The following is a 288,358-nucleotide window of genomic DNA, read 5'->3' as shown; positions in this document are numbered from 1 at the left end:
GAGCAAAAGGATGACAGTGTCAGAAAGTGTCTTAGTCGCTTTGAGATTGCTGTCTTGCTGGTTTGTTATGAAAACCAATAAATGTGGGACCTTTATTCAACTATTTGTTCTTACCTCTTTTTCCATTGTGAACATGTTTGGGAATAGATGTCACATGGAAGGCACACTGTCATGGATGTACCCAGGTTTGTGTGTCATTTGTAGCACACTAATTTTAATTTTATTCCTTTATCTTTCAGCTAAGAATGTATACATTATAAGCAAACAGGTAAAAGTGATCTTGTTCCAGAAATAACCACTTTATTTATTTATTTATGTATTTATTTATTTTCTTTTTCTTTTTTTTGAGATGGAGTCTCGCTCTGTCATCCAGGCTGAAGTGCAATGGTGCAATCTCAGCTCATTGCAACCTCCACTTCCCGGGTCCAAGCCATTCTCCTGCCTCAGCCTCCCAAGTAGTTGGGATTACAGGCGTGCAACACCATGCACAGCTAATTTTTGTTAGCAGAGATGGGGTTTCACCATGTTGGCCAGGCTGGTCTTGAACTCTTGACCTCAAGTGATCCACCTGCCTCAGCTTCCCAAAGTGCTGGGATTACAGGCACGACCCACCGTGCCTGGCCACTTTATTTTTAAAATATAAAATCTTTAATAACTTAACTGTTATCATAGATCACTTTTCAGAACTCTCACAACCAACTAAAACACCTAGGTCAAAGACAACCATGATAAGTTACTTCTGAAATTTTGTATGCCAGTTTGCTGTGTAATACAGAGTAGTTTCTATGTATATACCTAAGTAGCTGGGGGAGTAGGAGTTGCAATCAATTTGGCGAATAATTCTTGAGAATCTCTAATGTTCTAGGCACTTTGATCTTGATCACTTATCATAAACTCTCTGAGAGCAGTATCCTTGTTGATTCTGTCACCTTTTCTTTCTCCAGCTTTTCCTCCTCCTTCTGACAGCCATTTCTGTCTAATATATACTATGTGTTCTACAAATAAGTGCATAAATTATGGGTGCTTTGATGCTAAAGAAAACAAATGATGTAGAATCTTTCTTCAAGTACTATTGTAAATGAAGAAGAAGAAGAAAACATATACAATTAAAATGGTGATGTTTGTAATTTCTTCATGTGTGAGTGTTTTATTTTCTCCCTGCCCTACACTAGCGTTATTCAATTCCTGTGTCATCTAAAAAGAGATATATTTTCCAAGGAAGTTCTAAATTTTGGAAGATGCAGAATCAGGAGTGTCTGAATAGTGGAGCAAAAACCAGATAAATAAGAGGCTAATTCAATCTAAAAAAAGTAAAGCAAGAAATGCCATGGGTACTGGGTAAATGGGAGAATTTAGGAAGCTTTAGCTGTGAATTATTTTAGAGCAGCTGAAGGAAGATATGAGAAAGAATTAGGAAAAGGCAAAAGAACTTTTTGAGAAGTGTTCTTGTGGGTTATAAACTGCAAAGCACTTACAAATGTCAAGATGTGAATACAAATTAAAATTGTATTTTAAATATTTGGATTGCTGGTCTGTCGTTTGAACATACTTTGTGTGTGGAGTGAGTCATGTGGCGCCTCAGCTTTTAGACAGGCTACATTATTATTTTAAAGAGATAAAGCAATTAGTTTCAATGCAGGTGGCAAGGTATTTTGGGGGCCAGAGTAAAATTCTAATGAGACATTGAGAAAAGCTTTAAAAAGAAGGTAATATTTTAATGGGTCTTTGAAAGCTGTGTAAAGTCCTCCTTGGGAGAGGGAATGAGACATTCCATGATGAAGATAATGTCTGCGGAAATACCAAGTTGTTATAGGAAAGCATAAAATCTGTGTATTGGAACATAAGTTTTATGACTCCGTGTGGTGGGAAATGAAGATGAAAAGATTTTTTATAACTACTGCTATTTATTGAATGCTTAGTAAATGCCAGGCATTGTACAATTATCTTAATTGTTGCAACAAAGTTTAACTGCATTCATCATTATAGCCAAGGATGAATAATAAAAGAAGATCGCGAAAAGAATCCTAGTCAAAATTGTTACTTAAAGGATAAGCAGAGAAATAGAAGACTAAAATATGAATGATCATGGGTAGTAGAGACTCAACAGAAATCAGGGTTCCAAAGCAGAGGAGAAATATTTCTAAAAAGTAGGTGTAGGCAACAATGCCAAACTTCAGTACTTTGAGGACTGAGAAGAGAGAGTAAGAGCTAACCTTTAGGAGGCCATTGTTGACATTTTGGGAGAGCATCTTCAGTCAAATATTGGAAATAGAAATGACAGTACAGGAGGCTTCAGTGAATGTATGATGAGGAGGTAGAACCAGTAGAGAACCAGCTGCTCTTGAGGATTAATAGCCCTTTAAAGAAGGAAATGGGAGACTGACTCAAGTTGTCAACAACAGCTGAGAATCTAACAAATGAAGAGGGAGGAAAAATAAAGACAGAAGGATTGATCTATGAGAGATAAAAGATCACTGATGCAGGCAAGTCTGTGGGAGGGGATGGGCTCTAAAGCCAGGTGAAAGAGTTGGGCTTGGTAGGGAGGGAGACTGCACCAAGGCAGAGCTGGAGGGAGGTCTTAAATGTAGATGTGATTCTAAATTGATTTCTTGTTTTTACTGTTTTGCACCACGTCTCCCTATATTTCTGTAGGGGTAAGCAGCCAAATCAAATAACTAGATTATTGTAATAATTCCAGTGCAGCCCTGTAGGATCCTGAGTTTGCTCCCAGTCTTTGGCCAGAATCAATAGTTCCAGCCAGGACTTCTTTATGAAGTAGCTGTAGCTTCCCTGACTATAGGAAGTTGCTAGGGTAATGTAGAAATATGACTTGTGCATCAGGTTAGCTACGTTTATGTCTAGAAGCCAAGCATGGACAAAACAGGACATAGTATGAAACACCAGCTATGCAGGGCCTTACGTGTGCCTTAGCCCCCACCCCTGACCCACTCTCTGAGCAAATAGTGGATCCCTTAATTATAACACCAATCACTTCAAATAAGAAGTTTAATCATTCAGCCATCCCATAATATTCCCAGTGTGTGCGGTTGCTTAGAAGCACAGAATTCTGTCCAAGTGCATTCACCCTATAGTCAGCAATCGCTACATACAATTAATGCTGGACTCCATTTTTGGCATGATACAGTTAATTTTTTTTTGTAGGGGACAGTTTTTCCTTACTTAATTGAAATCTACTCTTCAGGCAAGGAAAAGAACTCACTAATTTTCAAAACATAAGAACAGATGCTGTGTTAGGGCTGGCTTCATGAATTGGAAACGAAACATAAATTACATGGTGTTATTTGAGTGCCTCGCCAAGCAGTAAACTGTCTTCTCTCACTTATCTGCTGTCTAGTACCTCAAACACTGGCATTAGAAAAAACAAAAAATGAGGTGGGTGGTGGTGCCGAAGGAGTCCTAATCGGTTAACCCTATAGAGAAATTCCTTTAAATATAGTATTTCTCAAGATATTCCACTTTATTCAATCAGACCCTCAAAAGCTCCAAGGAAAGAAAGACCCACCCCCCATTTCATAGATGAATAAACTGAAGTTTAGAGGTTTAGTGACAAACCTATTTGAGGAAGTGGCTAAAACAGAAGGACAAGCCAGGTCTTTGCAGTTCTCAAAGCTTCTTATTCAACCCCTCACTTAATGGAGAAATGAATTTGCCTAAGAGGCAGGACAAAATGTTCATTGGAACATAGGCTTTATAGGCAGGTTTGAAGCCTGGTATCTCTGCTTCACATTAAGAGTTACCATTTTTTGAGCACTTAAAATGTGTCAGGCACCATGCTGTTTGCTTGACAACTGCTCTCACTTATCTATCATACACAGAGCTGCAGGGTTGACAGTATTATCCACTTTTTAATAAATACAAAACTGTTACTCAAAATGATTAATTCACTGGAGATGGGCCAGCTAATGGGTGATGGAGTCAGGATTTGAACCCTAGTCTGCCTGGTTTACTCCATTCTGCTTTGCTGGAGTTTGTAGCTAACATGCCATGTGACTGTAAGAAATTCACTTTAGCTTCAGCCTCTTTATCTTTTGAATGGATATTTTAGCACATACCTTGTAGTATGTTTTGACAATTAAATCAGCGTACAAAGGAAGCATCTACTATAATATCTTTAGCTGCTTCAACAGCAGTCATGGGCCTATTTGTCGCTCTAAGTTGCTCGGTTAGTTACCGTTGGAGCTGGAGCTACACGCTAGGTTTTCTGATTTCCAATTTTCCTTACGTTGCTGTGCAATGCTGAGAGAAGAGTCTTGTGAGGCAGACAAAGAAACACAAGGAGGAGGAAGAGCAAACAGGACAGAGTAAAAGGGAGAGTTGGCAGTGACAGTCATAAATGTAATGATGGGCACATGGCTAATCAAGAAGGGACCCTTGGGGCGGATTCAGTCATGTGTGCAGGGGAATGGCTATGAAGCAGAAATAGCCCCAGTGGGAAGGCAGGCATTGATGGATGTGAAAGCAAGCAGAGCCATCCTTTGGCTTAATTTCCCATTTATTTGACTTGAGGTAAACTAGAAGAAAAGATCCATTTAAAATGGATTTCAAATTATGAAATTAAAGAAGCTGCAAATTGCAGGTATAGAAATTACAGATGATCTGACCACATCCAACTACAGAAAGGATCAAATAAATATGATTAAAAGATAATTGGAGTTTAAAATGGATATAGTCATTGTAAGAAAGGACCAGGCTGTTTTGAATGAGTTCACTCATCCATTTCCTGTTCATTAAGTACTACTCAGCCCCAGCCAAATGGGAGGCACCGTGATAGCAGTGAGCCATACAGAACTGAATAAAGAATGGCCCTTTCCTCAAAGAGTTCAGTTTGTGGGAGTGAAACATATGGACACAAGTAGTTATGATATGGCATGAAAAGTCCTATTAAAGAGCCTTGTAAAAGAGCATTGTTGGAGAACAGAATAGGAACATTTAATGTAGCCTTGAAGAGCGGTTTAGGAAACACTTCACTCGTGAGTTAAAATGATCATTTTCTTGAAGGATCAGTAGCAGTTATTCTAATGGAAAAGAGGGGGAAGTTTCTTCCAGAAATAAGAAATAAATACAAAGACACAGAAACATCCTGTGCTCAAGGATACGCAGGATGTTATGGCTGCGGTGTTGGCTCCATGAGGAGAAGTGGTAGAAGGTGACACTGAGAGCAGATGTTAGGAGTTTGGAATTCTACCTGTGCATGATGGGACAGAGCAGCAGAAGCAGGTAGACTTAGGTCTCTGCATTTATCTAGGTGAGAGGAGAAGCCCTGAAAGAAGGAAGCAGAATGAAGAGAAAGGCCAGAGAATAATGTCTTTAGCCTCTTCAACACTGTTTTTTTTCTTTAAGGTCCCATGTAACTTGCTATTTAATTTACTTAAATAAATGTTCCTATGTACTGTAACTAGTTATTTCTAAGTATGTACCCAAATAAAAGAATTATTTTTTTAGATCACTGGGCAGCAGCTTCCTTCATTAGTCGACTTCTTTGTCCAGTCTTCCTCTGCTGTCTTCTCCCTGGCCCACTGTCCTCCTCTCAGCTCCTTCAACAACTCTAGGCCCTTACCTCTTCCCCAGCCCAGTCCCTGACTCCAAAATAGGGGGAAGGATAAGCACGGAGCTGGTGGGAGAGATCCTCTGAAATGGGTGAATATTTCTGTTGGGAAAAACGTAGACTAAACCAAGGCCAGGCCCCATGGGTTGGTGGAACATTGAATCATAGTTTTGGTAATATGGCTCCACTTTGCAGAGCAGAGTTACAGTTGGGAGGCAGCAGTCCTGACAAATCTATGTAGGAAGTCAATTCAGCTCAAAGGTTCTGAAGCTCATTCAGGTCTACATTAAGAGGCAACAACGCCAACAGCTCCTGATTTAGAAGGTGCTAAGTAGAGGGAAGCATGAGAGCCAGGAGCAACTAATTACATATACATATACATATGTATGTGTATGTATAGATATAAAATGATAATGTATGTTTAACGTTTAAATGTTAGTAATTTACTTTTTTGTATTGTAACATTTAGAAATATTTTACTTGCAATAAAATGCACTATTTCGTTTAGTTGCTTATCCAGAACTCAATATTAAATAAATCACCTTAGAAGATAAAACACCAGTATTACTATAGATATCTTAATATTAGATATAGAAATACAATGGCAGTTGCTTTCCTCTGGTATTATAATCACTAAATGAAACAGCTTTCCTATTTGAGGAATTGCCGTATGTTATGGAGAATGGTAGATATTCCAGAAGAGTAGGGTAGACCCAACTTCTAAAAAGCGGGTAAAAAAATTTAAAAACTATAGATTGACAATTCCTAGCCTTATTTTGGAATGAGAAAAATACAGGAAAATCTAAACAAAACTAATTTCATTTCCTTTTTGGAGATGCTTTGAAATTCTATAGACCAAAAGAATGCTGTGGATTTAGATATTTTCATTTCAGTAGAATGACATTTGAAATTTCTTCATACAACTAACAAAGGGATGATAGTTCCATTAGGTGGCATTTAGACCTGACTGACCCATCTGTCACTTAGAGCAACAGACAGCAAGCTTTTGCTATACATTTCCAGAAAGCAAATAGTGTTGGTTTTATGGCCCATGGTCACTGATGCAACTACTCAAGTCTACCACTGTAGCAGAAAAGCAGCCACAGATAGACATAAATGAATGAACATTCCTGGGTTTCCAATAAAACCTGCTTTACAAAAACAAATGGCAGGTCACATTTTGCCTGCAGCTTTCAGTTTACCTCCATGGCTTAGAGTGTAAAATAACTGGTTGAGATCAACCTGGACTAATGTTTTCAGTGACATGTTGTAGGGTCCCAACTGTGACTGTTTTGTTCAAAATATTATCTACAATGTTGATGAGATGGAAGGCAAGTTTATCATATTTGTGAGCAATAAGCACTGATAAGAAACAGTTAAACTTTTAGAAGACAAATTTCAAAATGGTTTTGAGGGACAAGTAGTGAGCAAAAATAAGAAAGAGAAAATTTAGTAGGGCTAAATGTCAAGTTGTACACTCAAATTAAAAAAGAGCCCTAGATGTATGGGGGGGGGGGGCTTTGCCTGACAATAATTCATGTGAAAAAAATCTCTGTGTCACTTACCAAACTGTTTATAGTCAGCCAGTGATGTGAGGTGGTTACTAGAATGCTGAGGATACCTTTGGCCGCATTAACAGAGCACAGTGTCCAAGGCAAGGGCAGTTGTGATCACATTGGGTTTGGCATGGACCAGAGTCCCCTGGTGGGCTGTAATCAGTGTTAGGTATCATGCCTTATTAAGTATTTTGCCATGTAAGACAAATACCCATTCGTTTGGAGAAAGATATAAAAATCCAAGATGTTTATTCCTAGAACTGATGTATATACTTCATAAATATGTGTTTAGTGGAGAAGATATTTAATTTTTTTGAATTGTTGAAAGCTGTCATTTGGGGAGTTGTAAAAAATTTCTGCCTTTTTTAGAAGAGATGGGGATGGGGTTGTTCCAGGAGGAAATATATTGAAAACCATTTTTAGTCATATATGACCTAATTTTAGTTTGGGAAGCTCTAAATTGGTGAATTAATTCAAATGAAGATATTTTTGACTGAGATCTTAAGGGTATCGTTTAGGAAGGTGAACTTGGATATAGTAGAAGAACCCTGGCATTAAAGAATTAGCTAATTTTCTCCCAATCTGAACTCAAACCTGAATTTTGACTGCTGTATGCTTGAAAATTACTTTTTTGAAGGGGGAGATATATGTGTGATATATGTGTAGGTGCATATGTATGTTCTTACCTAAGTAAGACTTTGTTTACTAGGGATTGGGAGTTAAGGCTAGAGTAGAAAGACTATATTAATTTGGAAGACAGGCTGTGACTTGAACTTGAACTGGACTTAGTCAGTTAAGTACCACCTGGCCTGTCTCTGTATGTTCTCATGCTACTGGTGATACATAATCCTGGACTATTGTGATATTCTTGTCCTGATTATGTAGCTCAGTTCACATCCTTATGGACTGGAATGGAGTTTCCCCTGAATGGACTGAATGGTCCCTCTGTCAACAATCTTGAGAAAAAAATAGGCAAGCCTTGGTCTGGAGGAAGGAAAGATTCTCTATTCTTCTGGGGTTGAAGAGAGTTTGGGCTAGAGCTGCTCTGGGTGAAGACTTCTACTTCATTTGTTTGGGTTGACCTGGACCTATGAATTATTTGCAGGAAGTTTCCAGGGACTTAGGTTCGGGTTGGCCTGGTGGGCACTAAGGCCCACACGCTTTTATTGGAAGTTGTTAGTTCTCTGTGTTGCTGTCTGTTATCCCCGGGCCTTCTGTAATACCTAGCTGAAACTATAACTTGAGCTCAGCAGGTCTTTGAGAATTAAAAAAGATATATGTGGAAAGTGGCAGTAACCTGAAGAAGTTAGTTATGAGTTGGCAAAAGGTAAGCTATAGGAAGGGAAGAAGCAATCTAAAGTGAGACAATTGCCCAAGATGACACACATCAAAGAGGATAAATTTGTGGAACAAGTGGTACTTCCCTGAAAGTCCCAGAAATATGCAGAAATCACAAGGAATAATTTTCATTAAAAACTGTACTTCAAGTGGTCTTAAATCACTGGAACTTGATCTCTTGCTATTTGAGTACTAAAAGGAAGAATGGGCATCCATTTTGAGTGTGGCAGAGGAAAGTTGTATTTCCCTTTCTCCACTCAGAAATTATTCAATAAAAAACACAAGGAGGATGACATACAATTCTGTCTCTGACAAAACCAGAAAACATCTGAAACACTGACCACATCAAATAGTATCAAAGAGCTATCAAATGCCGTGAAAATCAGGTAGAGCTGGTGGAAGAGAGAATACTATTGGTTACAGTCATAAAGGGCCAGCAAAGCACACTTTTCCAAGGTAAGAGGTACTTTTCTTCTTTTCAGAAATGGGTAGAAGGTACATAACTTGTGGGTGGGAGACTTAGAGAGGTTCCTCTGTGAAGGAGGCAATGCTAAGTGGAGAATCACACAGACAAGCCCTATCAGCTTGAGGCAGTCTGGTCATGGGGCAGGAAACTTGATGGAGAGATGAGACTCTTTCCATAGTGAATATCTCCAGTGCTGCCTGCCTATCTAAGTAGGATGGAAGTAAATGCTGAAGAACCTAACTGTATTACTAGTGAGATATAAAATAGCATAACTGCTTTGGAAAAAGTTTGTCGATGTTAAATAGTAAAACATACAACTATCATTCTGCTCCCAGACATTTACCATAGAGAACTGAAAGTCTATGCCCAATAAAGACTTGGGCGAGGTATACATGGCAGCTTGATTTGTAACAATCTTGAACTGGAAACAGCCCAAATGTCTATCAACAAATAAATGGATAGATGAATTGTGGTATGTCCTTAAAATACTACTCAACAATAAAAGGAAAGATACACCCACCAACATGGCCAAATTTCAAAATATGGTTTCCTGGCATAAGGTATGAGGTGTGGAGGGGTAGGAAGAAGACATTATTAAGCAACAAGAACAAATTTTATGGATTATGAATATGTCTATTATTTAGCTTTTTATGATAGTTTTACGTGTGTGTGTATATATATGTGTGTGTGTGTATATATATACACACATATATATGAAATTATATGTATATGTATCAAATTACATACTTCAAACATTAATAGTTAACTGTATATAAATTATACATCAATAAAACTATTTGAAAATAATAGGGCTGTGATACCTCTGGACTAAATACGGTGACTGATTATAATTCAATTGAGAGCAAGTAATTTGATCTCCTGCGTTGTTTTAGAATAACTAACATTCATCAGAATACCTGTAATAATGAAATTTAAGTTGAATTTCAATGTCATATTTTAAAAATATATTCTCATGCTTCTGAAGGACTTACATGCTATGAGAACTGTTGCCATTTCAGCTTTATTTCTTACTTGGCTGAGGAGAATAAACAGCCTTAAGAGGCAAGAGATGTTTGTTTGGTTTGGTTTGGTTTTGGTTTTTAATGCCCATGCCCATCCTCCATCTCTTTATGCCTAGAACAACAGTGCTTTGATGATAGTGGATGTTTGATAAATGCCTTGACTTCGTGTATAATTAAAGGGCCTAAATAAAGGGTCTTAGTTGCTTATTAAAACATCTGGGAGTGTGAATTAGTTCAACCATAGTGGAAGACAGTGTGGCGATTCTTCAAGGATCTAGAACTAGAAATACCATTTGACCCAGCCATCCCATTACTGGGTATATACCCAAAGGATTATAAATCATTCTACTATAAAGACACATACGCACGTATGTTTATTGTGGCACTATTCACAATAGCAAAGACTTGGAACCAACCCAAATGCCCATCAATGATAGACTGGATAAAGAAAATGTGGCACATATACATCATGGAATATTATGCAGCTATAAAAAAGGATGAGTTCATGTCCTTTGCAGGGACATGGATGAAGCTGGAAACCACCATTCTCAGCAAACTAACACAAGAACAGAAAACCAAACACTGTATGTTCTCACTCATAAGTGGGAGTTGAACAATGAGAACACATGGACACAGGGAAAGGAACATCACACACCAGGGCCTGTCAGAGGGTTGGGGGGTATGGAGAGGGATAGCATTAGGAGAAATACCTAATGTAGATGATGGGTAGATGGGTGCAGCAAACCATCATGGCACATGTATACCTGTGTAACAAACCTGCATGTTCTGCACATGTACCCCAGAACTTAAAGTATTAAAAAAAATCTACTGATGGGGAAAACTCTACTAAGAGTATAACATAATCTTAAAATATAAGATAGAAAACATTCAAAGTAGCAGAATATAGAAGTATTTTCAGCCTTCAGGTAAATATTTTTTCTAGGTAAATTGAACTCTCTGAGTATGAAAACAAAATTTTGTTCTGTTTAGTAAGTTTGATTAAAAGAATGTAGGCATGAGTGGTAAACAGTACAGGTGTTGTTGCTAGTAAGATAAAATGATGCTGGACAAATTGTTTAACCACTGTTGGCTTTGTCATTTGATAATAGCAGTATATTCCTTATAGGGTTGTTGTAAAAATCAATGAAATAATGCATGTGAAGTACTATAGTGGATGCTGTGGTATGACCCGAAATCCCCCTTCCTGTCCAAGGCACTTATTTTTCCAGTTGCCTGAATGTTGACTCCTGAGGGCCCACAGCTGAGGCCCTCTTCAGAAATTGTTCTGGACTAAAGGAAGCTGCCTAACCCAAGGATACACCATCCCCCGAGGAGCTGCCTCTATCCAATGACTAGTCCTTGTAGGGATAATGGGCCTAGCTCTCTTTCCACAATTAGGGCAATGTTCAAGGGCAATCCCAGCTCCAGACCTCCCTTTAGGATTGTAGGATTGGCTGAATGTATGGTGCAATTGCATTGCAGTTGCAATTCCCCTTCTGCCCAATACTGTGGCCCTTACTCAGAGTTGTTCTTGAGAGTAGTCCCTAATAAGTTTCCTGCATGCAAATCTAAGAGTTTAAGCTTCTGTTTTCCAGGAAACCCTACTGCTATGGTTTGAATGATAGTTCCCTCTAAAATTCAGGTTGAAACTTAATCCCCAATGCAACAGTAAGTGTAGCCTGTGGGAGGTGATGAAGTCATGAGGGCTCTGCCCTTGTAAAGGAATTAGAACTCTTATAAAAGGGCTTGAGGTTGAAGGCAATACCCTTCTGCCTTCCATCATGTGAGGACAAGTTGGTTCCCTCTGGAGGACTTGGCAACAAGATGCCATTTTGGAAGCAGAGATTGCAGCCCTTACCAGACACCAATCATGCCAATGCCTTGTTCTTGGACTTCCCAGCCTTCTGAACTATGAGAAATAAATTTCTATTGTTTATAAATTATCCAGTCTGTGGTATTTTGTTATAGCAGCATAAATGGAGTAGACACCTAATTATCACAGTTAGTGCCAGAAGTTGTTATAGAAGGCAGATGCGCTAACTCTGCCAGGATTTTGATTGGTACTGTTTTAAATCAATAGATCAGTTTGGAAGAGAGTTGATATCTTTACATATTGAATTTTCCAATCCATGAGTATGATATATATTTCCATTCATTTCTTTAATGTTTCACCACAAAGTTGTGTGTGTGTATGTGTGTAGTGAATGATAGAAATTTAATTGCACATTTATTCCTGAGTGCTTTATATTTTGGTATTATAAATTGTTATATAGAAATATAACTGTTTTGTACTATATTAACTATGCATCTCACATTGTTAAATTCATTTCTTAATTCTCATAAATTGAATTTTCTTTGACAGAACCCTGCTCTGTCACCCAGGCTGGAGTGCAGTGGTGCAATCTTGGCTCACTGTAAGCTCTGCCTCCCAGGTTCACACCATTCTCCTGCCTCAGCCTCGTGAATAGCTGGGACTACAGGTGCCCACCACACTCCCAGCTAATTTTTTGTATTTTTACTAGAGACGGGGTTTCACTGTGTTAGCCAGCATGGTCTCGATCTCCTGACCTTGTGATCCGCCTGCCTCAGCCTCCCAACATAATTTTTTAAGAGATTGTTTTGGAGTTTTTATGTCACAATCTTGACTGAGATAACAATATTTCTATTTCTTGCTTTCTACTCCTTATAATTTGTGTCTCTTTTCTTACATTATTTCAATCGCAAGGACTCCTATACAACGAAAAAAGGAGTAATATTAATGAACATCTTTGTCCCATTCCTGATTGCAGGAAGAAATCTAATATTTGTCATTAAGTATAATTTCTATAGCTTTAAAATAAATACCTTTTATCATATTAAGGAAGATCATCTATGTGCTTAATTTGTGAAGAGTATTTAACATCAAATGCATTGGGCTTTTATTAAAGGCTTTTTTTTTCTTTTTTGCACCTACTAAGATGACCATATAACTTTGCTCCTTTATTCTGTTAATAGAGTAAATTTCACTGATTGGATTTGTGTAAAATGTTTTTTTTTTCTTTTAATGTTGGGAAGAAGATAGTGGTAAAGCCATCTGGTCCTGACGTTTTCCTTGTTAAGAAATTTTAATTACAGGTTTAACTTTTAAATAGGTAGATAATTATTCAGATTTTCTGTTTTTCCTGTTTTAGTTTTGTTGTTCTTTCTAAGGAATGGGGGCATTTGAATGTTCAAGTTTATTGTCTTAAAGTTGTTTATCCTCTATACCTTTTTAATGTTTTTAGCATATAGATTATAATCCATTTTTTTTTTACTTCTGATAGTGGTAATTTGTGTTTTCTTTTTCTCTCCTCTCAACTGTTCTATCCTTCCCTCCTCTTTCTTTACTTACTTTCCTTCCTCTCTTCTTCCCTCCCTTTTTTCTTTCTTTCCTCACTTTCTTTTCTTTTCTTTTTTCTTTTTTCTTTTTTTTTTGAGACAGAGTTTCACTCTTGTTGCCCAGGCTGGAGTGCAATGGCGTGATCTCAGCTCACTGCAACCTCCACCTCCCGGGTTCAAGCCATTCTCCTGCCTCAGCCTCCCTAATAGCTGGGATTACAGGCATGCACCACCACGACTGGCTAACTTTGCATTTTTAGTAGAGATGGGAGTTTTGCCATGTTGGTCAGGCTGGTCTCGAACTCCTGACTTCAGGTGACCCACCCTCCTCAGCCTCCCAAAGTGTTGGAATTACAGGCGTGAGCCACTGTGCCTAGCTCTTTCCTCACTTTCTTTCTTCTTTCCTTCCTTCTCCTCCTTCTTCTCTTTTTCTGTATCATGCTTGGTAAAGCTTATTAATTTTACTTATCTTTTCAAAGAAATAAATTTGTAAGAATTATCCTTATTATACATTTGATCTCTATTTCATTAAATTCTGCTCCTTATTAACTTCTCCCTACTTTCCTCACATTTAACATACTATTCTTTTCTAGCATCTAGAGATGAATACTTAGACAATTAATTTTAAACTTTTCTTCCGTTTCAATATGTTCATTTAAGGCTGTTAATGTTCCTCTAAATATAGGCTTAGCTGTATGTTACAATTTTTTTATCACAGCTTTACTTTTATTCAGTTCAAAGCATTTAACAATTTTCATTGTGATTTCTTTTTCTACTTATGGTTAATTAGGAGTCTATCACTTATTTTCTAATTATGGACATTCTAATGATATATTTTTTAAAAATACTGATTTCTAGTTTAATACTGTGGTTAAAAAACATGCTCTGTATGAATTCAGTCCTTTCAAATTTGTTTAAAATTTCTGCATGACTCAGTGCATGGTCAGTTTTGGTAAATGTTCTTTCTGTATGTAAAAAGAATGTGTATTCCTCAGTTGTCAAGTGTAATACTGTATATTTGCATATAAAGTCAAATTTGTTAATCACATTGTCATAGTTTGTTTATTGCTAGTAATTTTTGACTGCTTTCTTTTTTGGTTACTGAGAGATGTATGTTGGAATTCTCCAACAATGACTGTGGATTTGTTTATTTCTCCTTTAAATCCATCAGTTTCAGCTTTATATATTTTGAAAACATGTTACTAGACATGCAATAAAAAATTTTATATTTTCCTGTTGAATTGATATGTTTATTGATATTTTATTGATATTGACACTAGTTCTCCTATTATCTTAAAGTCTATTTTGTCTAATATGAATATAGCAATACTGGCCTTCTTTTGGTTAGCATTTGTGTGACATATAGTTTTCCATCACTTTATTTTCAACTTTTCTGTATTCTTGTATTTAAAGTGTTTCTAATAAGCAACGTGTATTTGGATTTTATTTTGCTCAGTCTAATAATCTTTGTCTTTTAGTTGTATTTAGTTTATTTTCATTGTATGTAGTTACGGGGTTTAAAACAACATACTTTTTTCATGTGATATTTCATTACATACATAGAATATCTAATAATGATTAAATCAGAATATATAGGGTATACGTTACCCTGAGCATTTATCATTTCTATGTGTGGGAACATTTTGAGTCCTTCTAGCCTCTTTTGAAATATACGCTATCTTGTTATATTGGCTAATGTTCCATGGCAGGGTCACCCTACTCTGTCATGGAACATTAGAACTTATTCATTCTATCTAACTGTATGTTTTAACTCATTACTCAACCTCTCTTTACCACCCCCACCCCCACCACACAACTCATGCACCCTTTCCAGCCTCTGGTATCTATTATTCTACTCTCTGACTGTATGAAATCCACTTTTTTAGCTCCCTGATATGGATGAGAACATACAATACTTTTCTTTCTGTGACCAGCTAATTTCAGTTAACATAATATCCTCCAGTTTCATATATGTTGCTGAAATCATACATGATTTCGTTATTTTTTATGGCCAAATAGTATCCCATTGTTATATATACCATTTGTCCATTGATAGGCAGTTAGGTTGATTCTGTATCTTTGCGACTGTAAATAGTGCTGCAGTGAACATGGGGTGGGGGGCAGGTATCTCATTGATATATTAATTTATTTTCCTATTGATAAATACCCAGTAGTGGAATTGCTGGATCATACTGTAGTTCTATTTTTAATGTTTTGAGAAATCTTTCTACTATTTTTTACAGTGGCTATAGTCATTTACATTTCTGCCAACAGTGTAGAAATGTTCCCTTTTCTCTTCATCTTCACTAACATCTGTTATTTTTCTTTTTGTATTTACAGTAATAGCTATTCTAACTGGGGTAAGTTGACATCTCATTGTGATTTTGACTTACATTTATCTGGTGATTGGTGATATTGATCACTTTTTTCATATACCTGTTAGTTATTTGTATATCTTATTTTGAGAAATGTCTATTCAGACATTTTAATGGGATATATATCTATATAGCTATCTATAAATATATATCTATATATGTATATCTATCCCATTATATATATTTACTGTTGAATTGTCTGAGTTCCTTGTATATTCTGGATATTAGTCTCTTGTCTAATGAATAATTTGCAAATATTTTATCCTATTCAACAAGTTGTTTCTTCACTCTGTTGTTTGTTTCCTTTGTTGTACAGAAGCTTTTTAGTTTAATATAGTCCCATTTGTCTATTTTTGTTTTTGTTGCCTGTGCTTTTGAGGTCTTGGCCATAAAATCTTTTTCTAGAATAATGTATTTAAGTGTTTCCCCTATGCTTTCTTCTAGCAGTTCTATAGTTTTGGATCTTATGTTTAAGTCTTTAATATATCTTGACTTGACTTTTGTATATGGTGAAAAACAGAGGTTCAACCTCATTCTGCTGCATATGAATATTCAGTTTTCCCAGAAAAATTTATTGATGAGGGTGTCCTTTCCCCAATGTATATTCCTGGCACCATTGTTTGAAATAAGTTGGCTATAAATATGTGGATTTATTTCTGGGTTCTTTATCCTGTTCCATTGGTTTATGTGTCTGTTTTTATATCAATATCTTGCTGTTTTGGTTACTATAAGCTTGTAATATATTTTAGGTCAGATAATGTGTTGCTTCCAACTTTGTTCTTTTTGCTCAGGATTGCTTTGGCTGTTTGGGCTCTTTTTTGATTCCATACAAATTTTAAGTTTTTTTTTTCTGTTTCTCTGAGATGACATTGATATTTTGATAAGAATTGCATTAAATATACAGATTGCTTTAGGCAATATGGTCATTTTAATGATATTAATTTTTCTGATCCATGAGCATGGATGTCTTTCCATTTGTTTATGTCTTCTTCAATTTATTTCATCAGTATTTTATAGTTTTACTTGTAGAGCTCTTTTATTCTCTTGGTTAAATTTATTTCTAGGTATTTTATTTTATTTTTTATTTATACATTTTTTGAGACAGTATCTCACTCTGTTGCCCAGGTTGGAGTGCAGTGGTACGATCTTAGCTCACTGCAACCTCTACCTCCTAGTGATTCTCCTGACTCAGCCTCCCAAGTAGCTGGGACTACAGGTGCTGGCTACCATGCCTGGCTATTTCTTGCATTTGTAGTAGAGACAAGGTTTCATCATGTTGGCTGGGCTGGTCTCAAACTCCAGACCTCAAGTGATCCACCCACCTCAGTCTCTCAAAGTGCTAAGATTACAGGCATAAGCCACCACACCTGGCCTGGTATTTTGATTTTTTCGTAGCCATTATTAATAGATTGTTTTCTTGGTTTATTCTCAGCTAGTTCTTTATTAGTATATAGAAACATTACTGATTTCTGCGTGTTGATTTTGTGTCCTGCAACTTTACTGAATTTATTTATCAGATAGAGTTTTTTGGTGAAGTCTTTAGATGTTTTTTAGGTATAAGATCATATTGTCTGCAAAGTGGAACAATGTGATTTTCTTTTTCCAATTTGAATGCCTTTTATTTCTTTGTCTTTACTGATTGCTCTGGCTAGGACTTCCAGTATTATGTTGACTAGAAGTGGTGAAAATGGGCATCTTTGTCTTGTTCCAGATCATACTGGAAAGATTTTCAGCTTTTTCCCTATTCAGTATGACGTTAGCTGTAAATTTGTCATATATGGCATTTATTATGTAAGAGGTACGTTCCTTCTGTGCTCCGTTTGTTGAGAGTTTTTATCATGAAGGGATGTTGAATTTTATCAATTTTTTTTCTGTGTCTATTGAGAAGATTATATGATTTTTCTCCTTCATTTCATTGATGTGACATAGAACATTCATTGATTTTCATACACTGAATCATCCTTACATCCCTGGGATAAATTCCACTTGATCATGGTGTATTATCTTTTTGATGTGCTGTGGAATTTGGTTTGCTAAAATTTTATTGAGAATTTTTGCATCAATGTTTATCAGTGCTATTTGCCTGTAGTTTTCTTTTGTGTGTGTTTACCTTTTGGAAATGTAATGCTGGCCTCATAGAATGGGTTAAGGAGAATTCCGTCCTCTTAAATTTTTTGTTATAGTTTGAGGAGAATTGGTATTAGTTGTTTATAAGTTTGGTGGAATTCAGCAATGGAGCCACTGGACCTGGGCTTTTCTTTGTTGGGAGACTTTTTGTTACTGATTCAATCTTATTATTGATCTAGTCAGATTTTCTATTTCTTCTTGATTCAATCTTTGTGGGCTGTCCAGGAATTTATCCATTTCCTCTAGGCTTTCTAGTTTGTTAGCATATAGTTGTTCATAATAGTCTCTGATGATCTTTTGTATTTCTGTTGTATTAGTTGTAATGTCTCCTTTTTGGTTTCTGATTTTATTTATTTGATTCTTCTTTCTTTTTTCTTTGTTAGTCTAGCTAGTGATTTATTCATTTTGTTTATCTTTTAAAAAAAAACTTTTTCTTTCATTGATCTTTGGTATCGTTTTGTTAGTCTCTGTTTCATTTAGTTCTGCTCTGATCTTTATTTCTTTCCTTGTACTAATTTTGGGTTTAGTTTGTTCTTGCTTTTCTAGTTCCTTGAGGTGAATCATAGATGGTTTATTTGAATTCTTTCTACTGTTTTGATGTAGGTTTTCATTGCTATAAACTTCCCTCTTAGCACTACTTTTCTTGTATCCCATAGGTTTTGATATGCCGTGTTTCCATTTCCATTTGTTTTAAGATTAAAAAAAATTCTGTCTTAATTTCTTCATTTACCTAATGGTCATTTAGAAGCATGTTGTTTAATTTCCATGTATTTATATAGTTTCCAAACTTCCTCTTGTATTGATTTCTAGTTTTATTCCATTATTGTCTTGGATGCTTTATATGATTTAGATTTTTTTTTTTTTTTTTGAGATGGAGTCTTGCTCTGTTACCGAGGCTGGAGTGTTGAGTGACATGATCTTGGCTCACTGCAAACTCCTCCTCCCAAGCTCAAGCAATTCTCATGCCTCAGCTTCCCAAGTAGCTGAGACTACAGGCATGCACCACCACACCTGGTGAATTTTTGTATTTTTATTAGAGATGGGGTTTCACCATGTTGACCAAGCCAGTCTTGAACTCCTGACATCAGGTGATCCACCCACCTCAATCTCCCAAAATGCTGGGATTACGGGCATGAGCCACATGCCCAGCCATGATTTAGATTTTTTTTTTTTTTTGAGACAAAGTATTGCTCTGTCGCCCAGGATAGAGTGCTGTGGCACGATCTGGGTTCACTGCAACCTCCACCTCCTGGGTTCAAGCAATTCTCCTGCCTCAGCCTCCCAAGTAGCTGGGATTAAAGGCGTGTGCCACCATGCCTGGCTAATTTCTGTATTTTTAGTAGAGATGGGGTTTCACCATGTTGGCCAGGCTGGTCTTGAACTCCTGACCTCAAGTGATCCACCTGCCTTGGCCCCCCAAAATGCTGGGATCACAGGCATGAGCTACTGTGCCTGGCCCATGATTTAGAATTTTAAAAAACTTGTTGAGACTTCTGTGTGACATAACATGGTCTATTCTGGAGAATGTTCCTTGTCCTGATGAGAAGAATATATATTCTGCAGCGGTTGAATGAAATGTTCTGTAAATGTCTGTTAGGTCAATTTAGTCTGAAGTCCAGTTTAAATTTAATGTTTCCTTGTTGATTTTCTGTATAGATGATCCATCTAATGTTGAGAATGGGGTATTGAAGTCTCCCACTATTATTGTATTAAAGTCTATCTCTTACTTTAGATCTAGTAATGTTTGCTTTATATATCTACATGCTTCAGTGTTGAGTGCATACGTATTTAGAATTGCTATTTTTTCTTGCTGAATTGATCCCTTTATCATTACATGGACTTCCTTGTCTTTTTTATTATTTTTGATTTAAAGTCTGTTTTATATGATACAAGTATAGGTACTTTTGCTTTTTCTATTTGCCCATATGTTTATGGTTGCCTTTTTTTCTCCTTTCTTATCTTCTTTTGCTGTTATTCCATTTTCCCATGCTATATTAATTTGTTAGTTGTATATGTATTGACTACTCAACTGGTTGTTATCCTAGAGAATTAAACTTGTATACTTGAATTATTATGTATGTAATAAGTTAATTACTTTTACTTCTGACAACTTTTGTGCTATTTTGTTGTCATTTACATTAAACTTACATATATTTTTAAGCCCCAGGAGAAACTATTATTGCTGTTTGAAACAGTCAATATTTATTTAGATTTATAAACATTTTATCTGTTTCCAGAGATTTTGTTCTTTGTTTTTATTTACCATGTTTCTATTATCACTTTCTTTTGTCTGAAGAACTTCATTTAGGATATATTTTAAAGCACATCTGTTGGCACTGATTTTTTTTTGTTTGCTTACTTAATAATATCTATCTTTAGTCTTCTTTATTTAAGAATATTTTTAGTGACATAGAATTCTGGGTTGGGCTCCCTCTCCCTCTCCCTCTCCCTCTCCCTCTCCCTCTCCCTCTCCCTCTCCCTCTCCCTCTCCCTCTCCCTCTCCCTCTCCCTCTCCCTCTCCCTCTCCCTCTCCCTCTCCCTCTCCCTCTCCCTCTCCCTCTCCCTCTCCCTCTCCCTCTCCCTCTCCCTCTCCCTCTCCCTCTCCCTCTGATGCCGAGCCGAAGCTGGACGGTACTGCTGCCATCTCAGCTCACTGCAACCTCCCTGCCTGATTCTCCTGCCTCAGCCTGCCGAGTGCCTGCGATTGCAGGCGCGCACCGCCCCGCCTGACTGGTTTTCGTATTTTTTTGGTGGAGACGGGGTCTCGCTGTGTTGGCTGGGCTGGTCTCCAGCTCCTAACCGCGAGTGATCAGCCAGCCTCGGCCTCCCGAGGTGCCGGGATTGCAGACAGAGTCTGGTTAACTCAGTGCTCAATGGTGCCCAGGCTGGAGTGCAGTGGCGTGATCTTGGCCCGCTACAACCACCTCCCAGCCGCCTGCCTTGGCCTCCCAAAGTGCCGAGATTGCAGCCTCTGCCCGGCTGCCGCCCCGTCTGGGAAGTGAGGAGCGTCTCTGCCCGGCCGCCATCCCATCTAGGAAACAAGGAGCGCCTCTTCCCAGCCGCCATCACATCTGGGAAGTGAGGAGCCTCTCTGCCCGGCCGCCCATCGTCTGAGATGTGGGGAGCACCTCTGCCCTGCCGCCCAGTCCGGGATGTGAGGAGCGTCTCTGCCCGGCCGCCCCGTCTGAGAAGTGAGGAGACCCTCTGCCTGGCAACCGCCCCGTCTGAGAAGTGAGGAGCCCCTCCGCCCAGCAGCCACCCTGTCTGGGAAGTGAGGAGCGTCTCCGCCCGGCAGCCACCTCGTCCGGGAGGGAGGTGGGGGGGTCAGCCCCCCACCCGGCCAGCCACCCCGTCCGGGAGGGAGGTGGAGGGATCAGCCCCCCGCCCGGCCAGCCACCCTGTCCGGGAGGTGAGGGGCGCCTCTGCCCGGCCACCCCTAATGGGAAGTGAGGAGCCCCTCTGCCCGGCCAGCCGCTCCGTCCGGGAGGGAGGTGGGGGGGTCAGCCCCCCGCCCGGCCAGCCAACCCGTCCAGGAGGGAGGTGGGGGGGCCAGCCCCCCGCCCGGCGAGCCGCCCCGTCCAGAAGGGAGGTGGGGGGGTTAGCCCACCACCCAGCCTGCCGCCCTGTCCAGGAGGGAGGTGGGGGTTCGGCCCCCCGCCTGGCCGGCCACCCGGTCCGAGAGGTGAGGGGCGCCTCTGCCCGGCCGCCCCTACTGGGAAGTGAGGAGCCCCTCTGCCCGGCCAGCCGCTCTGTCCGGGAGGGAGGTGGGGGGGTCAGCCCCCCGCCCGGCCAGCCACCCCATCCGGAAGGGAGGTGGGGGGGTCAACCCCCCGCCTGGCCAGCCGCCCCGTCCGGGAGGTGAGGGGCACCTCTGCCCGGCCGCCCCTACTGGGAAGTGAGGAGCCCCCCCCCGCCCGGCCAGCCGCCCCGTCCGGGAGGGAGGTGGGGGGGTCAGCCCCCCGCCAAGCAAGCCGCCCCGTCCGGGAGGTGAGGGGCGCCTCTGCCCGGCCGCCCCTACTGGGAAGTGAGGAGCCCCTCAGCCCGGCCAGCCGCCCCGTCCGGGAGGGAGGTGGGGGGGTCAGCCCACCGCCCAGCCTGCCACCCTGTCCGGGAGGGAGGTGGGGGGGTCAGCCCCCCGCCCGGCCAGCCAACCCGTCCAGGAGGGAGGTGGGGGGGGGGTCAGTCCCCCGCCCGGCCAGCCGCCCCGTCCGCGGGGGAGGTGGGGGGGCCAGTCCCCCGCCCGGCGAGCCGCCCCGTCCGGAAGGGAGGTGGGGGGGTTAGCCCACCGCCCAGCCTGCCACCCTGTCCGGGAGGGAGGTGGGGGTTCGGCCCCCCGCCTGGCCGGCCACCCGGTCCGAGAGGTGAGGGGCGCCTCTGCCCGGCCGCCCCTACTGGGAAGTGAGGAGCCCCTCTGCCCGGCCAGCCGCTCTGTCCGGGAGGGAGGTGGGGGGGTCAGCCCCCCGCCTGGCCAGCCACCCCGTCCGGAAGGGAGGTGGGGGGGTCAACCCCCCGCCTGGCCAGCCGCCCCGTCTGGGAGGTGAGGGGCACCTCTGCCCGGCCGCCCCTACTGGGAAGTGAGGAGCCCCTCAGCCCGGCCAGCCGCCCCGTCCGGGAGGGAGGTGGGGGGGTCAGCCCACCGCCCAGCCTGCCACCCTGTCCGGGAGGGAGGTGGGGGGTCAGCCCCCCGCCTGGCCAGCCGCCCCGTCCGGGAGGGAGGTGGGGGGGTCAGCCCACTGCCCAGCCTGCCGCCCTGTCCGGGAGGGAGGTGGGGGTTCGGCCCCCCGCCTGACCAGCCGCCCCATCCGGGAGGTGAGGGGCGCCTCTGCCCGGCCGCCCCTACTGGGAAGTGAGGAGCCCCTCTGCCCGGCCAGCCGCCCCGACCAGGAGGGAGGTGGGGGGGGGTCAGCCCCCTGCCCGGCCAGCCACCCCGTCCGGGAGGTGAGGGGCACCTCTGCCCGGCCGCCCCTACTGGGAAGTGAGGAGCCCCTCTGCCCGGCCACCACCCCGGCTTGGAGGTGTACCCAACAGCTCATTGAGAACGGGTCATGATGACAATGGCGGTTTTGTGGAATGGAAAGGGGGGAAAGGTGGGGAAAAGATTGAGAAATCGGATGGTTGCCGTGTCTGTGTAGAAAGAGGTAGACATGGGAGACTTTTCATTTTGTTCTGTACTAAGAAAAAATTCTTCTGCCTTGGGATCCTGTTGATCTGTGACCCTACCCCCAACCCTGTGCTCTCTGAAACATGTGCTGTATCCACTCAGGGTTGAATGGATTAAGGGCGGTGCAAGATGTGCTTTGTTAAACAGATGCTTGAAGGCAGCATGCTCGTTAAGAGCCATCACCACTCCCTAATCTCAAGTACCCAGGGACACAAACACTGCGGAAGGCCGCAGGGTCCTCTGCCTAGGGAAACCAGAGAACTTTGTTCACTTGCTTATCTGCTGACCTTCCCTCCACTATTGTCCTGTAACCCTACCAAATCCCCCTCTGCGAGAAACACCCAAGAATGATCAATAAAAAAAAAATAAATAAATAAAATAAATAAAACAAAAAAAAAAAAAAAAAAAAGAATTCTGGGTTGGTAGTTATTGCCTTTCATCGATATTCCAATCCTGGAATGGGGCAATGAGGAATTAAGTGGTTATTGAAATAATCCAACTGAAAAGAAATGAGGCTCTGAACTGACAATGGAAATGAAAATGAGGGAACAGTTGAGATGAAAGTTGAGAACAGAATCAGTCAGTCTCAGATATGTAGGGTGCATAGATAAGAACATTTGTGCTATCTTTCCTTTATATATTTCTTTCTGTTGTCTCATGGCTTCCCTCATTTGTAAGAAAAAGTTAGCTTTAGGCCTTATGGATGCTCTTATGAAATAAATGTGTCCTTTTTTTTCTGCTGGATCTATCTTTCTTCAGGCCATTATCTCTTTAAATATTGCTTATATCACATTTTTCTCTCCTTATGTTAGATATTTTTACCTTGTCCTCTATATTCCCTACATACTTTTATTTCTGTTTATCTCTCTGTGTTTTCATTTGGATATTTTTTCTCTCTGTGCTTTCAACTGGATATTTTATACTAATCTTTCTTCTAGTTCACTAATAATCCTTTTTGCTTTGTCTCATTGGTGGTTAAACCCATCCCTTAGTTTCTCAGTTTCACTTCTAGATTGCTCATGTATTATTTTTAGGAGTAGATTCATGTCTCTACTTGATTTTCTGTATTTTGTACTGTTCTACTGTAAGGGGACTGAATAACTGTCTATACTTGTGTCACTGTAGCTATTAGTATTATCTGTTTTTTCTTTTTCTATTTGTAATTTGAGCCCATTTCTAATCATGCTTGGTAATTTTGGATTGTATGCTTGAGAGTGTATGTAAAAGATCTTGATAATGTCTTTCTCCTGAGATGTTTTTTTAAGAAGGCAGCTAGAATAAAGGCTAATCATCTTGATCCAATCAGTGATGAAGTGAACTGAGACTGCTTTCCAGATCAATCTCTTTCTGGTTTGTTCTTGTCACTAGTCTGTTGTCTTTCCAGGGTCTTACGTGAAGCCTGAATAGTTTACCATACCCCTCTACCTTTAAAGCCCCTAAACTCATTTTGACTTCCAAGCTCTGTGAGAATGTAAAGTTCTGCTTAGCTTTTACAGATCTTGGCAGCAGCTCTATGCTGACTTTTTCTACTTCTTGCTCCATTCAGCCCATTCCTAATGGGTAAAATCCAAGCTGAACATGACTTTGTTTTCCCCTTGATTTTGGTTCCTCAATTTCTGGTTGGCTTGAGAGTTCTGAATCCAAATTTTTCTAAGTATAATTTTGAAACTGTGAATTTTAAGACTCAAATTGTTTGTTTTTTATGTACCATCCTGGGAATTGGCAAATGTATCAAAGAAAAAAATGGTAGTAAATGTGGGGCTTACCTAAATGTACATCCCTTCCCTCCTGGAGATGAATCCCTCAAGTCCAGGCTACCTTGGTTGTTGTCTGATTCCTTTAAATAGCTGTTTAGTCTTTTGTATTTTATGTATGTTTGACTTTGTATTTTATGTATGTTTTGTATTTTATGTATGTTTCTGTCCATGGCAGAAAGTTTGGTTTCATGCAAGCTACTCCATTATTGATATAAGTGAAAGATCTCTATTTTTTCTTAAAGGTCGGAGGACATAAGAATCATTTGAAGTCCTTGAAAAATAGCTTTCTAGGTTCCACATCTGAACATTCTGATTTATACCTCCATATTTAACAAAGTACTAGATAATTTTGACGTAGTTGGTCCTGTAATGAAATTCTACATCCTTTAGATTCTATAGGTCAAAACCTAAAATTCACCTATTCCATTGTGATAAAATGTTTATGTTTTATTGACAACAATGTTAGTAAGAAGAAAGCTAGCATTATCACAAACTTCTGGATTTCTTTTTGCGTGAAAAGAGTATGTAAAACCAAGGAATAGAAACTCATTAGGAAAGGAAAATGAGGGGAGAGTCTATTTGATGGGGGTGCAAAACTCCCTAGGTATGAAATTAATATATAATCCATTAGTCATAAATTTTCAGTAGCAGTAATTGGTAGCTCCATAGAGGATCCATATTCAGGCTATTGGGATTCATTCTACATAGGCCTGCCTTAAATGTAATTATCATTGAATTGACTCATCTTCTATTGAGACACATTTTTCAGATACATTTTGATATAGAGATCTTGTAAGTTCTTTCCTTATTATGATTTATAAGGTGAGATTGTGTTAAGCTGGAATTATTTTTGTGTGTATGTGTGTTTGGTTTAATTTTGTTTTAGAGTTATTGTAGCTATATCTCTGCTAGGCTGTTCCTATCAACAGCTAATATCTGTAAGTCTCTATTTACTCTTCTGTTTAATGGAAAGGAAAATGCCTAGTGTACACCTCTATTTATATCCTCTTTGAGGGCCTATTGACACAATTCTTACAAAATTGTTTTATAAATAATAAAGCACTAAAATTTTTATTGGTTATTTAAAGAGACAGAGAGATAGTGCAGGCAATGACAAAGAGGGAAGAAAGCTCGAGATTTCCCAGAAGTCATTGGTTGTTCCATATGGCTGAGTTGATGTGAATGTAAAAATAAACTAGTAAAATGAGGTTGGACCAGATAATGGAAGTCTTGATTTTCGGGCCAAATTTGGTCATTTCTTCACTAGGCAATACAAAGCATTGCCTTATGAAGGGAGGGTTGGCATGACAAGAAAAATTATATGACATTAGGTGTAAGATGTCCTGGAATGGGGCAATGAGGAATTAAGTGGTTATTGAAATAATCCAACAAAAATAAATGAGGCTCTGAACTGAGGAAATGGAAATAAGAATGAGGGAACAGTTGAGATGAAAGTTGAGAACAGAATCAGTCTCAGATATGAAGGGTGGATAGATAAGAACATTTGTGCTATCTTTGCTTTTCCTAAGTTTTGATGACAGGGAGAATTAATAGAAATAGGGAACACAGGTATGGCCCCAAATCTCAAACTTAATCTGGCTCAATAATTGCTTTTTTACTATACAGTTACAAAAGAGATTTTCCATGTCCCCAGGCACTTCTTTATCTCAAATTGCCACTACATATGGCATTAATTGTTTAAAAATTATAACTATTAGATATTCAGTAGTGTTTCTGTGTCTCCTACGGATGAGCCAACATTCCAACTTCCAAGTGTTCACTTTTAAATAAAACACATTTACAGAATTTTTCTGACACAAATTGTATTACATGTGTAAGGGCTAAATCTCGAAAAGTTTAACAGATAAAAATCCAGTTATGCACAAGGGATTAACACAGGCAACTCCCGTTAATGTTAATCATCCAACTCCTTGGCCATTAAAGTTTCACCACATTCAGAGAAGAGGTTACATATGAAGAGGAAGTAGACAGGCAAGTGAATCATTTCCGTACAGTCCATTGTATGAGCCATTAAAAATTTTATAAAAGTCATTTGTAAAATGAAGGGTTTTTTTTTTAAAGCATAAATACTAAGGAGCAGCACTTCCTTCTTAAGGCTTGCAAATTTGCTTTGGCTGAGATGACCATCCATCTGTGTTGAGTTTTCAGGACTTGTGCTCTTGGTTATGTCTCCTGTGGTTATTCAATGCCATCCCCATCATCTGGCATTTCTTGCCTTCTCTGCTTTAGAAATAATAGTAACCAGTACTTATTGAATGCCCATTCTATGATAGTTGCATTAGATCACGGATTCTCAAAGTGTGGTCCCTAGACATCAGCGTCATCTGAGAACTTGCTGGAAATGCAAATTCCTGGCCTCTATTCCAGAACTACTGATTCAGAAAGTCGAAGGATGGGGTCCAGCAAGTGGTCTTTAACAAGCGCTGCTGGGGATTCTTAGGAACTGAGAACCACGGTTTTACACTTATCTCCAATCACAATATGTCTGCTGTTAGGAATTACCTTTTCAGATGTCAAAATTAAGGCTGAGAGAGGTAAGTAATTTGCCTAAAGTTGGGCAGCGCTTAGGATCTCAAAAGCAGATCTATAACCTACTTCATTACCTCATCACACCGCTCCTTTGTAGTGTGCATTAACTGAAGACTAAATGCAGGCTTGTGTCACAGAAGAACAAGGCCCACGTCATGACTCCTGATGTTATGTTATGAAGCTGTGGGCAAAGCATTTTGACCCTTTGGCCTGTTTTCATACATGTAAAGTAGGCTTGAGGATCATTTACCACTGTGTGTGTGTGTATGCATATGATAAGCCAACCAACACGCTACTACCCAGGGCTATGAGATAAAATACTAAGCCGTGCCAGGTGACTAGAAAACATTATTTCCAAAAGAAGTCATGCAGATGATAAAATAATATGCATTGATAAATTAATTTGACTTCTCTTTACAATCCCTACCATGTAAATCTCTACTGAATAGCATTAAGAGCTTTCCATGGTCTTAGACTGAGTTGAAACATTTGGCCCTTGTGAATGCACCATGGACAGGTTGAATTTTCAGCTCCTAATTCCCAGCTTGCTCCACTTTCCTCTAGTAGGAATTATGTTTACTTCTCTTTATACAAGATTTCATTAACATAGTTACTCTCAGCTAAATCCTATGCATGCCACTAATCCCACTACTCGTAAGAAACTGGCTTCTAAAGTTAATGTTTATTCATTTTATAAATATTTTTAAAAAACCCATGTTCTCAGTACTATGCACTAGAAGGAATGTAGATGAAACCATCGGACAACATACATTCTCTACTTTATGGCTTTTACCTGGAGTGCGTGTAAATCATATACGCATAATAAATGGTGAAACAAAGCAACAATATAAGAAATCTCATGGAAGAGGATGTTGCTGTTACAGTTGCTGTGAATTCAGGGACCAGAGTGAGATGATTTTGTTAGCATTATCTTGGAAGAATTCATCCTGAGAGTTTGTAACCTAAGGAGAACCCAGAGAAAGGGAGAGGAGAGAAAAGAAGGAAGACATGTTATGCTTAGACAGAGCGTGTTTCTTCCCACCACTTCATCTCCCTCTGTAGTTCTTCTTTAGCCCTACTCTCAGTGAAACATTGAAGTGGCAGTGTGCATCTGTGTGGCCCAGAAATGGATGGCTAGTGCTAATGTACATGTTGGTTATTTTTCTATTCTTTTCTCAGTCTGCTTAGACTGAAATCTGTATTCAGAGGAAAAGAGTTTCACATTTCTCTGAGAGCACTGTTGACTTCTGTAAAATATTAACTTGACTTCATAAGAAAGGAATGATGTGGGTGACAAAAATGCTAATTGGTGAGGAAGGAGTAGAGATAAGATTTCAAGCTGGCATGCATCCTTCCAACCTTGGGAAAACTCTGCAGCTGGGTGGCTCTCTGGGCGCTGTACTCATCTATATGCAGTGACAGTCTGTGTTCCCGACATGAGTGAACTGAAGACCCTAGAGCTTGTGCCAAGAGCTCCTTCTGAAAGCAATTATCAGGATTCACCATATGATTTCAATTCTTTATGGACTATAAAAGAGACTCTTCACCATTTTTTGAAAAGGGATATGAACAGGAATGCTGGTGGCTTATGCATTATTTAGAGCCTGCCATCCTGCCTTGGTCTCACAAAGGAGAATGACAGCGTTGTCAGAGTGGTTTCAATGTATGTGCTGGTGGAAATAGAGATGTTAGATTTTGTAGCTTCTCTGAATTACCTGTAATCTGGTGACCTATAATTAGCTTCTTGAGGTTATTAAATCCTCATTTTTTTCACTTATCACTGAAGAAAGGTGTCTGGTATCTCATTGTATTTAAAAAAATCACATTGTACATATATTTGAGAAAGGTAGTTTCATGATAACAAAATTATTAACTCTGCTCATAGTTTGTCCACAGTCATGCATATAAAAGTTTAAAGGACATTGCATGGATACAGCTGATAGCAGGATTTGACTCACTCTTTTTTCTAATACTGCCGCATAAAGCTATCTTGCTTTGTTTTGAGACACTTCAGTGAAGTACTTAGGAATTTGGATAAGACTGTTACATCAAGACACATTGACAAAAATGCTTGGCAGCAGCCCCATCTTATAATTTAGTGGCTCCTTTACCTCCTTTCCTTTTACCATACATGGATCTCTTATCTGTTTATGTGAGGAAGCTTAGGTTTGAAACCTTTGAGTCAACACTGCCCTTCTATGCTGATCAGTTACTAAGCCCTTTTCCTTCCACTGGCACATGCCTCTGGAAATTGCTCCCACTATATATTAGTCAGCCTTCTCCAGAAAAACAGAACCAATATGATGAATATGTAGGATATAAATATGTGTATATATGGGTATATGCACATACACCATACACACACACACACACACATAGGTACATAAGAAGAGATTTGTTATGGGAATTGGCCTGCATGGTTATGGAGGCTGCAAAGTCCCATGATATGCCATCTGCAAGTTTGAGAACCAGGAAGCCTGGTGATGTAATTCAGTCTGAAGTGGAAGGTGAGGTCTGAAGCTGAAACCCAGGGTTGGTGTATGGATTGGGGATGACAGCTGATATAAGTCCCAGAGTCCAAAAGCCTGAAAATCAAGAGCTCCAGTGTCTGAGAGCAGGAGAAAATGGATGTCTCAGCTCAAGAAGAGAGAGAAAATTTGTGCTTCCTCTAGATATGGTTTGGATCTGTGCCCCTCTCAAATCTCATGTAAAATTGTAATCCCCAGTGTTGGTGGTGGGGCCCGGTGGCAGGTGATTGGATCATGGGGGTGGAGTTCTCATGAATGGCTTAGCACCATCCCTTTGGTGCTATTCAAATGATAGAGTTCTCATGAGATCTGGTTGTTTAAAAGTGTGTGGCACCTCCCTCCCCAACTTCTTTCTGCTCCAGCCGTGTAAGACGAGCCTGCTTCCCCTTTGCCGTCTGCCATGATGGTAAGTTTCCTGAGGCCTCCTCAGCCATGCTTCCTGTAAAGCCTGTGGAACTGTGAGCCAATTTAAACCTCTTTTCTTTATAAATTACCCAGTCTCAGGCATTTCTTTATAGCAATGTGAGAACACACTAATACACTCTGTCTTTTTGTATTATTCAGGATCTCAAAGGATTGGGTGATGCCCATTTTCATTGATGAGGATTATCTTCTTCAGTAAGTGTAAAGACTCAAATTCTGGTATCTCCTGAAGACACCCTCACAGATACACCCAGAAATAATGTTTTATCAGCTATCTGAGCATTCCTTCACCCAGTCAAGTTAACACATAAAATGAATCATCACACACTTCAATTCTTCCCCCTCGATCCTCTAATCTAGTCTCTTCTTATCTCAGTTGCTCTTGATTCCTGTGGTCTTTCTCCTTTCTCCAACACAATGCATAGGCCTTGCATTACTAGACTCATCTCTGAACGCTTCTTCCATCACATCACTACCAAACTTAAATTACTTCTAGTTGATACCCAAATAAAGTACAAACTCCTCTGTGTAATAATTAGGGTTATCCTGCAAAGTGTAGCCATATTGATTACTTCTTCCTGGTTACACCCTATGCTGTAGGCAGCCTTGGCTATAGCTGTCTCCTTCTCTTTTATTGATAGATATTTAAGGGGTATAAGTGCAGTTATGTTACATGGATATATTGCACAGTGGTGAAGTCTGGGCTTTTAGTGTAACCATCACCTGAATAGTGTACATTGTATCCATTAAATACTTTTTCATTCCTCATACCCTTCCCACTCTCCCACGCTTCCAAGTCTTCAAAGTCTATTGTTCCACATTATATGTCCCTGTGTACACATTATTTAGCTCCCACCTATAAGTGAGAATATGCAATATTTGACTTTCTGTTTCTGTTTTTTTTTAACATAAGTTAATGGCCTCCAGTTCCATCCATGTTGATTCAAAAGACATGGCTTTATTTTTTTATGGCTGAGTAGTACTCCATTTTATATGTATACACACACACATATGACATTTTCTTTCTCCAGTCGTCTGCTGATGGACACTTAGGCTGATTCCATATCTTTGCAGCTGTGAATAGTGCTGTGATAAACATATGAGTGCAGGTTTCTTTTTTATACAGTAGATTCTTTTCCTTTGGGTAGATGCCCTGTACTGGGATTGCTGGATTGAATGGCAGTTTTATTTTTAGTTCTTTGGGAAATCTCCATACAGTTTTTGATAGAGGTTGTACTAATTTCCATGCCTACCAACAGTGCATCAGTGTTCCCTTTTCTCTGCATCCTTACCAACATTCGTTATTTTTAGAATTTTTAACAATAGCCATTCTGAATAGTGTAAGATGGTATCCCATTGTGGTTTTAATTTGGATTTCTCTGATGATTAGTGATGTTAAGCATTGTTTTCATATGCTTATTAACCATTTGATGTTTTCTTTTGCTTATGTCCTTTGCCTACTTTTTGATGGGGCTATTTGTTTTTTTCTTGTTGAGTTGTTTGAGTTCCTTGTAAATTCTGGATATTAGTCCTTGGTCAGATGGAGAATTTGCAAATATTTTCTCTCATTCTAAAAGTTGTCTGTTTACTCTGTTGACTGTCTCTTGCTGTGTAGAAGATTTATGGTTTAATAAAGTCCCAATTGTCTATTTTTGGTTTTGCTGCATTTGCTTTTGTGGTCTTAGTTATGGATTCTTTCCCTAGGCTAATGTCCAGAAAAATTTTTTCTAGGTTTTCTTCTAGTATTTTTATAGTTTCAGGTCTTAAAGTTAAGTCTTTAATACGTCCTGAGTTAATATTTTTATATGGAAAAAGATAGTGCCACAGTTTCATTCTTCTGCATATAGCAATTCAATTTTCCCAGCACCTTTTAATGAATAGGGTATTCCTTTCCAAGTGTTTGCTTTTGTCAGCTTTGTCAAAGATCCATTGTCTATATGTATGTTGCTTTATTTCTGTGTTCTCTATTCTGTTCCATTAATCTATGTGTCTACTTTCATGCCAGTATTATGCTGTTTTGGTTACTATAGCCTTGTAGTATAATTTGAAGTCAGCAATGTGATGTCTCAAGCTATATAAATGTTTCTTATTCACATGTCTTTATTTTAGTAACTTCAAAGTTTTAAATTTGAATTTACATCTCCCGAAGTTAAGAGACAGTTGTTGCCTTAATAACTTAGGGTTCAAATCATAACCATTCCTTAAAAATCCGTAACATCTATAACTAGGCGACCTCTGCAATAAAAACTGTTCTATTGCTCATTATTATATATTCTTTCCTTTGAAACTCTATGCATAAATTATCCTTTGCATAAAAAATACCTCAAATGTAGTGGCTTGAAATAACACACATATATTATCTTATGTTTTATGTAGGCCAGGAATTCAGGGACAGCTTAACTGAGTCCTCTTATTAGGGTTTCATAAGTCTGAAATTAAGGTATCAGTCAGGATGAATTGGGTTCTTATCTGAAGGCTTAACTGAGAATGGATCTACTTCCAAGCTTCCTCAGGTTGTTGGTAAAATTCATTTTCTTAAAGCTGTAAGATTCATGGCAGCTCACTTCTTCAAAGCCAGCAGTGGAGCAGGAGAGATTTCAGTATGATGGGCTGTATAATCTGATGTAATACTGTATATGTAATCAATCCCCTCTGCCATGTTCCATTGGTTAGAAGCAGGTCACAGATCTTACCAACAGTCAAGGAGAAGAAATCACACAAGGGCATCAACACATTAAGAATCATGCGGACCTCCTAAGAATCTGTCTGCCACACTGTATATTTTCTTCTTCTCTTCAGTATTTTTTATGTGTCTCTTACCTTTTAATAACCTGATTTTCTGTTTATTAGATGTTTTAACTACCTAGGTTCAATGATAGCCTGTTTGTGCCTTATTGTGCCTGCACTGTTTGGTGCAAAGTATATGTGGGTTAAATAATATATAACTTGAATCGGTCACTGGATGCTATATTTTTCTGTAGAGTCTATGTTTTTCTGTGTTTAACAGATTATAAACTTTTAAAAGGCAAGAGCAATGTTTGTAACTTATTTTACATATTACCTAATTAGGAAAAAATCAACATTTAATATTATATTATTATCACTTATTAAATAAACATTTTAGAGCCTGAAAGCATTAAACATTTAAATTTGTAGTATGAATATAATCCTGCCATCAAAATTATGTAAGTATTATACCCTGTGAGGTACATTACATGAAAGATGCCTTGATGTCTTTGGTTTTCCAGGAATCTCATGCCATTGATATTAGGGCACCATGTTTTTCTTAATTCTCTTTTCTTAACTTTGCCTGAAACATCAGCTGTTGTGGAAAGATGGCAAACATCTTAATCAGGGTAACTAAATAAGAGACGTATTTCCGGGCCAAGGTAGAGTGATGGGCCCTGGTAGAAAGGTATGAGGGGAGAGAGTCTAGGAAGAAAGAGTAAGAAAGTAAAATAATCCCGCCATTGGTAACAGGATTTGCCAAAGGGTTTCCATAGGACTTATTTTTTAAAATATATCTTAAAGATGTTATAATGAATTAAAAATTCTATTGTCTAAGGAATTTAAGTGACATTAAACAGATTTCCTTCAAAAGGTACCTTTCAAACTCTTAATATGCTAATGAGCATTGTTTGCATCCAAGAGGAAAATTTTAACAACTAATTTCAACTTTTATTTTAGATTCAGGAGGTACATGTGCAGGTTTGTATATATTGTGTGATGCTGAAGTTTGGGGTACAATTGATCCTGTCACCCAGGTAGTGAGCACAGTACTCAATAGTGAGTTTTTCAACACCTGTCCTCTCCATTACTATTACTGTAGGAACAGAAAACCAAATACCAAATATTCTCACTAATGACTGTGAGCTAAACATTGGGTACTCATGGACATAAACGTAGCAACAATAGAAACTAGGGGCTACTAAAGCCTTCCCCACTCTAGTAGCCCCTAGTTTCTATTGTTGCTATCTTTATGTCCACGAATACCCAACGTTTAGCTCACGCTCTTAAGTGAGAATATTTGGTATTTGGTTTTCTGTTCCTGCAGTAATTTACTTAGGATAATGGCCTCCAGCTGCATCTGTGTTGCTGCAAAGGACATCATTTTGTTCTTTTTTTAAATCACTGCATAGTATTCCATGGTGTATATATGCCACATTTTCTGTATCCAATCACTGTTGATGGGTCTAGGTTGATTCTATGACTTTGCTATTGTGAATAATGCTGTAATGAACATATGAGTGCGTGTGTCTTTTTGGTAGAAAAATTTATTTTCTTTTGGATATATACCCAGTAATTGGATTGCTTTTTCAAATGGTAGTTCTCTTTTAAGTTCTTTGAGGAATCTCCAACTTCTTTCCACATCAGCTGCACTAATTTACATTCCCACCAAGAGTGTATAAGTATTCCCTTTTCCCTGCAGCCTCACCAGCATCTGTCTTTTTATGTTTTTTCTTTTTTATTTATTTATTTTTTAATAATAGCCATTTTGACTGGTGTGAGATGGTATCTCAATGTGGTTTTGATTTAGATTTCTGTGATAATTAGGGATGTTAAACATTTTTTCATACACATGTTAACCATTAAATGCCTTCTTTTGAGAAGTCTCTGTTCATGTCTTTTGCACACTTTTTAATGGGATTGTTTTTTGCTTGTTGAATTGTTTAAGTTCCTTGTAGACTCTGCACATTAGACCTTTGTTAGACGCATAGTTTGTGAATATGTTCTCCCATTCTGTAGATTGTCTGTTTGTTGATAGTGTCTTTTGCTGTGCAGAGTTTCACTGGCGATTAGAATTTGACATGAAATTTGGGTGGGGACACAGATCCAAATCATATCACTAAGAATTCCAGTATTATGTTGAATAAGAGCGATGAGAGTGGGCATTCATGTCTTGTTTCAGTTCTCAGGGGGAATGGTTCTAGCTTTTACCTGTTCAGAATGATGTTGGCTGTAGGTTTGTCATAGACATCTCTTATTATTTTGAGGCATGTTCCTTCAATGCCTAGTTTGTTGAGGGTTTTTATCATGAAAGAGTATTGGATTTTTTAGTAAGATTTTTCTGCCTGTATTGAGATAATGATATGGTTTTTGTTTTTAATTCTGTTTATGTGATAAATCACATTCATTGATTTGCATGTGTTGAGCCAAACTTGCATCCCAGGAATGAAGCCTACTTGATCATGGTGAATTAACTTTCTCATGTGCTGCTGGATTCAGTTTGCTAGCATTTTTTTAAAAGACGTTTATGTCTATGTTCATCAGGGATATTTGTCTGTAATTTTCTTTTTTCATTGTGTCTTTGCTAGGTTTTGGTGTGAGGGCAATGCTGGCTTCGTAGAATGAATTAGGGAGGAATCCCTCCTTCTCAATTTTTTTGGAATAGTTTCAGAACTAATACAAGCTCTTATTCATACATCTTGTAGAATTTGGCTGTGATTCCATCGGGTCTGGGGCTTTTTATGGTTGGTAGGTTTTTGATTACTGATTCAATTTTGGAATTCGATATTGGTCTGTTCAGGATTTGAATTTCTTCCTGATTCAATCTTGGGAGATTTTTTCCAGAAATTTATACATTTCCTCTAGATTTTCCAGTTTGATTGCATGGAGTTGTTTGTAATAGTCTCTGAGTCATTACATGTGACATGGGTCTCTTAAAGACAGCAGACAGATGGGTCTTATCTTTTTATCCAACTTGCCACTTTGTGCCTTTTACAGGGGGGCACTGAGGCAGTTTACATTCAAGGTCAATATTGATATGTGATGTGTTGATCGTATTGTGAGGTTACTTGGTTGCTTTGTAGTTTCTATTGTGGGTTCCTTTAGAGGATCTGTGGACTATGTACTTAAGTGTGTTTTTTTGGTATTAGGTATCATTCTCTCATTTCCATATTGAGAACTCCCTTAACAATCTCCAAGAGGAAGATTTAACATGTAACTTCTCTGAAATCAGTTTTTGCTGGAAATGTGTATGTGTGTGTGTGTGTGTGTGTGTGTGTGAGAAAAAGAATTGGGAGATTTCCTGAGTGGTTAAAAAAACAAGTTAAGTTGAAAGGAAAAAAACCAAAAGGACGTTTAAATCCTCCATTGACTCCTACATTGTTTCAGAGGACAACATTTAGATCATAGTTGTGTGGATTTGGGTGGGAGAAGTGACACCTGGGTGCAAAAGGAAGGAAAAGAAACACTTTCAAGCATCTATGTTTCCATCTTGAATTTAGTTAGCTTGAATGCAGCTTTTTCATTAGTCAGCAAATCTACGATGGAAAGGTCCATGGTCAATGTAGCAATTTTATCAAGTTTCTACTAAGTCATTTGAACAAGTAGTGAAATTATCAAAATCATACAGTTTTTTAAACTAATAACGGAATAGTTAATATCCACATGTACCCATATGGGGTTAGAAGCTAAATATGCTACCTGAAATTTTAAGCTAAATTTAATTGTTCTGTGTCTTGTCATTTTAATGTTGAATTCCTGTCAATCTGTTTACTGAAAAGGATATAAGGCTTTCCTATAATAGTCTAAGGTTTGTTTTACTAGGTTTAAGGATTGATATTTTATAAACTTAAGATTGATTGTTAAAAAAAGAAACCCAAACAACTGCATTTTCTAGAATGTTTACTCTAGTGAATTGTGTTTGCTGTCTTAGAGGAGTAAGCTGTGCTTGTCATAGGAGGCTGAATCTGCTCAGCCACCTTCTGAAAATTGACTTGCTGAATATAATTTTACTTATCTAGTTAGAACTACGCAACTGATGGATAAGATCTGAAAATTCTTTTAATGTTTGAATGTTACTTAAAAGCATTCCTCTAAGCATAAATCTTTATAAGTAAATATTAATGTGTTTTTAATGGGATAACTTTAAAAAACTAAACAAAACAAAAAACCATTTTCTCAAAGATGATACTGAAGTTCTAAATTTAAGTAAAGGAGATAATGGTGATACCCTTAACAGATAGTAAAATAAAGCAGGAGTATTTGGTATGGAGGAAATTTACCAGTAACCAATGTGTAACAGTGTCAAAGAGAATCTGAAAGGTTTCCTTAGAAAAAATATTTAAATAAAATAAAGCAAGGCAGGCAAATTTTGTCAAATATACATAGAGTTTTCTATTAGTGCTCTCCAGAGAAACAGAACACCATAGGAAATATATGTATGTGTATTTATATGTGTGTGTGTGTATATATATATATATAAAATAAGGAATTGGCTCAAGTGATTATGGAGGCTGAGAAGTCCCATGATCTGCCATTTGCAAGCTGGAGACCCAGGAAAGCCAGTAGTGTAATTTGAAGGCCTGAGCGAACTGTTGGTGTAGATTACAGTTCTAGTCTTAAGGTTCTACCATTCCTGACAACCAGGTATGGTAAGCACAGTAGCAGATTGATATTCAGCGTATGCAGTAAGGCAGAGGGAGAGGGAATCCAACTTTCCTCTGCTTTTTTGTTTTTATGCAGGCCTTCACGCTAAGGAGGGCCATCCGCTTTATTCAGCCCACCAATGCAAATGCTAATATCTTCCAGAAACACCTTCGCAGACATACCCAGAGATAATGTTTAATCAGATATTGAGGCATCCCATGGCCCAGTCAAATTGACATATAAAGTGAACTAAAAAAGGGTTCTTAGAAAAGTCTTTAAGTGGGCAGTCTGGAAGGGATTGTGGAAGGGCTCATTGAGTGAACGGGCTCAATTTTAACATTTTAACAGTTCTTTTAACAAGAACTGAAGAAAAAAATGAATGAAATTCCTAAGTGTGTGTAATGTCAAAGTTTTAAGATGTATCTCTTCTGATGTGGTGACTTATAAAAAATTATTTGGAGACCTGAATTACTGGAACTCAAAATGCTAACATTCCATACATTTGAAAACCTCTATTTCATAGTCCTTTTTTTTTGACAAATGAATGAGTGAATGAAGAGATTTGGAGGTGGGTATGGGCAGCATGCAGTATTGAATTGTGAAATTTAAAAATGTTTGCAAAAGTGCAAGCTGCACAATATCTTACTTTGTAGGTGAGATTTAGGTAGCAATTGATCATATCTGATTCTGTAACTAATAGTGTATGAGATTATTCTATATACTGAAATTTAAAAAAATTAGGCTTATAAGTTCCTCTCTTTTTTCTCATCTACTTTTCCTCTTTTGCTTGCTATTCTTTTAGTTATTTATTTCTGTCAGTACTGAATTCAGTGCCAGTATTAATTAAATCCCAACTTTGACTACTTTGTACCAAGACAGATGACAGATACAAAGGTAAAGAGGGCATGGCCCTCGGCTCAAGCTCAGTATAACTCCAAATGGAGTTTGATAACTCCAAATGGAGTTTGATAATTCCAATGGAAACATGGATGAGAGTTTGGAGCAGTACAGTGTACAGAAAAATATTCCTTCTCTGGAGTAAACTGTCAGAGGCATTCAAACTGGAGCAATTCCATCCTGAACAAGGGCTGGGTAAAATAAGGCTAATACCTACTGGGTTGCATTCTCAGGAGGTCAGACATTCTTAGTCACAGGATGAGATAGGTGGTTGGCAGGACTGGTATAACAAGATACAGATCATAAATACCCTGCTAATAAAACAGGATGCAGTATAGAAGCTGGTCAAAATCTACCACATTCAAGATGGCAATGGAAGTAACTTCTGGTTGTCGTCACTACTCATTATAAGCTAATTGTAATGTACTAGCATTTTGTTGGAAGATAATGTTAGCAAAGTAGGTAGTGAATACAAGTTGTGTTCTTTCATCTTAATCTTTAATTAGATAGATTGTGGAACAGAGAAGTAACAAGTTTAAACTATGTTTAATAGAATGGCGCCTCTGCCTCACTTTTCTATAATTATTCTTATAAACTGATGCCAAATCTAGACTTTGGCTGTGAGGATGGATAAGAAGACAATGGATGCCTGAGGAATTGATGGTTGACTTGATAGAGTTCAGGAAATGGAACTCAGGTATGACTGAAGGCGCTAGCCCGAGTGAGTGGCTCCGTTAATAATGGCGCAGACTGAAGGAGAAAGGAAGGTGGGTTTAGGAAGCAGAGACAGGATACTCAGTTTTAGAAATTGATTTTAGAATAAAAGGAGATAATTCCCTTGATGATTACCAATAAGCAGATGGCATTTCTGGTTTGGATTTTCAGAGAAGGCTTAAAGCTAGAATTGGAGAGGTAGAAATCATTAGTTCAGATATGCTGGTTGAAGCCAGTATGGGGAAGATCAACAGTGTTTATAAAGAGAAAGGACATCAAAGTACAAACTTTCTTGCTGAATAAAATCACACTCAAACAGCCTAGGTTTTGTCACCAAGTTAATGCCTTTTTGGTTAGCTTCTTTCTCTGGGGTGCTCTTTTGTCCCTAAAGCTTGGGAGTGCTGTCTTTTCTTTTAGGTTTCCATCTAGAGGCCATTAAGTCCCTATATTGGCCCTAGGATCTTCTATTAATCCATCTATCCATCTAGATACCCAGCTCACAGGTAGTTACTAAATAATAGATAATAAAGATACATAGATGAATAGGGCATAGTCCCTGTTCTCATGGGATTTAGTCTTATGGCAAGGAAAGACATACAAATTGTTAATTGAAATGTGATAAATGTCACGATAAATGTGTGTGGGGGCTATTGAGGAAAAGGAGCAAATCACAGAGTCTGTAGGGGAGGTATGAATGGGAAAGCTCTTTTGTAGAACATGAGGCCTGGTATAAGTCATAAAGAAGGTATAAGAGTTAATTCAGAAAGTATCACAGCAAGGTAAGGTACATTGTAGAGGATTTCCTAGGAAGAGATAAGCATGAAGAAGAGTAGAAAATTGAGATGCATAGTGTCATCTCATACACAATTTGTACGTAATTCTCCCCATTTGTCCCAGGAATGTTTTCATGGCTATTTTCTTTTCTAAAGCAAGGACCCAATTTGATTTTATATATTACATTTTTTTGTGCTTTTTCATAACTTTTCATCTGGAGCAATTCTTTCACTTGCTTTGTTGTTTTAATGGTCTTAATTTTTTGAGTAATTTAAAACTTGTAGAATTTTCAGAATTTTTTGATGGTTTCTTCATGATGTCCTTTAATTTGTTCCTCTAGCTCTATATTGACTACTAATAAACTGGATGGTAGCTCATTAAGTCTAGAAGCTTGATGAGGTTCAGGTTAAAAATTATGACACTTCATAGTTGATGTAGAATACTTCATATTGTAACACATCAGGAGGGATATAGTATCAAATTGTCTCTCTATTCATGATGTGAAATTCTGTCACTCAGTTAAGGGGCTGAACATTAGGCCATTCCATTGTAAAGCCGGTATTTTCTTTCAGCAATCGTTAAGCAATCTGTGGAGCGATACATGTTAGGAGGCCATTCTTCATAGGACTCTTCTCTTTCTGCACATTATGCAAGCAGAGGATTGATTGTTTTCACTCTGGGCTGTCTTTTCAAAGATATTTGTATAGCAAACTGCATTGGAAGATTGAGACAATATCCCCTTCTGGAACAAAAGGCAGATTTATTTCCTGTCCAAGATAAGAAAGATAATATCTCCTTCCAAGGCAAAAGTTGAGTAGGTTTGCTAGGAGCCCCTTTTTCCTAGCCCAAGAATCAAACCCACTGTGTGTATAGCATGCACCTGGATTAATCTGAACACTATGGGGAACAAAGGAAAATAAATGCAAACAGTAAGCTAATGTTTCCTGCTGTGCTGAATAATAGTTATTTCACTCTGACCTAGGAGTTTTGTGTCTTTTCCAGTACCCGTTAAATTGGCAGGTTAACAGCCTGCAAGCAGCGTAATATGTCATATACTTCACAGTTCTTGACTGCAGTTATACTCACTGTCAGTTTTTTTGTATGATGAAATTCTAAAATTATTCCTTCTGCATTTTTAGTTGACATTCATTCTTCCATAAAGAGGAGCCTCTTGTTTTCCTCTCTTTTAAAATTTTCTTTTTTATGTCACTGTAGGCTCCCTGATTTTTATTTACTCAAAATACATAAAATAAATAAAAAGGTTTCCTCAAAAAGCCTTGGTTCCTTGAATGGGAATTAGTATTTAGAAATTAAGATCTAAGCTCTAGGTATTTCTAGGCCTTGTTATTTATGACATTAGAAAATATAATCTTAAAAATTATGAATTTATGTTGATGTTTCCATTTTAAGTTTAATTTTAATGTTACAGGGTTTTCCTCCTAAAATCTTTTATTTTATGTTTGCTTGCATCTTTGTCTCTTTTTTTGATTATTTATTTATTTTTATTTTTTAACTTTTAAATTCAGGGGTACATGTGCAGGTTTGTTACATAGGGAAACTCGTGTCGTGAGGGGTAGTTGTATAGATTATTTCATGACTCACGTATTAAACCTAGTACCGTTTAGTTATTTTTCCTGATCCTCTCCCTCCTCCTACCCTCCACCCTCCAATACCCAGTGAATGTTATTCCCTTCTATGAGTCCATGTGTTCTCATCATTTAGCTCCCACTTATAAGTGAGAACATGTGGTGTTTAGTTTTCTGTTCCTGCATTAGTGTGCTAAGGATAATGGCCTCCAGCTTCAACCATGTCCCTGCAAAGGACATAATCTCATTTTTCTTTATGGCTGCATAGTATTCTATGGTATATATGTACCACATTTTCTTTATCCAGTCTATCATTGATTGGCATTTCAGTTGATTTCATGCCTTTTCTATTGTGAATAGTGCTGCAATAAACATATGTGTGCATGTGTCTTTATAACAGAATGATTTCTATTCCTTTGGGTATATAACCAGTAATGAGATTGCTGGCTTGAATGATATTTCTGTCTTTAGGTCTTTGAGGAATTGCCACACTGTCTTCCACAATGGCTGAACTAATTTATGCTGCCACCAACAGTGTATAAGCATTTCTTTTTCTCCATAACCTTGCCAGCATGTGCTATTTTTTGACTTTTTATTAATAGCCATTTGGCTGGTGTTAAATGGTATCTTGTGTTTTTCATTTGTATTTCTCCAGTGATCAGTAATGTTGAGTGTTTTTTTCCTATGATTGTTGGCTGCATGTATGTCTTCTTTTGAAAACTGTCTGTTCATGTCCTTTGCCCACTTTTTTATGGGGTTGTTTTTTCTTGTAAATTTTTAAGTGTTTCTTATAGATGCTGGATATTAGACCTTTTCAGATGTATAAGTTGCAAAAATTTTCTCCCATCTGTAGGTTGTCTGTTTACTCTGTTGATAGTTTCTTTTGCTGTGCAGAAGCTCTTCAGTTTAATTAGATCCCATTTGACAATTTTTGCTTTTGTTGCAATTACTTTTGGCATCCTTGTCATGAAATCTTTGACTATGCCTATGTCCTGAATGGTATTGCCTAGACTTTCTTCTAGGGTTTTTATAGTTTTGGGTTTTACATTTAAGTCTTTAATCCACCTTGAGTTAATTTTTGTATACAGTGTAAGGAAGAGTTCCAATTTCAATCTTCTGCATATGGCTTGCCAGTTATCCCAGCACCATTTATTCAATAGAGAATTCTTTCCCCATTGCTTGTCTTTTTCAGGTTTGTTGAAGATCAGATGGTTGTTGTAGGTGTGTGGTCTTACTTCTGGGTTCTCTATTCTGTTCCATTGGTCTATGTGTCTGTTTTTGCACCAGTACCATGCTGTTTTGGTTACTATAGTCCTGTAGTATAATTTGAAGTCAGGTAGTGTGATGCTGCCAGCATTGTTCTTTTTGCTTAGGATTGTCTTGGCTATTCAGGCTCTTTTTGGTTCCATGTGAATGTTAAAATAGTTCTCTCTAGTTCTGAGTAGAAGGTCAATGATAGCATGTTAGAAACAGCACTGAATCTATAAATTGCTTTGAGCAGTATGGCCATTTTAACAATATTGATTCTCCTATCCATGAGCATGGAATGTTTTTCCATTTGTTTGTGTCATCTGTGATTTATTTGAGCAGTGGTTTGTAGTTCTCCTTGAAGAGGTCCTTCACTTCCCTTGTTAGCTGTATTCCTAAGTATCTTATTCGTTTTTGTAGCAATTGCGAATGGGAGTTCATGATTTGGCTCTCTGCTTGCTAGTCATTGGTGTATAGGAATGCTAGTGATTACTGCACATTGATTTTGTATCCTGAGACTTTGCTGAAGTTGTTTATCAGTTTAAGAAGCTTTTGGGCTGAGACTGTGGGGTTTTCTAGATATAGGATCATATAGTCTGCAAATGGATAGTTTGACTTCATCTTTTCTTATTTGGCTGTGCTTTATTTGTTTCTCTTGCTTAATTGCTCTGGCCAGAACTTCCAATACTATGTTGAATAGGAGCGGTGAAAGAGGGCATCCTTGTCTTGTGTAAGTTTTCAAGTGGAATGCTTCCAGCTTTTGCCCATTCAGTATGATGTTGGCTGTGAGTTTGTCATATGTGGCTCTTATTATTTTGGGGTATGTTCCTTCAATACCTAGTTTATTGAATTTTTAACATGAGTGGATGTTGAATTTTATTAAAAGCTTTTTCTGCACCATGTGATTTTTGTCTTTAGTTCTGTTTATGTAATAAATCAGATTTATTGATTTGCGTATGTTGAACCAACCTTGCATTCTTACACTTTCAGTCTTAATAAACTTTTCTTCAGTCATGAATTATAAGTTCTCTTAAGTATCTTTTTGAGTCTCAGGATGCCTCATTCTGGACCTCTTGACAGCTCCACAGGCTGACCATTCTAGCCTATAAATGTGCAGGTCTTACCTTCTAAGATCTCACCCAAGATGTTTTCCTTGTAGCAACGTGGTTGACAGGCTAAGAAAAGCTTCATTCAACTAATTTCAATTGTGAATCAAGGCTTCTAAACTTAACTGCACTGAATCTACCATTTACCCTTTCATTCCTAAAATATCAAAACAAGCTCCTGATTGGTTTGCTTGTTTCCAGTCTTGTCTCTGTAGACATAATCTATTTTTAATAACAGTGATTTAATTGTCCTGTTGTATTTATACAAATCAGAGACAGGGTTGATTTTTAGATGGTACAATTATTTTATTCACTACTAAGAAAGAAGTTTAGCCATTAAAATAATGACCCAATTTTTAGCACTTAAATTTCTGTTTTCTATGAAAATATCTTTTAAATTTAATGAGACATAGGGTTACATCATGTATCACTATAGATTCATAAGATTAAAGAAATAGGCAAGGTTTCTGGTCTGACATGTAAACAGTTTGGAAGTTGTTATTCTTACAAGAAAAAGCTGAACAGGCTGGGCACAGTGGCTCATGCCTGTAATCCCAGCACTTTGGGAGGCCAAAGTGGGTGGGTCACCTGAGGTTAGGAGTTCAAGACCAGCCTGACCAACATGGTGAACCCCCATCTCTACTAAATACAAAAAATTGGCCAGGCATGGTGGTGCATGCCTGTAATCCCAGCTACTTGGGAGGCTGAGGCAGGAAAATCACTTGAACACAGGAAGTTGAGCAATCTTGGCAGTAAGCCAAGATTGTGTCATTGCACTCCAGCCTGGGCAACAGAGTGAGACTCTGTCTTGAAAAAAAAGAAAAGAAAAGCTCAACAAACTGAAAATCAACAACTTTTTTAAAATCCCGCATAAAATTATTGACATAGGACAAACTGCCACCCTAACAACTAGAGAGATTGGCAGATACAGAGATCAGAGAGCTTACTGGGAGCAGAAGCCATATCTGGAGACTTAAATTTAAACACTTAAAAGGTAATTGAATAATTGCTGACGTCTGAAAGATTAAAAACCCCTGGGAGCCAGGTTTTGGAGGGCAATACCCATGTTTTTATGAGTTTTACCTCCAGGAGCGTCATCAAGCTCTCAGGGTCAAGGTCAGAGGAAAATTACCTCATGCTTCTGATACCAAGAAGGGAAGAGTAACTATTTTGAAATATACCTAGAGTGTTCTGTACCCTCAAAGGAAACTATTTTATCAGCTTCTAACCAATGCGATTTTTACCAGAGCTTAACAAACCCATGAGGGAAAGTAAATACCCAACTCCTGCACCCTCTAGCCTTCTTTTCTCATGTAAGGGAGAAAAAAGCTAGAAAGTATTTGTAAAGATCATAGTCTAGGGACATAGTCTCACTAAACCACTAAGACATGGTAATAAGATTGTAGAGTACTTCCTTCCCTCCACCCACACCATATTAATAGGGTTCCTGTATAACGCGAGTTACAGCTGAGATCAATTTCAGAGCACAAACTCTATTTAAGAAGGAGTCTCTAGAGAAGCCCAAAGACAACAAGGAAGAGAGAAACAAGGACACTAGAGTAAATGTTAGCTTCTAATACCTATAGGTACAGCGAATAGTAAACACAGTCTAATTCCTATCCAGATAAACGTAAAACCTCACTCTAAAAGGCCATATGCCTCAGTTCCTTCAATCTGATACAATGTCTGGCTGTTAAAAAAATTACAAGGTAATTTATAGATTCAATTCCATCCTCATCAAGCTACCAATGACTTTCTTCACAGAATTGGAAAAAACTACTTTAAAGTTCATATGGAACCAAAAAAGAGCCCACATCACCAAGTCAATCCTAAGCCAAAAGAATAAAGCTGGAGGCATCACGCTACCTGACTTCAAACTATACTACAAGTCTACAGTAACCAAAACAGCATGGTACTGGTACCAAAACAGAGATATAGATCAGTGGAACAGAACAGAACCCTCAGAAATAACACCACATATCTACAACTGTCTGATCTTTGACAAACCTGAGAAAAATAAGCAACGGGGAAAGGATTCCCTGTTTAATAAATGGTGCTGGGAAAACTGGCTAGCCATATGTAGAAAGCTGAAACTGGATCCCTTCCTTACACCTTATACAAAAATTAATTCAAGATGGATTAAAGACTTAAACGTTAGACCTAAAACCATAAAAACCCTAGAAGAAAACCTAGGCATTACCATTCAGGACATAGGCATGGGCAAGGACTTCATGTCTAAAACACCAAAAGCAATGGCAACAAAAGCCAAAATTGACAAATGGGATCTAATTAAACTAAAGAGCTTCTGCACAGCAAAAGAAATTACCATCAGAGTGAATAGGCAACCTACAAAATGGGAGAAAATTTTTGCAACCTACTCATCTGACAAAGGGCTAATATCCAGAATCTACAATGAACTCAAACAATTTTGCAAGAAAAAAACAAACAACCCCATCAAAAAGTGGGTGAAGGAAATGAACAGACACTTCTCAAAAGAAGACATTTATGCAGCCAAAAAACACATGAAAAAATGCTCATCATCACTGGCCATCAGAGAAATGCATATCAAAACCACAATGAGATACCATCTCACACCAGTTAGAATGGCAATCATTAAAAAGTCAGGAAACAACAGGTGCTGGAGAGGATGTGGAGAAATAGGAACACTTTTACACTGTTGGTGGGACTGTAAACTAGTTCAACCATCATGGAAGTCAGTGTGGTGATTCCTCAGGGATCTAGAACTAGAAATACCATTTGACCCAGCCATCCCATTACTGGGTATATACCCAAAGGACTATAAATCATGCTGCTATAAAGACACATGCATACGTATGTTTATTGCGGCACTATTCACAATAGCAAAGACTTGGAACCAAGCCAAATGTCCAACAATGATAGACTGGATTAAGAAAATGTGGCACATATACACCATAGAATACTATGCAGCCATAAAAAATGATGAGTTCATGTCCTTTGTAGGGACATGGATGAAGTTGGAAATCATCATTCTCAGTAAACTATCGCAAGGACAAAAAACCAAACACTGCATGTTCTCACTCACTGGTGGGAATTGAACAATGAGAACACATGGACACAGGAAGGGGAACATCACACTCTGGGGACAGTTGTGGGGTGGGGGGAGGGGGGAGGGATAGCATTAGGAGATATACCTAATGCTAAATGATGAGTTAATGGGTGCAGCACACCAGCATGGCACATGTATACGTATGTAACTAACCTGCACATTGTGCACATGTACCCTAAAACTTAAAGTATAATTAAAAAAAACTTTAAAAAATTAAAAAAAATTACAAGATATACTAAAAGGCAAAAACAAAGCAAAACAAAAAACAACAAAGAAAACACAGTCCAAACAGACAAACCAAACAACAGAACCCAATTTAGATATGGTGGAGATTTTGGAATTATACTGGGAGATCAAAATGGAAAATATGGACAACATGTGAGGACAGATGGGTAACGTAAGCTGAGAAATGGAAACTCTAAGAAATAATCCAAAAGAAAATGCTAGCAATAAACAACACTGTAACAGAAATGAAGAATGCCTTTAATGGGCTCATGAGTAGACTGGATATTTCTATGGAAAAAGAATCAGTGAGCTTGAAAATATGCTCATAGAAATTTTCAGAACTGAAATGCAATGAGAAAAAAATAAGGAAAATGATGGAAGGGAATATTCAAGAAGTGTGAGAGAACTACAAGAGGTGTAACATATAAGTAATGGCATTACCAGAGGAGAAGGAAGAAAGGGAAAGAAGAAGAAATATTTGAAATAGTAATGACTGAGAATTTTCCAAACTTAATGACAGACAGTAAACCAAAGATCCATGAAATTCAAGCTCATGAAGCTCAAATCATGAACATCAAGCAGCATAAATACAAATAAACTATATTTAGGTATATAATATTCAAACTGAGGAAAATCTAGGATATTAGGCATATCATATTCAAACTGAAGAAAATCTGATAAAAGGCAGAAGAGAAAACATCTTACCTAGAAAGGAACAAGGATAAAAATTTTATCAGACTTCTCTTCAGAAACCATTTAAGCAAGAAAAGAGTAGAGTGAAATATTTAAAGTGTTGAAAGGAAATAAGACAACCTAGAATTCTGACTTCAGCAAAGGTAAAGGTAAAATAAAGATTTTCTCAAACCAAAATTGGGGAAATTTTTCCTAACAGACGTGCCTTACAAGATATATTAGTATTTTAGGGAAAGGAAAATAACATAGGTCAGAATATTTTATCTGCATAAAGAAAGAGTGTCAGAAAAGGAATAAATTAAAGTGAAATAGAATCTTGTATTTTTTTAAATCGATCTAACTGATAACATTTGTTTAAAACAATAACAACAATATATAGGGTGACTATAGCTTATGGATAAGTGAAATGAATGACACCAATGTTCTAAGGGATGTGAGGGAGAATTGGGAATACTTTATTATAAGATACTCTTACTACCCATGAAGCAATATAGTGGTATTTGAAAATAGACTTCGATTGTGCAAATTACTTTATAATTTGTGTAATATCAATTATCTATTGTTTTAAAAAAGGCAAAATAAAGTATTTCTAAACCTTCTTCATATTCAAGGCCAAGTCTCCTGATCAGTTTTCAATTCAGTCTCTGATATACACAGTATCGTCCTTCCAGTTATCAATAACATGGTGATGCAATGTATCTTAAAGAAAGTCGTAGAACTAAAACCAAATGGTGTTGGCATTTAACCTGGCTTTGGAATTACTATATGTAGTTAATCTACTTTGGACTCTTCATTTAGGAATTTTGGAATGCTGCTAAACTTGTCTGATGCACCACCTTCTAACTCCTTCCCACATCCATTTGGTTCTTAGGTATAAAATGAGTGGCGCTCTTATTGTGTCCAGCTTTTGCTTCTATACTGCTGAAACCTATTCTATAAGTTTTAATCCATGCATTATTAATATTTGCACATACAGAGGCAATGATGACTGCTTGACCCTCACATGATACCAATAATTGTAAGATACATTCCAATTTTAGAAATATTAAAATTTAGAAAGAAGTGTTCATTGTAGAATTGATGAAACAAAGTAAATTATTTGGATGACTCCTGTGCTTAAACCTCCTGTATTAATCTGTTTTCATGCTGCTGATAAAAAGATACCAAAGACTGGGCAATTTACAAAAGAAAGAGGTTTAATGGATTTACAGTTCCACGTGACTGGGGAAGCCTCACAATCATGGTGGAAGGCAAGGAGGAGCAAGTAACATCTTACATGGATGACAGCAGGCAAAGAGAGAGCTTCTGCAGGGAAACCCCTCCTTATAAAACCATTAGATCTCTTGAGACTTATTTACTATCATGAGAACAGCATGGGAAAGACCTGCCGCCGCTATTCAATTACCCCCAACTTCTCCCTCCCACAATACCTGGGAATTCAAGATGAGATTTCAGTGGGGACACAGCCAAACCATATCATTCTGCTCCTGTCCTCTCCCAAATCTCGTGTCCTCATATTTCAAAACCAATCATACCTTCCCACAGTCCCCCAAAGTCTTAAATCATTTGGGCATTAATTCACCCTAAGTCTACAGTCCGAAGTCTCATCTGAGACAAGGCAAATCCCTTCCACCTTTGAGCCTGTAAAATCAAAAGTAAGTTAGTTACTTCCTAGATACAATGAGGGTACAGGCATTGGGTAAATACAGCCATTCCAAAGGGGAGACATTGGCCAAAACAAAGGGGCTACAGGCCCCATATGAGTCCAAAATCCAGTGGGGCAATCAAATCTTAAAGCTCCAAAGTAATCTCTTTTGACTGCATGTCACATCCAGGTCACACAGATGCAAAAAGTGGATTCCTATGGTCTTGGGCACCTCCATCCCTGTGGCTTTGCAGGGTACAGCCTCACTCCTAGCTGCTTTCATAGGGTGGCATTGAGTGTCTTCAGCTTTTCCAGGTGCACAGTGCAAGCTGTTCATGGGTCTACAATTCTGGGGTCTGGGGGATGGTGGCCCTTTTTTGCAGCTCCACTAGGCAGCACCCCAGTGGGGACTCTGTGTGGGGGGCTCCAACCCCACATTTCTCTTCTGCACTGCCCTAGCAGAGGTTCTCCATGAGTGCCCCACCCCTACAACAAACTTCTGCCTGGACATCTGGGTATTTGCATACATCCTCTGAAACCTAGGCAGAGGTTCCCAAACCTCAATTCTCAACACCATGTGGGAGCTGCCAAAGTTTGGGGCTTGCACCTCTGAAGCCACACCCTGAGCTGTACCTTGGCCCATTTTAGTCATGGCTGGAGTGGCTGGGACAAAGGGTACCAAGTCCCTAGGCTGCATACAGCAGAGGGACCCTGGGCCTGGTCCACAAAACCATCTTTTCCTCCTAGACCTCCAGGACTGTAATGGGAGGGGCTGCTGTGAGGACCTCTGACATGCCCTGAAGACATTTTGTTCCTTGTCTTGGTGATTAACATTCAGCTTCTCATTACTTATGCAAATTTCTGCAGCCAGTTTGAATTTCTCCTCAGAAAATGGGATTTTATTTTCTATTGCATTGTCAGGCTGCAAATTTTGCAAACCTTATGCTGTCTTTTAAAACTTTCCCTTTTAAAACTGAATGCCTTTAACAGCAACCAATTCACCTCTTGACTGCTTTACTGCTTAGAAATTTCTTCTGCAAGATACCCTAAATCATCTCTCTCAAGGTCAAAGTTCCACAAATCTCTAGGGTAGGGGCAAAATGCCACCAGTCTCTTTGCTAAAACATAACAAGAGTTACTTTGCTCCATTTCCCAACAAGTTCTTCATCTCCATCTGAGACCACCTCAGCCTGGATTTAATTGTCCATCTCATTACCAGCATTTTGGTCGAAGCCATTCAACAAGTCTCTAGGGAGTTCCAAACTTTCCCACATTTTTCTTTCTTCTTCTGAGCCCTCCAAACTGTTCCAACCTCTGCCTGTTACCCAGTTCCAAAGTTGTTTCCATATTTTTGGATATATTTTCAGCAGTGCCCCACTCTACTGGTACCAATTTACTCTATTAGTCTGTTTTCAGGCTGCTGATAAAGACATACCTAAGACTGGGCAATTTACAAAAGAAAGAGGTTTAATGGACTTATAGTTCCATGTGGCTGGGGAGGCCTCACAATCATGGTAGAAGGCTAGGAGGAGCAAGTCACATCTTACGTGGATGGCAGCAGGCAAAGAGAGAGAGAACTTGTGAAGAGAAACTCCCATTTTAAAAACCATCAGATCTCATGAAATTTATTTACTATCATGAGAACAGAATGGGAAAGACCTGCCCCCATGATTCAGTTATCTCTCACTGGGTCCCTCCAACAACAGATGGAAATTCAAGATAAGATTTCCGTGGGGACACAGCCAAACCAAATCACCTCCCCAGTTGATTGTGTGCTGAGCACTGTGATTTCCCAGTCTGATCTTCTATAAAGGAAGGCTTTGCTGCCCAGCTCCTGGAAGTGCTCAGAGGACAGTCTGCTGCTGTCCGTCCATCTGGGGACTTCACAGTTGCAAAGAGACCCCATGTGCCAAGATAATTCCCCTTTCAGAGTGGCCCACATCCACTGACTGATGGAGGTAGGAGTATAAAGGCCTAGCTATATCTGCTCAGCATGTGGCCACTCTTACTGGCTGTGTTAGCTCCCTGTGGGGTTGGCTGAAGATGTTGGATCTTGCAGTCCAACTTCTCAGCCCAATTTTGCCTCCCTTGCTGCTTCCCACAGGTATTAATCCCAAAGACATCCCCTAATAATCCTCTTATATACTGAACTTTATCTTGGAATCTGCTTCCTGGAAAATTCAAAATATTACAGCTTTCTATGGCACTTGGAAAAAAGTCAAAACTTTGCTGGGTGCAGTGGCTCACACCTGGAGTCCCAACACTTTGGGAGGCCGAGGCTAGTGGATCACTTATGGCCAGGAGGTTGAGACCAGCCTGGCCAACATGGCAAATACCTGTCTCTACTAAAAATACAAAAATTAGCTGGGGTGATGGGACATGCCTGTAGTCCCAGCTACTTGGGAAGCTGAGGCATGAGAATCACTTGAATCCGGGAGGTGGAGGTTGTAGCACACTGAATTGCAGCCTGGGTGACAAAGTAAGACTCTGTCTCAAAACAAAACAAACAAAAACAACAAAAACTCAGCAAAACTCTTTCCATAGAACATACAGTTTTCCCCCTACTTCTTAGCTTCATCTCCTGCCACTATCTCCCTGAATTCCCAGGTTCTAGACATACTCACTGATATGAACTCAATTGTGTCACCCTCGAAATTTAAATGTAGAAGCCCTAACCTTTAATGTGATGGTACTTGGAGATGCGGCCATTGGGAAGGATTAGGTTTGGATGAAGTTACCAGGGTGGAGTGCTCATGATGGGATTAGTGCCCTTAGAAGAAGAGACACCAGAAAGCTTACTTCCTCTCTTTCTCTCTGTCAAGTGAGTACACAGCAAGAAGGCAACCATGAGCAAGCCAAGAAGAGAGCCCTCAAGGGGGAACCAAAAGGCTGGCTGGTACCTTGATCTTGGGGTTTCCAGCCTCCAGAATGGTGAGAAATAAATTCCTGTTATTTAAACCATACCGTTTTCTGGTATTTTGTTACAGCATTCTAAGCTAACATAACACCTGCTTTCTACTTTTTGAAAATGTCAAGCTCATTCTCTCTTCTCCCCTGTTCTTTGCTATGTGTTATTCTTTCGGTTTAAGCACCTCTTAAGTAGTGCTTGTTTAGCAAGATCTCTGACCACCACATTCAAATTAGCACCACTCTCTTATTCTCTTCATAACATTTATAGCACTTATATTAAATCGACCAAATTTCCATATTTGAGTATGAATTAATTTGTCACTTATGGGACTGCTTCCCTTACCTCCCTACATAAGAATGTCAGTTCCATGAAGGCATGCCATAGCAGCTTAACAAATATTTGTTGAATGAATGAATGAATCATGATTTAGAAAGATGAATACATATATGCTACCACCACCCCACTTAGTTCTATGTGATCTGAGAGATCTGAGAAGACTGTTGCTTTAAGCCATGATTCTGTCAGATCTGTCTTGGCTTAGAAGAAGGTATGTACAAGACCTAATCATTAGCTATTTTATTTCTGTCATTGTTGTGAAGTGCTTGCCCAGTTAAGGTTTAAACACCAATTAGAAGATGCTGCAACAGCCATATTGTGAATTTCTCAGGGCAGTCTGAAAATTAACCCAGTATTTGGGATGGCAGATGTCACTCAAACTGGGTTGTTTATTTAAAGGGCCCTCCTGAAGAAAGCAGTCTGGCCTGAATATCTTTCAGTGTGGATTGGAACGAGTCCTGGCCCTTCTCCTTCTGGTGGTTACTGTTCTGAAAGACATCCAATTGCAGCACTCTACAAATAGTTTAGTGAAAAATGCCGAGAGCATCTCTTTATCTTTATCTTGTGTTCTTGCTAAACTGACTGAGTTCAATATCAGCTTCTGGAAAGCATTCTAATAATCTCCAAAGTGTTTAAGAAGCATTACTCACATTATCACAGAAACATGTCTTGCTCCAGAAATGTATTTACTGTTCTTTTTAGAAACACAGATGCATTGTAGGTAAATAATACAAAACAGTTACTTTCTTGCCAAGGGAAAATGCCGTTTTTGTATTTATCTATTTAAGAAGCAAATGAAATCACTCATGCTGGAGGAAGATGTACGATAGATGAAGATCTTAGACTTGCTCACTTCTTAATCTCTATATTTATTCATAACTGTATTTTCAAGTTTATCTTTTTTTGGTTTAACTGTGGAAGTCCTATCTTCTTTTAAGTCAGCCTGGTTTTAACAAACAAAAATATATTATCTTAACTCTTCCATGGTTAGGAGTCATGGCTTCTGTTAATTGACCATCTGGCCGCAAGCTGGGAAAAAGATAAGCTTGTGTAAATCTTGGAATGAGGAATTTAATCTCAGCATTTAGAGATTATCTATTACTTTATAAAGTTTTAACTTGTTTGAAATATCAAATTGTGAATGATTACCCTTTGATGAGAGAGAATTTGAATGAATCAACAGTGACAGCAAAGAGCATGCCTCTTCTTTCTTTCTTCCCTCTATTTCATGATATAACAGCCATACCATTTACAATTAGATGGTCATTTTCAAAACGGCAATGTTTTTTTTTAGTTTGCTTTCTTGAGACGTAGTCTCTGTCACTAAGGTTGGAGTGTGGTGGTTTGATCATGACGCACTGCAGCCTTGAACTCCTGGGCTCAAGTTGTCCTCCCGCCTCAGCCTTCCTACTAGCTGGTACTACAGGCTGGCACCACCATGCCTGGCTAATTTTTTTTGTGTGTATATATATATATATATATATAGCAGATATGGGGTTTCATCATGTTTCCCAGGCCAGTCTTGGACTCCTGAGCTTAAGCAATCCTCTTGATTCGGCCTCCCAAAGTGCTGGTATTACAGGCGTAAGTCACTGCACGTGGCCTAGAATGGCAATGTTTTAAGTATACTGACTCACTCTTGTTGCACCTCAACTACACGTGCATGATTTAATGTCTCCCCTGCGGTTGAAGCAATTTAACCTTCAAGTTATTGATGGAAATCTATAAAATACTTAACATGAGCCAAGTGCGTGGCCCATGGTATGTACTCAAGAAATGAATATTGAATGAATTTGTCCTACTTCTTCAATTCTGTTTCCAATATTGAAATTGCATGTAAATTCCACTGAGACTCACTGCTCCGGAGGTTAGGGTGGGGAGAGGCATTTTCAATCTGGATCTTCCCAGTATATTTGCCAAAGAGCTCTAAGTGAAGTCAAAGCAGCAGGCTAAGGTAGAAACCCTTGATATTGTTATTGGATTCATCTTGGATATAAAAGGAGGGGAAAGTAGTTTAATATGGGAGTTCTGCTGATTCTCACAGGAGCTTTTCTCTTCTGTGCGTAGTCCTAGAATCTGTGGAGACCCAGGTGTTTGAGCTGGTTTGAAATGGGTGTGCAGATTTCTGAGCCCGAGGCATTTCTTGTTCTGCTCTGTAGTTTCACAGAGAAAATCCAAGAATGAATCAGTGGGAGGTTTTGAGGTTGATGGAAGCTACATTTTAGGCTCAGCTGTATGAGAGTAGGGAACAGTAAGAATTGCTGGCCCACTGATGTGGTGTTGAATCTGCGTGGCATATGTTATCTGACATCACAATCCTGGAACACTCTTAATGGCTGCCAGAAAAATATAAAATCTAATGGAAAAGTAACCCACTGAACCAGAATGAATCAGCTGTTCATTCCTCCTCTATTGGAATTTATCTTAAAAATGGAAATTAAGCCTGAATTCATATAATTTAGAAACTCAAAGCAAGAAATAGAAAAGCTCTTAAAGGATCATTAATCTGTCCCTCTTGCATATCTAGTTAGTTACATAGATTTTATGAAAGAATTTGGAATATAGATGAATCTTTAACTTACAGTTTTTCTTTTTTGAAGAGATCTATTGTTCTCATCTAAGTGGTTCAATGTTTCATTGACACTCATTAATCTCTGTTACATCCTGTGAGTTAGGTAAGTGGAAAATATTTTTCTTCCACTTGTACAACACAAAGTCCTATGATGAACTCCTCTATGAATTTCCACATTCACCCTCTGGGCTTGGAAGCTAAGTATCCACTAGCTGTGCACTCCACCTCCCTCTTCTTCTCTCTACCTGAATCATGGACAGTTCACTTTTTATGAAAAACTGGTTTTGGCATGGGGTCATGATTAACATATTTGCATGATTATTGCTGGCACAGAGCATGACGGTTAGACATGTGCACTGCATTCACCTCTTGCAAAAGCTGGAATAATGTAAATGACATATAATCATAAGACTGATATGAAGATTAAGTGGGATTTATAGAAAACATCAAAGTTCCTGGCACATGCTAAGTGTTTCATATAAATGTTCAACAGAAATGCCAATACTAATGGTCTAGAGCTGGCTGTGCTTTCTAAAGATGTTAATTGGGTTTTTAAGTTTTAAGTATTTTTAAAATTATAATGTCTTAGTTCAGGCTGCTATAACCCAATACCATGGAGTGAGTGGCTTCAGCAACAGAAATTTATTTTTCAAGGTTCTGGAGGCTGGGAGGTCTAAGATCAAGGTGCCAGAAGATCTGGTGTCCTGGTGTGCAGATGGCTGATTCCTTGTATCCTTACAGAATAGAGAGCAGAGAGCTGGAGCAAGCTCTCGAGTATCTTTTTCTAGGGGCATTAGTCCCATTCATGAGAGCTTTACCCTCATGACCTGTGTACCCACTAAGGGCCCCACCTCCAAATTACCATTACATTGAAGATTGGGATTTCAATGTATATATTTTGAAGGGACATATTCAGTTCATGTGAAAAGAAGAAATTTCTTCATTTGAATATAATACATAGAAAGGACATTGCAACAATATGAATAGTTTTTTTTTTTTTTTTTTGAGATGGAGTCTCACTCTGTTGCCCAGGCTGGAATGCAGTGGTGCAATCTTGACTCACTGCAACCTCCACCTCCCAGGTTCAAGTGATTCTCCTGCCTCAGCCTCCTGAGTAGCTGGGACTACAGGCATGTACCACCACGCCCGGCTAATTTTTGTATTCTTAGTAGAGATGGGGTTTCACCATATTGGCAAAGCTGGTCTGGAACACCTGACCTCGTGATCCGCCCACCTCAGCCTCCCAAAGTGCTGGGATTACAAGTGTGAGCCACCGTGCCTGGCCATCTCTTTTCTCAATATTATATTGTATTATTTGTCTATTGTCTTTCACAATTTCACATGATCAGTGACTTCCCAAAAATTTCAATTGAAAGGAGTGTGTAGTGAACTTGAGAGTATAGGACAATGAGATATGTAACTGCCTATGTTCCATTGCTACTTTGAGCAGAATCCTCTGGAAACACTATGGAGTGATGGAGAAAGCACCATCTGGGGAGTCAGATGACCTGCTCTCTATCCCAGCTCATCAGGGAGTCTCTGAGACAAACACTTACCAGGTTAGAATTTGAAGCTCTTTATCTGTAAAGTAGAAAAAATGGTAATACTTGCTGTATAAACCTCATGAGGTTGCTGTAATGTCCCAATGAGATAATATATGGGAAAGTACTCTGTAAACTCTAACCATTTTAAAAGTAAAAGCATCACTGTGGGTGGAGACTCATAAGTAGATTCTTCCCAAAAAAGATAGTCAAAAGGTAGCAGTTGTTTTAGAGAATCTTCCACATATGATGACATTATTCACTACTGTCATTTGAAATTTTATGAAACAACAAGTTATTAGTTTCTTGATACATTAAGCAATTTTAATCTGTTTTCACTTTATGGGATCCCAACTTTAGTGACCTTTTTAACAAGAAACTTCTATCATATTACGGGAAAAAGTGAGAAATAGAGTTCATAGACTTAAAAAATTGTCATTTTAGCTAACTCTGAATGCAGATGTACAGGAGACATTGCAGTTTAAGTTTCCCAATACCTAGCATTAGAGAGTAAAAATTTAGACCAAATTCCTAGACAGTATGTCAATAATGAATAAAGCTTGATTCCTTTTTTTTTTTTTTTTGAGACAGAATCTCACTCTGTTACCCAGACTGGAGTGCAGTGGCACGATCTTGGCTCATTGCAACCTCCACCTCCCGGGTTCAAGCGATTCTCCTGCCTCAGCCTCCCAAGTAGCTGGGACTACAGGCACATGCCACCACATCCAGCTATTTTCTACTAAAAATATAAAGCTTGATTCTTAACTGAATAATGTATAACAGTGTTAGAACACACAGATGACTATGTTAGGATTAATAAATGATGTTGAATTATCAGACTGCAAAACAAATTGCTGTGATTTTTGGAGACACAAATGTCATTAGCTTGTACATGTTAGAAATAATGTACATATATATATCATGCTTTCATTCAACAAACATTTTTCTGATCACGTTCTATATGGCAGGCACTGCGTAAGTCCTAGGGATACAAAGGAATACATAGTACCGTCCCTCTATTTTGGTGGTTTTAACCAAGGTAAATCGTGGTGTATTTTTAAAAAATCGTATACACTTCTAGGATTCAGATTCAGTAGCCCTGCAGTGCGAACTGGGAAAGTAGAGTAAGAAACACATTACTCATAATAGAAACAGCTTCCCTGAAGTTTTGATGTGTCACTCTGGTTAATAATCACCAATCACCACCACTAATAGGTGTGGAGAGACACAGCGTGGTAAAAACAATTTCTGAGATGTGGAAAGGATATTAGGGAATCCCAAGTAGGGACATTTCATGTGTCCTCAGAAGGAGCTCAGTAGGGACGGATTCTGGGAAAGGTGACTCCTAACCTTTCCAAATATTTTTTCTAATCACAAACCTAATGCAGTAAACCAATGAAGAACACAAGAATCAAAAATCATCCGTTATTTACAGTTTTGATATTCTTAAATTTTGCTATTACGTATATAGAGTGAATTTTCTTTTCTTAACTATTCCATTTTTAATTGTATAGATTTTTGAATTTAAGGTCTTTAATCACTCTGTCATTCAGGGAAATATGTCATAATTACCTTCAAGTATTTCTCTCATCTATTTCTTTGTTATTTCTGGGATTTCTATTATGTATATGTTGGCATCAACATATTGTTTATAGATTCTGGAATTTATTCATTTATTGCATTATGTTTTCAGCTATCGTATTCAGTCTAAGACGGGATAAGAGATGAATATTCAATATTCAGTATTTCTACTTGGCTTTTCTTTTCGGCTTTGAGTTCCTGTTTCATATGACCACTAACCTGTTCTATTAGTTTGAGAATTTAATTCTTATTCTTATGCTTACATTATGTAATAAAGCTCTTCTTTATAGTAAATGCACTTGGTATTAGTTATACATTGCTACAAACAAATTAATGACAAATTATCTTAAAATTTAGTGGGTTTAAGAAACAGTAATTTTTTTTTCCTTTTCATGATTTCTGTGGGTCAGGAATTCAGACACTGTACAGGGAGATAACTTGTCTCTACTCCACCTTGTTGGAGACCCCAGCTGGAAGGCTTGAAGCTTGGGGACTAAAATCATGTGAATTGCATTCACTTGCATTTCTGGTGGTTGGTACAGGTGTTACCTGGAGGCCTAGCTGGGGCTGTTTACAAGAATCCACATGTGACCTCTCTATGTGGCTTCAGATTCCTCACAACACGGTGAGACTCCATGGATGGGCGTATGGTGTGATTTGTTGAGGGAAAGAGAGAGAACGAGAGAGAGAGAAAGAGAGAGAGAGAGAAGGAACGAACCCGGCAGAATTGTATTCCTTTCTTTCTTTCTTTTTTTTTTTTTTCAAAGAAACAGGCTATTGCTATGCTATGTTGCCCAGGCTGGTCTGGAACTCCTGTCCTCAACTGATCCTCCCATTATGCCCCCAACCTCCGCCTATGTAGTTGGGATTGTAGTCTATAGACCTGTACCTGTGTTCTTGTCTTGACCTAGCCTTGCAAGTCACATAGCCTCACTTTTGTTCTACTCCATTGTTTGATGTAGGCAGGAGTCTGCCCAAATTCAAGAAGAAAGAACATAGACCACATGTCTTGGTGGGAGGGATGTCAATTACATTGTAAGATGAGCATATGGGAATGCATAAATATATAGGTGTGTGCATCTTTGTAAAACACAATTGTTCACATATTCCTTATTGTCTAGCTATTTTTGCCTATGAGCTCAGCTTCCCCTGAGGCTATAACTATACTTTCTGTAATATGTAAGGAGGTGTGGTGAACCTAAGTGCTAGCTTGTACGTCTTTTGGTGAGTTTAAGGAAAAAAAAAAAAACAGAGATGCGCTCTTTCTTTTTGTACAGGTGGAAGTTTCCAGAAGATTATTCTTTTGTTTTCCTGTAAGAGATTCTCATAGATTAGTACTTTGGATTCAAGGTTTCTCCTTTCAATACTATTTGCTTCATAATTAAAACATTTTCAGAAGAATTCAACAGTCCAAGCTAGTTCTTTGTCTGTCGGGAACCAGAGGTTACCCATTATCCTTATTTTTCTAAATAGTTTGGAATTTTAGTTTTGTTTTCTTCTTTGCCCTAGGAATTATTTAGTACAGTGTGGTTTTGTTTTCTAAAATTTTTGATTGGATTTCAAAATGTATACTTTAAAAGCTTTTCTTTTTAAAAAAATTTATTAAACTTTAAGTTCTGGGATACATGTGCAGAACGTGCTGATTTGTTACATAGGTATACATGTGCCACGGTAGTTTGCTGCACCCATCAACCTGTCATCTAAGTTTTAAGCCCCACATGCCTTAGGTATTTGTCCTAATACTCTCCCTCCCCTTGTCCCCTACCCCGCAACAGGCCTGTGTGTGTGATGTTCCCTTCCCTGTGTCTATGTATTGTCATTGTTCAACTCCCACTTATGTGTGAGAACATGCAGTGTTTGGTTTTCTGTTCCTGTGTTAGTTTGCTGAGAATGATGGTTTCCAGCTTCATCCATGTCCCTGCAAAGGATATGAACTCATCGTTTATTATGGCTGCATAGTATTCCATGGTGTATATGTGCCACATTATCTTTATCCAGTCTGTCATTGATAGGCATTTGGATTGGTTCCAAGTCTTTGCTATTGTGAATAGTGCTGCAATAAACATACATGTGCATGTGTCTTTATAATAGAATGATTTATAATCCTTTGGATATATACCCAGTAATGGGATTGCTGGGTCAAATACTATTTCTGGTTCTAGATCATTGGGAATGGCCACACTGTCTTCCACAATGGTTGAACTAATTTACACTCCCAACAACAGAGTAAAAGTATGCCTATTTCTCCACATCCTCTCCAGCATCTGTTGTTTTCTGACTTTTTAATGATTGCCATTCTGACTGGCGTAAGATGGTATCTCATTGTGGTTTTGATTTGCATTTCTCTAATGACCAGTGATGATGTGCTTTTTTTCATATGTTTATTTGCCGTGTAAATGTCTTCCTTTGAGAAATATCTGTTCATAATCTTTGCCCACTTTTTGATGGGGTTGTTTGTTTTTTTCTCTTAAATTTTTTTAAGTTTGTTATAGATTCTGGATATTAGCCCTTTGTCAGATGAATAGATTGCAAGAATTTTCTCCCATTCTGTAGGTTGCCTGTTCACTCTGATGATAGTTTCTTTTGCTGTGGAGAAGCTCTTTAGTTTAATTAGATCCCATTTGTCAATTTTGGCTTTTGTTGCAATTGCTTTTGGTGTTTTAGTCATGAAGTCTTTTCCCATGCCTATGTTCTGAATGGTATTGCCTAGGTTTTCTTCTAGGGTTTTTATGGTTTTATGTTTTATGTTTAAGTCTTTAATCTACCTTGAGTTAATTTTTGTATAAGGTGTAAGGAAGCGGTCCAGTTTCAGCTTTCTACATATGGCTAGCCAGTTTTCCCAGCACCATTTGTGAAATAGGGAATCTGTGCTTGTTTTTGTCAGGTTTGTCAAAGATCAGATGGTTGCAGATGTGTGGTGTTATTTCTGAGGCCTCTGTTCTCTTCCATTGGTCTATATCTCTGTTTTGGTACCAGTACCATGCTGTTTTGGTTACTGTAGCCTTGTAGTATAGCATGAAGTCAGGTAGTGTGATGCATCTAGCTTTGTTCTTTCTGCTTAGGATTTTCTTGGCTATATGGGCTCTTTTTTTGGTTCTATGTGAAATTTAAAGTAGTTTTTTCGAGTTCTGTGAAGAAATTCAATGGTAGCTCAATGGGAATAGCATAGAATCTTTTTTTATTCTTTTAGCAATCTACATGTTATTGTATTTTTTATCGTATGACTTTGGTCCCATTGCCATAACTGTTTGGACTAGAGGTGTCTGAAACTAACTCATAAATTTATAGACTGAATACCAATCTATGTGGTGGCATGAAAAATAAAATGAGTTGAGCCAATTTTATCTCTTTTACAAGTATGAACTAAGAAAATCTAAGTAAATAATCCAGATAGCCTTGCAATAGTTGGTTGAAAATTCATAAAGAAGAATCAGAAATCTATCAGTTTTGATGTGGTGCCTTACAGACTAAGTAAAGAGGAAACAGAATGTAAGAGTAAGTAGAGGACACCAGTTGGCAACTAAAGGTCATACTGCACGAGAGAGAACTTGCCATCTGTGTAGAAGGTAGAACAAGTAAGGTTAATAGCGTTGTCTCAGTTACTGATGTCATTACAGTCCAACACCATGAAAATGCTTAATATAAGCATTTATTTTTAATTTATTTACTTTACTTACACATTTGTTCGTTTATTTTCTTGACATAATTTCTTGAGATAAGATTTTGTTACAACTAAAAGAATGTAGTCTGAAGGCTTAATAGAAGTTTTTCTTTATTTTATATGTTTGGTTCTCTTGGGGAGGGTGTGGTGATTAGATACCCATGCTCATTTCTTCTGCTTTTGTGAAGGTTACCTGAGAAGTGGCATGCATGCTTGAAGGGTAGATGGGAGAATATTTAGGCAAGGAAAGTAGTGGTGAGAAAGGCACAAAAGCAAGAAGCAGCAGGATGTGCCTTGGCAATTAAAGCATTTTGGTGTTTTGTGAATATGAATTAAACAAATAGCAGGAAGAAATGAGGTATTCTGCCTCCATGTAAAGCAGAATAATGTTTTGAAGTGGTTTGTGGTTTGTTCTTGCTGATATTCAGAGATACAAATTAGATGCATTTTCCTTCCCCTCTCCATCCAGTTAGCTCATTCCTTTGTTCGTTCCTTCCTCCAACAACTGTGTCACTCTCCACCCATTTCCCCACTCCTATAACTTCTCCATCCCTTCTTTCACTACCTCCTCCCATGCAGCCTACAAACCATCTCATTTACCTCACTTAAAAATCAAGAAAAAGAGAACATTCCTTTCTCTCTATTCTACTACTTCATTTTACACCTTTTGGTCTTCACCAAACACATTGAAAAAAATGGTCTAGACTCACTTTGTCTCTTCTCAATCAACCATTAACCTGCAATCAAGTTTCTGACTCTATGACTTAAAGCACTTGACACATTGTATTATAGTTTATTTTATCCCCTGCTAGACAGTGTGTGCCTTAGAGGCATGGAGGACTGTCTCTCAGCATACGTAGTATCTGGCACAAAATGTGTACTTAAGAAAATCAACAAACATTGTATGATGAAGCCTGATTCATTCTTCACTTAAGCTTACAAAACTAAATTTATATTTCCTTGGCTTAGATGGTGACAGAAATGCAATACACCCTTTTCTAGGGTTATTTTATGTATCTATATTGTACTTTATTTTTCTTAAAATTCAGTAGGGTTGTCTGCCCCTCTGTCTGTCTGTCTGTGTATCTTTCTGTCTGTATATACTTACCTACCTACCTTCCTGTCATGTATCTATCATCTAAAAATGATAGATTATACATCCATGTTTATTTAAACCCTGAATTTTTATCAAGTTTACATAAATTGTCTTAATAATTGTATACTCTGATGATTCTCAACCCAAGGTAATTTGTACTACAGATTCAGGTAGATGGTACTTTCCCATGAAGATAATGTTCCCATTAATGCAGGGATAGAGCACCAGCATCACACAGGCCAAAGTGGCTCAGGAGGTTGGACAGAACATAGTAACCACTTGCTATTCCTGCACAAAGTGTTTGTGTCACATTATTTCATCTCTAAAAAGAAGATACTGCTAATCTTCTTTTAGCAGTTTTAGGGGGCCGGGTGCAGTGTAATCCCAGCAATTTGGGAGGCTGAGGTGGGAGGATTGCTTAAGCCCAGGAGTTCACGACTACACTAGGCAACATAGGAAGACCTCATCTCTACAAAAAATTCTAAAAATTGGGCATTTTGGTGCCTGCCTATAGTCACAGCTACTTGGGAGGCTGAGGCAAGAGGATTGCTTGTGCCCAGGAGGTGAAGGGTGCAGTGAGTTGTGACTATACCACTGCCCTCCGGCCTGGGCAACAAAGTGAGACCCTATCTCAAAAACAAAATCAAAGAGAACGTTGTACGTGGTACCAATAGCAAAATAAATAAAGATGTTCCTTATCTGGAGATATTTTTCTAGTAGGAACACATACATAAGCATATCACCAGAAAAATATACACACAATAATTTGGGGGTTGTGCCCTCCACCAAACAATTGTTGAAGTTATTATGAGATCTTGAGTGAGATGCAGTTTATCTGGAAAGACTCTATTGAAGAGGTCAATTTTAAGTCATGTTAAGTGTTTGCATCTTTATTCAAGAGAAGGAGCGCCTGACGTTGAAGGAGGGAAAGGACTTTAGGATAGAGAGAAAGGTATGTTAGCTCACAATGAAAGTGAGGAAGCTGGTAGACAGTTTTGATGTTGCCAGTTATTATTGGTAAGAAGGAGTTCTCAATCATTTCTTAGCTGAGAAAAAAGTCCTGAAAATGAGTAAACACTGACAGGCAGAAAGTTTGAGTCTTGAAATACAATTACGTATATAAGACTGAAAAGGAAAAGAAATAGGCTGGGCGTGGTGGCTCACACCTGTAATCCCAGCACTTTGGGAGGCTGAGGCAGGTGGATCAAGAGGTCAAGAGATTGAGACCATCCTGGCCAACATGGTGAAACCTTGTCTCTACTAAAAATACAAAAATTAGCTGGGCTTGGTGGTGTGCCCTGTAGTCCCAGCTACTCAGGAGGCTGAGGTGGGAGAATCACTTGAACCCAGGAGGCAGAGGTTGCAGTGAGCCAAGATCGTGCCATTGCACTCCAGCCTGGCAATAGAGCAAGACCCCATTAAGAAAGAAAGAAAGAAAGAGAGAGAGAGAGAGAGAGAGAGAAAGAAAGGAAGGAAGGAAGGAAGGAAGGAACGAAGGAAGGAAGGAAGGAAAGAAGGAAAGAAAGAAAAAAGAAAGAAATAAAGAAAGGAAAGAAAGGTAAGTATGTGACATAGCCCATGACCATGAAGAAGAATAACGATGTAATGAAGTTTTATGTTTATGATCTAATCGTGATGCTCATGGGGACATTGGGCTGGGTCCTGACAAAACCTTTGTATCTGATAACAAAATGAATGGACAAGACATTAAAGTAGAGATGTTATTTAGAAAACCAAATGTGTCATCCTATAAGACAGAAAGAGAGGAGGAGACCAAGAGAGATAGATAATAGTATTTGGGAAATTCTTATTTTAAAAATAATATTGAACAAAATGGGTAACTGAGTTACTTCGGAGAAAGAGAATGGGAGGGAAAAATGAGCATCTTGCAGCAACACCACAGGGACTAGGCTCTTTTCTTTCTAGGAAAGTCAGTAAAAGGCCCCACAGTAAATGGTTTTCTTGAAGTTTGCTGAGGTTTCTTAAAACAGTTGTCTTCAATTCTTTGAGTGATCACACATCTCCATTATTGTAGGATAGCGCTTTAGTGCGTTATTGCTCATCTGGTGAGGTCACATTTCCCTGAATGTTCTTGAGACTTGTGGACATGTGACAATGTCTATACGTTGAAGGATTAGGTATTTATTTGAGTCTTCATGGTTTGTCTTTGTGCCTGTCCTTGTTCAGAGGGCCTCCAGGGATTCTAATCAGACTGATTTGTGTTTCCTGAGGCCAAGATCATTATTGCAGTCATCACAGCACTAGAGGATACCCCTTGCCCAGCCTTGCTGAGAGCCTTGAGAAGGCTCTGGGGTTGATGTGACTTTCTGCTCAGGTGGACTCGAGGAAGATGCAAAGAGGGTACTGGGGCCGTATGGGAACACTGACCAAGGTCCTGAGTCTAGAAGACTGCCCTGGTCGTTCAGACAGGTGTGCTTCCCAGCAGATGTCTGCACAGGCAGATGGGTCCCCAATTGCAGTGAGAGCAGCCAGAGCTGAGATTGGGCTCCCTTGGGATCTGCTGTGGGGTGGAGGCTGGAGAGCCTGTCTCGTAGGCTCAGACAGGCACATGTCTCCTGTCAGTAAATACTTATCTTAGAGGTTTGAGTACAAAGGGAGATGAAGCTCTAGAGCACTTGGTAAATTACACAGAAGTGTAACATATGGCCTCGGTTCTCAAAGTGTCGTCCCCGGACCAGCATGCTCATCAGTGCCCAGGAATTTGTTAAACATGCAAGTTGTCTGGCCCCTCCCCAGACCTACTGAATCAAAAGCTCTGGGGGTGGGTCCCAGCAGTCTGTGTTTTAACAAGGCCTCCATGCAATGGTGAGACATACAAAGTTTGAGCAATATTGACTTAAGATGTAGCGTGTGCTCATTCCTGTTTCAATACATCACTAACTGTGAAAGAGAGTCCCTAGAGATGGAGGTTGCAGGATATTAATATAAGCAATTCTGCAAAGAGAATTCATTTGTGAGAGGTGACTGAGGGGAAACTTTGTGAGAAGAAGCATGAGAGAATGTTTTTGCTAAGAAAATGCCTTCTTTCAAACTTAAGAGTAGGGAAAACATGAAATTATATCAGCGATGGGGTTTTAATGTATTTTGTTATAGTATAATAAAAGAAAACAACTTGTGAATAGTGCTAATAAGAGGATATTTAAAAACTTCTTTCCCCTCCCTTCCTGTAGCAAACATTTTCTCATCAATGTGGGGCAAAAGATTCTTTTTCTATTTGTTTGTTTTGTTTTGTTTGTAGAGATTCTTTTGTAAATTGTAAGAGAGTAGTGTTTTTTGTCCCCAATACAGCTGTTGCCTTCTTAAGGCTTTTCTCAGATTAGAAGATACAATAGTTGATGTGTTGATCCTTGCAAAGGCCATATGTGAATACTGAACACATTTGAGTCTGGAGACTTAATTGAACATCAGTCAGGATTTGCCTTTTCTAAAATGTTAAAGGATCATCAGTTTGTGAGCACAAAAGCCAATATATTCAGGAATAATTTTGGCTGACATATTCCATGTAAGAATCTCAGGGGAGAGAATAAATTACAGCATATTGCAATGGGTTAAAAATAAGTTTATATTGTTTTTTGTGCTATCTGAGATAAAATCAAGGTTGATAAGAAAACAATTCTTTGAGGGTTGATAAGTACCTGGAATTACCTAACTTTAACCCTATTTGTTAAAAGAAATTTTTGTAAAGAATGGGGTTAAAACTGACCTTCAATTCTTTTTTTTTATTTTTTATTTTTTTTAATTTGAGATGGAGTCTGGCTCTGTCAGCCAGGCTGCAGTGCAGTGGTGCAATCTCAGCTCACCGCAGGCTCCGCCTCCCGGGTTCACGCCATTCTCCTGCCTCGCCCTCCTGAGTAGCTGGGACTACAGGCACCCACCACCATGCCCAGCTAATTTTTTTGTATTTTTAGTAGAGACGGGTTTCACCATGTTAGCCAGGATGGTCTCAATCTCATGACCTCGTGATCCGCCCGCCTCAGCCTCCCAAAGTGCTGGGATTACAGGTGTGAACCACTGTGCCTGGCCAAAACTGACTTTCAATCCTTGATGAAAGACTATTACTATGTTTGCATGAGTTTTAAATTTAGATGTAACAACTCACTTGTGTTATTTGGAAAGCTTAGAAGAAATGTTTTTAGTTTGTGAAAGTAAGGTGTATAAAATATATAAAATTCTTCATGCACTTCAATTTCCTTTTTACTATCTGGAAAGCATTTGGAGACTATGCCATATTCTGCATATTCTTGATTACCCATGATGGATATTATTCAGAATTTGGTTTTAAATGATTGCCCCTACTTTACATATACTCCCAGCTGCCACTTTAGTCATCAGAACTATTCAGAAGTGAAAACATTTTAAGAATCATAGACTTTCTGTTGAGGTAGCCTATTGTGTTTTAAGACAGGCATAATCATGATAAAGTTATCTTTTATTGAATAGAAATTCGCCCTTTTGTAGTTCTCAGTCTCTTCCAACTTCACACAGGGGCAATCTGTAATAATTCTCTTCATTCCTTCCTAGAAAACAGGCACAGACACATGACTGCCTCATCCATCCTTTCCCCTTTAAACAATCTTTTTAAAGGCTGATCTTTGAATCGTTCATAAGGACATGGTGTTGGATTTTTTTTCTGCTTTATTTTGGTTAAACTTAAATTGGTGATGATCTTTTGGTAATAAGTGATCTAGAACCAAAACCAATACTCTAGCTGTGTCCTTGTAAAATATGGTAGAACTAGTGACTCTCACAGTTTTTGAAGCTGTTTCTTGATATGGGGAAGGTTGAATCAGGAAATCTTTGGTTGGAGACAAACTATAATAAAGAGTTTCTAATTTTATATGTGCAATGGGAATCATGAGAGGTTTTAGGAGGAAATTATAAAATCAGGTTCATTTGTTAGAAAAGAAACTTTGGTAGCAGTAAAATACCTGTATTACAAAGGGAAAATAACAGTTTTGGACTGAACTTATTCTACTTTTATATTGTTTATAGGTTTGATCAATAGGTAATCAATGTCTTACATCTATGACATATTATATACACATGTTGAGCAGGAACAGGAGCAAGATAGAGTTCTGCATGGTCCACCAAGCTCTCCCTTCCAAGTCACTTAAACCTTCTTAATAGAAGTATATCATTCAGCCACTCACTCTCACCTCATGCATCTTTGCCTTGTACATAGGGCTGCTAATAAAAACAATGACTGATTGCACATCATAAATGATAAAAATGGTAGACACTGTCTACACACTCTATCAATGTTAACTTATTTGCTCCTTTACTCTTTGAGATAGTGTTATTTTCATCATCATTTTAAAATGACAATGTCAGGAGCAGAGAACTTAAGTAAGGTGTTCAACATCTTACAGCTAGTAAGTGGCAGAGCTGCACTGCAGCTCAGAGGTTTGGCTCCAGTGTGTCTGTTCTGAACCTCTTCATTATGCTATTTCAGTAGAGCCAGGACAATGTAGAATAAATGTCATCTAATTTAATCTCATAGAAAGTAACCCCTGCTTCATGGCCTGTTGTCATAAATGTTTATATTACTTGTGAGCAACCTCATTACATGGCAATAGGGACTGAAAGATAGAAATAGCAAGTCTAGAATAGCAACCTGGATAGCTTGCTGCTGTTTTGAGAGTAAATATGTTTCAATTAAGAAACATATTAAAAAGGTAAAGAAAATTCCTCTTTTACAAAAAACAAATTAAAACTGGGATTTAATTTGCTTTTCTTTTTCAGCAAACTTACAGTTGTCTGTTTCTGCAAAGTATATTATTAATAGTGAAACTGTTTTTAAATCCAATTTACATTGTATTTAATATAATTACCACTTCATAGCTAGAGTTTTAAATCCGAAAATATCTGTATTCAGCTTGATGTTTGATTTTAATACTTGTCCATTTATAGTCAATTCTCATTATTTATGGTAGTTATGTTCTATAAAGTTGTCACCAACACTGAATTAGTGAATACTGAAGCTTTGCTCCAAGGGGAAAATAGGGTTAGGTTCCTGTTGGTCTCTGGGTGTGACATTTTTGTCAAGCAATGAACAATGAAACCTTATTTTATGTGCATTTCTGTTTAAAGACACCTTCTTTAATGTATATTGTTGATTCATTAGCATTGAACTCACTGTCAGTAGCACTGTAACTCACACCTGAATGAAGCTTGTCTAACACACATATTTCTTCCATGAGGCACATTATAGCCTTCTTGGGCTCAGGGGTACTAGACAGAACCTTAGCATTAGACTTGAGGGCCATTTTAAACATTAAAATCACAAGCAAAATGCACAAATATGAAAAATATCTACCAGTAAATAGGTCATGAAAAATGATACTTGTTTACAGTATGAGAATTAAAACAAGAAGGCAAAGTTTCACTTTATTGGACTTCAGCTGAAAATGTGCTGCTCATTGGGTAACTCAAGTTTTTGGCCTTGTGTGTATATCCACTAATGACCTTGAAAGAGACATGAGTGTTGATTTTTTGGGTTATAAATAAATTTTAGCAAGCAGGTGAATCCCCAAATACAAAATCTGTGAATTACAAGGACCAACTATATATACTTGCCTTTGTATTTGATAAAACCCAAGAATTGCAAATTTTTTGAGGGTATCACATGAGGATAGACTTCAAGATGACATTGATAACTGACAGGATTAAGAAATCTCTAGTATTTTTCTCAAGGTGATTATTTCTCCAAAGTCGCAATGTTTTTAGATTGTCTTTTAAAGATGAGATCCAGGATTGTTGTTCTAATGGTTAGAACTCTCTTGCTGAGAAAGGTTAATGGTATTAACTGGGTTTGAAGTCTACAATTTTCCATTTCTTTAACTTTCGGGAACAGTGAGGATTACAGGTATTACAATTATATAAACCTTTATAAGAAAGGCTTTAAACATCTCTGTTTAAAGAGCTGTTATAAAAGCAAAATTAGTAAAGCTGCCGAAGACCAAAGACAAATCTTAAAAGTAGGCGAGGGGAAAAAAAGACACATTTCCTAAAAAGCAGCAATAATAAAGCTGATGGCCAGCTTTTCAACAGAAGCTATAAACTCCAGGAGACAGGCTGGGCGCAGTGGCTCACGCCTGTAATCCCAGCACTTTGGGAGGCTGAGGCAGGTGGATCACGAGGTCAGGAGTTTGAAACCAGCCTGACCAACATAGCGAAACCCCGACTCTACTAAAAATACAAAAATTAGCAAGATGTGGTGATGTGCACCTGTAATCCCAGCTACTCAGGAGTCTGAGGCAGGAGAATTGCTTGAACCCGGGAGGCGGAGGTTGCAGTGAGCTGAGATTACGACACTGCACTCCAGCCTGGGTGAGACTCCATCTCAAAAAAAAAAAAAAAAAAAAAGAAAGAAAAAAAAATCCAGAAGACAATGAATTGTCATCTTGAAAGAGCTGAGAGGACAGAACTGCCAACCTGGAATTATAAATGTTGTGAAAATATCCTTTAAAACTGAAGGCTGAAGAAAACCATTTTCAGACAAATAAAATATTAAATAATTTTACACTAGCATGTCTACAGTACAAACAATATTAGCAGGAGTTCTGTAGTCTGAAGAGAAGTGATTCTTGACAGAAAGAAACTGCAGAGAGAAGTAAAGAAATAAAGCAATACAATGCAATGGGAGGATACAGTGAAGGCTCAACCCAATGTCCTAGCTAGGACAATCCTAATAGTCAGTGGTTAATGTCCCACAATTTCAGTTATTCAGCGCTGTTTAACTGTCATCAGCATTACAGTCCACATTTACATTTAGAAAAAACATTTCTCCTTCTTCTAGGGGACAGTCTGGCAAAAGACAAAATGATTCACCTCAGTATCTCAGTCTGTGGCTCCTGTGTTTAGTTTTCTTTGAGTCCAAAGTGTGAGAATTTGTCTTTCATTTGAGCCAAGGGGCTCATCTTGAGGACTCTTCTAAAACAGAGGGAACAACTCCAGTCCACAAATTGTTGTTCAGCTAATAAACAATTAAGGAAGAAATAAAGTAAGGTAGGAATGAAGGAAGGAAGGAGGGAGAAAGAATAGACATAACACAAAGGAAAGCTTTCTGCTGGGCTCCCACCTCAAATTATTTTAATTTTTATTCACTTCTCATTTTAAATATTAGGTAAATATTGTGTGGATTTTTTCCTTTCAAATTCAAGACATATTTACAGAGTCAAAATACCATGAGATCAAACACCTGCAGCCCAGCACTGTAACTATTTTAAATCAAGAGAAGCACAAACCTGGAGAGCAGAGAACCCTGCTTTAAATCTGAGAGATAGCAGACAGCATTCCAACAGGACCACTGGGTGTCATTTTATCTACAGGGAAGTTTCGTCCAAGTGCTGTACGTCATTCTGCTTTAGGAAAAGGGGAAAAATGTACAGAAGCACATGCAAGGATTGTAGCCACAGTAGAATGTCAAGATTTTCCCATTGTCCATGTACGGAAGCCTGACACTTGGATATTATTGCGCGTCTGTGAAGACGGGAGCCACACCTCCTCCCCATGCAGGACACCACCACCCCTTTAGCCAATCCCTTCTCCATTTTCTCTTATTTTAATTTTACTGTCATTGCACTGCCCTCTGGGAATGAGGAAATCCAGGAGGATTCACAGGGATTCTAAGACAGGGAAGGCTTTTTGCTTCTGTCTCAGGGAACTGGTACTTCCTGGCTGATGTCCTCCTGTGAGAGGCAGCAATTGTATTTTCTCCTCCAAGGTCTGGGTGAATGTGGCATTTCAATTTGCTGGTATGACCCCCACCCTGTCCCTGATAAGCGTTGTCACCTGTGCTTGCTGTCCTTCCCAGAACAAATGAGAACATGTAAGGGGGAGACACCAAGGAAGATGTTGGAGGAGAAGGCCAGATTCCTCATTTATTTATATGATATTAAAAAAAATTAAACCTTTGATTGTCTCCACTAATATAACTGCTCTGAAGCCCTGTGCCAGAGCTACTTACAGCCTCTGAGCATGGATGTTGTCTTTGTTGGTCCCTCGATGCCCAGAAAAGACAGAGGAAATTGGTTCACTGCTCCTGAGGCTGCTCTAGCCCTTCCTCTTAGCCGCAGGTGGGGCTGGACTTTTCTCACCTCTCTTGTGACTCCTCAAGTGGTGGGCTCCTGCCTCCTCTCAGGTATCCCATCTGTTTCAGTGCCCTGCCTGTTGCAAGCCTCCTGGCCCATGCTGGCCAGTTCTTCTCTTGTCAGGGAAGTTAGAGAAAGAAGCCACCTTCCTGCCCTCCTGCATGTGGTATGAAGAGAGGTGCCTTACAAGCAAGTGCCTTCATGGTGAGGATAAGCTCACAGGCTCAAGGAAGAAACACAATTGTAAGAACAACAATGGGGAAAAGGCAGGATCCAAGTATTTTGGTGAGTATAAAAGGCTACCTTAAAATAGCTATTCACCTACCCATGCAGAATGGAGTGTAGACACAGAAACCAGAACAAAAACTGTTCACAGGGTGCCCTAGGCAAGGAAGGAAGCAGTTCAACCTGAGAGAAGGTAGGAGAGGGAATCTGGACAAATGATATTGTGAATGCCAAGATTATTGAGTGGACACTCAGCCAGGACTGATAGCTGAAAAGAGATGATTTGGGGACTTACAGAACTACTGTAGAAACAGAATCAGGTGATTGTCCAGAGTGACTTAAAATAAGGAGTCCCTAAGTGAGGACTCAGATGAATAAAGCAGTATTTTAATTACTCTCTTAGAATGGCCTATTTTTATGTAAAAATATGCTATATTTTCCCCCATGCCTCTGGTGAAACAGTTTGTGCTATAATCAGAATATCTAGCCTGAAAATAGTTTGCTATTCATGGCTACGCTATGAGATGGGATGTAGGTATAATGACCATTTGTTATTTTCAGGAAGCCTCAGTTTGTAATATTCTGGCCCTAAAAAAGAAAACTTGTTTATGTAGCATGGTTTTTGATTTGGTACATCAGAATATGTGACCTATATATGGAGCATAAAAGAGAATAATAGTATTTCCAGAATCACAGTCGCAAGAAAGAGCTTCAAGACTCAGTGTGGCACCTGGAAAGCTGAGTCACGATGCTGTTGGTGTGGGCTCACGCCTTGTGTGCACAGTGCACATGGCCATGTCTTGCCTCCAGCAGCAGAAGGCCTCATACTGTGTGGGGGGCACACAGCGGGTTGGGGGGGTGCTCCGCGGAGTAAAGAAAAGGCTCTTACCAGATGGAGAGCAGATTTCAGATGAAGATGACCCAATTAGCCTTGATTCCAGCATGTGCACAGATGCTATGACTGAAATAAAGTAGGAAGTGGCACTGGTGAAATGTTGCATAATGAAAGACATAGGTTTTTATTAAAGAAAAATGTTGAGATTTTAACAGGCTTTTAAAAAGGCTTTTAAGGCTCGCCCCAATGGTGTGAGGCTTTTCCAAAAGGCTTTCCTTATTGATTAAAATGTAGCCTCCAGAATCCTACTCAATGCCCGAGTTCACATCTCAGCTTTATCACTCTGACCTTGGGCACGTTATGCATCCTCACTGCTCTTCAGTTTCTCATGTGTATACTATTGGTGTGATTATACCTAGAAAACAATTGGCACAGTGGCTTGGCACAGAAAAGACTTTCATCTAGTGTTAGTTATAATTACTTATGTATAAAACTAAATATGGAGAAAATTCACTTACTGTCTTCTCTTCCAATTGTTATTAATATGTTGACATCTTATTTTCTTATATATTTATTTGAGAAGGGTGTGATTCGAGATTTTTGTTTCCTTAAAGATACTTTGGTGATAACCAATTTAACTGCTACTGCATAAATGGATCCTTGTGTGTGTAAGTGTGACTGCATGTTCATGATTGTGTAAATGAGTGATGGCTCTGGGTGTGTGTGCATGGTTGGATGAGTGTGTAAATCTGTGAGTGTATGAACCTGTGTGTATATACTGATAGATGTTGTATAAGTTTTCAGTGTGTATATACTGATAGATGTTGTATAAGTGTGTATAAACTGATAGATGTTGTATAAGTTTGCTATAACAAATTACCACAAAGTTGGTGGCTTAAAGCAACAGAAATTTATTCTCTCACAACGCTGGAGGCCGAAGCCTGAGATCAGTGTCACTGGGTTGCAATCAAGGTGTTGGCAGGGCAGCACTCCATGTAGAGGCTCCAGGGGAGAATCTAATCCTTGCTCTTCCAGCTTCTGGGGACTGTGGGCAGTCCTTGAGTTGTGGCCACATCACTCCTGTCTCTGCCTCTGTCTTCACGTGGCCTTGTCTTTTCTGTGTGTATGTGTGAAATCTCTTCCTGTCTCTCTCTTCTGAAGACACTTGACTTGTGATGCCATTTAGGGCCTATCTGGATAATCCGGGATAATTTCCCCCTCATCAGATTATTAGTAATGTTAGCAAAGACCCCTTTTCCAAGTAAGGTAACAGGTACCAGGGGTTAGGACCTGATATCTTTGGGGGGGTTGCATTTTTCAGCCCACTATAGGTGTCTATGTTTATGTGCATATGTGTGTATGGGGGCATATGGATGTGTACATATGTGAGTATGTACAGGTATATGTGTGATTGGTATGTGTGTGTATGCATGTGTGAGTGTATGTAAACATGTGAGTGTAGGTGTATATATGCATATGTGTGATGGGTGTATGTGCATGCATGTGGGCCATGGGTGTGTATATATGCATGTGTGTGTATGCATGTGTATATGCATGTGTGTGTGGGCTATGGATGTGTATATGTACATGTATATACATGCGTGTGTTTCTGCATTATGGGTGTGTGTTGGTATATAAATATGCATATGTGTAAGTATATGCATGTATATATGTATGTGAATGGTTGATGGGTATGTACGTATATGTATATTTTTTATGGAAAGTAGGTTATCTGTCTGACCTTTACCTAAAATATTTTATTACAGTTCTGAAATAATCAGTTGGAAGTATATTGTAATGAACCAGTACTCTCTTAACAGATGGTCAAATAAACACAATGTTTCTACCTTCCCAGAAATCATCTTAAGTACAAAATTGTTATGGTTTATGAGAAGAGAGCAACCCTGTTTAAATGCTAGTAAACAAGCAAGCACATACCTCTCTTACCTCTGTCTGAACCTCAGAAAGAGGACCCAAGTGGGAGTTCAATTTAATGAAAAATGCATTAGGAGCCGTCCTGATGGCAAGGAGGATCTATTACTCATTTTAATCTCAGCCAACCAGGTAGATCGGCACTGGTCCATGAACCCCGGCTATGAAAAAAATGGGAGAAGGCTTAATGAAAGCCAGACAGTGGCCCTAAATGAGAGGTTTCAAGCTTTCTTTTTTTCTGCATTTAAAATCTGTCTGTGGAAATCACATTTGGGTTTTATGAGGACTGGAAGGTGTTATAATCTGCTTTGGAGTTTGGCATAAGGAAGAGACTAGGAAAGAGAGAGCCATGGTTAATTGCACTAGGGCAACTTTTAAAAGGCCTAATATGAATTTATATATGTTATCATATTATACATATGTTTTCAATAATTATTGTAAATATCTATATATGCTATAGAAATAGAAAAGAGAGCCTATTCAATACTGTGCAGGCACTATGTTAGCTACCATGGAGATGACTAAGGTAATGAAGTAATGGTATCCACCTTGGTCAGTTAACAGTCTCTTTCTGGAATATAGATGGAGGCAGGGTGTATGGGAAGAGAAGTACATATAGGGCAATTTGGAGGAGGGACAGAGCCTATGGGAAGGGGATCTAGGCTGCATTCATGGCAGCTGGTACATCATCAGGGCTTCGATACATGACTGAGAAGCCAGTTGATAGAGAGGGAGGATCAGAACTAATTGTACCATAGCAAAGATAGGAAAATGCAGGGCATACTGGAATAACACCTAATCCAATTTTTCTGGAGCATAGGCTACCTGTTGAAAGGATTTCTCCACCTCAGTCATACTGATATTTTGAATTGGATAATTCTTTGATGTAGGAAGCTATTCTGTACATTGTAGGACATTAAGCAGCATCGTGGGCCTCTACCCACTAGATGCCAGAAGCACCCACCTTCCAGCTCCCCAACTGCCCATGTTATAATAGATAAAAATTCTCCAGACATTATCAAATGTCTCCTGAGGGGCAAAATGGGCCCTATTTTAGAACCACTGCTCAAGAACCTTGCTATTCTAGGGACTCATATACTTTTAAAATCTGAGAACTGTTACTCTGAGGAACAGTAGTAGACAGGGCTTGTAATTTTAGTTGGGGTTAGATTATAGAAAGACTTGAACGTTTTGCTACACATTTGAAATGAATTTGGTAGGTAATGAGGCTATATTGAATGTTTTGTTTCCATCACAAATTTATTTCAGAAATACTAGACTGGTCATCTACTATTGCCTACTTAATATTCTTTTCACCTTTCTTACTACCTCAGTCTTAATTGTAGGGGAATGCAAATGATAGCTAAAAACTGTATTTGCTAGTTTTCTTTGTGGGTGAGAGGGCCATGAGACTATATTCTAAACTGAAGTAACTTGAGGGTTTTCTAGGGAAACTCCCTAAGATGAAAGCTCTTTGTCCTCGTTTTCCTTAGATCTTTCTTCTTACTTCCTAGAAATGAACATAATGGTTTGAATTCCAGAAGACATCTTTAAAGTTTAAGGAGACGAGCCCCTGTCTAAATATGGTGGAGAACAAAGTTAGAAGGAACCTGAGCCAAAGAGAAAGAAAAATAAACGCCAATCTTATTTCAGCTACTATTTTTCAGAGGTTTATTATTTACAGCTGAATGCAATTCCTAGCTGGTTAAGATTGTTACTGATGTGATAGATGAATTGGAGAAAAGGCAATTGTGCAGAAACTATTAAAATAGTCTGGGTAGAGCATTCGGAGAACATAAATGGAAATGAAGAGGTATTTAGAATCTGAGTTTGTTTGAAAATGTGGTAATTTTTATATTTGTTCCTGGAAAAATAGTGATACAGTTTATAAACATCAGAAGTCAGGAAGAGGAGTGAGATTGTGATAATGCCATGAGTTTGGTTTGGGGCGCATTAAACATGAGGATTAATTAGACGTAAGCTAGATGTGTATATCCAGCAGGAGAGAAGTTGCCTGTGAAGATACTAGGATATTGGCAGTGGAAGCCGAGCAGGAGTGAGGATTGGCAAAATAAAAGGAGAAGGAGAAAGGGATGATTGTGAGCGTATTGTTGAACTGGAGAGAGAAACCTGGAGAAGAATAAAGGGCTAAGTGTTGTTATGGGATTGCTGCTGAGCAGGTTGCACAGGAGCAATTTTACAATGGTGTTTAAACGTGGAATTCAGAGGACCTGGTGGTATTTTATGAGAAAGCCCACTTACTCCAGGAGCAGTCTCCTCTGTGGTGGCCCTATAAACCAGTGAGATCGAGTGTTTGTTCTCTCTCAGCAGTTAGGTTGACTAATAGAGGCATACTCCATCTTTTATAGACTCTTCCCAGGCTGCCTTGACTCTTCAGACATCTCTGTTAGCTAATGCTGTCATAGAAATTGTTGATCCATGCTGCATATGATATGAACAAAGTTGCTGCCTTCTGGAAAATATTTTCTCCTTTCTCTGCTCAACATCTTGTGCATATGCAAAAGAATTCCATGAAAGTTGATTTATTAAGCAGGCATAAATATAGATCATATGAGGGGTTTTCATGGATGCAAATATAATAAAGCTGTAATATAGGCCTGGTGGAGTTTATGCCTAGGATGAAAATCAAATAGGTGTGATAAGTGCTATGGTATGGTTTACTTCAGCATTCTCTGGTCATAGGAATTAAAGGTTTACAAATACATCTAATGAGAGGGCTCTTTGTAGCATAGTTGAAATCAGATAGTATGATGCCTCCATCTCATGTTCCTTTTGCTCATTATCCTAGGTATTCAAGTTTTTTAAGGTCCTATATGAATTTTAGGATTGTTTTTTCTGATATCTGTGAAAAATGACGTTGAAATTTTGACAGGGATTGCATTGAATCTGTAGATTTCTTTGGGTAGAATGGACATGTTAACAATATTAATTCTTCCAAACCATGACCATAAAATATCATTTCATTTATTTGTGCCTTCTTCAATTTCTTTTATAAATGTTTTATAGTTTTCAGTGCACAGGTCTTTCACCTCCTTGGTTAAATTTATTTTCCCAAGTATTTTTTTTTTGATATGGAGTTTCACTCTGTCGCCCAGGCCGGACTGCAGTGGTGCTATCTTGGCTCACTGCAAGCTCTGCCTCCCGGGTTCATGCCATTCTCCTGCCTCAGCCTCCTGAGTAGCTGGGATTACAGGCGCCCACCACTGCGCAAGGCTAATTTTTTGTATTTTTAGTAGAGACTGGATTTCACCGTGTTAGCCAAGATGGTCTCAATCTCCTGACCTCGTGATCTGCCCACCTTGGCCTCCCCAAGTATTTTTTTGTAGCTATTGTAAATGGAATTTTTCTCTTGATTTGTTTTTAGAAAGTTCATTGGTATTTTAGAAAAACACTGATTGATTTTTGTGTGTTGATTTTGTATCCTGCAACTTTACTGAATTTATCAGTTCTAACAGTCTTTTGGTGGAATCTTTAGGGTTTTCTATATATAAGCTCATGTCATCAGCAAACAAGGACATTTAACTTATACCTTTTCTGTGGGAATGACTCTTGTTTCTGTCTCCTGCCTATTGCTCTGGCTGGGACCTGTAGCACAGTCTTGAATAGGAGTGGTGAGAGTGAGCATTGTTGTCTTGTTCCAGATCTTAGAGGAAAAGCTTTCAACTTTTCCCTGTTGAGTATGATGTTGGCTATGGATTTGTCATATATAGCCTTTATTGTTTGAGGTACATTTATTCTATAACTAATTTGTTGAGCGAGTTTTTAATCATGAAAGTATATTATATTAGGTTGGTGCAAATGTAATTGTTGTTTTTGTCATTTACTTTTAATATTTTGTCAAATACTTTTTCTGCATCTAATAGTATAATCATATAATTTTTGTCCTTCATTGTGTTAATATAGAATATCATGTTTATTGATTTACAAATATTGAACCATCCTTGTGTCCTAGGGGTAAATCCCACTTGATCATGGTGAATGATCCTTTAAATGTATTGTTAAATTCAGTTCGCTAGTATTTTGTTGAGAATTTTTGCATCTATGTTCATTAAGGATATTGGTCCATAGTTTTATTTTTTCGTGACGTTCTTGCCTGGCTTTGGTAATGCTGGCCTGATAAAAAGAGTTTGGAAGTGTTTCACTCTGTTAGATATTTTGGAATTGTTTGTGAAGAATTGGTTAAAACAGCATGGTACTGGCATAAAAATAGACACAGCAACCAATGGGACAGAATAGAAAGCTCAGAAAAGAACCCAAGTATCTACAGTCAATTGATCAAAGGGACAAAGAATATATAATGGAAAAAGGACCGTCTCTTGAATGAATGGTGTTGGGAAAACTCAATATCCATATCCAAAAGAATGAAATTGGACTCTTATCTCACACTACATATGTAAACATCAATTCAAAATGAGTTAAAAACTTCAACATAAGACCTGAAACTGTAAACCTACTAGGAGAAAACAAGGGAAAACCTACACAACATTGGTTTGGACAATGATTTTTTTAGCTTCAACCACAAAAATGTAAGCAACAAAAGCAAAGCTAGACAAATGGGATTACATCAAAATAAAATACTTCTCTACATCAAAGAAAACAACAGAGTGGAGAGACAACCTACCAATTGGGAGAAAATGTTTGCAACTCATACATCCCAATTAGTGTAAGAGACTAATATCTAAACATATACGGAACTCAAACAACTCTATAGAAAGAAAACAACCTGATTAAGAAATGGGCAAGACAGTATCCTAGGTGAATTAACACTGAAATAGAAAACCAAATACTGCATGTTCTCACTTGTAAGTGGGAGCTAAACATTGAGTACACACAGACAAAAATATGGGAAAAATAGACACTGGGGACTCCAAAAGGGGAGAATGAAGGGGATAAGGGTTGAAAAACTACCTATTGGGTACTATTTTCACTACTTGGCCTATGGGACCATTAGAAGCCCAAACCTCAGTGTCATGCAATATACTCATGTAACAAACCTACAAATATACCTCTTGGATCTAAAATAAAAGAAATAAAAAAATAAGAAATGGGAAAGGGACCTAATAGACATTTCTCGAAAGAAGACATACAAATATGAAAAAATATTAAACACTACTAATGATTAGGGAGATACAAATTAAAACCACTATGAGATATCACCTGACGTGTATTAGAATGGTTATCAAAAATACAAAATAAAACAAATGTTGGCTTGGATGTAAGAAAAGACTGTAGTGGGAATGTAAATTAGTACAATCATTATGGAAAACAATATGGAGGTTCCCAAGAAAACTAAAAATAGAATTACTGTATGGCCCAGAAATCCTACTTCTGGGTATTTACCCAAAAGGTTTGAAATCAGTATGTCAAACAGATGTCTGCACTCCCATGTTCATTGCAGCACCATTCACAATAGCCAAGATATAAAAGTAACCTAAGTATCCATAAAGGGATGAATGAATAAAGAAAATGTAGATATACACAATGAAATACTATTCCATCTTTAAAAATGATGGAATTCTGTCATGTGTGACAACATGGATGGAATTGGCAAACATCATACGAAGTGAAAAAAGCCAAACACACAATGACGAACGCCTCGTGTTCTCATTTATATGTGGAATCTAAAACAATGCAATTCACAAAAACAGAGTAGAAAGGTTATTACCAGAGGCTGGGGGTGGGGAGAATGGGGGCATGATGGCCAAAGTGCACAAAGCCTCAGGTTCAAAATAAGTTTGATTTTTACAGTTTTCCTTGTTTGAGATTAATACACAGCATGGTGAATATAATTAACAATTGAGCACTGTACATTTAAATTTCACTAAAAGAATAATTTCAATGTTGGTATAAAAATGTGAAATATTTGAGGTGGGTAATATGTTCATTAGCTTGATTTAACCATTGAAGATTGTAATAAAAATCATAACATATGTACCTCGTACACATATACACCTATAATTTGTCATTTTAGCAAAAAGCTAGGACTCCTCTTTCATTTGTCCAGAATGTGTGGGCTCTGGGGGTCTGTGTGTTTCCACCCTTTTGGGAAACGCTGCCTCAGTCTTCCCTTCTCCCTTGTCCATACAATTTCATTCTCTTTTAGCGTTTCCTTCCTCTACATGTAAACCGTCTCCAGTGTCATCTGTTTTTCTCTTTTCAAAAAAGATGCCCATTATAGCCACTGTTTCTTCCTTTGTTGTATTCACAGTTGCCTATCTGCAATTATGAAATCTGAATGCTCTGAAAACCAGAATTTTTTTTTTCAATAACTGATTTGGCAGCAAAACCTGCCCTAAATTGGTATGAGGTGCTATAGAGTGTTTATTCATCCCTAGAACATTCATTTTATTTTTATTAAAGAAATGTTAATATCTTTGGTTAAGGAGCCCTGCTTTATACCTTATATGAGAAATAGTATTAACACATTTAAAATTTTAAAAATTCTTAATTCTAAAACATATCTGGTCCCAAGAGTTTTGAATGAGGGAACATGGCTCTGTCTGTTCTTGAAGCTCTATCCAATGCAAAGAAGATGAGGAAAGGAGGTTATAATAATTGGGAAAGTGGAGACAGCATGATTATCATTTGCAAAAGATGCCATATGCTAACTGAAAGAGCCATGAGAATCAACTGAAAAGCAAGTAGACGTAAATAAGATACCTGAACCCAAAGTAAACATGCACATCAAAAATCCAGCCTACACTACCTTCTGGGACTAATCTCACAGTTAGAAGAATTTGAGGAGCCCCACTTAGCTTATTAGTTTAAGTGACTAAGATCAAATGGAGATTATGGACAATTTTGGCTTGATTTTGTACTCCAAAATGAGGATCTGGGTTCCTGCCTGTACTTGGGGCCAACTTCCCACTTCACCTTCCAGTTTTTCCTGACTCCCAGGGACTACAGATCTTACCCTGAACAGCAGCTCTACGATGGGGAACCACAGCCTGCTTGGCAAACTTTTTAGTTCAGCCTTCCTGCCTAATCCCTTTTCAAGGTTCTCTGACTTGCTGGGACCCAAGCTTCCACCTGGATGGATTCTGCTCCCTGGTTGTCTCTGCTCTTTTGCTTCCAGTACTTGTTGCCTGCTTGTCTCTAGAATGCTGTCCCTTGTGTCATTACAGCTGCCAACTTTGGTCTTTTTTAGAGATGACATTCAGACAGCTTTGTTGAAATTTTACCTACAGAGTGATTGTGCCGCATGTCACATAAACAACCTCAAAAATCACAGAAACAGAATGGCACAGCTGTGCCTATATGCCCAGAGAAGCCATCGAGTTTTGGTGACATTTTAAATCAGAACAGTGACTAATGATGCAAGTGGGAAATAAACTCTGAATCATACAAAATCATTAATTGTCTCTGCATCAGGCAGAGCTGAAGCAATGGGATCTATTTTGTATGGCACATGTTTGGGCTTCACAGACAAGAAGGGTCACAAAAGGAATCTTTTCAGAGAGGCCAAATTCTATATTCTGAAATAGTCTTCCTTTCCTCCTTCTCTCTCCCCTCCCTCCATGCCTTTCTTCCTTCTCTTCTTCCATTTCTTACTCATGTATCAGTTTTTTCATCTGAAAGTGAGAGATAATAACAGGATCTTCCTTATAGGGTTATTGCCTGTATTAAATAATTTGACAGCACTTTGTATATGTATAAAGTGCTTTGAGTGCCTGGCCCAAAGTAAGCATTTTTAAGGTGCCTACAATTATTATTGATAGTGACTGTATGTCTGGCCCTGTTATAGGATCTAGGGATACAAACATTAAAAACACAGGTCCCTTGGGAGGCCGAGGTGGGTGGATCACGAGGTCAAGAGATCAAGACTATCCTGGCCAACATGGTGAAACACTGTCTCTACTAAAAATACAAAAATTAGCTGGGTGTGGTGGTGAGCACCTGTAGTCCTAGCTACTCGGGAAGCTAAGGCAGGAGAATCGCTTGAACCTGGGAGGCGGAGGTGGCAGTGAGCCGAGATCGCACCACTGCACTCCAGCCTGGCAACAGAGCGTGACTCCATCTCAAAACAAAACAAAACAAAAACAAAACAGGTCTTGCACTTAAGTATCACCAATATACAGGTATTTGCAGGATGTGCTGTTCTGAAGCACTGACTTTGGCATGAGGGGTTGTATTTGAAAGCCAGCTCCATCTCATCTCTTATTAGCTATGTCACCTTGGGCAAGTTACTTAATCTTTCTAAATCTTAGTTTCCTCCAATGAGGATAATAATAATTCATATTTTATAGATTTTTTTGAGAAATACAGGACATAAGGCAAATAAAGTACTTAGAATATTCAACTAAGTAATAAATACTGAATTCCTTTTTCCAGAGGTGCTACTGATTGTGGGTCATAAGATGGTCCTGGACAGGACTTTACATTAGAATCCTTATCCTTACAGATGGATAAGAAGTACATGGGGTTCATTGTACTCCTCTGGATCTGGTACTGGGGAATTTGTCAAGTTGAATACTTTATCCTCAACATGTTGGCTCTGCCAAGACAGCTGAGGGTCTATATGAAAGAGACAGGGGTTCTGGAATAAGAAGACTTGGGTACTTTACCTCTCAAATTCTGTTTTTCCATCTGTAACATGGGTATAATTATGGTCTCTAACTCACACTTATAGTGAAGGTCAGTTGAGATAATCTAGGCCACGAATTGAGTACAACAAACATGCCTGACATATAGTTAGTGTTCTATTAAACTGACAGCTATTATTATTGTTTTTGCTATTTTTGATTCATAGTTAATTTTCTGCTTGGAAAAGAGCTTGCATAGATGGGACTAGTTTTTTTTTTTTTTTGGAAGGTTATCTTAGTTTTTAAAAACGATTGTTTTCTTATTTCAAGAGCAATATATGTTCATCACTGGAAGAAATCTCAGAATATTCTGTTTTGTATTTTCTAATCCTCCATCCCCGAGCAGAGTGGGAGTCATACTGGTTGAGATGGTGCAGGCTGGCTAGACTCCCTTGCCTAGCATATCATTTTTGGTTGACATAAAGTTTCATAAGGAATGATCACCAAGAATCACTTAATTGTTACCCCGTTATTGGTTGTCCCCAAAGCAAGCACAGGCTGGGATTACTAATTTTATTTTTTCTCTCTGGAGAATGTATTGTTTTAAGTTTTAGGGTGAAATTCAGACTCAGTGAGGTAATAAAATAATCATTGAAAATAGATTGATACTGTCTGCCATTGTCTTTATCTCTATAATAGCGTGATTTCACACTAAGCAATGGGTGATGCTGCCAATAACTATCATTAATTAAACACCAGACACTTTCTGTGCATTGTCTCATTCATTCCAAATGACAGCCCTGTGAAGTAGGTATTCAGTTCCTCTGTTAGCCATGAAAAATCTAGACCTGGATTAAATAACTTGCTCAAGATCAAAGAGTTAGGATTTAAACCAAACTCAATGTGCCTTCAGGCTTTTTAAAACTACTGTGCCCCCAAAGTTAGAGTGGATTTAAACAAATAAATGAAGAATTAAAAAGCTTTAAACAACAATCTTTACTGAAGCAAAAAACTTCATAAATATTTCTTGGAACACAAAAGAATAAAAACAAAAAATGCAACATTAAACTACAGCTTAAGCATACTTCTCCCAACCTCCCAGCCTCATCCCAACCTACACACTGAGTCCTGATATTTAAAAATCTAATACAGCCAGCCAGTGGGGTTCATAAAGCTGTGACCTTTATTTAAATTGTCAGGTGGAAGAAGTTTATAATAAACAAACAGGCAAGAGCAACCAAAAATTGCATACAAAGAGCTTTGAAAACATCTGAATACAAATCATTTTCTAAATGTAAATTGCTCTTATCATTGATTGTATAAGAAACACAACCTTAGATCTTCCCTGCATTGCAATAATAATGAAGGAAAGCCCTTATGCTCAAAATGATTAAAACATTTAACACACAAAATGAACACTAGGGAGAAAGTCTTGTCTTCATTATAGTCAGCATTATGCCACACAATAAATATAATCTCCCTTAGGTTTTACCAAACATCCAAGCTCTTTAATTTACATTATTTTATTCATTTGAATTCACTTCAGATTTATGAAAGGAAAAAAATAGATCTCACAGTAAATGAGAAGGTGTAGTTAACAAGATACCTTAATGAATCTTAATAAAATCCATGTGGGAGTGAAGCGAACATCAGCTTACCCTGAAGTCACATCGGTTGGTGGCCAAATATTTTTATGGGGTGTGAGCAAGTGTATTCATCATTAGAAGATAATAATGAAAATTACTGCTTATATATGCCCTTCAGCTTAAGTTATGATCATGCACTATCTCCCAATTTTTGCTTCACATTCAAAGCATTTTATAAAAGGGAGAATAAGCTAGAAAGTAAATGATAGTATTTTCTCTGATGCTTTGCATACAAGCACTCAATGAAGGTAGATGACTGGCTGAAGAGAAGTGAACACTTTTCTTGTTTTTAATCACATTATGCCTTAGATGCTGTGAATATCTTGGCATCTACTTATTTAGCATTTATAGTTTCAACATTCTCAAGTGATACAATGACCATGATATATAGACTCGTTACATTTTGCTGAAAATTGTTTCCTTTTAGTAAAAGTAAAGCGGCCGGCCGCGGTGGCTCACGCCTGTAATCCCAACACTTTGGGAGACCGAGGTGGGTGAATCACCTGAGGTTGGGAGTTCGAGACCAGCTGACCAACATGGAGAAACCCGTTTCTACTAAAAATACAAAATTAGCCAGGTGTGGTGGGGCATGCCTGTAATCCCAGCTACTCGGGAGGCTGAGGCAGGAGAATCGTTTGAATCTGGGAGTCGGAGGTTGTGGTGAGCCGAGATCATGCCATTGCACTCCAGCCTGGGCAACAATAGTGAAACTCTGTCTCAAAAAAAAAAAAAAAAAAAGCATCATTATTTTAGCAAATGTAGCAAAAGGAAGAAAAATTTTGCAGTTCTATCATCAAGAATAATGTGTTCACCAGTGTTTTTATGTGTTGTCAAAAGACAAAATTACAACAAATTTAGTTTTAAATCTAATTGGCTTCTATTTGTGATTCATGAATTGGAGCAAGCTTCATTCTACAAAACTGAATGAGAGATATGACTGGGCAATGGAGAGCCGTGGGTTTTGTAAGGTGGGTTTTGTAAGGTGGAAGCAAGGAAACAGAGCAATAGAAAAAAAGCAAATTGGTTAATGTTAGGTTACTTCAGTTGCTTTTTTTTTTTTTTTTTTGAGGGAGGGTGTTAAAGCAGAGAGGACTTTCTTATTACACTGACCCAGGTAGACTGGAATCTCCTGTTTATCCGGAAAACCTGTGCTGTTTGGGAATCTATCTGCTTTCTTAAAGTTTCAGTTTGATTATGTGGCATTTAGCATGAGTGTTCCATTTTGGTTTGGTCTGATCTGTAGGGGCCTAGTGTAGGAGCTGTGTCCAAAACAATGGCCTCCCATACTTTTGTTTAACAGTGTGTATTTATATAAAAGGATATAAAAAAATTAAAATTTACTAAACAGATGCCTTTTTCTTGTATTTCTTGTATTTTTTTTAATCTCCAGGTCAGGAGTTCTGTCTTCATCATCATTGAGAATCTAGGACCCAGCACAGCAGTGTCTAGAACATACTAAACACAGTGTCTAGAACATAACATGCTTCCTGAATAACTATGTTAAGATCTTTCTGTATCATTGCATATTCCAACACATCTTTTTGATGACTTCATAGTTTTCCATCCCATGGATATATTGTGATTTATTTAGCTAAATTCCTGTTTCTTGCTTAGTAAAGAGGTTACTGATTTTTCACTATTTTAAGTGGGAGTAAACATTCACATAGTGAAATCTTTTCTTAGAAGTCCACTTTGACATCTTTGGAATTGTTGGTGTGAAGAGTAAGCAAAAATATATCATTTTTGATACCTGTTATCAACAAAGTCACCAAATGTATTTAAATATTTTACTTTGGCATCTATAAATATATGAAAATGACTATTTTCCACTTTTCCTAACTGGCAGGTCTTTGAATCTAAGTATGTGGAAAAATCTAAGTAGCGAGTAAGGCTAATTGACCAGCATTTACTCCTTAATGAGGTTTTATTTTTCTCAAGTGTACATTTTATGAAAGGAATCATATCCTCAAATTTGTAAATTGTAAACGCTATTGAAATGATCCTCTTTTGAATGTCAATTTTTAGTGGATACCACTAGTGCCGTTAGATACTAGTGTCATTTAAAGACCACTCTTCAGTTAGTGAAAGCCCAACTCCTTTGTCAGTTCAGGTGAATAAAATTTCAGTAGATGAAGTCATTTCATTGGATTGTGAAGATCAGTAACTCATCCCAAATCTCATTTTAGAAAGTAAATACAGCTGGAGGAATAATATATGTCCTAGAGATGTCAGGTTAGAAAGGATTTAACACCACACGATAAGCCATAAATAACAGCATTTTGAAGAACTACGGCACATTCATTAATGTCAAAGAAGGAATCTGGAAATAGCCATCAACCAACCATTGTGGTGATAGGACAATTTCAGAATTCTTCATTGGCAGAGAAAGAGAAAATTCATGATCAAAAAATGGAAATGAAGAGATTTTTCCAATTATCTTTTGACACTAAGAGAGGATGTAATTTACTCTCTCTCGAATATGACCCTTTAAATGTGTGAAATAAGATTGTTCCTTGTATAGTCCAAGTGTTTCAAAAAGTCCATGAACTCTTTGAAAGTAATTCACTTAAGCTTTCAAGTTGTATATAAAATGGTACTAAACAATTTAATTTTAAGAAGCATGAAAAAGGCAAAGCCACAAAAAATTAATAAAAAGCCTTATGGTAGTGAATTTAAACAGTGACAGAAAAAGAATCTTATGGAACTCAGAAGACCAACCATGATATGTGCTCAGAAGCAGTAAAAATAAAGTCTGAGTATAAAGACCATCATGGATGGTCACAGACTCCTGAAAGTGATGTTCAATTATGACACTTTCCCTAAGGGGGGAATAAACATGACTTTTCAAAATTCTAGATGAAGCAACTTACCATAGAATTATCGATACATAGATATGAACATAAAACAATTCCCTTTTGTGGTGCGTCTCTCAGAGAACAGAGGAAAAGAATAGCAAATGGGGGTTTGTGTGTTTTAACTCAATTGTTATGAAATAGACCTATAGACATAATTCTATGGATTAGAATCTTCATGTACGGTGGTAATTAGAATTTGAGAACAGAATGTGGATTATCTTGCAAGTTTTTAAGGAGCCAGAATATTGCTTTTTCTAGAAAGTTACCTAGATTCCTTTTGTTCTGCCCACCTCCCCTTTATTCTGATTTTATTCACTTTGGAGAATTGGTATATTTATACTTTTTTTTTTCTATCATGTCTGTGAGAAAATTCTACAAATTGTGTTTCCAGGGAGAAGTTTGAAAAGGGATTCCATTTCTCACAAACAGAAAGACAGCTCAAAGGTCTAATGATTCCAGGTTTTATTTATTTATTCATTAATTCAACAGATATTTACTGAGAGCCATGTGCTATATTGTGCACAAATGATGCACGCTTTATATTCATGGAGTTCCCATTTTAGTTGGAAAGCAAAAAGTGAATAAATGAATGCACATAAGACTAAACAAACATAAATATTTATAAATTGTGATAAGTGTTATGAAGAACAAGAACAATAGCCTGAGATTGAGAAGACAATTCTACTATTTATAGGGTGATAGATAACAGTCTGCTTTTTATAGGGTGGCAGGGCAGTCTTCCCCCAGGAAGTGAAATTGAAGGTGAGAGCCAAAGGATGAGCAGCGACTAGTCATCCAAACAATGCCATATGTAGGGGAAAAAGGAGTTTGTACAAAAAGCCATGAGTCAAGCAAGAGCCTGTTGTGTTGGGAACCCTCAAAGAAAACCAGTGTGGATGGGATGATGAGTGGGGAGGAAAAAGGGCTTGAGGGAAGCTGATGAGGCAGTCAAGGCCAGAACATGCAGGATCTGTGAACCACGAGAAAGAAGTTTGAGTTCTACCTGAAGTATAATCCCTTAAAAGATTTAATCAGAAGTGTAAGATGAGCTTGACAAAATTTGATTTATGTTTTAAGAAGATGACTCTGGCTACTAAATATGGAATATAATGAAAAAGCAGAAGAGTAGAAGCATACACATTGTCAAGAGTTGTCGAAATTTTGGCTAGAAGATGATGGTGTTAACAGAGGAGAAGGCAAGAAATTGATTATTTGAGATATAAATTGATGACAGGATCAAAGGTGTGGGTAGTGCATTGTATATAGGAGCGAGGGAGAATGCAGCATTTCTAAGACTTTGGCTTATGCATCAGGATCAATGGTGGCACCATCTTACTGAAATGTAGATGATTGTAAGGACAGATTGCAATTTATGGATTGGATGATAGAACGAGGTTTTTCTAAATTTCTCTGGTGATGGGTCACTTGGGGTACTTGTTAAAAATACCTGGACCCCATTCCAGGCACTCTGAGTCAGGGTCTGTCACTGAGTGGTCTAAGAAGCCCTAGTTTTAAGAAGCATCAGAGAAGACTTTTTATCACCAGTGAAGTTGGGAAAACATTGTATTAGAGAATGGAACCTCCATGGAAGAGGGTTCCTGTGTGACATAGTGCAGAACCAGAGGATGGGGAGAGAGGAGGCTTGATTTCAAGGAAGAGGAGATTGAAGGCCATTGGACTTCCATTGATTAAGAAAAGGACCCTAATAGGCCAGGCGTGGTGGCTCACACCTGTAATCCCAGCACTTTGGGAGACAGAGGCAGGCAGATCACGAGGTCGGGAGTTTGAGACCAGCCTGGCCAATATGGTGAAACCCTGTCTCTAGTAAAAATACAAAAATTAGCTGGGAGTGGTGGCATGCACCTGTAGTCCCAGCTACTCAGGAGGCTGAGGCAGAAGAATTGCTTGAACCTGGGAGGCAGAGGTTGCAGTGAGCTGAGATTGCACCATTGCACTCCAGCATGGGTGACAGAGCAAGACTCTGTCTCAAAAAAAGAAAAAAAAGAAAAAAAAAGAAAAGGACCCTAATCAAAGTACTTAGCACAGTATCTGGCACAGCATGTTGATTAGCGTCAGTGTAGGATAGTTAAAATATTGTATGCTATATTCAGATGTGCAAAAAAAATACCATCTTTATTTTTCATAACTGGTCTAGTGTTCCTTATGGAGGTAGTAATGGAGTAAGGGAGAAAAAGTATTGGTCAAATCCAATACATCGAATCTGATTTGTTTACTTAAATAATGTTGTTAAATATTTCTCTTTCTGTCACTTTTTAAATAAAACCTCATTTTAAAAGGATTTTCTCCTCCGTTTGCATTTTTCCAAGGTAACATCTTACTGGGAGAGAATGGCTTGTAAGACTTCAGGTGGTAGGGAAAGGAGCTATTGTTTTGTAATGTCCTCTGACTTCTCTGGCCTCTGAAGAGATGATCTTTTTCTGGTGTTCACATCTGTGACTGGTGAACTCATTTGTTGCTCTTTAGGCATCAAACCTGAGGCTTCACCACCACTAACTAAGCCCATGTCAGCTCTGAGGCCTGGCTTTGATGCCTCCCATCAGCCTGGGGTTACAGGGTCTTCTTGCCCAGAGAACATCTGGAAAGCTAGTCCTATAAACTCCTTTCCACATTGTTCAAGAGATACGTAGGATGTTTTGCATCCCTTTCTGGATACTTGAGCACCAGTGAAGGCTCTAAGATCCTCCCTTGCCCACCCTTGCCACTTCACCTACGGTCCTCTGCTACAGCCACCCTGGTTGATGTCAATCCATAATGCAGTCTCCTTTCAGAGCCCTGTAAAGTAGAGCAAAAGCTCCTCCTATTTCTGTTTTGTCCCTTAGCCTATCCCATATGCTCTCTCCTTTCACTCAGTCCTTAGCCCAGAGGGAAAGTCAAAACACACACATCTTTTCACCTGTGCCTCCTTCTGACTTTTCTCCTCCGCTCTATGCTTCTCTGGGGGCCAGAAGTATGGACTTTCTTCTTCAGCTGACTTTCTTCAAGAGCTTTTCCACATTATGTCTTCTTTTCTCCAGATGCGGCAGCTACTTTTCTCACTGTTCCCTTCTCCAGGGTAATAGTGAAGAATGGCCAGTAAGGAATGGGATTTATGGCAAAGTAACAAAAACCATATTGTTTTACAATTTGTAATATAGTATTTGAAGACATTGTGAATTTTCTTTGTTGCTTTGGTTTATCCCTGATTTAAATTCCAATGATGTTAGTACAAAATCTCTTAAAATGTATACTTAGTTTCCTGGATCACATAAATGTAGAGTACTAGGGGTGGCTTTCCATTCTATACCTAGTTTTGGTTGGACAGAAACTTAAGAAATACAGTAGTTGTACCAGCTGTAGGGAAAAGAAAAGCAAGGTGACTCTTGTGAAGAAGTGAGAGGGAAGAAATAGGAGCCAGATTAGAAAGAAGTCATGTGAGAGCCTTGGGAAGCAGGGTGCAGGCTCAATTTATGTTTAGATACATACAGTGTTAGGCCTGGAAGAGATGCTAGCAATAGATGAATGCCTTCTTTTGCAGATATGTAAATCAGTGCTCAGTAGTGCGAAGTGATCTGTATGGATTTTAGAGCTAGTGAGAGACAGGCTTGAGACTTAGTCACATCCTTGGAGCAACTGCTTCCTAATCCTGAGCTCCCCATCCTCTGGTTCTGCACTATGTCACACATTATTTTCCAAATATCCCAGCAAGCATCAGAAATTACAACTTTAATACTACCTTCAACTAACCAAAAAGACTAAGATTTGTGAATAAATTGTAATTTGTAATTGATCATCTTTAATCACAGCTCCATCCTAAGGATTGCCTTCGAATAGAAATTCAATTTATTGTATTAATTTAAATCATTGTATTAGTGACATTAGCTGCTCTAGGCAACATTAGCTGCTAAGGTAACATTAGCTGCTATAACAAAAAATTGCCAGAACCACCAATACAGGTGTTAGATGGGTTCCTTCTGTCTTGTACCTCTGCCATCCTGCAGTGGAGAAGTTCCCAAACTTTCTCAGTTCACAGAATGCTTGTTGTCCCCTAGTACTTTTTTTCACAGTGCTCCTAAGCCAAAAGAAATAGCTAACAGCACTGTTGATTAGGTAGTTTGGCTCCCAAACTTAATAAAGATATATGTTCTAACAACTGAGTAGCTTCTTCAGAAAAAAATCATACACATAAATGGAAAGAAAAATATTTTTTGTTATTAATACAATTGTTCAATTATTAAATATATTCTACAGTTGTATTAATTGGAATGTGTATGCCCCTTGAGTACTGCACAACCTCTCAAACCTTGAGATTCTTGGCTTTCTTTAAATGGATTGAGAACCTAAATATAGAATGCAAGGCTGAGTGCATAATGTTTTCAGATTTTAAACACTATTTTACACTTGTGTTGCCACATCTAAATAAAGAGCAATTTTAGAGACTCACTTTTACTAATTCCCTCAGAGCATTCAACTTAGTCATAGTAACAATTATTTTCCTTACATGCTCATATTATTTGTTTACATACTATTTAATTCAATAACATAATTACAATTATGTATAAAACCTGCATAATGAAGTTCAGGAACAAACACAAGTAAGTGTAAACCCACTAGATGAGTAGAAGTCACCAGGAGTGTCGTAGCTTACAAGGGGCAATCATTTAGCAGCTGCAGACATCACTGTGTTTGACAACACAAAAGGTTAATCCACTGAGCTAGGTAAGTAGAGGACTCAGGGCTGCTAGACCTATGCAGATGAAAGAATCAAGGATACCTAAGGCTTTATTCTTGTCTGACCAGTGCTGAACTGGTCAGAAAAGCAGAACATAATTGTGTTGCTTCCAGAGACCCAATGTCTTCTGGGTCCTTTATTGATAGGTAAGGAAATGGAGACTCAGATAAATTATCTTGGCTACAGCCAGTTTGAAATCAGGTTCCTGCTTTTTTTTTTTTTTTTTTTTTTTTTAGACTAAGTCCCACTCTGTCACCCAGGCTGGAGTGCAGTGGCGCCATCTGGGATCACTTCAACCTCTGCCTCCTGAGTGATTCTCCTGCCTCAGCCCCCTGTGTAGCTGGGACTACAGGCGTGCACCACCACACCTGGCTAGTTTTTGTTTTTTAGTGGAGATGGGGGTTCTGCCATGTTGGCCTGGCTGGTCTCGAACTCCTGACCTCAGGTGAGCCGACCAACTTGGCCTCCCAAAGTTCTGGGATTACAGGCATGAGCCACCTCCCCCGACCTGACATTTAGATCAATATTCTTTCTGTTACAGTATACCACAGACCCAGACTAGAGAGATCAATTAGGAATTATTTATTCACAAATCTTAGTCTTTTTGGTTACTCGAAAGTAGTATTAAAATTGTAATGTCTGATGCTCACTGGGATGGTTGGAAAATAATGTGTTCTGGTACTTCTTTAGTATTCAGAACTATGAACCACCTTACCTGGCACTCCAATCAAGCTAAAATTAACTAACTGTGAGGTAATGAGGATATAGATAAACTAGTCCACATATGTAATTATGAAAACAGCTCTTACTATTAAATAGCAAGCATTTTGGTTTGAGCCACATTATAATGGTTTAATTAATGCCTGTTCTATGCAAGCCTTCTCTAGAGATTACAGAAGAAAATAATTAAAGTGTTCTTTTCATTTTTTTTTCAAAAAGAAATGATAGAAAACAGTTTCTTCCTTCATCTTAGTGGAGTCGACAAGAATGGAATTTCTAAAAAGATTTTTTTTCAGCCTACATATTAACTGCCTACATATTAACTATAAAAATTCCAATCTGGAACAACTGCTCCTTTATTTTAAAAACGTCAAGTCAGTAGCCCCCTTGGTTTAAAAATACAAGCACTGTGATTTCCTTTTAGATCTTTATTATATAAAATGTGAGTTTTTGAATTAATTTTTTTGCACAAAACCTTACACAAAATTTTGTTGCACAAAATTAAATTATATTTTTCTTCTTATTTCCTGAGTTGTATGTATATACATACTTATGTTCGGTTACATACACACATGCACACACACACGTGTGTCTCTGTATAATATGTATATATATGTGAGTATGTTCAATGTAATATTTGTGGGAATAATACATATATATAGTGTGTGTTCAATTACACACACATAGACATACATATACACGTGTATATATAATACATGTGTGTATATGAGTGTGTGTAATTGAACATATGCATATATACATATGTATTATACACACACGAATATTAAAACTTAGATACAACAAACCTCTGTTTTAGGGAAGTGAATTTTATATCATTTGAAAATAAATTGTAGGCAGATTATTCAGGATAAATCAACTAAAGAAATGTTTTAGTTAATGTATGTGTAGGTAATATTCAGTAAAGCACACCACTTAATTCAATGGACCAAACGTTCTGGGCTTTTAGACAGTTTTTAATTTTTGGCTATTACAAATCGTGCTGCTATGAATGCGTTTGAACATATCTTTTGGTACACGTATCTACACATTTCTCTTGGTTTTATACTTAGGCATAGATTTGCTAAGTCATAGGCCTTTTACATGTTTACTTTTAGTAGCTACGGCCAAATGGTTTTCCATAGGTGTTATACCAATTTACACTCTACCAGCAGTGAGTTACTGCTGTGTACCCTCACCCACTTAGTCTTCTTTATGTTAGCTACTCTGGTGTGTGTATATTATTTCATCACAGTCTTCATTTGCATTTCTATGATGACTAATGAATGAATGCTTTTATATATGCTTATTAAACATTTGGATATTCTGTTTTGTGAAGTACTCGTTCAAATCTTTCATCCATTCTTCTATTTTCTTGTGTATCTTTGTCCTATTGATTTGTAGAAGCTCCTTATATATTCTCCATATGACTTGCTTGATTTATAGAAGCTCTTTTTATATTCTCCATATGAGTTCTTTGTTAGATATGTTTATTGCAAATATTTTCTTCCTGTCCATGGATAGGCCATTCTTTTTGTATCAACCCTGATGCTGTTAGATTATTCTATGGTCAATCAATTCTAAAAGAAAGGAAAGAACACTGGCTTTCATAACAGTAGCCTTGAGGTAAATGCCTGAACCATTACTGTGTGATTTTGGGCAAGTCTCCTAACCTTGAAGAATCTCTTTGCTCACCTTGTAACATTAATAATACCACTTATAATATGTTGTGAAGATTAAATGAGCTATTTTATGTGACAGAGACTGGCAGAGTGCCTGGCACATATTAGATCTAGATGCTTAATAAATTTTACGGGATGGAAGGGAAGAAAATACTCTTGGTTAATTTCATCTTGGGTATCTGATACTGGCCACAGACTTTTAAAGATTTTCAGTGGCAAGTTTGGTGTTATTGCAGAGCCTCCCTGAGTCCTGACTTATGTGCATTATGTCTTCATTATCCCTTCTTGTAAACTCAAGGGAGTAAAAAAGCCTGAAACCACCAGCCCCTGCTCTGGTTTCCTGAGATGGGGGGTCAGAATATTTGCTTTTTTTCTGTGAAAGTGAAACACACTAGATAATTAGATTTTTAGGAGAGTAAAACACATTGAAAGTAAGAAGATTAAAAAAAAACAAGGAATACATATTTCTAAGAGAAACAATTTAAGTGTGTCCAATTGTAACTAAGTATCTTCCAAATCTTTTTCTTAATGAAAGCTTTCCTTGGGTTCTGATGGATACATTACAGGTTACATATACACCTATATTTCTGCATTTTATGTATATACTTATATGTGTATATATACATATATATACACATTAGGTATATATGTATATACACATATAAGTATGTATATAAAATGGAGAAATATATATATACATTTATATTATCCATATATACATTATATATACATATATACATGTTCTGCTCAAATGTTAATGACTTTTATTTCAGTTATAAAACAAATGAAATTGTGACCTGCTTGGTGAGACATGACTAATCCAGGAGCAGCCAGATGGCAGTGCCAGTCAGTTCTCTTGAGTGATGTGACATCATGATCTCATCCAAACACCTGGGTACAGACTTGTAAAACAATAGGGAAAAACAGCACTTCTGGATTTGAGAGTTTTCTGAACCAGATTAACAAATAGAAGCTTAGTATTAATTTATGCCATTTAAAAATCTACCACTCAGCATTTCTATAGTAGCCGCTGACGTTATTCATTTCTACCCGAGGTAAGGCAGAGGACCCCCACTTTAGTGGTGGCAAACAGAAAAAGTAGAATTGAACAAAATTCAAATTATTGTTGTAATCATCAGATGGTTGTAAATCATCAGAGGAGCTACAGTAATTACTCTCCATATTCTAAAAAGGTAGATTTACTCAGGTGAAAAGATAGAGAATTCTGCCCTTTGCTTTTCTGTACATGTCAACTACGACTGAATATGTGGAGGGATTATTGGAGTTGATATTTCTCTCAAGCTATAAAATGATTTTACAAATCCCCCACTTCCATTCCATTTATAGATCTTTGTTTCCCCCCTCCCTCCCTGAGGAATGCATTTAGGATAAATGGGAAAGTGCTGGGAATAGAACACTTAATTTTACAATCTGTTACTATATAATTAAACTAGTTCCAAGTGGCCTATTGACTTCCAAGGTTTAATGGGTTAGAGTGGTTCATGAAAACTCCAGGGGGACGCCTGTAAAACCTGATTTGGGACCACATCCTGGTTTTTAACAATGTTGTCCTTTGAGGAATTGTCACTGAATACGTCCTATATTTTCAGTGTTCTGCAGTGCAACAAGTACTTTCTGTTGACCAGCAACCAGGCATACTGTTCACAGCCAGTTATTAGAGGTGACTTGTTAGTCAGCCCTGGAAATCCTGTAGCAGAATCCTGTCCCCAACCCTGTCTGCTCCAAGGTTTTGTTGAACATCACTCATGTGCAAGCTTTCTTATGTTTATACTTGATGATATCCTGAATTCTCAAATTTGGATAATACTTACTGGTTTAAAACTGAAAATAATAAAACTTTTTAGGTACTTTAAAATGAAAATTTCTGCACTTTAAATAAATTGGGCAGAATCAAGGGGTTTAGATAAATGTGTAAAGTGTCCAGGACAGATTTTGATAATTATATAATCTGTTTTGAGAATTCTTTAAAGGGGTTGCTTTGTAGAGCAAAAGCCCGGGGAAGTTGCTCTAAGTAGATCTGGAGGTCTTGAGAGATGCAAAGAAACATTGAGACTAATGCACTGGGTTCTTTCAGGGAGCAGAATCTTTGGCCTGGAAGTTGAGAGGAAGAAGAAAAGACAGGTTTTGTGAGTTTCATTGTCAGGCATGAAAGCTGTGGGTGGAAATTCAATGGAGATCTTTTTAATCATCTCAGCAATCAATCTGTGGACCATGAATTAGTAAGATACTGTAATGTTTGTAATTTATTTTGGTTGTGTTTGTCATCTTATGTATTTCCTATGATGATCAGCAGTGAAATCATTGGAATGTAAAGGTCTGGATATGTTAGTTTTGAGGAGGAGTGATGAAAAGAGTTATTTGTTTATTTTTTTTCAGAGCCACTCTTGATGATAGAATTGGTGATGTGACAGCCACCAAAGGAATGTGACACAAAGTAGAAATGAGACCTGAGATGTGGCCTGGACCTTTACCATGGAAATGCCCATAAATTGCATCCCTATTCCTTAAGATTTTATTTAAAGTTATTTTCAGAATGTTGTGAAGTTTCCAATCATACCAAAATCTTCAAAAAAAAAAACCCCCACAGAATTTACATTTTAAAAGCACCATTGTTGTCATGATAATGGTGGCAAGTAATTTTCAAATTTGGGTTATTTTAGAAACAGATTAAAAGAAGACAACTGTAATATAATCCCAATAAACAAAAGCAAATAAAAAGGCTAAATCATGGGACCATCAGTATATAGATTCTACTTATTACTGTGGTATTTATTCCTTATCTTTATGAAGTAGTTCATATTTTTTATTATGCAAGTTTTTGAACAAATACAAAAGTTCAGAAAATAGTATAATGAACAGCATATACTTATCACTCAGGTAATCCGGATTTTTCACACTTGCGTCATCTATCTTTTGTTTGGGACTGAAATATTTTAAAGCACATCTAAGACCTTTTCCTGACTTATCTTTTCATTTTAGTGATCTCCTTGCAAGTAATTGTAGCAGATAATACTATCATCATTTGATAGGAGAAGCTGAGTCCCATACTTTTAACTTGCCTAAGGTCACCCGAGGAGTTAGTAGCAGAGCTATGATCGCCTCTTTCTCAACTCCATTAGACTTGCTGGCATAATTTCACAGTTCCCAGTGCCCCTTGTCCTTGAGAACTGTTCCCTGCGTAAGACTTAGTTTTAGCAGGTCTGTCCTTTTACTGTGTGACAACCCTAACATCCCAACCAAGATGTAATGGATGGACCGTGATGGATACTCAAGCTCTGATGAGCCAGTCAGATTCCTTCCTTTTGGAATTCATTATTGGGGCTGTAAAACAAGTCTGTCTTTCAGGAGGTGTTGAGATACACGCTACTTTGGAAATGATGGGTCAGAGAAACTCTCCCTGAGAGGAGATACCTGAATAAAGTCTGGAAAGAATAAAGGGGGGAACTGATATGGTTTGGATCTGTGTTCCCACCAAATCTCTTGTTAAATTGTAATCCCCAATGCTGGAGATGGGATCTGGTGGGAGGTGACTGGATCATAGGAGAAGATTTCTCATGAATGGTTTAGCTCCGTCCCTCTTCGTACTGTCCTTGTGATAGTGAGTGAGTTCTCATGAGATCTGGTTGTTGGAAAGTGTGCAGCACCTTCCCTGTTCTCTCGCTTCCTCCTGGACCAGCCCGTGAAGTGCTGGCTCCCTCTTTGCCTTTCGCCATGGTTGTAAGTTTTCTGAGGCTTCCCCTAAAGCCGAGCAGATGCTAGCATCATGTTTCATGTACAGCCACAGAACCATGAGCCAATTAAACCTCTTTTCTTTATAAATTACTTAGTCTCAGGTTCTCAGGTATTTCTTTATAGCAGTGTGAGAATGGACTAACACAGAGACCCATGCTGACATCGGGGAAAAAATGGTGATCCAGGCAGAGTGAACAGCAATAGCAAAGGCCTCAAGGTGGGACATGCTTGGATGTTCAAGGAGGAGGTGAGAGTAGGGGATTCAAAGACAAGCATGGCAGGTGATGGTGGCAAACAGACACCAAAAGAAAGATCATAGAAGGCCTTGAGGGCCAAGGTAAGGTCTTTGGAGGTTTGTCTGAATTTGATGGGAGCATTCCGCAAGGTTTGGAGGTTTGGAGCAAATAGGTGATAGAATCCAACTTACAAATTGAAGGGATCCCAAGTAGCCATGTGGAGAATAGACTGTAGGGACCAGAGGGAAGAAATGGGGAGAGTTGTTAGGACATGGCAACAACCCAGGTAAAAGATGATGGTGGCTAGGATGAAAATGATAGTTGTGGAGGTGGTGAGATACAGTTCCTGGAAACTGTCCCTCAAGAGACCTAACTTCCCCAGGGTTCTGTGAGAAGACACAGAAAAATTTCTAAAAATTACTTTTTGGTTTGTTTAACTAGTTTGAGCTGTTTTCTTTGTCTTACAGTAAAAAAAATCTTACCAAAGACTCTGTAGTCTTTGCCATTCCACGGTACTTGATGAATGCTTACTATGTGCATAGTTGACTGTGGCAGGTTGTAGTTCCAAAAGATGGCCAAACAATACTTTCCATCCCACCCAATCTTCTTACAATGTGACCTTGCCATCCCCTATTAACAGCTGGAGTCTATGTCACCTTCCCTTAAGGTGGGACTGCCTGGCTCAATAGAATCTGGTGGAAGTAACACCATCTGACTTTCTGAGACTACATCATAGAAATATCATTTGACCAAGCGATCCGATTACTGGGTATATACCCAAAGGATTATAAATCATGCTACTACAAAGGCACATGCACACATATGTTTATTGTGGCACTATTCACAATAGCAAAGACTGGGAACCAAGCCAAATGTCCATCAATGATAGACTGGATTAAGAAAATGTGGCACATATACACCATGGAATATATGCAGCCATAAAAATGGATGAGTTCATGTCCTTTGTAGTGACATGGTTGAAGCTGGAAGCCAACATTCTGAGCAAACTATCACAAGGACAGAAGATCAAACACTGAATGTTCTCACTCATAGGTGGGAAGTGAACAATGAGAACACTTAGACACAGGGTGGGGAACATCACACACTGGGAACTGCTGTGGGGTGGGGGGAGGGGGGAGGGGGGAGGGATAGCATTAGGAGATATACCTAATGTAAATGACCAGTTAATGGGTGCAGCAAACCAACACGGCACATGTATACATATGTAACAAACCTGCACATTGTGCACATATACCCTAGAACTTAAAGTATAAAATAATAATAATAATAATAATAATAATAATAATTGGACCAAAAAAAAAAAAGCAAGATGGCATTCCTCTGGCTCTCTCAGGAGGCTTGCCCTTGGAATTTGGTCACCATACTATGAGGTGGCTCAGGCCACATGGAAAAGCCACACATAGGTGTTCAGCCCCAGCAGAAGTCCTAGCTGACGTGGATTTTCTGCATGACCTGTTAGTGAGGAAGCCATTGAGATGACTCCAGTATCATCCAGTGTCTGACTGCAACCACATGGGAGAACTTTAGCAAGAACCACCTAGCTAAGCCCAGTCAGCTCCAGAACCATACAAATAAAACAAATAATTGTTTTAAGTCACTAGTGTTGGGTGGTTTGTTACATAGCAATGGATAACTGATTTGGTTACAGTATGTATTGCATTATCTAGGACATCTGATTTAAACCATTATATTTTTCTAATAATAGTGAATAATTCTATGGTACTTATTACATGCCAAACATTGTTTTATGTGCTTTACATGTAATAACTCTTTTAATCCTCACAATGGGCTTATGAATTAGGTACCATGATCATCCCATTTTACATATGAGAAAATTGAGGCGTAAAGAGGCTCAAGGTCAAACACTTTATAAATATTGTGCTAAGTTTCGAACCAGACGGTATGAGCTCCAAAGCCCATATATTTAAACATTACCCTAAGCTGCCTCAGATCCTGATGGACTATTTATCAGGAGCCTTGCCTCAATTCTGTGTCCCTGATAGCCAGTAGTTATGACAGTACTTAGAGAATAGCAGAGATAATATAATCCAGAATAGTTGGTCTAGGAAGTATTTGTATTTGCCATTCTTTGCCTAGAAAAAGCAAACAGCAAAACTAAACATCCAACAGATGAAACAAAGCAAAATAAAACACATTGACCCTCCTAAAATTATTTTGCTCAAAATCAAATAAAAATGTATTTCCTGGGCCACCCAGATAACTTTAAGCATCCTAGTCAAAGCACTTACGTGCAAATACTTAACAGAAGCCATATTTCTTGCTGTGTGTGGCTATTTCACTCTGTCATGGAAACAAGGACTTTATAGAAATTTATGAAAATGGGTCCAAATATGCATTTAGACATGGCTCAAGACAATCGTTTAAGTAGATGAAATTTTTTTTTTTGTTTTTTCCACCATTCCCTTGTTTTGTCTTTCTCTCCTCAGGTAACTCTTAGCCTACTTGATGACTTCCCCTAAATTTAATCCAATAAATACTTATTGAGCTCAGAACTTCTTTACAGGCGGATACGTGATTAACCAACACGATGCACTTCTCTCAGGATGTGACCAGTGGAGGAAGGCTAGGGGCTGGGGGTTTGTGCTTATGATGGGAGAAGCTTCTAAAAACTTCATACAGAATGTGAGAGACAGGACTTACATTTCCAAGCAGGGGCAGGAAGAAGGACATTGCAGGTGTATTGACCAGCATGGGCAAAGGCTATGAGGTATGTTCCTGAAGAGTTTAGGTATCAGTGAGTGGCCCCCAGGCTACAGAGTATTTTCAAGAGAGGAGTAGCAAGGAACAGTTGAGTGGAATCGGAAGAGAAGGGAGTAAACACTTATGGGGTACCTAATCTTAGTATATAAAGTCAGGCACTTGACTATTTCACTTTATCTCCACCCAAATCTGTGAGACATGGGAGAGATGCCTATACCCAAAGAGCTCTAGAAAGTGCCAGAAACTCAACCTCAATGGGTAAATGAACTCCAGAGAGGTATTAGCTGCAGGTTCTTTCATTGTGGAATGGAAGGTTTGGACTTCAGTTAAATTTCTCTATTAGGAGGAGTATTTTTAGAAGTGGAGAGTTGAAAGCTGGCCCTTTTAGGCAGCACATATCACTTTCAGAGTTACAACCTATACAACACAGTCCTGGGATCTCATTTCCAGAGAAATTCAGCCCAGCACTCTCTGGGGTTTGGTCTATGGTGAAAGGCAGGATAGGATGCCTCCTAGTTCTGAATTGGCAAGAAGAGCAGAGTGGCGTCAAAGTCGCCAAAGTGTCACAGTGCTTCACCAGCAGGACTGTTTCCTCACTTGTCATGTGGGACTTATTCCTTATCCTCCTTGCCTCAAAGGATGTTAGTGACAATTAAAAATAACTAGACAGGCCGGGCGCGGTGGCTCACACCTGTAATCCCAGCACTTTGGGAGGCCGAGGTGGGCGGATCACGAGGTCAGGAGATCGAGACCATCCTGGCTAATATGGTGAAACCATGTCTCTATGAAAAATACAAAAAATTAGCCAGGTGTGGTGGTGGGCGCCTGTAGTCACAGCTACTCGGGAGGCTGAGGCAGGAGAATGGCGTGAACCCAGGAGGCAGAGCTTGCAGTGAGCCAAGATCGCGCCACTGCACTCCAGCCTGGGCGACAGAGCGAGACTCCGTCTCAAAATAAAAATAAAAATAAAAATAACTAGACAAACATTTCTGTTACAATGAACTTCGCCTTTTAACCCAGTCAATTCCATTTAATTTTAATACCATTTTAAATTTTCAACTGCTTCTTAGAGGGTTGTGGGTGGGGAGGGAAGGGCTGAATTTTGTTTTTCTTATTTTACCAGGATGATATCAGTAGAAAGAAAACTAAATTTGAAAAGAAAACCAAGTTTGGGATCATGGCTTAACCACTTATTTGCAAACTGAGGGGTCTGGCAGGGGCAACCTCAATCTTTTGAACCTCAGGTACCTACAATTAACTCATCATCTACCTCACTGGGCTATTGTAAAGATTTTCTACCTTAATAAAAAATGCTTTGAAAATTATAAACTACTGATATTTGCTATGATATATAGAGCTGTTTTTGTGCAATTGTATTACCCTAGCTCCCAGTAAATAGTCCAACAGGATCTGAGGAAGTTTATTACCCTAAACTGCCTCAGATCCTGTTGGACTAACTAAACACTGAGAAGCAGTCCATAATCCTAAATCCATTTATTTGTATAATGTCTCCATTTACTGAGTTCCTGGCATTTTGTAGAATACCTATGTACTAACGCTTGGAAGTGTAAGAGTTTAGGGTAATAAACTGCCTCAGATCCTGTTGAACTATTTATCAGGAGCTGCATCACCCATGCATATTTACAAGAGATTTTTGTGTCTAGCTTGACTCATTTAACAGGAACAAGATGTCCATATGCCACAACATAGGCTGGCCCATAAATCACATCCTGCCCTTCTTTGAACAATCCGGTGTGTCTGTCATGTGTCAAGCCTAACAGAACACTGAGAAGCAGTCCATAATCCTAAATCCATTTATTTGTATAATGTCTCCATTTACTGAGTTCCTGGCATTTTGTATAATACTTATGTACTAACGCTTGGAAGTATAAGAGTAGTAGTTGAGATTTTATCACGATTTGAGTATTGAAATCTTATTAAGATATGAAAAAATGCACTTTCTTCCTCTACCAAAAGAGATCTAGATACCAAGGTAAAATATGGCTTCTGTTTTCCACATAAATAAATTTTTGATATGCTTAAATATAGCAGTATTGATAGCTTTGATGATTGTATAGATAATGAAAACTGCGCTAGTTGCCGCAAGTCTATCTTTAGTCAAGATGAAAAAAAAAATTACCATTGAAGAATATAGATGGGAACAAAGACAAACCTTAGTCCTAGTAGACTTGACTTTATATAATCCACAATTTTTCTTACTTTATTTGCAGCTGAAGTTGATCCTGGAAAGAGACTTTTTAGGGAGAGAACATTGTTTCCTTTCCCAGAACATCGTGTCAGGCGGGTAAGCAAGCAGGCACACTTTATTCTTTTTCTCTCTTTACCTGTAACATTGATATAAAGAAGTTCACAGAGTAAATGCTACTTGGGAAAAGTAGCATTTTCATTTTAATACACAGAAATGACTTGTCATCCAAAATTTAAAGTCATGTTACTTCATAGAGTCCAAAGCACAAGAAAATAGTTATTTTATCAACTAATTGCCTGCCGCTGAATTTCATTTAAGCCTGCTCTACTGCTCCCATAACATTTTACAAATCACTGTCTGCACTTCAATAGGCTCCGTGCAATGTGCTAGTAGAATCTATTTCTTTCCATAGGACCTTCCTGTCTTAGAAGTGACATTGATAATTATCTCCCTTTCACATGGGTACCCACCAGCTGAAGTGCCTAGGTGACTTCCTGCCCACTGAGATGATAGAGTTTTGCAATTCACATTGACTCAGGCAGCAGAATCAAATTCCCCACCTCCATCTGGCAGTTCCCTCTTTGGTCTGCTGCAGCCTAACGACAAAATGAGGGCAGCAACGTCATCCTTACCTACCTCTCTCTGAGGGTGAGAATTTCTCCTTGAATGGCTGTGAAGGCAGCAGGGCGTTGCTTCAATTTAGGTGAACATTAATATTAAACAATGGCTCTCTCTGGGAGTAGGTGGCTGCAGATTGAATGCTAAGCTGCTTCAATAAGACTGAAACTGAACAAGAAATAAAAAAGAAACTAAATCTAGAAGAGGGCCGAAGGAAGAAAGCACCAGATTTTTAAAGATTTGCCAAGTGCAGAAGCTTAGCAGGATGAAGAACATTTATTTGTCTGTAAATGATGGTAATTTTCCATTGCTCCTTATCATGCAGTCTTTCAATATATTGAATTCAGGTTAGAAATACGTTTGTGATTTCATTCAGAACCTTAGCATTTTGTATTACAGTGGGAAATACATTATTCACGTTATGATGACTTGGAGGATTTTAGTAGTTGTTGCCCCAATTTTTCACACTGTGTCCACATCTTTTGCAATGTGATTTTGTGGTTCCTCCCGAGAGATGGCTCCCATTTTTCTACCTCCTGAATACAGATTGGCTTTTTAACATACTTTGGCCAAAGAACTTGGTGAAAGTGACCACACACCATTCTGGCTTCGAGCACTTCCTTCTTCTCTTGGAACCTTGCTACAGCTGTGTGAATAGTCTGCCGAGGATTAGACACCATGTGGAAGGGCTTAGTTGTTTCGGCTAAGGCCATTTTAGAAATGCCTATAGCTAGCTGAACAGTGGCTAGCAAAGAGTGATCCACAGCTGACCATAGATGCATAAGCGAGCCCAGGAGACACAATGACCTGAGTGATAATATAAGACTGTTCTTTTAAGATTCTGAGTTTTGGGTAGTTTGTTATGCTATGATAGCTAACTGATGATGCAACCACCAAGAATATAAGGCATAGTATTTATTTTTGTTTTTAAATATTCATTTAAAACTATTTTAGATCTTTAAATGAATAAAACAACAGGATAAAATGAATTAGGATTCACTGGCCCACTTACAACCAAATCACGTGAGTGGCAAACAATGAAGCTTTAGATGCAATCTGAGGTCAGGCTCTTCAGTCTTGTGAATCAGGATGATGCAGCTGGATTTGTTTTTCCTTAAGGGCAATGATGATTCTTTGAAAATTTTTTTTTAGAATTAAAAAAAATTATAGGATATTACAAAAATAGTGCACAGAGGCCATAAACTTCACCCAGCTTCCTCCAATGGTGACATCTCATGTAACTATAGCACAATATCAAAACCAGGAAACTGACATTGATACAATGCTGTTAACTAGACTATAGATCTTATTTGACCTGTTTTTAAATTCACTAATGGTGTGTGTGTTTGTGTCTGTTTGTGTGTGTGTGTGTGTTTGCAGTTCTATGAAATTTGATTCCATGTATACATCCATGGGACCACTAATCAATCAAGATGCAGAACTATTTCATTACCGTGAAGGAAATCTTTTAGGTTGCTCCCTTTCAGTTGCACCACCCCATCTCTGTCCTCTGGAATCCACTAAATCTGTTCTCATTCTTTTTAGTTTTGTAATTTATTTTTAGAATATTATACAAATAGAATAATCCAGCACACGAGCTTTTTGGATTGCTTTGAAGTGCTGTAAGCAGTGGAAGAATGTGGTTGATTTTCATGTTAGTAAGAGCACTACAGCACTCAGATTGCACTAAGAAGACTGTTTTGGAGAAATGGGAGACTTGAGGAAGGGGAACAGGCAATACATCGTTCTAGTAATATCGGTGGAAGATGATGATGGCTTGAGATACAGTGGTGGTGGTGTGGACAGAACCAAGTGTGAATGATACTCAGGAGATTGAATTGACAGGATTTATATCAGTTAATGTAGAGTAAGAGGCAAGGAATGAGAGAAGTTGAAAATTCATGAACTCATCTGATCATTTGTTTAAAAATATTTGAGTGCCTGCTGTTGTACTAAGTGTGGGCAATACAGCATGAACAAGACTGTGACCTCATGGGAGTTTACATTTTCATTGAGAGGCAAATTGCTAAACACACTCACACATACACACATATGCACACATATATAATAAATAGATACCAGTTGCAAAGTAGAGGATTAAAACTGGGTAATGTAAATAAAAACAAATAAATCTTATTGTCATTCATTATGATAGGAAACTCCAGAATGGAAGGTTGAGAAAGGAGAAGAGGATAACTGAGAAACATGCTAGTTGAAGGTATCTTTGCAGGATATCCTGAGGGCAGTTGTATAAATATCTCACCTAATTCCTCAAGATGCCCTCAGATAGCAAATCAAGAGTCCTTAAAATTCTAACTATTGTTCTTTATAGGAGTACACACTAAGAAGAGTTAGAGGAATGAAAGAATAATAAGACAAGTTAACATTCATTGGATGTTCACAGTGTGCCTGGCACTTTTCTAAGCTCTTTACATAGATTAACTCTTTGCCACAATCCTATAAAATTTAATTAATTGATCTCTGCAGCAAACCTATAAAATAGGGAGTTATTATTGCCATTTTCCAGATGAGGAAACTGCTAAGGAATAGAAAGGTAGCTAGTAAAAGAGCACTACAGGCCGTTGCCCTAACCGCTATTCTATACCATCTCTCTTTCAAATGTGTACCCTTACTGGAACTGTGTAAGCACATGTTTTACTCTAATTTTTATCATTCTTGGATTTGTGGTGGTTTTACTTACCAACCTATCTAAAGTAATTATGCTTAATCTCCCAAGTGCTCCCTTTAATAAAAGAGAGTCTGTTCACATCCCATAAAATATTTAATTTCCCATTAGAGAGGATCCTGGTCCCTAAGGCTCTACCAATCTTCACTGGGATAGTTTTACAAATGACTCTTAGTATATATGGGCAAGTTATAAGTTTTCCATCAGGGCCAGGGCTAGGATGAGGTGCCTAGGAAACAAGATTTAAGGATGTGCTCATCTCAGGTGCTCACCCTACACTTGCATGACTCTAAGAGTTTATGTCTCCTTAAATGTTGTGCTTTAAGCACTTAGCTTGTCTCTCCTTAGTCCCTGCCTTGTTTTTCATTCTGTCTTCCTGGTGATTAAACACTTTTGCATGTGCTTTTATATATGGTATCTGAACTTACACTATAACAGCATTTTGCCCTTCTGGTCTGTGGTCCCTGGCTGCTTGAGGGACAGTTCTGTCATCTTTACAATTGTATCTTTAGCACATAGCACACAGTAGATGCTTAATGGCTATTTTCCAAATGAATTAAGTGGAGCCTATTCAGAAACATACTCTAAAAATCTGGATTACATTACATTTTCTGTACCCTTGAGGTGTTCAAATACCAAAAATGGAGAGACATAAATCAACTAGTTACACATTGATGAGCTAAGATCTGTGATAAAGGCATGGGCAGAGGGCTTTTCAAGCAGAGAGGAGGTTGTAAAAAAAACTATGTGAGAGCTGTAGGGTGAGATCTCATATCTTGAGTCAATTCTGACCATCCCATCAACTTCTTCCATGCATACGCAAGTCTGCAGGGCAGCCAGGCTGATTCGTTGAAAGCAATGAGGCAGAGAGTGGAAGAGTAATTTCTGAACATGAATTACCTAATGGAGGAGTTGGGGATGGAGTACAGGAAGGACGAGGAGGAGGAGGAATTTGTCTTCTAAAAATTTAATTTGTCATGCCATCAGGACACCCAAATGGAGTATTCTCTGGAAGCCTTGAAATTCTAGGGGGCTCAAGAGAGAAACAATCAAGGATAAAGCTGTAACTTTGGAAGCTGTAGCAGATCAGCAATATTTGAAGAGTTGGAAAAAAGTGAGATCACCTAGGTACAGAATAGAGTAAGGAGAAATAAGCAGTGAAAAACTGATAGAATGTGTGGTGTCCATTTATAATCATCATGCTTCACAGTAACATCCCGTCTTTCTGTGTACGAACAATTTGTCTACAGAAATGCCAAAGCACCCTTTCAGTTAGAGGTGTCACATTGCATGACAGCTGACACCTTCTTCAATGGGAATGCATTTGGGCTATAACATAAACACCAGAGGGGGTAAGCCCTGAGCATACTGCTCTCAGGGGACACCTTTTTTTTCATTTTGTTTTGTTTTTTAATGAACAAAAGGTGTTCTTTGGTTTTTCAGAAGATAGATTTGTAACCGAACATCTGTTCTTAGGAGACAATGATATTATTCCTGGAAATATTTGTAAAATTCCATATGAACAAGACCGGTGTTTCTTGCATTTTAATTGCCTCTCTCTCTCAAACCCCTGTGATAGCAAAATGTTGTGTTTTATGAGATTTTTCCAGAGTACTAAATCTTGACATAATCAATACTATGTATGTTAACTATCTTCAGGCTGTCTGTAGTAAGTTTGAATTATTAGATTCCTCTGAGGTCTAGACTATTTTTCTTTCAGCTATCAGTTACCATTTATCTATCCATCTATAGTACATAGATATTTTACAGGAATATTTCTAGGTACATAAATAAATTATGTGGCTGGTGGCAAAGATTGGTTGTTATAGCAAGGCTCCAGTGTATTATATTTAACCCAAACTGTAATAAAAAAGAGAGAGAGATTGAGAGAGAGAAGAGGAGAGACTGTGCGCTTCTCAGTCCTTGCTGGTGCCTTCTTGAAATTGCCAGAAAAGACACTCTGTAACGGGACTGTGTTGTCTGTGACACTCTCACATCACAGACACAGCGACTTGGGAAAGCAATGGTATACTGCAGATATAAAGTGTTATTAATTAAACATCCCAATACAGCAGTTCCCAGAAGCTATGATCAACTAGATAGAGCATATTATGTTTTTCTTTTTACAACAGCCTATGAGCATTTATGGAAAAAAATCTTAGATTCATTCTCTTATCCATTCTCCTCAAATCTTCTCCTTCCTCTTCCTCCCTTCCCTGCTTCTTCCTCTCAACTCTACTACTTCTCTCCACAAAGAATTGAGAATAGCTTAGATGAGAACACACATATTAAAAAGGTAATTAAAATAAAGATCAGGGAAATTTTAAATGAAGCTGGAAATTCAATACCAGGGAAAGGAAGAACACACATTCACAGAGTATCAGGGTCAGCCCAGTTCTTACAGTTGAGCCCCAAATTGTCTCTGAATTTTTTAGCAGGTGAAGCAAAATGGAAGACAAGCATGGCTACATAATTCTTCTCTTAAAAAAGAAGTATCACAGTTTCTCAGGGGAAGCAAAGTTATCCTAGTAGAGATTATTTTTTTCTTAGAGTCTCTGATAGGAGTACCAGGCATTTAAAATTTTTATGTAACCTTTGCAACATGACAAACATTATTTTAAACAGGTCGCAGTTGAAGAAATTGTGAACAAACCCATAAAACTGTTTATTCAAAATCATACCAGTACTAAAAGGTGGTGTCAGGATTCAAACCCAGGTTATCTGATTCTTATTCTGGTTCCAGAATGCTGCTGTTTCCATTGCATGCATCCCATCTTCGGAGACATTGTAACCTACCCTGCTTTCTTTAATAGATGCATTCCTAAAAGACTTTTTTTGGTTAAATATATGCATGTATGTAACTATAAAATAGCAAATAGATAGAACCTATATGCCAAATCAAATTGTATTTTTCCATTGACAAGATTCATGATTTCAGGGATTTTTTTCTCATAACTACTATTTAGCTGGAAGCAGCTCCCAACTTTTAACCTTATCTTTGTTAGCATCAGAACAATTTTTCAATTGAAATTCTCCACAGAACCCCATATACAAGAAAAGATTGAAACAGAGCTGCTCTGGAGGAGACTGGGGTGGGCCAGAGGGAGCACTATGCTCTCAGAGACCCCTGGAGAAACTCCATCAACACAGTCTGAAACAAATCCCTTTAGAATTTACAAACAGCTGCCATAGTCACTGCCTCATTTAACTGTTTAATTTGTAGTTTGAAATAATCCTGTTGAGCAGATCAGTTTGGACTTTCCTTCATTTGGAAGTTAAAAAAACTGAGGCTCTAAGTTAGTGACGTTCTGGCCACTGTTCGTCAGCTGGCATCTGTGTTCTTTATTGCTCAGGTTGAGTAATTCTAGAAAACAGGGAGGACAGCAGGCAGTGTGAGAAGTTGATATCAAGGAACGAGTTGCTTCCTAGCAACGTGTCTTAGGAGTCCCATCTGATTGGTCAAGAAGCCCTAAAGCAGAGAGTGGAGGAGCCCAAGTGACTGATGGTGACATATCCTATGTTAACCAAGAGTCAACATTTGTCTTACTGTTCTTAAATCATTTTTCATAACCTCCTTGAACGAGTAAAAAGCCAGGCCAAAGGTACTTTTAAAATTAAATAAGAGGACCAAAGAGATATTGTGGTCATGTAGAAAAGAGCAAAGAAGGACTTAGAAACCCCCTTCATTCTAGAATCGTTGGTAAGAAGGTTATACATTTCTGCTCCTCTGTTTTACCTGGCCTGACTTCTTTTGAAATAAACATTTAAGTCCCTTTCTCTATTTTTCCATTACAGAAAATTCAAATATGTAACAAAGTAGAGAGAATTTATTCTCTCATCACTCAGCTTCAGTAATTACATGCGTGTGATCAATTTTGTTTTATTCATATACTCCTCCCACCCTGGATTATTTTGAAGCAAATCTATGATATCATTTATTTATTCTGTAAATGTATCAATGTAATAGAAGCAGTGTCTTACTTACTCGAAGAGCATCAAGTTCTACTTTCTCAATTGAGAGAGGGGGGTGGCCTAAGGGACGTTTCTGCTGTCACAACCACAGATGGCGATTCTGTAACTGATTGTGAGATTCATGCTTAGGAGTTTGTTTCTGTTCTTTCACATTTGGGAAGAGAGGCTGGAGACTTGTCTGTCTCAGAATAAATAATGCCTGAACATTAATTGTTTGGGAAGTCAGAACTTGGTGACTATGCCTTCAAAATACCTTTGGCTGCTCTTTTATGCTCTCTTGCTACCTCTGATTGAAGTAGCTTAATGCCGTAATGTAAGAGCATTTATTTCCATAATTGAGAGCAGGATCCTCCAAATGGGGTTCATAGACTCTTAGATACTCCAGAGAGGAGCATTAGGAAGTCTATGGACCTCCTGAAATTATGTACAAAATTTTGCATCAATGTGTGATGTATATTTTTCAAGGGTTTGTAGTTTCTGTCTTCTCAAAGGTACCTGTGACTCCCTCAAAATATTAACATTGCTGCACTAATCTTTGCACTTGTGCATGGAGAGGCCCATCTGCTATTGTAGTGGATCACAGTAAACCATGAGTCCATGAGTCTATGAATGCAGATATGATTCATGCCACAAAGAGTATGAAACCAAAGTCCCGTAAATGCCAGAGAAGGGATAGAATTTTCATTTTGATAGAAGGTGCCTTGTAGATATCAGGGAGGGAAGGCATTGCAGCCAGCACTTAAGGAACTATTAGATAAACTGTTAGTTGACAGTCAACCTCATAGGACACAAGTCTTTAATAGGACACTTGATGCCATAGTTAGGTAGTTAATTCTTCCAAGAACTATAGTGTTCACTGGGCTCCAAAGGCAGCTTTTTCTATTTATCTGTTTAAGGGTGAATATGGTGATATGAAACACTGTAAAATGAAGGTTGATGGTGTTGAGATTTTATTCAGAGATATTAAGGTGATTTTAGTTCAAATATTTTATTAAATATATAGATTGCAAAAATGGTCACAGTCCTTTACTGTTCTCTGGCCATAACCTTAATAATGTGACTTTGCAGGCTCTCTCATCAAAAGGTAGAGACCCTGCCATCCCCTTGAATCCGGACTGGCTTTGTGACTTGTTTTGGCCAACAGACACAGTGGAAATAATAGGTTTTCATTTCAATACTAGTTTCAAAGACACTTTGCATACCACACTTTTTGTTATCTCTCTTGGGACCCCTCCTGTCCCATTCTGTTCACCTCTGAGCACACCAGTGCTAGCTTGCTGGAAAATGACAGACTATGTGCTCCAGGACTGCATCAACCCTGCTTTCCTAGCCAAGTTCTCATGTATGAGAAGGAGGTATCAGCAAAACCTCTTACCCTTGCTTTCCCTGCTCCTGCTGAGTGAAGATGCATGGGAGAGGTGAGCTGAGACCTAAAGAACCCAGTCTACATTTCTAACCCACAGAATCATGAACTATGTAAATGGTAATTATTTTAAACTACTCAATTGCAAGAGGAAGGGGAGCTTGTTACATGGCAAAAGCTAACTCATACATTAGGAATCACGTCTTCTCAAAATAGAATCACATTCTCATTATCTGCAGAGATTTCAGTGCCCCTGAATCTCTGACATTTAACTCAATTTTCTGTTTATTTCTATACCTTGTATTCAAGTGCACAAATTACCTTTCTGTTATTATTTTTGAAGGAGAAGTATCACTATTAGCAAAACACACTCTCATTTCCCCATCTGTGCACTAGGAATTTTTATCTGCTGTAAGATGAAAAAAATTTGAATAGGCAGGTATTCTTCCAAATGTATTATTTATGTCAATGAATCGGTTTTGATAAAACAAATGCCCAATTAAATTTTATTTAATAGTGTATTTATTAATTTATTTTGCCAAAGCTTCCCCTCCTTGGGGCAGAATTGCAAAGTCATTTTATTTATGGAAGTGCAATAAATAAAACTAACTACTGTGAATGAAAACATTCATTAATATCGTAAAATATGATCCTAGTATGCATTCATTATTAATAGAAAAACATTGATTATAATGAAAGGAGGATAGTAGAACAAAATACCTTAAGGTCCTCATTCAAATTCCTGTTTTATCTAGGGACTGAGTTCATAGCTTTCATATCATATTCAAAGGTATTTCAGACTCCAAAGAGACTAAGAACCCCTGACTTAGTATAAACCTCCTTCACAGTTTATCAGTAGGTGTTTGAATAAATTTACCTTTTTCTATGTTGTCATAGCTATGCCTTTTTTCTATGTAAAAAAGAAAATTTGGCTCTATATTCCTGTTCTTAGCTGTTAACTAGTTGAGAAGGCACCTCAAATTGCCTTCAGTCACACACAGAAGCTATGATGACTCTCTGAATACAAACAAGATGAAAAGTGACTTGTGAATATTAGCCCTGAAGTCTGAAAGCATCTGGAACATACACAATAGAGAAAAATGGTGATAGAAACAAAGAAGTTCAAATGGCAGTAGTGACAACAACACGTTGAGAGGTAAAGAATGGAGTGTCTCAGCAGGTGGGAGACAAAATTATTCCTCTTTGTGTCTAATCTCAGATAAATGTGGGAAGTGCTTTGCAGGTCTTGCTTCTATCTTTTTCCAATTTTTTTTCTTTGCTTTGTTTTACCTAAACCCTAGTTTGACTCAATTCTTCATTTCCCATCAAGAAAGCTAAAAGCATCATTTTGCTTTTTTTTTGTTCCTGTGTTATTTGGGTCCTCTAGGAAAGAGACACAGAGATGAATTGAGAGGCACACATGGAGTAACAACTGTGAAAGGCAAGACGGGAGGAAGAGCCTCATACCAAGATGCAGATCAGAAAACATTTCAGACATGTCAATGGAAGCTCTATAGTAAAGACTCCCCATTAACGGAATCCTAACTAGGCACAAATAGTCAAACCCTACTACCCTGCCATTCTTCATCATTGACTGGGGGCTGCTTGAGAAGACCATAGCCTTGATTTGAAAGCTGAGACAGACCCTGAATCTGTACTTCTTGCAGCTGAAGGCAAGTTCTTTCTTGAGGGGAGATCTCAGTAACACATCTCCACACTGCCACTGCCATTTTCCATTTACACAACTCAAAAAATGTTAGCCACTTCTACAAGGTCTGAAATAATCCAACAGGTAAATTAACAAGCAATTACTTTGCTTTGACCAAGGGTTATTTAAAATGACAGAAAGAGAGTCTTTCTTTGTGTTTCTTAACTCTGCAATAGGGAGGCTGGAAATGGACATTTTAAAAAAGATACAATATGGCATAATGGAAAAAGAATAGGGTTAGATAAAGTTGTATGTTATGACCCTTCTGGTTCCTACCAATGTCTTAGCAAACTATATCCTAGAGACCTCATTAGGAAATGAAATATTGCTGTAAAAAACACAGTTCCTACAGTGAAGTTTCATAGTTGAATTGAGGTGACTTAAAAGCCATCATTCTCAGCAAACTAACACAGGAACAGAACACCAAACACCGCATGTTCTCACTCATAGGTGGGAGTTGAACAATGAGAACACATGGACACAGGGAGGGGAACATCACACACCGGGGCCTGTCGGGGGGTGGGGGGCAAGGGGAGGGAGAGCATTAGGAGAAATACCTAATGCATGCAGGGCCTAAAACCTAGATGACAGGTTGATGGGTGCAGCAAACTACTATGGCACATGTATACCTATGGAACAAACCTGCACGTTCTGCACATGTCGCCCAGAACTTAAAGTAAAAAAAAAAAAAAAAGGCAGTAGTTACAAAAGGTCCTCTAATCATCATATAACCTGATTGTCCTTGTCAGCACAATCATTGTCATCGTCACCACCATCATCATCAAGTGCTTACCATGTGCTGTATTCCATTCTAAGCCCTTTAAATGCATTATCCCATTTAAACCCCATATAAAAATTCTAAAAAATTAATTTGGTAGCTCAAAAATATTTGTGGAATGAATAAGAAGAAGGAAAGGGAATTGGGCTGAGGGGAGCAGAAGCCTTTCTAGGCAGAGGGAATGAAAGCAGGAAGGCATGGGAACAATGAGAACACTGGTGCTTTCAGGATTCTACCTACCTGTCATTCCTCGTATGAGAAGTATAAATTCCATATTGGGAAAGTGTGCAGAATAGAAAAAAACTGGCAACAATGGGGGAATGAGGCAGATCTTGAAAAACTTTGTGATGTGAGCTATGACATTTACCTTTTGCATTAATAATGATGAAGAACCACTGGAGGAATTGAAGTCTTAGCTTCCTGCCTTTCTTTCTGGGCAAAATTGTATCCCTGCCCAGCTCTCAGGATTTTTATGGTTTAATGTAACAGGATGTCCACACTGAGAGCATTAGGCAATGGTACCATATAGTACATCAAGCCTTCTATAGTGCTGCCGCTTCTACATTGGTAACACCTGTGAGCTTGTCAGAAAAGCGAATTCTCTATCCCTACTCCAGGTTGATTCAATCAGACTTTCTGAGGGTGCGGCTCAGGGATTTGTGTTTAACAGGCTCACCAGGTGATTCTCATAAGTTTGAGACGCTCCACTCAAAACCAGAGCTACTTCAAGTGTGGAGGTCTTCTCTCCGGAGCAGTCAGTCCACTGTTTCTGGCTTGTGAGGAAGGTGTGGACAGAAATTGAGGGTAAGTGTTTAGAATCACTTAAGCCATGAATCAGAGGATTTTATTTTAGCTGACTGTAATACTTAAAATTTGGGTTTGTATTTTGTACATCTTCTTTATTTCATTTTTCTGAATTAGTGTGTTTTACAAAGTAACAATTTGTGATGAATTGGGTGCACACACACATGTACACTCATACAAATCAGTGCTTTATCCCAGAAGTGTGAGAAGCAGTCCTCTATACTTGGCCATTGTCGCTCTTTGGGCTTCAAGTGTGGACACCTTGTTTATAGAGGACATCAAATATTCCAATTTGGGAAGGTAAATGTTAACATATTTTGCACTTTGAATATGCCATTATCATTCCCCAGGGCCTCCTGACTTCCTGCATTGGGGCCACTTGACAAATGAGTCTGTTTTTCCTGGCTGCTGTTGCTAGGAAGCAACTTGCTTGGATACCAGCTTCTCACACTTCCCTCTGACTTCACTGTTTTCCAGATGTGTTCAGACCCAGAGATTAAACAATAGACAAAAGAGACAGAAGGAAAACAATTTACTGCAATGTGTTTTGGTGGTGTTATCATAAACAATTTTTGAATTGGCCTATTGAAACAGAGAAAAAATACAGATAATTCTCATATTGTAAAATTACCAGAAGTATTTAATTTTCATGGAAACAAAATACCCTTTAAAAATATCATTAGAAGGCTGTGATGGTGCTATATAATGCTTCTAAGCTTTCTTTGGGGAGCCCTTGTGTTTTATAGTTTTGAGGGGGAGTTTACAGTACTTTTCTGCTTCTGTTTAATAAAATAGACTATGAGCTGTTCTCAAAAGGAGGAGAATTTTTTCAATAGAACATAAGTACATGAAATTAATGAATCTCTTTTTTATACAAAAAATCCATAAGCATGATCAAAAAATAATTTAATGATGGAAGCTGACTCAAGTTGTTATGGCAACTAGGATCTGAAAGTACCTGGCTGTGTTTTCTTTCCTCTTCCCTCCCCGATCCTTTAAAAAAAAAAAAAAAGTTGTCTTCCATCTGGTTTAATCACAGTGTTAAAATACCAATGTCAAAGAAAAGTATCTAATAAGGATAATTTCACATCTGTTGCAAGGCGAGTGATATTTCATCTTAATAAGAAATAAATACAATAATGCAAAAGTCTTTTAGGAGAAAAGAATATGATTGTACATTATCATAAATAGCTAAAGAGTCCTTTTAATTATCTTAGGCTGTCATTCTTTAACTTGAATTATGGTAGTAGACTCATCTGTTTTCTTTTTCTTTTTTTTTTCACCATAAGAGGAGAACATGGATGGAATCGTGGTTGGAGGGAGTTGGAGGTGGCATTCAGTTATCTTATGCTCCTTACCTAAGTATCCTCTATCAATTGTTGTGTAACAGCTGTTTTCTTTTGGTTTTGTGTTCCAATGCTAAAGAAATAAGGCTGTATTTTTGGAAGTGAAACTTGGAAATTATATGTCTTTAGAAAATAAGAATCTTATAAAAGCTTTCATTTTGCTCTGCTTATTGCAGTTGGTCGCTATTTAATATCACACCATTCTCCTTAGTGCATATGTGAAAGGTGAGATTTTTATGAAATCCACATTGGCAGCCAATCAGTGAGAAGAGCTCAAATCAGAATAGCTCCACTGGAAATCCATCTCCTAAGCTTGGAGAAATATGTAGTAAATAGGGAAGCATTGTTTTTGCTTTCTTTTAAAGCAAGTTATGGATTTTTAGGAATATACTATCACAGGTCCATATGGAGGAGTAAGCCCACTGACCTGATTCCTGCGGCCATGTTGTTCCAATAGTAATCAAATGCAATGTTTTATTTTTATTATTTTTATTTTTTATTATACTTAAGTTCTGGGATACATGTGCAGAACACGCAGGTTTGTTACATAGGTATACATGTGCCATGGTGGTTTGCTGCACCGCTCAACCTGTCATCTACATTAGGTATTTCTCCTAATGCTATCCCTCCCCCAATCTTCCACCCCCTAACAGGCCCCAGTGTGTGGTGTTCCCCTCCCTGTGTCCATCTGTTCTCATTGCTCAACTCCCACTTATGAGTGGGAACATGCGGTGTTTGGTTTTCTGTTACTGTGTTAGTTTGCTGAGAATGATGGTTTTTGGTTTCATCTGTGTTCCTGCAAAGGATGTGAACTCATCCTTTTTTATAGCTGCATAGTATCCCATGGTGTGTATGTGCCACATTTTCTTTATCCAGTCTATCATTGATGGGAATTTGGGTTGGTTCCAAGTCTTTGCTATTGTGAATAGTGCTGCAATAAACATGTGTGCATGTGTCTTTATAGTAGAATGATTTATAATCCTTTGGGTATATACCCGGTAATGGGATGGCTGGGTCAAATGCTATTTCTGGTTCTAGATCCTTGAGGAATCGCCACACTGTCTTCACAATGGTTGAACTAATTTACACTCCCATCAACAGTGTAAAAGTGTTCCTATTTCTCCAGATCCTCTCCAACATCTGTTGTTTCCTTACTTTTTATTGATCGCCATTCTTACTGGCATGAGATGGTATCTCAATGTGGTTTTGATTTGCATTTCTCTTATGACCAGTGATGATGAGCTTTTTTTCATATGTTTCTTGGCCACACAAATGTCTTCTTTTGAGAAGTGTCTGTTCATATCCTTCACCCACTTTTTGATGGGGCTGCTTTTTTTTCTTGTAAATTTGTTTCAGTTCCTTGTAGATTCTGTACATTAGCCCTTTGTCAGATGAATTGATTGCAAAAATTTTCTTCCGTTCTGTAGGTTGCCTGTTCACTCTGATGATAGTTTCTTTTGCTGTGCAGAAGCTCTTTAGTTTAATTAGATCCCATTTGTCAATTTTGGCTTTTGTTGCCGTTGCTTTTGGTGTTTTAGACATGAAGTCCTTGCCCGTGCCTATGTCCTGAATGGTATTGCCTAGGTTTTCTTCTAAGGTTTTTATGGTTTTAGGTCTTACATTTAAATCTTTAATCCATCTTGAGTTAATTTTTGTATAAGGTGTAAGGAAAGGATCCAGTTTCAGTTTTCTGCATATGGCTAGCCAGTTTTCCCAACACCATTTATTAAATAGGGAATCCTTTCCCCATTGCTTGTTTTTGTCAGGTTTGTCAAAGATCAGATGGTAGATGTAGATGTGTGGTGTTATTTATGAGGCCTCTGTTCTGTTCCATTGATCTATATATGTTTTGGTACCAGTATCACGCTGCTTTGGTTACTGTTGCCTTGCAATATAGTTTGAAGTCGGGTAGCATCAGGATGCCTCCAGCTTTGTTCTTTCTGCTTAGTATTGTCTTGGCTATATAGGCTCTTTTTTGATTCCATATGAAATTTAAAGTAGTTTTTTTCTAATTCTGCCAAGAGAGTCAATGGTAGCTTAATGGGAATAGCATTGAATCCATAAATTACTTTGGGCAGTATGGCTATTTTCACCATATTAATTCTTCCTAACCATGAGCTTTGAATGTTTTTCCATTTGTTTGTGTCTTCTCTTATTTCCTTGAGCAGTGATTCATAATCCTCCTTGAAGAGGTCCTTCACATCCCTTGTAAGTTGTATTCCTAGGTATGTTATTCTCTTTGTAGCAATTGTAAATGGGAGTTTACTCATGATTTGGCTCTCTTTGTCTATTGTTGGTGTATTGGAATGCTTGTGATTTTTGGACATTGATTTTGTATCCTGAGACTTTGCTGAAGTTGCTTATCAACTTAAGGAGTTTTTGGGCTGAGACGACAGCGTTTTCTAAATACACAATCATGTCATCTGCAAACAGAGGTAATTTGACTTCCTCTCTTCCTATTTGAATATCCTTTATTTATTTCTCTTGTCTAATTGCCCTGGCCAGAACTTCCAATACTATGTTGAATAGGAGTGGTGAGAGAGGGCATTCTTATCTTCTGCCAGTTTTTAAAGGGAATGCTTCCATCTTTTGCCCATTCAGTATGATATCGGGTGTGGGTTTGTCATAAATAGCTCTTATTATTTTGAGGTATGTTCCATGAATACCTAGTTTATTGAGAGTTTTTAGCATGAAGGGGTGTTGAATTTTATTGAAAGCCTTGCCTTTTGTGCATCTATTGAGATAATCATGTGGTTTTTGTCATTGGTTCTGTTTATGTGAAGTATTACGTTTATCTATTTGAATATGTTGAACCAGCCTTGCATCCCAGGGATGAAGCCGACTTAATCGTGGTGGATAAGCTTTTTAATGTGCCACTGGGTTCGGTTGGCCAGTATTTTGTTGAGGATTTTCACATCGATGTTCATCAGGAATACTGGCCTGAAATTTTCTCTTTTTTTGTTGTGTCTCTGCCAGGTTTTGGTATCAGGATGATGCTGGCTTCATAAAAAGAGTTAGGGAGGAGTCCTTCTACTTCTATTGCTTGGGATAGTTTTAGAAAGAATGGTAACAGCTCCTCTTTGCACCTCTAGTAGAATTTGGCTGTGAATCCATCTGGTCCTGGGCTTTTTTTGGTTGGTTGGCTATTAATTACTGCCTCAATTTCAGAACTTGTTATTGTTCTATTTAGGGATTCACCTTCTTCCTGGTTTAGTCTTGGGAGGGTGTATGTGTCCAGGAATTTATCCATTTCTTACAGATTTTCTAGTTTATTTGTGTAGAGGTGTTTATAGTATTCTCTGATGGTAGTTTGTATTTCTGTGGCATCGGTGGTTATATCCCCGTTATCATTTTTTTGGTGTGTCTAATTGATTCTTCTCTTTTCTTCTTTGTTAGTCTAGTTAGAAGTCTATCTATTTTGTTAATCTTTTCCAAAAAAAACCAGCTCGTGGATTCATTGATTTTTTTAAGGGTTTTTCATGTCTGTCTCCTTCAGTTTTGCTCTGATCTTAGTTATTTCTTGTCTTCTGCTACCTTTTGAATTTGTTTGCTGTTGCTTCTTTAGTTCTTTTAATTGTGATGTTAGGCTGTCCATTTTAGATCTTTCCCACCTTCTCCTGTGGGCATTTAGTGCTATAAATTTCCCTCTACACACTGCTTTAAATGTGTGCCAGATATTCCAGTACATTGTGTCTTTGTTCTCATTGCTTCCAAAGAATTTATTTCTGCTTTAATTTCTTTATTTACCCAGTAGTCATTCAGGAGTAGGTTGTTCAAGTTCCATGTAGTTGCATGGTTTTCAGTGAGTTTCTTAATCCATTTGATTGCAATGTGGTCTGAGAGACTTCTATGATTTCCATTCTTTTGCATTTGCTGAGGACTGAGGAGTGTTTTACTTCCAATTACATGGTGAATTTTAGAATAGGTGCAACGTGGTGCTGAGAAGAATGTATATTCTGTTGATTTGGAGTGGAGAGTTCTGTAGATGTCTATTAGGCTTGCTTGGTCCAGAGCTGAGTTCAAGTCCTGAATATCCTTGTTAATTTTTTGTCCCGTTGATCTGTCTAATACAGACAGGGGGGTGTTAAAGTCTCCCACTATTATTGTTTGGGACTCTAAGTCTCTTTGTAGGTCTCTAAGAACTTGCTTTATGAATCTGGGTGCTCCTTTATTGGGTGCATACACATTTAGGATAGTTACCTCTTCTTGTTGCATTGATCCCTATGTCTTTTTTGATTTTTGTTGGGTTTAAAGTCTGTTTTATCAGAGACTAGGATTGCAGCCCCTGCTTTTTTTTATATATATAAGCGAATGAAAAGCAAAAAAAAAAAAAAAAATCTTCCTCCATACCTTTATCTTGAGCCTATGTGTGTCTTTGGTTGTGAGATGGGTCTCCTGAATACAGCATACCAATGGGTTTTGACTCTTTATCCAATTTACCAGTCTGTGTCTTTTAATTAGGGCATTTAGCCAGTTTACATTTAAGGTTAATATTGTTTTGTGTGTATTTGATCCTGTCATTATGATGCTAGCTGGTTGTTTTGCCTATTAGTTGATTCTGTTTCTTTATAGCGTTGATGGTCTTTACATTTTGGTATGTTTTTGCAGTGCCTGGTACTGGTTTTTCCTTTCCATATTTAGTGCTTCCTTCAGGAGCTCTTGTAAGGCAGGCCTGGTGGTGACAAAATCCCTCAGCATTTGCCTGTGTGTAAAGGATTTTATTTATCCTTCACTTATGAAGCTTAGTTTGGCTGGATATGAAATTCTGGGTTAAAGAAAAGAATTTAAGAATGTTGAATGTTGGGCCACCACTCTCTTCTGGCTTGTAGGGTTTCTGCAGAGAGATCTGCTGTTAGTCTGATGGGCTTCCCTTTGTGGGAAACCCAACCTTTCTCTCTGGCTGCCCTTAACATTTTTTCTTTCATTTCAACATTGGTGAATCTGATGATTATATGTCTTGGGGTTGCTCTTCTCAAGGAATATCTTTGTGGTGTTCTCTGTATTTCCTGAATTTGCATGTTGGGCTGTCTTTCTAGGTTGGGGAAGTTCTCCTGGATAATATCCTGAAGAGTGTTTTCCAACTTGGTTCCATTCTCCCCATCACTTTCAGGTACACCAATCAAATGTAGGCTTGGTCTCTTCACATATTCCCATATTTCTTGGAGGCTTTGTTCATTCCTTTTCAGTCTTTTTTGTCTAACTTGTCTTTACATTTTATTTCATTAATTTGATGTTCAATCTCTGACATCCTTTCTTCCACTTGATTGATTTGGCTGTTGATACTTGTGTATGCCTCACGAAGTTCTTGTGCTGTGTTTTTCAGCTCCATTAGGTCATTTATGTTCCTCTCTAAACTGGTTATTCTAATTAGCAGTTCCTGTAACCTTATATCAAGGTTCTTAGCTTCCATGCTTTGGGTTAGAACATGCTCCTTTAGCTCGGAGGAGTTTGTTATTACCCACCTTCTGAAGCCTACTTCTGTCAATTTATCAAACTCATTCTCTGTCCAGTTTTGTTCCATTGCTGGCGAGGTGTTGTGATCCTTTGGGAAAGAAGAGGCATCCTGGTTTTTGGAATTTTCAACCTTTTTACACTGGTTTTTTCTCATCTTCGTGGATTTGTCTACCTTTGGCCTTTGATGTTGGTGACCTTCAGATAGGGTTTTTGAGTGGTCATTTTGTTGTTGTTGTTGTTGATGTTGATGCTATTGCTTTCTCTGTGTTAGTTTTCCTTTTAACAGTTGGACCCCTCTTCTGCAGGTCTGCTGGAGTTGACTGGAGGTCCACTCCAGAGCCTGTTTGCCTGGGTATCACCAGTGGAGGCTGCAGAAAAGCAAAGATTTCTGCCTGCTGCTTCCTCTGGTAGCTTGGCCCCAGAGGGGAACCTGCCAGATGCCAGCTGGAGCTCTCCTGTATGAGGTATCTGTCAGCCCCTTCTGGGAGTTGTCTTCCCATCAGGAAGCACGGGGGTCAGGGACCCACTTGAGGAGGCAGTCTGTCCCTTAGCAGAGCTCAAGCACTGTGCTGGGAGATCCACTGCTCTCTTCGGAGCTGGCAGGCAGGAATGTTAAGTCTGTTGAAGCTGCACCTGTAGCCACGCCTTCCCCCAGGTGCTCTGTCCCGGAGAGATGGGAGTTTTATCTATAAGCCCCTGACTGGGGCTGCTGCCTTTCTTGCAGAGATACCCTGCCCAGAGAGAAGGAATCTAGAGAGGCAGTCTGGCTACAGTGGCTTTGCCAAGCTGCAGTGGGCTCTGCCTAGTCCAAACTTCTGGGTGACTTTGTTTACACTGCAAGGGGAAAATTGCCTACTCAAGCCTCAGTAATGGTGGACACCCTTTCCCCCACCAAGCTCAAGCATCCTAGGTCAACTTCAGACTGCTGCCCTGGCAGTGAGAATTTCAAGCCAGTGGATCTTAGCTTGCTGGGCTCCATTGTGGTGGGATCCACTGAGCTAGACCACTCAGCTCCCTGGCTTCAGCCCCCTTTCCAGGAGAATGAATGGTTCTGTCTTGCTGGTGTTCCAGGCTCCACTGGAGTAAGAAAAACAAAAACAAAAACAAAAAAACAAAAAACTCCTGCAGCTAGCTCAGTGTCTGCCCAAATGGCCACCCAGCTTTGTGCTTGAAACCCAGGGACCTGGTTGCATAGGCACCCAAGGGAATCTCCTGATCTGTGGGTTGCAAAGACAATGGGAAATGCATAGTATCTGGGCTAGATAGCTCTATCCCTCAGGGCACAGTCCCTCAGGGCTTTTCTTAGCTAGGGGAGGGAGTTCCCTGACCCCTTGTACTTCCTGATGCCCCACCCTGCTTCGGCTTGCCCTCCATGGGCTGCACCCACTGTCTAACCAGTCCCAGTGAGATAAGCTGGGTATCTCAGTTGGAAATGCAGAAATCACCTGCCTTCTGCATCAGTCTCACTGTGAGCTGCCGACCAGAGCTCTTCCTGTTCAGCCATCTTCAAATGCGATGTTTTAGTACCTTCTTTTACATTCTTCATAGAAGAGGTATTAATCCAACTTAAGTATCTAACAGACTGATTTCATATGCCCTCTATTCTGAACAATCTTTTATCTGTAAAGAGGCTAACCTACAGAAAGTGTCTTTGTGGCTATTAGTAGTTACACTTAGCTAGAAGTGTTGAAAAGGACAAAGCAACCCATTTAACACAATAAAATCAGAGGTTGTCTGTGTGCTCCTCTGATCCCTATATGTTACTCTATAAATGACAAAACAGGGCTATTTGTGAATATGATGCTACCGATCTGTGATCAATGTGCCCGTTCATCCTGAGTTACTTTTCTGATATTCCAATAAAAAGAGGTTCATTAAACAAAAAGCTGAATGTACAGAAACCAGGCAGTGAACTAATCTTGAGGGTTTCCTTTAAATATAACCTCCCTAGGTGAAGTTATGAATTAATATTGTTTAACACCAGTAATCAATAAATTACATCAAATAAATAGGTGGGTTGTGGCAGGTTGTATAAGTCAGCTGCTCTAGGTATGCACAACTCTATGCCTGTATTAGTCTGGATTCTCAGCTTCCTCAGAAACAGAAAAATAACAACTGAAACAGAAATCATTCATAAAGTAGTAGTTAATATATTCAGTAGTAGTAAGTTTATAGTAAACCATATAGGTAAACATCCTAAGATTATAAAATGCCAGAAAACAATAAGTTACTTGGACCCTAACTACTAGAATTACTCAAGTTTAACTGTGCATAATTTCCAGGTAGGAAATAATTTCCTCAAAAAAAAAAAGGTAGTTTTTAAACCTACTGTGGCATTCTGTATTAGGAGAAAGATTCTAGATTCTCAAAAGTTTCTTTGACCAAAACCTGATGAATAATTACTATATATAATACTCAAAAAAGCTAGGTAATTTAGGTTTATACTGTGAACAGTGACAAGTCTAGAAATCCAAAGAAACATATCTTTGAAACCAACTCTCAGTAACTTTAGGCTTCTGTGAAACTCCTTATTAAAGGAATTTATCTACATTTGAAGTCCTATTTGTGTGGAAAATAATTATTTCAGATTGTTTATACTAGTAGTAGGTTGACTATTAGCCGAAGAGGTCATGCCTTCTTTCATTGAGATTTTTTTTTTTCTTACCGCATAGGCCAATAAAGAAATTCCTTCTTTCTATAATTCCACGCTGAAGTAAATTTCCAAACCCAGAGAACACTCGGGTAGTTTTGTATGCCTGGGTTCCATAAGATAGTCAATTTCTGAGGAAGCTTAGGATAAAACTCCCCTGTAATGGGGGCAGTATTTCTATGTAACAAATTACCCCAACATTTACCATCTAAAAAAATACATATTTATTAGCATATACTTTTGGGGGTTTGAGAATTCAGGGGCAGCTTAACTGGCTTGGGGCTGCAGTCAAGATGTTAGCTGGAGCTGCTTAAGTCATTTGAGGCTTAACTGGAACTGGGCATTATATCATCATGGTTCACTCACATGGCCAATGACAGGAAAACTGTTCCTCACTGGCTACTGGAAGGAAGCTTAGTTCCCTTCCATATGGACATTTCCATAGGGCTGCTTGAGTATTATCATGACACAATGACGGATTTCTCTTTAGGCAGATGATCCAAGAGCAAGGTAACAAGGAGAAAGCTGTGATGCCTTGTGAGACTCAGTCTTAGAAGCACAGATCATCACATCTGCCATATTTGATTTGTTAGAAGCAAGTTACTAATTACAGCCCACATTCAAGGGAAGTTGAATTAGTTTCCAGTTCTCAAAGACAAGTGTCAATAAATTTTAGGATGTAATTTTAGAATCACAACAAATGATAATTAGCTGGGCTTCTCCAATTCCTGCTCTTAAGAGATTGATCTTGAGATGTAAAGAACAGACAGCAAATCCACAGCATTAAATGCTTATGTAGAAAGAAGAAAAGTTTCAAATCAGTAATCTAAGATCCAACTATGAGAAACTAAAGAGCAGCAAATTAAATCCAGAATAAGACTGAGGGAACAAATACAAATAGTATAGAATAGTATGACTACCTATCACAAATTTGATATGTTGTGCTTTTATTATCATTCAGTTAAAATATTTTCCATTTTTATTTTTTCTTCACTCCATATATTTTTTAGAATAATATGATTTAATTTCTAAATCTTTGCAGGTTTTCTATATTCTATTGCTTTCTACTTTAATATTCCGGTCAAATGACATTTTCTTTTTTTTTTTTAATTTTTTTTAAAATTATACTTTAAGTTTTAGGGTACACATGCACATTGTGCGGGTTAGTTACATATGTATACATGTGCCATGCTGGTGCACTGCACCCACTAACTCGTCATCTAGCGTTAGGTATATCTCCCAATGCTATCCCTCCCCCCTCCCCCCCACGCCACAACAGTCCCCAGAGTGTGATATTCCCCTTCCTGTGTCCATGTGATCTCATTGTTCAATTCCCACCTATGAGTGAGAATATGCAGTGTTTGGTTTTTTGTTCTTGCGATAGTTTACTGAGAATGATGTTGTCCAATTTCATCCATGTCCCTACAAAGGACATGAACTCATCATTTTTTATGGCTGCATAGTATTCCACGGTGTATATGTGCCACATTTTCTTAATCCAGTCTATCATTGTTGGACATTTGGCTTGGTTCCAAGTCTTTGTTATTGCGAATAATGCCGCAATAAACATACGTGTGCATGTGTCTTTATAGCAGCATGATTTATAGTCCTTTGGTTATATACCCAGTAATGGGATGGCTGGGTCAAATGGTATTTCCAGTTCTAGATCCCTGAGGAATCGCCACACTGACTTCCACAATGGTTGAACTAGTTTACAGTCCCACCAACAGTGTAAAAGTGTTCCTATTTCTCCACATCCTCTCCAGCACCTGTTGTTTCCTGACTTTTTAATGATTGCCATTCTAACTGGTGTGAGATGATATCTCACTGTGGTTTTGATTTGCATTTCTCTGATGGCCAGTGATGATGAGAATTTTTTCATATGTTTTTTGGCTGCATAAATGTCTTCTTTTGAGAAGTGTCTGTTCATGTCCTTCGCCCACTTTTTGATGGGGTTGTTTGTTTTTTTCTTGTAAATTTATTTGAGTTCATTGTAGATTCTGGATATTAGCCCTTTGTCAGATGAGTAGGTTGCGAAAATTTTCTCCCATTTTGTAGGTTGCCTGTTCACTCTGATGGTAGTTTCTTTTGCTGTGCAGAAGCTCTTTAGTTTAATTAGATCCCATTTGTCAATTTTGTCTTTTGTTGCCATTGCTTTTGGTGTTTTAGACATGAAGTCCTTGCCCGTGCCTATGTCCTGAATGGTAATGCCTAGGTTTTCTTCTAGGGTTTTTCTGGTTTTAGGTCTAACGTTTAAGTCTTTAATCCATCTTGAATTGATTTTTGTATAAGGTGTAAGGAAGGGATCCAGTTTCAGCTTTCTTCATATGGCTAGCCAGTTTTCCCAGCACCATTTATTAAATAGGGAATCCTTTCCCCATTGCTTGTTTTTCTCAGGTTTGTCAAAGATCAGATAGTTGTAGATATGCGGCATTATTTCTGAGGGCTCTGTTCTGTTCCATTGATCTATATCTCTGTTTTGGTACCAGTACCATGCTGTTTTGGTTACTGTAGCCTTGTAGTATAGTTTGAAGTCAGGTAGTGTGATGCCTCCAGCTTTGTTCTTTTGGCTTAGGATTGACTTGGTGATGCGGGCTCTTTTTTGGTTCCATATGAACTTTAAAGTAGTTTTTTCCAATTCTGTGAAGAAAGGCATTGGTAGCTTGATGGGGATGGCATTGAATCTGTAAATTACCTTGGGCAGTATGGCCATTTTCACGATATTGATTCTTCCTACCCATGAGCATGGAATGTTCTTCCATTTGTTTGTATCCTCTTTTATTTCCTTGAGCAGTGGTTTGTAGTTCTCCTTGAAGAGGTCCTTCACATCCCTTGTAAGTTGGATTCCTAGGTATTTTATTCTCTTTGGAGCAATTGTGAATGGGAGTTCACTCATGATTTGGATCTCTGATTGTCTGTTATTGGTGTATAAGAATGCTTGTGATTTTTGTACATTGATTTTGTATCCTGAGACTTTGCTGAAGTTGCTTATCAGCTTAAGGAGATTTTGGGCTGAGACAATGGGGTTTTCTAGATATACAATCATGTCTTCTGCAAACAGGGACAATTTGACTTCCTCTTTTCCTAATTGAATACCCTTTATTTCCTTCTCCTGCCTAATTGCCCTGGCCAGAACTTCCAACACTATGTTGAATAGGAGTGGTGAGAGAGGGCATCCCTGTCTTGTGCCAGTTTTCAAAGGGAATGCTTCCAGTTTTTGGCCATTCAGTATGATATTGGCTGTGGGTTTGTCATAGATAACTCTTATTATTTTGAAATGCGTCCCATCAATACCTAATTTATTGAGAGTTTTTAGCATGAAGGGTTGTTGAATTTTGTCAAAGGCTTTTTCTGCATCTATTGAGATAATCATGTGGTTTTTGTCTTTGGCTCTGTTTATATGCTGGATTACATTTATTGATTTGCATATATTGAACCAGCCTTGACATTTTCTTTTAATGAATTCAATTCTCTCAAAATTGGTAAAAAATAGTTCAAGACCCACAATATTGTCTATATTGGTGAATGTTTTATGTGTACTTGAAAATAATGTATATTTTGCTGTTTTAGGGTTGAGTGTTCTTTTAAATGTCTATTACAATAATTTGGTTGATTGTGCTATTTATGTTGTCTACAACTCTACTGATTTTCTGCCTACCTTTTCTATCAATTAATGAGAGACGAATGTTAATCTCCAACTATAATGTTAGACTTGTTTCTTTCTCCTTTCCTTTCTATCTTTTTTTGTATTACATATTTTGTAACTGTCTTGTTATGAACAAGCACATTTAAGATAATTAAGTCATCTTTATCCCATTAGTCACTGGAAACATTCTTCATGCTGTAATCTATTTTGTCTGGATTAATATAGCCACTATGACTTTTTAAAAATTACTGTTTGTATGATAATCTATTCTGTCTATTTTGTCTGGATTAATACAGCCACTGTGACTTTTTAAAAATTACTGTTTGTATGATAAGGCTTTTGTACATTCTTTTAATTTCAATCCATATCCTTATGTTTAAGATGATCTCTCAAAGACAGCATATAATTGTGTCATCTTTTATCCAGTGACAATTGAAGAGACTATATCATTTACGTTTAATGTAATTATCAACATGGTTGGCTTGAAATCTACCATTTTTCCAATTCATTTCTATCCTATTGCTCTTTAGTCCGTTGTTGTTTCGCATTTTGAATAAATTGAGTATTTTTTGATTCTAACTTATCTATACTATTGGCTTTTGATCTTAAATCACACATTAAGAAACTCTTCCAAGGTCTATGACATATGTTTTTATTTTATCACAATCTCCTTTAAGTAATGGCAAATCACATCATGTTTAAGTACCTTACAACAATATACTTCAGTTTCCCACCTGAAATCCTTTATCCTATTGTTGCCACGTTTTGCTTCTACATATGCTATAAGTCCCATACTATACTGTAATTAGTCTTGCTTTAAACTGCCAATTATCTTTTTCAGCTCTATTGAGGTAGAATTGAGAAATGAAAATTGTATATCTTCAATGTGAATAATGTAATATATATACCCAGAAGTGGGCTTGCTGGATGATATGGTAATTCTATCTTTAATTTGTGAGTATTCCTTAGAAAAAATGTCTGTTCAGGTCCTTTGCTCATTTTTAATCCAATTTTTAAGACTATTGAGTTGTGTGAGTTCCTTACATATTTTTAATATTAACCTTTTATCATATATAGTTTTTTTTTTCTCCAAATCTGTATGGTACCTTTCCATTTTGTGGTTTGTTCTCTTTACTGTGCAGAAACTTTTAGTTTGCTGTAGTACCACCTGTTTAGTTCTTGCTTTGGTTGCTTGTGCTTTTGTCATATCAAAAGTTTTTTTTTGCCAAGACCAATGCCATAGAGTTTGCTCTCTGTTTTCTTCTAGTAGTTTTACAGTTTTGAGTGTTAAGTTTAAGTTTTTAACACATTTTCAGTTGATATGGGGGAAATGGTGTAAGATAAGAATCACTTTACTTCGTTTTTTCTGGACATTCAGTTTTCTTAATACCATCTGTTGAAGAGATTATGTTTTCCTTACTGCGCATTCTTGGTGCTGTGATTAGAGATTAGTTTTTCATATATGCATGGGTTTATTTCTGTGTTTACTATTCTGCTCCATTGATCTATGCATCTATTTTTATGCCAGTACCATTCGATAGCTTTATATTATACTGATTACTATAGCTTTTTAATATAAATTGAAATCAGAAAGTGGGATGCCTCCAGTTATGGTCTCCTTGCTCAAGATTGCTTTAGATATTTGTGGCCTTTCCTGGTTCTACAGAAATTTTAGAATGGGTTTTTCTATTTCTGTAAAATTGCCATTGGAATTTTATAGAGATTGCATTGAAGTTATTGGTTGCCTTGCATGTTATGGCGAGATTGACAATGATTCTTCTGACCCATGAACATGTGATATCTTTCCATTTACTTGTGTCCCATTCAATTTCTTTCATTAACATTTTATGGTTTTCATTACATAGATCTTTCGCCTCCTTGGGTAGGTTTATTCCTAAGAATTTTATTGTTTTTGATGCTATTGTAGATGCGATTATTTTCTTAATTTATTTTTTGGATAATTAGTTGTTAATGCATAGAAACACTATTGATTTTTTATGTTGATTTTGTATGCTGAAATTTTCTAGAATTTGTTATTGTAAAAATTTTCTGGTAGAGTTTCTACAGATGTATATATATATTTTTTTCATGTAATCTGCAAACAGTTTTACTTTTTCCTTTCCAATTTGGATGCCTTTTATTTCTTGCCAAATTGCTCTGGCTAGGACTTCCTAGAAGTGGTGAATGAGTATCCCTGTCATGTTCCTTACCTTGGAGAAAAAGCTTCTAAGTTTTTGTCATTGAGTATGATATTAACTGTGGGCTTGTGATATGTGGCATATTGTACACATTTGTGACATGTCAATTATCCTTTAAAGAGAATATAAAATAAAGTAAATGTTTTCTTTTTAAATATTTACCCACATTGATGCCATTTCTGGCACTGTTCATTTCTTCATGCTGACACAACTTTTCACCTGCTATCACATTCTCTTTGGTGGGGAAAAAATCTTCCTTAAATATTTTATGTAGTGTAGGGCTCTTTGCCATAAATTTTATTTTATTTTGTTTGTCTTTAAAAGTATTCATTTTGCCTTCAATTTTAAAACACATTTTTCTAGGTACAGTATTTTATATACATATATATACACACATATATATATATACACACGTATATATATATACACACACACACAAACACATGAAATTTTATTGTGGTGAGAACAGCTAACATGAGATCTCCCCTCTTAATAGATGTCTAAGTGTATAATAAATACACTTATAATCAATATTATTGATTATAGTCAATATTATACAGCAGATCTCTAGAACTTTTTAATCTTGCTTGACTGAAATTTTATGCCCATTAAATATTAAACTCCATTATCTCATTTCACTCTTTGATTTTATAAATTCAACTATTTTAATATGTTTAAAGTTTTTGTTGTGAAAATTTCAAGCATAGATTAAAGAATACTATAATGAATGTCCTCATATCCATCACCCACCTTCAACAATTGCCAACTCATGGTCAATCTTGTTTCATTGATATTCCCACTCAGTCTACACCCCACATCCCAAAATACACATATTCTCTGCTAAATACATACACAACACAAGTATCTCTAAAGCATAGGGACTATTTATTTTCTTAAACATAAGCACACCACCATATTCTCACACAAAAAAGAATTAAAAATAATTCTTCATTAAAATATTCCATCAGCATTCCTATGACTGATTGTCTTAATCTTTCTTATGATAAACCTGTTCAAATCAGTATTCAAACAACACAGAGACATTACATGTAGTTGATATCACACTTGTCTCTTTAAGAAAATTTTTGATTTTTATGGGTACATGGTAGATGTAAATATTTATGGGCTACATGAGATATTTTGATACAGGCATACAATATGTACTAATCAAATCAGGGTAACTGGGATATCTGTCACCTCAAGTGTTCATAATTTCTTTGTGTTACAAACATTCCAATTGTACTTTTTCGGTTATTGTAAAATGTACAGCAAACTACTTCTGGCTGCAGTCACCCTGTTGTGCTATCAAATACTAGATCTTATTCATTATATCTAAATATATTTTTATACATGTTAACCTTTCTTCACTACCCTTCCAAACCCCTGGTAACCATCATTCTACTCTTTATCTCCATGAGTACAATTGTTTGAATTTTTAGTTTCCACCATTGAGTGAGAACATGTACAGTTTGTCTTTCTGTGATTGGCTTATTTCACTCAAAGTAATGGCTTCCAGTTCCAACCATGTTGTTGCAAATGACAGGATCTCATTCTTTTTTTATGGCGGAATGGTACTCCATTGTGTATATATACCACACTTTCTTCATCCATTCATCTACTGATGGACACTAAGTTGTTTTCAAATCTTGGCTATTATGAATAGTGCTGCAATAAACATGGAAGTGCATGTATCTCTTCCACGTACAGATTTCCTTTCTTTTGGGTATACACCTAGCGGTGGGATTCCTGAATCATATGGCAGTTCTATTCTCAATTTTTTGAGGAACTTCTATGGTGTTTTCCATAGTGGCTATAATAATTTGCATTCCCATGAACAGTGTATCAAAATTCCCTTTTCTCCACATCCCTCACCAGCATTTGTTATTGCCAGTCTTTGAATAAAAGCTGTTTTAACTGAGGTAAGATGATAGCTCATTGTAGTTTTGATTTTCATTTCTCTGATCAATGATGTTGAGTATCTTCTCATATGCTTGTTTGTCTTTAGAAAAAAATGTCTATTCAGATGTTTTGCCCATTTTAAAAGTCAAGTTATTAGGTTTTTCCTATAGAGTTATTTAAACTCTTTTTATATATTCTGGTTATTAGTCCTTTGTCAGATGGATAGTTTGCAAATATTTTTTCCTGTTCTATGGATTGTCTCTTCACTTTTTTTTTCTTTGCTGTTCAGAAGCTTTTTAACTTGATGTGATTCCATTTGTCCTTTTTGCTTTGGCTACCTGTGCTTTTAGGGTAGTATTAAAAACTCTTTACCCAGACCAATGTCCTGGAGAATTTCCACAATGTTGTTCTTTAGTGGTTTTATAATTTGAGGTATTCGATTTAAGTCTCTAATCCATTTTAATTTGATTTTTGTATGTGATGAGAGACAGGGATCTAGTTTCTTTCTTCTGTATATGGTTATCTAGTTTTGAGAGCACCCTTTGTTGAAGAGACTGTCCTTTCCTCAATGTATGTTCTGGCACCTTTGTCGAAAATGAGTTCACTGTAGATCTACAGATTTATTTCTGGATTCTCTATTCTGTTCCATTGGTCTATGTGTCTGTTTTAATGCCAATACCATGCTTTTTTGGTTACTACAACTCTGTAGTATAATTTGAAGGTATTATGATTCCTCCAGTTTTGTTCTCTTTTCTCAGGATGGCTTTGGATATTCTTGGTCTTTTGTGGTTCCATATAAATTTTAGTATTGCCTTTTCTATTTCTGTGAAGAATATCACTGGGATTTTGAAAGGAATTGCATTGAATCTGTAAATTGCTTTGGGTGGTATGAACATGTTTACAATATTGATTCTTCCATTCAAGGACATGGAACTTCTTTCCATTTTTTGTGTTCTCTTCAATTTCTTGCATCAGTGTTTTAGTTTTCATTGTAGAGATTTTCAGTTCTTTGGTTAAGTTTATTCCTAGGTATTTTATTTTATTTGTAGCTACTGTAAGATTACTTTGTTGATTTCTTTTTCACACTGTTCACTGTTGGCATATAAAAATGCTACTAATTTTTGTATGTTAATTTTTTATCCTTTAACTTTACTGAATTTTTGAAAATATTCTAAAAATTTTTTGGAGGAATCTTTCGTTTTTTCCAAATACAAGATTCTGTAACATACAAACAATGATAATTTAACTTCTTCCTTTCCAATTTGGATGCCTTTTATTTCTTTCTCTTGTCTGATTTCTCTAGCTTAGATTTCCAATACTATGTTTTATAACTGTGATCAAAATGGGCATTTTTGTCTGTTCCAGATGCTAGAAGAAAGGCTTTCAGCTTTCCCCATTTAGTATACTAGCCATGGGTCTATCATATATGGACTTTATTGTGTTTAGGTGTGTTCATTCTATTTCGGTTTTTGAGGGTTCTTCATGATGAAAGAATGTTGAATTTTATCAAATGCTTTTTCAGCATCAAATGAAATGATAATATGGATTTTATCTTTCATTTTGTTGATATGATATATCACATTGATTTTGCATATGTTGAACCATTCTCGTATCCAGGGATAAATCCCACTTGTTGTGATGAATGATCTTTTTCACATATTGTTAAATATGGTTTGCTAGTATTTTGTTGAGGGTTTTTTGCATCAATGTATATCAAGGATATTGGCCTGTAGTTTTATTTTTTTTTTTGACAGTTCTTTTTCTTATATTGGTATCAGGGTAAAACCGAGTTTGGAAGTATTCCTTCCTCTATGTTTGGGAATAGTTTGAATAGGACTGGTATTAATTCTTCTTTAAATGTTTAGTAGAGTTTAGTAGTGAAGCCATTGGGTCACTGACTTTAGTAGAAGACTTTTTATTGCAGATTTGATCTTGTTACTGGGCTATTCACGTTTTGGACTTCTTCATGGTTCAATTTTGGTAGGTTGTAGGTATCTAGGAATTTATAAATTTCTTGTAAACTTTCCAATTTATTGGCCTATAGTTGCTTGTATTAGTCTCTAATGTCCCTTTGAATTCCTGCAGCATCAATTGTAATGTCTCTTGTAATCTGATTTTATTATGGGGTTCTTTCATTTTTTCTTAGTCTGGATAAAGAATTGTCACTTTTGTTTATCTTTTTTTTTTAAAAAAAGCTTTACATTTTGTACTTTTGTATCTTTTTTCATTTCAATTTCATTTCTTTCTGCTCTGATCTTTATTTCTTTTCTTGTACTAATTTTGGGTTTGTTTCTCTTGCTTTCCTAGTTCTTAAAGATGCATTGTTAGGCGGTTTATTTGAAAAATTTTCTATGTTTCATGTACACGTAGGTACCTGTTGCTACAAACTTTCCACTTAACACTGCTTTTTCTGTATCCCTTAGGCTTTGGTATGTTGTGTTTCCATTTTTATTTGTTTCAAGGAATTTTTAAATTTCTTTTTAAATTTCATCATTGACCCACTGGTCATTCAGGATCATATTGTTTAATTTCTATGTGTCTTTATAGTTTCCAAAGTTCTTCTTGGTATTAATTTTTAGTTTTTTTTCTATTGTGGCCAGCCATATACTTGATATGGCTAAAAATCTCTTGAATTTTTAAAGTCATATTTTATGACCTAACATCTGGTCCATTCTTAGAATGATCCATGTGCTGAGAACAACGTGTTTTCTGCAACCATTTGATGAAATGTTCTGTAAATATCTATTAGGTCTATTTCGTCTGTAGTGTAGATTAGGTCAGATGTTTCCATGTTAATACTTCTGTCTGGATAATTTGTTCAATGTTGAAAGTGTGTTGTTAAAATCGCCAACTATTATATTGGAGTCTATCTTTCTCTGTAGTTCTAATATTAGCTTTATATATCTGGGTGCTCTAGTGTTGGGTGCATATATATTTATAATTGCTATATCCTCATGCTACATTGATCCCTTTTTCATTATATAACAGTTTCTTTGTCTCTTTTTATAGTTTTTGTACTAGAACCTACTTTATCTGATAAGTATGGCTACTCTTGCTGTTTCTTGGGTTTCATTTCCATGTAATACCTTTTTCCATTTCTTAATTTTCAGTCTGTGTGTATCTTCATAGGTGAAGAGTGTTTCCTGTAGGCAACAGGTTATTGGGTCTTGTTTTCTTAATCCATTCAGCCACTCTATGCCTTTAGATTGAAAAATTTAGTCCATTTACATTTAATGTTATTGATAAATAAAGACTTATTTCTTCTATATTCTCATTTGTTTTCTGGTTGTTTTTTGGTCTTCCCTCCCTCCCTGCCTCCATTGCCCTCCCCTCCCTGCCTCCGTTGCCCTCCCCTCCCTGCCTCCATTGCCCTCCCCCCCTGCCTCTGTTGCCCTCCCTTTCTTCCTTTCTTCCTTTCTTCCTTCCTTTCTTCTTTGTGAAAGTGATTTTCTGTGGTATGTTTTAATTTCTTTCTTTATATTTTTGTGTATTTATTGTAGGCTTTTTTTATTTGAGATTACCATGAAATTTGCAAATAACATCCTACAACTCATTATCTTAAACTAATGACAACTGCACTCTGATTGCAAAAACAGGCAAAGAGGACCAACAAAAACTCTACAGTTTAACTTCATTCCCCCATTTTTTAGGTTAATCTTTTAGTCTTGCTACTCAAGATACGAATGTTATACACACCATAATTACAGTATTATATTATCTATTTTTGTACTTACTGTTACCACTGAGTTTTATATCATCAAATGATTTTTTTTTTTTTTTGGCGGGGGGAGAGAAAGTCTCACTCTGTTGCCAGGCTGGAGTGCAGTGGTGCAATTTCGGCTTGCTGCAACCTCTGTTTACCAGGTTCAAGTGATTCTCCTGCCTCACCCTCCCGAGTAGCTGGGATTACAGGTGCCCACCACCATGCCCAGCTAATTTTTATATTTTTAGTAGAAACGGGGTTTCACCATGTTGTCCAGGATGGTCTCGATCTCCTGACCTTGTGACCCACCCACCTTGGCCTCCCAAAGTGCTAGGATTACAGGCGTTAGCCACTACACTGGGCCCTATCAAATGATTTCTTATTGCTTATTCATGTCCTTTCTTTCAGACTGAAGAACCCTGCTTAGCATTTCTTATAGGATAGGTCTGGTGTTGACAGAATTCCTCAGCTTTTGTTTGTCTGTGAAAGTCTTCATTTCTCCTTCATGTTCGAAGGAAATTTTCACTGGATATACTATTCTAGGGTAAAAGGCTTTTTCCTTCAGGACTTTAAGTATGTCATGCCATTCTCTCCTGGCCTATAAGTTTTCCTCTGAAAAGTCTTCTGTCAGACTTACTGGTGTTCCATTATATATTATTTGCTTCTTTTATCTTGTTGCTTTTAGGATTCTTTCTTTATCTCTGACCTTTGGGAGTTTAATTATTAAATGCCTTGAGGTAGTCTTCTTTGTGTTAAATCTTCTTGGTGTTCTATAACTTTCTTGTACTTGAATATTGATATCTTTCCCTAGGTTTGGAAAGCTCTCTTATCTTTTTAAGTAAAGTTTCTACCCTGATCTCTCCCTCTCTACCTCCTCATTAAGGCCAGTAACTTAGATTTGCCCTTTTGAAGCTATTTTCTAAGTCTTATAGGCATGATTCATTACTTTTTATTTTTTCAACTACTCTGACTATGCATTTTCAAGTACTCTGTCTTCAAGCTCACTAATTCTTCTGCTTGTTCAACTCTGCTCTTGAGAGACTCTGATTCTTTCTTCAGTTTGTCAATTGAATTTTTCAGCTCCAGAATTCCTGTTTGATGCTTCTCAATTATTTCAATCTCTAGAGATACCTCTATAATGTTTTATATAGTGGCTATACTGTTGGCATTCTTCCCAACAGTGTTCAAGTGTTCTAATATCTCTACATCCTCACCAACACTGATCTTTTCTCTATTTCTCAATGTACTTTAAGTATATCTCTCTACTCTTTTCTTGTTTGTGTAATTTCTGATACATAGTCTGATATTTTATCTTTGTTCCTTCCTGGATTCTTTTAAGATTCTTGTTATCACTGATTTTTTTTCCAGCAATTTGATTATGATGTGTGTTTGTGTGATTTTCTTTAGAAATCTTCTGCTTGATATTCATTGATAGTCTTACCTTTGTGTATTTATGTTTTTTTAATCCAAATTTTGAATTTTTTTGCCATTATTTCTTCAAATACTTTTGCTGACATCTGCTCCCCAAACTTTTAAATTTTCTTTTCTGGGAATCCAGTTTTATTTTTTTTGTTTTTGTTTGTTTTTGTTTTTGTTTTCTGTTTTTTTGTTAGATGGAGTCTTGCTCTGTCACCAGGCTGGAGTGCAGTGGCGTGATCTCTGCTCACTGCAACCTCCACCTCCTGGGTTCAAGCGATTCTCCTGCCTCAGCCTCCTGAGTATCTTGTAGACACTTGATATTGCCCTACAAGCTCACTACATTTCTGTTCATTTTCTTTTATTTGTCTTGGTGTTTTATTTTGTATAATTTTCATTACCATATCATCAAGTCACTGATCATCTCTTCTACATTGTCTAATCTACTGCTAATCCTATCCTGTGTATTTTCTTTTCATTTCACATATTGCATTTCTCATCACTAGAAGTTATATTTAAGCCTTTTTTACATTTTACATTTGTCCTATGCTCATGGTTTTACTCTATATTCTTAAACATATGAAGCATATTTATAATAGCTGTTTTAATTTCATTACCCACTGTTTTTCATTTATCTGTTTCTATCAATTGATATTTATCCTAATCGTAGATCTTATTTTCCTGCTTTTTCTTTTCTTTTCTTTTTCCTTTTTTTCTTTCTTTTTTTTTTTTTTTGAGACAGAATCTCCCTCTGTCACCCAGGCTGGAGTTCAAATGATTCTCCTGCCTCAGCCTCCCAAGTAGCTGGGATTACAAGCATGTGCCACCACACTTAGCTAAATTTTATATTTTTAGTAGAGACGGGGTTTTGCCATATTGGCCAGGCTGGTCTTGAACTCTTGACCTTAAGTGATCCACCTACCTTGGCCTCCCAAAGTGCTGGGATTTCAGGCATGAGCCACTATGCCCAGCCTTTCCCGCTTTTTTTTGAATGCCTAATAATTTTTGATACCAGACTCTTACATTAAGTTCAAGTTTGTTACATTACTTTATACATTGTTGGATTTTTGTTATGGTTTGCAGTTCAGTTGCTTGGATTTAGTTAAATCCTTTTGAAGCCTTTAAGCTTTGTTAAGAAATGTACAATGATGTCTTCAATCTAGTAATAATTTATTCTCTCCACTAAGGCAATATATTTTGATGACTCTACCCATGCCCCATGGATTTTGATGGCTTTCAATTCTGGCTTATTAAGGGCCAAAAATTGTTCAGTCCTGTATGAGCTTCAGAAATTGTGATGCCTGTTCCTTTCCAGTGGTTATTTCTCTGGGCTTAGGAAGCATTCTCTTACACATGGACAGATCAATCTTAAGCCAAAGACTTTACTAGATCCTGCTGCAGATCTTAAGGGCTTTGTATGTGTAGCTGCTGTTTTCTGGTACTCAGGACCACACATCTTAGCCGTCTTGCCATCTAGAAACACTAACATTCTTTCTCTTTAATTCAGCAAAACTATTAGGTTGTTTTACACTCCTCTTCAGTGTACTGTGGTCTGGAACTTGCTCATAGGCAGCAAACTGGAGCAACTGTAGGGTTCACCAATTTATTTCCATCTTCTCAGCAATCACAATCCCGATCTGCCCATTATCCAATATCTGAAAAATATTTTTTTCGTATATTTAGTTTTCTAGCTATTTAAAGTATAATGGTAAACTACCTCATTATTTTATCTTAGCCAGTAGTAGACATTCTATCCTCATTATTTTAACTGTTGCATTTAAAATAACACGTTTATTAATGACATAATTTTAATAATTTGGTTCCAAATGTTAGAGATTCAAGTTGTTTCCAATTTATCAAAACTGTTGTTTTCATAAACATTATTGTACGTAAATCTTTGAATTAGTTATTTTGTTTAGTTAGCTTCCTTAGAAGAGGAATTACTAGATAAAGAAAATTTAAACACTTCTTATATTCTTGATAGATGTGGAGCAAATTGCCTTTTAGAAAGCAAGTGCCAACTTACAGGAATCTCTACTTATACCAATAGCTAACATTTATTGAGCTCTTAATATGTCACTTAATGTTATAAATGTGCTTAAAAATGCTGATTTGTTCAATCTTCACAACAAACTTAGGAGCTAGACACTATTAATAGCACCATTTGAAAGATGAGAAAACCAAGGTACAAGATTTAAAGACTTAAAGATTTTAAGTAATAGCTGATAGATGCTGTGTCCAGAATTCAAACAAAGGCAATGAGGTCCCAGATCCTCCATTCTAACTCCACGTTCTACCTCCTTACAAACATTGTTGTTATTTAAAATCTTTGCAAATTATTCACAAAATGGTATCTCATTCTTTCAATTTGATTACTAGTAAAATTGAAATGTTTTTGGTATTTCTTAGCTTTTTATTTCCTCTCTAATAGGGCAAATATCTGTGTCTTTTGCCCGTCTCATCCCTTTAAGACTAGCTGCCCTAAAGCGGGAAATGTGAGTAAGACGTTATGGAACTATGAAATTCCAGAAATGCACAATGCTAGCACTGTAAAAGTGGTTCAAGATCCTGACCCTAGGGTTACTCTGTAGATGGGGGTGAAATGTCAGGTTTGGTCACTATGGTCGTATCTATAGTAAAGACCTGTCCTAATGGTTTCAACTCTAGGTAGTCTCAATAAGTTTCTGGAGGGGCAAGCAAAGAAGAAGAGAATTAGAGGTTCTCTAGTGTTCTTGGAATTAGTAGCTTAAAAGAGAACTCAAAATAGTATTAAGGGTAGCCAACACTACTCTTCTTTGAATGAGGAAAACATTTAATTTGAAGGATTATTTGGTCAGTAGGTAATCAACGTCATTTTAAAAATAGGTTTTAAGGCTGTATTTATAGTGCTTTTTGGCAATTCTACGCAACTACATTTGGCTTAAAGATAATCTTGACAAAATCAAAATATTTCAAATTCTTTTCAGAATTTTTTTCTCAGTACATATGACACAGGGAAAACAAATATTGTGAATGCTTTTACATTGAAAATGAATGATAAATACATTAATAAATTGTTATATTTCTTTTCTTTTCTTTCTTTTTTTTTTTTTTGAGACAGGGTCTCACTCTGTTGCCCAGGGTGCAGTGCAGTGGCGCAGTCTTGGCTCACTGCAACCTCTACTTCCTGGGTTCAAGCGTGAACTCATGCCTCACCTCCTGAGTAACTGGGATTACAGGTGCGTGCCACCATGCCTGTCTAATTTTTGTACTTTTAGTAGAGACGGGGTTTCACCATGTTGGCCAGGCTGGTTGTGAACTCCTGACCTCAAGTGATCCCCCAACCTCGGCCTTCCAAGTGCTGGAATTACAGGCATGAGCCACCATGTCCAGCCTCATTGTTATATTTCTAAAGCATTTTCATTATTGTATAATAACAAATTTTAATTTCATTGACAAAAGAGACAATCTTTTAGAATATAAATGTACAAAGTCAGTAATTTTATATGTAATATAAATTTAGTATATAATACTAGGAAAACAAGAGAGCCTTTTAAAATTTTTATAGATCTGTATATTCAAGATATCTCACTACTGATGATTAAGGTAGACTGGCTGACCCAAATATGAATGTCATATCAGCAATTTAACGCATCACTTACTGAGAATCTACTTTATGCCAAACAGGAACCTTGCTAGATGTTGAGTGTTCAACAATGAATATGAACATAAATTTCTAGAACCAGAATGCTTGGCTTCATATCCTAACTTTGTGACTGTTAGCTATGTGACCTACAAAAAGTTACTTCTCTGTGCCTCCGTTTCTGTTAGTAAAATAGAGATAACCAATGCTGAGGGGCGCCCCACCCTGGATAGATGTAAACCTATGCCTTCTATGTTTTTTTTTTTTTTAATTCATAAGAAACAAGGGACATTTCCAAGTGGCAATGGTATTAAGGTTATAGCAGTTTTGTGCAATTAATAGGGGGATGCTCTCTTTTCATCTTTCTGGAAGAGTTGTACATGGGGACACATCAGTCAGCATACTTTTTTTTGAGTCTGGCTGGGGCTTTTCTGTAAAATCCTCAAGTCCTGATGCTCACTTTGAGAAAACTTTTACAACTACTGATTCAATGTCTCCTAAGAACACACTACCACTGTAAGGTGTCCTAAAAATCTCTTACTTTGGACATTTACCGAGAAACCTTATTATTTAAAATTATAGACTACCAGCAACTTTACTGTTTAAATTGTTATCAGTAAAAATTCCAGATCTTGCCAGGACAATATAACTACCCCAGAATCAAGATATAAAGCATTTTCTGTAGTCTAAAACTTCTCTTTTGCTCCTTTTGATTAAGCCCTTCTAACACTACCAGTCCTGGTCAGATCAGCTTTCTGTTGCTACAGATTCGTTTTGCCTTTTTAGAATTACAAACAAATGGAATCCAAAAATAAGGACATTTATATATCTTGTTGTGTATATTATCAGCTCATTATTGCTGAGTGGTACTCTTGTATAGCTGTAACACATTTTGTTTACCCATTCATCAGCTAATGAACATTGGGTTGTTGCCAGATTTTGGCTATTATGAATAAAACTTCTATGAACACTAATTGATGTTCACATCTTTTTTTTTAATTATTATTTGAGACTGGGTCTCACTCTGTCACCCAGGTTACAGTGCAATGGCATGATCTCAGTTCACTGCAACCTCTGCCTCCCAGGCTCAAGCGATCCTCCCATCTCAGCCTCCTGAGTAGCTTGGACCACAGGTGTATGCCACCATGCCCTGCTAATTTTTCGTATTTTTGGTAGAGACGCAGTTTCATTATGTTGCTCAGGCTGGTCTCAAACTCCTGAGCTCAAGCAATGCACCTGTCTTGGCCTCCCAAAGTGTTGGGATTACAGGTGTGAGCCACCATGCCTGCCATGTTCACATCTTGGTATGAAAATATGTATTCATTGATCTTGAGTAAATACACAGAAGTAGAATTTTTGAGGTATATGTTAAGTGTGTATTTAACTTTATAATAACTGTTGAACAGTTTTTCAAAAAGCTTGTACCATTTTATACCTTCACAAGCAATGTATGATAATTCTAATTTTTCTACATTTTTTACCAAGAGATGTTTTTTATCTTTCATTTCGATTATAGCCATTCTAACGTACACTGTGAGAGGATCTAATTAAAGAGCTTCTGCACAGCAAAAGAAACTATCATCATAGTGAACAGGCAACCTTCAGAATGGGAGAAAATTTTTCAATCTACCCATCTGACAAAGATCTAATATCCAGAATTTACAAGGAACTTAAACAAATTTACAAGAAAGAAAAAAAAACATCAAAAAGTGGGCAAAGGACATGAACAGACATTTCTTAAAAGAAGACATTTATGCAACCAACAAACATATGAAAAAAGATCAACATCATTGATCATTAGAGAAATTCAAATCAAAACCACAGTGAGATACCATCTCACACCAGTCAGAATGGTGACTATTAAAAAGTCAAGAAACAATAGATGCGGGCGAGGCTGTGGAGAAATAGGAATGCTTTTACACTGTTGGTAGGAATGTAAATTAGTTCAACCATTCTGCATGACTTGTGGCAATTCCTCAAGGATGTAGAACCACAAATACCATTTGACCCAGCAATCCCATTACTAGGTATATACCTGAAGGAATATAAATCATTCTACTATAAAGATACATGCATATGTATGTTTATTACAGTACTACTCACAATAGCAAAGACATGGAATCAACCCAAATGCCCATCAACTATTGACTGGATAAGGAAAAATGTACATATAATCATGGAATACTGTGCAGCCATAAAAAGGAATGAGATCAAGTCCTTTGCAGGGATCTGGATGAAGCTGGAAGACATCATCCTCAGCAAACTAACACAGGAACAGAAAATCAAACACCACATGTTTTCACTCATAAGTGGGAACTGAACAATGAGAACACATGGACACAGAGAGGGGAACAACACACACAGGGGCCTGTAGGTGGGGTGCAGGGAGGGAGAATATCAGGATAAATAGCTAATGCATGTGGGGCTTAATACTTAGGTGATGGGTTGATAGGTGCAGCAAATCACCATGGCACAGGTCTACCTATGTAACAAACCTGCACATTCTGCACATGTATCCCAGAACTTACAATAAAATACAATTAAATATAAATAAGTAAATAAATTGTTGAGCCTTATTTTATGGCCTAATATATTTTCTTTTTTGACTGTACATGTTTATTTTATTTTATTTTTCTATAGGAAAATCTTCTTAGATCAGTTTCAAATGTTAGCATCTTTTTTTATTTCATGAATAATTTATTTAACTATTCATCTACACTTTTAGGTTGATTCTAATATTTAAGTTTGGCCGACAATGTTTCTTTTCTTTCTTTCTTTTTTTGAGACAGAGTCTTGCTCTGTCGCCCAAGCTGGAGTGCAGTGGCACGATCTCGGCTCACTGCAAGCTTCGCCTCCTGGGTTCACGCCATTCTCCTGCCTCAGCCTCTTGAGTAGTTGGGACTACAGGCACCTGCCACCTTGCCTGGCTAAATTTTTTGTATTTTTAGTAGAGACGGGCTTTCACCATGTCAGCAAGGATGGTCTCGATCTCCTGACCTCGTGATCCGCCCGCCTCGGCCTCCCAAAGTGCTGGGATTACAGGCATGAGCCACCACGCCCAGCTATATATATACACACTTTATATAACCAACCTTGTGTGTGTGTATGTGTGTGTGTGTGTGTGTGCATATATGTATATATGTGTGTGTATATATATATGTGTGTGTGTATATATATATAAAGTGTGTGTGTATATATATATGTACATATGTGTATCTATATATATATACATACTTTAAGTTGTATATATATATATACACATACTTTAAGTTCTAGGGTACATATGTACAATGTGCGGGTTTGTTACATAGGTATACATGTGCCATGTTGGTTTGTTGTACCCATCAACCCATCATCTATATTGGGTATTTCTCCTAATGCTATCCCTCCCCCAGCTCCCCACCCCTGACAGGCCTCAGTGTGTGATATTCCTGTGTGCTTCTGTTCTCATTGTTCAACTCCCACCTATAAGTGAGAACATGCAGTGTTTAGTTTTCTGTCCTTGTGATAGTTTGCTTAGAATGGTGATTTCCAGCTTTATCCATGTCCCTGCAAAGGACATGAACTCATCCTTTTTTATGGCTACATAGTATTCCGTGGTATATATGTGCCACATTTTCTTAATCCAGTCTATCATTGATGGACATTTGGGTTGGTTCCAAGTCTTTGCTATTGTGACATTTGGGTTGGTTCCAAGTCTTTGCTATTGTGAACAGCGCCGCAATAAACATACGTTATGTGTGTTTCTTTACAGTAGCATGATTTATAATCCTTTGGGTATATACCCAGTAATGGGGTCACTGGGCCAAATGTCATTTCTAGTTCTAGATCCTTTAGGAATCGCCACACTGTCTTCCACAATGGTTGAAGTAATTACACTACAACCAACAGTGTAAAAGCGTTCCTATTTCTCCACATCCTCTCCGGCATCTGTTGTTTCCTGACTTTTTAATGTTTGCCATTCTAACCGGTGTGAGATGGTATCTCATTGTGGTTTTGATTTGCATTTCTCTGATGACCAGTGATGATGAGCATTTTTTCATATGTTTGTTGGCTGCATAAATATCTTCTTTTGAGAACTGTCTGTTCATATCCTTTGCCCACTTCTTGATGGGGTTGTTTGTTTTTTTCTTGTAAATTTGTTTAAGTTCTTTGTAGATTCTGGATATTAGCCCTTTGTCAAATGGGTAGATTGCAAAAATTTTTTCCCATTCTGTAGGTTGCCTGTTCACTCTGATGATAGTTTCTTTTGCTGTGGGGAAGCTCTTTAGTTTAATTAGTTCCTATTACAAATAGGATCCTATTACCAATTTTGGCTTTTGTTGCCATTGCTTTTGGTGTTTTAGTCATGAAGTCTTTGCCCATGCCTATGTCCTGAATGGTATTGCCTAGGTTTTCTTCAAGGGTTTTTATGGTGTTAGGTCTTACATGTAAGTCTTTAATCCATCTTGAGTTAATTTTTGTATATGGTATAAGGAAGGGATCCAGGTTCAGCTTTCAACATATGACTAGCCAGTTTTCCCAGCACCCTTTGTTAAATAGGGACTCCTTTCCCCATTGCTTGTTTTTGTGAGGTTTGTCAAAGATCAGATGGTTGTAGATGTGTGGTGATATTTCTGAGGCCTCTATTCTGCTCTATTGGTCTATATATCTGTTTTGGTACCAATATCATGCTGTTTTAGTTACTGCAGCCTTGTAGTTTGAAGGCAGGTAGCGTGATGCCTCCAGCTTTGTTCTTTTTGCTTAATATTGTCTTGGCTACATGGGCTCTTTTTTTGGTTCCATATGAACTTTAAAGTAGTTTTTTCCAATTCTGTGAAGAAAGCCAGTGGTAGCTTGCTGGGGATAACATTGAATCTATAAATTACGTTGGGCAGTATGGCCATTGTCACAATATTGATTCTTTCTATCCATGAACATGGAATGTTCTTCCATTTGTGTCCTTTTCTATTTCGTTGAGCAGTGGTTAATAGTTCTCCTTAAAGAGGTCCTTCACATCCCTTTAAGTTGTACTCCTAGGTATTTTATTCTCTTTGCAGTAATTGTGAATGGGAGTTCACTCATGATTTGGCTCTCTGTCTGTTATTGGTGTATAGGAATGCTTGTGATTTTTGCACATTGATTTTGTATCCTGAGACTTTGCCAAATTTGCTTATCAGCTTAAGGAGTTTTTGGGCTGAGACGATGGGGTTTTCTAAATACACAGTCATGTCATCTGCAAACAGACAATTTGACTTCCTCTTTTCCTAAATGAGTACCCTTTATTTATTTCTCCTGCCTGATTGCCCTAGCCAGAACTTCCAACACTATGTTGAATAGGAGTGGTGAGAAAGGGCATCCTTGTTTTGTGCTAGTTTTCAAAGGGAACCCTTCCTGTTTTTGCCCATTCAGTATGATATTGGCTGTGGGTTTGTCATAAATAGCTCTTACTATTTTGAGATACATTTTGAGATTTTATTTAGCATGAAAGGCTGTTGAATTTTGTCGAAGGTCTTTCTGCATCTATTGAGACAATCATGTGGTTTTTGCATTGGTTCTGTTTATTTGGTGGATTACGTTTATTGATTTGCATATGTTGAATCAGCCTTGCATCCCACGGATGAAGCCGACTTGATCATGGTGGATAAGCTTTTTGATGTGCTGCTGGATTTGGTTTGCCAGTATTTTATTGATGATTTTTGCATCGATGCTCATCAGGGATATTGTCCTAAAATTCTCTTTTTTTGTTGTGTCTGTACCAGGCTTTGGTATAAAGATGATGCTGGCTTCGTAAAATGAATTAGGGAGGATTCCTTCTTTTTCTATTTTTTGGAATAGTTTCAGAAGGAATGGAACCAGCTCCTCTTTGTACCTCTGGTATAATTTGGCTGTGAATGTGTCTATTCCTGGTTGGCAGGCTATTAATTATTGCCTCAATTTCAGAACCTGTTATTGGTCTATTCAGAGATTTAACTTCTTCCTGGTTTAGTCCTGGGACAGTGTTTGTGTCCAGGAATTTATCCATTTCTTCTAGATCCTGGGACAGTGTATGTGTCCAGGAATTTATCCATTTCTTCTAGATTTTCTAGTTTATTTGCGTAGAGGTGTTTATAGTATTCTCTGATGGTAGTTTGTATTTCTGTGGAATTGGTGGTGATATCCCCTTTATCATTTTTTATTGCATCTATTTGATTCTTCTCTCTTTTATTCTCTATTAGTCTTGCTGGCAGTCTATCAGTTTTGTTGATCTTTTCAAAAAACCAGCTCCTGGATTCATTGATTTTTTTTTTTTTTGAAGGGTGTTTTGTGTCTCTACCTCCTTCAGTTCTGCTCTGCTCTTAGTTATTTCTTGCCTTCTGCTAGCTTTTTGAATTTGTTTGCTCTTGCCTCTCTATTTCTTTTAATTGTGATGTTAGGGTGTTCTGAGTTCAAGTTTTTGTGTAAACATATGGCTTTAATTATCTTGGGTGTTCCTAAGAGTAGAATTTCTGGGTCATATAGTAACTCTATATTTAACTTTTTGAGAAACTGGCAAGCCATTTTACAAGGTGACTACACAATTTTCTATCCCACCAGAAATGTATGAAGGTTCCAATTTCTCAATATCCTTGCCAACACTTGTTTTCTATTCAAAAATATTGCCAATTTAGAAAGATTTCAGATCTTTCCTGCTTTCTCTTGTGGACATTTAGTGCTACAAATTTCCTCCTACACACTGCTTTAAATGTGTCCCAGAGATTCTGGTATGTTGTGTCTTTGTTCTCATTGGTTTCAAAGAACATCTTTATTTCTGCCTTCCTTTCATTATTTACCCAGTAGTCATTCAGCTGCAGGTTGTTCAGTTTCCATGTAGTTGTGTGGTTTTGAGTGAGTTTATTAATCCTGAGTCCTAATTTGATTGCACTGTGGTCTGAGAGAGAGTTTGTTGTGATTTCTCTTCTTTTACATTTGCTGAGGAGTATTTTACTACTGATTATATAGTCAATTTTAGAATAAGTGCAATGTGGTGCTGAGAAGAATTTATATTCTGTTGATTTGGGATGTAGAGTTCCGTAGATATCTATTAGGTTTGCTTGGTCCAGAGCTGAGTTTAAGTTGTGGATATCCTTGTTAACCTTCTGTCTCATTGATCTAATGTTGACAGGGGGGTGTTAAAGTCTCCCATTATTATTGTGTGGGAGTCTAAGTCTCTTTGTAGGTCTCTAAGGACTTGCTTTATGAATGTGGGTGCTCCTGTATTGGGTGCATATATATTTAGGATAGTTTAGCTCTTCTTGTTGCATTGATTCCTTTACCATTATGTAATGGCCTTCTTTGTCTCTTTTGATCTTTGTTGGTTTAAAGTCTGTTTTATCAGAGACTAAGATTGCAACCCCTGCTTTTTTTTTGCTTTCCATTTGCTTGGTAGATCTTCCTCCATATCTTTTATTTTGAGCTTATGTGCTTCTTTGTACCCTCAGCATTTGCTTGTCTGTAGATATTTGGAGAGTTTCAGGCATTATTTCCTTGACTGTTTTTTTCTGCCGCATTGCCTTCTTCTGTTACTCCCAGTTATACAGATGCTGCTGCTCTCAGTTCTCTGAGGCTGCATGAATTTATTTTATTCTTTTAAAACTTACATTCTTCACATTAAATATCTATTGATTTTTATTGAGTTTCTCTGATTTGTTTCTTCTAGGTCAAAGCTACTGTGGAGTTTTTCTTTTTTCATTTCAGTGAATTTTTCATTTCAGTTACAGATTTCAACTCCAAAAATTTCAATTTTTTAATAATTTCTAAATGCTTATTAATATTCTGTATTTAAATTCTATTTTTCTTTATTTTATACATGGTTTCTCTAGTTCTTTGCACATATAGTCACTTCTTTAAATCTTTGTCTAAAATGTCTAACATACAGGATCTTTCAAAAGTATTATCTATTGCCTGATTATCTTTTCTTCAATATGGATCACACTTTCCTTTTTCTTTGCATGTTTCAAAATTTCTTCCTAAAAATTGGATATTTTATAAAATGTAGTGCAGTCATTTCTGACTTTCACCCTGGAGCTTGTTATTGTTGGTTAGTTTTGTTTGTTTAGTGGATTGTTCTAACTAATTCTATAAAGTCTATTCCCTGCAAAGTATACAACCTCCGATGTCATTTCTCAGGACTTTTTGTTGTTCTTTAAAAAAATTTTAAACTTAGAATTCTAGAAGTTGCTCCTAGGTCAGTATAAGTTAGTCTTCAACCAGTGAGTGATGGGTTAGGGATTGTGTTTAAGCCTTCTGAACCAGTATGACTTCTATTCGTTTCAGGAAGATTTCAAACCTACACTGCTGTTAGCAAGGGATTAACAGTTCTCCAATTGCTTCAGTGTGTGTGTACACAGCCTTCCAAACCACTAGGGATGGGTATGATCTTATTAGGATCTCTTGAGGCTGTCTTTTTTCCTCATGTTCTTGTTAAAATTCTGGCAGTTCTGTTGTTTTGTTTGCTGCTATCCGTATCCAATTGCTTCCCTAATTGTTTAAATTGTTTACCACTATGACCTCATTTTATTTATTTTTTATTTTTTATTTTATTTATTTTTTTAAGGAAGGTTGCCTCCAGACAGGAGTTCCTATACTCTGTTTCCAATTAAGTCAGCTCTCTCAGGCAGTGCTGTGGAGCTGGCATTCCTCAAGTCTGGCTTTCCCCAGAGCAGAAGCTCTGCTCATTGTGCTGGAGCTAAGTGCATGGATGGAATGGGATACAGTCTGCTTCTCCCGGACTGACTCCTTTACCCTAAGTTGGAGCTAGGCAGTATGGTAGTCCCTGTTTTCCTTTAGAAGAGTATGGAACTTCTACCCTATAAGCATGGCAATAGAAGCCTTAAGTCTCTTTGGCCTACAGTTCATGGCTTGCAGTGCCTGACCAGGAAAAAGCCTTCACCCTATGAGTGAGAACTGGGCAGAGAGCTATCTTAGCTGAACCCTTCTGGAGTAGATCATATGGAACATAGATCTTGAAGGAGGTTATAAGGGAGCCTTATCTGCCCCTCCCAGAGTGAAACCATTGCCCTACAGCTGAGAGGTAATGGAGGGAGTAGGGTGAAAAATGCCACCCTCTTCTTGGCCTTGCCTGCCTAAAATAAACCTGCAACACTGACTAAAAGTTGGGAGTGGTGATGACAGCAGTTTCTGGCTCAAGTGCCACAGACTGCCACTGTTCTTACTGAAATTCTGAAGTTGTTTTTTTTTTTTTTTTTTAATAAATGCTTCTCAATTTATTGCCTGTTCTTAGCTCAATTTCCAGAGACATTATTAAATAATTTTATTTTTGGTAATTTGTGCCAGTTTAGTGATTCCTTTATTAGAAGGTCTGCAATCTCACACAGCCAACGTCTCATTTCTCTCTCTCTCTCTGTGTGTGTGTGTGTGTGTGTGTGTGTGTGTGTGTGTGTTTGTATATATATATTTCTGTATAATTCTACCCTTCTGAGTCTATGGCTGGAAATCAGAACTTTCACTTCTCGCCTTCTTTCTTTAACCTTCCTTAGCTCTCCTTACAAACGTAGAAGGGTTACTACAGCCTCTTCTATTAGTGTAGCATTACCCTTATAATAAAGACATAAAGGGAAGTTTCTAGAATTAAAAGCAAACATGTCTTTCAAGATGACTGTCAGGGGCTTACTTTCTAAAAAGAAAGTTCAGTTTGACTATTAAAGATGAGCAGTATTGTTGTTCTAGTCCGGTAAATCACTTTCTCATAAAGCACGGAAATGCTTCTGTTCAACAAATTGGGAATCGCAGGATATCATGATTTAAGTTGAATTAATCACAGGATACTATGATTTAAATTTTAACTATAGCAGAATAATGACGTTGGCTTAGATAAAATAATAGGCAGATTAATTTTAGCTGAGGAGGTGGAAGATGATTTGGAAATGAACTGTGCCAGCAGTGAGTAGATGACTCACTTTGATGCTCCAGATCTATAAAAAGCCCAACTCCTGATTCAGTTGGCTGATCAACAACAGATGAGTGACTCAGGAGGAGTAATCATTAGAGGAAGAATGGTGGGGCAGATTGACTAAAGAAAGGCTGACCCATATCATAACATGACATGTCATCTGCTTTTAAGCCCACTGTGTTAATTAGGGGCACTATTACTTCCCCAGCCACATAAAATTGAAAAGCAAATCACTTAAATGTTCTTATTATATAATATTTGAAGCATATAAGAGCATGTATGTTTGGTAAGAAGCATTCTTATAAAATTAACATGCATGCATCCACCATATTTAATAATAAAAACATTACCATTAGCTTTGCATATACCTTTATGCTACCCCCATGAGTAAATAGATTGCTGAATTTTATTTGTATTTATTTGGCTTTTAGATTTTCTGTTTAATTTTTACAAAAAAGGAAACATTTGCAGCCTTCTATGACTTAATTTTTTATAACTCAAATTACTTTTATAAGCATTATGTTACAGGTAGCTGTAGGTCATTTAAAAATATTGTAATTATTTGTGAAATATAATTCACATACTATAAAATTCACCTGTTTAAAGAACACATTAATTGGTTTTTAGAAAATTCTAAAGGTTGTGCAACCATCATGACTATATAATTTTAGAATATTTTCATCACCACAAAAAGAAACCCATACTCTTTACAGTCACTCCCAATTTCCTCCTTTTCCCAGCTCGTGGCAACTACTTTTTGTTTCCATGTATTTTCCTATTCAAACATTCCATTTTGTTTCTGTATTGTTCTATGAATCAGTACTTAATTTCTTCTTACAGTTGAATAATATTCCATTATATGGATACACCATATTTGTTCATTTATCAGTTGATGGACATTTGAGTTTTTCTACTTTTTGCCTATTATGAGTAATGTTTTTACAAACATTCATGTTCAAGTTTTTGTGTAAACATATGGCTTTAATTATCTTGGGTGTTCCTAAGAGTAGAATTTCTGGGTCATATAGTAACTCTATATATAACTTTTTGAGAAACTGGCAAGCCATTTTACAAGGTGACTGCACAATTTTCTATCCCACCAGAAATGTATGAAAGTTCCAATTTCTCAATATCCTTGCCAACACTTGTTTTCTATTCAAAAATATTGCCAATTTAGAAAATGTGAAGTGGTGTCTTATCGTGGCTTTGATTTGTACTTTTCTAATGTTGAACATCTGTTCATGTGCTTACTGGCTATTCATGTATCTTTGGAGAAATATCTATTCAAATCTTTTGCCCATTTTAAAATTGGGTTATTTATCTTTGTAATGCTGGATTATAAGTGCTCATTATATATGGTGAATGCAAGTTTCTTATCAGATACATTATTTGCAAATATTTTCTCATATTGTGGGCTCTTTTTAAAAATACTTTCTTTACAGTAGCTTTTGGCATATACAAACTTTAAGCTTTGAAGAAGAGTAAGTTACCTATTTTTTCTTTGGTTGTTTCATGTTTTTGATATTACTTCTAGGAAATCATTGCTTAATTCAATGTCAAAAAATTTATGCCTATATCTTTTATGACATTTATAGTTCTAGCTCTTAAATCTGTCTTTGAATCTTTAGGTAAGATAGGGGTCCAAATTCATTAATTTGCCTGTGTGTATCCAGTTGTCACAGCAACTGTGTATCCATTTGTTGAAAAGACCATTCATTGGTTGTTAGAAAGGCAATAAACAACATGCTGGCAAGGCTGTGGAGAAAAGGGAACACTTATACACTGTTGATGGGGCTGTGAATTAGCTCAGCCATTGTGGAAAGTAGTGTGGTGATTCCTCAAATAACTTGAAACAGAACGACTATTCAACCCAGCGATCCCATTGTCGGGTATATACCTAAAAGAATATAAATCACGCCGGGCACGGTGGCTCACGCCTGTAATCCTAGCACTTTGGGAGGCCGAGGCAGGAGGATCACGAGGTCAGGAGATCGAGACCATACTGGCTAAAATGGTGAAACCCTGTCTCTACTAAAAATACAAAAAATTAGCCAGGCGTGGTGGCGGGTGCCTGTAGTCCCAGCTACTCTGGAGGCTGAGGCAGGAGAATGGTGTGAACCCAGGAGGTGGAGCGTGCAGTGAGCCGAGATTGTGCCATTGCACTCCAGCCTGGGGTACAGAGCAAGACTCCGTCTCAAAAAGAAAAAGAAAAAAAAAAGAATATAAATCACTCTACTGTAAAGACATATGCATATGTATGTTTATTGCAGCACTATTTACAATAGCAAAGACATGGAATCAATGTAAATGCCCATCAATGATAAAGTGGATAAAGAAAATGTGGTACACATACACAATGGAATACTATGCAGCCATAAAAAGCAATGAAATCATGTCGTTTGCAGTAACATGGATGGAGCTGAAGACTATTATCTTAAGCAAACTATTAGGTGGTTGCAAAGTAATTGTGGTTTTTGCCATAAAGAAGTAAATGGCAAAAACTGCAATTACTTTTGCACTAACCTATTAAACAGGAACAGAAAACCAAATACTGCATGTTCTCACTTATAATGAGAACACATGTTCAGAAAGAGGGGAACTACAGACACCAAGGCCTACTTGAGGGTGGAAGGTGGGAGGAGAGAGAGGATCAGATGACATATCTATTGGGTACTATGCTTATTACCTGGGTAATGAAATATTCCATACACCAAACCCCTGTGAACATGCAGTTGCCTATATAACAAACTTGTACATGTACCCTTGAACCTAAAATACAAGTTAAAAATAAATAAATCTTAGCTAACAACAACAACAAAAGACCATTCATTTCTTTATTGCATAGCGTAGTGGGTCAAATAGTAACCCCCCCTGCCAAAAAAAAGATGTGTTCATGTCCTAATCCCCAGAATTTGTGAATAATACTTTATTTGAAATCCAAATGCTGTATTTGGAAACTTAAATACCTAATTTGGATCTTTGCATATGCAATTAAATTAGGGTTTTTGAGATGGGATTATCCTAAATTACCCTCATGGGTCCTATATTCGATGACAATTATCTTTAGAAGTGACAGAAGCAAAGTCATAAGCACATAGAGGAGAAGGTGTGATGTGAAGATAGAGGTAGAGATTGGATGGGTTGGGCTGCAAATCAAGAAAGGCAGTAACCACTAGAAACTGTAAGAGTCAAAGAACAAATTCTTGCTCAGATCCTCTAGAGAGGATCTTGATCTTGCCAACACCTTGATTTCAGACATTTGACCTCCAGAACTGAGAAAATAAATTTTTGTTAAGTTACCCCATTTACGGTAATTTGTTACAGCAGCAACAGGAAACTAATATTAAAGGCCTTAGCATGCTTGTCAAAAATGAATTGAGCATAGATGGATAGGTTTACTTCTGGATTCTTAATTCTGTTCCCTTGATAGATAAGTCTATTCTTATGCAAGTCTCACACTGTCTTCATTACTATAGCTTTGTAATAGGCTAAAAAATCAGGCAGTGTGAGTCCTTTAATTTTATTCTCCTTTTTCAAGATTGTTTTGACTATTCTGATTCTCTTGCAATTTCAGAATCAGTCCATCTTTGTAAAAAGGCAGATAACATTTTGATAGGGATATTATGAAATCTGTAGATCAATTTGGGAAATATTGCCATCTTTAAAATATTAACCTTCCAATTCATGAGCACAGTTTTCATTTATTTTGGTCTTGATTTTTTTAAACAATATTTTGTAGTTTTCAGTATGTATGTCTTATGTCTTTCATTAAATTCTTATGTACTTTATTGTTTCTGATGCTATTATAATTGGACTTGTCATCTTAATGTTATTTTTAGATTATTCATTGCTAATATACGGATATACACTGATTTTTATATCCTGCAACCTTACTGAGCATGCTTATTAGCTCTGGTATACTATTAATGTTTTGCAGATTCTTTGAGATTATCTATAAGAGTATATCAAATGAAAATAAATATAGTTTATTTTCTTTCCAATCTGGATGCTTTTCTCTGCCCTACCCCTCCTCCCCAGCATCCTGCCTTTTAGAAATACTTCTGGCCTGATTTCGCCCTGACTAGAACCTCCAGTACCATGTTGAATGGAAGTAATTAGAGTGGAAATTTGTCTTGTTCCTCATTTTAAAGGGAAAGCTTTACCTTTAAGTATGATAATAGCTGTAGTTTATTGTCTGTTTTTTCTTTTAGATTACCTTAATTAGGTTGATAAATTTCCCTTCTATTATTAGTTTGGGTCTTTTTTATCTTTAAATGGTGTTAGATTTTGTCAAATGTTTTTCTGTGCCTATTGAGATACTAATGCAGTTTTTTTCCTCCTTCATTCTATCAATATGGTATACTACATTTATTCTTCTTCTTTTTCTTTCGTATGCTAAATCAATCTAGCGTTCCTTGGATAAATCTCATTTAATCGTGGTGAATAATCCATTGTACATGCTACTAGTTTGGTTTGCTAGTAATTTTGGGGCAGATTTTTGCCTCTGTACTCATTAGTGATATTGGTATGTAGCTTTGGTTTTTTTTTGTGTATGTGTGTGTGTGTGATGTCTTTGGTTTTGATATCTGGCCTCAAAAAACGAATTAGAAAGGTTTCCATTCTCTTCCATATTTTGGAAGTGTTTTTAATGTATTGGTAGTAATTCTTCTTTAAATGTTTGGTAAAATTTACTGATGAAGCCATGTGGACCTGAGCTTTTGTGTTAAAAGTTTTAAAATTACTAATTCAATCTCTTTACTTGTTCTAGGTCTATGTAGGTTTTTCAGTTTCTTCATGAGTCTGTTTCAATAATTTGTCTCTTTCTTGAAATTTGTCTATTATATCTTGGATATCTAATTTGTTGGCATATAATTATCTTATTCTCTTATAATCTTTTTACATTATATTCTATAATGTCACCCTTTTCTCTTTTCTGTTTATATAAAGTAATAGAAGGTAGCCATGTCTTGCTATTTGAACACTGCTTCTCATTCACACCTTCTCCAAAAGGCTTTCAAGTTAAAAATGACTATAAGACAAAGACCACCTCAAAAGTATGCCTATAAGACCCTTTATGAAGGTTTCAGAAAGACTTAAAGGCATGTCTCATAGAAACTCTCAGTTAGACAAAAAGCCTTCCAGAAAATTTTAAGATATTTTCCTACAGCCATTTTGACCCTATCCCAAATCCAAGAGAGCCTGTGTTGAGAGATTTGTGGTGTGGCTTTTATTTAGTACAGTGAAACTTACTAAGATTCACAGGGATCCCACAAAGTTTACATGAGAATTGCATTAGTACTGTGAACTTGAAATAAAAGGAATAGACATATTAAAAAGAAAAAACAAAAACCAACCCATAAGCCCTCAATTCTCTGAGAGTAGAAAGAAAGCTGATAATGTTACACAACAGCCAAAATGTTTTTCTTGTTATGGAAAATAAAAAATAAACAAGAAGTGAGTTCCAAGAACCCGGGAGGTGAATGAAAGAGCCAGAGAGAACGATTTAATATTTCCAAGGTAGGACTGGCCCCTAATCAAGACACTGCCAAATGTGCTTTTCTTTTCCCCCATTTTTAAATGGGAGAGTCCATTGCAATCATTTAGTCTGTTATTCCATTGTGTATTAGTTATTATGGAGGGGAAGTAGAGTTTTTGGTTTGCTTTTGTTTTTAGTTCACAAATCTTCGGGTTGAGAAGAGCCATACTCAGGTATCTTCACTGAAGAGTATCGTCTGTATTTGCACGTGATACGGATGACACTATCTAGACTGTAAGGTCCTGTTTGTCTAAACCAGAGCTGAGGTGAGTTAATTCCTTTTTAGAAGCTCTGAGGCTCCATGTAAGAAGTTCAAGAACCCTGAGATGACCATGCTGGAGAGGCCGGGTGAGATATCTCTGGGTACTTGTTCCTGTTGAGTATAGTCTTCCTACTTTACCTGTGAGGGTGCTAGCTGTGTGATTGAGCCATGGTGGGCCATGCAGCCATTATGAGATATGAGCCAAATTATGAGATACTGCCATGATTGTTAGTTTAAAATTAGTACTAAGTTTTGGGGTAGTTTGTTATACAGCAATAGATGATGGAAACAGAATTCTAAAGATATAATTGTCCAGGTGTAAAATAAAATATATGAAAGGATATTTATTGTAGCGCTGAAACAATCTCAATACCCTTGAATAAAATACCAGTTAAATAAATCATGGTACATATATGCACTGGAAAATATGTGCAGCAGTTTAAAAAGATTGAGGATGCTTGTGTTTCATTAATATAGAAATATCTTCCAGATATATAATGATGAAAACAAAATGCAGAACAGTATGTTGAATATGCGACTATTTGTATAAAAAATGGAGTGCAGGAGTATATGTGTTTGAATGGGCACAAATATCTCTGGAAGAACAGACAAAAGGTAATCATATTGGTTGCCTGCAGGCCTGGGTGGCTTCTGAATAAGAGCATCTATAAAACTTCTGTATATTCTTTTATAGTTTGTCATTTTTGTATCTTGAACAATGAAACTGAGTTATAAAGATGAAATTAACAGATGGGTAGGATTAGAGGAACTTTCGGTATACTAGTCCAGTAGTTATAACGTGACTCCTCACTAGCTTTCTTGACTTCAATCAGGCCTTCGCTTGGTTGCAATTATTTTATTACTTCTCAGTATGAAACTTGATCTTACTGTTTTTCTTTTTAAAACTCTTCAAACCTTTACCTTCCTCTCAAAAACTCCAAATTCCTAACTATGATATTTAAGGTTTGTCTTAATTTGTTCTATATGTCATTCTTCAGCCATGATCTCCCATCACTACCTACTGCCAACATTTTACCTTCTGGCAATAATTAATTATTTGTAGTTCCTTGATAGCTCCATAATCTGTCATATCTTCATACTGTTGTATATTCTGTGCCCACTGCCCCTGGAATTACCTCCTCTTTCTTTCTCCTTTCTCCTATGAACTACATCCTATCCTCTCAAAATAATACTCTGGTATCACTTACTTCACAATCTAGGAATTAGAATGAATCATTTACTCTTTTGCAAATATATAGACTCTTTTTTTGCAATTCTCAGTCCATAAAATATTTATTTTATTTATACACCTCTCTTTACTTTTAGATTAGCATGTCCTTGAAGGAAGAAATAATCTTTCTGTGCTAGTTTCATACTCAGCCCCTGGCATACAAAAAGTTCTCAGAAGCCAATTGCAAATGAAACTAAAAAAATTTGACACATATAATTTGGCACAGTCTTCCATCTTATTCTAGATATTTTGTATTAAGTTTGAAAACCCTATCAGAACTAGTGTCTCCTAATGGTAGTGTTGCGGCCTTTTTACTCCTGTAGTTCGGTGGGCAGGAGAGCTACAGCTCTTTTACTCCTGCCACCTGCAGCTCAGTGAGCTGGAGTGTTACAGCTATTTCACTCCCACAGTTTGAGTTCTGGGTTCTTGTCTCACAACCAAGAAGAATAAGGTATGCAGACACTAGAGAGGGGATAAGGCAGAGTATAATTTATTGAGTGAAAGAAAAGCTCTTGACAGCAAGTGCGGACCCCAGAGTGGCTAGCTGTGTGTGAGGCTGAGTTTGGGGTTTTTATTGGGCTTAGAATGGGGGAGTGCATGCTGATTGGTTTATAGGTAAGCTTGGAAAAGTCACCATTTGATTGGTTCTTTCTGAATGATGCCTTTTAACCAATCAAGAGAGTGGGTAAGACGAGGATGGAAGTTCTCATTCTTGTCCGTGGATTTTATCTAGAACTGGTAGCTAGGTTTTCAGGCTTTAAACTCTCCTTGGCTTGAAGGTCCAGTTTCACTGGAAACCCATCCCTGTCTTCCTAGGAATTTGTCTGTCTCCTGTCTCTATCAGTCGCATTACTACCATCTATATTTATATGTATTTATATACATATTTATGTATGTTTTCATGTATGGGTTCTTAAATATTTATATGTATTTCTTTTTTACTTTTTTTCTCAGATACCACAAATTTCATTTTGACTAAACAGCTTTTCCCAGGCAGATATTTTTTTTTCTTGAGTCAAGATGACAAAGTACCAAAATTGAATGCAGCTTTTTGATAATATAGCTAGAATTCTATACAGTGATAAAAGGAGTTTATAAAAAAAAAAAAAAAGAAATATGATGAAAAAGTGTTTTCTCATTTTACTGTCAGAATAATCAATTAAAAATGCCTGTTTTCTAAGAGTTTACTTGGCAATAAATAAGTCCTGATTTTTTTTCTCCAGAAAGATAATATACGTATCATTTGTTGCTGAGTAACTATGAAACAAGGGAACAGTTTACTTATAGAAAAGATATATCGCACATTTTTATATCATGCTGGGATAAAGAGACTTAGAGGGAAAGTTATTATCCTGAAAATTCCCCTGATAATCACCTTAGAGTTGCATCTGAAAACTTCAAGTGTGGAAAAATTGATGTGCTAAACTTGTTCATATTCTGTTAGTGACAGGTGAATGCCTTTTATAGCTCGTGCTTGCTGTGGCTTCCATTTGGAGGTTGGACTGTTCCTGATAACCAGTTTTGAATAACAATGGAAGCATCAAGCCAGATTGTTCCCGTACTTGGTGGGGAGGGGTTTTGTAGAGGTTCACTTTTCTCTGAGTGTGCTTCACAGCTTGTGAATGTATGATGTGGAGTCTTCCCTATTTTATGTTATTTCACAAGTCATTATACTTTAAGGGTATTTATGTAGCCTCATTTTGCTTTTATGCATTCAATCAATTAGAACCATGATTTCATTTAAATACCTGGATGCCTCATAAATTCAGCTCTGCTAGAACCAAAGCAAAATCTTAGAGAGTGCAATGGTGTTCGTATGGAGCCAATTAACACCTAAATGTGTTTTATTTTTCAGCAAACACTTAGTGGCTATTTGACAAACATATACAGTATATCATTCTAGTACTGTTATCTGACATATGTGGCACATATATATGTATATGGGATGGTGTGTATATGTGAATTACCATGTCATTTCTAATCTAGCTCTTTATTAGTCGATGGTTGGCTCATGTGTGTGTTTATTTTTCTGTTGTACCTCACATCACACTGAGTGCTACTCTAGGTTTTCTGTAATCACTGAGCTCCATGGGGCCCAGGATACTTTCAGATTGACCAAGCCTTCATCTTGGTGCTTCTTTCTATGCCTACTGCCCCCTGGGAAGTCCCTGTGAATGGGCACCCATCTCATCCTCCCAATCTTTGAGGCTTCTGTTTCCTGTGGCATCCACTGAATTATCAATTTCCTTTGATTCCAAGAGGAGATTAGCTAGTCCAATAAAGTGTTTACATGAGACTTTAGAGACACAAGGATACTTAGTGTTAATTTAGACAAAGTGCTGCATTTGGGAGACAAGGGAGGTAAGGCCCAGAAAATGGGAGTAGCGTGCCCAAAGTCAGAGTTCACAGAAGTAACTCACAGCCCAGAAGTAACTCACAGCCTGGGCGACTTTACCCCAGCCTAGTTCTACTTGCAGGAAACCACAATTTACATCTTCTTAGGCTTGATGGAGTTTGTAGATAGGTAGTATTTATATAAACGTGAACTCTCTTCAACAACGACTTGGAGATGGTCAGTCCAGATAGCTGCACATTGTCATCAACTCGCGAGGCCTCTTTTGTCTTTCTGTTATACCACTCTTAACATATTCTCAAAGTCACACAGGATTATAGAAGTGTCACTGTCATTCATTTTACTTATAGTCTCCTAGACCAAGGCTTTAACCCCTAGTGGAAACTCCAAAGGGTGAGAACTTCAGATTCCTATGGCAAACTGGACAGGCCCATGTCAACCTGAAACACACACACACACACATACACACACACACACACACACACTAGAGAAAATTTTCTGTAAATATGTTTTGTTTACTCAGGAATATAAATAAGGATTATAATCCAGACTGCATGAAATGGCAAGGCATTCCGTGAGGGGAAGGCTAAAGGGAAGCTTTTATTCGCAAAAAGAAATTTGCATAAGCTGCTTAGAAACAGAGTTCACTGGCTCTAGAAGTTCAAAGCCAGAATTGTCAGTTCACTGGTGGAGATGTCATTATTCCTGGGCAAGTGTTCTTCCGAGAACATCTTATCTGAATAACTGCAGTCCTGAAGCATGTGTAGTGATAAACCTTATCAAAGGAGGAGATGTGTGATGGACATGAGTTTTTAGGAAGTCCTTGGACACAGTTCTTATCTCAGACATGTAAGCATGAGCCTCCCTTCCTTTGGGCTTTCATAGCTCTGTTTTGTCCAGGTCTGACAAAAAGGATTTCATCCTGGCAACTGTGTCTTTCATACAAGTATTTTAAAAGTAGATTTGGGTGTGTTCCAATCCCTTAAGTTGTAGTAGAGGAGGGTGGTCTTTTACCCTGGAAAAAGCCCCTGCTCTGTGGGGTATCAATATGCCCAACTGCCAATTTACATTTCTCAGTCCTCATTGCAGATGGGAGGAGGTAGGTTGTGAGATGTGTCAGAGAGTCACTTGGTGAGGGTTTTGGGAAAACACTTACACAGCTACACAGCAATATTTCTCTTTTCTCCATTCATTGTGATCCCTCAGTGACAGTTCTGTAATCCTGTATGACTTTGAGAATATGTTAAGAGTGGTATGACAAAGATAAAAGAGGCCTGGAGTGTTGATGACAATGTGGAGCCACCTGGACTGCCCACATTGTAATGAGTAAAAAATAAGCTTGCCTCTTGTTTAAACCCTGTTGTTTCATGTCTTTGCTGCAAGCAGCTGAATGCAGTTTCCGCCTGGCACAGTCACATTTCAGGAGCACATTTGTTTTCTCACTCTTCTCTCCAGCACCCTACCTTGACTCCGGTAGTCCTTTAGAGTGCTCATATCTCTATCATTCAGAAAATATGAAAAGAAAAACAACAAAAAACCCAGAACTAAATCCTTTCCTTATACCACTTCTGATTTTGGAAATCTCCCAATTCCTTACAGCTCTCTAGAGCCACTTTTCTCAAAAAAAAAAAAAATAATATATATATATATATATAGTATACTACTATATACTAAATTCTGTCTGCTTTCCCATCTCCCATTCCTTTTTAAAAATGTGTCCATTTCTTTAGCAATTTAGCTATAAAATAAAGCTTTTATTTTTGAATAGTTAATATATATATCTATTTGGTACAAAATTCAAAAAGTAAAATATAGCCCTGTTCCCATCTGTGTCTCTCCATTCCATTTCCTTCCATGGAGTCAACTAAATTGCTAGTTATTTTTATGTATATATTCTTTCAGAGTTATGTGCCAATGAAAGCATACACATAAGTGTTTTACTTCTTAAAAATATTTTTTCACATGACAGCATACTATACACACTGTTCTATACTTAGGTTTTTCACTTATACATCTTGGAGATTGTTTCAGAGTTGACTCTTGTTTTTTTTAACAACCATAGAGCATTCCATCATCTAAGGGGCCAAAATATGATTATTTAATGAATCTTACATAGATGGGCATTTAGATCATTTCAGATATTTTTATTGCTAGCAACACTATAATACATGTCCCCATGAATATTTTCCTAACACATATAGGTATATCTGTGGAATAAATCCTATAGTGTCCTGGTTTTAGTTTTGGTAATTATTACCTAAATGCCCTGCACAGAGGTTTTACAAGGATATGAAATTAAAGTTTATGTGATTGATATATTTAATTAGCCATTTCTTTAGAAGTTATGGAATGACTTTGTTTTTGAAATAAAAAAATTGTGATATTGTCCCTTCTTCCTCACCACTCCCAACCACTTGATTTTTGTTGATTACATTTCTTTATCATTTATACCTTTAAGTATATTTCTGCCTTCATTATTTGGTTTATAAACTCAATGATATATATTACAACTTGGTTATAAAAGATGAAGTCTGCATACATTATGAACTCCCACTTCCTATCCTTCTTTTTCCAACTTTTAATGGGTTTATTACATTTACAACCTGTCCTATGACCACAACCCTGACACTTATTTTAATCTTAGTCTGATGCTTAAAAAAATCAACACCTATAGCTAGTTCTTTTCCAATAGGTTCTCTTTCTTAAGTAAAATTTTTATTTATTAGTTTTTATCAAGAAGAGCTCCTAGAAACTCTATTTTCAACTACATTTATTCTCAAATGATAGGAAGTTAAAATATTTTGGGGTCTTGTTTTTTGTTGAAAACTCAAGTACTTTTCCACTGTTTTCTGGCATTGAATGTTGCTGTGAAATCTGAGATTGGCCTGCTTGCTTTTTAACTTTCTCTTAAAAAGGTAGCTTGATCTTTTTGTCTGAATGGCTACTTTCTTCTCATTCCAATAGCTTTACTAGGTAGGGTATCTCTTGGTGTACAGCCTTTTGTGTTAATGCCCCTGTGAAAATATGTCCTTTCATGTCTATAGATTCAAGCTTTTTTTTTCTGGCAAGGTTTCTTGAGTTATATCTGTAAATATTTTTATGATCTACCATTTCAATTCTTCTCTTTGGGATACTCATTGTGCATATTTAGATGTCCTTGTATGCTTTTTATGTCTGCTATTTTTTCTACATTAATTTTTAACTATATTTCTTTGTTGTACTTGCTCTTTTTTCCCCTGTACTTTATGATTTTCACTATGTTTTCACAGTATCTATTTTCCTTCTTGGTCTGTTATCAACGTCCCAATTTTTCTGTGATCATAACTGTGAAGGTTTTATTTTTCTCTCTACAAGCTGTTGTATTTCCTTCTGTCACAGCTTCCTTGGGCTTTTATGTCCCCACTTTGAACTACTGCCTTTTACCAGCTCTGTGAACTGGTAATTTTTCAGTGCCTTAGTTCTTTATCTCGGAATGGGGATAGTAATCGTTCTATTTGATAGAGATGTCGTGAGGACCAATGAGTTAACTTATTTAAAGCACTTAAAATAGTGCCTTATACATGGAAAGCACCTTATAAATACTTGCTATTATTATATTTGTGGTTCTACAGAGGCAGCTCATTTAAGAGTTTTTATTTTTTGATTCAGAGAAATCTGGTCCTAGTTTCTATCCACTCATTTTTCTGGTGGGTTTTTTTTTTTTTTGGCGGCGGGGGGGGGGGGGGGCCTACCTTTTGTTTTCCAGTCTAACAGCTGGTTCTTTGAAAACAAACATACCTGTATACGATAAAGTATATACATCACTAAGTGGCCTAATCAAGGAAAAATGTGAGTGAATGTTAAAATGGAATACCACGAAATAGCTAGAGATGTAAAAGAAACTTAAGAGTTGGAAAAGTATACTTTGCAAAACTGCATACAAACACATTTGAAAGAATCTACAGATCAGAGAATTATCTGAAAATATATTTTATCTAAATGACGTCAGAAAGGGAGGAAAAATCCAAATAGATGGATAATCATAGAGGAAATTGATTAAAATCAGGCCTCAAATGATTTCACATGTAAGTATTTTTAAACCTTCAGGGTTTGCTTTTTGTCTGTCTTTTTAATGACATGCAGAAGAAAGAAAAATCTTCATTTTTTCATATTTTAATAGGACCAGTATCACTTTGAAATCTAAACCTGAAAATAACACACACTTTCACTCACACACATATGCATAAACATTTTGGTTACAGCAGCAAGTGTAGGTGCCACCACTATTACAAAACCTTTAAAACTACAGAATGTGCTTAAGTATGGGATTAAAAGAATAAAGCAGCACCAATAATGGGGTTTATCTCAGGAATACAGTAATGCTTTACTATTAGAAGGTATGCTAATACAATTCACCATATTAATAAGATAAAAATCATATCACTTCAATAGTGTCTCCAAAAAGCATTTGATAGAACGACTTCTATTGCCTAAAACTTGTGTGAATATTTTTATATCCCTTCCTGGTATGTGTGTGTGATAGATTTAGTGATAGTTATTTATAACATATATGTATAAATATCTTAAATATATAACATATAAACACGTATATCCATGTGTGTGTCTGTGTGTGTGCGCGCGTGCATGTAGATCAAACAGAAGCCATTATGCTTAATGGCAAACACTTAGGGGATGTCCTAATGCCAAGTAAAGTATGCTTTCATCACTTCTATAACTTTTACTCTCTGGAATTGTGAACTGATACAACTGAACAAGAGGAAAATAAGTAAACATGTTAGAAAGTAAAGTTAAAAGCATCCTATGTAAGTAATGTGTTTTAATAATTGAAGAGCATCAACTGAAAATCTATTAGAAACAAGAAGATAATGGCGCTAGTTACAAACACACCCACACATCCACACAAAAACATATGTACACAAAATTGCAACAAAACACCAAAGAATAAGTTGAACGAGAAATACGTAAGTTTAAATAAAGAACCTTAGCTATCCATTCATTTATTAAATAATTGAAAAATATACCTTATTCTTAGAGAAGATTGAATAGTATATGTTATAAAAAAGGCAATTCTCAATTTTATTTATAAGTTAAATGAGATCTCAGCTAAAAATAACCTCAAGATTAGAAAAACAAACATGAGAAGCTGGGCATGATGTCTCATACCTGTAATCCCAGCACTTTGGGAGGCTGAGGTGGGTGGATCACCTGAGATCAGAAGTTCAAGACCAGCCTGGCCAACATGGTGAAACCCTGTCTCTACTAAAAATACAAAAATTAGCCGGGTTTGGTGGCGCATGCCTGTAATCCCAGCTACTCAGAGGCTGAGGCAGGAGAATAGCTTGAACCCGGGAAGCAGAGGTTGCAGTAGCTCGTGCCACTGTACTCTGCCTGGGCGACAGAGACTCCATTTCAAAACAAAACAAAACACCAAACATGAGAAAATTATATAAATCTTACTTGGAAAAATTAAATATAACAATGGCCATAAAATTGCCCCAAGGAAAATAGTGAGAGACTTACAGAAATAATTAAAATGCTAAATTAATTAAAACTTTTTTTATACTGCAAAAGAAATAGATATGTGAATATGCCAAAATTTGATATTCCAGAGGTAGAACCAAACATGAATCCAATTTATGATAGTATCTTTAATCAACAAGTAACCAGGGATTTCTTCTACTTCTATGTCACCAGTTTACTCTATGCTTGTCCATATTATATTTAACTTTGTTTTTTCCTCTTTTTCCTCTTACTCATTTTGTTATGTTGTGGTCATTGCTTTTCAAAGGAATATTCTAACACTGATTTAAATTCCTTCAGCAAAAGTCTTCATGAATATTTTATTTTATCACATTATTAAAGAATTAATGTTTTCTACTACATAGTAGCTGAAGTAAGTAGGAGAGAGAGACCAGTACTAATTGAAAGCTGGGGAGCCAGCCTTACTTCTGAAAGGTGGGATGACTGGTCAGATAGCTTAAATGCTCCTTGGCTTTGAATGTGACCCTGTCTCTATAACAAAGGTGTACTGTAACCTACGTGTGACAGTTCTTCTAGTAGAGGAGGTTGGGAAGCAGAGCCCCTGGTACAGTGTGAAAACGAAAACCACAGATGTACACAGTTACTTTCACTTCCAGCACTTCAAAGTTGATTATTTGAAGTTTTTCTTCTTGAGAATCATTTCTAGAAATAAGGGAACACTGACTCAGAAAAGTCCGTCTTATTTTTGTTTTGAGGATGATTTGTCATTAAATTAAGCTACTCATATGTGCATACTAAATTTTATATGAAATCTCATAATGCAATTTTATGTTAACTTATTCACTAATTATATAATAAAATTGCTAGAATAATTATCCAACTCATATTTTATTAATGCTTAATTAAAGATATAGCTTAAGTAATTGTGGCACATTACAGTACTAGTGAACCAGAAACTTATAATAAACAATACAATGACAGAAAATTACTAGGTAGAATACTTTAGTTTTATGGATCTTTTAGCTGAATTCATAAATAGATTACATTATTTTTGGATGCCTTTTGGTTCCTTATTAACCCTTCTTTTTTTAGAGGCAGACTTACTCTGTTGCCCAGGCTGGAGTGCAATGGCACGACCTTGGCTCACTGCAACCTCTGCCTCCTGGGATCAAGCTATTCTCCTGCCTTAGCCTCCCAAGTACCTGGGATTACAGGCATCTGCCACCATGCCAGGCTAATTTTTGTATTTTTAATAGAGATGGGGTTTCACCATGTTGGCCAGGCTGGTCTTGAATTTCTGACTTCAGGTGATCCACCCACCTCGGCCTCCCAAAGTGCTGGGATTACAGGTGTGAGCCACTGCACCTGGCCCCTTATTAACCTTTCTAAATAAATTTCTGCCATGGGTATAGTATATTCATAAAAGTGGCTTTCACTGACAGCCTTAAAACAGGTATCCACATGGCCTTTAGGTTTTTTTTAATCCAATTTTTAGATCTTATGTCAATAGTGGTTTAGAAATAAATTGAGAGAAAGATTGACAAAAAGTCATAAATTGAATAACCACCAGGACTTTGGTTTAGTGGCCTCAGGAGGTGTTGTGACTTATTGAATTATAACCTTAAGCAGAATTAAATGGTAGCTTCTTTTGTATTTTCCTGCCAGTCAAAAACACCAGACTGTAGTTCACACTGCAGGCCAGAACACAATGATTGTTTGCAATGTGACTCCATATTTTTAAACATCATCGGTCCCATGCACTGTGTCGTAACAAAGTAAAATATTAAGCTGATTATATAGACAATAGTGATGAAAGTTTATTGTTCTAGGTTTATCCAGGTAGTTGCCTTACTTCTTTATATTTCACTTTGACTTGCATAAGCCAACAGATTCTTTAGGAAAATAAGTGGATCAAATAATAAGCGAAAAGCAAAATCAAATGCGTTAGCTAAAGAATTACAAATTAGACCTGACTCTATAATTTTGCCTAAAGAAAACTATTATGTAGAAAGTTATTGTCACTGATCTGGCATGTCAGAGCCTGCAATAGCTTTCTTCATCTGCAATTCAATATATGAACTTTGGGAAGAACCAAATCTTATTTGTTTAATTCCTCTCTTGAAGTGGGAAGGTTATCGCCCCCTGAAATCTTCTGGGAATGAGGGAGAAATGAATTCATACTAGAAGTAGCTCTCACTGAGCCCTTCAGGGTGTGTTCCACCCGATTCAGTTCCAGTTGGCGAGGCAGAAGGAAAGCATGCAAAGATAGAAAGGAGTTTCCAAATGAAAGTTGTTTAGAAAAGTAAGATACCTATGTCTGACTCTGCAACTCATCATGCCCTGATCATTTACAATATTGATGTTGATTTACATGGGGTGTGACTTATGTGCCTGCAAATGAAAGATGATGCATGGTTTACATTAGTTGACATTGAAAAAGCTGCATATGGCTGGCTCAGGATACATGGTATCATCTTTGTCAGGACTTCTTGGCAACTCTTTCACCTAATTAGCACAACACTTCACAGTTTTATTCACAGCTGTAATGTTCACTGTAAACTTCTTTCATCATCTCTTTATCCCTCCAGCTTTTTTCCCCCAACAAGTTAAGTATGTTTACTGAAATACTTAGGATATGGTAGAAAATGGTACACAGTCAAATATAGCCTTGCCACCCTCAAGAACTGTCCTGAAAGCAGAAGACCAAATACACAAGGGCCAAAGGGAAAAAAAGTTTAACAAAACAGATTCTTCAGAGTTACCTGGACCTTTTTAGACATTTCTGGGAAGAGATGGGTTGACAGGTATATCGAGGTTAACCTAGAGAACTCCTGTATTTCTTGGGTATTTCTAAAATGAGTCCAGTCATCCCAGAGATTCCTAAAGTAATAGACTGAAAAACAGGGCTGCAGATCCTTCTTTGTGTTTTTTTTAAAATGAAACTTTTATTAAGATGATTGTAGATTTACATGAAGTTGTACAAATAATAAATATAGAGAGACCTCCTGTATCCTTTATCTGGTTCTCCCCAGTGGTGACATTTTACAAAACTATGGAACAGCATCACAACTAGGATATTGGACTTGATCCAATCCATGAATCTTATTCAGATTATTTCAGTTTAGCTTGTACTCATTTGTGTGTGCATGTATTGGGGGGTGGTGTATAGTTCTACACAACTTTATCACATGTGCAGGTACATGTATCCATCATCAAAATGTTGAACAGTTGCATTACTGCAAGGATCTCATTACTGCAAGGACCTTCTCCTACCTCCCTCTATGTTCCTTCCCCCAAGTCCTTGCAACCACAATCTGTTTGACCATTTCTAAAATTCTTTTGTTTCAAAAATGTTATAAATGGAATGGAATCATGTCGTATGCGACTTCTGGGGGTTTGGCTTTTTTTTTTTTTTTTTTTTTCTGTCCACTCATTGCAATTCACTGGAGATTCATCTAAGTTGTTGCCTGGCTGCTAACTGTTAGAAGGGTTTCTGATGGAAACTTGTTATGAGTGGCTTGGGTTTGCCTGGTGTTTTCCCTGGGGCTCCTGAGGAGTCGAGGAGAAGAATGGGCCTATCTGGGCTGCCTCCTGTCTCTATGTCGAGGATTGGAAATGCCGAGTCTGGTTGGCCGCCTTCTGTTAGGAGAGGGGAAATAATATGCCTGGCTGCTGAGTTGTTCTTCCAGTCTTGGAGTCCCAAATTAGTGTGTCTTTTTACCATCTTTTAGACATTTTCTTTGATTGCCTTGTGCATTATTTCTAGGGTTTATCGTTGTGCTGAGTTGGGGAGACAGGGCGAAATAGGTCTATGTCAGCTTGTCCAGAGCAGAAGTCCTCATGGTAGCTTGCATATTCCTATTTGTTCATACACCTCTCTGAGCTCCCCATAAACACACATTCTTCTTCTACTTTAAGAGTTAACATATTTGCCCTATGTGTGTTTGCAACTTTTGAAGGAAACTTGGATCCAATCTAGTTTACTCTCAGGCTTGTATTGGAGCTGGAATTCATGGGTTAGGATGTTTTGGGCCGTGAATACACAATAACCAACTAAGATGGACTTAAGCAATGAGGCACGCTGAAGGGGTTACAGGTTTGTTTCAGCTCCAGCTCAGTGTTTCAGAAATTCTCTTGGGTGTTGTTCATGCTGGCAAGATGACTACTGCAGCTTCAAGCATTATATCATCTACAACTTCCGAAATTAGAGAGGTACAGGTCCCTGTTTCTTGCCCTTGAAGGTACATTTTCCTTGAAGCCCTCCAATAGATTCACCCTTTGCCTCATTGGCTAGGGATGCATCACACACAAGCTTGCCGACAGTGGAAATGGAATCACTAATAATTGTTTTGGAGCAATTAACACTCACTCACTCTGTGGCTTGAGAAATATCCCATAAAGCACATGGGCATTTAATTTTTCAACAATATCACATTTATTTGGAAGAAAGTAGGTGGTAGTGGCAGTAGTTAAATCATGCTAGGCTAATCTGTATTAATTGCCTTATTTTAATAAAATAATCATCAAATTGTAGAAATATAAACTGATAGAAATCGGATGGAAATTAGGACCAAGCAGAATAGGATACTGAGATAAATGGATTCAGCTACAGAGTTGAGTCCTTAAGCTACAAAATTCTGTTTCTAAGACAGGAATTTGTTTTAAGCCTGATGGCCAATGTTTCAAATCAAGGCTTCAGTCATAATTGATAACTGAATTAGCAAGGTAGTAGAATAGCCTGGGAAAGTGGAAACAATGGCCCAGTGTTCAAACAAGAAACCATATTTCACCCAAGTCATAGTAGGCCACGGGTCGCTAGGAGAGGTTGCTGATAGACTGCTTCATTTAATATGGATTGTTTTGAAAACCAGGCAGTCTGAGTCACTAGACACAGGACATCAGTAATGCTTATGGGAAGGAAGAAGCAGGGGCTCCCATTGAAAAATCTGGTCAGCAGGCCTACTTGCTATCCTAAACTTAAGTAACTCCGCAATGGAATTTTAATTCTGGAAGATGCACGCCAATTAGAAATATTTCCGGTCTTTATTTTAATTTCGACACTGATACAATTCAATAGCAGAGAACTATTGAAAATGAGTTCATTTAGCAAAGCATTGTTTGATATTATTTAGAAAATAATCCAGGATATGGATATGGTACTGACACTGAGATGGAAAATAAAATTTATTTAATTGGTTGAATTGTTAAACACTTATTAATGTTTGCATTATTCAGAAACTACTATGTGCCAGGGTCTATTCTAGATACTGATGGTACGAGTCTCTATTGCTGAGAGAGCATACATTTGATTGAAATTATACTAATTAGATGCTAGGCTCTAATCTAACCTGAGGATACAAAGATAAACAAGACATATTCTCTAACCAACCATAAGCAGCTTAGTCTAGAAGGTAAAATAGGACAAACTCTGTACCTATCTTGCTTATGATTAAATTTGAAGGAATTAGCAGAGAACCTGGCACATAACTTATGCACAAAACCTTTTTTGCATAAATGAATATGTAAACAACTGCAACATTGTATGGTAATGCTATACTAAAAGTATAAAGGGAATCTTAGGGTAGTGAGGATATATATAAGGTTAATTATGCTCTCGGGAAATGCAGGGCAGGTAAGAGAAAGCCTCAGAGGAAATAGTTTAACTGAACCTTGAAGGATGAGCAGGATTACGCTAAGTGGAGAAACAGAATGAACAAAGATGTGAACGTACATTGAAGTTTTGGGAAATGGGTAGAAATGTACATGTAACAGAACCTAGGGTGGATAGTGAGTGGGTGGAAATGACCTTGGGAAGGTAGAATAGAATCATCTTGGAAGAACTGAACATATCCTTCTAAGGAGTGTATACTTGGTTCTGTAGGTAATGGAAAAACTAAGTATATGAACTTTGTGATTAGGTGTGATTCTTAAGAAGGACCCTCTGGCAGCTTTATGGAGGATGGGTTGGAGACCACCACAAGCCTGAAATTTAAGTCCAAAGGCATGTATAATAATCCAAATTAAAAAAAATGCTGAGAGCCAGGGTTAGAGCACAGGCATTGGGAATAAAAAGGCATTTTAGTGGCACTGAGAGATATTTAGAAATAGAGTTAACTAGACTTAATAACTGATTGGATATTTATGATAAAGGAAATAGGGAATCGATTTTTAATTTGGTTTCTAGTTTGGGAAATTGAGTGGAGAGTATTGTGGTTGGCTTATCAAGGGAAAGTGTTCTTGGGGAGAAAATTGAGATAAGCTCCCTCTCACTGAATATACTATGGCAACAGACAGAACAACTTTAACAGATATAGGACAAACATTAATAGTGTATTAATCCCTGGGATAAATAGTTTTTTTAAACAAACTTTTATTGAAATACAGCATTCAAAAGTCAAAAGGGCACACAGTAAAATGAGCTCAAAGTGGCACTTGTATAAACCATTTGCCAGGTTAAAGAATAAAACGTGATTAATGCCTGCAAATTAATAAATCTATTTTATGACTGTCTAGCAATCTGCATACTTACCAGTTCTCAAACATAAAGGATGCAATCTTCACCAAATAAACCAACAAAAACAACCAAAAAACTGAGTCTATTTATTACCTCATTCTTCTATCAAGGAAATAGCTCAATCTTTTCCTCCTCAATATTTGAGAGTATATTTGACCTGATTTGACTTAAAATTGAGACTCTATCATATACATCATGGGTGGCAAGTCAAAGAAGTAGGTTGTTAATTCCAGAGTAGGTGAATTTGAAATAGTACAAGAAGCCCTGTGACTACTGGTGGGAATGTGTGTTAGACATATTAAGGAGCTGACGACAGAGAGAACAAATGGGGTGCTCAGATAAATTCAATTGTGTTTTTTAAAAACATCGACAGTCATTAGGGCAAAGCTCTAACTTATTAGCATTGATTTTCTGCCTGTTACTCGGGTAATAACTATAGCTAATATTTATTGGCCATTTACTATATGCTGGGAGTGTTCTATGTTCTTTATAGGTATTAAATAATTTAAACCTTACTATTCTTATCAGATGAGGCACCTGAAGCAAAAAGCTGCTGTGTAATTTGCCTGAAGTCACAGCTAGAAAGTTGTGGAGTTGGGCTTTGAATGTGGGCTCTTGGCTACAGAACTACTTCTTGATATTTACTCCAGTAATGCTAGACTAGGACGTAAGCCACAGGATGAGAAGCAGTGTCAATCTATGTAATTAGTGATGAATAATAATGCTCACAAGCAATTGCTAATTCTTATGGCATAAGTAGAAAAGGCTCTGATGGAATAATTTAATCAAGAGGCAGTATAATGGTATATAAATATATGAAGACATTTAACCTCTATCAATTCCTATTTTATATTAATTTATGGAACACATTACAAATTAGATAAGTCCTCTCTCAGAATTCTGACTTTTAGAAGGCTTAGAAATGCAAGCTTATCAGAAAATGATGACAATGTGATGACGGATCTTGTAACGTTGATGGCAGCTTGGAACAGGAAGTGTTGCATCCTGCCTGGAAGTTGGGCAGCTCTCTATAGAGAAAACATCTGAACTACCTCCTGAAGGATAAGCAGATGTATGTGCCAAACAATATAGGGGAAGACTGTCTTTGAATATCAAAGGCATTGGGATCAAAAAGCACGGTTGAGCGAGCGAAAGAAAAGGCTGATGACTGGAAAGGCAGGAAAAAGCCAGTTGAAGTGGGTGTTATAAATCAGGCTAAAATTTGGTTTTAACCTTGTCCAGTAGTAGCTTTCAAGCTTTCCTGACTCTGACTGATGGTAAGAAATTCTAAACAAACTGCAATTAAACAATTGTTTAACCGTAATTAAAATACGTTTCCTGACACAAGACTTTCTCGTTAAGTCTTGCCTTTCATTTTTTCTCTTGTTTTCCTTCCCTTTCCTTTTCTAATTTTCTAGTCTTTTCTAGATTTCATTGAACAAAAAGTCATATTTGAGAGCCACTAAATTGTTTTAATGGCCCGGCAAGAGATAACTTCCTATAGTAAATGAGAATATCTGAAATGACCTATTATATTTACATTTTAGAAAAACCACTTGATTTCAGAGTAAGGATTTGAGCAAGCTGATCCTGGCAGATAGACTTGAGGTAGGGATCCAATTAGGAACTATTCAAAAAAATCTAGGTGAAGGCTTTGATAGAAAAATTGGACTAAAGAAAACTTGCCATTATGATTATGATGGTATGGGAGGAGGGCAGGGAAGCGCTGGGTAGAGAAGGGCAGGGTCCCTGGCAAGGGCTCCACCCTCGGACCTGTGCCCATGAACCTAAGTGAGAATAAGCAGTCCTGTTTTCGTGCCCAAATGTTGCCTTTTCCAAGACCACTCTGGCCCACCATGCCCCCCATCCTGTGCGCATATAAACCTGAGACCTTAGCAGGCACAGACACAAGTGACTGAACATCAAGAGGAACAGAGGACCACATGGACAGACACCAGCAGACACCGGCAGACCAGCGACGGCAGAATGAGGTGGCAGAGAAAGAAGAGGAGGGACGTCCGGATGCTGAGAAGAATTTGGCTGGGGGTGGTCCGAAAAGAGTCTGGCCACTGGGCGCCCCGACTCCATGGGAAGATCACCTTCCCACGCCATCCCCCGCTTCCAGCTCCTCATCCATCCGACTTGCTGAGAGCCACCTCTACCGCTCAATGAAACCTTGCACTCATCCTTTGAGCCCACATGTTGTCTGATTTTTCTGGTATACTGGGCAATAGCTCAGGATACAGAAAGCTGTCACACTGGCCCTCTGCCCTTGCTATAAGGCAGAGGGTCTATTGAGCTATGAACACAAGCCATCTGCAGATGGAAAAGCTGAAAGAACACACTGTAATGCAAGACCACTTAGGCTTCAGGAGTCACAGACACCTACTCTAGATGCTGCCATGGGACCAGAGCCCAAAGGTGCTCCCCAAGGCCTCTGCACCTGCCCATCTGCATGCTCCCCCTAGGAGTTTGAGCAGGGGGGCCGACTGAAGGAGCAAGCCACACCCCTGCCGCACATCCTGCAAGGGGGATAAGGGAACTCACACATTTTAAAGGCAACAAAACCAGTCTCAGATTCAGAGATAGTTTAGATATGAAGTCTGAGAGAAGGAATCCAGAACCAGAGATGGAAAAGTTTGTAATCTATATATTGAAATATTAGAAGTGTGAAAACCTAATAAATCCCTTCTTAGCTTCAGAGAACTCCTTCCTAAAAAAAAAAAAAATGAGCCATTCTTTACATGTCAGATTTTCTTCTTTTGAGGTTCCTGATTAAATGATTTCATTCAAAGGAATGTTCTTTTCTACTTTTATGACCTAATGGCAGGCTTTTAGTTTTTCTTCAAGCACTTAAAAATTTCTATCTAGTAGGTTATGTACAAAATCCCATTAGGGAATTATCCAAAAATAATAAAATGTTTGACCCCTATAAAGTTTTACATGGAAAGAAATTAAAAGAAAAATCTTTGGCTTTAATATACCCTAACATTGAAACAGAAAATCTTCAGATGATTTAGGGAAGAAGTGGTTTTGCTCTTTAATGAGAATATATTGCTACTTAGAAGCAGTTACAATTGGGCTGTTTTGCAGTAGTGTGATGCATCAGATGGGTTAATCCCCACACAATCAGCTTGTGTGGCACTGTTGGACTTTATTAGATTTGTGACTGCACCAAGCCAAGGGGTGGGGGGCAACAGCTCTTAGGAGGAGAATGACAAATAATAGCTTTTTCTTCAGTTTTGTTTCATTCTGTTATCCCTTATGTCATTCCATCTGAACTGCCTTTTTAAAAAATTGAGATAAAATTCCTTCAAGATTAAATTCACAATTTTAATCATGTTAAAGTATACAATTCAATGGGTTTTAGTATATTCATAGTGTTATTTAACCATTGCCAGGGATTCCAGAATATTTTTATCACTCCAAAAAGAAGCTCTTATACCTGTTAAGCAGTCATGCCACATTCCTCCTTCCCTCCAGCTCTGGCAGCCAGTAATCTACTTTCTGTCTGTGTGAATTTGCCTGTTTTGGATATTTTATGTACATTGAATCATATATATATATGTATATATATAATCTTTTTGTTTTGGCTTATTTTACTTAGCATAGTGTTTTCAAGGTTCATCCATATTATAGCATGTATCAATCCTTCATTCCTTTATTTGGCCGAATAATATTCTGTTGTATGGATATGCCACATTTTGTTTATCTATTCATGTGTTGTTGGACACTTGGATTGTTTCTACTCTTTATTATGAGTAACGCTGATGTGAACATTCATGTTTTTGCTTCTCGTGGGTATACACCTAGAAGTGGAACTGCTGGAATCAAATGAAAATTCTGTATTTAACTTTTTGAGGAACCTCCCAAACTCTTTTCCACAAGTATTGCACCATTTTACATTTCCACTAGTAATGTATGAAGTTTTTCAATTTCTCTGTATCTTTGTCAACATTTGTTATTTAAAAATAAATTATAGGCATTGTCTATTAGTCCATTTTCACACTGCCATAAAGAATTGCCCAAGACTGGGTAATTTATAAAGAAAAGAGGTGTAATTGACTCACAGTTCCACATGGCTGAGGAGGCCTCAGGAAACTTACAATCTTAGCAGAAGGTGAAGGGGAAGCAAGGCAAATCTTACAGGGTGGCAGGCAAGCGAGTGAGAAGGGGGAAGTGCCAGATGCTTATCAAATGACCAGATCTTGTGAGAACTCACTATCATGAGAATAGCATGGAGAAACCACCCCCGTGACCCAGTCACCTCCCGTCAGGTCCGTCCCTCAACACGTGGAGATTACAATTCAGATTACATTTCAAGATGAGATTTAGGTGGGGACACAGCCAAACCACATCTCATTGCTTTTTGTAATTTATTATTTTTTAACCCTATATTCACATTTCAGTCTCCTACACCTTAATCTCACTTTTCTCCACTTATGTTGCCATCCATATGAGGTTATTTGTATGAAAACCTACTTTAACCATGCCCTTTATTCATGGGTGGAATCATCACAGTCTTTTCCTAGTATATTTCATATGTCAATAGGAAATAATTGGTATATTAATTATTTATTGCTGCATGACAAGTTACTGCCAAACTTACTGGCTTAAAACTACAAACACTTGTTATCTACAGTGTCTGTGGGTAAAGAACTCATGCACAACTCTAGCTGAGGGTCTCTCTCAGCACGAATCTAGGTGTGGGTCAGGGCTTCAGTCTGTACTTAGGCCTCACTGGGGCAGGATGCTGTCCCGCTCACTTACGTGGTTGTTGCGGATTTCAGTTTCTCACAGTGGTTGGACTGAGGGCCTCAGTCTCTCATTGGTTGTTGCTAGAGGTTCCCTCAGTTTCTTGCCATGTGGCCCTCTCTAGAGGGCAGTTCAGAAGACGATAGCTGCTTCAGAGTGAGTAAGAGAAAGACCAGGCAAGAAGGAAGATACAATCCTTTTGTAATCTAATCTAAACTCAGAAGAATGATAACATCTCATCAATGTTATCCTATTCTATTCAACAGTAAGTTGAATTACTTGGTCCAGTCCATCTTCAAGGGCAGGGGATTACACAAGGGCCTGAATACCAGGATGTGGGGATTATTGAAGGCCGTTTCAGAAGCTGCCTACTAGAATTTTTTAGGGAAAGGGACAAAGACTTTAGGCATCAACACATTCTCTCATATTTTACAAATGTAAGTACTTTGACACAAAATTTTTTAGTGTTTATTTAAATATCGCTATTTCTCCTTTTTTGAGACAGGATCTCTCTGTCAGCCAGGCTGGAGTGCAGTGGCTCACTGGAGACTGGAACTCCTGGGCTCAAGTGATCCTCTTACCTCAGCCTCCCAAGTAGCTGAGACTACAGCCACATGCCACCATGCCTGGCTAATTTTTAAATTTTTGTGGAGATGGGATCTCACTGTGTTGCCCAAGCTGGTCTCAAACTCCTGGGCTCAAGCAATCCTCCAGCCTCAGACTTCCAAAGTGCAAGGATTATAGGTGTGATATCAGCCACTGTGCATGGCTGATATTTCTTAAAAATATATATATTCTCGAGGTTCTGATCACTTGGCAATGCAGAGAAATTCAGCAGAAAAGAAAAAATTTGGAGTGAACCAGGAAACCTGTTTGCTACTTTGAGGCCTAATATTAACAAAAATTCATGATATGCTTATGCAAAACTTGTAAACTCTTTGGACTGAAGTTTTATTATCTGTAAAATCAAAGGGTACTTCCTATCAGGGGCTTTTAAGGTTTTTTGACTGCAACCCACAATAAAAAAAAATCATTTTACACGGGGACCAATCTGCTACATACATATTTGGAACCAGTTCACAGATGATGGAAACAAAAGGTTCAGATAACTGAAACAAAAAATAACAAAAAACGGTACTTAGTTTTACAAAATATAAAACTTTCTGGTATTTTCCTTGACATTCTATTATATTTTATTGACATACTTTATTTTATTTAATTTAAAAAAATGAATTGACCCAGTGAAGTGTTTTCGTTACCTTCTAGTGGATTTCAATCCTCAGTTTGAAAGCACTGTGATTTCTACAGCTGCTTCCAAAACTGTAAGACAACTCTAGGATTATTTGCTGTGTCTGTGAAGGTGATGAAAAGAGAAAGATATACATTTCTCCTTTGCCTTAAGCACCACGTTGGCCAGTTAAGAGTATATTAGCAAGCTGTCTGCCTCTCTGCTATTACCAACATGCGTGCACATTACTTTGGTAAAGAGGTCACGGGTAGCTATTTCAGAAAGCTAATGACTGCATGGCACAAATAGCCCTTGGCTTTGCCTCAGGCTATCAACTCTCTCAAAAGTTCTTAATCCCCCCAAAATGACCTTTTTTTCCTACTCTAGTAGGTTCAAGGGGTTATTGATTCTGTCACATATGTGTTATGCTTTGTTCTCTGGTACATTATATTTATTCCTCAGCCCTGTGGATGCATCACAGTTGATGTGATGGGCAATGCCAAGTTAATCAGGAATATTCACTGAAAAGGAATGTTTCCTAGATGGGGTCATACGTACGTTGCTTCTAAAATTTTTCAACAAATTATTCCTAATGCAAGAGCAGCACAAAATCTGTGACAACTCGCTGAACAAGTCAACTTTCATTGAAGATTTTTGCTTTAGCTTAGATATTCATGCAAATTTTGAACTCTATGATATGTGCTTGTTTTAATAGCTAATCAATGTTTTACATTATTTATGAGTCAAATTACTTTAACTTCTGTCACTTCTCAATCTTAGAATAGAATTTATGTTCCAGGAGGCTGCACCATGATTTTCCTTGGCTGAATGCAAAATACCTAAGGAATTTTGAGAAGCATGAAACATGTTTTTTTTCCATGTAATCCTCATAATCACCCCCATGAAATAGGTTTTATTGTCCAGACTTAGCAGATGAGGATTAAGAATCTCCAGAAAGTTATGTAATTGATAACAGCATTAGAACTTAAAAATAGCTCTGTATCTACAGCTCTTGTTTGCCTTATCATATCATAATGCCTTTAAACCTTCAGGAATTGAAGAATGCAGATCATTCTGAAATATTCACTGCAGATATTTAAAGGATCATATGTATTTCCAATATAAGTACTTTGCATCCTAAGAGAGAAGATACGAAAAGTATGAGAATTAAGACACTTGCTCCTTCAAAGAAGGAACTTTAGTGTACCTAAAGATCGCTGTTTTCTAAAGTAAGGTTCAGGAGAAGTCTAGAAGAGCATTATGAAGATGAAATATCTGAAGTCATAGGATATAAATCATGTTATAGGAACTAGATTGCTGGTAATGAAGATTTGATTCAGATGATGTTATGGCCAGGGACCATGAGTTTCCAGATTTCTTCTTTGTCAATTTTCTCTACCCAAGCTGAGTTTCTCTGATTTGCTCCAAATCTAATTGTAGAACCGGAATGCATAAGAATCCTTATTTTTTAAAAAAAGTAAGATCAGCTTGGTGCGGTGGCTCAGGCCTGTAGTCCCAGCACTTTGGGAGGCCAAGGCAGGCAAATCAACTGAGGTCAGGAATTGGAAACCAGCCTGGCCAACATGGTGAAACCTCTTCTTTACTAAAAATGTAAAAATTAGCCAGGTGAGACTGCACCATTGCACTCCAGCCTGGGCAACAAAGTGAGACACCAACTCAAAAAATAAAAATAAAAATAGGAAAGAGAGAGCACCAAACACCCTCTGACTTCACTTATCTTTTCAACTGCTTGCAGCCCTCTCAGTGATTGCAAGAAGGCGTGGATATACCTGCTACATAAGAAAGAAAGCCGGAAATGAAAGAGCAGAAAGAATAGGTGCATGTGTTTTAAAGCATGTCATACTACTAAACCATTTATTATGAGATGAAATATTGAAATGGATATCAAAGTGGACACTCTCTGTCTGCTTATAACTCTAATTCACATATCTTTATATTATCTAGTATTTTTATTAGCATTGTTTCAGGATTTAGCATTTGTCAACATACTAGATACATTTTCCCCTCTATAGACATTTTATGTCTATAAAGATTTCTTAGCCCGATTTGTATCATCTACAAAATAATTACTGGTCCTAATTTCCTGAAAGCCAAATAATCATTTCCATATATTTTTTGTTCTGGCATTCTCATAAAAAATACGATGCCTTTTTTTTCCCCTGTAAAGGTCACCTTTCATACCACTTTTCAAACACCTCCTCCAAAAGGATGATGATGCAAATATCTCTTCTCATTGTTTCTTCCTCCTCCATTGTCTTCAGCATGTGACTTTTTCGACATGGTAGTAAAATGGCTGCTGCACTGCCAGGCATCCTTGAAACAAACTCAACTGCTGTGTTTTTATCATTTTGTACCTGGGTGGTGGACATGATGCATGAAATAGCAGCCATCTTGCTACTATGAAGACAAAAGCCAAGAACAGAGGAAGATGGAGCAGAAAAAACAAAGAGCCTGGTCCTTGATGACATCTTGGAGCTACTGTACCAGCTGTGACTGCCAACTCAAGACTTTTTTTTGCATAGAACTCTACAGATAGCTAAGATTTTAAGCTTAAAAATTATCCTTGTGTCCTTACATTTCTCTTCATTCTATCTACAAATAACCATTATCCTGACTTAAGATAACCATTCCCTTACTTTATAGCTTTAATACCCACATATTAGCCTTGCTTTTTGTTGTAACTTCATAAATCAGAATTTTGTTTTCTGTGGCTTGCATTGTTTTCTCAACATTATGATTGAAAGATTGAGCCATGTGAACAAATACAGTATTTCATATAAATACAGGATTTGGCTGGAATTTATTTTTTCATGTTGTATGGTATTCCATGTAGCATGTAGCTTTCATTTATTTCCATTTCTATACAACATTTTCTATAGCATGTAGTTGTAGTTCATTTATTTCCATGCTTGTACAGCATTCCATATAGGTGTACTTCATTTGTTTTCATTGCTGTACAGTATTCATGTATTACATAGCTGTCCTTCAGTCGTTTTCAATGCTTTACAGGATTCCATTTGTAAGCATTCAACAGTTCCTTCAATGGACATTTGGTTTGTTGCCACATTGGAGCTATTGTGAATGATGCTGCTAAAAAGGTTTTTGTACGTGTTTACTCGTGTTCTGTGTGCAAGTTTCCCTAGGGTATATACCTTGAAGTAGAATTGTTGGGTCACAGGGATTGTGTGTTTTTTAGTTTACTAGAAAATGCGTAACTGTTTTCCCAAATGGCTGTCTACTTAAACTTCCTTCCATAATATATGAGAAGTCACATTGTTTCACATTATTTTATTCCTTTACTCTTCTATATCTACTTTTTATTTTACAATGAGTGCATGTTTACTAACAGAAAAGATGTTTTCTTAATTTATTTTTTAAAAACTTATCCTTACAGAGAGAATAAACATTGTTATTTAAATATATACATAGAATGAGTTTTTAGTCCTTTGAAAATGATACAGTTGAGCTTATTGATGGTTAAAATAAATTTATGGCTCTTTGCTCCCACCCCAAGTTAACTGATCACTTTGTGTCCCTGATATAATACACATGTGAAGTACAGAATTTTTACCAGGAAGTCCCAGATAAATAACTAGGACAAGGAAAAGGATGTGAATTCCATTATCTGATTTGGGGATAGTAAGAAATTTACTTCTCCCTTTCTTTTCTGTAATAAAACTGCTATGTGGCAACTGTGGAGAATTCTTGAATAGTAAGATAAATGGCTGTGATTTTTATAGAGTGTTGGTATTTAAACAGTAGCATGAACTACCTCAAGGCTTGAGAAAATAAAGGTCTTGTTCTCTCTGGAGAGTACTGTCTCATTTTGGAAAATTATCTATTTCTGAAATGTGCACTGCTTTCCAATGCTCTGGCTGGACTATGAGCTGCAGTGAGGATCCGGGAACCTTTACAGCAGCAAAAACAATTTGTTTCAGACAGGTACAACACAATTAGGAGAAACAATATTTTGCTTTGGAAAATATCTCCTTATGATGTAATCCACATAACAAATACATTGATTTAGATGTCTTTATTTATAATATGAAATACAACTTTCCTTGAAATGTTCCCTTGATGCATTCAAAGTTTTAAAAACTTGTTTGACACACATCTATCCTCTAGATCAGTGGACTATATTTTTTTAAAAACACATATTTTATCAGTTAGATTTTTATAACAAAACCTCAAGTAAATACATATATACACATATATGTACATATGCATATGTATATAAATACATAATTTACTTACATATCCTATTGAACTAATATAATTAAATAGCATAAAATGTACCTGAAATAGAAATTTTAAAACAGAAAAAAGCTGAAAAACATTAGTTTTTAAATTTTAGTTTTTTATTACTACAAGATGCTTTTGTATTCATAAAAATGTGTTAAAACTAGAGTAATATAGTTTGACATTTTTTTTCCCAAACAAAAAAAAAGCTCCCTTGAACACTTCATGATATAGTAACTTAAGGTCTGGTTCTGAGGCTACTTATTTTGATAATAGAGTTTAAGAACAAAAAGTATGTTTTACAAATATACATAGATCTAAATAGTTTTGTCTACTAAATAATAAAACATATTTTTACCTCTTACCCTCATTTTTGCAAAGCATTTGTTAAAAATAGGGTGACAAGTGTCCATTTATTCTAATGTTAAACCCAGTATGTGCTATATTTTAATAATTTAAACTGATATTCATTCTCTATGGAGATTCTATTTGGAATCTGTGAAAACAGGTTAGAGAGGCCTATTTCTGAGTTTTTCAAGTGTTTAAATAAGATTCTCTGAGAGACCTTTTAGTATCATCTTCAACAGCAAAATCTCGGAAATATGGAAATATTTTTAAACATCAATTTTTGAAATATAGCATGAGTCTCCTTTAAATAAAAGGACTTTGTGACTTATTGTTTAAATATCATTTTTACCTTGAAAGTACAGATTAAGTAGATTAACTTTTTTTTTTTTCCTTCCCAAAAACATTTTCCGGGCTGGGTGCGGTGGTTTACACCTGTCGTCTCAGCACTTTGGAATGCCAAGGCAAGAGGATTGCTTGAGCCCAGGAGCTCCAAACCAACCTGGGCAACACAGTAGGACTCTCTCTCTACAAAAAATTTAAAAAATTAGCCAGATATGGTGACATGTGCCTGTAGCCTCAGCTTCTTGGGACGCTGAGGCAGGAGGATTGCTTGAGCCAGGAGGTTGAGGCTGCAGTGAGCCATGATCGCACAGCTGCACTCCAGGCTGGGTGACAGTGAGATCCTGTCTCAAGAAATAATTCTGGGTAATATATATTGCTGATTACTACTTTTCATCAAATTAAAGGTTGGCAAAACTGACACTTTTGCCTTTTGTAAAATAAAAAATACACAAATTATTCTTCGATACCTCTTTTAAATATTTTGCAATGAAATACCCAGTGATTCTGTGTGCTTTAAAAGATGTATATGTTCATTCCCCATGCGATTATATGTTTTAAGTATTTCTCCATGATTAACAATAAATCCCCTTTGGTGGTATAAACCTGGGGAACCCCCTAAAGATAGGGTCCCTCTCTTGCCCAGCTTGAAGGTTCCTCATTTGTACTGTATTACAGGTGATCAGAGTTGTGCAGCAGGTGATCTAATTGGCATCTTGTAGCATTTCGGGCACTTTGCTTCTGGTTTCAATTATTTGCTGCAGTAGCATGCCTCAGAATGAGGCAGCGGATGCATTTCACAAGCTGGAGTATCTCTGAGCTCTGAATGCAGATTCCCGTCTCCATTCCAGTCATAGGCATATATATTCTATGAATGGTTACATTCAGACCAAACAACCATCCTCAGTGGTTCACAAAAAAGTAGTTCTTTGTATATTTCATTATTGAAACAGCATATAGCAAATAGCATAGACTGAAACATAGCATGATCCATAGCTTCATCCAAAAAAACAAATCTCCCACAATGTGTGATTTGTGGCTTGTTTCTTTCCATTTCCAACAATATTTTCTGTCTTCCAGCAGTGTCTGTTGAAAAAGAAATGGTTTTAGATCATCTCTCTATTATTTTTAGCCCATTATTGCAGTCCACTCTACTATCTATTGCAGGAAGGAGACTTTCTTCACTGGTATGTGGAATTTGGTTTTCACGATGAAGTGAAAGAACCTTAAAAGAGACTTCAAACAGTTGCCATAGATTTAATAGAGAAATTTGATAAAATACTGCAGTGACGATAACTATGACTTTTTCCCTTAAAATTGTCATGGTCTGTTTTTATGTCCTGGCTGTTCATTTTTTAATATTTTTATTAATATGATGGCTTTATACTGTCATTACTATTTTAAAGCCAAGAATACACATTGAATGAGATTAACTTATCAAGTGTCAGTATACACACACATATTCCAAATAGTCTTCTTGATTATTTTGACTTATCTGATGGTCATTCCTTCTAAGATGGCAATGTAGTCCAATGGAGATCTCAGATAAGGAGTGGTAGATGTCAGCTCTGTGATTTTATTGTTTACTTGACCATGAGTGATTAGGTTTAGTTGCTATTGGTAGTTCCTTTAATAGAATATTTTAAAGACACCTATTTTGTGCGAGTCGGTTTCCTTTAGTTTCATTAAAATTAAGTGATATAATTATGAATTGATTTAACTGGGCCCAGCAAGCTGCAATCACTTGTAATTATTCAAAGAGGAGATATGATGAAGATACCACTGTTAACTCTGTGTTTTAAAAAAATCTCTACTTTTTCTTTGTTTTGCCTTAACAACTGTGTATCTCTAGTTCATATTTCACTTTCAGCCACTCATTTACCAGGTCTTTACATTATTTTCAGAATCCTGAAGATACTGTACCACTCTCCTAGTGTGTTTTTAAAAACGTAGCCTTTCTTTTCAGGGAATTTAAAGACATAGCCTTTGTAATCTTAGAATTTTTATGGTTGCTTGTACATCTATTTCTCTATTTTTAGGACACTTACCTGATTATATATCAGTTAATGCCTGTCTATTATAGAAAAATTGGAAGACTAAAGTAAAGTATAAAGAAGGAAATTTAAAAGACCCATTATCTAACCACACAGAGAGAAACTGACTTTTTGTCAATGCACACAACAAATGCATATTTGTCACTATATACTGTAATATGTGTATCATATATTTAAATGAGAATCATGTGTATGTACTCTTTTGTAACTGTTTCCCTCTCCTTAAATTATTGTATACATCTAGTGATTTCTGTGGGTTATTCTCTCCAGGAGTCAGTCCCCACTTTCATAATTTTTAAGTGACTGCAGTCTTGTCCACAAGAGTCTAGCTTAATTTTGTGGCTAGACCATAATTTACAGAAAGTCACGCAGAGGATGTGTCATGACAAATTAACTATGGTTTCTTTTTTATTAAACATGAGACAGGAAACATTATAAGGATCTTTGGACATTCTCACAATATGGGGCTACCCACTTATGATTATGAAAGGTCTTGAAACTCAGAAAAATATTTTTAATTTGGATAACTTGGGTGAAATGTGGTTGATATTTTGGGGCAAGCAGGCTGTGTGATTCCTCCTCAGCTTCCTCAACAAAGCTTTGGAGTTATTTTTTGTAGTCATTTCACGAAAAAAGTCTTGGCATGACATTATACAAAGCTCTACATGCCTTAGTAAATGACAAGAACAAGTACTGATCTGAAGGAAAAGTATTTACTGACATGTGTAATGACAAGAAATGAACTAATTGTCATAGTGCTGGAGCAGTTACAGTGATTGATAAATTGATGTCAGGCTGTCCCAAAGATCTGATTTTTAGATTGGAAAATTTACCTTCATTATGCATGCAAAACATATCTCTATTCCCAAACCCAACTCGTTTATAAAAGGACTAGAGACATCTGGTGTGATAAGGAACGGTCTTACTATGGGAATTGAGTTAAATGAGGGTAGAATGAGGAAACAGCAGTTAAAGGAGAATCCTCTCTCTATGACTAACTTTACTTTTTTTTTTAATAATCACTCACTATATAAAACTACATTTTTCTACCAGCAAAATAGAAATCCTAATATTTTTTCCAATTAGAAACATACACAGGAGCTAAAAAAATTACTGACATTAAAATTTCAGGTAAACACAGGGTGCCATTTAATTGCTAATGATATGCCTTATGTTTTGAATATGTAATTTTTGATGGCATGGCATGAAACAACTGTAGTCTCCTCCAGAATGGTAATTTGAGGGCAGAAATAAAGAAGAATAACATGCCTCATTTAACTTATTGGAGAATTTGAGCTACATTACGTTTATATTACCTACATTAGGTTTATATATACCTTATACTTAGTATGCCAAAGAACCGAAAACAATTTACAAAAACCAAATTTTTCTCAATTCTGGTTGACCTGTCCTGTTCTCATACACTGGTCACTTAAAATGGTCTACCCTAGAAAGCTTAGATGTTTGACATTGACAGCTGATGCTAAAGTGTCATAAAACTTACTTTAAGCATCTGTATCCAGGGTCGATTTACTCTAATAAAATATACATATACAATATTTTGTAATATATAATATGTTAATATAAATATATACATTCTCACACCAGTCAGAATGGCTATTAGTAAAAAGTCAAAAAATAACAGATGCCAGCAAGTTTGTAGAGGAAAAGGAACACTTTTACACTGTTGGTGGGGGTTTATTGCAGCACTATTCACAATAGCAAAGACATGGAATCAACCTAAACGCCCACCATTGATAGACTGGATAAAGAAAATGAGGTAAATATACACCATGGAATACTATGAAGCCATAAAAAGAATGAGATCATGTCTTTTGCAGGGACGTGGATGGAGCTGGAGGCCATTATCCTTAGCAAACTAACGCAGGAAAAGAAAACCAAATACTGCATGTTCTCACTTACAAGTGGGAGCTAAATGATGAGAACACATGGACACATGGCAGTTGGAACAACACACACTGGGGTCTGTCAGGGTGGAGGGATGGGAGGACGGAGAGGATCAGGAAGAATAGCTAGTGGATGCCGGGCTTAATACCTGGGCAATGGGATGATCTGTGCAGCAAGCCAACGTGGCACACGTTTACCTGTGGAACAAACCGGCACATTCTGCACATGTACCCCAGAACTTAAAAGTTGGAAATAAAATTACACATGTTATATATTTTAAAAGAATAACATGACATATGTATAAAAAACATATTCAATGACCACTTATAGTAATAACTATCTTTGCCTTATTAACATTGCCAGAAAATGATTGTTAATAAAAACTTGAAATACGAAGATGTCTAAATTTGATAAGGAAGTGAAATTTATTAAGATTATGGAGAAAAGAAATACTGTTAACTTCTCCCCAAAAGGGAATTCTATGTAAAACGTAGCTCTCTCTTCTTCCTTTAATCCGTTTTTAAAACATGGAGTAAGGACGGACATTCCCACTTTCCATGCTACCAAAAATTCCGGACCAGAGTGAGGGTCCATAATGAAATTTACCAAACTAGAAGGGCGTTCACTGAGAGTGACATCTCTAATGTATTTCTGCTGAATTTCTCTGTATAATAACAGTGAACTTTTCATAGCAGTAAAATGTATTCGCTATTGAATTAAGAAGGGATATTCACACAAAGTCACTGCCTTTTCCCTCTCTCTTTCCTAGGCTTCTGTCCACACTGATTCCCTGTCCCTTATTTAAATATTTTACATAAGCAATTACCTTGCAAGAGTAAGTTAAAACATTGCGCATGTTGGAGGGTCCACATGCTTGAAGTACAGATGTGGCAAAGATGGAGAAAATTTCCAGATTTTTTGCATTGAAAGTGTGTATGTGCCTGGAAGGGGTGTTTTAATGAGCAGCTCAAGCCAAATGGATGATTAATAACAGACAGAAGCTGATCTGTTTTCTAAGGGGTGGTCACTGCTAATACTAGGTTTTCGTGCAAGTTTAGGGCAATGGCTAATGGCTTGTAACAATCTGAGAAAGATTGAGCACTGAATCAGGAAAGATTATGCAAATATACCCCTTCTTGATAGCAAAAGCAGGGATATCTGAGCAGAGAGACATATTAAAATTAAGAAATTGGTTAAATGATGTAAAATCCTCCTTATTATTCTTGATTTGATCATAGGGAAGTATCTCCATTCCTTTCTACTGTGTTTGGTGTTGGTTGATTATTTCTGGTGGTTTTCGAAGAACTCTGGAGCCCTGTGTGTTGGTGGGCAAAGACAAAGCAGAAACAACATGTGGAGAAAGACCATGCAAGAAGTATCATAGAAATCAGACTACCAAATTAGGAGTTGGGAGGAAGGAACTTGGGACACAGCAGTAAAAGGAAACTTCTGATTTCTTTTTCTGGAACCCTTGCAGATCCTTCTACTTTTTTTCAGTGTCTCCAACTGCTGACATTTTGGAAACCAAAGCCAAAAGCAATACATCAAATCAGCAGCTCCAGGCAGAAGGCTGTTTCAAACCAAAATTGATGTTTTAATCTTTAATCAAGTAGGAACGGCATGTTGTGAATGTTTCTAGGGAGTAAATTTACTAGTGCTGTAAGATTGGCCCAACCTAGGTATTTTATAGAGATTTGGTTTCATTTTAGTCCCTGGTCAAAACAAAACAGCACTGTATGCAATTTATAAACCAAAATGAAGCATAACGCAGTGTAGACATTCATCATAAGTTCTTTTATTAAAATTCCTAAGGTTTAGTCCAGATCTGTAATCAGATCCTACATGTGGACTATGCCATTACATTGAGGAAGAGAAAGTAAATGGTTTTAGAAACGAAAAACCAAGGAAGGAAAAGGGGAGTGCTATCATTTTCTTTCCATGAAAAACATGTAGTACTGTGGGACTGATTTCAGCTGAAAACTGAGGGAAAGCGTTGCTTGGATGGTTCTGTTCGTCTTCTTGAGTCCTTCAGCTTTCCCACTCATGCAAAGACAGATATTTTCCTAGGTTCCTCTTCTCTCTCCTATATCACCAGAGGTGACCCCTCTGTAGGCATTTTCTAGCAGTTAATGATTGGCTAGTTTAAGGGCCCTGGGTTTTGCCTCTGGCCCTTAACCCGCATCTTGTTAACTGGCAGGATATATTTCCTTTCTGTTATTTACTTTTATATATTGTTAATAGAACAGAAGGTACCTTGGCTGAGGCAGACAACGTTACCCTTTCAGCATCTCATTTGTAAATAACCCTGTTATGAGTAATAGGAAGTGATCCAGCTGGTTGTAAAAAGACACACGTTTAATGGGCAATTGCTGGTGGACTAACGGTTTTGCTGGAAAAAAAAAAAACCAAAAAACAAAAAACATCGCACCTGCAGGACACATTGCTCCAGTTTTGGTTCTGAACATAATGAGCCTGCATTCAGACAGAGATGCACACGCACCTCTCTGGGAGTTATAAACCTTTAAATATACAGGAGGAAAAAATATTAAAACCTATCTAGCTCATTTTTCTCCCGAGAGACAAACATTATTCTGTTGGATCATCATTCTTTCCTCAGGTTCAATAATTTCCAGGTGCAAGGTAGGGCCACTTTTATGTACAATGTATTGCCCCTTTAAATTTTTACACCAGGTCCATACAACTTATGTATGTACTGTGGTAATATGGCCACTGTTGCCTTCTGTGGTCATTAGAGCTCTGCCTTTTCCTGACACTTGAATGGTATCTGATATGGTAGTTCATGGCATTTACTTCATCAAAATTTGGTACCTGTTTAACTTGATGGCCTAGTATTTTATGCTTACGTACTGCAACTGAACAAGCATTTCTGGGGCACTCACCATAGTGCTAGATTTATTCTGTATACATCTAATACCTACTGAAGCCAGGCACCATGTCTACTGCACTATTTTTTCCCCTAGACACAGTGCAGTGCCTGGTGTTCGCTAATATAGCACAGTAGCTAAGGGCCTGTGTTCTATTTCAGCATGGCAGAATCTCTAGCTCAGTAACTTGGGCAAGTTACTTGACCTTTCTGTGCCTCAGTTTCCTCATGTAAATTTTGGAAAATAACAGTGTCGACATCAAGATTGTATTAGTCTCTACTGAAATAACCTATGTTAAGTGCCCAATGAATTTCTTGGCTTATTGTTAGCATCACAAATGTTAAATATATTATCATTTATAGTAGGTGCTTAATGTATTAGGGTCTCTAGAGAAACAGAATCAATAGGATATGTGTGTTGAGAGAGGGAGGGAGAAATATTGATTTTAAATAATTGGTACATGGAATTGTAGAAGCTTGGTGAGTCCAAAATCTGATGGGGTAGGACAGCAGGCTGGAAACTCAGGGAAGAGATGCACTTCAAGTCCAAAGACAGTCTGCTGTCAAAATCCCTTGTTCCTTAGGGGAGATCACTCTTTGTTCTATTAAGATCTTCAGTTGATTGGGTGAAAGCCACTCACATTACGGAGGGTAATCTTCCTTACTCAGATCCACAGTTCTGAAGTCTAGAAGTCCAAAATCAAGATGTCAGTAGGGTTGGTTCCTTTTGAGGCTGTGAGAAGGATCTGCTGTGGGCCTTTCTATTTAGCTTATAGATATTAATATTCTTTTTATGCCTCTTCACATCTTCTTCCTTCTATATGTATCTGTGTCTAAGTTTCCCCTTTTTATGATTATGAAGACACCAGTCACGTTACATCAAGCCCACCCTAACGGCCTCACTTAAATTCGATTACTTCTGTAAAGATCCTATCTCCAAATAAGGTCACATTTTGGGGCACTGGGGTTTAGCATTTCAATATTTGAATTTTGAATGGATGTGATTCAATACATGACAGTTCTGTATTTTCTGTAAAAAAGTTTTTGTGTTAAGGAGAATGGCGTGAACCCGGGAGGTGGATCTTGCAGTGAGCCAAGATTGCGCCACTGTACTACAGCCTGGGCGACAGAGCGAGACTCCATCTCAAAAAAAAAAGAAAAAAAGAGTTTCTGTATTAAAAAATAGTTATTTACTCACAGGTTTTCTCCTATCTGCTTTCAAAGTGATATTATGTGGCTAGAATAAATTGGCATTATACTTGACCCCTAAGAACTCATTTGAATAAATGTACAAAGCAAACAATTCCTTAAAATGTAAAAAAAGTGAAAAAACCTTAAAGTTAATATAATAATATAAAGCAAGTGTATCTGATGGCAATGAATTTTTTAAGCATGAAGGATAATTATGCTTAAAGTTTTAGGTTAGAAAAAGCTACAGTTACCTTTAAAGAAGATTATAGATATGCCGATATTTTAAGTAGGGCTAAGAGGTATAACCACAGTTCTATTTCTAATTCACTCTGCCATTTTGAAATGAAATGATCATCTATAAATCATTTCATATGGGCATGAATTCTATGATTTTTGGTAGACTTTAAAGAGCTTTTATACCTGAGTAGAAGTCACTGATATTAAAGGTTGCCTGGAGTCTCATATTGTGAAATGGGTTTGGAATTAAGCCAAAGAACATCCTGCCCAGACAGGGTGTAACTGCTCAATGTGAAGCAAAGAACAAAAATGAGGGCAGGATGGAGACTGGAAGACTAATCAGTGCTTACATGAGGCAAAAAATGGATTTCATGACCCTGTAGAGATCCCTTAAAAAATCAACTTAGATTCTAAAGAGGTAGTGGCCTTATCACATGCAGTACACAGTTTTATGCTGTGGTTTTACACTGTTTATATGAGTGTGTTGCTTCATTGATTTATAAGACTGTGCTAAGATTATGATGACACTGGGGGAATATCATACATGCCACTCACTTTGATTTAGACCTGTGTTAATGGCCTTTTCAAGAAAATATACTGAATGTTATGGGACTTGGGGGAGTCTTCATCTCGTCCTTTTTGGGGGAGGTTTTCCTATTGGCTCACCTAATTGTCATTCAAGAATGAATTTTCTACTCCTAGTTTTACCCTTACCTTTTTGCCAAAAAAGTTTTTCTTTGTATCTTTAAAGTGTTATTCAATTGTAAAGCCTTAAAATGATAGGCATAAACACCACCTTGGAGCAACATAGAGCTATAACTTATATCTACCTGCAAGTGAGTTCAAGTATTTTTGAAATATAAATACAAATATTTTATATTATATCAAACATAGAGCAGCATCCAAATTCCTGCACATTTCATACTTGTATTTAGTCATCTGCTGGTGCATAATTATACTTCCATGGAGTTCCAGGACTTTCCCAGATCTAACCTTGTCTGGTCCCTTTGTATTCCTTTAATATTTCCCTTTCTCCTCTATGGGATTGATACGCGTTATCTGTAAAAAGGATACTGTAGTGTATAAGTGGTATTGAGACCTTCGGAGATTTCCTCTTTAATGCTATACCTTGTTCCATCTTAGTTTTTCTATTGGTTGACCATTCTATATCTGTGAGGTATACTTTTCTCTTGCTTGAAAGACTGATAAACTGCTTGATTCCTTACTCTGGAACCACGGGCTCTTTTCTCTGAAGCCTAATCTTGCCCTTTTCTCTCAAACAGAGAATCTTTTGGAATCATAGAACAAGAAAGAACCTTGTTTGGTTCAGCCCTAGAGCCTATGACATTTGTGTGCCCCTTGTGATCCAAGTTTCTATCAGGCGTTGCCTGGTACTAAGTTTGGGCAGTCCTGGCCAAACACAGTAAATTACTTTTCCATTTCTCCATAGGAAGAAAAATGGCTCATAAAAACAGACTTCATCATCATCATATATATTAATGTGAAACTGTAAATTCATTATTGCTACAAAGATTTAGATATAGCACATGAAGAGCTGATCAGTAATTTTAATTGGAGCATCCTTGAAGGTTGCATTTGTACCCTCCATGAACTGACTGTACCATTGTACTCAATGAGTGACATTTGATTGTCTACCCAGCATTATCCTCTAGGATCCTTTTAAATGTGAGGGGTAAGCTGGCTTCCTGGGGGCCTAATCCAATCTTGTTTCTTTTGGCTGGCAAATTTTTGGGAAAAAAAGAGAATTTTCAGTGTTTAAAAAACCAAATGAGTGTATAAAAATCTAAATTTTATACTTCTCTTCAGAAACTAATAGCAATAGCAACACTGCGCTGCTATCCCATTATGCTTAATTGGCTGGAGCTGAGCAGAGGCTGAGGTCTTTAAGGACTTGCTGTCCGTGGCTTGTCATGGGTCCACTTAGTCATTTTTGTTTATTTCTTGGCTGCTGTCAATGGAGCATGATATTCCCCAACAGAGGGAATATCTAGCCACTTTTGGTGAAATATGCCCCCTGTCATTAGTTGTAATTGTACTTTTCCATGTCCGAAGACATTCAGCATATTTATATATATATTTTTGTTCCCTTTAGTTAAATCATCTAAATATCAAATAGATTTTAAGTCTTTCTCTGATCTCCTATCATTAGATCTTTTAATATGCTTTCATATTTGCACAATTTCCAGTGTAATATTATTGACAATATCTTAAACTTTGAAAAAAAAAGCTCTAAATCTTTTAGTGAAATATAAATATTAAATTTCTTCTACCTTTTCTTATGCAAGTCTAAAAATCTAAAGTCTGTTTCCAAATAATCCTTCCAATACCTTCAGAATTTCAGATTCTGAACTATAGGGCACTATATATTTCAAGGTTAATAATTATAACTTTAACCCATATTATGTGCCTTTATGCCAAAAGAAAAATTGATTTCCATTTAAATAAAACCTCAAATATTGCAAGATAAAGTGTTTACCTATTATAAATGTGTAGTAGTAATAGCAGTGGAATACCAGGGTAGAGAAAAGTTTGGTCATTGCTAGGTAGTAATTGGAAATATGAAAAGGAATATGACATCTGTACTTCCAATGGCTCCTGTTCAATTTAAGCACTGGATAAATATGGACAAAACACATTCTAACCAGCCTTACCTTTCTTAATTAACTTTCATTAATTGATCATGAAATAACTCTGACCTAAATCAATTTTGATCAAGTCATTTTCAGAAGAAGATGTGCCATATTAGTATTTGTAAACAACAATAATCAGATTTTCTCTTTGCATTTCTAAAGAACACTTTTAAATAGAGGGCTTCAGAAGCAATGGAAATGGGACAGAGAAGCATGGTCTCAAAAGAGATGGCACCCTCCTGGATCACTGTTACAAGAGTGCAGGGGAGCTGGGTAATTGGCAAGGAGCCAGGCACTCCTGGTATCTGACTTTGCTGCCCCTACTCTGCTTTCCTAAACAAATAATTTTATTTCTACTGCTCACTGGAATGAACGAGAATTTCAAACACCAGCATACAGGACCTCTTTCATCCCAGAGGCTTTCTGAGGCAAAGAGCGAGTGCTTCCTGCCAAGGCTGAGGTTTCTCCTCTGATGTTACTCAGTTGCTGAATGAAACTGTTTTGAAATTACTGCAAACAGAGGAGTCAGAAGTGTGAGTGCTAGAAATGTAAGAAGTTGTAGTACTTTTTCTCTGCTCCATGTAGAATACCTACACGCTTGCAAAAGAGAGAACAATAGTGATTTGTTCTCTCTCTATATATATTTCTCTCTCTCTCTCATGTGGGGTGTGTGGGGTATGTGTGTATGTGTAGTTTTTCTTTCCAATACTTATACTTGCCTGATGCTGCTTTAAATGTTTCCCTGCCTGGGAACACTATGGATGGATGACAGTGAAACAAAAAAGCAAGGGCTTTCATTTGATGTACATCATTGTGTTAATTAGGAATCAGGTGGTATGTTTCCTGAAGTAAGCAAAGAGAAAATAGTATTTATGGAAGCTGTCAATGTACAACATGTATACTTCAGCTTTGGCCCTGTGCAAAAAATAGTAGAGATCCTATTTCAAGATGTGTTAGAAAATTAAGCCCTTCTTTGACTAGTAGCTTGTCAAATCTGATGATTTCACGTGTGAAATAAAAAGCAGACTTTCTTTACTGATGAGCTCCCCACCCACCCACCATCACCACATTCTTCCAACTCTGTTTCCCACCTAGTTTAAGGTTCTGGAATTGTCCCTCTTATAGTTATTTTCTATTTCTAATCATAATATAATGGTTACTTCTACAACCTTAGCTTTTGTTTTCTTAATTGGAATAAATAGCAATAAATCCTGTTAAAATTTGTCTTAATAAATACTTTTAACTTAACATTATTTCTGTGTGGAGCTGGCTCAGTACTTAAATAGATAGCTCAAATGTCCAAGAGATAAGGATTAATGTTTTGGTCTCAGTAATTATTATATACACTGTCTGAATTTGTTATGTAATTACTTGATATTGTGCTTCATTTTGACTGTTTAGACTTGGCCTTTGAGCACTTGGCATTTTGCTCACAGAAAGGAATCTACAAACGCATCCCTTGGCTAATAAATGTAATAGTACATGATGGGGTGAATTCCAATTAGACAATCTCACATCTTTAGTACACTAGGGTCAAGAATTTCAAGTAGCAGAATAGTGTGTTTATCTCATTAGCATATGCATCTTTGAAATTGATTATTGCAATAATAACTTTTAAAAATTGGGGTAATTAAAATTTGCAGTATTTCCTTTTTATGTTGGGTAAATGTTATTTTTTAAAATTTTAAGATAGTATACAAATTAATCTTTAGGGTTTTGATTTTCTAAAATATGTGACTTTTTGTAAATAAGCAGTTTTATGGGAAAGGCCAGAGAGTCACAGATGTGATATTGAAGAATGAGAAAAGTTGGTATAAACAACTCTTTACCTCTGAGAATTGTCTTAAGACTATCTTTTTCCTTAAGTGTGCTCATATTCCCCTCCATTTCTCAAAGATCTTTTTTTTTTTCTTTTGCCTTGAGACCTGGAAAACTGGAACAGGAAATTACCTGGCTGAAATGGTTTTTATATAGATTAACCTGTGGTAGAAAGACACATCTTTCTATACATGATCTCTCTACTTATCATCTACCAACAGGTATTTAACAAACATTTATTATATTCAGTGATCTTTGCTGGATGCTATTGAGGAAAACAAAGAAATTCTACATAGCATGTGCCTAGATTCAGGGGTTTACAATTTGATAGAGGGAGGGTAGAAACTTTCTTAGGATGGAGGTTACAGGAATGTTAACTTTGGCCAGACATAATGGCTCACGCCTATAATGCCAGGACTTTAGGAGGCCAAGGCAGACAGATTGCTTGAGCCCAAGAATTCAAGACGACTCTGAGCAATGTGGCAAAACCCCATCTCTACAAAAAAATACAAAAAAAAAAAATTAGCCTAGGGTGGCTAAAGTGGAGGGATCACCTGAGCCCGGGATGCAGAGGCTGCTGTGAGCCATGATCATGCCACTGTGCTCTAGCCTGAACAACGGAGTGAGATTCTGTTTACAAAACAAAACAAGAATGTTAACTTTGAGCAACAAAACAACAGAATTTGATTATAATCTAAAGTATCCATGAGACCATACTTATATAAATAAGTGATTGAATAAATAACTCAATGGGAGGAAAGAAAAAAGTCTCCTGTATAGAAAAACTACTTCCATTTCCAGGAGGTCTTCATTTCTCTCCCTTTGAGTGTAGGCTGAACTTAGTGATTGGATTCTGAAGAATAGAGGATAGAATTGCTAAAATATAAATCTTATAATGAAGATTCCTGGAAGATACCATCTTAACCAAGTGACCAAGGTTTATATTACTAGCGATAAGTCATGTTGATATAATGTGCCCCCTGGTATCTATCTTATGAGAGAACACCTTACCTCTGGGTAAAAGGTATGAAAATTATTCTTTCTATTATTCTCCTGTAATGTGAGAAAACACCAGAGAAACACAAATTGAAGAATATTCTACAAAATACCTGGGCAATACTCTTTTTTTAAGAAAATAGAAATTCTATTTTAACTCTTTGCCTATTACACTTCTACTAGTCAATACTCTTTAAGACTCTCAAGATCATAAAAATCAAGAGGGATGGAGAAACTGTTACAGACTAGAGGGAGCTAAAGAGACATGATAACTCATTGCAACTTGGTGACCTGAGTTGGATCTTAAAACAGAGAAACTATTAATGGAAAAACTACTGAAATCGGAATCTAGTCTGTAATCTAATTAATGGTACTATACTAGTGTTAAATTTTTAGTTGTGACAAACATACCCCTAATTAACATTGTGGGGAAGTGGGAGAAAGTATATATGTACTTTCTGAACTATCTTTGCAACTTTCTCCAGAATAATAAAACATTTTTTAATGCATGTTATTATTGTTCAACTGTGTGTTACTAAGAGCTACTAATATATATTTTTTGAGATGGAGTTTCCCTCTTGGTGCCTAGGCTGGAGTGCAATGGCGCAATCTCCGCTCACTGTAATCTCCGCCTCCTGAGTTCAAGTGATTTTCCTGTCTCAGCCTCCTGAGTAGCTGGGATTACAGGTGCATGCCACCATGCCTAGGTACTTTTTGTATTATTATTATTATTATTATTTTTTTTTTTTTTTAGTAGAGATGGGTTTTCATCATATTGGTCAGGCTGGTCTCGAACTCCTGACCTCAGGTGATTTGCCTGCCGTGGCCTCCCAAAGTGCTGGGATTGCAGGCGTGAGCCACCATGCCCAGCCAAGAGCTATTAATCTTAAGGGAAAGTAAAGTAGGTGAGATGGCTTTTGGGGGAAATTAACTATAGGACAGTCCCCAAAGGATGGGTAGAATTTGAGGCACAGTCACTGCTTCTTTGAAACCATGAGGTTTTGTCCCAGATATTTTTCTTCTAATCTATTGAATAAGGCAGAATTCTCATAAACACTGGCTCAAGTAATTTTAATACCAAAGCAAAGTAAATTCAAGTTAAGTTTAAGAGTGCTGAGATTAGCTAACTCCACCCATGACTTCATTTATCCAGGGTCCCTGAGCATTGTCCAAATTGCAGGACACTTCTTCCCCTTCCTGAGGTTCCACCTTCCAATGTTCCTCTGTTCATTGATTCCAATGTGCTCTCTGCATGAAAATTGTCTGCAATCTTAGTTTGATCTTAGACTGTTCCTTTCACCTTGAGGCTTTTACAGAATGAGGCATCATCCAAAATCAAAACTTTTCATTTACCTTTTTCAGTGTACTCTCTTTATTCCCCACTACTTCAGAAGAAGTTGAAAAGGCAATTAAAAGGGATCAAAACCACTCAGACCCATAAGGATTTTAAGCCATTTATTTCATACTTTAAAAGGAAAAAGTAATTCTCATATAGTGTATTGAAACACAAAACTGTGGGAAAATGATGAAAAGGTAGATACTCTTTCAATTAGTTTAGATTAACCCTAGTACTAATACCTAATAACAGCAGTGAGAAAACATATATAATTTCACTTATGTATGAGATGCAAAGATGCAAAAAAAGTATGTATAAGATGCAAATGTGTGTATAAGATTCAAAGATGCAAAAAAAAGCTATTAGCAAATGTAGGTAGAGGTTTATTGAAAGAACATCATCATAATCATAAATACAGAAAGATTCCTCCTTTTTAATGACTGCACATTTCATAGTATCCATGTACCACAATTTATTTAATCCTCTCTATTGTTGACTATTTGGGGATTCTCTTAATTTTGTTGAATATGGTAATGTAATATTAGACATTTTTGTACATATATCCTAGCGCACATCTTTCTATAGGAGTTATGTTAGGAAGTGGAATTAGTGGCCACAAGGATATCTGAATTATAATATAATATCTACGTGATAAAGAAGTAATCTAGAAAAGAAAGAAAAATGTCTTAATTTGATGGAATATATTAATGAATAAACAAACATACTTAAAGTTATATAAATTATGCAAAAAAACATAAAAACTAAAAATTATATAAAATATGCAAATAGCACTGTGTGTTGTAAATATTCTACTAATAAAAAATTTTTAGCAGGCTGGACTGTAGCAATCTGGACTGTAGCAATCTGGACTGTATTAAAACATGAGTGTGTAGATGGATAAATGCATAGGCAGATGTATATGCACAATTTAAAAAATAGTATTATGCTACTGTTCTACAACTTTTAAATTTTTTATCAATAACATATTAAGCTCCTTCTATATGAGTACATACAGTTCTTTCTCATTCATTTTTAACAGTTGCATACTTCAAAGTGCAAATGCACTACAAGTTATTTAATTCTCTTTCTACTTTGGATGTTTTTGGTTTTCTCCAAATTTTATTTTTATGATAATGTTGCTTTGAACATTTCTGCACATCTATCCTAATTGTTCATATATTTTCAGGATTGAAATCAAGAAATGGAATTTGTAGCCTAAACAGGATGTGCATATTGAATTTTAGTAGATGCTGTCAATCCCCTTTCATAATGAAAGTGTCCATGTATAGTACACTGATAGTTTATAAGAGTACTTGCTGCCTCAAATCATTGTCAGCACTTTTTACTTTATGATAATCTGAAAGGGGAAAATGGCTTCAGGTTGAGAGGCATTTGTATGTCCTTTTCTGTGAAGGATGAACTCTAGGCTAATCCCCATGGTTCCCAGCCCTGGTGTTCACTCCTGTGTAATCTCCTTTCCTCACTTGTGGGGAGGACCTGTGACTTGCTTGTAGTCAGTAAATATTGCAAAGATGAAGTAACACTGAAGATCTATTTATAGTCTCAAATCAGTTGATTTTGAGTTAATCAAATGGGAAGTCATCCTGGGTGGGCCTGACTCAAGAAAAGCCCTTACAAGATGGACTAGGCTTTCCCACAGGTGTGATTCTCCTTTTGGGCTCAGTGGAGTAAGTGGCCATGATGGAGAAGCCCATGAGGAAGGAATTGCAGACAGCCCCCTTTGAACTGCAGGCAGCCTCTTGGACTCAAGCTGCCTAGACAGCAGAAGCAGGGACCATCAGTCCCACAACCATGAGGAATAAATTTTGCCAACAACCCAGATAAGCTTGAAAGTGGGTTCTTCACCAGTCAAGCCTCCTGATGAGAACACATCTAGCTGATGCTTTACTTGCAGCCTTGTGAGATGCTGAGCAGAGGCTCCAGCTAAACTGTGCTCTGCTCTGACCCCTGACCTATAGAAACAGTGACATAATAAAGGTACAATGCTTTAAGTCATTGTTTGATGTAATTTGTTATGCAACAATAGAAACTAGTAAGTCTTCTATGAATTGTTCATATTCACAGACTATCATTTCTTTGGTGGCTATATTTTCTTGATGTTTTTAGAATTCTTAATTAGTGGGCAAAAACATTCTTTGTTTTCTCCCAGTTATTATGGGATTTTTAGCTTGCTTTACAGTGAAATTCATTATTATATTCTACATGTGACCTAAGTTTACAACTTGCTTAAGAACTATTTATTACCTTCAGAGTACAAAAATAAACTTTCATATTTTCTTCTAGTATTTAACCTCCACTTCCCAGGTTCCAGCGATTCTCCTGCCTCAGTCTCCCAAGTAGCTGGGATTACAGGCACACACCACCATGACTGGCTCATTGTTGTATTTTTAATGGAGATGGGGTTTCACCATATTGTCCAGGCTGGTCTGGAACTCCTGACCTCAAGTTATCCACCCACTTCAACCTCCCAAAGTTCTGGGATTACAGGTGTGAGCTACTGTGCCTGGCCTAGTTCTTAAATCTGTTTATTTTGTATATGAGATGAGACAGGGATGCACTTTATTTATCATTCGAACTTAGTTTGATAAGAAAGTATATACCACTTTACATTAGTCCAGCAGTTCCTTAGGTAGTTTATAAATATTAGATTGACTACATAACAATCCTTTGAGATAGGTTTTATTATCTTCATTTTATAGGTGAGGAAATTATGGCACAACAACGTTAAGGGACTTTCCCATGGCTACACACTAGTAAGCAGTGAGCCCAAGGATTTTAGCTCTGGAGTCTGTACCCTTAAACTTTATAAAACTTTATTAGAATAGGTTAAAGAAAATGGGAGGGGAGGAAATGAGGACAAAAGGTTTAGGTAAAATTGTTAGAAGTTTTATGAGAATTAGAAGTGGTGAAATTGCAAGGGGAATGAAGGTGTATCAAAGGAAGGTTTTTTGTTTTGTTTCTTAGAAGGAAAGTATTACGTGTGTATGTTAATGGGAATAGGAATATTCCAATCAAGAGGAAAAAACTCATTATGAAAAAGAGAGAATGGAAAATGAAAAGGAGTGGTATCTTCAAGTGAATGGGCAGGTGGGGAATGTTGGAACCAAGTGCATAAGTGGAGGAGTGGCTTTAATGTAAAAGCACAGGCACTTTATCCATGGTACCTGAGAGACAGTCAGAATATGGATCAAGATGCAGGTTGGTTTTTAGATTGGCATTGGAAGACTTACAAGTTCTTTCCTGATTGCATCTCTTTTCTCATTATAACGAGAAACAATCCTATCAGCTGAGATTAGCAAAGAGAAAGTGGTCTTGAAGTTTTGTGGAGAGGGTTGATGGTATGAAATGGTCATTTAGGATAGTGTGAAAGTAAACCCACTAGGAAAATGCAGTAGGATTATCAGATAGCACTAGCATTCACTTGGAGGTAGAGGTCATGCCTTTAAAAGGAGACTGTTGACTTTGTTTTGATTCTTTCCTGCCTCTTACAGCTATTCAAGGGCAGTCATGAAATAGGCAAAACATAGGATTTCCCCCTAGTTTCACATTTTGCCTGGTGGGAAAAATGCAGGGTAAAGGGACTACTGTGGGTTGAATTGTGTGTCCCAAAAGATGTGTTCAAAACCTAAGCCCTGGTATCTGTGAACACGAAAATTTGGAAATAGGGTCTTTGCAGATGTAATCAAGTTAAGATAAAGTCATGATGGATTAGGATGGGCACCAATCTGATGACTCATAAGAAGAGGAACTTTGGACACAGACACACAGGAAGTATGCCATGTGGAGACAGAAGAAGAGATTAGAATGAGGCATCCACCAGACAAGAAATTAAAAAGATCATCAGCAGCCACTGTAGGGTAGGAAGAGGCAAGAAATGATTTTTCCCCAGAGTGTCCAAAAGGGACCATGGTTCTGCCAACACCATGATTTCAGACTTCTGGACTCAGGAAATTTGAGAGAATAAATTTCTGTTGCTTTTAAGTCACCCAGTTTGTGATAATTTGTTATGGCAGGCCTAGGAAACTAATACAGGGACAAAGCAACTTGAAGGTATATTCAAGGAAGTAACTAAAAGTATGAGCCATAACTCTAAGCTTCTTAATAAGAGTCAGTTGTGGTTGGGGAAGGGTAAGAGATAGAGTAAATGTAGTGGGGTAAATGGACTGAAGATCCAGTCATATCAGAGCATTTGTGGAGCTGGAGTATTAAAGGGGCAGCAGGAAGGATAGGAACTAATGGAAAGAGAATGGAATAACTGAATTCAGTTATGGAAAGGATCCACTCTTCAGGGCTCTTTTCCACTCTTCTCTGAGTTCTGGCAGACTGACTTTCCCAGATGGCATCAGCCAAGCTCACCTGTGACCTCTGGTTTCTAGTTGGTTCAGAAAATGGGGATTATTGGCAGAGAATTGGAAATCATCACTTATCCTATTCTATTGTTTCCTTCCTTCCACACAGGTTATAAAAGTGATCCAATCTTTCTAACGGAAACAAACAAACAAAAAGAAACAGGTAGAAAGGTTAAAAGGAGCTGAGGAAGCAGAGATGAACTAATTTAAATTTTGGGGAGCCTGGTTGAGCAGAGAAGGAGAGAAAAATAAAGCATTATCTAAAACTGCTGAAAGAAGTCTGGTCAACATGGCAAAATCCTGTCTCTACAAAAAAATACAAAAATTAGCTGGGGCTGATGGCAGATGCCTGTAGTCCCAGCTGCTCAGGAGTCTCAGGTGGAAGGATCACTTGAGTCCAGGGAGGTCAAGGCTGGAGTGAGTTGTGATCATGCCATTGCACTCCAGCCTGGGCAACAGAGTGAGACCCTGTCTTAAAAAACAATAAAACATTTAAAAATAGTGTTGAAAGAGGTGTTATATATATTTTGAAATAAAAAATGATTTTATTAGTCCACTTTCATGCTGCTGATAAAGGCATACCCAAGACTGGGCAATTTACAAAAGAGAGAGGTTTAATGGACTTACAGTTCACTAGGCTGGGGAGGTCTCACAATCATGGTGGAAGATAAAAGGCACATCTCACATGGTGGGACACAAGAGAAGAGACCTCACTCAGGGAAACTCCCACTTATAAAGCCATCAGATCTCATGAGATTTATTCACTATCATGAGAACAGCACAGGAAAGACTTGCCCCCATGATTCAGTTACTTCCCACCCAGTCCCTCTCACAACACATGGGGATTCAAGATGAGATTTGGGTGGGGACACAGCCAAGCCATATCAGTGACATATACACATGATACCAAAAGTACTGAAGAACTCACAATGAACAGCCACAATCCCCTGTACTCTTCATCCCACTATGGTTAGGATTCAGGCATTTTCCTTCTCTGAAAACTGCTCTGCCCATGTTCACCAAGGATGCTGCATTCCACTGGACATTTTCCTCCATAACATTTGGTTTGTTGGCCACCTTCTTTTTCTTGGAACTTGGGCTAACTTGGATTCCATGCAACATTTTCCCTAGAGCAGCTCTTAGGCTTCTCACTTCCCTACTCTCCTGTTGCTTTTCAGGCCCCCTTTGTTCCCTCATGTGATAAATATTGCAGATCTCTAGGCTTTGTCTTCACCCTCCTCGCATTCAGCCTGCTCATCCTGCGTGGTCCTATCTGCTCCCTTGGCTTTAAGTGGCACCTAGCTGCCAAGGATGTACAACTCTAGTGAAAATGTCTCTCCTGAGCTCTAGGATCATATGTCTCTATCTGTTGACTAGACTCATGGAAACCCCACAGGAGCATCAAACTCAACAGGTACAAAAACAAACTCATCAGCCTCATTCCTGTTCCAGATATTTTCTGTCCTCTTTATCAATTATTGGTATTAATCAGTTAAAAGTTGTCAATTAAAAACACCACTTTCACCAAATCCCATAACAAAGTGCATCAGTTGGGCACCTCAAGTATCAAAGACACAAAATAATGGCGTTTTAAACAAGGTATAATTTATTGTATATTTAAGGTTGTATTTCCACAAGAAAATGATTTTGTGACTCTAAAATATACAGTTTATTGTCAATGATTTGACTACTTACATACATCAAACCTATCATTTAAATTTAATAAAATTTATGTCAAATACACTTTATATTTAGTTATTTGAAACAAAACTAAGGATTTTATTCCTTTATCTAGAAAAAGGGGCAATTATTCAAATACTAAGTATTGGTTTTGATCTGTTTTCTCCATATTTATAGATCTGGCATTTATTGTAAAATACTGGGGAAAAAGAATGCAAATATATGGATCAGTGGGAAAATCTGATTAAAACCCTCAGTTTTTAAGGTTTCTGTTTATGTGCATTTATAATGATAGATGGTGCCCTTAATGAAGACTACCTCTATTCTTGATTCATCTTGGGTTTTGGGGTCGTAATGAGGAAAAACATGGAGATATATTCCAATTTACAAAAGTCCATCTTTTCCTTTAAGTATGTAAATTATCAATGGAATCCTACATTCCATTTTTTAAAATAAATGGAAAGTTGTTCATGATCATTAACATAAAATATTACATAGTCCTTAGGGCACAGTACAGAAAGCAATCTTAGAGTGCAGGAATTCTAACCTTGGAAGAGACCTGCGAAGTTATATATAGCTTAATAGTCATGAACTGGTGCCGTATAGGCCAAACATGTCTTGTTAATATTGTGTGTGTGGGTGGGGGGAGGGTGCATGCATCCTAAATGCCATCAGCTGGGTGGAGTTTGGGGAAGCATCTCTCTCCAGTGTGCCTCGTACCCTATCCTCTTATTAGTACATTTCTCATCAGCTTCACCTCACCTGCCTGCCTAGGCCGTTGAAGACATCTAAGTTTGTTCCTCCAGCTAGTTCCTCTTACCTTCCAATTAAGCACATCTGCCAGGTGGTGCTCCAGTCTCTGTTTGAACACTCTCAGGCAGGGGGAACAGAGAGCTTATAAAAATTTCAGGCAGCCTTCCTTGTTAGAAAGTTTGCTGAGACTGAGCCGCAACTTGATTCCCAGTAACTTCCACCTAATAGTTGAGCCACAGGGAACAAACTTGACACCTTTTCCACACAACAAAACTTCAGATAATTGATAGGACCTATTGTCTCCCCATTTCATTCTAGGGCTTTTCTTCTCAAGGTTAAACACCCTCAATTTCTTTAATGTCCCTCATTTGGCATTCACCATCTTGATAATCGTCCTTCAAACAAATGTAATACTATTTGTCAATGACCCTTATAAAATGTGTTTCTGAAAGGGAACACAATGATCTACACGTGGTCTGCCCAGCCCGGGGTAGAGAGGGGCTATTAACACCCATGTTCTGGGCATTACACGTCCATTAATGAAATTGAGGGTTGCATTAGCTGTTTTTAAGCAGTTAGTAACAGTGATGAAAATGATGGTTAAAGCATGAAATGCAGCTTGGCTGAGTTCAAAGAAAGTAATGAAGGTGCATACTAACATTGAAGAAGATTCTCCTCTATTTCAAAGGACACAGGGAATTATATAAGCAAAGGTATATGTTTTTTAAAATCTGAGATGAACAAAAGCAATAATGGAAGTATCTGGGTTGAAAATGATTGCTTTTTCTTTTTTTTCTTCTTCCTGTAATGTGGTTATCACATATGTTTTATAATTTAAAAAACTTTAAAATATATTGTCAATATATGCATATCATCACTCAATTCCAGTATATATTTTATCTCCCACATTTTTTTTATACTTTAAGTTTTAGGGTACATGTGTACAACGTGCAGGTTAGTCACATATGTATACATGTGCCATGTTGGTGTGCTGCACCTATTAATTCGTCATTTAATATTAGGTATATCTCCAAATGCTATCCCTCCCCCATTCCCCCACCCCACAACAGGCCCCAGAGTGTGATGTTCCCCTTCCTGTGTCCATGTGTTCTCATTGTTCAATTCCCACCTATGACTGAGAACATGTGGTGTTTGGTTTTTTGTCCTTGTGATAGTTTGCTGAGAATGATGGTTTCCAGCTTCATCCATGTCTGTACAAAGGACATGAACTCATCATTTTGTATGGCTGCGTAATATTCTATGGTGTATATATGCCACATTTTCTTAATCCAGTCTATCATTGATGGACATTTGGGTTGGTTCCAAGTCTTTGCTGTTGTGAATAGTGCCACAATAAATATACGTGTGCATGTGTCTTTATAGCAGCATGTTTTATAATCCTCTGGGTATATACCCAGTAATGGGATTGCTGGGTCAAATGGTATTTCTAGTTCTAGATCCCTGAGGAATCGCCACACTGACTTCCACAATGGTTGAACTAGTTTACAGTCCCACCAACAGTGTAAAAGTGTTCCTATTTCTCCACATCCTCTCCAGCACCTGTTGTTTCCTGACTTTTTAATGATCTCCATTCTGACTGGTGTGAGATAGTATCTCATTGTGGTTTTGATTTGCATTTCTCTGATGGCCAGTGATGATGAGCATTTTTTCATGTGTCTGTTGGCTGCCTAAATGTCTTCTTTTGAGAAGTGTCTGTTCATATCCTTCACCCACTTTTTGATGGGGTTGTTTGTTTTTTTCTTGTAAATTTGTTTGACTTCATTGTAGTTTCTGGATATTAGCCCTTTGTCAGATGAGTAGATTGCAAAAATTTTCTCCCATTGTGTAGGTTGCCTGTTCACTCTGATGGTGGTTTCTTTTGCTGTGCAGAAGCTGTTTAGTTTAATTAGATCCCATTTATCTCCCACATTTCTATATACTTGAATTTTACTTACATAAAAATAATGCTCAAATACACATACATATTTACATTACTATGTCTTCTGTTATCCAAAGTCATCTTTTGAAATTTGTCAAGGGAAACAATTATTTTCATCTCACTTTTGTAAATAAAATAATTTCTTATATGAATTTATTGCTTCATTTTCCCCAGTTGCATCTTTTCCACATTCCCACAGTTGGCCTTTATGATCACAGATCAGAGGTAAGGCCCGTTTTGATTACTAGGCTATTCAGACGGGACAGAAAATATGCAAATATTTTAGCGTCAATACTTTAGTTTAGGACCTGGTAGGTGCTTCCAGGGCAACAGCAGAGTTTTCACATTGTCTCCTTAAAGCCCCTTTCCCCTTCCCCTCACTCACCTTCCGAGGTGAATTTGCTGTATAGCTAACAGAGTGTGAGCTACAGAACCCCACTTACGTGAACCCTTCTAAGGTTCTGAGAGGCAGATTTACCTTTGTATTAATAACTCTTACATTCTTTTGCTTAAATAGGGCCTCAAAGTTACATGAACCATTGATCCCACAACACCTGGTTCTACCCTGCCTATCCTCTTTCCAAAATTTCTTTTGCACACCTGGCAGCTTTTTCATTTATCCCTGTATTGGCTTAATTTTGGGTTGTGGGATTCTGCTGTGGTCCTTGATCCTAAGTTCCAACCCAGCCCTTAACCCAGCACAGCATTTCCCTGCTTCCTTTCAATGACTCAGGATGTGTCTCTCTTCTCTTATTTTTGCCAGTCTTCTTGTCCAGGGAGTTGTTCTCCTGGTCATTGCCATCTGAGGCTTGGATGTTTGGGATGAATAATGCCTGTCTACTAGTCCTCAGTCTAGAATGCTTTCTCACTGTTCTTTGATGCCCAGAAGAGTAACTTTGCTCATTACCTTTCTCGAGCCCTGTGCCTGACTCTTCTGCTATATTTCAGCATCATGTCATATGGTCTAAGTTGTTTTCTGCAATGAGGTTAGCCCTAGCAGGCATTTGAATAAGGTCTGGCCCATTTTTCCCACTCACCTGGGTCACTGTAAAGAGTCTCAAAAGCCTTATACCAAAGAAATGACATATATGTGAGATACATACGTTCCTCCATGTTGAGAATGAAGACGTAGTTTCAATAGAAATGGCTCTAGTGCAATAGAAAAAGGGGAAATGGTGAGATCAAGTGAACGTGAGGCCATTGTCAATTTCTGCTCTTTTCTAAGATTTTAGCATCGACTCTATATTCTTTTCATCTAATTTCTAGCAACATTCCCAGTGACTTCAGTATAATCATGGGTGTCTCTACCAATACTCTGGCTTCCTTAGTTTATAACATCAACTTCAGTGATATTTACTTTCTACTTTGCTTTAGAGTCCCATGTACAGGTACTATTATCATCTTGATCCTTGAAGCAGGAATAAAAGATGCTGTAGTCATCATATACTTCCAATCATGACTAGCATGGTGCTTTAAATACATATTAGGAGCACAATAAATGTTTGCTGATAAAATGAATCAATAAATTTTTGGAAATGTAGCTATAAAATTAAGAATGATGAATGAAGCTGAAGTGAGGTAGTGTCCTGGGAATAATAATGGAAAGTTATGATCAGGAAAACATTTTCTCAAATTATCATTCAAGTTCAAATACTATTCTCCCTTTTGATGTATTCTAAATATGAATAGCATTAATAGAGTTTAAGAATTATAATTTTGCATCTAATTGCAGGGTATATCTGTTTGCATTAATATTATTTAATGTATTTTAAAACTATACAGTATCGCTTAATGATCCAGCAATACCTTGTACCTCATCCCTCAAAAAGATAAGTTTCACAAAGCAATGCAGATCATATCTAAAATTCTATTTTAACAAATAATTGATTAAGGTAATGGTATTTACATTGATAGCTGAAATCTAGTATTCTCCAAAGTTATTTCAATAACATGATACATCATATATGTAATATGATATATATCTAAAAGGCACAGGGCTAAAGCGAGTTATCGTAGTGTTTCTGCGTATTTGAGAATGCAAAATGGCTGAGACTGTCCATCTTGTTTTTGAAGGATGCTAACAAGCTGGTATTATGTCCTGGTCTTCCCTTTGAGAGTTGTGAGTACACACATTATCAGAGATCTGACTGCAGATTTTGCCCATAAAAATAACTCTGATGTGGCTTGAAGCACAACTTTTATGAGACTCTTTGATTTGTTTCCCAAAGGTCAAGTTCAATCCTGATGGCTTGCTGTAGGAATGTTTTAATTTTTATTCAGTAATCCCCACTTCCTCTAACTGCCTTGCACATCCCATCACCCAGCAAATAAAAATCCAAGCAGTAAAGTTGGTTAGCTAGGCATACTCTGTAAAACATGATGATTTATTCTTTCAGTGACCTTAATGATAGTTTTAGTGTAGTAAATTTTTTATTACAGTAAATTATTTATTGCAGGAGAGGTATGTAAGTCAACAAGGAATGTGGAAATAATAGTGGAGAAATTTATGTTGTTTTTCTGAAGAGTCTTGTTTCCACCCCTCACCCCTTTTGTGCTTCTAATAAAAACCTTCCATTATGCAAAGTAAATGCTCAAAATAACATGGGATAGTTTTTGTTTGTAAAGAGGGGACACTACACACACTGTATCCAGAGGGGTTTCCAACAGGGGCTCCTTGCATTCTTTCCACTTGTTCTGGAGCCAATTAACTCACTAGCTGACTGCCAGAGACCCTTTTCAATTGTGACTGTCCAGCAAGCATTAGAGTTCTAACATTTCCCAGGCTATTAATATTCTTACAAGAGATATAAAGGCCTTCAATGCTTTATCAAGAACATGTCTAACCTAGGGACAGTGGGGCAGAGGACCAGGAAGATCAAATATCCCCTCCTTATACTCCTTGTCTTATCATTAGCAGAACAGATTGTGACAAGTGAATTGTCACTTGAAGTTAAACATCTATGTAAATTATCCATTATTTGGAATTATGGAAACAGGCATCTTGACATCTATTGTACAATGAAAGCACATGCTTATAGCAAGAACCCTGAGGCTGTCTAAAATCTTGGTCTTCTATGAATCATAAAATGTAGATGACAGATGACTTTATAATCAAATGATTTTATGTATTTACTTATTTATTTAGTAATTGGTTACTCCCATTTAATATAAGTAGTAAATTCCACAGAGTTTCTATGAATCATAGTTCTGGATTAGTCAGGGCTAGCAGTGACCTTGCCAAATAAAAGTTACCATAAAACGTATTACCAGTAAGTAAATTCCATCCTTTAAATGAGAAGCATTATTTAATGTTTCAAGAATTCGTGATTAATGATGCATTTTAAGGGCCAACATTCATTTTTTTCACTTTATATGAATTGTTTTGTTATTTTGTATCAATAAAAGGAAGTGATATCTTTTTCATAGTTTCTCAGGATCCTGAACACATTACCTGATAGACAACAACTAGTCAATAAATACTCGTTAAATAAATAAGCAGACAAAAGTAAATTTATGTTCAGTTTAGTGAGGTATGTCTATGTTTTTCAAAGAGAATATGTGTTTTACCAACTTTTGTAGCTCTCACATATCTGTGACTATCTTTTTGTTGCTTTCATGAGTAAAAGCCAATTTGGCTGGCATAAAAATCTGGCATCATGAACATTCCCTTCAAACATTGAAAGTTACCTCTTCCCTTGTCATTTTACAGTAGCTGTTTAATCTCCATCCAGTGTCTTTTCATGGTTTTCTGCTCCTGTTCTACTGGATCATTTCACTCTATGTATTATCAAGGATCAAACAGCTTTCTGAAAACAGTTCTTCTGGTTCTTAAATACAGGCTTACCTTGATTTATTGTACTTAACTTTATTATGTTTTTTACAAATTGAAGTTTTGTGGCAACACAGTATTGAGCAAGTCTGTTGGCGCCATTTTTTCCAATAGCATGTACTCCTTTTGTGTCTCGTGTCACATTTTGGTAATCCTCACAATATTTCAGGATTTTTCATTATTATTGTATCTTTTATGGTGACCTGTGATCTGTGTTCTTTGTTGCTATTGTGTTTTGGGGCACCATAAACCACACCCATGTAACGCCAAACTTAATTCATAAATATTGTGTTCTTACTGCTCCATGAATGAGTCATTCCCCTATCTCTCTTCTTCTCCAGCCTTCCTGTTTCTCTGAGACACAACAATATTGAATTTAGGCCAGTTAATAACCCCACAATGACCTCTAAGTTTTCAAGTAAAAGGGACAGTCACAAGTCTCTCACTTTAAATGAAAAGCTAGAAATGATTAAGCTTAGTGAGGAAGGCATATTAAAAGCCAAGGTAGGCTGAAAGTTAGGCCTCTTGTACCAAACACCTATGTGAATGTGAAGAAAGAGTTCTTGAAGAAAACTAAAAGTGCTACTGCAGTGAACACACAAGTGATAAGAAAGCAAAACAGCCTTATTGCTGATATGGTGAAGAAGTTTGAGTTATCTGGATAGAAAGTCAAACCAGTTATATTTCCTTAAGCCAAAGCCTAATCCAGAGAAAGGCCTCAACTCTCTTCAAATATATGAAAGTTTAGAGAGGTGAGGAAGCTACAGAAGAAAAGTTGGAAGCTAACAGAGGTTGGTTCATGAGGTTTAAGGAATGAAGCCATCTGCATAACAAAAAAGTGCAAGGTGAAGCAGCAAGCGCTGAAGTAGGAGCTGCAACAAGTTATCCAGAAGATCTAGCTAAAATAATCGATGGAGGTAGCTACACTAAACAACAGATTTTCATCATAGATCAAACAACTTTATATTGGAAAAAGATGCCATCTAGGACTTTCATAGCTAGAGAAAAGTCAATGCCTGACTTCAAAATTTCAAAGAATAAGGTGACTCTCTTGTTAGGCGCTAATGTAGCTGGTGACTTTAAGTTGAAGCCAATGCTTATTGATCATTCTGAAAATCCTTGGGACCTTAAGAATTATGCTAAATCTATTCTGCCTGTGCTCTATAAATAAAAAAAAAACCTGGATGACAGCACGTTTGTTTGCAGCATGGTTTACTGAATATTTTAAGCCCACAGTTGAGACCTACTGCTTGGGGGAAAAAAAAGATTCTTAGTTACTCAAGATCTCTGATGGAGATCTACAAGGAGATTAATGTTATTTTCATGCCTGGTAACACAACATCCAGTCTGCAGCCCATGGATCAAGGAGTCATTCCAACTTTCAAGTCTTATTATTTAAGAAGTACATTTTATAAGGCAATAGCTGGTTTTGATAGTGATTTCTCTGATTGATTTAGTAAAAGTAAATTGAAAGCTTTCTGGAAAGGATTCACCATTCTAGCTGTCATTAAGAATGTTCATAAATCATGGGAGAATGTTGACATAATATTAACAAGAGTTTGGAAGTAGTTGATTCCAACTGGCATGAGTGATTGAGGGTTTTAAGACTTCAGTGGAGGAAGTAACTGCAGATGTTGTAGAAATAGCAAGAAAACTAGAATCAGAAGTAGAGTCTGAAAGACGTGACTGAATTGCTGAAATCTCATGATAAAACTTAAAGGGATAAGGCTTCTTATGGATGAGGAAAGAAAGTAGATTCTGGTGATAGAATCTAATCCTGGTGGAGATGCTGTGAATATTACTGAAATGACAGCAACAGATTTAGAATATTACATAAATTTAATTGAACAAACAGTGGCAGGGTTTGAGAGGATTGACTTCAGTTTTGAAAGAGGTTTTTCTGTTGGTAAAATACAATCAACCAGCAACAGATGCTACAGAGAATTTTTTTGTTGTTGTGCTTCATAGGTTGAGAAATACAGATAGTTTTTTTATGAAAGCAGGAGTCAATCAATGTGGTAAACTCCATTGCTGCCTTATTTTAAGAAATTGCCACAGCCACCCCAATCTTCTGCAACTATCACCCTATTCAATCAGCAACCATCAACACTGAAGCAAGACTCACCCTCTACAGCAAGTAAATTATGACTCACTGAAAGCTCAGATGATCATTAGCATTTTTTAGCAATGAAGCATTTTTAAATTAAGGTATGTACATTGTTTTTGTAGACATAAGGCATTTGCACACTTAAGGGACTACAGTATATTATAAATGTAACTTTTTGATATGCACTGGGAAACCAAAAAAATTACATGATTTGTTTTATTGTGATATTTGTTTTATTGTGCTGATCTGGAACCAAACCTGCAAATATCCAAGGTACACCTGTAATTTCTTAAGAATACTTTCACTTTGACCTTTTAAGACATAATTTTTTTTTCATCTATAATATCATGTTGTTTTCCTTCACTTTTGTGATTTTGGTTAAAGGGAGACCTGGGCACTTCTGATATTTCCCATTAGATGAGTTCTATGACTTTTACTTAGTTGAGCCATTTGTGTGTAGAGATCATAGACCTTGAAACCCCAAGATATTTGCATAGAAATCAAAGCCACTGTTTCCATTATTACCCCAAGCAGAGTAGTGAAAGGTGCTCAATATCATTAGTCATTAGAGAAATGCAACTTAAAACTGTAATGTGATACCTCTACATATCTATAAGAATGACTAAGATGAAAACAAAAACAAAAACCATTCCTGCCAAGTGTTGCTGGGGATGTAGATGAAGTAGAACTCTTATACACTGCTGGTGGGAATGTGGAATGTTACAATCACTTGGTAAACCAGTTTAGAGGTTTCTTCAAAAGCTCAACTTGTGTTTACCATATGATCCAGCTGTTTTATTCTTATTTACCCATGAAAAATAGGATATATCCACTAAAAGATTTGTGTATCAATGTTCATAGTAGCTTTGTTTGTTAGTAGCCAAAAACTGGAACCACCCAAATGTCCACCAACAAGAATGGATAAACAAAGTCTGGCATATCCGAGGCCAGGCATGGTGGCTCATGCCTGTAATCCCAATACTTTGGGAGGCCGAGGTGGGCAGATCACGAGGTCAGAAGATCGAGACCATCCTGACTAACATGGTGAAACCCTGTCTCCACTAAAAATGCAAAAAATTAGCCAGGCATGGTGGCGGGCGCCTGTAGTCCCAGCTATTTGGGAGGCTGAGGCCGGAGAATGGCGTGAATCAGGGAGGTGGAGCTTGCAGCGAGCCAAGATCGTGCCACTGCACTCCAGCCTGGGTGACAGAGCGAGACTCCGTCTCAGAAAAAAAAAAAAAAAAAAAAAAGTCTGGCATATCCTTTCAATTGAATACTACTCACCAATGCAGCCAACAAACTACTGAAGCATACTACATTGTGGATGAATCTCAGAGTAATTATGTTGTGTGAAAGAAACTAGGGTAAATACTGTATAATTTATATCAAATTTTAGAAAATGCAAACTAATCTTTAATGACAGAAAGCAGACCATTGGCTGTCTACAGGTGATCAAGGCATATGGAGACAGGAGGGAGAGAAGGATTGCAAACATCCATGAGTTGGGGAGTCATCAATATGTTCATTGCTTTGATTGTGGTGATGGTTTTTATGGGTATACCGGTATACCCAAGTTTATCAAATTGTATACTTTAAACACCATTCATTGCATGCCAATTATATCTCAAAAAAACTATTAAAATATAGACAGAGAGTTAAAAATCCTTATAAAAAGTTTTGAAATATATTACTTTCATATAGCTTTTATTCTTGAAGCTTTATGATTCCCCAAAACATGGGATATAAAAGGTTTTTTCTTTTAAAAATATCACTGAGATTTTAGCCAGCACATCCAATAGAGTGTGAGAGAAAAAAAAAGAGAGAATTTACTGAAGAAAAAAAAGAAAAGAAACCAGCAAAAAAAAAAAAAAAAAAAAAAAATACGGTTTTAATTCCAGCAATTCCTGGAAAGCAACTCCACAGAAACTTGGCCAGGAGTTGGGAAAAGATCATATAAATGCTTTAGGGCAGCTGTGCCAGGAAAAAGTTATAAATGACTGAAGGATTATGGCATTTGTGATGAGAAAGGAAATTAATCTAACTTGTAGCTTATGCTTTTAAGGTTTTTCAATTAGAAATGTCTACTTTAAAAGTCCAAAGAAACGATTAAGAAGTGAAATTGTGTCTTTAATTGTTTTCTAAGAGTAACATCGTCTGAATATTTGTTAAAATAGTTGAATTTTGGAAATGACCATTTCAAAAACAAAACCAGCATTTGGTCAAACTTGAAATACACTCAAATAATGTTCCCTTGAAATTTACTTTGAGAAAATTGAGTTGCCAATTATAATCATTTATAACTGAGGGTGATAAAACCATTTTTTTCATATTATAAACTGCCTAAAATGTTGGAAAAAGTACTATATAAGGGGAAGGATAACTTATTCTTCTGTTATATGGGGAAAAAAATTACACCATCTCTGGGCCAGAAGCCAAGTCATGTCACTTCTATGGGTCCAAGATTCATCCTCTATATATCAAGTAGTTTAATTCAGCTCTCTTAACTTCATTCCAGCTCTGTAATTTTTGATTCTATATACTCAGATTAAGGGATATAAGCATATTCAGACCATATCTTAATTTTCTAAAGAGAGAACAGAAGAGGAATACTGCATAAGTGATTAAAGCAAAGAAAAGGAAAATGATGCTGGATTGGCATGAAATTAACTTATAAGCAATATAACTATAATAATAATTGTTAGTATTTTCTTGATCAGTTATGTCCTAAAATTTATCTTTATTTTTTAGTGAAGGCTGCCTGCAAATTATGGCGAGTACCCTTCCAAGGTCAAATGTGTCTCATGATGTGCAAATAGGTCACTTCTCTTAATCATAGACCTCTATAGCATTGAAATGTTGGTTTATTTTGAATTTGTAGTTGTAAATACTTTTTCCTAACAAATTCACTCTACAAAAGAGAGATGGATGGATGGATGGATGGATGGATGGATGGATGGATGGATGATGGATGGAGGGACAGATAGATATCATGTGGGATTGCTTGGGTTAGTAGAGCTCAAATACTATAGAATGCTAGAGGTAAAGTAATTAAAAATAAATGTGGAAACATAGACTATGGGAAGTTTATGGGGAAAATATTTGGGAAGTCATACAGATCTATCTTGCATAATTCCAATGATAGATATATGATTTTTTTGTACTATGGCTGTTTTTCTGATAACATGGCAAATCACATGATTACCATTAAACAGAAAGAAACAACTGACAAAACTATCAGGAAATTAATTTGACATTATATATCAAGAGCATTAAAAAATATTTCCCTTGAACGGAATAAACTTATTCCTGGGACTTTTTTCTCCAAAAATAGATGTGAAGAGTAAGATATGCTTTCATTGCTAGGCAAAACTTTTGAATCTCAAACCATGTGACTGTACCACCCTGTTCCTTCCCAATTTTGTCATAAATTGACCTTTTCTTTTATTGCAGAGTTGATCTCCTGACTTCCAGTCTTCCTCTCCACCCCTCCTGCCTTCATTTTTGGACATTTCATTGTCCACGTAATTTATACATTTAATGTTTCATATTCATAGATCCTTGATGTCCTTCTCACGAATGAGCTTAACACCAAGCATTTAAAGCCACTGACTTAACTGGGTAAATGGTACCAGTGCAAACTGAGGTTTCAACTTAAATCAACCTGCATAATCCAGAAATCTTTCTCCTCCATTTCTGTTTTCAATTCTTCTTCCCATTCTCCATACTACCAATTCCAAACTGACATCACTCTTCTGAAATCCTTCATTTCATCTGCGTTCCACTTACTCTCATCAATTCATTTCATTTTAAATTTAAAAAGCCATCAACTTCCAGCTTTACCTTGCTCTTTACTTTTGTATACGTAGGAAGAGGTGTCACGTTTCTGTCCATGTGCTTCCTTAATTCTCTGCTATTTCCATTATTACATATTGTCATGTAACAAGTCACCTTGAAAATAAATGACTTCAAAAAAAGATTATTAACTCGTAAGGTTTTGAAATAATATCTCATGTAGTTATAGTTGGGTAGTGGTCAATGCGGAAGTCATTTGAAGGTTTGACTGGGCTGGTTGTCAAAGATGGCTTCTTCCTCATACATGTGTCTGATGCCTCACGTGAGGTGGCTCATTTGGGAATTTTTCTTTCTCCATGCCTCCCTCCATTCCTCTTCTCTGGCCAGCTTCCTCACAGCCTATGGTTACTAAGCAGTTGGTCTTCTTAGATGGTGTCTGGCTTCCTCCAGAGCAAGCATTTTAAGTGACAAGGGTTCTTCTGACCTATATTCATAAGAAGTCACGAAGTTAGGCAGTGTTAGCTTTACCTCATCTTTGTCAGATTCAAAAGGAGAGAACTATAGAAGGATATATTTATATTGGGGTGTGGTTCTTTGGGAAACTATCTTTGGAAACTACCACTTGCCTTTATAAATCCTGAGAACTTTAAAAGCTCGTGCAGTTACTGTATACCCCTTCTTGTGGCTGCCATCTACTTACCTCCTGGTCATGCTCCCACATTTACTTTCATGTTTGGGTGAAAGTATTCCTTTCTACTTTAATCTTAATAATTTTCAAAGTCTTTGTGGATGGTTCAGTCAAAGACAATTCTTTAATTCTGATGATCTTTACCTCTACATTAATTCACATATCTGACACATAAAGCCACATCTTGAAATATAGTAAAACCTAATACTACACTACATAGAAAAGTATTAAATTCTAATTTATTATGCTATCTTTAACTGCAACAACCTATCGTTCCAACCCTGTAACACTCATAGACCTACTCTTTGACCTTAGGAAAATTTCAGGCCCTGAGCTACTTCATTTCCTTTTAATCTACCTATTTCTTTCTGGATTCACTTTCTTCCTGACCTATATTCTGAGGTTTGTCATTTTGATTACTCTAAATTATTATTACTCTGCCTCTTTTGCCCCTTGCTCTTCTGTAAAAACTCCCTGTAAAATCATAACTTCGGATTGATTAAATGGTTATGCTTCTTTACTCTTTCAAAAATAAGAACTATAGAAAAAAATTCTGCAATGCAATGTCACTGCCATCTTCAAAATATCCTCTTGACATCATATCACATCCCCTTTTAGTTATATCCAAATTCTGGACTTCTTGAGAAAAATCAAGATTCTTTAAAGAAAAATAAATATTTACTTACCACTTTACTACAAATACATTTCTTGTTTTCTCTCTAAGTTAACAATGCCCTATAAAATAGACCCTTATTTAACTTGTCATTGTTGGCCATTCTTTCCTTAAGGAAGAAATACCTGCATGACTTCTATGACTTTACTTTCTCCTAGATTCCATCCTATCTCTCTATACTTTCCCCCTTAGTTTCCTCTGTGGGCTCATATTTTTCTGCCCATTCCTTAAATATTCACACTCTCCAAATCTATCATCTTTGGAAATTGCCATCTTTGGAAACTTCCATCCTATCTCTCTATACTTTCCTCCTCAGTTTCCTTTGTGGGCTCATGTTTTTCTGCCCATTCCTTAAATATTCACATTCTCCAAATCTGCTCCATCAGCTCTCTCTTCTTTTTACTATTTACACTCATGAAGTTATTTCAATCACATTTATGGTTTCAATTACCACTTATATATTTAGCCCTAAATTCTTCCCTGATCTCAACTCTTAACTCCAACTGGTTTCTGGAAATCTCACATGTCTTAGAAGAATTTTGAGCTCTACATGTTCTAAAAATGTGCTAGTGATTTTCACACAAAATTGATTCTCAACTGTATTCTCTTTCTAAGTGAACGGCATAAAAATTTTCTCATTCATGGAAGCCAGAAACATAGGAGTCATCCTTGACTACTACTTCTTAATCTCTGTATTCACACTTTCTCTAGGTTCTGCTAATACATATTCTTTTACCTTTGTCACATGCATTTCTGCTGATACTAGTCAATTTCAGTATTGTTAAATAATAATGGTTGAAGGCATCATTCTTAGTTTTCAGAAGCATTTGCAGATAAATAGGTCCTCATAAAAGCCAAGATTCCAAAAAATAAAGCAAAACCATGATGCTGGATGCCTTAAATATATAGTTTTTTTTTGTCTTAGTCCATTTGGGCCACCATAACAAAATACCATAAACTAGATCACTTATAAACAACAAAAATTTATTTCTCACAGCTCTGGAGGCTGGGCTGTGCAAAATCAAGGTGCCTATAGATATGGTGCTTGATGACGGCTCATTTTCTCATCCGAAGATAGTACCTTCTCACTGTGTTCTCACATGGTAGAAAGGATGAAGGGTCTCTCAGACCTCTTTTATAAAGACACTAATCCCATTCATGAGGGTTCTGCACCCAGGACTTAAGCACCTCCCAAAGGCCCACCTCCTAATACCATCACCTTGAGGACTAGGATTTCAACATATGAAGTTGCGGGGGGAGCAACATAAACATTTAGCCCATGGCAAATTTTAATTAAAAAAAAAATGTTAAAGCAGATGACTCTGACCTTTACTTTTCTACACTATTGCTAAACTATTAGCAGCCTTAAAACCATCCTCCCCTTTAATGGAGTATCTAATTAAATGCTATTATAATACTTCAAAAAAGAGACAGACCTCACATGTGATTTTTATTTCGAGGGACAGTGTTTACAATTAGGATGTCCTAGAGTGAGAAGAGTATAGTTTTTGAAGTGAAGATAAGACTTATGAAAATGTACTAAGCATCCTTTTTTCTTATTTATAATAGCAGATAATACTTACTTTGTATATTTTGTATGGTTATATGAAGATTAGGCAAGATCATGAATGTGGAGATGCATAGATACCAAATATTTTTTCTAATTTCTTTCATTTTTGCTATTAATACTTGCCTGAGTATTTTCTACATGTCAGATTGATCACTCTGAGTGCTATTTGAAGGGGAAAGAGCTTCAAAAACATTATTAATTACATGTATGCACAGAGGTACCATGTTAATGCCATATACATTCTTACTAGTGAGGGGCCACTCAAGACTGGAAACATGAACATATTTTAAAAATACCATGCAAGCAACTTCAAAAAAATTAACATCGACTATTTCATAGTTGGAAAAAAAGAACTCAGTGTATTGAAACTAGCATATATTTCATCAGATGACAGAAGCCTAACTCTTGGAATTATAGTAGGGAACATTGGTGAGAGGATTGGTAATGACAGCTACACAAGGAAAGAATGACATTAATAAAAAAATAATTGAAGAGATTTGTTGCTTGTCATCCATAAGAAAGCATTACTTCTAATATAGTTAAAAATGCAATCAATCAACACAAGCCAGGACATTCTCCTGGGAGAGATGGGGAAACTATTGTGAGCAATGTGCTAACTGACCTAGAGAAAAGTGAACCATATTTTGAGCTTTGAAACACAATTCATGGAAGCTTTTTATACCACCATTGGTGGTGAAATTTGCGTTCCCTGAAGGCCACATTCATAGGTGACCATTATAGTACATCTTTGTAAAATTTGCGAAGCATTTTAGTGCAGTCTCTTCGGTCTTACAACAAAAGCTTGAGAATTAAAGAAAAATCCTGGGTTACCCCTGCATGAATAGACACATAAGTCAAACCTTTAAAAAAGCATTAAAATAAGAATTATATTCATAATCAGAGAAAATTTTTTTAATTTTTTATGCAATAGCAATGTAATGTTCATATCCTAATGTAACTTAAGATAAAAACTTTTCATGAAGTAAATGATTCTCCAAGGTATCAGAATTTTCAGAAAGGCATAAAAAATCATTTTGGTGTAAATAATGCACAGTTTAATAGCAAAATCATAAAGATACATTTTGTATTTACAGTTTGACAGTTTATTGAAAAAAATAATCACATCAGTTTATTAAACTGAATAATTATTTAATATACTGTGACTTTATATCATCTGTTTCATCATTCTTGTAAATCTGATGATGTATAAGTGGTAAATATGCCTTCAAAGAAAAGAAAATGCTCTAGAGAGAAAAAAAGATGATAAATTGATTTCAGCTACTTCACAGTACAAGAAGAAAGGTAAATCATACTTCATTTTAAAGAAGCTATAATTCTAGAAAACATTTGATTAGACAATTGCAATCAATTTAAGGTTCTAGAAGTTCAGACACTTCTGGTAGTGTTTGAATTATAGGATCATATGTAATTAACCCCTTTGAACTACAGCAATTCCTTTTGATTATGTAACAAGGAGAGTAAGTTTGTGGAAGATTCATCACCTTATGTAAACTTTTTAATGATCAATAATTGGTCAGAGAAAAATGAATTTCCAGTGTTCATTCGGAGTTGTTAAACTGATACTTCTATTTGACTCTCTGCTGCTCCCAGGAGGGTCATTCTGTGCCTTAACAATCTTCCCTGATTAGCTTATGCTTTACATGGGACTCCACCATTCTCCAAGCCACATCTAAAAATAGCCCTATACATAATAAGCTTATTGATGGAGGTAAGACTCTCATAGAGCCATAGGACACTTGCTGCAGATGGTAAATTAAGGCTGGATATGTTTTGCATCTACTTTTTGTGTCTTGTAATATTATCTGTAATGTGATCATATCTGGATATCACTACTTGTTCTCAGTATTATTGTTTCTTTTTTCTCATAGTCTTGATATTTTACATTTCAAAATTACTATATAGCTAATTGTAAATATGTCTTCTTTATATTTATTTATTTATTTTACTTTAAGTTCCAGAATATATGTGCAGAACATGCAGGTTTGCTACATAGGTATATGTGTGCTATGGTGGTTTGTGGCACCTATCAACCTGTCATCTAGGTTTTAAGCCCCACATGCATTAGTGATTTGTCCTAATGCTCTCCCTCCCCTCACTGCCCATCCCCTGACAGTCCCCAGTGTATGTTGTTTCCCACCCTTTGTCCATGTGTTCTCATTGTTCATCTCCCACTATGAGTGAAAACATGCAGTGTTTGGTTTTCTGTTACTGTATTAGTTTGTGAGGATGATAGCTTCCAGCTTCATCCATGTCCCTGCAAAGGACATGATCTTATTCCTTTTTATGGCTGCATAGGATTCCGTCATGTATATTTACCACATTTTCTTTATCCAGTCTATCATTGATGGGCATTTGGGTTGGTTCCATGTCTTTGCTATTGTAAATAGTGCTGCAATAAATATACTTGCACATGTGTCTTTATATAGTAGAATAATTTATATTCCTTTGGGTATATACCCAGTAATAAGATTGCTGGGTCAAATAATATTTCTGGTTCTAAATCCTTGAGGAATCACCACACTGTCTTCCACAATGGTTGAACTAATTTACATTCCCACCAACAATGAAAAAGCATTCCTATTTCTCTGCAGCCTCACCAGCATCTATTGTTTCTTTATTTTTTAATAATTGCCATTATGGCTGGTGTGAGATGATATCTCATTGTGGTTTGTATCATCCTGATACCAAAACCTGGCAGAGACACAACAGAAAAAGAAAACTTCAGGCCAATATCCCCGATGAACATCGATGCAAAAATCCTCAATAAAATACTGGCAAACCAAATACAGCAGCACATCAAAAAGCTTATCCACCACGATCAAGTTGGCTTCATCCCTGGGATGCAAGGCTGGTTCAACATACACAAATCGATAAACATAATACATCACATAAACAGAACCAATGACAAAAACCACATGATTATGTCAATAGATGCAGAAAAGGCCTTTGATAAAATTTGACATCCCTTCATGTTAAAAATTCTCAATAATCTAGGTATTGATGGAACATATCTCAAAATAAGAGCTATTTATGACAAACCCACAGCCAATATCATACTGAATGGGCAAAAGCTGAAAACATTCCTTTTGAAAACCAACATAGTATTGGAAATTCTGTCCAGGGCAATCAGGCCAGAGAAAGAAATCAAGGGTATTCAAATAGGAAGTGAGGAAGTCAAATTGCCTCTGTTTGCAGACGACATGATTCTATATTTAGAAAACCCTATCATCTCAGCCCAAAAACTCCTTAGGCTGATAAGCTGCTTTGGCAATGTTGCAGGATAGAAAATCAATATGCAAAAATGACAAGCATTCTTATACACCAACAATAGACAAGCAGAGAGCCAAATCATTAATGAGCTCCCATTTACAATTGTTACAAAGAGAATAAAATACCTAAGAATACAGCTAATGAGGAACCTGAAGGACCTCTTCAAGGAGAACTACAAACCACTGTTCAAGGAAATAAGAGAGGACACAAACCAATGGAAAAACATTCCATCCTCATGGATAGGAAGAATCAATATTGTGAAAATGGCCATACTGCCCATAGTAATTTATAGATTCAATGCTATTTCCATCAAACTACCACTGACATTCTTCACAGATCTAGAGAAAACTAATTTAAATTTCATATGGAACCCAAAAAGAGCCCATATAGCCAAGACAATACTAAGCAAAAAGAACAAAGCTGGAGGCATCAGACTAACTGACTTCAAACTATACTACAAGGCTACAGTAATTAAAACAGCATGGTACTGGTACCAAAACAGACATATAGACCAATGGAACAGAGCAGAGACCTCAGAAATAATACCACACATCTACAGCTATCTGATCTTTGACAAACCTGACTAAAACAAGCAATGGGGAAAGGATTCCCTATTTAATAAATAGTGCTGGGAAAACTGACTAGCCATATGCAGAAAACTGAAACTGGACCCCTTCTTTACACCTTATACAAAAATTAACTCAAGATGGATTAAAGACTTTAAAACTTCAAACCATAAACACCCTAGAAGAAAACCTAGGTAATACCACTCAGGACATAGGCATGGGCAAAGATTTCATGATGAAAATGCCAAAAGCAATCACAACAAAAGCCAAAATTGACAAATGGGATCTAATTAAACTAAAGAGCTTCTGCACAGCAAAAGAAACTATCATCAGAGTGAACAGGCAGCCTACAGAGTGGGAGAACGTTTTTGCAATCTACCCATCTGACAAAGGTCTGATATCTAGAATGTACAAGGAACTTAAACAAATTTACAAGAAAAAAAGACAAACCCATCAAAAAGTGGGCAAGAGACATAAACAGACACTTTTCAAAAAAAGGCATTTATGTAGCCAACAAACATGAAAAAAAGCTCAACATCACTGATCATTAGAGAAATGCAAATCTAAACCTTTATATTTAATTAAGAAGTAAGCTGAGCTGTCTAATAATAGACAATGACATTTTTCTCACCAAGAATGAGAAGAACAAATATGCTTTTCTTTAAAAAAGCTATCTTGAATTCAACTTCTAATTTATTGTTTTACTCAGTTATATTTTGGCGTGCGCGAGAGAGAGCTCTTTAGAATTTCTCTTACAAATCTCAGATCAATAATGTGATACTTATTCAAATTCATAAGCGTTTTAGAAAAGCCTCTCATGAATTAGATGTATATGCTTCCTGTATCCTTTACCAAATAACAGTTTTTAGAATTTCTTTTTGTACTCCATATTTACTTAAATACGAACCTATATTTATATTTACGAAGTTGAAGCTTAGATCTTAAAATAACTGAATCTGGAAAAAGCCATTTGGGAAGTGGTAAATGGTTTCTAAATTTCAAAGCTAAAGAGGGAATGTAGTCTGGGGATTAAACCTCTTTTCTTATGGGAGGGACCAGGTTTTTTGTGAGCAGTTTTAACCAGCCAGATATAAAGCAGATATCTAAGTCATGGTACTTGGGAAACCCAGAACCAGAGAAGTAATTCAAATACAGATGCCCCGGATCAAAATGTTAAATTGAGTGTACACTTATTAAGGGCATGCCCTTGAAGAATCCAATATATTTTCCCCTAAATGTGGCTTTTGGCTAGACTCCCTTTGAAAATTAATATCTGTCACTGATAGATGGTCTAGTCCCTCTCACTCTTTTTCCTTCTTTACTCCACATGTTCGTTCACTGGTGATCAGAAGATTGCAAAAAACATGTAAACATAATCTTAAAATACAGAAAAGAGTGTGAAGAGGAACTGGTTGTGACTTTCATGTGATGGTTTCCAACCTTGGGAAACATACCCTTCCCTATTATGATAGCTTTTTTGTGGATGCAACCCCTGCCCCCTTGACTATCATTTGGGCAGGCAGGAGGCGGACCCACCTTGCATGGAGGTGTTAGATTGTGGAGAACAGGCCTCCGTGGTCTAGATGAACTTCAGTTGGGAAGTGGTAGGTTGGTATCTATAATATGATGGCAGGTAAAAGACTAAGGAACACTAGTTGAGAGGCTAAGGAAAACGGGTGAGCCCCTGTGAAGGAACTAATGGAAAGTTATGTTTTTCTTTCCTGCATTATAATGACCTTCCATTTGCCTATGGCTTCTTCTTGGTAGTCTTTGGGAGTCTAAGGGAAGGTTACCTACATCCTTGAGAAGAAACAACCCAGAGAAAGTAATGGTATCACATGTGTGCTTTTCTCAGTGAGTCTGCAGTGGTGGGGAAAACTGTGGAACAAAGGGTGGGCACTTAAACTACTGCTATTTATGTAAAAAGGAAGAATGACTTCCTAAGGCTGGAGAAAATGGGAAGCAATTGGATGACATTCAGATTTGAAGAATGCGTGACCATTATCATTATCACCATTGTCACCAATGACAATGTTGCCTGAAATTTGTGGAGCGTAGTGTATTTTTGAAAGTACTTTGCCCTAGAATCATCTAATTTGCTTTTTAGTTAAAACTTTTACTGTAGATATAGCTGGGAAAACTCTGTTTCATAAGAAATCTGTCTAACCATAAAATAAGACACCCCAATTTAAGACACTGGGAAATTTCAGAAGCCAAAAAACATATATAATAATAGTGTATAGTTTGTGAGTCTATACTATGGGAAATAACTTTTTTTAATATTTATCTTTTTATTTATTTGCTCATGTATACATACATACATATAAAATAGACAGATATATATATACATGCAATACACAAATATACATACAAAAATACACAAATACAAAATACATTTATTTTCTCATCTAATCCTCCCAACGACCCTATAAGATAGAAACTGTAATTACTTTCATTGAATAGATACAGAAACAGAGACATAAATAGATGAAATAACTTACTTTAAGAGGTAGAGGGGGGATTTGTTTTTTTTTTTTTTTTATTATGCTTTAAGTTCTAGGGTACATGTGCACAGCATGCAGGTTTGTTACATATGTATACATGTGCCATGTTGGTGTGCTGCACCCATTAATTCGTCATTTACATTAGGTATATCTCCTAATGCTATCCTTCCCCCCTCCCCCGACCCCACGACAGGCCCCAGTGTGTGATGTTCCCCTTCCTGTGTCCAAGTATTCTCATTGTTCAATTCCCACCTATGAGTGAGAACATGCGGTGTTTGGTTTTTTGTCCTTGTGATAGTTTGCTGAGAATGATGGTTTCTAGCTTCAGCCGTGTGCCTACAAAGGACATGAGCTCATCCTTTTTAGTGGCTGCATAGTATTCCATGATGTATATGTGCCACATTTTCTTAATCCAGTCTATCACTGATGGACATTTGGGTTGGTTCCAAATATGTTTATTGCTATTGTGAATAGTGCCGCAATAAACATATGTGTGCATGTGTCTTTATAGCAGCATGATTTATAATCCTTTGGGTATATACCCAGTAATGGGATGGCTGGGTCAAATGGTATTTCTAGTTCTAGATCCTTGAGGAATTGCCACACTGTCTTCCACAATGGTTGAACTAGTTTACAGTCCCACCAACAGTGTAAAAGTGTTCCTATTTCTACACATCCTCTCTAGCACCTGTTGTTTCCTGACTTTTCAATGATCGCCATTCGAACTGGTGTGAGATGGTATCTCATTGTGGTTTTGATTTGCATTTCTCCGATGGCCAGTGATGATGAGCATTTTTTCATGTGTCTGTTGGCTGCCTAAATGTCTTCTTTTGAGAAGTGTCTGTTCATATCCTTCACCCACTTTGTGATGGGGTTGTTTATTTTTTTCTTGTAAGTTTGTTTGAGTTCTTTGTAGATTCTAGATATTAGCCCTTTGTCAGATGAGTAGATTGCAAAAATTTTCTCCCATTCTGTAGGTTGCCTGTTCACTCTGATGGTAGTTTCTTTTGCTGTGCAGAAGCTCTTTAGTTTAATTAACTCCCATTTGTCATTTTTGGCTTTTGTTGCCATTGCTTTTGGTGTTTTCAACATGAAGTCTTCACAGAATTGGAAAAAACTACTTTAAAGTTCATATGGAAGCAAAAAAGAGCCCACATTGCCAAGACAATCCTACGACAAAAGAACAAAGCTGGAGGCATCACGCTAGCTGACTTCAAACTATACTACAAGGCAACAGTAACCAAAACAGCATGGTACTAGTACCAACACAGAGATATAGACCAATGGAACAGAACAGAGCCCTCAGAAATAATACCACACATCTACAACCATCTGACCTTTGAAAAACCTGACAAAAACAAGAAATAGGGAAACGATTCCCTATTTAATCAATGGTGCTGGGAAAACTGGCTAGCCATATGTAGAAAGCTGAAACTGGATCCCTTCCTTACACCTTATACAAAAATTAATTCGAGATGGATTAAAGACTTAAATATTAGACCTAAAACCATAAAAACCCTAGAAGAAAACCTAGGCAATACCATTGAGGACATACGCATGGGCAAGGACTTCATGTCTGAGAGGTAGAGGGGGATTTGAATCCAGACCATTGAATTGCAGGTATGACTTGCTTAGCCTCTGCCACGTAGGACAATGGTTTGCTCATGCTCTCAGGCAGTTTCAGAAATAGTTCCCATGTATTAAGAATTGGTTGAAAAATACTGAGATAATCTTTAAGTTGTATTGCAAGGGAAAACCCTTCCCACTTGTTTTATATGCATCATATTTACAGTCAGTCAGTATTTATATTTGTAAGTGGGGATACATTTAAATGCAATGTCATACACTTCGAAAGTGCAATATATTTTTGTTACTTGGTTAAAATTCATCACAGAAGTCATTTTTCTCCCAAGAAATGTCTGAGTACATTAGCTTAAAAGATGATATTGGCAAGCTGATAGCATGCATATTTTAAATAGAATGTTCAACTGTATTTAATGTGTATTTGTGAGAAATAGCTGTGTATTCATGGAGTTTATGAAGAGCTAAGCTTGCTTATCACTTGCTTCCCAATAGTGAACTGTTCCTTCTTTGCAAATCATCAGTCACCTAACAGAAGAAAGGGGAAAAAAGACTATTTTATAATTAAAGGTTTCTAATATGTAAACACTGTCCCATACATGAAACAGAATTTACCTTTATTAGGTACAGACCTTATGTTGTAAGTGAGATATTTGACTGAAAAGAGAGAAAAAAAAATTACATTTTGTTGTACTACTCTGCCTTGATTACATAATGGAAGCTCAAGTCATAATTGAAAAGGTTTTAAATGTTAAGGGACATCATCTTATTCTTTAGGTATTAACAGTGAATACTGTTATAAGCTTTGAATACCTGAATGACTGACTTGAAATGGGCTTGGAAATGCACCAGAAGTTTACGCAGGTTTGATAATTAAAGAAGCAAATAGGAAAAACTACAGAAAAGGCAAAAAAGGAGCAGGAGAAAGAGAAGTTGAGTATGATGCATTACATGAGCAGACATTAAAATTAAATAAAGTGGAGGTGCCCTGATTAAAATTTATTAAGGAAAACAGAAATAACTGCTAGTTATATTACATAATTGACCATAAAAATGTAGCTATTGAAAGCTGCTTATCCATTAAGAATGCAATAAATGATATCTGCAACCCAGGTGGCATGGGAGTGAGGAGCCCAGAAACAAATAGGAAAAGTGAGATAATACTGCTTATGGTGCTGCCCGATGCTACAAGGCAGGAGAACCCATGGATAGTGGGAAGTATTTTGTTAAGTAGTGAGCGTAAGTCCCCTATGAAAGATTATTTGAATCTTTTTGTTAATACTCAGCAGCCATTAAATGGAAAGAGGCAACAAGAACTAAATCAGTTTAACAAGGCAATCACCAGGACCCTTGGGAAGCAGGCTTGTAAGTGGACTGGTTGCAGATGTAGAAACTTACAGGAGAAGGTGAAGGTGCCTGATGAATGTTCTGGCTTCTAGTGTCTTAAAATGTAAAAGCAGTCTTTTTCATTGTGTGTACAGGATCAACTGCAATGTTTGTAACAAATGTTGATTCTCTGTTCTCAAACTAGACATACTGAAACAGAATTCCTCCGAGCCTACATTCATTTTTTAAAAAAAATCTTTCTAGGTGATTGTTATGCCCATTAAGTAACAATCATCTTATTAAGGAATGATTAGATAGAAGGAATCTTACAAAATAGAATTCTGAGTGTGATAGTAAATCTGTTGCAAGAGAGGAATGGAATATTCAGAGAAGAGAGGATAGGAAACTCTATCCTTGGACCTCTGAAATAGATAGGAGATTTTTTTTCCATTAATAGTAACTTACAGCATCTTGAAAAAGATTCATTGCTACCTAACCATAGGAGGTTTCAGGCAAGAAGGCCTGGAACTACAGGTGGGAGGGGTCCTGTCAACACTAGAAGGCATAGAGGTTGGTGATGACTTCACACCAAGAGATTGCAAAGATATAACATGACAGCTATGCATAGCAATACTTCAGTGACTGCATTCCTCAACTTGTATTTTTTTAATGTGAATGAAATTTTGGTAAATCTCTTACATTTCTGAGTACTACTCATTTCTGCTGAAACAACTGGGAATACCTCTTACATTGAGATAAAATCTCTGATAGAACTCTAGACATTGAATATTCTGAAAGAAAAATTCTAGGATTGTCTGGGTATGGGGAGAAAGGAGGTACCAGTGACAATTTCAGCTCTTCTGGTTGGTGATTACAATATTTGTGAAGAATAAAACTGTGAAAAGTAAACAGTAGGGAATGTGGATGGCACTGAATGAAATAAAATGAGTTCCTGGTATGGGTTCAGCATATACTTGGTAAAAACAATGAAAAGTATGTTTGGAAGAACTTTAAAAGACCCTGTCTCTTGCTTTTAATCTGAATTCGATGGATAGAAGTAAAATTCTGGATAAAACAGCCATACAAGATTGCAAATAGAGGCCAAAAATGAGAATCAGGAGTTGGGTGCTGTGGTGTATACCTGTAATCCTAGCAACTCAGGAGGCTGAGGCAGGAAGATAGCTTGAACCCAGGGGGTCCAGGCTGCGATGAGCTATGTTTGCACTACTGCATTCCAGCCTGCAAGACAGAGTAAGATCCTGTCTTGAAAGAAAGAAAGAGAGAGAAAGTAAGAAAGAATGAAAGTAAAGAAGAAAGAAAGAAGAGTCAGGTCAAGAAGAAACATGGCAGGAAATTTTTTTCATAATTTTAGATGGGAGTAATAGGGAGATAATATTTCTGGTTTCAGATACCTGTGTATTAAAGGCACCCAGTATAAGTGATTACCAAAGTAAATGGAACTTTTTATACATGAATGCAAACTGTTATGATAGGCATAGCCAAGACTTCATTTGAGACTCAACAAATATGATATGGCATTAAAAGGAACAATTTGATCAAAGATCTCAAGTCCAATCAAAACGAAGAGGAAATAGTTTTGTAACATATGAATACATGACTCCCGATACAGATCACAAAACTGCTATGCAGCTCAGCTATAAATAGGGAATTCAGAAAATATAATGAATCTTGTTAACATTCTTCCTTCAAAGTAAAGAAAATTTTAATTTTTGACTGATACATTTACTGTTAAGATATTGGGGCTGGGCGCGGTGGCTCATGCCTGTAATCCCAGCACTTTGGGAGGCCAAGGCGGGCAGATCACGAGATCAGGAGACTGAGACCATCCTAGCCAACATGGTGAAACCCTGTCTCTACCAAAAATACAAAAATTAGCTGGGCATGCTGGTGCACGCCTGTAGTCCCAGTTACTCGGGAGGCTGAGGTAGGAGAATCGCTTGAATCCGAGAGGCAGAGGTTTCAGTGAGCTGAGGTCGTGCCACTGCACTCTAGCCTGGTGACAGAGTGAGACTCTGTCTCAAAGAAAAAAAAAAAGATATTGGTGTATCTTTTTCCAGAATGTTTCTTACACACTTTACATTGTGATTTAATGGTAGATAAGAGTTTTACACTGCATGTTTCATTAATATTACATAACAAGAATTTTTGTATTATTAGAATTTTTGACAAATGATATGGGATAAGCCATAAATGCATTTAATCACGTTGTTGTGCATTTATGTTCTTTTGAATTTTTTTCCTACTATACAGCTGTGGTGAAGGGGCTTCATTAAGACAGAATTCTGGAAAAGTAATTCGGGGTCAAATGTTAGAAACACTTTTTTAGTTTCTAGAAACAATTTGGACATCATTTTTCAGAAATGTTCCAATGGACAGACTTAGCAGTTTGTGTTAATCTCGGTGTACTTCCTTGTGTACTAAATCTTATAATATTAGTAATAATTATTATTTTACCAGTTTTAAGAGGCAAAATGGTATGTGACTATAGTTTCAAGGTGTACCTTTTCATTAGTGTTGCAGTTGAAATATTTATGTTTATTAACTATTTTATTTATCTACATTCATGTATATGTGTATAAAATTATTTCTTGTACCTATTTAACCATCAAAGACTTGTTTTTTACCTCTTCTCTACTTATATGTACTCATCGTGTAGCTAAGTCTCAGTCTATGGTTTGTTACCCAGTTTAGTTCATGGTGTCCTTTGGAACCTCTAGGATATTGATAAGTGAGTAGCACCTAACTTTGGTGTTGAGCTGTTGTATATTTCCTAATTTTTAACTATTATGTTGGCCATCATATGACAATTTTAGGGGAAGGCATGAAAGCTATATATTTGCATACACACAGTTGCCTCATCCAACAGTGGGTTCTTGATATATTGTTGAGTTTTCTATGTGGGCATCCAAAGATTGTATTTTCTTCATTAGAGAAATTTTGCATCCCGAACAATAGAGGAGTCTCATCTGGATCTGATCTTTGGGGATATTTGTAAGCTCTACTTGGCATCCTAAAGCACTTCTCTCAAACCTCTCATGTCACATTTGTGAACCCTGAAAACAAAGCTCCTACATTTAGCAGGAAAAACTTTAAACAAAAGATTCTTACAGGCCAGGAATGGTAGCCCATGCTTATAATCCAGCATTTTGGGGGGCCAAGGCAGGAGGATTGCTTGAGCTCAGGAGTACAAATTTTTTTTTTAATTAGCTGGACATGGTTGCATGCCCTGTATTACCAGGTACTTGGGAGGCTGAGGCAAGAGGATCACTTGAGCCCAGGAAGTCAAGGCTGTAGTGAGCCATGATCTCACTACTGCACTCTAGCCTGGGTGGCAGAGTGAGACCCTGTCTCTAAAAATAAAAAAAAAAAAAATTCTTATAGACATCATTACATACTGGATAGTTAGATAGTTCTTTGAATGTTTTTTGTTATTCTTGTTTTATTTTTATCAGTGCTCAGTAATTTTTCAAATTCACACTCTGATTTGATAAACAGATCTTCTTAATCAATGTGTTTGAGTTAACCAGCTGCTTCAAAGAACTGAATATTTTTGGATTAGATTTGATAGACACTGGGATTTTTTTTTCTTTTAACAAAGTAAATTTTGTTGAGTATGTAATTACCTGATTGTTTCTGGTTTGCTACACAGAGAAAACCAATTCTCTGAAACAGTGGTACTGCAGTAGAGAAATAGTTTAATTATTACAGGTCTAGCGCAGCAAGAGATGGGAGTTTATTCCTCAAATCAGCCTTCTCAGGAACTCGGAGGCAAGGGTTTTTATGGATAATTTCGTGGGCAGAGGTCTTAGGGAATGGGTAATGCTTATTGATTGGGGATGAAACCATAGGGGTGTGGAAAACAGTCCTTGTGTGCTGAGCCAGCCTCTGGGTTGGGGCCACAGGACCATTTGAGCCACAAATCAAGGGGCTGGGTAGAGTCAGTTGGTCACCAGAATGCAAAAGTCTGAATAGTATCTCAAAAGAACAATTTTAAGCCTCTACAATAGCGATGTTATCTATAGAAGCAATTGGAGAAGTCACAAATCTTGTGACCTCTGGCCACATGACTCCCAAGCAGCAAGGAATTATAGAAAAGCAAGCTAGAGAACAATGTCTGGTTATTGTTTAGTCTGACATTTTAGCAGAATTCAGGCCCCTCCCATAATCCTAATCTCATGGCCTTTCGTTAGTTTCACAAAGGGTTGCAGTTCCTGAGCAAGCAGGGGGTTAGTTTTAAGGAAGGACTATTATCATCCTTGCTTCAAAGTTAAACTATAAACTAAGTTCCTCTCATGGTTAGCTTGGCCTATGCCCAGGAATGAGTGAGCACAGTCAGGCTGTGAGGCTAGAAGCAAGATAGAGTAAGCCATGCCAGACTTCTCTCACTGTCATAATTTTTGCAAAGGTGGTTTCAGGTATACGACCAAGGTTCTATCCATTATACATGCTATGAATAACTTTATGCAAAAATACCCAAAGGGAGTAACTGTAAGAACTTCTTTCTTTCTTATTTCATATGGTGAAAAAAGTTTTTATATATTTTGCATATTATCCCCTCATCTGATATATGGTTTGCAAGCATATATATTCTCCCATTCCATAGGTTGTCTCTTCAATCTATTGGTTGTTTCATTTGCTATGCGGAAGCTTTTAAAGTTGATTAAATCTCATTTGTCTATTTTTGCTTTTGTTGCCTGTCCTTTTGGGGTCATAATAAAAAAAATCATTGCTTATAATACTGTCATGGAGATTTCCTCCTATGTTTTATTCTAGTAGTTTTACAGTTTCAAGTTTTATGTTTAAGTCTTTAATCCATTTTCAGTTTGATTTTTGTATGTGGTATGAGACAAAAGTTTAATTTCATTCTGCTTGTCCATATACAGTTTTCCCAGCATCATTTATTGAAGACTATTCTTTCCTCATTGTGTGTTCTTGGCACCTTTGTCGAAAATTAACTGACCATGTGTGGGTTTATTTCTAGGTGGTTCTCTCTCTCTTTGTCTCTCTGTCTCTCTTTTTTTTTTTTTTTTAAGACATTATCTTGCTCTGTCATCCAGGCTGGAGTGCAGTGGCATGATTATGGCTCACTGCAGCCTCAACTTTCCAGGCTCAAGTGATCCTCCTGCCTCACCCTCCAGACTAGCTAGGACTACAGGTGTGTGCTCCATGCCCAACTATTTTTAAAATCTTTTTTTTTTTGTAGAGATAGGGTCTAACTATTTTGCCCAGGATGCTCTTGAATTTCCAGGCTCAAGCAATCCTCCTACCTTGGCCTCCCAAAGTACTGGGATTACAGATGTAAGCTTCTGAACCTGGTCTCTTTTTTTTTTTAAGTGTTAGCTAGGAATATATCTTGATTTCCAAATAATTTCCTTTCCATATTTTTACTATTTATTTCTATATTTGTTGAATTATGATTAGAAAACAGGACCTCTGCATTTTAAATTTGTTAAACTTTGTGAATAAATTCATATTGGTTTTAATAAGTATTCCATATGTATACAAAACTTATTTATTATTTGTTCCAGAGATGTGAATATGTATGTTTATTAAATTTTTTTCTTAATTGTACTAGTTTTGTATTTTAAACTCCTCCATGCTCTTTGTTTAGCTTACTAAAATTGTTTAATTCTGAATAAAGCATATTGAAGACTCCAACTATACTTTTATCCGGTTCTCCTGGAATATCTTGAATATTTGCATTTTCTAGTTAGCTTCTATTAGTATGTGCCATACAGGTTTATTGCTATTATGTTGTCTTCAAAATGTTGCCCTTTTTATTACAAGTATTTTTCTGAGTACTTTATTTTTTATTTTTATTTTTGAGACAGGGTCTTGGTCTGTCACCCAGACTAGAGTGCAGTGGCATAATCTCAGCTCACTGCAGCGTCAACCTCCCAGGCTCAAGAAATCCTTCCACCTCAGCCTCCCTAGTAGCTGGGACTATAGGGGCATACCACCATGGCCAGCTAATTTTGTTTATTTTTTGTAGAGACGAAGTCTCACAATGTTGCTCAGGATGGTCTCAAACTCCTGGACTCAAGTGATCCTCCTGCCTTGGCCTCCCAAAATGTTGAGGATTGCAGGCATGAACCACTGTGCCTGGCCTGAATATCTTATTTTGTTTTAAGCTCTTACATCACATATTTCTGGATGGTCCATTATCATCTATTCCAATTATGTATATTAATTGTAAGGTTCATTGCTAAACACTGTTTTAGGTCTTCTTTATTTTCCTCTATTGTGAAGTCTTGGTTTTGCTTAATTTATGTTAGGTTAAGAACTTATGCAAGTATTTCCTTAAGATCTTTTATGTGGGTCACACCCTCTCAGACTTCTACATTCTCAAATACCTACTTATACCCTGACAGATGAATGGCATCTTGGCTGTCTACAGGATTGCTGAATTAAATTCTGTTTTCTTAGCAGTGATTCCAATATTTCTAGATTTTAGTGTAACAAGTGATACAGTGTCAATATGAAATTTATTTATTAGAAGTTAACTTCTCTCTAAATACTTGTAAGTTTTTCTCTTGACTCTTTAACTTCACAGATTTTACCATACTACGTTGATTATGTTTCTTTTATCATCAATCAGGACTGAGAAACCTATAAACTCAGTCTGTTTTCAATGTAGTCGTTGTATCCTTCTTTTGTTTATTTACTGCCTGTTTGCCATTACTTAATTTTTTTCTAACACTGTAATAGCCACATTTCAGGATTCTTGGACTTATCCTTCAGGTCTTTTTAATTTTCTAAGATGAGTCCATCATTTTACATTTTTAGATATTTCTTTCATTTTTTTCCTTTTGGCTCTATACGTGGTTCAATGGTGGACATATTTAATTTACTAAATTGTGTAGTGGAGAAGTCATGTTTCTTTTTTATGCAATGGAAACCCCTTAGTATTATAATTTGCTCATCTTGCTGTCTTTCTCTTTGTAGTAGTAGAATTCTAAGATGGTCCCTGTGACAGTTGATTTTGGATGTCAACTTGACTGGATTAAGTGATACCCAGATAACTGATTGTCAATGTTTTCTTAGACATGGAGTTGATTCCTCTTCTGGTAAGAAAGAAACCCAGTTGGTTTGGCATTTGGTTAGAAAAATTGAGCTGCACTCGGTGTGTCTGTGAGGGTATTTATGAAAAAACTGGCATTTGAGTTGGCAGACTGAGTGGGGAAGATTCTCCCTCAATGTGAATGAGCACCATCCAGTCAACTGGGGGCCCAGAAGGAACAAACAAGGAGAGTCAGAGTGAATTGGGGTTCTCTTTTCTTGAGGCAGGACACCCTTCTTCTCTTGCCCTTAGATGTCAAAGCTCCAGGTTCTCTGGCCATTGTATTCCAGGACTCCCACCAGTGGCCTCCCAGGCTGTTGGAACTTTGACCTCAGACCTAGGGTCACACCATCAGTTTCCCTGGTTTTAAGGCCTTTGGCCTTGGACTGAGCCACACTACCAGATTCCCTGGTTCTCCAGCTTGCAGAGGACCTATGGTGGGACTTCTCAGCCTCTATAATCATGTGAGCCAATTCCCCTCCTCATTTCTCTCTCTCTCTCTCTCTTTAGAATGCTTACCCATTCTAAGTATAAGAAAACTGAAGCTCAAAGATGTAGGAACTGTGCTGAAACTTACACAGAGAGAGAGAGAGAAAGAGATAGATGTGTATGTGTATGTATGTTTGTGTATGTATATATATATAAAATCTCCTATGGGTTCTGTCTCTCTGGAGAATCCTAACTAAAACAGTCTCTAAAACAGCCCTTGGTGTGTATGCCCAGGACAATCCCCTTACCTTTGTGGGTGTGTGCCTGTGAATATAGTGGCATAGTTACACCCTTGATCAGATTATGGTCTATGAGAACTGTGATGAGAAAGTGACTTCCAAGATTATGTTACATTATTCTTCTGCTGGCCTTACAGAAGTAAATGGCCAGGTTATGAGAGGGCTATGTGGCTAGGATTTGAGATTATTATATAGGAGCTGAGAGTGACTCCCAGCCAACAACCAACAAGAAAATAAGTGAAACAACTTCAAGGAACTAAATTCTGACAACCACCTGAACAAGCTAGGTAGAGGGCCCTGAACTTCAAATGAGATTATATCCTTGGCTGACACTCTGAAATCAGTCTGGTGAGACACTCACCAGCTACTCAGGGAAAGAGTAACTCTCCAAGAGATGGCTTACAGCTTACATAGCATCTTCATCGGAGAACAATAAAGTTTAGAGGTGTGACAAGACAAAGGAAAAGAACCTTGAGGCTCCAGGGGCAGCAAATAATGGGAAGGCAAATATATGTGGGAAAATAATGGTGGATAAAGGCTAGTTAGTAAAGTTCGTTGTGTAGATTTTGCCAGTGCTGTCTCTAGGCTGGTAAAGGTCTAAAGTCTGATGATTATATTTGTCCTTCCTTTCAGAGATGGGAGGAGAAATATACTCATAAATTTATACCCTGTTTTTAGGCAAATAGGGAGAGGAGAGAGAGGTGTTCTTGTATCTGCTTCTTTTCAATTGTCTCCAGCTCAAAGGAATCCTTATGCCAAAGTGGCACATTTTGGGGTAGCATATTGTTACTTCATTCTAAGATGGGAATCTTAGTTTTTCAGAAAAGATACTGCTGTTAGTCTAAAAAAAAGCAACATAATATATGTATGTTTATATGTGTATACATTAGTTAAAGAGCATGAATTTTTGGCTCAGATTGCCCAAATTTCTCCACCTACCGAGTATGTGACCTTGGTAAATTACATAATCCTTTAGTGGCTTGGCTTACATATTGATGCAATAAAGAAAATAGGATCCACTTTACAGGTTATCATGAGGATTAAATGAGTTAACATATGTAAAGTACTTAGAACAAGAACTAGCACATGTACAAGTTCACCAAATATTGTCATTATTTGAGAACATACACTAAGATATTACAAAAAAAGATGCATTCAGTCATTGGTTAATTGTATCTTATTTGTTATGTACAAATAATTGTTCTTAATGACAGAATATTAAGTTTTATGGGAAAGTGGTTTATTGGATATGTTGTGATTATCACTATTGTTTATTTCTTCATAATGTGACTGATAAAGAACAAGTATTTGTAATAAAAGAAGTGTCAGTTTTTCCATTTCCTTGGTGTTTCCTTGTGCTTTCATTATCACTGTTACTTCAATCCTTGATATGTTGGCAAGTTGTCCTTTCAGGTTGTTGAAAGGTTATTATAGATAACTCTACTGAGCACTTTAAAGCACATACTAGATGCTTCAATTGCTATGTCATTTAATTCTATTGGTAGTTTTGATAGTTGTTTGGGGAAGGGTGTAAAGCAAGTTTACCATGCACTGATTACTACTTCAGCCCACTGCATCTTGGACTGCAGTTTCTACTACTTACCTGAAACGAGTGAGGCAGAACACTGGCCCACACAACAAATTACATGAAGCTGGTTAATTACTTAGAGATAGGCAGAAAGGGACAGTAGAAACCTATGAGTCAGGGCAAGTAGGCTCCCCAAGCCTCAAAAGAGCTGCCCAGGATTAAATGGAATTTCATTTGTGTGAGTCCTACTTGCACGGCAGATGAGGAACCCAGTAAAGCAGCCCACTCTGGGTTTTATACCTAAAAGGCACCATGGCTTGCTGGACTTAAAGCATTGAAGGGGATCATGTTTCTAAAAGCGACTGTACCAGGGTCCAGGATGTCCTGGCCAGTTCCTCCTTATATCAGTATGTAGCATTCCCTGCATATTTTATAGTTATTTTTGAGAACTACAAGCAAGAAGAAGTGAGAATAAGTTGCTCCAAGACCACCTGAAGCACTGTCCTGCATAGCTATGCTTACCTATTCTAAATATAAGAAAACTGAAGCTCAAAGTTGCAGGAACTGTGCTGAAACACACAGATTTAGTAAGCACTAGATGTTAGGTCCAAAGCCACACCTTTCTGGCCACAGATTCTTTCCTCTTTAGCATGACATTATATCAGATGATTTCCGTAGTTTTCATAGCAAATGGAAATGGCTAGAACTATGTGATAATTATGTTTCTACCCCTACTGCCTGGTACAGTGTATGTCTCATAATACATATATGTAAAAAAAGAAAAAAAAACAGAAGGTAAAAAAGAGGAATGCAGGTGATTAAACTCTGAGATAGTGTTAGGTGGCAAGTTACCAGGGATCTTGAGAGAGCATGAAGATTAGTAATTTGGAAAATCAGAGGGTAGTAAGATTGGTAACAATCAGCTTCTAACTGAAATGCCTAAGGTTGCTAACTATGTCATTTAAATTTGAGGCTGTTTTTTCCTTCATGATAATTTGGTTCCTTGGTCCTTGCCCAAACCTTCTCAAGTCATTTATTTAAGTAGTACACAGAGATTTTACAATATCTTTTTCATTTCCAAAGGCATTGTGTTTCAAAAAACTGTCACCATTAAAAAAAAAAATTACCCGTTGGGTCATCTAGTCAACCTTAAGAAGTTGTTAGTACAAGGAGTTGGCATAGAAATTCACATTTCCTCTCTCAATTGAGGGTTGGTGGTGGGGGCGGGGGGCGGTGGGGAACCCAGAGGTCTAGGGATTCTTTATTTATTTAAGAAACATTTATTAATAAACAACTACTATGTATGTTCCAGGCATGTTACTAGGTAGAAAGCTTTTGGCAGAGCCCCTGCTCCGGGAAGCACACAATCTCTAGGAAACACAGCTACTGAACAAGCAATTGAGTGTGATATGGAAGTACACACATGCCAGGAGGGTCAAAAAAAAATTACTATGAAGATGCAGTAGAAGAACATTCCAGGTAAAAAATAAAAGCATATGCAATTGTAAAAAAAATAAAATTATCCAGAAGCTCAAAGAAGTAAAAATCTGGGGGGCGAGTGTCAAGAAGTAATGCTGGAGCAAGGGAAATGGGAAAGCATTGAAGAGTTGAAGTTGGGGAATGATGTAATCAGATTTATTTTTCTTGGGCTAGAAAATGGAGAGTGGATCACAGAGGAATCAGAATGGAGGGGGAAGTCAACTAGAACACTTGCCATACACTAGGCAAAAGATTAACTTGAATTAGCATGAGGAAGGGGAGATGGACATAAATGGATGGCTTCAGGAGACACTCAGGAGATACAGATGATTGTTGGGATCTTGTAAACCAGGAGAAGGAGGAGTCAGAGATGATCTTGAAGTTCTAGTTTAAGAATGCTGGAAAAGGGGTAAGTTTAAGGGGAAAACATGATGAGATCAGTTTTGAATATGTTGACTTAAACTGCCTCTAAAATATTCAAATAGATAGGTAACATGGACAGCTGGGAATATGGAAATATGAGTGTGGAGCTCAATTTGGGATTTAGCACCATATAGATATAATTGAAGGCATGGGGATAAACTGGAGAGAGTATGAATTGAGAAGAGAGAAGAAAGTAGGTTTAGAACTGTGATTAGGTAGAGGAAGATGTACCAGGGAAGAGAAAGGACATTAAAAATGGAGAGTATTCTAAGAAGAAACAATATGGTTAGTAGTATCAATGTTTCTAAGCAATCAAAAAAGAAGATAATTTAAAAGTTTCTACTGGATTTAATAACATTAAGTCACTCATGGTTTTAGCAGAAATTTAGTAGAATTGGGGAATTGGGGGTGGCTAATGCCAGACGACAGTGGGCTCACGCTTGAGTTGAACATGAGGAAATGAAGGGAATCAAAGTAGAAATTTGACTAAGAAGAAGAGGTGGGGGACAGTAATCACTAGATAGAAAGGGGGGATTAGTGGAAGCTTTAAATTATGTTTTATTTTTTATAAATTGCAAGAGGTTGAAACATATGTAAGTTCTGATAAGGAGAAAGAAGAAGAGAGGAAAATATGGTTCTCTGAGTCTTCAAGATCACACAGCCATTTACTGATAAAGCTGGGATTAGCAGTTCTAATACAGGGATTCTGGTTATTTTACCTTACTCTCCTAGGATTAAATTATGAACTTGGGTTAAACAGAGGAAAAATATCAATCTATAGCATCTGATACTCTTTTATACATATTATGGAAGAGGGCGATACTACTATCATAGCTGCTAGGTCAATATTGCAGGTGGTAAAGTTATTATGAAGTTACATGGGTATTTTTGTTTGTCAGTTTCTTGTAAAGGGTGAAACCACAAGCATATTGGGTTAGTGCTCTGGGAGGAGAGAAGAACAAAGCTGGTGACATGCATGGAGCACCTGCATTAGTCTGATGGAGATTTTGGCAGAAGATCTAACTTCAAACTATGTTTGTTGTTATTGTTATTTTTGATGTTGTCATCAACTTTTTATGTAGGGTTTTAGGATTTGAAATACCAGAGGCAAGCTAGGCCTATTTCTAATCACCTCTTTTCTAGCTACTGATATTCTGAAGAGGGACAATTGCTCATCTTGATGGGCAGAGGTCCAGAATATTCTCTGAATCACATTTTCTCCATAAATAAAGGTTCCTGTGTTAGACATATTACCAGTCTCTTCTCTACAGCCTTTTCTCCAAAAGGACTTACTGATTTGTCAGAGGACTTTATTAAGCAGCTCTTATCAATGTCCTCCACCTACCTGGTCATGGATGGTCAGGGCCTGTCAGCAGTTATCAATAAAAGAATAAATGAATTCCATTTGGCCACTGGCTCTTTGTGTAATCATTCGATAAGATCCCATGGACAGGAATGAAAAGAGGCATAGATGATTTAGAGGGAAGAATTTGAACTTTCTCCAGTCTCTGGCAGTAATGTTTGGGGTCCCTCAACTGATTCTACTGATAGACATGATGAACTCTTTTAATATATTTATCCAAACTGTCACATTTAATAGGTCACCATCAATTGGAGATTGCTTCCAAACATGGCTGCAATTTTCTACCCTTATCTATATCTATGTACTTTTGCCATGTGATCTTACAGCTCCCCCAATCATGAGGTGGAGTCTATTTTTTCACCCTTAAATCAGGCTTACCCAATAGAATTCAGTGCCAGTGATGGTGTGGCAGTTTCAGGTCCAGGCCTCATGAGGCCTTAAGTGCTTTTGCTTGATTTCTTATGCCCAGGCTAGTCTGCTGGAGGATGAGAGGCCAGTCACCAGAGCCACGTAAGCTTAGTTGCCCCAGCTGAGGTCCCAGACATGGAGAGACCCCAGCCAAGATTACCGATATGGTTTGCATTTGTGTCCCTGCCCATATCTCATCTAGAACTGTGGTCCCCTGTGTTGGAGGAGGGGCCTGGTGGGAGGTGAGTGGATCATGGGGGCAGATTTCCCCCTTGCTCTTCTCATGACAGGGAGTGAGTTATCATGAGACCTGGTTGTTTAAAAGTCTGTGGCCACCTTCCCCTCCTCTCTCTCTTCCTCCTGCTCCAGCCATGTAGGATGTCCCTGTTTCCCCTTTGCCTTCCACCATGATTGTAAGTTTCCTGAGGCCTCTCCAGTCATGCTTCCTCTAGAGTCTGCAAAACCATGAGCCAATTACATCTCTTTTATTTATAAATTACCCAGTGTCAGGTAGTTCTTTATACAATGCAAAAATGGAGTAATACAATCAGCAAAGCTATCAGCCTAACTTACAGCTGACGACAACATGTAAAGGTGCTCTGCCATGACCAGACGAACAACTCAACCGAGCACAGCCAAAATTGCCAACACTTAGGAGCTGAATCTTTTTTTTTTTTTTTGGGACTACGTATTGGTATGATTTGTTAGCCTGTCATAGCTAGCCGATATACCATTCTGTTTTATTTCTGTATGTTAATCATGTCTATCATCACCCAAGAGATGTTATTGCTGGGGACAATGAGTAGTTATTAAGTGACTATACTCTCACGAGGCTGAGCTATGCACATTACAACACAATTTACCCACAGACACGTTTAAGAACTCAAATTTAGCTGACATCTCAAATATTCTGATTTAAATATGCACCTATACTCATTTGAAATCATACTATTTATCACACCAGTTGTTTGTATACAATATGTTTCTAGGCACAATACAGATTGCCTCTATTATAAACCACAGGGTGTGATCTACAGGAAATAGCACATTTTTTTCTTATTTTACACTGTAATTAGTATGTTTAAATCACAGAGTGAATCCCGAATATCAATCTGCTTAGCGTGTCTCCATTTAATTCGCTAACAACGTAAAATATATGTACATTTGGCAGTTGAAATGAAAAATAATGAGGCACTTAGAGAAATTAGATTACCACATTATAATATAATAAGACTTTAATGATACAAGTAGCATATACCCCTCATACATTTTGGTATGCGAGAAGCTATACAATTATCAACAGTGTGGATTTTTTCCTTTCGGTTGCCAGAACGTATTCATGTGATTTACGATCAGATGTAATAATGTTGTTCTATTGGAGTAAAATCTGTTATGACACACATCAGTTTTATTAATTCTATTCTATTGGATAATTGGAGACCTCCCCTGTTTTTTAAAATGACAGACTAGAGACCTCAGCTCATTTTACACTTTTTAATTTCATGCTTGTCTTTGGCTAAATCTTTTTCATAAATTTCAATTCAACAAAACAAAAATGTAGCACCAAGTTAAAGCTTAATGAATTGGTTAGAATTAGCTCAGAAGTCAAAGAAACTGGTTTAGTTGTTGTTTAAATATTTCTTCTTAATTGATTTGAAGTTTAGTTGAAGAGAGCCATGCCTGAGTCACTCATGTCACTGCTAACATTGAGTGTGTATGGGTTTGCTGCTAAGATGTCAGAGCAAATAGAAATAGCTTATGAGTAGTGGGCAAAGTTATAGTCACATCTGCTGAGAGTTTCAAGATCCTTTGGCATGCAGTCTCCAGCAGATACCTGGCAGAGTTGTAAAATGCCACACAGGAGTGGCTTTTGGTTATGGCATATAGCACTGTCATCTCTTTTTCCAGAATGACAGTGACGCATACTCATTTCAGTAAATTGACTTTGCCAAGTGATACATTCATTGGAAAAGTTCAAGCCCAGCAAATAGAAAAAAAAAGGACAAGGTAGCATATTGATGTGGGAGAGATTTGCATGGCATTTCATAATGTGTCAAATAAGATTAACAGCACTGTATTTTTCTCCATTAGAAACAAATTCCAGGTGGGCGTGGTGGTAAAGCCTGTAATGCCAGCACTTTGGGAGGCTGAGGTGGGAGGATGACTTGAGCCCACAGGTTCAAATCCATCCTGGGCAATATAGTGAAACCCTGTCTCTAGAAAAAGTTTAAAAAATCAGATAGGCAAGGTGGCACATGCCTGTAGCTCCAGCTACCTGGGAGGCTGAGATGGGAGAATTGCTTGAGCTTGGGAGGTAGAGGCTACAGTGATTTGTGATCCCATCGCTGAACTCCAGGTTGAGTGACAGAGTGAGACCCTGTGTCAAAAAAATAAAAAAAATAAAAAATTCAGTATGAGTACTATCTTGGCACAGCTGGATAGAATTATCTACCTAAACACATACTCAGCAAAAACTAATAGCTTTGCTAAGGTCAGATGATTTCATTGTTCTTTTTGGGAGTTTTTTTTTGTTTAGTTGCATTTACCACTTTAGATGGACAACTTAGTGCCATTTTTCCTGAGCTCTTTTAAAATAATTTTTAAGTTGAAAAGCACAAACTAATAGAAAGTCACCTACCAAACAAAACTGACAAACTGATAATGATGTCATCTTATGAAATCAATGGAATCATCTTTCCTCCTGCCATGGTCTGGATATTGTGTCCCTCCAAAATAATATGCTAAAATGCTAACCCCCAAGGTGATGGTTAAGAGGTGGGACCTCTGGGAAATGCTTCCTCATGCCTGGGTTAGTGCCCTTCTAAGACAGACACAAGGAAGCCCATTAACAAAGAGAACAACACAATAAAAAGGTAATATCTATGAGAAAGTGAGCCCTTGCCAGACACCTAATCCACTGGTAGCTTGATCTTGAACTTCCCAGCCTCTGGAACTGTGAGAAATTAATTCCTATTGTTTATAAGATACCCAGATTAAGGTAGTTTGTTATAAGAGTCCCAACCAACTAAGACACCTTCCTTACTTAACAACATGTCTTATAAGGTCTAGTACAAATAGGAGACATAGGAAGCTCTGCCTTGAATGGAAATGATCTGACTTACACAATTTAGTGCAGGAGGGAAAAGAATGAGTTTCCTAGCTTCTTATTTGAGGTGTGGGAGGTAGAACACAAGGATGGAGGTAAAGGTCCAGGATGGGTCAGGCACTGGAAGGAGTTTGGTTCTAAAAACTTTTAGGTAGAGATGGGCATCTGAGACTAACTGTGCTATCCAGTGGCAGAACAGAGGAAACCAAAATAAGATCTTGGACTTCAGCCGACCAGAAGTCTCAGGCTCCCAAACTACAGTTACCAAAGAGTGATGCAAGCCAATGAGTACACCAGGTAGGCAGGTGGGACACACGAGAAGAAATTGTGTCAGAAGCTCCTGAAGGAAGCCTTCAGATATCGAGAAAACTATAGGTCATTATATACTGAACAGAGTGATTCAGAAACATTTAACAAGTTGGACCACAGCAGCCACTTCCTTCTTCAACCAGGAGGAAGCTGCTAATATATTTCCCACTAAATATATTAGTGAGCCAAGCTCAAGTTCAAATATACAAAGCCCCAGGGTTGAATGGCAGTAAATTATTCCAAGAATATATAATATAAATATAACTCATAGGCAATACCTTTTATTCTTCATGCTACTGTCTTGCACAGCATCGCAACTTGGTCTTACACTCACTCTGCATCATGTGCAGTCCAGTTGAACCCAATTTACTGATATAGAAAGAGATCAGAGTATTGGTGACTTGTTCATACTTGTTCCTACTTGTAGGAAGGGGCAGAATTGAACTAGAATTTAAGGCTTGTAACAGCTGGCTGAGCCTTTTCCCCTCTATTGCAGGCCTTAGCACACTGTATCTGTAAAGGGCCATTGTATGGGATGAATTATGCCTCAACCCCTGCTAATTCATATGTTGAATTCCTAACCCCTACTACTTCAGGATGTGAAAAAAGAGATAGAGTCTTTACAGAAGTAAGTTAAAAATGAGGTCATTAGAATGGGTCCTCATTCGATATGACTGGTGTCCTTCTAAGAAGAGGAAAATGTGGACTCAGGCAGAGAGGGAAGACAATGTGAAGATACAGGGAGAAGGTGGCCATCTGCAAGCCAAGGAGAGAGGCCTGGAACACATCCTTCTCTTCCAGCCCTCGGAAGGAATCAACCCTGGCAACACCTTGATCTCAGACTTCTAGGCTCCAGAACTGTGAGACAATAAATTTCTGTTGTTTAAGCCGCCCAGTCTGTGGTGCTTTGTTGCAGTAGACCTAGCAAACAAATAAGGCCATAAAGTAAACATCTTTGACTTTGTGGACTATAAGGTCTTTGTCACAATTACTCAACTTTGCTGTTACAGCACAAAAGCGGCCATAAACAATATGCAAATGACAGGGTAGAGATATGTTCCAATAAAACTTTATTTACAAAAACAACCATTGTAGGCTGCAGTTTGTCACTGCTATTCTACACTTTGTTGCTCTGAAAATGGGTGCTTAGAAGGTTATGAATGGCCAAGTGTAGGCCCAGAGGCACATGGTAATGAATGAAGTTGGCTGGAAATCTGCAAAACTGAAAACAACAATGGCAACAATTATCTTCAGATTGTTCTTAGTCCCCCTTGGGAATAACTTTCTATCTGGTTTGTAGTGACTGCCAAACTTTGTGTGCAGGCACATTATTTTGGGTTAAAGATGGTTACTTTATTTTATTTTTTTGGTTACTCTTCCCATCCAACAGGTGGAATCTATTTACTTCCCCTTAAATTGGGGATGGCCTTGTGATTTGTTTTGACCACTGGGAATGCCACAGAAGTAAAGCCATACCAGTACCAGGCCTAAGCCTTAAGAGACCTGGAACTTCTGCATTCACTCTCTTGGAGCTCTTATAAAGAGATCCAGCTACCCTTCAGGAAAGACTACATAGAAACAGGAAGAGAGATGTCCAACAGGTCCCTACATATTCCAGCCATCCCAGCTGAGGCATCAGACTGTCCTTGCAGTCTCAGCTGAGCTTCCACTGAGTATAGCCTCTTCTTTTTTTCTGCTTCCACTCTACCAGGAAAATGTAACCTCTTGAGTGCCCCAGCTGATGCCACATGGGAACAATCCATTCCTACCCAGCCTGTCTAAGTTGCAGAACCATGTGCAAATTCATGATTGTTGTTTCAAGGCACTAAATTTGGATAGTTTGTTATACAGTGATAGGTATCTGACAAAGACAGCACACTGCCCTCCATTTGCCCAGGATATCTACTCTTAGCCCAACATAAGTTTCCCTGATCAAGTAGCATTTAGTGTTCCTAATGCCTTGTGTCCAAGTGTTCTCAGACTTTCCATCAAGACTCATGTACCTTGAGGAAATTTCAGATAGTATAGTAAGTGGCTGGGATGGGAACAAAGGGGACTGTGGGGTAAAGACCTGTAATATTAGAACTTATGTCTTTGACCTAAATGCCCTACTGAGGTTACAAGACATTTTTGGTGGAAATGTGGTAAGGAGAAATATTCTTAATCTAAAGCACAGTATCAAATTATCCTTACCATCATCTTACTTTTAAGAGCTACAAAGACATAGCATGAGCATGAAGTTATCCAGTTCATTCTCACTCCAGTTGAGTTGTTGGCTCTTTGGCCTTCTGGAGAGGGCACCCTTATATGTCATTTTTTGTAGCCTGTCCTATTTTATCAGTCTAAACTGTGTTCTAAAGTAAGTTTTGTAGCTGAACATCACCCATGCTTCTTAAGATGCAGAGTTAGATTATGTGCCTCTTATTTAAGGAAGAAAATGTCTGGCCTTTTCTCAAATAGGAGAAACTATGGACTTGAATAATTGACTTGATTCAATGACTGAATCATTTTCTAGAATGACTTGAATTATTTTTCAGAACTAATGTTTTTGTATGGCTATACTAGAGACTATAATCAGAGTGAACACTTGGGTAAGACCATTCATTCCTTACCATTGACAGATGACATTTACTAATGAACAGCTATCCCTTGTCATTTACTCCTCAGAAACCACTGACAGAAACTCCCCTAGAAACACATGAAGTTTCCTTTGTTCTTGCCATCAAACTATATATATGTGTTACATATGTATATGTACTCCTTCAAAATTACTTTTTTACTAGATTATATGTATTTCAGTTACTTCTAATTTATAAAAGGTATGTGTGTAAAAGAAATATGTGTACATGTATATAATATACATATTGCAAATAAGAAGTAATTTTGGAAAAAAGAAATATAGAAATAAAACTGAGAAGTTAGGATGAGCTTCTGGAACCCTGACACTGGCAGACTCTGAGGAGCTTACTGTTTGGGTGATTCATCCCTTGCACAAAGTAAATTTCTTCCAAATTCCTGACTCTTTTTCACCCGTGCTCATAACACTACCTAAAATTTTACCAATTAGAGATTCGTTAAGGTTATTTTCTGCTTGCTAAAATGTATAGAATTATCAAAATGTTAATGGGCTATGAGTTCACACATTTGTAAATTGGCACAACAAAATAATACTTATAATTTGGCTTGCAACTTAGTTGGCACCATGCATTCCTACAGTTTATATTTTAAATTTTATTCCTCATTATCATCATGTGATTTAGGCAAAGGACTATTACAATTTCTTACCAGAGCAATATCAGACACAGGGTTTAATTGTCTTTTTTCTAACTTCAACCCAAGAGCCATCCCACAAATAGATTCTGAAATGTGGTTTTAGGAAAATGAAGTAAATGGTTTCTGGGAGTGAGTCTGGAGAAGAGGATAGGGAATACAGAAGGGGAAATGAAGAACAACAAGGCCCTGGGCTTGTGGTTGTCAGTGGAGAGGGGTGCCATGTACCAAGAGAACAGTATAAAAAGTGAAGTGAGAAAACAATTTCACAACTCTTTTAAATAATCCCTGCCATTAGCAATGAGTAAGAAAAGCTCTGTTTTGTCATCCTTCTCCTGTCCTCTCTGAATGACTGGGTCTGCTCTCAGGACATAGGTCTTCGGCCACATTTCAACTATATTAATAGTTGTGTGTATTTTGTGTGATATCTTAGCAACATGATCGCTATGTACACAGTTGTATTTTTTTAAAGTGGTCAGTTGAAACAACTGCTTTTTAGATTTTTGGAATAAAGTCAATTTTGAAACTCAGAATTCCCTACCTATGTTTCAGGGTTGTTTTCTTGCTGCTATGTCTCTAAAGAGAGTGGACCACATCTTAAAAATGGACTCACTTTAGAAAGAGCATCTTGTGTCCATCACTTCAATAAACTGGGGACAGACTGAGGCAATTACATCATAAACTCTTATTTTTAAAATGAATTAAAAAGAAACTTTTTTGACAGGTGACTTTGCAATTCACAGATTTCCTGATACTGTTCTCTAAATCTAAAACAACCTCATTGTACATGCTTATAAGCATCTATAAATACTAGAGCATATTTCCAGTAAACTGAGGGAAGATAGTTATAAGCATACCTTGGAGATACTGTGGATTCAATTTCTGATCACCATAATAAAATAAGTCATATAAGTTTTTGGTTTCCTAGTGCATATAAAACTTATGTTTATACTGTAGTCTTAAGTATGCAACAGCATTATGTCCATAAAAAGAATGTACCTACTTGAGTTACAAAATACTTCAAAATGCTAATGATCATCTGAGCCTTCAGCGAGTCTTAACTTGTTTGCTAGTGGAAGGTCTTATCTCTATGCTGACGGATGCTGACTGATCAGGGTGGTGGTTGCTGAGGTTGGGATGGCTGTGGCAATTTCTCAGAATAAGACAATGAAGTTTGCCACATCGATTGATCTTCATTTTATGAAAAATTTCTTGGTAACATGTGATGCTGTTTGAAAGCATTTTACCCACAGTAGAACTTCTTTAAAAATTGGAGTCAATCCTGTCAAATCCTGCCACTGATTTTTCATCTAGGTTTATGGAATATTTTAGATCAGTTCTCATTTCAACAGTATTCACAGCATCTTCACCAGGAGTAGATTCCATCTCAAGAAACCACTATTTTTGCTTATTCATTAGAAGAAACTCCTTATCCCTTCAAGTTTTATCATGGTACTGTTAACAATTCAGTCACATCTTCAGGCTCTACTTCTAATTCTAGTTCTCTTGCTATTTCAACAACATCTGCAGTTACTTCCTCCACTGAAGTCTTGAGCCACTTGGACTCATCCATGAGAATTGGAATTAATTTCTTCCAAACTCCTATTAAAGTTGATATTTTGAACTCCTCTGATGAACCATGAATGTTCTTAATGGCAGCTAGAATGGTGAATCCTTTCCAGAGGTTTTTCAATTTATTTTGCCCAGATCTGTCAAAGGAATAATTTTCCATGGCAGCTATCGCCTTACAAAATGTATTTCTTAAATAATATATTTGAAAGTTGAAATGACTCCTTGATCCATGGGAAGCAGAGTGGATGTTCTGTTAGCAGACATGAAAACAACCTTAATCTCCTTGTGCATCTCCAACAGAGCTCTTAGGTGGCTAGAAGTCTTTTTCTGGGTAGCGGTTCTCAACAATGGGCTTAGAATATTCATTTAACCTTGCTGTAAAAGGATGTGCTGTCATCTAGGCTTTGTTTTTCCATTTCTAGAGCACAGGCAGAGTAGATTTAGTATAATTTTTAAAGGCCCTGGTACTTCAGAAATGGTAAATGAGCACTGGCTTTAAGTCACTAGCTGCATTAGCTTTTAATAAAAAAGTCAGTCTGTCCTTTAAAGCTTTGAAGACAGGCATTGACTTCTCTAGCTATGAAAGTCCCAGATGGCATTTTTTCCCCAATAGATAGCTATTTCATCTACATGGAGGATCTGTTTTTTAGTGTAGTTACATTCATCAATTATCTTAGATCTTCCGGATAATTTGCTATAGCTTCTACATCAGCATTTGCTGCTTCACCTTGCACTTTTTTTTAGAGGTGGTGAGATTTTATTTCCTCAATGCTGAGCTAAAAATTCCACACATTTGGCACATGTGTTACAAGGAGGGGGAAAAGCAGAGAAACACCACTGTATACCTCTCATATTTTGGTACTGCAAGTACGACCATAACTTTGTTTGCTATTGGCAACTGGCAATCACCTCTGTGTTTACATTGAAAGCGGTGGGCATTGGTGATATTCACCATACAATACTGGTGGGCATGAAGCAGCTTTCTTTCCATTCTTCTGAATGTGATCTTCATTCATTTTCTCCAAAGCTTCTATCTTAGCTAAAAAAGTCCCCTTCATTATCTGCTGAGATGTTTAAAACAGCATTGAAGAGGTCTCATTCATTAATGGCTTTCCTTACTACTCCTTTCTGGACAAAGTGTGAGACATTTTATAGTCATGGAACAATGATTCCAGTCCATTAAAACAAGTTGGTTCTTCTGACTGACTGATGTCAAACAACCAGACCTTTGCAGCATGCCAAAGTATGTTATACTTGCTGAGGTTGGTATGAAAAAGTGTACATTCATTACATAACCGCTGCATCAAATGAAGAGTTTGTTAGTAGGTTTCTTTCATTCCTTCACTACTGAGCTTTACTTCTTTTAATTTAGGGGCTGGAACATAATCATGGCCAATAAAAGACATAACTAAAATGTATTTCTTGCACTCAAGTTGTATAACTGTTGGACGAGGAATTCTAGTTCTCTGCATTCTTGAAAGATTGTGGATTTCGCTTTCTGCCCACATGTGGATAATCTTATGTGGACTTAGTTTACTGAAGTGATCTTGAAACCTAAGATCATCTTTAACTTATTTGTCATGAATCTTCCACTCATTAAGGGTTGTTGTAAATACCATGACGGCACATTCTGTAGGTATAACTTTACTATATTTCTTTTCATCCTCCATGCTCTTTCTGTATACATGAAAGACAATAGATTTCTCTCCTGTACTAATAGTCAATGATTGTCTCAAACATTCCAGAGTTGACCATTTTTACATAAGAAAACATGTCTCAGGATCAACTGCATTTTCTTCCATAGAATGCTCCTTTTTCTTGTGGAGGCAGGCACTTTGCTGTTCTTCTGAGTAGGCATGGTGTTTTGAAGCATCAAAAACTTTGTTTGGTAGTTTTAAATCCATTCTGTCTTCTACCTGAAATGCAGGTGCAAAATTTTCCATTCTTGCTGGATTCCTTCTCCCACATACTACTTCATGATGTTTGGTGGCAATGCCTTTTCCTTTTCCAATAAAACCCTTTTTGGGAGTGGGAACTGGTTTTGCTAGTCAGTAGAGATCATCATGAGTATCCTGCCAGTCAGCCTCATCTTCAGAGCTATCACTGTCTTCATCAGGATGCACTTTTCAATAATTTTCAAAGGACATGGAAACTTTTCTATCTCTACTGAATTTTCTTTTCTTTATGTCTAATTGTGCATCATATTCTTTGCCAAATTCCATCTATAATATCTGAGCCAACATTAGGTCACTGGAAGTGTCAATGTTTTCTTCAGTAATAAATGGTCTTTTAGCAACAGCTACTTGAGGAAAAGTGACAGTTTCTTCCCCTAACTGCAGTTCTTTGACCAACTGTTCATTCATTATATCAGCCAAAGAACAAGATATTGTCATTTGAAGGGTAGCCCATGGACACTTCCTGGGTCCCCAGGCCACTGCTGGCTTGGGCTTAGGCAATGTCACTTCCACCAGATTTTGGAGGGGAAGAAGTTCAGTAACAAGAACAGAGCAGAGAGGTGGTAGGACAGGAAGCAGGCTCTACCAAGGAGATAGGTGGAGCCAAGGTAACCAGAACTGAAGTGACAAATCCATCTCACATTTTTATGTGATAAAGATAGTTTCTATCCCTAAGCTTCATGAATGAACCGCTGCCAGCTTCAAGTTTTCTCCTTTGCATCTTCCTCACCTCTCTCAGCCTTCACGGAGCAGAAGAGAGTTAGGGCCTTGCTCTGGATTAGGCTTTGGCTTAAGGGGATGTTGGTGCTAGTTTGATCTTCTATCCAGACAACTAAACTTTCTCACATCAGCAATAAAGCTGTCTTGCTTTCTTAACATTTGTATGTTCACTGGAGTAGCACATTTAATTCCCTTCAAGAACTTTTCTTTTATATTCACAACTTGGCAAACAGTTTGGTGAAAAAAAATCTAGCTTTTGGCCTATCTTGGCTTTCAATATGCCTTCCTCATTAAGCTTAATTATTTCTAACTTTTGATTTAAAGTGAGAGATGAGTCACTCTTCCTTTTACTTGAGTACTTATACACCATGGTAGAGTTTTTAATTTGTCTCATTTCAATATTGTGTCTCAGGGAATAGGAAGGTGCAAGAAGAAGAGAGGTGGTAACAGCCAGTTAGCGGAGCTGTCAAAACACACACATTTACCTACTGTTTTTGCCATCTTATATGGGTGGGGTTCCTGATACCCAAAAACAATTGTAATAGTAACATCAAAGATCACTTACCACAGGTCACCATAATAGATATAATATTAATTTTTAAAGTTTAAAATATTGAAAGAATTACCAAAATTTGACACAAGTGTGCACATGACATTGGAAACATGGGGCTGATAGACTTGCTCAGTTCAGGGTTGCCACCGTGTCTGTGAAGCACAATAAAGTGAAGTAGAAAACAATGGAGGTATACCTGTAATTAATGTTCACTGTGTCATCTAAATGGAAATTAAATATAGGGGTTCACAAGCTAAATACATCTTAGAGACCCTTTAATCCAAGGAGGTAAGAGGAGAGAGACCATCCACTTGGTAACCAGAAAGGTATATATGTACCTTTAGTGTGTTCTTTTTCCCCTAGACTCAACTGGGAATAATGTTTAACCACATGTTTTTTCTTACATGCCTAGTTTGAATAACAGTTATACAACTGTATGCTACTTGCAGCTCTTGATCTTCATTATCAACATTTAAGTGTTCTTTGGGGGCTGTTTTAAGACATGCTTTACATTATGGATATTGATGTCACCTCTTTTTCACCCTCTGATTGAAGCTGCAGCCTTCCTTAGATAATAAGATTTTCCAAATTCTAACCTCTAGTTAGATGCAAATCAGAGGTTTTTGGGGGTATGTACCATGTCTTGTTTTATAGTTAAACAAGTTAAATAATTAGTGTCTTAGTTCGAGATGCTGTAACAAAGTACGATAAACTGGGTCACTTATAAACAGCAGAAATGTATTTCTCACAGGCCTGGTGGCTGGAAGTCCAAGATCAGGGTGCCAGCATGCTGAGTTCTGGTGAGGGCCCTCTTCCGGGATGTAGACTGCCAGTTTTTCATTGTAGTTTCACATAGTAGAAATTGATTGAGCTAACTCTATTTGCCTTTTTATAAGAACACTAATTCCATCATAGGGGTTCCACCCTCATGACCTAGTTACCTCCCAAAGGGCTCACCTCCTAATATCATTCTGTTGGGGGTTAGGGTTTCAACATATGAATTTGGCAGTGGGGTACGTAAACACACAATCCATGATAGCGGAGTAATGGTGAATTCTGCCTGTTTGCATTTAAATGGTTTGTAAAATCCCTCTAGGTGAAATAGCATATTGTATGGAATCATAGGAGGAGATTTTAGCATGTGAGCCACAGTGAGACAGAAAGCACATAGGATTTGTGTTAAGACAGACATGAATTCATTTCCTAGCTCTGCAAAACAGGGCTGAAGATTCCTGAACCTTCTGAATTCCAGCAGAGAAAATCTGGTCCTAAACCAATTATCTAGTTACATCTTTATCTATAGAATATATATCAACTTGTCTGCTTCAAGAAATTAAATTGGGACAATTGACACTGATCATCAGCTGCTTTCTGTAAATCAGTAAAACAAAATTATTACTTTTTTCTTAAATTCAGACATTATTTGTATTATATAGATCTTACTAATTTTCCTCCAAATTTAGTATTGATTTGTATGATATTGAGCAAATTAATATGCTATTCCAGCATATCAAATCTACCTTAGCAAAATTTGACAGATCATCTTTTAATGTTTTGCTACTCCTGCTTAACAATCCTCAGTATCTCTATTGTCTCATACCTGCATGTGGCCTCTGGGTGAAGGTAGATTAAGGCATAGGGAGAATCCTATTTTCTGGACTTTTATTTCTTTATTTCTGACTCCATCATACATCAAACCATCGATATGTAAAGTTCTTTGTGACAGTTTTTGAATTATTCCATGTCTGCATTTTGACAGCAGGAATAATGGTTTTAATGACAGACACTCATCTTCTCAGTAAGTAAGAAAAGATGGAAATGCAATGTTTCTCTTTACTTTATGAGTGTATTGTTATTTGTCATTTATTAACATTGTTTTGACTATTCTCATCATGAATCATTTTTCATGACCAGACTTTATTCTTTGGCAACACATCTCCCATTTCCTGTTGAGAAATCCCCTCTGGGAGACATTAATTCAGCTACTGAGGGACATTCTGTTTCCTTTTACAGGCAATGACTGCACAGCCTGCAAGAGGCCTGTTTTGGACATCAGTTGTTAATGTAAGTAATAATGATAATGAATTGCCTACTTGAGTGTTGTATACAAATGTCTAACAGGGTTGCCTTTTACAAATAGATAATGAATAGAATAGGCTTTGGACAAATGTGATCTCTGAATGAAGGCATCTTCTTGTTTATTAACAGCCACAGGTGTTCTGAATCCATGTCTTCCAGGCCAGTGACCCTGATTGTAAAGGTCACTTTACATACTGTCATTTCATGACTTCTGGCTTTCTCATGATGGATTAAAACAACAAAGGAATCAGAAAAAAAAGGGAGCGGGGAGCTGATGGGAGGCAAACTCAATGAGACATTGCATTGCTTTTTCTGTAGTCTCTGGTTCCTGGTGAGAGGTGAGAGCAGCATCCTGGTGGCCTCCTGTAGAGATGGGGGCTGGTTGGCCGAATCCCTCTCTCTGCTTGAACAGCTCACAAAGAGCTTGTGTGCGCCATGCTGGTAATCCAGCTCATCTGTTTCATCTGCCTCCTGTGAGATAGGGGAATAAAAAATAGGTAAAATACTCTAGAGAAGGTTGAAATGACTGATGACATTGTCGTGTGGTATCACTTGGGCTTGCATATTAAGTCATGCTTCTCTCTGCTATGTCTCCCACTTCTGGAAAAGAATTTAAAATCAAACAGAATAGCTTGATAGGTAGAAAGCAGAAATGTGTACATTACAGGTTAAATCTGACTTTTTTCTCTGGGAGAAATAAACTAAGAACATGAAAATCGGGGTTCACAACCCAGGTTTTCCTTAGCAGGACTGATTTTGAGAAAGTTGGAGTTAGAAAAATCTATGCCCTGTGTTTTGGGTCTGTACTGTGTTCAATATTACGATACAATTTAATGTATAATGTCGATGTGTCATTTAGTTGTTCTTATGTTCCATGAATTAATTTATTATTCAAAAACAATGTCAATTATTTTTACCCAGTTTACAAGTGACATAGAATTTGAGGAAAAAAAGTAAAGCACAAACTTATTTGAAAATATAAAGTTGGGATGGAGTCAAACTCTGAATGGATCTGAACATTGGGCATTTTCTGAGGATTGATGACCAGCTAGGAGGAGTTGATGGTCCTTGGCTGAAACTTGGGCCATTAACTCTAGCCAGTCATTAATTGCCTGGAAATGTCCTGGGCTGAGGTCATTATTGCTATTATAAACTGAATTAATGCCCTGTGCTTTAGCCAATAAGATTATTTGAATTATCTTTATTCTCCATTCAATTTATAATTATAAAAATGTACCAGAGGCAATCAGACCAGATGATAGATTAATCACATGCAAAATTACATTCTAAATGAATTGTTGTGGATTCATACGGCTACCCAAAGCATTTGAAGAAGTTGATTCCTCTGTGTTGGCATTTATTGAAGTTGATTTGCTAAGCTGCACCCCAATTCCTCCACCCTACTTCCTATCATTGGTTCAAATTCAAGTAAATACATTGAATGAGATTTTCAATTCACAATGTATAGATTCAACTTCCTGGAAGATATAATAGTTTGATTTTGGGGTATGAAAAATTGGGATGGTGGGCATGGGGATAGCAGAGTGGGTAGATGTGGGAAGAATATAAGTCCATGAATAAAAAGCTATATAAAACCTAAAACATATATACACAGACACAATTGCTTGACTTTGTGTTGTATTTTGCAGCCTTACAATTATTTTTATATTCATTATTTAACTTTACTCTTTCAGTAACATTTTCAGTGAAGTATGGCAGATATTATGATTCCATTTTATATAGGAGAAAATTGAGGTCTGAACGTTTAAGCAATTTGCCTTGTGTGGCATCTTTACAGATGACCAGAGCTGTCCTCAATCCAAGTTTGTTTCTCCAGTGTTAGTCTATAGCAAGGATCATTATTTTGTCCTGGGATGTTCCTTTAAGTTTTTATACTGACAGTGACTCAGTACTACTAATAAGTATTAGAATGTCTTTAAAAGCCTTTTTCAAGGTATGTCCAAACTACTTGAGTTCTTTGGAGGAAGAGTGCTATAGAACTAACAAGTAATACAGCATTTTGATACTTCAGGATGAGAAGATCCATTTGCTGCTCTATCTTCTCAGGGTCTGCTTGAGTATTTGTTTTGTTCTTAAGCCATTCATATTTGTGTTAACTATAACCTAATTAGGTAAATTATTGAATTTATGTGATGTTTTTATATGTCTGTATTCTAGTCTATATGTGGAAAGCCTCTTAAATAAAGAAACCTGCTATGATATAACCAGAATTTTACTGGCATACTACAGCAAGGAAGAACAATTACAAAGAAGTTCTGAAAAATTATTTGTGAATTAATTAACCAAGAAAGAATGAGTTTTTATTGTTTGTGGATTGCCCTAAGAAGTTGTTAGGATATGATATCAGAAGCAGAATGAACATTTGGATGAACTGATTTTTCTCTTAAGGCAAGGGTCAATGCAAACTAGATGATATTATGAGCTAAGAAGTATTATGCAAGCCATATGGCATTCTGCAGTTATAATTATAAAGCAATTGTTCTCATTCTTACGTACCTGGTGGGGGTGATTGTTCCTATTCCTCCTCCTGAACCTCTTTTCATGGCCAAGCTCTGGCCAGACCAGAAGGGCAGGCAGAGAAGACTCTCATTCAAGATCTACACTACTGTTAGAATCTCTAGATAATACGTTGTTTCAGAAACAACAAACAACAGTTTATAGAGTCAGACTAGGGGACTTTTTTTCTCCTTTCATCAAATGAGTTGGATTATGTGATAAGATAGTGACTATGCAGAAACATTTCTAACTCCAGAGAGTCCACACTTGGCAACTGCAACATTCACAAAAACTGAGAGCAGAATGATTAGAATCCAGACCAAGGAAACACATTACAGGGTCTATTGGGGTCTAGCTTGAAGAGCAAGGTGAACATCTTGCAGGTGAATTGTTCTATTTGGCCAGTGGTGTTTCTCCAAGTGCACCTGAAGTGTTAGCAATGACACAGATACCACATTGATAAACTGAGAGAAAATCTAAAACTATGACTTTGATAATTACTTCTTGAACTGAAGACTTTAGATTGGTCTGATGAGCTTTCAGAGCTATGAAAATATCATTTATAACATCAGGTAAGATTTAATTTCCTACTACCTTTCCAATTGTATAAATTTCTCACTACCTTTTCCAATTGTATAAACCCCATTATAGGAATTATTACATGAATAATGCATATACAAAAGTAAATTAGTGATTCTTCAGAGTAGCCTGTGTGGCTTCATTTTGTAAGTTCCCGGGCACATGCTGTAAGGAGACCTATTTCCCATGGGATGTAAAGAAAAGCCAGTAATAATTACCTGATAGATGCAACTGGTTTATTTGTGAGAAACAAGCAAAGGATGGGTTCCATAAATAAAATGGTGCTTAAGAGGGCACAGACTATGTAGTAGTGTAGGAATCATTTAACATGGCAGGTGTGCCAGTTATCTGTTTTGGGAAGGGCAGATTCTCTGGAGTTGAACAACTCCTATAAAGCAGTTGAAGAGTCTCTGAGGAGTAAAAGTGAACTGTACAGAAAAAAATAGCTCCAATATTTATTCCTTACCCTGTTACATGCCTGGCCTCTATGGACAGCACCATAATGATTTTTACAGAAGCACTTTGTTCTTCCAGTCAGAGTCTATTTTTTTTTATGATTAGAAGTTAGGGTTAACAATGTGGGGATATTTTAGGTACCAGAAGGGGCCACTGTGAAGAAGATGACTCTCTGACTAGTTTAGGGTCATGACTAGTAGATAGAATTGTATCCAGAGGATCAGGCAATCTTGGAAAGTGAGCAAGGTATAATCATTCTAGTCATGACCCTACAATTTTGAACTCTCATTCAAGGGAGGTTAAGAGTATCGCATGGGATAGTGCAAGACATAATAAATCCTATTTCTATTGGTGATTATATTATGGGCCTCAGTCCCTCCTTTGGTTGTGGTTAGAAAGGGTATTTTACTAGTTTGGGTAAAGGGTTGATTAATATAGTCTGAATGTTGATGGGCTCAGTACCCCCAAATCCTACCGATATTAGTAAAATTTTTGGACCACGTGAAGCCTGGTATCTTGCAAAGATCTTCAAGTTATGTCTGCTATATGCTTCTCTGTAAGACAGTGTCCAAACTAGCTATGACCTAATTATGAAAAGGGAAATTCGCTGGAATGTCAAGCAATAAGCCTTTTAAAGAGCATTTAAACTCTTAGTTTCATTTACATAATAAATCTCTTTACCCAGCAAAAATATTCTCTAAAAATGGAGACACAGTGAAGACACTTTGCTAATAGCTGACCTATTCTAAGAGAAGTACTAAAGAGTGTTTTTCAAGTAAAGGAAAATGATTCCAAAAGGAAACTCAAATATTTAAAGAGAAATGAAAGGCAACAGAAAGAGTAAACATGTGGGTCAATCTAAATGGTTGTTGAGTCAATAAAACCATGATAGTAATGCACTGCAGGATCTAAAATACATTGAGCCTTTCCCATCAGCAAGGCCTGGGGTCCCAGCACTGGTGAATCTCAGGATGTCTGTTGCATTTCACAGGTGAGCCACTTGCCTCTGACCTCTGAGCAAGCTCTTCCCGCTTTATATTCTGGTTGCCAGAGTTTTGTGTGGTGAGGGAGTTCTCTTTGCTTTCCAGCTTTGCCCTCTGCTTTCTGTGCCTTGGGTGATCCTTTTCATTCCTGCTGTACCACTCTTGGCCTCTGGAGAGGGGATGCAGCCCGTAGATGCTCTGTGAAGAAAGAATTACCTGAGAGGGCTCTCTCCACTCTTCCGCTCCTCTCTCAGTTTTAGTGAGGTGAATGCCTGGAGTTAAGCCTAGGGGTGTAATTTCTCCCTGCCACAATTTGAGGTCTCCCTAAGATGTGAGGGAAAGAACTAGAGGGTGGTGTAGTCTTCCTTTCTGTCTTGGGCCTCACATCATCATTCACACACAGCCCTAGAAGGCTTGCTGAAAGTTAGACTGGGTACTCATTACCTTTTTCAGTGGCCCATTGCTCCCCTCACTCTCTATTTCAGTCAGGCACAGGAGCTCTGGATCTTTCCTCTTTTTTTATTTTTTATTGTTTTTGAGATGCAGTCTTGCTCTGTTGCCCAGGCTGGAGTGCAGTGGTGCAATCTCAGCTCACTGCAACCTCTGCCCTCGGGTTCAAGCAATTCTCTTGCCTCAGCCTCCCAGGTAGATGGGATTACAGATGCACACCACCATGCCCGTCTAATTTTTGAATTTTTAGTAGAGACAGGGTTTTGCCATGTTGGCCAGGCTGGTCTTGGACTCCTGACCTCAGGTGATCCACCTGACTTGGCCTCCCAAAGTGCTAAGATTACAGGCATGAGCCACCATGCTCAGTTTTTTCTTCTCTTTTGAGGGCTTGTCACTTTCTGGAGTTTGTTTCATTTAAGTTTCTTTCAGTCCTCAGCTGTCTAATGGATTTCAAGAGAAACTACACTTACATAGTTCATCTGAATTGCTTTTGGTTACTAGCATGTATTACTTATTTTGACCCTAATTACTGATGGTATAATAAGCTTTGCTCTTACAAGTGAAAAGACCTGCCTTCTTTGAATATGGCAGAAGTAGTAGACCAAATGGTGATGGTAGTGTTGGACATGATTTCAGAGAAAAGAAGACCAATACTAGTTTTTCTCCGATGTTAAATTCAAAAATATTCTCTATTATGTGATCCTATGAGGACTGGTCATGTACAATTGTTATTATAGGCTCAGATGTGATTGTTATCAAGGGTTAAAATTCTGTCAAGAATGTATTTCTCTAAGATAAGAAAATAATGTGGTTCTGGGTTTTTAAACATATGAATTGTAGACTAGACTTGCTTGTTTGACTGATATTTTGAGAATTATTAATGATCTTATTGCATGGTGTATTAGTCAGGGTTCTCTAGAGGGGCAGAACTAGTAAGACAGACATATATATAAAGGGGAGTTTGTTAAGGAGTGTTGACTCACAGGATTACAAGGTGAGGTTCTACAATAGGCTGTCTGCAAGCTGAGAAGAAAGGAGCAATGAAGCCAGTCCAACTCTGTCCCAAAGCTGAAAAACTTGGAGTCCAATGTTCGAGGACAGGAAGCATCCAGCACAGGAGAAAGATAGAGGCCAGACAATTAAACCAGTCTAGTCTTTCCACGTTCTTCTGCCTGCTTTTATTCTGGCCGCCCTGGCAGCTGATTAGATTGTGCCCACCCAGTTTAAGGGTGGGTCTGCCTTTCCCAGTCCACTGACTCAAATGTTAATCTCCTTTGGTAAAACCCTCGCAGACACACCCAGGAACAATACTTTGCATCCTTCAATCCAATCAAGTTGACACTCAATATTGACCATCACACATGCATACAATCAAGGAATGTAACAGGTTTTTCAGCGGCAGATAAGACTGAAGAGCAAAAATTAAAGTTAGAAGCTTGAAAGAAAAAGCTTCTTTAGATTATTACAGCATATTTCATAATTAGATAACAAATCAATAAAGTAGGTGATGATCTAGATACTGAATGTCCACAAAATTGTACCACCAAATCTCTCATGAATATGATAAAATACTTTTAATTTTATTTTCCATCACAAAAAGATCTAACAGAGGCAATTCATTCCTTTTGTAAAGTTAAATAACAAATTTGACTATCAGCTTATGGGATAAATTATCAGAACTGGTTACCTACGAAAGACTAAGTATAAATTTTGAAACTGCAGTTATCACTTGTTTGATTTTAGATAAAAATAAAAAATTAATAATTCAAGCTCATTTAAAATTTTTTTTTAAAAAATCTAGCCAAGTGCAGGATTCATTCCTGTAGTCCCAGCATTTTGGGAGTCTAGGGTGGGCAGATCACTTGAGGTCAGGAGATTGAGACCAGCTTGGCCAACATGGCAAAACCCCGTCTCTACTAAAAATACAAAAATTAGCTGGGTATGGTGGTGCATGACTGTAATCCCAGCTACTTGGAAGGCTGAGGCAAGAGAATCGCCTAAGCCTGGTGCAGTGAGCCAAGATTGTGCCACTTCACGAGAACAAGGCTCTGTCCTCAAAAAAAAAAAAAAAGAAAAGAAAATATCTTCTTCCATTCCCTTCAACATATTTGTCACACTGTGTTTTTTTTTCCTGTGGTTTTATGCTTATTAAAAAAATAAACAGTTTAGATCTATATAATCTCTTGCAAGAAGCATTACTGTCAATCTAATTTAGATTAGATAAATTAGTAAGAAACAAGCTCGATTGTTACCTTAAACATAAATATTGATAAATATGCTGTTCATTAAAAGTGTCCATAAGGTGTTTCATATGTTTCATATGGGGAACCATATTTCAATCATGATTTTTTTCTTTAGTTATGATTGCAGAATGACAAAACTTCATGAGTCTTACAATATTCCCATGTATTACTTGCGTCTATGCGTACCTCAGTGAACAACTTGTAGAAGTTTTGTAATTCTTTTATTTTTCTATATGGTCATTCTAATTATATATAGTCAAAGTCACTTTTATATGCACTGAAACTAATGATTTAAAAAGTAGGCTTGAAGTTTGTATGTTATTTTTGTCTACTTAATTTCTCTTTTATTGTACTTTCCAAAAGTATCATTTTGTGGAGGATTGAAATTTAAACAAACAAAACTGGTTCTTTATTACAGATAGTTTGGAAAGCATCATTCTGAAGCAAAATTACAGACTTTCAAAATTTAATATTGTATACCATTTGAGCTATTATTCAATTTGTGCAATTGCTCCCTTGTTATTAAGCAAAACATTTTACTGTCTTCCTATTCCCAAGATTTGTTTTCAATAATAGCAATCCAATGAAAGCTCTAAAAGCTGAAGTATTTTGGCACTTCATTCATGGAATATTTTGATTGAAAATTTCAAATGATTTTGAACAAAATGCTGCTGAAATTTAGAGGGCTCATTTGCAAAATGTTCAATACCATTTTAAGACAATTTAAAAAGTAATTCTCTAGATTTTCAAATACATTAAAGTTTAATTGACATTGGCAGAAAATAAAGTGCATAATGCCATAATGAAATATTTATTTTATAGTCAAGATAAGTCTAGTAACAAAAATTGTGTTGCTCAATAATTCTATGTATATGTAAAAATACTTGTAAATTTGGGTAACTACAACTTCTCTTTTAATTGGCAGAATACTAAAACATATTGGATGCAATTTTGAATTCTGTGTGTACCACGAACAATTCCAAATATATTTTTGCCATAGAACTTTTCTTATTTAATAAAAATATTTTATTATAATGCTTTCCTCCATCAAAATTTATACAGTATTTAAAATATCACCTAAATGCAAAATTTTATCTGTATTTTTAATTTTTAATTTTGTGGGTGCATAGTAGGTGTATATGTTTATGGCTTACATGAGATATTTTGATACAGGCATGCAATATGTAATCATCACATCAGGATAAATAGGGTACCCATCAACTCAAGCCTTTTTCTTTTGTGTTTTAAACAATCCAGTTATGCTCCTTAAAGTTATTTTAAAATAGACAATTAAGTTATTTTTTACTATATTCACCCTGTTGTGCTAGCAAATTCTAGGTCTTATATATTCTATTTTTTGTACCCATTAACCATTTCTCTTTCCTCCACAACCCCCACCACCCCACTACCCTTCTCAGCCTCTGGTAACCATCCTTCTACTCTCTGTGTCCATGAGTTCAGTTGTTTTAATTTTTAGTTCCCGTAGATAATTAAGAACATGTGATGTTTCTCTTTTTGTGCCTGGCTTATTTCACTTAACATAATGACTTTCAGTTCCATTCATGTTGTTGCAAGTGACAGGATTTCATTCTTTTTATGACTGAACATTACTCCATTGTGTATATGTACCACATTTTCTTTATTCATCTCTTGATGGATACTTAGGTTGCTTCCAAATCTTGGCTATTGTGAATAATGCTGCAATAAACATGGGAGTGTAGATATACTGATATTTTCTTATAGGTATATACCTAGGAGTGGAATTTCTAGATTGTTTGGTAGCTCTACTGTTTTATTTTTTGTGGAACCTCCAAACTGTTCTCCATAATGGTTGTACTAATTTATATTCCCACCAATAGTGTATGAGTGTCCCATTTACTTGACATCCTCATCAGCATTTGTTATTGCTTGACTTTTGGATAAAAGCCATTTTAACTGGGGTGAGATGATACTCGTTGTAGCTTTGATTTGCATTTCTCTGATGATCAATGATGTTGAACATCTTTTCATATACCTGTTTGCTGTTTGTATGTCTTCTTTTGAGAAATGTCTATTCAGACCTTTTGCCCATTTTTAATTGAATTGTTAGATTTTTCCTATAGAGTTGTTTGAACTCCTTATATATTCTGGTTATTAATCCTTCAACAATGAGTAATTTGAAAATATTTTTGCCCATTCTGTGGGTTCTCTTCACTTTCTTGATTGTTTCTGTTATTGTGCAGAATGTTTTAAACTTGATGTGATCCTATTTGTCCATGTTTTCTTTGGTTACCTGTGCCTGTAGGGTATAGTGCTCAAGAAGTCTTTATCCAATCCAATGTCCTGGAGTGTCCCCAGTGTTTTCTTTTAATGATTTCTAGTTTGAGGTCTTAAATTTCAGTCTTTAATACATTTTTATTTGATTTTTGTATAAAATGAGAGATAGTGGTCAAGTTTCATTCTTTTGCACATGGGTATCCAGATTTCCCAGGACCGTTTATTGAAGAGCCTGCCCTTTCTCCAAAGTATGTTTTTGAAATCTTTGTTGAAAATGAGTTTACTGTAGATGTATGTATTTATTTCCGGGTTCTCTATTTTATTCCACTTGTCTTTGTGTCTGTTTTTATGCCAGTACCATGCCATTTTGGTTACTATTTCTCTGTGGTTTAATTTGACAGCAGATAATGTGATTCCTCCTGTTGTGTTCTTCATGCTTTGGATAGCTTTGACTATTCTGGGACATTTTGGTTCCATATAAATTCTGGGATTTTTCTTTCTATTTCTGTAAAGAATGTCCTTGGTATTTTGATAGGAATTGCATTAACTCTGTAGGCTATGTTGGAAAGTATGGACATTTTCGCAATATTGATTCCTCCAATCCATTAACATGGACTAGTTTTCCATTTTTTGTGTGTTCACTTCAATTTCTTGCATCAATGTTTTATAGTTTGATTGTAGAGATCTTCCACTTCTTTGGTTATTTCCTAGGTGTATTAGTCCATTTTCACACTGCTGATAAAGGCATACACAAGACTGGGCAATTTACAAAGAAAGAGGTTTAATTGGACTCACAATTCCACGTGGCTGGGGAGGCCTCACAATTATGGTGGACGGCAAGGAGGGGCAAGTCACATCTTATGTGGATGGCAGCAGACAAAGGGAGAGCTTGTGCAGAGAAAATCCTGTTTTTAAAACCATCAGATCTCATGAGACCCATTCACTATCATGAGAACAGCACCAGAAAGACCTGCCCCATGACTCAATCATCTCCCTCCAGGTCTCTCCAGCAACATGTGGGAATTATGGGAGCTATGAGATGAGATGTGGGTAGGGGCACAGAACCAAACCATACCATTCTGCCCTTGGCCTCTCCTAAATCTCATTTCTCCACATTTAAAAATGAAGCATGTCTTCCCAATAGTCCCCCAAAGTGTCAACTCGTTTCAGCATTAACTCAAAAGTCCACAGTCCAAAGTCTCATTTGAGAAAAGGCAAGTCCCTTCTGCCTACGAGCCTCTAAAATCAAAAGGAAATTACTTACTTCCTAGATACAATAAGGGTACAGGCATTAGGTAAATACAGCTATTCCAAATGGGAGAAATCGATTGACTCAAAAGATGGGTTCCTATGGTCTTGGGCAGCTCTGCCCTTGTGGCTTTGCAGGGTATAGCCTCCCTCCTGGCTGCTTTCACGGGCTGGCATTGAGTGTCTGCAGCTTTTCCAGGGGCACAGTGCAAGCTGTTGGTGGATCTACCACTCTAGGGTCTGGAAGACAGTGGGCCTCTTTCACAGCTCCACTAGGGGTTCCCCAGCAGGGACTGTGTGTGGGGTCTCTGATCCCACATTTGCTTTCTGCACTGCCCTGGCAGAGGTTCTCCATGAGCGCCCTGCCCCTGCAGCAAACTTCTGTCTGGACATCCAGGCATTTCCACACATCTTAAATCTAGGTGGAGGTTCCCAAACCCCAATTCTTGACTTCTGTGCACTCACAGGTTCAACACCACATGGAAACTGCCAAGGCTTGGGGCTTCCACCCTCTGAAGCTGCAGCCCAATCTCTAGGTTGGCCTCTTTCAGCCATGGCTGGAGTGGCTGGGATGCAGGGCACCAAGTCCCTAGGCTGAAAACAGCATGGGGACCCTGCACCCAGACCGCAAAACCATTTTCTTCTAGGCCTCCCTCCTGTGATGGGAGTGATGCAGTGAAGACCCCTGACATGCCCTGGAGACATTTCCCCCATTTTCTTGGGGATTAACTTTCAGCTCCTCATTACTTATGCAAATGTCTGCAGCTGGCTTGAATTTCTCCTCAGAAAAATGGATTTTTCTTTTCTATCACATTGTCAGGTTGCAAATTTTCTGAGCTTTTATGCTCTGCGTCCCTTATATGACTGAATCAATTTAACAGCACAGCACCCAAGTCCCCTCTTGAATGCTTTGCCACTTAGAAATTTCTCCTCCTGCTAGACACCCTAAATCATCTCTCTCAAGTTCAAAGTTTCACAAATTTCTACAGCAGGGGCGAAATGCTGCCAGTCTCTTTGCTAAAACACAACAAGAGTCACCTTTGCTCCAGTTCCCAACACGTTCCTCATTTCCATCTGAGATCACCTCAGCCTGGACTTTATTATCCATATTGCTATCAGCATTTTGGGCAAAGCCATTCAACAAGTCTCTAGGAAGTTCCAAACTTTCCCACATTTTCCTGTCTTCTTCTGAGCCCTCTAAACTATTCCAGCCACTGCCTGTAACCCAGTTTCAATGTTGCTTCCACATTTTTGGGTATCTTTTTGCAGCACCCCACTCTACCAGTACCAATTTATGGTATTAGTCCATTTTCATACTCCTGATGAAGACATACCTGAGACTGGGCAATTTGCAAAAAAGACGCTTAATTGGACTCACAGTTCCACATGGCTGGGGAGGCCTCACAATCATGGCAGAAGGCAAGGAGGAGCAAGTCACATCTTACATGGATGGCAGCAGGCAAAGAGAGAGCTTGTGCAGGGAAACTCCTGTTATTAAAACCATCAGATCTCATGAGACCCATTCACTATCATGAGAACAGTACCAGAAAGACCTGCCCCATGATTCAGTCATCTCCCACTGGGTCCCTCCCATAACATGTGAGAATTATGGGAGCTACAGGATGTGATTTGGGTGGGAACACAGAACCAAACCATATCACTAGGTATTTAGTTTTGTTTGTAGCTATTGTAAATGGGATTACTTTCTTGATTTCTTTTTCAGATTGTTTGCTGTTGGCATACAGAAATGCTACTGATATTTTTATGTTAATTTTGTACCCTGAAACTATACTGAATTTATCAGTTCTAATAGCTTTTGATGGAGTCTTTAGGTTTTCCTAAATAATAAGATGATATCATCTGCAAACAAGGATAATTTGACTTCTTCCTTTCTAATTTGGATGCCGTTTATTTCTTTCTCTTATCTGATTGCTTTAGCTAGGACTTCCAATACTATGTTGAATGATGGTCATGAAAGTGGGCATCATTGGTATTTTCCAGATCTTAGGGGAAAAGCTTTCAGTTTTTCCCCATTCAGTATGATACTAGCTGTGGGTCTCTCATATATAGCTTTTATTATATCGAGTTATGTTCCTGCTATAACACTTTTTTGAGAGTTTTTATTATGAAGAGATGCTTATCAAATGCTTTTCAGCATCAAATGAAATGATAGTATAGTTTTTATCCATTCTGTTCATACAATGTGGCACATTGATTGATTTGCATATGTTGAACCATCCTTGCGTCCCTAGGATAAATCCTGCTTGGTTATGAAGAGTGATATTTTTAATGTTTTTGTTGTTGAATTTGATTTGCTAGTATTTTGTTAAGGATTTTTGCATCAATATTCATCAGGGATATTGGCCTGTAGTTTCTTTTTTTGGTGTGTCTTTGTTTCATATTGGTATCATAGTAATACTAGCCTCATAGAATGAGTTTGGAAGTATTCCTTCCTTCTCTATTTTTTGGAAGGTTTTAGTAGGATTGGGGTTAGTTCTTCTTTAAATGTTTGCTAGAATTCAGCAGTGAAGCCACTGGGTCCTGGACTTTTTTTTTTGCTGGAAGCTTTTTATTATGATGTTGATCTTGTTATATGCTATTAGTCTGTTCGGGTTTTGAATTTCTTCCCAGTTTAATGTTGGTAGCTGTATGGGTCTAGTAATTTGTCATGTTTTTCTAGATTTTCCCATCTATTGGCACAAAGTTGCTCATAATAGCCACTAATCATCCTTTTAATTTCTGCATTATGATTTGTAATTCCTCCTGTTTCATCTCTAATTTTATTTATTTTGAACTTTTCTCCTTTTTTCTTAGTCTGGCTAAAAGTTTGTCAATTTTGCTTAACTTAAAAAAACTTTTTGTTTTATTATCTTTTTGTATTATTTTTTTCATTTCAAATTCATTTATTTCTGCTCTGATTTTAATTATTTCTTTTCTTCTAATTTTGAATTTGGTTTGTTCTTGTTTTCCCAGGTCTTTAAGATTAATCGTTAGGTTATTTAGTTGAAGATTTTCTTCTTTTTTGATGTAGGCACTTATAGGTATAAATTTTCTTCTTAGTACTGCTCTTGCTGTATCTCACAGATTTTGGTATGTTGTGTTTCCATTGTCACTTGTTTTGAGAAAATTTTTGATTTTCTTCTTAATTTCTTAATTGACCTACTGGTCATTCAGAAGCATATCATTTAATTTTCATGTATTTATAAATGTTCTAAAATTCTTCTTTTTATTGATTTATAGTTCTCTTCCATTGTGGTCAGCTAATATACTTGATATTATTTTAGGTTTTTGAATGTTTTAAGACTTGTTTTGTGACCTATAATATGGTCTATCCTTGAGAATGATCCATGTGTTGAGGAAAAGAATTTAATTCTGCAGTCATTGGATGAAATATTATGTAAATATCTAGTAGGTCCATTTGGTCTATAGTGCAGATTAAGTCCAATTTTTTTTGTTGACTTTCTGGCTCGAATATCTGTCCAATGCTGAAAGTGGGGTGTTGTAGCCTGTAGTTATTATTATATTGGGGCCCTCTCTCTCTTTAGCTCTAATAATATTTGCTTTATAAATCTGAGTCCTCCAGTATTGGATACATATATATTTACAAGTGCTAAATCCTCTTGTTGAATTTACCCCTTTTTCATTATACAGTGACCTTCTTTGTCTTTCGGTTTTCATTTGCAGTAATATCTTTTTCTATTCCTTTATTTTCAGGCTATAACTGTCTTTATAGGTGAAATGTGTTTCTTGTAGGCAACAGATCTTTGGGTTTTGTTTTTTAATCCATTCAGCCAGTCTGTGTCCTTTGATTGGAGAGTTTAGTTTATTTACATTCAATGTTATTATTGGTAAGCGTATTAGTCAGTGTTCTCTAGAGGGACAGAACCAATGGAATATATATATAATTTATATAAAATATATACAATTATATATAAATATAATTTATATAATTATATATAATTTTATATATTGTAATTATATATATATTTTATATATCATATAAATATATAAGTATATTTTATATATTATATAAATATATAAGTATATTTTATATATTATATAAATATATAAGTATATTATATATTATATAAATATATAAGTATATTATATATATTATATAAATATATAAGTATATTATATATAACATATATAATATATAAGTATATTATATATGTTATATATATATAATATATAAGTATATTATATATGTTATATATATATATTATATATATATATAAATTTTGCTTCCTGTTCCCAAGACATTATGTTCTGCTGGCCTAGAGGTCTTAGTTCCAGAGGGAGAAACAATGCCACCAGGAGACACAACAATTATTCCATTAAATTGGAAGTTAAGATTGCCACCTGGACATTTTGGACTCCTTCTACCTTTAAGTCAACAGGCTAAGAAGGGAGTTACAGTGTTGGCTGGAGTGATTGACCCAGACTATCAAGATGAAATCAGTCTAAGGTAACTTTAATTTCACAACAAAGGTAAGGAAGAGTATGTATAGAATACAGGAGATCCATTAGGGCATCTCTCAGTATTACCATGCCCTGTGATTAAGATCAATGGGAAACTACAGCAGCCCAATCCAGGCAGGACTACAAATGACCCAGACCCTTCAGGAATAAAGGTTTGGGTTATACCACCAGGGGAAAAAAAAAAAAAAAACACTGCTGGGGTGCTTGCTGATGGCAAAGGGAATACAGAATGGGCAATAGAAGAATGTAGTCATCAATACCAGCTATGACCCCATGACCAGCTGCCCATATATATATATATATATATATATATGGGAGTTTATTAAGTATTAACTCACATGATCACAAGGTCCCACAGTAGGCCATCTGCAGGCTGAGAATCAAGGAGAGCCAGTCTGATTTCCCAAACTGAAGAAATTGGAGTACAATTTTCAAGGGCAGGAAGCATCCAGCATGGGAGAAAGATGTAGACCAGGAGGCTAGGCCAGTCTCTATTTTCACATTTTTCTGTCTGCTTATATTCTAGCTGCACTGGCAGCTGATTAGATTGTGCCCATCCAGATTAAGTATGGCTCTGCCTTTCCTAGCCCACTGACTCTCCTTTGGCAACACCCTCACAGACACACCCAGGATCAATACTTTGTATCCTTCAGTCCAATCAAGTCTACACTCAGTATTAACCATCACAAGTCCAACCGTTGTCAACTTGAACCCATACACATCTCCTGAGATCATACATAATCTTCAAATAAAGACAATAATAAGGTCATAATTTTGCCTAACACAATACAACTATCCTTCATACAACTTGAAATGCACCAATCCACACCACAACCCAAATACTATTACATAAAGTTAACAATACTTAAATTCTGATGTGAATTCAATAAATCTTATGTCACATGATAATGGAGAAAGGAAATAAAATGAAGACATTTTCTTAGTATAAGTGTATACATGCACAAACGTGTTTTTAATAGCAAAAGGAGGAAATACTCATGACAATTACAGTCCTCGTTTCTGCAGCTGGTCACGTGGTCATAGCTGGTATTGATGACTACATTCTTCTGTTGTTCATTCTGTATTCCCTTTGCCTGCAGCAAGCAGGTAGTGTTTTGTTTTTTTGTTGTTTTCCCTGGTGGCATAACCCAAACCTTTATTCCTGAAGTGTCTGGGTCATTTGTAGTCCTGCCTGGTTTCGGCTGTCATAGTTTCCCATTGACCTTAATCACAGGGCATGGTAATACTAAGAGATGCCCTAATGGATCTCCTGTATTCTATACATACTCTTCCTTACCTTTGTTGTGAAATTAAAGTTACCTTAGACTGATTTCATCTTGATAGTCTGGGTCAATCACTCCAGCCAACACTGCAACTCCCTTCTTAGCCTGTTGACTTAAAGGTAGGAGGAGTCCAAAATGTCCAGGTGGCAATCTTAACTTCCAATTTAATGGAATAATTGTTGTGTCTCCTGGTGGCATTGTTTCTCCCTCTGGAACTAAGACCTCTAGGCCAGCAGAACATACTGTCTTGGGAACAAGAAGCAAAAATTTTGCTAGTGGATCACTAGGGGTGATAGTGAGTAGTGTCACTTCCACCACTTCATTCCTAGACCCATGAATCAAGGCTATGAGAGAAACAGCACCATATATTGGACACTGATTCAGAGCATACACAGCCTTCAGGAGAACTTTGCCCCAGCCCTGCAAAGTATTGTCACCTAGTTGGCATTGTAATTTTGACCTCAAAAGGCCATTCCACCATTCTATCAATTCAGCTGCTTCAGGGTGATGGGGAGCATGGTAAGATCAGTGGATTCCAGGAGAATGAGCCCACTGCTACACTTCTTTAGTAGTGAAGTGAGTGCCTTGGTCAGAGGCAATGCTATGTGGAATACCATGATGGTGGATAAGGCATTCCGTGAGTCCATGGATGGTAGTCTTGGCAGAAGCATTGCATGAAGGATAGGCAAACCCATATCTGGGGTAAGTGTCTGTTCCAGTGAGACAAACCTCTGCCCTTTCCATGATGGAAAAGGTCCAATATAATCAACCTGCCACCATGTAGCTGGCTAATCACACTGAGGAATGGTGCTATATCGAGGGCTCAGTGTTGGTCTCTGCTGCTGGCAAATTGGGCACTCAGCAGTGGCCATAGCCAGGTCAGCCTTGGTGAGTGGAAGTCTATGTTGCTGATCCCGTGCATAACCTCCATCCCTGCCACCATGGCCACTTTGTTCATGGGCCCATTGGGCAATGACAAGGTGGCTGGGAAAGAGGCTGAGTGGTATCCACAGAACGGGTCATCATATCAACTTGATAATTAAATTCCTCCTCTGCTGTGGTCACCTATTGGTGAGCACTCACATGAAATACAAATATCTTCACAGCTTTTGACCACTCAGAGAGATCCATCCACATACCTCTTCCCCAAATTTCTTTGTTACTAATTTTCCAAGCATGCTTCTTCCAAGTCCCTGACCATCCAGCCAAACCATTGGCTACAGCCCATGAATCAGTATATAATTGCACATCTAGCCATTTCTTCTTCCATGAAAAGCACACAACCAGGTACACTGCTCTAAGTTCTGCCCACTGGCAAGATTTCCCTTCACCACTGTCCTTCAGGGATTTCCTAGAAAGGGGCTGCAGTGCTGCAGCTGTCCACTTTCGGGTGGTACCTGCATATCATACAGAATCACCTGTGAACCAGGCCCTAGTCCTCTTTTCCTCTGTCAACTGATCATAGGGAACTCCCTATGAGGCCTTCAGTGCAGGCTGGGGGAGAGAAGGCAGGGTGGCAGCAGTAGAGACCATGGGCATTTGAGCCACTTCCTCATGTAACTTACTTGTGCCTTCAGGACCTGCTCAAGCGTGATCACATATATACCACTTCCATTTGATGATAGAATGCTGCTGTTCATGACTCATTTTGTGGCTAGATGGATCAGAATGCACCCAGTTCAGATTGCATGGTGACTTGATGACCCATAGTCAAGCGTTCAGTTTCCACCAAAGCCCAGTAACAGGCCAAGAGCTGTCTCTCAAAAAAAACAGTAGCAGAAGATGGCAGGGCCTTGCTCCAAAATCTTTGAGGCCTCCACTTTGATTCACCTATGGGGGCCTGCCAAAGGCTTCAAACAGCATCCCTATCTGTCACTGACACCTCAAGCACCATTGGATCTGCTGGGTCATATGCCAATTGGCAGAGCAGCTTGCACAGTAGCCTGGACCTGTTACAGAGCCATCTTCTGTTCTGGACCCCACTCAAAACTGGCAGTCTTTTGGGTCACTTAATAAATGAGCCAGAGTAACACACCCAAATGAGAAATGTGTTGCCTTCAAAATCCAAATAGGTCCACTAGGCATTGTTCCTCTTTCTTGGTTGTAGGAGGGGCCAAATGAAGCAACTTATCCTTCACCTTAGAAGGAATATCACAACAGGCCCACACCACTGGACCCCTGGAAATTTTACTGAGGTACAAGGTCCCTTAATTTTAGTCTATTTCCCATCCTCTGGCACACACATGTCTCACCTATAAGTCCAGTGTGTTTGCTACTTCTTGTTCACGGGATCCAATCAGCATAATGTCATCAATGTAATGGACCGGTGTGATATCTTGTGGAAGCAAAAAGTCATCAAGGTCTCTCCAAATAAGATTATAACACAAAGCCAGAGAGTTGATATACCCCTGAGGTAGGACAGTAAAGGTATATTTCTGGCCATAACAACTGAAGGCAAATTGCTTCTGATACACATTATGGACAAAATAAAGAAAAAGGCATTTGCCAAGTCAATGGCTGCATATCAGATACCAGGAGATATGTTAATTTGCTCAAGAAATGAAATCACATCCAGTACAGCAGCTGCAATTGGAGTCACCATTTGGTTAAGCTTATGATAATTCACTGTCATTCTCCAAGATCCATCTGCTTTCTGCACAGGCCAAAAGGGAGAGTTGAACGGGGATGTAGTGGGAATCACCACCTCTGCATCTTTCAAGTCCTTGTTGGTGGCAGTAATCTCTGCAGTCCCTCCGGGGATGCAATATTATTTTTGAATTACTATTTTTCTAGGTAGAGACAGCTCTATTGGCTTCCATTTGGCATTTCCCACCACAATAGCCCTCACCCTACCAGTCAGAGCCAATGTAGGGGTTCTGCCAGCTGCTAAGTATGTCTATGCCAATTATGCATTCTGGCACTGGGGAAATGACCATAGGATGAGTCCGGGGACCCACTGTAAGTTGGACCTGAGCTAAAACTCCATTAATTACCTGACCTCCCTAAGCCCCTACTTTAACTGGAGGACCACAATGACGTTTTGGGTCCCCTGGAATCAACATCAGCTCAGAGCCAGTGTCCAGTAGTCTCTGAAATGTCTGATCCTTTCCCTTTCCCCAGTGCACAGTTACTCTGGTAGAAAGCTGGAGGTTTCCTTGGGTAAGGATGGGAGAAAGATTCACTGCATAAACTGTGAGTAATGTAGTTAAGTCCTTGATCAAGGACACCCAGCCTCCCCTTCATTATCTGGGTCTGTAAACTGGCTCAAGTCTGGAAGTTGATTGAGGGGCCGTGATTCTCTGTTTCTATAATTCAAATTAGTCTTATGTCCATTCAACCTAGAAGTTTTATGCTTGTATAAATTAAGTAGGAATGCAATAGGCTTCCTGTCAATTTCACTTCTAGGAACACCATGAGTAACTAGCCAATACCAGAGGGCTACAAAAGTCAGACTATTCTGATTGCCACTTTGTCTTTGCTGTTTATTACGGTAGCTATGCCCACCTTGCCTTTGGTGGTTCAGTGCCCCCACTTGGCCCCTGTCACCTCAGGATCCAATTATTCCCATTGTATTTAAATGTTGTAGTTGAGCGACTGTGGTTCCCACCGTTAGATCTGACATACAGAGAAAAGCAATTACAGGACTCTTCAAAGATGCAGGTGCTGCCCTCACAAATCTATTTTGCAAGGCATTGGTCAAGGGCATACCTTCTGGATGCTCCCAACTGGAATGAGTAGGTCTAAAGTGACTAATCCACTCCACCATCCCAACCTTCCTAAGCCTTTGGATCTCTTCCTCTACACTAAATCAAGAGAGATCAGACATTTACAGCTCACTCACAGTGGGCCATCTTTTAATCTGTATTTCAGCTAACCAAGCAAATAAACTATTAGAACCTTTTGTAACTCCCTGAGCCGCAACGTTATATGAAGAGTCCCTACTTAGTGGGCACAAATCAATAAATTCAGCCTGATCCAACTCTATGTTCCTTCCACCAAAGAGGCAGTCTTTTGGTTAAATCTTCTTGGTGTTCTCTAACCTTCGTGTACTTAAATATTGGTATCTTTTTCTAGGTTTGGGAAGTTCTCTGTTATCTCTTTGAATAAACTTTATACCCCATCTTTTTCTCTACTTCCTCTTTAAGGACAATAACTCTTAGATTTACCATTTTGAGACTATTTCTAGATCTCATAGGTGTGCTTCAGTGTTTTTTATTCTTTTTTCTTTTGTCTCTTCTGAGTATATATTTTCAAGTGGCCTGTCTTCAAGATCACTAGTTATTTCTTCCACTTAATACATTTTGCTATTATGTGACTCTGATGCATTCTTTAGTGTGTCAATTGCATTTTTTAGCTCTAGAATTTCTGCATGATTGTTTTGAATTATTTCAATATCTTTGTTAAATTTATTTGATAGAATTCTGCATTCCTTCTCTGTGTTATGTTGAATTTCTTTAAGTTTCTTCACATAAGCTATTTTGAATTCTTTGTATAAAAGATCCAATTCTCTGTTTCTACAGAATTGGTCTCTGGTGCCTTATTTAGTTAATTTGGTTTGGTCATGTTTTCCTGCATGATCTTGATGCTTGTAGATGTTCTTTGGTGTCTGCACATTGAAGAAGTAGGTATTCATTGTAGTCTTCACAATCCGGGATTGTTTGTGCCTGTCTTTCTTGAGAAGGCTTCCCAGGTATTCAAGGGGACCTAGGCCCCAAACCCAATATAACTGTGGTTTTTTTGAGACTCATAGAGGTACTGCCTTGGTGGTCTCAGATAAGATCCAGAAGAATTCTCTGGATTACTATGTGGACACTCTTGTTCTTTTCCCTTACTTTCTCCCAAACAAGTGGAGTCTCTCTCTGTGCTGAGCTGCCTGTAACTGGGTGTGTGGTGATGTGAGCACCCCTGTGGCTACCACAACTGGGACTGTGCTGTGTCAGACCCGGAGCCAGCATAACATTAGGTCTTGCCTAAAGGCCCACTGTAATCACTACCTCACTACCACCTATGTTCACACAAGGCCCTAGGGCTCTGTGATCAGTAGCTGGTGAAGACAGCCAAATTTGTGTCCTTTCCTTTAGGCTGATGAGTTTCCCTAGGCTCTGAGCAGGTCTAAAGATGCTGTCTGGGAGCCAGAGTTTGGAGTCAAAAATAACCTCAGAAATTTGCCTAATGTTTTATTCTACTGAGGCTAAGCTGACACTGGAACCACAATATAAAGTCTTTCTTGTTCTTCCTTCCCCTTGCCATAAGCAGAGAGCCTCGTTCTGTGCCTCCTGCCACCACTGGCCCATGGGGGGATTCTGCCAAGCCACCACCAATGTTTACTTAAAGTCCAAGGGCTCTTCAGTCAGGTGTGGTGAATGCTGCTTAGCTTGGGACTCACCTTTAATGGCAGTGGGCAGCCCTCTGACCCAGGGCAGGTCTAGAAATGCCATCCAAGAGCCAAGGCCTGGAATCATGGACCCCAAGAGCCTGTGTTGTACTCTACCCTACTGTGGCAGAGCTGCTATCTATGGTGTAAGAGAAGTCTCCTTTACTTTTCCCTCTGCTTTCCTCAAGGGCCACAATGTACTACCGGGGTATTGCTGCTGTTTATTCAGGGCCAACACTTCAGTTAGCAGATGATGAATCCTCCCAGGACTGGGTCCTTCCCTTCAAGGAAGTGGGTTCCCTTCTGGCCCAGGATTTGTCTAGAAATGTTGTCTAGGAGCTAGGACCTGGAAAGGGGGTCTCGCAGCTCTGACCAGTGCCCTATCCTGCTGTGGCTGAGCTGACATCCAAGATGCAAGACAAAGTCCTTCCCACTCTTCCCTCTCCTCTCCTCAAGTGGAAGGAAGGGGACTCTTTTAGAGACATGAGATGTTCAGTCTGGGCTTAGAAGAGAGGTGGTGTCAGCACTTCCCCAGTTGTTCTGGTTGATGTCTCAGTAGGTCATGTGTTTCCCTAGTCTACTGGCTTATGAGCCCAGCTCAGCCCTAGGACTCACCTAGGAGTTGCAGCCCTTGTTGCCTAGGCTGCCTTTCAAGTTTATTTAGGGCCCCAGAACACTCCAGCCCGAGATAGTGAGGCTTACTGGAACTCAAGTTCCAGTTTTTGGGATGGGCCATACTCCTCTGGCTATGGCTGGTTTAAATACTCCCTCCATGGGCAGGTGTCAACTCAATTCAGTCTGGCTTTGCTTTCTGCTATAACAGGGCAACACAGAGTTCAGTACCATATCTCACAATTGCTGCACCTTCCCTCTCCCAAGAGCACACATTTTTTTCTCTATGCCACACAGCCACTTCTGGGGAAGTGGACGGGTTGCCATGGGCTATTCAAGACTATTTTTTCTACCTTTTCCATGCCTCTTTCAGTGATATGGAGTTAAAACCAGGTACTTTGAGCACTCAACTGATTTTCGGTTCTTATTGAAGTACTTTTTTTATATCGATATTTGTTAAATTTGTGCCCTTGCAGGAGGGATGATTGATGGAGCCCTCTATTTAGCCATCTAGCTCCTCCCCTCCTTCAATATTATTTTCTATATTGAAATTTATAACTGAGTTTATAACAGTTTCCAGATCATGTTGGATATTTAATTAAAAGAATAAACTTATAAAGAGTCTTGAGTTTATAGTTTGGATGAAGAAAAATTAACTGCATTTCTGTTTGAGTCCTCTTATGATACTGATATAAAAATGGCTTCATTTAAATTATTTTCTAAATTTTATTTCAGTTAATGAAGCCAATGTTTTAACAGCTATTGCTTTATTTATATGCATAACCAATCTGGGAACTAAAAATAAATTGATTTAGAAGAAAAATGGTTTGATCTAATTGGTGATATGCAAGTAACCCTTACAGGGTTTGTGAAGTGATTGTCTTCAGATAGATATGTTAAATTGTTGATAAAACTACTAAATTTTGAAGTAGGTACTGGTAGTTCTTTAGCAGATTTGTGTGTTCTGATTTTTCCAATTTCTGCTATTAGAATTGCCCCCCTATTGGATGGTAAACATAGACAAACAAATTACTTACTTATCATCAACTGTCCAGAGAAATGTAAATTCACTACTTAATTTTTCATTAAACATGTACTTTTTATTTTATTTTATTTTATTATTATTATACTTTAAGTTTTAGGGTACATGTGCACAATGTGCAGGTTAGTTACATACGTATACATGTGCCATGCTGGTGTGCTGCACCCATTAATTCGTCATTTACATTAGGTATATCTCCTAATGCTATCCCTCCCCCCTCCCCCCACCCACAACAGTCCCCAGAGTGTGATGTTCCCCTTCCTGTGTCCATGTGTTCTTATTGTTCAATTCCCAACTATGACTGAGAACATGCGGTGTTTGGTTTTTTTGTCCTTGCAATAGTTTACTGAGAATGATGATTTCCAGTTTCATCCATGTCCCTACAAAGGATGTGAACTCATCCTTTTTTAGGGCTGCATAGTATTCCATGGTGTATATGTGCCACATTTTCTTAATCCAGTCTATCATTGTTGGACATTTGGGTTGGTTCCAAGTCTTTGCTATTGTGAATAGTGCCGCAATAAACATATGTGTGCACGTGTCTTTATAGCAGCATGATTTATAGTCCTTTGGGTATATACCCAGTAATGGGATGGCTGGGTCAAATGATATTTCTAGTTCTAGATCCCTGAGGAATCGCCACACTGACTTCCACAATGGTTGAGCTAGTTTACAGTCCCACCAACAGTGTAAAAGTGTTCCTATTTCTCCACATCCTCTCCAGCACCTGTTGTTTCCTGACTTTTTAATGATTGCCATTCTAACTGGTGTGAGATGGTATCTCATTGTGGTTTCGATTTGCATTTCTCTGATGGCCAGTGATGGTGAGCATTTTTTCGTGTGTGTTTTGGCTGCATAAATGTCTTCTTTTGAGAAGTGTCTGTTCATGTCCTTCGCCCACTTTTTGATGGGGTTGTTTGTTTTTTTCTTGTAAATTTGTTCGAGTTCATTGTAGTTTCTGGATATTAGCCCTTTGTCAGATGAGTAGGTTGCGAAAATTTTCTCCCTTTTTGTAGGTTGCCTGTTCACTCTGATGGTAGTTTCTTTTGCTGTGCAGAAGCTCTTTAGTTTAATTAGATCCCATTTGTCGATTTTGCTTTTGTTGCCATTGCTTTTGGTGTTTTAGACATGAAGTCCTTGCCCATGCCTATGTCCTGAATGGTAATGCCTAGGTTTTCTTCTAGGGTTTTTATGGTTTTAGGTCTAATGCTTAAACATGTACTTTTAAATCTAATTGTTATTGAAAGGATTTACTGCAAACTAAAAGATTATTACCAAGCAATAAAATATATGTAATAAATGATAAATAACTTTGATGACAGCGATAGGCTAATCTTTATACACTCTAGGGTAGGGTTCCTTAATCTCTATGTAAAACACACACTTTTCTCATCACCTAACCCAAAATTTATCATTTTTCTCGAAGACCTCACCAACTGAATGATTGGTGGTTTAGTGCAACTCTCAGAACATGACACAACTGCTGATACAAATTCATCTGGCAGGATACTAGAAGAAGGAGTTAAATATTTAGGCATTATCACCATGCTTCCAGGACATGAAGAGTTTGGTTGTGTTTGGAATAGCATCAGTAATGGCAAAGTAGATTGAATTGGATTAACCCTACCAGGGATAAGAATTATAGACCAGACAATATGAAAAAGCAAATAAACCAACAAAACAGCTACTTGAAGGCCACTGAAAAGCAAACAAAAGTAAAGCAAACGATATGACTTTTGAGGAAAAACAACTCATATGATACACAAAATTATTCCAGGATGGATAATAAACCTAAACAAAAAGCCAAAACAATGAAAATTGTAGAAAAAAAACACAGGAGAAGATATTCTTGATCTTGAGGTGGACGAAAGTTTCTTAGACAGGAGTTGGAAAGCACTGACTCTAAGAAGAAAGAAACATTATAAACTGAACTTTATCAAAATTTAAAATTTCTGCTCATCAAGACACCTTTAAGAAAATGAGAAGATAAGTCACGTAAGTTGTAAGGAATATTTATAATACACATACCTGACAAAGGACTTGTCTCCAGAATATATAAATAACTCTTATAAATTCAAGTAAGTTTTCAGGCAAAGAAAAATCATTAGAGATAAAGGGGGTGAATGTAATATTAAATATTTCTATATATGTACTAAATGACCATAATAATTCTAAACATGTATGCCCCTTAAATATAGCTGGAAAATATACAAAGCAAACCTTGACTAACATAAAAAGAGAAATTGACAAATACACAGTAACTAGCTGTGTAACTTTTTTTCTTAGTTTCCTCTTCTGCAAAGGTAAGATGATAATACATACTTTATGTAGGAGTGACGTAAAACATTTAAAATACTTGAAATGTTTGGCACATAGTACGCTGAGTACAATAGCTATCAGTAATAAACTTACATTATTATTAGGTGACTATATACCTACACTGAAATAGTGCTTTGGCCATGACTTTAATGGTAATGAATCAGGAATATAGTACATCCAGAAAAAGGAAGAGGAATTTTACCAATCTATACGTAAGGCTGCCCTGGAAAGGACTAAGGTAACATCTATGGTGTGTGATAAAGTTATGGAAAGCGGCTAAATATGTGGATTCATGAGATGACAACCAATAAAAGAGTATACATTGGGGATATCCCTACACCTTCGTCTCACCTTTGCTATGAAACTAAAACTACCTTTTTTAAAAAAAGCCATTAGAAAAGTGTAGTGGGCTGCATAATTGTGTGCCTAAAATACAAAGAAATTTATAGTCATATTACCGAGAATCAGGGAAATTTAAACTCTTGTGTAAGTATTTCAGCCACTTTTATAAATATTTCTTGTCACCGTTGATCTGAAGAATTCATAGGGTGCAACTAACAGACTTCAGGGTTGGTCTGCAAACCCTGGAGCCACCCTGAAACAGCCCAGAGAACCATGCACAACTAGGCAGAGAGAAAGCAACAGAAGATAGACTGGGGTGACTGTCTTAGGTAACGACATGTTAGGATGATGCGAAACAATGTGGAGAGAGAAACACAGATATTCCAAGGATATTAAGAACTTTTTTACTCTCCTAGATCTGCAAATTTCAAGGTTAAAAAATACATTTACAAAATTGAGATTAGGTCCTTTGGGTTGGAACAGGATTAAAATTCAGATATAATGAAAAAGGCTTCTATCAAGCTCCTAGGATAACACTCCCTCTTTTGAGTGTTAAATACTTCAAATTATACAAAATTTGGATTGGTTGTTTTTTAAAATGTTAAACGTTCCTGATATTTAAAGTAATTGTAGCATTTTCTAATGTTGCCAAGACAAAATACAGGATGCCCAGTTAAATTTGAATTTTAGATAAATAACAAATAATTTTAAAATATAAGTATGTTCCATGCTAAAAATATTTGTATAAAATAGAGGAATTTTTATTTAAAAAAACGAGCAGACAGGATAAGTAATTGTGTGTCTGCTGTAGAAATACAAATTTCAGCTGCCAAGAGTCAACCTTAGTTTTTGTTTTAAGCAAACACAACTGCCTTGCAGTCTTTACAGTATGTCCCATGCAATATTTGAAATATACTTATACAAAAATTATTTGAAGTTTTTCTGAAATTCAAACTAAACTGGTGTCCTATATTTTTATTTGCTAAACTATTCAATCCTATTTATATTAGCAAATCTGTCAAATATCATTTCTATAAATTTGATCTCTGAGGAAATATCTATAATTTTTATTCCTAAAGCCTGTAAATACTTTAGTTAAATAAAAATATATGAGGATCCAATATAATTGTTGTTGTTGTTATTATTATTATTATTATTATCATTATTATTATTATTATTATTTGAGACAGGGTCTCACGCTGTTGCCCAGGCTGGAGTGCAGTGGCATGATGACAACTCACTGCAGCCCTGACCAACTGGGCTCAAGCGGTTCTCCCACTTCAAACTCCTAAGTAACTGGGATCACAGGTGTGCACTATCATCCGCAGCTAATATGTATGCTTCTTTTATAGAAATGAGGTCTTGCTATGTTGATCAGGTTGATCTCAAACTCCTGGATCAAGAGATCCTTGCACCTCAGCCTCCCAAAGTGCTGGGATTATAGGCATGAGCCACCGCACCCAGCTTTATTGCCCTAATTTCTGGAGATATATTAAAATATAACTGTCAAGTTTGCTTGCAACCTCCTTCCTTTCCTGCCTAGAATCTCTAGAATCTGCCTTTCTCCCTGTCCCCTATCTACTACATATGTATATTTGTGTACACACACACAGACACACACACACACCACACACACACACACACACACACACACACAGAGAGAGAGAGAGAGAGAGAGAAAATCATATTTGGTGACTTTTTTCATTAAACTCTTAACAGAATTTTATATATTTACATGCCATGCATTCTTGAAAATAAATAATGAAGGACTGAATGGATGATTACTAAGCAATTTCAGCCCAGTTGTTCTCTCTCCTTAATATCTGTGTAATCAATCACCCAACATGTTCTTTCTGCCCACTGCACAGACCAAACCAGTTCACTGAGACCATAATATTGCAGTAGAAAAAGTTTTATTGTCACGAGGCTGGGACATGCAGGAGAACTAGAGTTATCACTTGAATTAGTCTCCCTGAAGGCTTGGAGGTTAGGGTTTTTATGGACAATTTTTGGTCAGCAGGGGGCTAGGGAATGGGTGCTGCTGCTTGGTTGGGGAATTATATCATAGGGTTGTAGAAAATGGTCCTCATGCACTGAGTCTGCCTCTGGGTGGGGCCACAGGACCAGCTGAACCATGAGTCACAAGCCCAGGGGGGATAGATCTGAGAAACATGTCAAAAACCAATCTTAAATTCTACAATAGTGACATTATCTATAGAAGCAATTGGAAAAGTCACAAATCTTGTGACTGCTGGCCACATGATTCCTGAGCAGTACAGAGTTATAGAAATGACACCCATCTTGTGACCTCTGGCCTCTTGGCTCCTGTGTCCTGAGCAGTAAGGGATTATAGAAACTAAACCTACATTTTAGCAGAGTTCAACCCCTCTCATAATTTATTCTTGTGCCCTTTTGTTAGTCTTACAAAGATGTTTTCAGTCCCTGAGCAAGGAGGGGATTCATTTTAGGGAGAAACTATTATCATCCTTGCTTTCAAGTTAAACTATAAACTAAATTCTTCCCAAAGTTAGATTGACCTATTCCTAGGTATGACCAAGGACAGCTTGCATGTCAGAAGCAAAATAGAGTAAACTACATCATATTTCTTTTACTGTCATAACTTGGCAAAGTCAGTTTCACCTATTTTTATGAAAGTTGCTAATAACTTAAAATATTTTTAATTCTGCATTATTCTTGCTGTGTTTTTGTTCATCTCTTTGCTGTAATCACATTGCCTCTCGCTGCTTGGTCATAGGCATGGATTTCAGATAACCAGGCCCTATTCATCCCCAGTAGAAATAGATAAAAGCACCATTGTTTCTCTTTGTCTCTAAGAAAGAAATATCTAGCCAAAGACAAAGGGAAACCTTGTCCATTAGCAACTGAGGTAGAAGACTTTAAAAAATGAAACAAAAGTTCCAGAGATATTAAACAAAGAGTCTTTTGAAAAGAAGAAAAAGATATGTTTGCTTGGAACAAGAATTAATGATAGCCCCTGGCAGTTGGATTTCAAACTTAAATAATAGACACACAATTACTTATTTTACAGTCTTATCTGTTCATCTCTAAAATGAAAACTCTCTTGTTTTACATGAATATCTATCAGCATTTCTTTCTAGCCAAACTTTATCTTGATTTTTATTTTATGCCGTGATACTTAGCTGTGCTCCTAGAAGTTTGCTTTGGACAAATGGGGTGTTTTTTAGCAACAATGACAACAAAATTAACACAAGCATATTTTTTCTCATTTAAGCCCCAAATTATTATTTTACAATAAGTACTTTTTTCCTTCACTCAATATCTTCTCCATCTTTGGAAACAAACTAAGAAGACTGAGGATTAGAGATTAAAAAAAAAAGTTTCTGAAGTCCCCTCCCTGTTGAAAGAGGGACCTTGCTTTCCTCACTTTGAATTCATAGCCAATGCCTGTGTGGCATTCTTCTGCAGGGGTTGAGAGTTGCAGCATAAGAGACCAAAGACCAATCAGTGACCCACATAGGGCTGCTTTGCCTGAAAATATGAGTATAGATCCCTGAAGAACAGTGATTTGATTAGGGATGAGGCCCATCTACCTCCCAAGTTACTGGGTAAATTCTTAGGAAGTATTTAACAGCTGATTCCTATGAATCAACTCTGCTCTCTCCAGGATAAAACTGAGTTAAATGCGGAATTGCCCAAATCAATATGCCAGTCAAAAAGTCACTAGATGAGAAGATTTAGAATGTCCCTAACACAAAGAAATGATAAATGTTTGAGGGATTAAAATGGCTGATAGGAGGCAGGACTAGCTTGCAGCTTCTGCTCAGACAGGCAGGAGTGTATAGAGACTCACATGGTGAACTTTTGCTCGAAGAACTACTGCGGGAACATATCAGGAAAGATGAGAGAATACATAGATCTTTTGAAGGAAATGGATCACTGCTGCAGGCTCCCTGAGATGCTGAAAAACTGTGAGTCTGCTTGCTTTCTCAATGGGGAGGCTCATGGTCTGGGGAAAGTTCTCAGCCCTGGTCACCGGCTGCCTGGAAATAGACTCCATGCCATTGGAGAGGCACGGTGGGAGTGAGAGTGGCCTTTAGGACTGTGGGCTACATGGGATTGGGGTGAGGTCTGTGACTGCTGGCTTTCCCCCACTTCCCTGGCAACCTGTATGACTCAGCAGAGGCAGCCATAATCCCCCTGGGAACATAACCCCATCAGACTGGGAACCACATCCCCATTCCCCACAGCAGCTGCAGCAAGCCCCACCCAAGGACAAGCTGAGCTCAGACACACGTATCCCTGCCTCCATCTGGTGGTCTTTCTCTACCCACCCTGGTAGCCAAAGACAAAGGTCACAATCTCATGGGAGCTCTACAGCCCTGCCTACCACCTGAGAAACCTGAATACTTAACCAGGTGTCCCTAGAGCAAGTTTGCATCCTCCCTATAGGACTGCAGCTGATGCGTTCTTGAAAGTGCCACCTCCTGGCTGGAGGCCAAACCAACACAAAAGTAGTGCACTAAACAAAAACACAACCAAGGACCCACACAGAGTCACTTCACTTCACTCCCCTGCTACCTCCACTGGAGCAGGTGCTGGTATCCATGGCTGCAAGACCTGAAGACGGATCACACCACAGGACTCTTTGTAGACACTCCCCAGTACCAGCCTAGAGCAGGGTAGCTCCACTGGGTGGCTAGACCCAGAAGAGCAGAAGCAATCACTACAGTTCGGCTCTTAGGAAGCACCATTCCTAGGGTATGGGTGAGAACACCACATCAAGGGAGCATCTCATGGAACAAAAGAATCTGAACAGCAGCCCTTGAAGCCCAGATCTTCCCTCTGACTTAGTCTACCAAAATGAGAAGGAACCAGAAAAACAATTCTGGTAATATAACAAAACAAGGTTCTTTAACACCACTAGAAGATCATATCAGCTTACCAGCGATGGATCTAAACCAAGATGAAATCTCTGAATTGCCAGAAAAAAAAAAATTCAGAAGGTCGACTATTAAGCTAATCAAGGAGGCACCAGAGAAAGGTGAAGTTCAACTTAAAGAAATGTAAAACCTGATATGGGATATGAAAGGAAAATTTTTCAGTGAAATAGATAGCATAAATAAAAAACAATCACAATTTCTGGAAATCAAGGACACACTTAGAGAAATTCAAAATGCACTGGAAAGTCTTAGCAATAGAATCAAACAAGCAGAAGAAAAAACTTCAGAGCTTGAAGAGAAGGCTTTTGAATTAACCCAATCCATCAAAGATGAAGAAAAAATAATGAAAAAAAGAATAAAGCCT

At 37.5% G+C, this 288,358-nt stretch overlaps 1 long non-coding RNA gene and 1 pseudogene across 1 annotated transcript; one reads left to right on the top strand and one right to left on the bottom strand.

The window, feature by feature from the left end:
* The first annotated feature begins 116,303 nt into the window (after nt 1-116,303).
* On the top strand, nt 116,304-242,552 carry LOC134757077 (uncharacterized). The gene is made up of 3 exons (XR_010130681.1): nt 116,304-116,417; nt 240,962-241,128; nt 242,451-242,552. It is a non-coding gene; the product is annotated as an uncharacterized lncRNA (long non-coding RNA).
* A 9,944-nt stretch (nt 242,553-252,496) lies between these two features.
* LOC101134655 (serine/threonine-protein kinase RIO3-like) lies at nt 252,497-254,832 on the bottom strand (annotated as a pseudogene).
* Nucleotides 254,833-288,358: the final 33,526 nt, after the last annotated feature.

Source organism: Gorilla gorilla, chromosome 14, assembly GCF_029281585.2.
Source record: "Gorilla gorilla gorilla isolate KB3781 chromosome 14, NHGRI_mGorGor1-v2.1_pri, whole genome shotgun sequence".
Taxonomy (NCBI): Eukaryota; Metazoa; Chordata; class Mammalia; order Primates; family Hominidae; genus Gorilla; species Gorilla gorilla.
This window is presented reverse-complemented; position numbering and strand designations above follow the sequence as displayed.